The 237359-nt window shown below is 36.8% G+C and overlaps 5 protein-coding genes across 7 annotated transcripts; 2 read left to right on the forward strand and 3 right to left on the reverse strand.

Annotated features, from left to right (window-relative positions):
- Nucleotides 1–8279: 8279 nt before the first annotated feature.
- LOC106138444 (hemicentin-2) lies at nt 8280–133191 on the forward strand. The gene is made up of 19 exons (XM_060949984.1): nt 8280–8446; nt 16069–16244; nt 35808–35837; nt 72142–72289; nt 99246–99454; nt 100420–100530; nt 110259–110465; nt 110910–111055; nt 112486–112633; nt 114509–114639; nt 116465–116624; nt 117381–117542; nt 118592–118726; nt 124642–124815; nt 126011–126157; nt 127388–127493; nt 128223–128365; nt 129917–130032; nt 133066–133191. Exons 2-19 carry the CDS (start codon nt 16142–16144, stop codon nt 133078–133080), a joined length of 2391 nt encoding a protein of 796 aa, XP_060805967.1. The 5' UTR covers nt 8280–8446; nt 16069–16141; the 3' UTR covers nt 133081–133191.
- LOC132902976 (uncharacterized) lies at nt 41408–42625 on the forward strand. Its single transcript, XM_060950089.1, has 2 exons — nt 41408–41540; nt 41742–42625. Exons 1-2 carry the CDS (start codon nt 41408–41410, stop codon nt 42623–42625), a joined length of 1017 nt encoding a protein of 338 aa, XP_060806072.1.
- Nucleotides 133192–150302: 17111 nt separating the features above from the next.
- LOC106138449 (uncharacterized) lies at nt 150303–152103 on the reverse strand. The gene is made up of 2 exons (XM_013339600.2): nt 151945–152103; nt 150303–150517 (listed from the first exon to the last, which is right to left on the reverse strand). The coding sequence occupies exons 1-2, from the start codon at nt 152042–152044 to the stop codon at nt 150318–150320; spliced, it is 300 nt and encodes a 99-aa protein (XP_013195054.2). The 5' UTR covers nt 152045–152103; the 3' UTR covers nt 150303–150317.
- A 9998-nt stretch (nt 152104–162101) lies between these two features.
- LOC132902951 (chitinase A-like) lies at nt 162102–174884 on the reverse strand. 3 transcript variants are annotated; one of them, XM_060950019.1, is made up of 3 exons: nt 174863–174884; nt 166225–166298; nt 162102–163906 (listed from the first exon to the last, which is right to left on the reverse strand). In XM_060950019.1, the coding sequence occupies exons 2-3, from the start codon at nt 166227–166229 to the stop codon at nt 162229–162231; spliced, it is 1683 nt and encodes a 560-aa protein (XP_060806002.1). In that variant the 5' UTR covers nt 166230–166298; nt 174863–174884; the 3' UTR covers nt 162102–162228. The 3 variants fall into 3 exon arrangements, with proteins under 3 accessions (XP_060806002.1, XP_060806003.1, XP_060806001.1); XM_060950020.1 differs by lacking the exon at nt 174863–174884 and adding an exon at nt 168155–168285 and having other exon boundaries at nt 166235–166298; XM_060950018.1 differs by lacking the exon at nt 174863–174884 and adding an exon at nt 168155–168285.
- A 49294-nt stretch (nt 174885–224178) lies between these two features.
- On the reverse strand, nt 224179–225917 carry LOC132902984 (uncharacterized). Its single transcript, XM_060950111.1, has 3 exons — nt 225738–225917; nt 224834–225641; nt 224179–224582 (listed from the first exon to the last, which is right to left on the reverse strand). The coding sequence occupies exons 1-3, from the start codon at nt 225915–225917 to the stop codon at nt 224191–224193; spliced, it is 1380 nt and encodes a 459-aa protein (XP_060806094.1). The 3' UTR covers nt 224179–224190.
- Between the last annotated feature and the right edge of the window lie 11442 nt (nt 225918–237359).

Genomic DNA, 237359 nt, shown 5'->3' on the forward strand with positions numbered 1-237359 from the left:
TTTCATTGACTCGAATTGCTGGGTATGAGATGCAAAATATTCTGTAACTTTGGTGAAACTTTATCGATATATCACTCGAACGATCAATGAAAGAATTTATTTGAAGTCGAAGTAACTTTTATGGATAACTAGATTTTATCTGGAGCATGTCGTGTGGTTCCCGGCACCGATTGAACAAAAGAATAGGACCACTCCATCTCTTTCCCATGGATGTCGTAAAAGGTGATTAAAGGCCTTTAAACGAGGGAATCTTCTTTTAGGCGATGGGCTAGCAATCTGTCACTATTTGAATCTCAATTCTATCATTAAGCCAAACAGGTGAACGTGGCATATCAGTCTTTCAAGACGTTTGGCTCTGTCTACTCTGAAAGGGATATAGACGTGATTATATGAATGTATGTATGTACCCGGGGCGTCGTTCACGTGTATTCAGCGCCGAAGCAAGTTTTTGTGTTACGAGATACTAACTCAATGATACTATATTTTATATTATATACTTATCTAGATATTCTAGTACATTTATCATCAAGCCTTGGCCGGGATTCGAACCCGGGACTTCCGGTATCACAGACAAGCGCACCACCGCTGCGCCACAGAGGCCGTCGAAATAAAACAAGAATTTTGTTCAAACTAATGAAACTTATCTCATGCCGACCCGAATACAAATAAAATTTATACCTCGTTCAGTGAAAGAAGAATTCTTAAAGTATATTTTTAGTTTACGTGATGATATCGTGAAAATGTCTGATCCAAAGCTATAAAATGTGAAACAAATATAGAGCAAACTTAAAATAACTAAGTTGTATATACGTACATACATACATATAATCACGTCTATATCCCTTGCGGGGTAGACAGAGCCAACAGTCTTGAAAAGACTGATAGGCCACGTTCAGTTATTTGGCTTTAAGATAGAATTGAAACTCAAATAGTGATAGGTTGCTAGCCTATCGCCTAAAAGAAGAATTCCAAGTTTTTAAGCCTCCATAATTCCCATGGATGTCGTAAAAGGTGACCAAATCCCTTAGTTATCCCTTAGAGATTGAGTGGTCCTATTCTTTTTTCTATAAGTGCCGGGAACCACACAGCTTTATAAGCTCGTTGGGAGGAAAAGCAGTTGTATTGCAATATACATATATTTTTTTCGCCATCATAACAACGTGAAAGAACATACATACATACATATATAACATATATCTTTGGGTATACAGAGCCAAAAGTTCGTTTGTTTGTAAACTCTTTATTGCACATAAAAAGAAAAGTATAATAACATAAGAAAAAAGTATTTATAACACTGAAGGACACGTTCAGCTGCATGGTTAAATGATGGAATTGAGATTCAAATAGTGACAGATCGCTGGCCAATTGCCTACAAGGAGTATCCCAAGTTTATTAATGTATTCCTTAGTCGCCTCTTACGACACCCATGGGAAAGAGATGGAGTGGTCCTTTTTTAAAGTGCCGGGAACCAAACAGCATAGCTTTGAACAAAGACACGAAATAATGCTTTCAAATATGGACGTTTGGACATGTTAATTCAAACATGCCATAAATAACTACCCGTCCACGTGTAGAAGCTTAAATATCTCATAACAAACGGTTTGCCCGTTCGTCTGTTTATCCTTATGACCGAAACAAGCTTATTGACATAAGAGACGTTTATTTTTGAAGTATTGTTCTGTTTTGGAGCGGGATACATTTGGAATTGGTCGGATTTATCCAGTTAAGACATTGAGTTTTTTTCATGGAATAGGCAATGTGAATTAATTTTTACAGATATATTTGTGTGATATTATTTTGTTTTAAGCCATAATTTTAATATAATTAAATCAATACAAAGAAAGAAGAAGAAGAAGAAAGAATAGGACCACTCCATCTCGTTTCCATGAATGTCGTAAAAGGCTTATAAACATGGGATTTCTCATGAAGCTGGCTGGCTAGCAACATGTCACTATTATATATCTGTCTCAATTCTATCATTAAGCCAAACAGCTAAACGTGGCCAAACAGCTGAACGTGGTCTTTTCAAGGCTGTTGGCTCTGTCTACCCCTTAATAGCTAAAGACGTGATTATATGTTTCTATGTATGTATAATTAAATAAAATATAAAAAGCTGAACCCCCCTCAGGGGCGATCAAATAGATACGACGTCTATCAATATCTTATTTATTTTATTTATTTTATTTATCTTTATTTAGGCAACAAACAGTCGTTTACAAATAGAAATTTACATAAACTATGAGTACAATTTAAAGACCTATAGTGCCCTAAATTGATGTACTTATATAATAAAAAGGGTTAATTACATGGCAGGAATTTGTAAACAAAATCAACTAAGAATAGCTTACAGTGTTAGGTTAATTAAGTTTGTTATATAAGTGTTTTATAAAATTATATTACTATCAGTTGAACTAGATTGAAAACTGAGTTTTAATCGTTTTAGAGTAGTGTTTAGTAGATCTATATTTCCAAATCTTAGAACCGTCAGCGAGCCTATTTGCTGCTAAACAGTCCCACGGTCAACATTTCCTCTGCTAGTATGGTGATAACATTTTTTTTCATCATTTTTCAGGCCAGTAATTATGTATCGTAATTTCGTTGAAGTTTCATCATTTCAACCTTTTCACTCAAAATACTTGTAGTGTTGATTCCCAACAAATTTAAAGTAGGAATGAATTTTTTATTTTGTAAGAAATTAAGGTTATCTAAGAAATTAAAAAATCTGTATCAAATTAAATCATGAACACATTTAATAAAATTATTATTCTTTTGAAAGTTTGTTCTTGTAGTATTTACCATCAATGTTCAACGTTTCTATCCAAAGAAAGAATGTTGCTGTTGTATTTAGGAACTAACACAACAAAACGCGTGAAAAATATTTAATCGAATTCTTGTAGGTCTTGCGCTATATTTAGTTTTCTGTTTATTGACGGCCTCTGTGGCGCAGCGGTAGTACGCTTGGTTGTGACATCAGAGGTCCCGGGTTCGAATCCCGGCCAGGGCATGATGAGAAAAGAACTATTTCTGACTGACCTGGGCCTTGGATGTTTATCTATATAAGTATTTATTATAAAATATAGTATCGTTGAGTTAGTATCTCGTTACACAAGTCTCGAACTCACTTCGTGGCTAACTCAATCAGTGTAATTTGTATATATATATATATTTACTTCAATCTATTTACGTTTCCGTGCCGTATGCCGTGTGGTTTCCGGCACCTATAAAAGAAAAGAATAGGCCCACTCCGTCTTATTCCCATGGATGTCGTAAAAGGCGAAAAGGATAGGCTTATAAACTTCAGATTCTTCTTTTAAGGCGATGGGCTAGCAACCTGTCACTATTTGTATCTCAATTCTATCATTAAGGCGAACAGCTGAGCGTGGCCTATCAAGTCTTTGCAAGATTGCTGGCTCTGTCTGCCCCACGAGGGGTGTAGACGTGATTATATGTATGTATGTAATATTTATGTTTCTTATTCTTACTCCTGGCTTTAGTCCCGATGTGGAATGGGGAGATGTTACGAGTACCCGTAATCGTCGAATATGCATGAAAAGAGTAATGAGTGTGGAGGAAGCGGGATAGGTCTGTAAGGATCGCTACAATTGGCAATCTATAGTCTCTGCCTACCCCAATGGGAGACAGGCGTAATGGTATGCATATATATTTGTTAATTTACTTTATGAAACTCCATACCTACCTGTTAATTTAACAAAGTTAATCTCTTATTTCATTTAAGTAGAATTATTCACAGCAGCTTATATGAAAGTTTGCCCGCCTAGTCACAGACATGCAAATCAGTGCAGCCAAAAAGTTACGTTAATTCTGTATGTAAATTATTTCTGCTTAAAATGCACTTCGTTAGTACCTAAGTCTCGGGGGTAGTGTGAGTGGCAGAAAATGGAGTAAAAAAAAAAAGAAAAGCCGTTTTTAATAACTGACTTATAGACGGATATGTTTTTCGCGCTCATTTTGTATCAGAGTCATTAGTACGGTTGTAAAATTGATTCTCAATATAAGCGCCCTCTAGCGGATTAGAGCGTGACAGTGGCGCCCTCGGGCATGTCTATGTTATCTCTTGTCGCGTAGTTCCTTATGTACCGTATCTTTCTCATGGATGTCGAAAAAGGCGACTAAGGTATAGACTTAACAACATGGGATACTTGTAGTCGGCGATGGGCTAGCAACCTGTCACTATTTGAATCTTAATTCCATCATAAAGCCATACAGTTGAACGTTGCCTTTTAGTCTTTTCAAAACTATTGGCTCTGTTTACCCCGCTAGTAATATAGATGTGACAATATGTATGTATATTTCCTCTGCAATTTTCTTCATATCATATTTGACATAACATTATACTTAGCCCTTTTCCAAGGTAAGTACTATTGCGCTGATTTCAAAGAAACCTCTAATGTTCAGTTTAATTAAGTGAACAAGTTACTACAACGGTTTCTTGTGCAATTTCTATTCGGAAATGGAGAATACTTGGTAAAAAGTATTTTTGTTCACAGTTTATAAAGCAACATTTTATGTGACTATATTTTTTTTTTGCTAAGATGATTTTGTCATGTCGAGAGGATGAATGAAATCAATTTGACTTAGCAAATATAAAAGGGATTGTTGGAGTGGGAAGGTCTAGACGAACGTACCTCGATCAAATCGGAAACATTCTGGCAAAAGGTCAGCTCAAGAGTACCCGAAACCGACGAGCTTGCATGAAGAGAATTATGAATGTGGATGAAGCGAAAGAAGTATGCAGATGTCGTGGCATGTGGAAAGTTTTGCGAGATTTTCGTAATTCTTTTCTTCCCTCACTGCAGTGGTAGTGGGCGTGTTTGTGACAAAGTAGGTCCCAGGTTCGAATCCCGAAGAAAAATTTACTTTTTCTAAACGGCCTGGGTCTTGGACGTTCATCTATTTACATACATACCGCATACCGCAGGGAATATAGACGTGATTATGTGTATGTACATATGTAAGTATGTATGTATCCCTTGCGGGGTAGACAGAGCCAACAGTCTTGAAAATCTGATAACCCATTTTCAGCTGTTTGGCTTGATAATAGAATTGAGATTCAAATAGTGACAGGTTACTAGCCCATCGCCTAAAAAAATAATCCTAACGCCTAAAGAAAGAGATTGAGTGGCCTCATCATCTTTTTCTATTAGTGCCACACGGCCCTAACTGAGTATCACTACTAAAACAAAGTCGCTATTTTAGTCTGTTTGTCTGTATGCTTAAATCTTTAAAATTACGCAACGGATTTTGATGCGGTTTTTTGTTACAGGTAGAGTGATTCAAGAGGAAGGTTTTTATGTATAATAACATTTATAATTTTGCACCCGTGCGAAGCCGGGGCGGGTCGCTAGTTAATTATAAAATATAGTTAGTATCTCGTAACACAAGTTTAGAACTAACTTCAAAGCTAACTCAATCTGTGTTATTTCTCTTGTATATATTTATTTATATATCCTCACCAACAATAAAACAGAACAAACATTTATCCATTAACAGTTCACACAAAAACTATCGTGAACCTATTATAATTTTATTAAACGAAAATATTTTTGGGTTAAAATAAAAATAAGTTTTGTTTTCGCGAATGGAGGCTCGGATTGGTTTGAAAATAAAATTTTATGAAGGTAACTAACCCTATAGCGGAGATGACGCAGTCGCTTTACGACGCCGGTCGCAGAACAAAATAAATCTGAAATTAGTTTGTTTGTTTGTTTGTAATATCTTTGTTGCATAGAAATTTACACAGTAACAAAAAAATAGTACGTAGTTATAAAAGAAATAAATCACATGCAATGGCGGACTTATCCCACGAAGGGATCTCTTCCAGTCAACCGGCAAACAATAAAGGAACTAAATGGCAGAGGCTGACTATGTATTTGTGCTTAACCAGCAAGCCTTTTGGAAAACTGTCTGAGTAATTAGCGGTCGCGAAAATTGTTATCCGAAATTAATTTGCCATTTTTTCCGATTATTTTCCTATTCGGTCGCCGTGTGGTTCCCGGCAGCAATACAAAAAAGAATAGGACCACTCCATCTCTTTCCCATGGATGTCGTAAAAGGCGACTAAGGGATAGGCTTACAAACTTGGGATTCTCCTTTTAGGCGACAGGCTAGCAACCTGTCACTATTTGAATCTCAATTCTATGATTAAGCCAAACAGTTGAACGTGGCATATCAGTCTTCTCAAGACTGTTGGCTCTGTCTACCCCGCAAGGGATATGGACGTGATGTGATAATATGTATAAAAACGAGGCTCCGTTTGAAGGCTGGTTTATTTGTACAACCATTACACCATTAGTCACAACTTGTGACGTCACAAGAAAGTTACCAGAAGTTAGTCGTGTAGTGAGGCACTTAGCCTAATGCTACACCAAATTCCTAAAAGCTTCAACTATTATGCTTATTACTCCATTTTTAAAATTTTTGTAAGTGAAGCACATTTGAAATATATTTTTTTCAATTAACTAAAAAACAACGTGCCTTGTGGTTCCCGTCACTATAGAATAGGACGTCTCCTTCTCTTTTCCGCGGATATCGTAAAAACCGACTAAGGGGAAGGCTAATAAACTTGGGTTACTTCTTGTAGGCGATGGGTAAGCAAACTGTCACTACTTAAATCTTAATTCTATTAAGCCATACAGCTAAACGTGGCCTTTTAGTCTTTTTGAGACTGTTGGCTCTATCGACCCCGTAAGGAATACAGACGTGATTATATGTATGCATTTTGATACCGTCACTCACTGAATATAATCAACTAGCTGCGCCCGCGACTTCGTCCGTGAAGAATATTTATTTTGGGCATCATTAAAGCCCTCAAGGATGAATAATGTTCCCCGTGTTTTCACATTTTTCATTATTTCTTTGCTTCTTATGGTTGCAGCGTGATATTATATAGTCTAAAGCCTTCCTCGATAGGTAAATGGTCTTTTTAGCGCAAAAAGAATTTTTCATTTCGAACCAGTGGTTCCTGAGATTAGCGCGTTCAAACAAACAAACAAACTCTTCAGCTTTATAATATTAGTATAGATATAACTGTGATTTGTTCTCATTTCTTTTTAAATATATTTATATATTTTGAAAGATATGTATACCTACATGTTATGAAGTCACTGAAAAGGTGTGAAAAGATCTTGTGGAATCCCAATTTTAACGAGCGTGCCTCTTGAAGTATCTTCGTTTGCGAAACTGTATTCTGATTTATTTTGTGCGAATACTTTCTTGCGCAAAATAAATGTAAGAAATATTCTTCAAGGTGTAATAAAGTCGCGGAGGTCGGAGTGGTAAATACAATCTTCTTCCTCCTGGCTTTAGTCCCGGTTGCATCCTCATTACTCTGGAGAGCAGTCCGGGGTATGCCTTTGATTATGGATCCTGGATTGGGTGAGTCAGTCTTTTACACGAAGCGACTCCCATCTGACCTCCGCAATCTTTGTAGGTGTACCTAACCCGTGTTGAATCGATCATGGTTACACATCCAGTTGTCTGAAAGTGCAGGTTTCCTCACGATGTTTTCCCTCACGGTAAGAGCATCGGTTAGTATTGAAACGAATGTACCTACATAACTTCGAAAATAGTCACTTGTACATGGCTGATTCGAACCTGTGCCTTTATGCGCATTAAGCATAGCCCATGGCCTACAGGAAGAATCCCAAATAAGCTGTTAGTCGCCTTTTACGACATCCATGGGAAAGATATGGAGTGGTCCTATTCTAAAGCGTAAGCGAACCACACGGCAAAAAAAAATAAAGAAGTGTCTTCTAGCAGATCCGGTACATTCTCTTCATAAGTCCGAAACTTGTGTAACGAGATACTAACTCAACGATACTATATTTTTTAATAAATACTTATATAAATATACATCCAAGACCCAGGCCAATCAGAAAAAGTTCTTTACTCATCATGCCCTGGCCGGGATTCGAACCCGGGACCTCCGGTGTCACAGACAAGCGTATTACCGCTGCGCCACAGAGGCCGTCAAAACGCCTAAGGCAATAGGTAAGTAGGCTCTTTTATTGTCCTACCACAACTGACATCACAGCAGTCTCATAATTAGTACTGAAAAAGCTTGTATGAACCTCGCGCTAACGAGCTCCCGTGCAAAAGTTTCATTGGCATTATATATCACGGCTTAACAACCAACTAACTTGCATAGTCCCCGTGTTATAGTCACTTGTTTTGAATAAGGGGTAACATAAAATGGCCGGGTAATACTACGGTAGCGGAGGTGTTTCAGGATTTCGTTTCAGTCAGTGCGCGCTCGCCTGTCCTCTAGGGCGGTCGTTTCGCTCTCCCGCGCTCGAGACACATCCCGATTGTAAAATAACTTTTCGAAAAGTGATTTATGTAACTTGTAAGCCGTTTTGTGTGAGTTTGCTTGTGAAATTGCTATGTGAGATGGATTTTATGATGTGATCTGACGTTTCGGTTCTATGTAAGTTGTCTATTATCAAGATTTTAGTAATGTGCGTTGGTCATGTTATTTTCGAGCACATTAAAATTGATTTTGGTCACAATCTGGGCTTGTGTTCACTATGAATCAGCAGTTCTTGCTATTGTAATGAGAAACTTCAAGAATATAATGGACTGTGTGCTATTAGCAAAATCATTGTGGTTTTTTTTTGACTATTTATTTCAACATCTACGTTCCTGTGGTGAAATATTAACTATAAAAAGAGATGTGATAATAGTTGATTTGTCTATTTATTCGCGTGACCGATTCTGATGTGCATTTCTTGATTGAAAGTAAAAAAAAAAACGCCAAGAAGTAGAATTTTATTTAAAAACTTACTCGTTATCTAGGTTTTGATGCCTTGCTAAAAAAGCACTACTCATTAACATACACCACGTCTTTATACCTTACAAGGTAGACAGAGTCAACAGTCTCGATAAGATAGTCAACGTTCAGCTGTATGGCTTAATAGATACATACATACATATAATCACGTCTATATCCCTTGCGGGGTAGACAGAGCCAACAGCCTTGAATAGACCACGTTCAGCTGTTTGGCTTAATGATAGAATTGAGATTCAAATAGTGACAGGTTGTTTTCCATTGGGGTAGGCAGAGACTGTGGAATTCCACTTGCATATAAATATGATGCAATTATATTATCGGAAATACATTATGTTTAGAATGAAGGAACTAGTGTTGCCAAAACGATCGTTAGGCGATCGTTAATCACTACACTAAAAAGACAATCGATAGTATCGATACTTTTGCTTTTACGCAACTATCGATAGCCTATCGATAGAATATCGTTAGTGGCCTACAGTTCTGCAACACTAGAAAGGACTAATACAAAATTTTCTGAATTTCTGTCTACAAAAGCGAATTGAGGAAACGATTCATCTATTGATGATAATAACACGACAGAGGGTTGATTGGAAGAAATTTTAGTAATACTTAAATATATCTTATCCCAAAATGGATGAATCTATACTAATATTATAAAGCTGAAGAGTCTGTTTGTTTGTTTGTTTGAACGCGCTAATCTCAGGAACTACTGGTTCGAATTGAAAAATTCTTTTTGTTTTGAATAGGCCATTTATCGCTTTAGGCTATAAATTATCACACTGCAACTACGAGAGCGAAGAAATAATGGAAAATGTAAAAACAAACGGAGGAAAATTATTCATTTTTGATAGCTTAAATGATGCCCGAAATAACTATTCCACGCGGAGGAAGTCGCGGGCACAGCTAGTTAAAAATAAACTTGAAATTTTTCCCACACTGTCAAAGCATCGGTTAGTATTCAAACTAATGTACGTTCTGGGATTCAAACATTTTAACTTTATCGATTGGACCATCGGCGCATCATTCTTGTTCATTATACCATTAAAAGTGTGTGGTCGGGAATCGAAGACGAAATAGGACCAGCTTTAAATCGAGCCTTATGACCTTATTTCCGAATCAGTAATGCAATGATTGATGACCCCCGGCTCGACTTAATGAGACGATGCTTAATCGATTTTATGATCGATTCTCTTGTACATGGAAAAGAGCGTCGATGGTTGTGTTATTAACGAATCCGAATAAAATAGCGTCATGCACTGGGAGGCACAGGTTCAAATCCTAGTACGAGCGTGTACCAATGACTGAGTTGTACATTAGTTTGAGTGCTAACCAATGCTTTTATGGCGGGAAAATCTGCACATTCAGGCCACTGGATATGTAACCCTGACCTTTATAAGCCTATCCTTTAGTCGCCTTTAACGACATCCAGGGGAACGAGGCGAAGTGTTCCTATTCTTCTTTTTCTTTCTATTGGTGCCGGGAACCACACGGCACTCACTCTTTTTCCCTTACAGTAAGAGCTTTTGTCAAATTCGGACATTCTATTGACAGTGGTCATACATAGATGTCCCCTGGAAAATATTTCCCAAGGAGTTAAAAATGCCGTGTGGTTCCTGGCTCCTATAGAAAAATATAAGGACCACCCCATGGATGTCGTAAAGGACTAAGGGATAGACTTAAAATCTTGGAATTCTTCTTTTAGGCGACGGGTTTGCAACCTATCACTCATATGAATCTCAATTCTATCGAAATATTTTCAAGACTGTTGGCTCTGTCTACCCCGCAAGGGATATAGACGTGATTATATGTATGTATATGTATGTATGAGTTAAAAATCAGGAGAGAAATAACACCGGCTCGATGACAGTAGCTTTGTAGGAATATTTTACGTCGTACAAAACAAAACACGCCACATTTTCGTTCACAAAAGAAAAGTCCTTGGGACTCGTAACGGAATAAGTCAGTTTATTACCTTTTTTTATCTGTAACTACTTTATTTCGGTCGACAAAATGAGTTTTTTCTATTAATGTACTAATATAATTCGGAATTAATTCATTATAACTAGGAATGAAATGAGTATTTTTACACCGGCCGTAAATTTAGCTATAAATAAGAAACTAATTATGGGATGACAATTATATTGCCGTGTGGTTCCCCGGACTTTACAATGGGACCACTCCATCTCTTTCCTGGGGATGTCGTATAAGGTGACTAAGGGTTATTCCCTTTATAAGTTTTATAAGCTTATGCTTATAAACTTGGGATTCTTCTTGTAGGCGATGAGCTAGTAACCTGTCACTAATTGAATCACAATTCTATCATAAAGCCATACAGCTGAATCTGGCCTTTCAGTCTTTTCAAGACTGTTGGCTCTGTTTGCCCGCAAGAGATATAGACGTGACTGTATGTGTAAGTATGTAATTAAATTTCAAAATATCACGTCCATATCCTATACATATAGGGGTAGACAGAGTCAAAAGCCTTGAAAAAAATAAGCTCAATAGTATGATGGAATAGGGAGTCAAATTCAAGAAGAATTTCAAGTTAATAAGAATTTCCTTTGACTAACGTTTACAATCTAAACATGAATAGAATCTGGCCCCCACTACAATTTTTCATCGCTACCAAGCCACCATTAAAGATACATACATATAGTCACATCTTTATCCCCCGCGGGGTAGACAGAGCTAACAATCTTAAAAAGTCTTATAGGCCACGTTCAAGTGCTTTGCTTAATGATAGAATTGAGATTTAAATTGTGACAGGATGCTAGCCCATAGTCTAAAAGAAGAGTACTTAGTTTAAAAGCCTTAGTCGCCTTTTACAACATCCATGGGAAAGAGATGGAGTAGTCCTATTCTCTTTCTTTTTGTGCCGGGAACCATATTGTATTTTATGAAATTGAAAACTAAAGCAATTACTAACTTGAATGATTAAAATTATTTCGTATATATGCAAAAATTAAACATCCCCTCAAAAGTTCATTCATTAACAAGTTGTTACGAATTTAATATCTGCATAAAAGATGAAACGGAACTATTCCAAACGACTAAAACGAAACAACTTTTCGTATACGTCTGAAATGTACGATTTCCAACTTTCATCTGTTTGAGAATTGGATACTGTGAGTTACAGCCGTGTCGGAAGCAGGTTTAGATAGAAAACATACATACATAAAATCACGCCTCGTTCCCGGAGGGGTAGGCAGAGACTACCTCTTTCCACTTGCCACGATCTCTGCATACGTTCGCTTCATCCACATTCATAACTCTCTTCATGCAAGTTGGGCGGTTTCGGGCACTTTTGACCTGACCCTTTACCAGGACGTCCTTGATTTGATCAAGATACGTTCGTCTTCCCATTCCGACCTTTCCCTCCACACTCTCCTTGTATATCTGCTTAGTCAACCTGCTTTCATTCATCCTCTCCACATAACCAAACCATACATCTTCTTTCACATTACAACATTCCCTTATCACGCTGATAGAAAATCTTATAAAATAAGGTTCTCTCTCTGTGAATACTTACTGCATATCATGGTGTGTATATTATGTTTTTTTTCATTAATTTTTTTTTTCAATGTTTGTTCGAAAAACATGTTTGTACAAAAATTTCGAAAAATAATTAACGCATTTTTAAATACATCTTAAATTCTTAAATACAAATATATACGGGGCAAATCATACATACTGAAATAGCTTCGAAGTAAGTTGTAAACTTGTGCTACGAGATACTAATTCAACGATACTATGTATATTTTGTAATAAATACTTATATAGATAATCCAAGACCCAGACCAATCAGAGAAAGTTCTTTTCTCATTATGCCCTGGCCGGGATTCGAACTCGAAACCTCCGGGGTCACAGACAAGCGTACTATCGCTGCGCCACAAAGGTCGTATATGTATTAAGTATTAAATGAAGTCACCAACTTTTATTTAAGTATCTTTCTACAAAGCGTTAGAAACTTTTATTTCCGAGAAATATGAGGAACGTCCAAGTTTATTGGATTCAATTTAACGCCATTTTGGGATAGAAAGGCCTTGGTTAAATTAAAACTAATACCTACTAACGAAAATATACTACGTAGGGCCCGATTTATTGACGTGTGGTTCCCGGCACTAATACATGGATATCGTAAAAGGCGACTAAGGGATAGGCTTATAAACTTGGGATTCTTCTTTTAGGCGATGGGCTTGCAACCTGTCACTATTTGAATGTCAATTCTATCATTATGCTAAATGGCTAAACGTGGCCTATCAGTCTTTTCAAGACAGTTGACTCTGTTTATGTAACAAGGGATATAGACGTAATTATATGTATGTATACCGAAAAAAAAGCGCATCCGAAAACCATTTCAGGCATGCGTTGCCCACACTGTTGAATATATGTATATGCATTCAATGTAGGTACTACAAACATAAGTATATCTAGGTTTTTATTAGATCTATAAAATGTCCCCGTTACAATGTACCTATCTGACTTATAAAATTAGGTAACTATGAGGAATTTTAAACATAAGATTGTAGATTATTAGGATTTTCAAATACGAATGAAATAACAATAAATAGTAATATTAAGATATTGTAAAAATTTAAACTACATGTTTATATTTAATTAATTTTAATTTTAACTCGTCGAAAATACAATAGTCGTTTATAGTAATAAAGACAATGTTGCCATTAATAAATTAATATAGCATTCTACTGTAGTGTTGCAATCTTATTTAACAAAACGAACATACATTCAAACAATATGAGTCCATTACTCCTGTTATTAAAACCACAGACATTTTAAAATATGAAAATAATTACTCTTATACTCCCATTGTTTCAATATAAATATTATGTAAATCTTGAAAAGAATGGTAGGTAACTGTTTTTCTCTTATTATGTCATTGTTAATGAAGCTAATATTTGATGAATGAATGATATGACATGGATGAATTAAAAGTTTTCGTTCAAGTTGAAAATCCTTTGTTTTTCTCTTTTGCAAACTCAACTCTTTCCCATAGTCGTTGAAGGCGACTTAAGGAATAGGCTCATTCACTTAGTGCCGCTTTTATGATCCGTGTCTTTTGATGACTGTTGGCTCTGTCTACCCCGCAAGAGTAGGTATAGTTAGTATATAATCATGTCTATACGGGTGTATAGACATGATTATATGTTTTGTTATATGATACCTAGCAGTTATGTTCGTCTTAGTGGCTTTTCATAGATATTAGTATAATAGATTTCTTGCACAAGCTGAATTAGAATTGTCTATAGATTTATTTATTTCTTTTTTTCAGAGTTTAAATGAAATAAAATACTTATAAATTTATACGGAACAAATTACACTGATTGAGTTAGCCTCGAAGTTCGAAATTTGTGTTACGAGATACTAACATAACGACACTATATTTTATAATAAATACTTATATGGATAATTATCTGAGACCCAGGCCAATCAGAGAAAGTTCGTTTCTCATACCCTGGCCGGTATTAAATTCGATAACTTAAATTATAAACTCACATATATTTTTCACTTTCGCAAAATCAGTCAGATGTCAGCTAAATGATATTGTAAATCAACATTTTACCTTAGATACCTACATTTATACAATCCGATAGGTTGTATAGAAGGAAAAAAAAAAGTCTATTTCGCGAAGTTATAAGGTATTCATGTTCCGTTTTCCTCAAATTAAGATTGAACATCAAAGTGATACTGCTTACATTTACGAGTATTTTGTACTGGCTTTTGCTCTTGACTTTAGTCGTCTTTTATGGGGTCGTAATTAATGAAATAGTTTGTTGTAATTTCATAGATTATACAGTAGGGAAATATACATACATATAGTCACATCTTTATCCCTCGCGGGGAAGACAGAGCCAACAATCTTGAAAATACTGATAGGCCGCGTTCAGCTGTTTGGCTTAATGATAGAATTGAGATGTATATAGCCTAAAAGAATCCCAACTTTATAAGCTTAACCCTTAGTCGCCTTTCACGACATCCATCAGAATGAGACGGAGTGGTCCTTATTATTCTTTTTTTATTAGTGCCAGTAACCACACGAGTAGGGAAAATTCATTTATGTATACACACATATTTACATACACAAAGCCCTTCTTCTTTCTGACTTTAATTACTCTGGAGAGGAGCTAGTGATACCAGTATTAACATACATTTGTGGTGATAACTGGATAAAAGATGTGATTACATGTTTGTATGTATAAAGCCAATTTTATAGTGGAGCAAGTCTCGGGTAATAGCTAATCTTCTTCAACATCGCATTCGTCGCAACGTGCATTCGTTCATGATTTAGATGTAAGAGATCTATATTTGTATATTGACGTCCGATGAAAATGCCGCAGTGTAGTTTGTTCCGCCGCTCCTTCAACACATGCGCTTTAGAAGCGGTAGTAGTTATAATAAGATTTAAATGATGTGACGTCAATAAGTGATACCTTGTATCCAATTTTGAAAATAAATCTAATCTATTTTATTCTATTCTAACTCTGACTCCACTAAACATTCAATACAATGCAAATGTCGCCTGTTGGACAATGATACCAGTATTAACATACATTTGTGGTGTTTGTTAGCTGTTAATCTGCCCGATGGTTGGGTAAAAATTGACGAGGTTATGTTCTTTTAGTTGGGAATATTGTTATTGCAGGTTTAAATTTTATGGCGATTGGATTTTGTGAAAAAAAAAACAGGTTGTTTAAATAATCTTACGTACATACTTACTTACATATAGTCATGTCGATATCCCTTGCGGGGAATAGAGAGCCAACAGCATTGAAAAGACTGAAAGGCCACGTTCAGCAATATGGCGGTATGATGGAATTAAGATTACACACATCACACATAAAATCACGTCTATATCCCTTGCGGGGTAGACAGAGCTAAGTCTTGAAAAGACTGATATATTAAGATTACTTTATCTTATTTTTATTATTAAGGTATCTTTTATTTTAACTTCCATCTCTAAGCGATATTACTAAAATTGGCTTTGACTATTAGTTTTCTCTTCAAAGAAATGCAATAAATATTTTAAATCAAGGAAGTATTCGCCAAGACACGTTTTAAAAAAATTTTCACAAGGAATCGAAAGCTGCAGCAATTGTATTAAACTTATTTTGAATTTTGATTTTTAATTTTGATTTAATGAGTTTTCGTACAAAGATATTTTCTACTTTATTTAGAAACTCCTTTCAACCAAATCACATATAAAAATAAGCTAACTAACAACAATTTTTCATTGATTTCAGGTAAGAATGACTTAGTGTGACGGTAACCACAAAAGAAATGATTCACAAGATGGAGGCGCGCTAACTGCACAAAATGGCGGACGGTATTGGCGGGATAATCATCAGTGTCCTAATTCTAAGTGTTTTTGTGTACAACGTTATCTGTCAAGCATGGACGGAACAAAATGAGGATTTCGGTAGGTATATTTTTTGTTGTAAACGTTAATAACTATTGTCTTTCTTGTTTTGTGCCGTAAAGAGTTAACTTGGGGAAATGGCTTTTCTGCATTATGAAATAATGATGTTCATAAGATGAAATATGTACAGATAACTGGATGTAAGTACCTACTCAATAGGTAACTTAGCGTATAAACACTTAAAACTATGGGTAAAGTCGGAGTCTGTCTTCTACTTAAAAGGGTAACAGAAGTCAGAAGAGAGTCATGTTTAGTTAGTTTATCCCTTAGTCGCCTTTTACGACATCCATGGGAACGAGATGGAGCGGTCCTATTCTTTTTTTATTCGTGCCGGGAACCACACGGCACAACACAATACGATTTTATTGGTGCCGGGAACATAATCACGAGAATAAAAAACCTTTTACGCCATTTACAAAGGCTATTTAACCTAAAACCACAGAGGCCTGTGACAAATAAATCCTCTCTTAAATAATAATCAACAAATAGCTGAAACGCAATGAGCCACTGTCATGTCATACTGATCTGCGCAATCCTGAGATTGGTTCCTCAGGGTGGAAGTATAAATAATGGAGTTGGCACTGTTCACTATTTTCATAACTATCTAAATATCAAAATTAACAAAAATATTTTAACTTAGACACACAATTCTATCATTAAGCCTAACAGAACGTTCAGATGTTAGGCTTAATGATAGAATTGAGATTCAAATAGTGATAGGTAAATCTATCTAATGATAGCCATACTATATGGTATTTTTTTTATCTAGCCTTCACGTGCTCATGGAACAATGGATTAAAGCCTTATTCGTGAAGGTAGTTGAGGGACATCAAAGTAAGGCTGCATTTAACATAGAGGATAATTTTCCATCTCTTTGCCATGGATGGATTCTTTTCATAGGCGATGGGCTAGCAACTTGCACTTTTTGAATCTCAATTCCATCAAATTCAAAACAAAATCTTTTATTCTATATTATGGAACTCTTCATATGACTTAATAATTGTCATATCTTTTGGTTCACGACATAAAGTCATACAGCTGAACGTATCCTTTCAATCATCTCAAGTTGGCTCTGCGGGGTACCGCAAGGGATTTTATACGTGACTATATATATGTATGTATATAAATTATAAGAAGGTATATATATTTATACAAAAATTGTACGTATATACCTATATACATACATAAATACATAAAAAACATGCCTCTTTCCCGGAGGGGTAGGCAGAGACTACCTCTTTCCACTTGCCACGATCTCTGCATACTACCTTCCCATCATCCACATTCATAACTCTCTTCATGCAAGCTCGGCGGTTTCGGTTTCAATATATCTACATATATAAAAAACAGAAATGGTGTGTGCAACTTGGTGCAATATTAAAATACAGAAATCTACTTTCAAACATTTATTAAGGATCCTTTTTTATGAAATACAATGAAGATATAAAAACGTCAACTCCATTTTTTTCATACTCTATGAAACCCTGTCTGATTAGAGGGCTGACAGGCAGAACAAGGTCCGTTTGCTATCATTAATATAGTCGTTTTACATACTATGATGGATATAATTCTGTATATATATTTATGCAACTATGTATGCATGTAAAATAGCCCTGTTATTTTTATGTAAAAGCTGTATGATTGGAAAATTTCATCCAAATTCGTTTAGTAATTTTTGCGTAAAGAGTACATATAAACTTGGAGTTACATACATACATATGGTCACGTCTATATCCCTTGCGGGGTAGACAGAGCCAACAGTCGTGAAAAGACTGAATGGCCACGTTCAGCTATTTGGATTAATGATAGAATTGATATTCAAATAGTGACAGGTTGGCAACCCATCGCCCAAAAATAATCCCAAGTTTGTAAGCCTGTCCCTTAGTCGCCTTTTACGACATCCATGGGAAAGAGATGGAGTGGTCCTATTCTTTTTGTATTGGTGCCGGGAACCACACGGCACTTGAAGTTATCATTTACAATTATTATACAAGTATGTTGATTTAAATTGTTTTTAAGGGAAAGTAGAAATATCTAAAACACGAATGGTACAGAAAGTCTATTTGAACCTGGGACTTCAAGCATATCACAGAGGAAAGTATTTTTTTTGTATATATTATGTAACAAATAAACTCAAAAACATCTGAACAGATTTTCACGAAATTTGACACAGATATAAAATAGACCCTCAGACATTGGCTATCTTTTCTTCTGGAATTTCCCACAGGTTAGAAACTACGTGTAAAGGCTAGTGGTAAATAATGACAAAAGAGAGAGTTTTTAATTAGTTATTTTAACAAGTTAAATTGACTTTAAACTTTGTTGAAAGCTAAGCAAAGCACATACTACAAATGAGGTTTAAATTAAACAGAATAATTGACTTACATGGATGTAATCATATAAGTGAATTAGTTAAGCTACATTATTAAAAATAATTATATACGGGACAAATTGCACAGATTGAGTTAGCCTCGAAGTAAGTTCGAAAGTTGTGTTACGAGATACAGATACTAACTTAACGGTACTATATCTATATTAATATTATAAAGTTGAAGAGTTTGTTTGTTTGAACGCGCTAATCTCAGGAACTAATGGTTCGAATTGAAAAAATATTTTTGTATTGAATAGACCATTTATCGAGGAAGACTTTAGGCTATATAACATCACGGTTTAACTATTAGGAGCAAAGAAATAATGGAATATGTGAAAAAAACGGGGAAAATTATTCACCCTTGAGGGCTTCGGTGATGCCATGATGAAGAAACTATTCCACGCGGACGGACTCGCGGGCACAGCTAGTAATGAATAAAAGTTTTAAATTTTGAGTCAAGTTTACTACCGCTAGCAGAGACCAATGCTGTAGTTAAGACGCACGCGCAGACACGTGCAAATTTATTTATCACACTTTAAACACAATTAATTTATCACACTCCTTTTTTCAATTGGGGGTTAAAAATGACTCAAACCACGGCCGTAAGAACTCGGTTATTTCATATTCTTTTACTTTTAACTTCCTTTTATCCTCTTCCAATTAACCTTTTGATATTAAAAGAAAAAAAAATGGCAATATCCAGACGGGTCCATTTTTAACAAATTGAAATTGAACGCTTCATCCCTTCGGGGGTGGAATTTTGAAAAGCAATTGGATGTTTACTTAATTATTTGGTATTTTTGTCATTTCATTTTTTTTTATTTAATTGGTATCCAATTGGTAAAATGGTTCTGCTGGAGAGCCCACGCTGTTTTGTACTTTTCATGTTGATTTGTTATTAAAATTGTAGGGAAATAATTTAAAAATATAAAGCGAGTTATCAATTTTAATGTATGAAAATAACGATAATCTCGTTTGTACAACTTTGTCACATAGACTCCAAAAATATCTTAAAAATTATTATAATACAAGATTAATAATACTATTTATAAATAAAACAGATATTAAACGCGCACGTACATACATACATACATATGATCACGTCTATATCCCTAGCGGGGTAGACAGAGCCAGGCCACGCTCAGCTGTTCGGCTTAGAGTTGAGATTCAAATAGTGACAGGTTGCCAGCCCATCGCCTAAAAGACGAATCTCAATTTTTAAGCCCACCCCTTAGTCGCCGTTCACGACATCCATGGGAATGAAACAGAGTGGTCCTATTCTTTTTTTTTATTTTAAATGCCGGGTACCACACGGCAAACTAACACCTTTCTACCTTAACTTAACTTACAAAACGAACTTAATTCCCCGCTCCTAATCATAAAACGTATGTCGTAAAAGCGTATAGCACATAATCCGGTCACATTGCACATTAGCCGAGCAATTCGGACACCGCTCATCTAGATGACGTCCCCGGGGAATCGAAGAGGTGTACTTCAGGGAGTTAATGTAGTGATTACTTTATTTGATTGCGGTGACGTGTCACGATTGGCCTTTTTTTATATAAACGGGACAAATTACACTGATTGAGTTAGCCTCGAAGTAAGTTCGAGACTTGTGTTACGAGATACTAACTCAACGATACTATATTTTATAATAAATACTTATATAGATAAATATCTAAGACTCAGACCAATCAGAAAAAGTTCTTTTCTCATCATGCCCTGGCCGGGATTCGAACACGGGACCTCCGGTGTCACAGACAAGCGTACTACCACTGCCTTTAGGAAGATTTGATGGCGTTCAGTTGGCTTTAAATGTATATTAAGTGTCATGTGGTTCTCAATTTTTTATTCTATCATTAAGCCAAGCAGCTGAACGTGGCCTATCAGTCTTTTCAAGACTGTTGGCTCTGTCTACCCCGCAAGGGATACAGACGTGATTATATGTATATAGGTATGTGGTATTCGGTACTTTATAATACGACTTTCTTATGAACGTAAAAAGCGACTAAGGAATAGCTAGTAAACTTGGGATTCTTCTTGTAGGCGATGGAGTACCAACCTGTCACTTTTTGAATATCAATCAGCTAAACGTGGCAGAGTCTTTTCTAAGTCAACGGGTTGGCAACCTATCACTATCTGAATCTCAATTCCACCAATACTTAAAGTCACTGAACTGAACGTGGCCCTTCAGCAATTCTTACTCGAATCATGGACAACCTTCAACGAATCGGTTAAAATCCCTTTCGCACGAGACTTCAATTTGAGAGAGCCAAAAAAAGCACCGACCACAATAAGAATATTCGGTATCCGGCCAATCCCGAGGGTGTTCACAAATTCACGGAGCCGGGAGGAGCGCGCAACGAATACCAAACACCCTGTATAACCAATTATGTGTTTGATGTTTTACAAGCATTGTCTGACAAAATATTGTCAGTATGTGTATTTTATTGAAGTCAGATTATGTCCTCGTGTTTGCTTGTGTAAAATGTAACGTTAGATATTACGACTAAGGGATAGGGTTATAAACTTGGGATTCTTCTATTAGGCGATGGGGATGCAACCTGTCACTATTTGAATCTCAATTCTATCATTAAGCCAAACAGCTGAACGTGGCCTATCAGTATTTTCAAGACTGTTGGCTCTGTCTACCCTGCAAAGGATATTCGTGATTATATGTGTGTATGTAAGGGATAATGACGTAATATATAATATACATATATATTACGTTATTATCACTTACGAGGTAGGAAGAGCTAACAGTATCGAAAAGACTGAAAGCTAAGTATCTGAGCTAAAATATGTTGAAATATTCTGAGGCGCTTGAACTAAATATTCTTTGTCTCGAGGCAATAATAATTCATATCTTTGTTAGAAAGATCATGCTCCTATACATATATAAGGTGGTATTTATGTTTTACGGGGTATATAGTGCCAATTCGTCTCACAAAACACAATGACCATTTGCTAGTCCATCGTCTAAATACACCTCACAAATTTTCGCTCAAGATTGACTGACTTTAAAATGCAATTTAATATTTTTTCTTTCTTATAAACTAGACCGGCATAGAACCCAGATAATTCCACTCAATTATTCCCTTAGTCGCCCTTTACGACGTCCTGTTCTAACGAATACAAAACTTCAAGTTTTTGCAAAAAAAAATCTTTATATAAATGACATCAATGTCCGTTCTGTATGTAAATTTGTGTGTGTCTATACGTACACACCCCCTAATCTCACCTCAATCGCCGTGGAGGTCGCCGTGGAATTACCATACAAATAGTCCATACGCCGCTTTGATGCCGCTAACCTTATGGACAATCTGGGTAAATGCTGTTATGAGTTTTAATATCAGGTTTAAGTGTCGGATAAGCTAGTAGGGGTAAGGATGTTTAATGAAAACTTTTAGACATTACCCGCTTGATTATTCGGTAGAACTACGTTATTGCGGTAAAAATGCTGCAGTGTAGTTTGTTCCGCCGCTTCATCTATAATTGCGCTCTCGAAGCGATAGTAGATATAATATGATTTAAGTGATGTGACGTCAATAAGTAATATCTTGTATCCAATCTTGAAAATAAATCTATTCTATTCTATAAAATTTTTAAATATTTTTTTTTCTACTAAAGATAAAGAAATTCACGGAGAAGATAGGCTGTGAGTACATCTTTACATTTATTACGATGACTTCATCATTAAATATTATATACATTTAACAATATTTTAATGAAAGCTCGTCGACTTGGGATGCACTTGACGTTCCTTTAAAAATATTTTTCTAATTGGTATTGGAATATCCTCAATTATGTACCTACTTAAGTAACAGGTTATATAAAAAAAACACAAGTAGGTATGTAAAAACAGTACTATAAAATAATGTTCAAATTAGTTTAGGATGAAAGATTTCGTTTATATTTATTCTGTAATTGAAAAAAATAAAATACAAATTTGTTTTTGCAAAAACGTTTCAACATTTGGCATGAAATTTAATTTTAGAACAGAAATCAAATAGAGAATTATCCAAATATATTCAAATTTATAAGAATTGGAGCTATACGGCTTTCTATTCCAATTTTCCATTCGATTTAATAATAAATCCCCTTTTTCTTTTCGTGTCGCACCAAAAGAGATAGAAATGTCAATTACTTAATTTGATTTTTTTTGCGTATTGATCTCTATGATCGCTTTAGAAGAATTTAGAAGTTCCATAAGTCTTTTAGCGAAGGAAAGACGATATTTATTTTTATTCATTTTTCATACTATTTTTAACTATACGTCGCGAACACTCTTTGAATTTTTAAAGAAAATCGTGAATATATCATAAACTTACAAATACTATTTACAGATCTTACATACTTATCTTTTAAATTGTATCAAAATCAGACCAACAAATTCAAAAGTTTTCGCGTTACGAATATAAATACTTACAGAAAATTATATTTGCTCCAAGTTTATTTTTATTTTTACACATATATACGTACATATCCTGTCTATATCCCTTGTGGGCTAGACAGAGCCAATAGTCTTGAAAAGACTGATGGGCCACGTTCAGCTATTTGGCTTAATGATAGAATTGAGATTCAAATAGTGACAGGTTGCTAGCCCATCGCCTAAAAAGGAATCCCAAGTTTGTAAGCCTATCCCTTAGTCGCCTTTTACGATATCCATGGGAAAGAGATGGAGTGGTTCTATTCTTTTTTGTATTGGTGCCAGGAACCACACGGCATGTATGTATGTATATGTATTTATAATGTATTTAATGTATGTTGTATGTATTTATGCATTTTTTTTGTACTGTATGTATATTTCAGTATGCATGTGCACTTTATCGCACCACCAACTTAAAGTTTTTCTGTTTGGTCAGCTGGTTGACTGGTATAGAATGCCATACGGCATTAAGTCCGCATTTTGTACATTTCTCTTTGTGCAATAAAGTTTTAAAAAAATAAAAAAAATATAGCATCAGTGTGCCCAGAATGCTGGCAGCATCAAATAATAAAGAAAATCTGTTCTAAAAACCGAAAATCACAGAAAATTAATTCGAATTTCACAGCGGCATGTTCAACAATAATTACATTTATTAATGTGATAATTGGTAGGCCTCATGTTGTTCGTTATTCGGGAATACGCTTGTAATTTAATTAAAATTTGGATAAATATTTGTAATTGTATCGTAGCCTGATTTTATTTATACAAATTTTATGTGCTTTTAAATGCAAAATGCTTAATTTTGCATATGCAATTAAAGAATTATCAAGAAAATATTACGGAGCACTAGGTAAAAAAAAAAAAACAAATAATCAGAAATTTATCAAAGCGAATATTAACTGACTAACTAACTAATAAATATTTTTGAGTTTGATTTTATAAAAAGTTGTTAGCCCATCGCCTAAAAGAGGAATCCCGAGTACAAAAGCCTATCCCTTAGTCGCCTTTTACGACATCCAAGGGAAATAGATGGAGCCGTCCTATTTTTTTTATTGGTGCTGGGAACTACACGGCATGAAACAATATATATAATTATAAATAGTTAACAAATAAATGTCGAATTATCATATATCCATTCTCAAACCTACATTATAAATTTGTAACATTACTTTGACAGGTATATAAATGTACTAAGATTATCTAACCCTAATCAAAATGTAAGGTAAGATTCTCACATCTTGATTTCTCAATATTGTTTGCATAATTAATTGCTATCTTCATTAAACATGGTTAGTAGTGAGAAATAAGATTATTGAGATCTACTCGTAACAACATACAAACATATGTACATGATGTGGCCTCTTTGGCGAAGCGTCAGTCACGCTTGTCTGTGACACCAGAGGTCCCCGGGTTCGAATCCCGGCCAGGGCGTGATGAGAAATGAACTTTCTTTGATTGGCCCGATAACCATAGGTATATATATATATATATATATAGATAAACATCCAAGTCCCAGGCCAATCAGAGAAATTTCATTTCTAGTCTAGTCATTTCTATTTTGCGCGAAAGACAAGTACCCCTTAGTGATAAGGGTTGTCCACCCTTAAATTATTTTTTTAACTAGAAATAACTTAAACAATATTTATATGTCTAAACAACGTTTGCCGGGACAGCTAGTTACATCCTACTAATATTATAAATGCGAAAGTTTGTGAGTATGTCAGGAAGTCAGTATGGATGTTTTTTTCTCTTTCACGCAAAAACTGCTGAACCGATTACGATGAAATTTGGTATGTAGCTCAAGACCAAGAATAACATATAGGCTTCACCTTTTATCCCGGAGTTCTCGCGTGATTGATTTCACGCGGACGATGTCGCGGGCGGCCTCTAGTATATAATAATTATAACTATGTTGTAATATGGTTATTAAAATACCTAGTTTCCCTGCAAATTTTAATAACCATTTTAATTTTATCTTAATTACGGGAACCGCCATTGTCGGTAATTTTGATATGGGGAAGCCGTAAAATTATGAATCCTATTAATTTGGTATCGATAATGACATTATTATATTAGTTTTGCTAATAATTAATTATAATAGTAATAATTCATTAGAAAATTTTGAACATTGCAATTTTTATATCAGGAGTTTTGTTTTGGAATACCAGATGTTACAAAATTGAACCTTAATGTAGGACGTCGTCATCTCTTTGCCTCGTCAACGCTTTGGGGTATCGTTAGAGGGGACTAAGGGTAAAACTAAATTTCGCCTAAATACGGTCATAATCACTCACAAATGTTTTATTAGTATGCAGTATATGGTCTAAGCTGGCGCTTTTAAGCCCATTATAACACCAATTTTTATACATACATATTATCACGTCTATGTCCCTTGCAGGGTAGACAGAGCCATCAGTCTTGAAAAGACTGATATGTCACGCTCAGCTGATAGAATTGAGATTCAATTAGTGACAGGTTACTAGCCCATCGCCTAAAAGAAGAATCCCTTTATAAGCCTATCTCTTAGTCGCGTTTTACGACATCCATGGGAAAGTGATGAAGTGGAACTATACTATTTTCTTATTGGTGCCGGGAACCACACGGCATACATACATACATATAGATCTATATCCCTTGCAGGGTAGACAGAGCCAACAGTCTTGAAAAGACTGATAGGCCACGTTCACCTGTTTGGCTTTATGATAGAATGAGATTACTCCACACCTATTGATGATATTAAATCATAAAATAACTGCATTTATATATGGTATAAGTATACTAGCTGTTGCCCGCAGCTCCGCCCGCGTGTACGTCGATGTTCGCGTGACCTGCGAAAACTACAATTATCCAGACCATTTTGTTTGGTCAAAATCGGTACCTAAAGAAAAAAAGTTATGATCAATTGAAAATTAACTTACTTTGAAGCAGGTCTGGATAATTGTAATTTAGACGCGAAAGGAGCCGCGGACAGCAGCAAGCTTCTTAAAATAACTCTGGCCGGTTAATATAAAAAAAAAAGTTATAAGCGTTCATAAGTCAAGCGTGGCATTAGAATTTCAGATTCGGCGAAAAATAAGCTGAAAGGAAAGGAAACGTTTCGTTTCACGCAAAAAGTTTAGTATTTATTGCAAATAATATTGCACGTAAAGCCTTATGGGTTTAGGCGATACGGGGTTTTTACTCGACTGCCCACAGAAAAGTAGTTATGTTTTATGTTAAAAAAGAACATAAACACATCTCTATTTCTTCTTAATGGCGTTAGTCCGGGTTACATTTTCAACTCTCTGGTGCCGTGCGGTTTTAAGCACTTTAGAATAGGATGAATGTCGTAAGAGGCGACTAAGAGAAAGGCTAATAAGCTTAGGATTCTTCTTATAGGCGATGGGCTATCAATCTGTCAGTATTTGAATCTCAATTCCATCATGAAGCCATACAGCTGAACGTGGCCTTTCAGTCTACCTCTTAGTCGCCTTTTACGACATCCATGGCAAAGAAGTGCATGTGCCTGAAACCACACAGACACTCTTTCTCATGATAAACAAGTATTTATGTACAAAACCAAACCCTTACGAAGCGAAAACATTGAAAGAAAACCATTAACACTACACTCGGCAATAAATCACTTTATACGGTGCACTGTTACCATATCCGAGCAGGTGGGGAACCCTAATTAATAAACGTAGTACTACTTTTATGACTGCAAAATAAATATTGAACAGAAGATACCCGTCGTCGCGGTATTCGCTATTTTATTTTATTTCTTTAACTGCAAAATAAATATTGCACAGAAGTTACTCGTCGCGGTATTCGCTATTTTATTTTATTTCTTTAGACCTATGAATTTAGAATTGTCTTTAAATTTTGCCATATCTAGTCCGTGCCGTGTGGTTCCCGGCATTTTAGAATAGGACCACTAAATAACTTCCCATGGCTGTTAAAGGCGACTAAGAGAAAGGCTGATAAACTAAAGATTCTTCATGTAGGCAGTATCTATTTTTGTTATATATAAGAATAAATGTTTGCCTGGATCGTTTTAAAAATATTTTTATTTTTACACTCACTCAATTTTAGACTTGAACGTTAACGTTTCTGCTGCATCTGACTTTTCATCACATACATTAGTGTTGGTACTAACACGAGACTTGTGTTATATGAGCTCTTCTGTCACCTCGATATTTTATTCACAATGGTAGCGAGAACATAAACAAATCCGCTCCTTGCATACTTAATTTACGGTTTCAAATCTTGCGTTCGGTTTAATTTTATTGTTTTTTTCCCTTTGAACTTAACTATTTTCCGCCAACCGTTTTATCTTGCAACGTTTTCATTTCCATAAAATTATAACGAGTATCACACCAGCTTACTCAAATTTCAATCAGTTAATTATCTCAAAACAAACTAGGGTAATTTTAGTTTTCTTGGGGTTCATGTAACATACATAAAATCACGCTATTTGCCCGGAGGGGTAGGCAGAGACTACATCTTTCTTGAGGGTACTCTTGACCTGACCCTTTGCCAGGACGTCCTTAATTTGATCAAGATACGTTCGTCTAGGCCTTCCCACTCCGACCTTTCCCTCCATACTCTACTTGTATATCTGCTTAGTCAACCTGCTTTCATTCATCCTCTCCACATGTCCACATGACCAAACCATCTTAACATAACCTTTTCTATTCCTTTAACTACATCTTCTTTCACATCACAACATTCTCTTATCATTTAATTTTATTCATATTTTATTATTGTCTGCTTCTTTTTCTTCCTCCTGGCTTTTAGTCCCGGTTGCATCCTCATCTCTCCGGAGAGGAGCTGGGGGTATGCCTTTGACCATGGATCCTGGATTGGGTGAGTCAGGTTCACCTGACCTCCGCAACCTTAGCGGGTAAACTTAACCCATATTGAATCCATGGTTACACATCCAGTTGCCTGAATGTGCAGAGTTGCCTGAATGTGCAGGTTTCCTCACGATGTTTTCTCACCGTCCATTGTCTGCTTCTCTTCCCTTGCAAATCGTAAAAGGCAATCAAGGACAAGTATGATAAACATGGGATTCTCCTGTTTGGTGATGGGTTAGCAGTCTGTCAATATTTTAATGTCAGTTCCATAATCCCAACTTAATGCGAAAGTAAGTTGGTTTGTTTGTTACTTTGTTACCTCTTAACGCCTTGTCTTCTGCATCAATCACCAAATTCATCCCGGTAAAATCTGTAGTTCCGGTGGGATTTGCGAAAAACTTTTGTAGGTGGCGTTAAATTCGTCGCTTTTCGTAGGTGGCGCTTTATTCACGCGGCTGGTTAGTTAGCTAGTTAAACCATAAAGCTGAACGCGGCCTCACATACTGTTGGCTCTGTCTGCTCCGTAAGGGATAAAAACGTGATTGTATGTATGTCTCTCTAATAATGGTGGTTTACCATTGATTAGTTTCATAAATATGAGTATCATATCAATGCACTGGATAATTAGTATGATTACCAATTGTTAAGCACAATTATTACGCCCCAGGGGTTGACATTAATAAGCACGGCTAGTAATTAGTTAGTAATTTACTAAGATAACTACATTATTATTTTTTGTGTGTGTACCGTGTGGTTCCTGGCAAAAATATAACAAAGAATAGGATCACTCCACCTCTTTCTCGTGGACGTCGTAAAAGGCGACTAAGGGATAGGCTTATAAACTTGGGATTTTTTTATTTAGGCGATGGGCAAGCAACCTTTCACTATTTGAATCTCAATTCTATCATTAAGCCAAACATCTGAACGTGGCCTATCAGTCTTTTCAAGACTGTTTGCTCAGCCTTCCTCGTAAGGAATAAAGACGTGATTATATGTATGTTTTTATGTATCTTTCGAGAACAGCTATTGTTCAGTAAAACAGTTTTTTATAACTATGTTTAGATATGGATTTTATAAATCTGTACTAATATAATAAAGCTGAAGAGTTTGTTTGTTTATTTGAACGCGCTAATCTCAGGAACTACTGGTTCAAATTGAAAAATTATTGTTTGAATAGACCATTTATCGAGGAAGGTTTGAGGCTATATAACATCACGCTTCAACTATAAGGAACAAAGAAATAATAGACTATGTGAAAAAACGGGGAAAATTATTCATCCTTTTGGGTTTCAATGATGCCCAAAATAAGTATTCCATGCGGATGAAGTCGCGGGCACAGCAAGTTACTTTATACAATCACACAAAAAACAAATCGCTTACAAAACTCAACAAATCGAGAACAAATTTTCTTATTATGTAAGTAGATATTAATAGCCTTTCCACCATTAATTAAGCGTATCCCGTGAAAGTGCTAATATCATCTCTTATCCGGGGTTGAGGGGGATGAAAGGGGATGAAGTGGGATGAAGGCAGTGTTATGCTAATCCTCCTTTTGTCTGTTCGTCCGTCCGAAGTTGCATATGTGTTTTATCAACGTTGTAGCCAGTTTCACGCGCGTTTGCATAAATTTCAATCTTTCCTGTCTCTGAATATTATCGTTTCGGGGGATTGGATTGTTAGCCGACTTTCAAAAAGGAGGTTCTCGATTTGACGCGATGTTTTTAGCTTATAAGTTTACATATAGCTGAACGTGACTAATCAGCCTTTTCGGGACTGTTGCCTCTGCCAACCCCTTCGGGAAAGAGACTTAATTTTATGTATGTACCTTTTTTACCTAACTATGAAATTAATTTCCATTTCTTTTATAAAACCTCTTTTTATTTATGATGGCTTTTACAACATAGAAGAGTGGGCGTCCTCAATATTTATTAGAACTACCAGTAAGCTTATAAAACATTCTTTGATGTATTGAAATCGGTAATGAAGAGACGAGAAATTTTTACACGAATAGTTTTCTTGAATACCGCAATATTATTCTGTGCAATGCGTTAGTGATGGGTTGTAATTTATCTATATCGATGTTTTTTTATGTCGTGGCTAGATGACAGGTCAGAAATCTTGACGCTTTTTTTTTGCAGTTGTCGGATTTTCTGTTTTGAATCAAAAAGTCCTGGGTTCGATTCCCGGTCAGGTTGTGATGGAAAAAGAACATTTTCCTATTGGCCTAGATCATAGAAAATTATAGTATCATTGAGTTGATATCTCATAACAGAAGTCTTGACTTGAGATTACTTATTTTGATTGGCCTTGGATGTTTATCTATATAAGTATTTATTATAAAATAAATTAATCTAACGATACCAAGGTTAGTATCTCGTACCACAAGTTGTAAACATACTTCGATATTAACTGAATTAGTGTCATATGTCTCGTATATATTTATTAATTTATTTAATTTAAACATAAATACATTCATTTAATTACGTCTACATCCCTTGCGGGGCAGACTGAGCCAACAGTCTTAAAAATACTGATAAGCCATGTTCAGCTGTTTGTTCCCTTAGTAGACAATTTTTGTGACATCAACGAGAAAAAGATGGACCGGGAACCACAAGGCACTTAAATTAAAAAAAATTGTTTAATTTTTAATCGATCAATTCCCATCACTACGGTCGCTATCGAGTCCTCTTATCTACCGGACATTTGATGTTATCTGCGTATTAAAAGAGCAGGGCCCTTTGACAAAAAGGTCGGGTCGTAGGTATGTAAATACGCCTGTTTCTAACGGCCATCAAAAAAAAAGCCCGACGAAAAAATTACTTATTTAGGTAGATACATCAATTTTTCAACGCTTTGAACAGAATGAGGAAATAAATTGCGGAATAATATATCGACACGGTAACTTTATGCTTTAAAGTCACTATTATTATTTCACTTATTTTCCATAAAAGATTTCAATGTCATTAACAAAATCAAAATCAATAGATATTATATTAAAAAAATATGCCTTCGTAGGCAATTTTTACTTCATTTTACATTTCAATAAATTTAAGTTCCATCTTTTTCTATTCCGTGTGGTTCCGGTTCAGATCCAATTTTTTTTTATATTTGTGCCGAGAACCACACATGCATATTCATACATATATATACATCAGAACATTACAAGAACCCCAAGTTTATAAAAGCCCATTTTGTTGTTTGATCTCATTAATTTTTAAACAGCATCTACTTATTCCAGTTACAAATGATAAGAAGATGAAGTATTAACTAAAACAAATTACAAACAATTTTTTTTGGTTTCCTAAAACAACCTGTACCTATATTTATCAGTGTACAAAGCTCTCGTGAACTGGAACAACATAATAAACTACTAAAACTCACGGCAACTTTCAGTAACGCAATTAAAACTGGACAATGGATGTATTTTGACCCTTACACCTTTGGAATAGGGGTAGTGGAATTGCTTAACATTGAAATAAACGACTAGAAGTTACGTTGATAACAGATTTTGGATAGGTAATATTTGTCGCGTTACATCTACTTATAAACTTGGGATTCTTATTTTAGGCGATGGGCTGACAACCTGTCACTATTTGAATCTCAATTCTATAATAAAGCCAAACAGCTGAACGTGGCCTTTTTAGTCTTTTGATGTATGTATGTTGGCTCTGTCTACGCCGCTCTCAATATTAGCCTATCACTAAGTCCCCTTTTACTACATCCATGGTAAAGAGATGGAGTGGTCCTTTTCTTTTTTTTATTGGTGCCAGGAACCACAAGGTATGTTTAATGAATGAATGAATGAAATAGTATTTATTTAAGTAACCAGGACTCATAATACCTGTTAGTAAACTTAAAGCTATGTTAGTACTAATAGTAATTAAGGCAATTTTATTAATACGTGTGTTATTTATAAAATTGCCTTCTCTTTACAATTTACCTCAATGTCAACATCCGGACATTATCACATGAGGAATGGCTGCTCTGCTTATTGCAGTTTTTCTGAGTAAAATGAACTATATGTACTTTTATTGCTGATAGTAGAAATTTATGTGGGAAACGAGTGCCTATCTAGAATTGTATGAATACGGTCATTGACTTCTTTTTATTGCATTTTGTGGGCTAGATAGAGCCTACATTCTGAGAGAAAATAGAAAAGTTAATTTTTTACTCCTGTATAATTTGTGCCGTGTGGATCACGCCTCTTAATATTTTGTGGTAAAGGCGACCGAGGGATAGGCTAATACATTTGACATTGTTATTTTAGGCAATGTGTTAGCAACAAGCATCTATTTGATTCTCAATTTCATCTAATTTAAGCTACATAGCTGAACATGGCTTTTTGGTCTTTGTGAGACTGTTGGCTCTGTCTACCCCGTAAGGGATATAGATAATATGTACCTATATGTATGTATAATTATGCTTATTGACTTTACTTTTAGTGTATTTTGTACGAGGGATATAGCCGTGATTATATGTATGTATGTATGTTTGTATTATTCAAAACTGCAAACTGAAAATAGTTTTTTCGATAGAAAAATTGGAAACAATCCCGCAAGTTTATTCAGTTGGGGTTAATTTGAATAATGGATAACGAATTTCGGATAACTGACCAAAAAAAAAGGCTTATGACGAAAAATATGTAGATTTTAACGGCCTCTGTGGCGCAACGGTAGTACGCTTGTCTGTGACACCGGAGGTCCCGGGTTCGAATCCCGGCCAGGGCATGATAAGAAAAGAACTTTTTCTGAGTGGCCTGGGTCTTGGATGTTTATCTATATAAGTATTTATTACAAAATATAGTATCGTTGAGTTAGTATCTCGTTATACAAGTCTTGAATTTACTTCGAGGCTAACTCTATCTGTGTAATTTGTCCCGTATATATTTATTTATTTTCAAAACAGTATTCAAAGTCTTCTTCCTATTGGCTTAAGTCCCGGTTGCATCCTCACTCCTCTCCAACCTATGCAGAGGAACTCTTTTCCACTTTTCGGATGTCGTAAAAGACGATGCTACAAACTTGGGATTCTTTTTTTTGGCGATGGGCTAGCAACCTGTCCCTATTGTAATCTCAATTCTATCATTAAGTCAAACAGCTGAACGTGGCCTATCACTCTTTACGGTACTGTTGGCTCTGTCTACCCCGCAAGGGATATAGACATGATTATATGTATGTATGTATGTTTCTTTTCTTTCTGAGTTCTGGAATAGTGTAAGAGAAGTATTGAAAGTTACCAAGCCAAATGAGAAGATTATTATGTTAGGTGATTTTAATGGATGGGTGGGTGTAAAGCGTGATGGATATGAAAAGGTGCTTGGTGCGTTTGGTGACGAAAAGGTGAATGATAATGGAAGAAGTGTATTAGAAATTTGTCTAGAGTGGGATCTTTTTGTGTCGAACTCAATGTTTCAACATAAAGAGATCCACACCTACACAAGAGTGGAAGGTATTTTAAAAAGTATGATAGACTTTGTGATTGTAGATGAAAGATTGAAGAACAAAGTGCTGGATACCCGTGCATATCGCGGTGCTGGCATTGACTCGGACCATTTACTGGTGATATCCCGGATAAGGGGTATCTTCAATCGCTGGCGGCACAGGGTAAGGGAGCAAACCAGCGCTTTGGAAAGAGTAAAAGTAGAAAATTTGCAAGATATGGATGTAGGTAAGAAGTATATTAATAGACTGAAGGATGAATTTGAAGATTTAGAGGAAATGAGCGATATTGAAGATGGATGGAAGGAATTTAAAGAAAGAATTGTGAAAGTAGCTGTTGAAGTGTGTGGTGTAAGTAGAAGAAGGAAAGGAAAAAATCACAAAAATGCGTGGATGAGTAAAGATGTGCAAGAACTTGTGCGATTAAAGAAGAAAGCATGGCTGGATTTGTTAGCAGCAAAAGCTAACTTAAGAATGCAAGAGGTTATAGATGAAGATGTGAATGAAGCACGTAAGGAATATAAGAAAATGAAAGATTTGGTTAAGAAAGCTGTGATTAGAAAGAAAGAAGAGTATAAAGAGGATTTTGATAAAAGGCTATCAGAAGACTTTCAGTCAAATCTGAAAGTATTCTGGAAATCCGTAAGGTCAGCCCGAGGAAATACTATAACCAGAGAGCTGACTAGGATCAGATGCCAGGATGGTAGCGTTGTGAAAGGAGAAGAATGTGTACTAAAGATATGGAAGGACTATTTTGAAAGTTTATTTGAAAAAAAGGAAGGAAATAAGAAAGATTTCTGCTATAGCGAAGAAAAAGAGAATGAGATGGAAGGCGAAATTGAAATGTTCGAAATTGTGGAAGCACTTAAGAGTATGAAAGCGGGAAAGGCTGCTGGGTGTGATAGAGTGTCGGTCGAGATGCTTAAAGCAGGAAAAGGCGTAGTAGCTAGTCAGTTGTAGTGCCTTTTCAATTTGTGTTGGAGAAGCGGCCGAGTACCAAAAGATTGGTGTAAGGCTGTTATCGTGCCACTTTACAAAGGAAAAGGGTCACAGCTGGACTGCAAAAATTATCGTGGTATAAGCCTGCTGAGCGTCGTCGGCAAATTGTATGCTAAGGTATTGATTAACAGAGTCAGGAATGAAACTGATGACAAAATATGGGATGCTCAAGCGGGATTTCGAAAGGGAATGGGATGTACTGATCAGGTCTTTTCCTTGCGGTGCATAGCCGAAAAGTTTTTGGCCAAGAGTCAAAAAGTCTATTGCACATTCGTAGATCTGGAAAAGGCCTATGACAGAGTTGAGAGGAATGAATTGTGGTCAGCACTTTCTATGCATGGGGTGAGCAGTCTCTTAATACGAGCACTGAAATCCTTATATGAGGATTCGAGTGCTTGTGTCAGGATAAACGGAGCGCACACTGAGTGGTTTAAGATTGAGAAAGGCGTTAGGCAAGGATGTGTTGCGTCACCGTGGCTGTTCAACCTATTTATGGATAGCTGTTTGACAGATTTGAAAGAGTCTAAAAGTGGATTAAGGATGAATGAGTTACTCGTCAAATGTCTGCTCTATGCCGACGATCAGGTTATACTGGCGTCATCAGCGGAGGAGTTACAGGAGATGGTAAACTGTATGCATGAAGCTTTAAAAGAGAAAGGAATGAAAGTGAACGTAAGTAAAACTAAAACACTGGTTTTTGAAATGGAGAAAGAAATGACAGCATGTAATATTTTGATTGGAGGAGAAAAAGTGGAGCAAGTGAAAGAGTTTGTATATCTAGGATCAAAGTTTACATCAGATGGCAAGTATGATAGTGATATTGAAAGGAGAGTGAACGCGGGGAACATGGTGAATGGAGCTTTGCATGCCTTTATGAGCAGTCAGAAACTATCCAAAAAGGCTCGACTGGCTGTGCACAGGGGCGTGTTGGTCCCGACATTAATGTATGGGAGTGAAAGTTGGGTATGGCAAAAGAAGCATGAAAGCAGAATAAATGCAGTGGAAATGAGAGCGTTAAGGAGTATGATGGGTGTGAAATTGAGTGACAGGATAAGGAACAGCGTGATAAGGGAATGTTGTGATGTGAAAGAAGATGTAGTTACAGGAATAGAAAAGGGTATGTTAAGATGGTTCGGTCATGTGGAGAGAATGAATGAAAGCAGGTTGACTAAGCAGATATACAAGGAGAGTGTGGAGGGAAAGGTCGGAGTGGGAAGACCTAGACGAACGTATCTTGATCAAATTAAGGACGTCCTGGTAAAGGGTCAGGTCAAAAGTACCCGAAACCGCCGAGCTTGTATGAAGAGAGTTATGAATGTGGACGAAGCGAAAGAAGTATGCAGAGATCGTGGCAAGTGGAAAGAGGTAGTCTCTGCCTACCCCTCCGGGAAAGAGGCGTGATTTTATGTATGTATGTATGTATGTTTCTTTTCGCTACCAGACCAGCATGAAAGCTTATACAAATGTTAATCACATTAATTTTTGTTTCAGTTCCCAAAAGATTGGAGAGCGTGCCGGATGGTAAGATTTGTTTAGTTTTTCTTCAATTACGAGTAAGTTTAGTCTTAATTCAATTGCGAGTAAACTTATATTTTTAATAGGATTGAAAGGGGAATATACATGTATCAAGATAACGGAATATGTCAAAAAATTCTATCTTAATGATAGAAAATAGTGTAACGTGGCATATCAGTATTTTTTCAATACTGTGGGCTCTGTCTACCCCGCAAGGGATATGGTCCTGTATTATATGTTTGTATGTATGTATTGCTTAACAACGTTTGCTTAACAAAATTTGAACAATTGACCTCAGCCCAATGGAAATCAGGAACGTTGGAACTCTTACCCAAATCATACGAAAACTGTAACAAATGTTTTTATCAGCTCACCTGCGGAATAACAGATTTCATGCTACGGCGTTATCGTGCCGTACGGTTGGCTCATTTGAATACACAAGCACTAGTGATGTGTCTCTTCTTTGTATCGATAGTTGTGAAACTGAAATATCGATAGCGGTTAACATTGTTCTTAAAAATAAATGATTATTGAAACTTGCACATATATATCACGTCTAAATTACAGGACAATTACAAGCTTATAATAGTGATAATAAAATATATTGTTAGTCGTTGGCATCTATCGTTACTAATACTAAGTATATCCTTCATGTTTGTAAAATGTAAAATGAAGTAAAAAAGTGCCTAGGAAGGCCTATTTTCTGAATAAAATATTGATTTTGGTTGTGATTTTATTTTATTGTTTTACTTACTTTCTCCCACTTGCTTATTGTGAATATGAAGTCTTTAGATACACATATTCATATGTAAATTCATAACTTCTTTCCTCCTGGCGTTCCTCCTGGTAACATGCTTTATAAAAAGGATGTCAGGGTGCGTACAAAAATCACATTTCTTTCTCATCAGTTTAAGGTACACTTCTCAACCTTACGCCAGAATTTCACATATTTAAATTTTCATAAATATCGATATATATACCATGTCACATCACTAACAAACACCAAAGGGATTTTATGTTACGGGTGTGGAGATTGCGAAATGTATGAGACATTATGATAATGATACTTGATACTGGTAAATTAGTGGTAAGGAAAAGGTAAAATAGAACCACTCAGTCTTAGAGACTAGGATCTGCAAAAGGTTACGGAGGTCAGACGAGAGTCACTATCTGTAAAAATCTGTCTTAGGCTGTATCATCACCTCGAGCTCCTCCCTAGAGAGGTGAGGACGTACTCACATACATATAATCACGTCTTAATCCCTTACGGGGTAGACAGAGCCACAGCATCTCATACTATGCCACCACAGACCATGTTCAGCTGTATGGCTTAATGATAGATTTAAAATTAAAATGGTGTTTGAGATTGAAATAGTGACAGGTTGCTAGCTCATTTACTAGAAAATATATCTAAATTTATGAGCTTTATAACTATGCCGCGTGGTTCCCGGCACCGATAAAAAAAGGAATAGGACCACTCCATCTCATTGCCCATGGATGTCGTAAGAAGCGACTAAGCCTATTCCGGTTTATAAACTTGGAATTATTATTTTGGGCTATGGGCTAGCAACCTATGACAGGTTGTAAGCGAAGGAAGTATGCAGAGATCGTGGCAAGCGGATAGATGTAGTCTCTGCCTACCCCTTCGGGAAAAAGGCGTAATTTTATTTATATATGTATGAATAAGATATGACAGATATGTGAATAATTTTAAAATCCGTATAAATTAGGTTGCGGTGCCGTTGTGTACGGAACCATAAAATGAACAAAATCGTACTGAATAAATAATGACTTTAGGGCTGCCCCGGCGTGATACTAGCTCGAATGCGCGACCCTCATTTGCATATTCAACATGTCATTTTTAATCTGACGTTTAATTTTTATCCGACTGCCCCGGAAAAAGTGTGATCGATGCCCCTCACTCAATGCATAGAAACTTTGCTTGCGCGATTCAGAATCTTCGATGCTGGCTGATGGCGTACGTAATATGGGAAGCATTAGGAACACCTATGAGGTCTATCCACGATTATATCATCATCCTATTTTTGTTATTCAGTATTGGATTAAGTATTAATTAAGCATTTGTCTTCCAATACACCTAAATTTGTTCTACATTCATTCATGTTTTTTTAATGTAGACAATGTGCATTCGTCTACGATTTAGATTTTAGAGATCTATATTTGTAAATTGATGTCCGATGAAAATGCTGCAGTGTAGTTTGTTCCGCCGCTTCTACTACACATGCGCTTTGGAAGCGATAGTAGTTATAATTAAATTAAAATGATGTGACGTCAAATAGTGACATGTTGCTTGCCCATCGCCCTAAAAAAGAATCCCAAGTTTATAAGCCTATCCCTAAGTCGCCTTTTACAACATCCATGGGAAAGATATGGAGTGGTCCTATTCTTTTTTGTATTGGTGCCGGGAACCACACGGCACATTTTACCATTATCATTCGGATTAATGTAAAAATCTCAGAAAAGAACCACAGTCATAGTTGGTATTAGAACTTATTCATTACGATTTTTTATTCGGGTAACCACCATTACAGTTTGTCCACAGAAACTCCTTTTATTTTTTTTTTAATTGAAGTATAACAAACAGTTACATATTTGAGGTAAATATTTGACAGTTAAAAAAGCAAGTTTAAATAACAATGCAACCAACTACATTGTTCACGGCATAAATTTATGTGTATCTATAAAATAAAAATATTGCCACAAGTGTAAGTATTTTCAAATAATTACACAAAATAAAAAAAAGTTAACACAGTATTAATTAATTGGTATAAAAGTATAGGTTTTTAAACATGGGACTCTTTTTTAGGCGATGGGCTAGCGACCTGTCACTATTTGGATCACAATTAGAATAGAATAGAATAGATTTATTTTCAAAATTGATAATTAATTCTATCATTAAGCCAAATAGCTGAACGTGGCCGATCAGTCTTTTCAAGACTGTTGGCTCTGTCTACTCCACAAGGGATATAGACGAGATTATAAGTATGTTTGTATAAAAGTACCGAACAAAAAACATGCTTGGATTTTAGTGTGTAAGTGATTCATTTCAGTCTTATCCAGTTCAGATCATAGTAATATTGGTTCTGTCATAAATCCTACTAATACTATAAATGCGAAAGTTTGTGAGTATCTCAGGATGTTAGTATGGATGTTTGTTACTCTTTCACGCAAAAACTACTGAACCGATTACGATGAAACTTGGTATGTAGGTAGCTGAAGACCCAGAATAACATATAGGATTTTATTTCTTTATTTATTTATTCTTTATTGTAACAATTACAATTTGTAAAGTACAAGAGTCGGACTTAATGCTAATAGCATTATCTAACAGTCTACCATTGGGTTAAGCAAAGAACCTTTGTGTGGGTGATAATAATAATGTATAATAAACATACTTACGAGTACTATACAATTTATACTATAAACCTAATGATAAATAGTATACTATAAATATAATGATTTCACGCGGACGAAGTCGCGGGCGGCCTCTAGTCAATAATAATTATGACAATACATACTTCATGAAAATTATCTCATAATTATACAATCCACTGGTTGTGTTGAAATTCATTTCAGTTCATTAATATATGTACGTCCAGTTTGTAGTTCAAAAACTCATTATTCCGTATTATAGCGTTAATTACTTATAAATTTGATCATGTTAAACTTTTTGTGCCGTGTGGTTCCCGGCACCAATACAAAAAAGAATGGGACCACTCCATCTCTTTCCCATGGATGTCGTAAAAGGCGACTAAGGGATAGGCTTACAAACTTGGGATTCTTTTTTTAGGCGATGAGCTAGCAACCTGTCACTATTTGGATCTCAATTCTATCATTAAGCCAAATAACTGAACGTGGCCGATCAGTCTTTTCAAGAATGTTGGCTCTGTCTACCCCACAAGGGATATAGACGTGACCATATGTATGCATGTATGTAAACTTTAATATGGTTTGTTGTTTAATCTCTTTTTTTTCATTAATGACTAGCTTTTGCGTGGGGCTTCGCTGCCGTGGGAAATTACAGAAAAAAGTTCATTCTAAATCTGTGGCAATTTTTGTGAAATACACGCCAACAGTATTTGAGTTTGTTCATTACAAACATACAAATCTTCATTTCTCTTTATGCCCTGGCCGGGATTCGAACCCGGGACCTGCTACCACAGATAAGCGCACTACCGCTCCCCCACAGAGGCCGTAATACGTCAAAGAACCAGCAAGTTCTCTGGTTGCAAATGCTGGCTTTAAGCAAAACAGAAGAATTTTTGAGACCAATAACCTATCATCAATACAAAAAAGAATAGGACAATACAAAAAATATCCCGGCACCAATACAAAAAAGAATTCAACTCCATCTCGTTCCCATGGATGTCGTAAAAGGCGACTAAGGGATAGGCTTATAAACTTGGGATTCTTCTTTTAGGCGATGGGCTAGCAACCCGTCACTATTTGAATCTCAATTCTATCATTAAGCCAAACAGCTGAACGTGGCCCATCAGTCTTTTCAAGACTGTTGGCTCTGTCTACCCCGTAAGGGATAAAGACGTGATCATATGTATGTATAACCTATCATTCATTTCCCACCATATTTGACAGGACGCTATCAAAAAATTCCTACCTGAACAGCAAGCAAGTGAAATTTGAAAAATATTTATTTGAAATTGTTTAGTGTGAAACGGCACGGACGCGCCGTCCGGTCCGGTCCTTACGCCTGACCGGTTTTATTGAAGCCGGTCCGGTGGAAGAACGGTTGCTCTGTCATGTTCCGTTGTAAGTTAAGAAATAATCATCGTCCCGTGATATTTGTTCAAACCCTTTTTACACCTTTGATGCTCTGAAGAATTGGTATAATTCATTCATCATACATATATGTATATAATAATTGCAGCTGTTTGGCTTAATGATGGAATTGAGATTTAATAAGTGACAGGTTGCAAGCGTATAGCTTAAAAAGAATCAATCCCAAGATTATTGTAGTAAAGAAAAACGTAAAAGTAAATATTATAGTCTATCACTATAGGTACTTTGTAAATAAATAAATAAATTTGAACATCATAACATCAAATAGTGACAGATTCGCCTAAAAGAAGGATCCCAAGTTTAAGCTGCTTAAGTTATTAAGCGATATGAAGTACTAAGTAAGTTGAGTCCTATAATAATGAATAAGAATTTTGAATTTGAATGAAAAAAATGAAAAATGAAAATATCTTTATTTGCAAATAAATGTTATACAATATTGTGCGCTGGCACCCACGATAGGTTTCCCTGTGTTGTGGGTGACAGGCTCTTCAGTAGACATTATTATTTCGTCACTTTGTTCGAAGATATAGATAAGGGAATATATGTGTTTTAATACATATATTAGTTTAATTGGTAGTCCTTTTATTGTTCGAGCAAATCGCGCACTATTAAGATTTTTTTTTTTTTTTTTTTTTTTTTGTGTTGGTCACCCCATCTCGTTGTGCCCCACTCCGTGCCGCTGCGCCATATTTAGCTCATTCTTTTATTGTGCGCGCAACGGAACGCACACGTCGTACTACTATTATTTTACGTCGAAAATGCCGAAGCGTAGTGCAGAGGATAGAATTGCACGTTATTCACGAAAAATTAAGAAGCTTCAAAATGAAGAAATTAAGCGCCGCAAACGTGTTATTATTTATTCTGATTCATCAGATGATGACAATATGTCGGGTAAGCAAATATTCATTCTTACATATTACCTTGAAACTTCAGAGTTAACCGTGAGTTAACCAAGAAGTTTATAAGAGCCCTAGAGTTAACCGTGAGTTAACCAAAGGGTATTTTTATCAATCGAGTTAACCGTGAGTTAACCTTATGTAAAAGTTCAGCGGATTTTATTCCTACCCTCATATTTTGTCTTGTTATTTTTAGATATCGAATATATTAAAAACGCTGACAATAACACGGCCAATATCGAACCAGAGGTTCCTGATCAGGCCGTGCCCTTGCCAGATGACCCTCAAACCGATGATCAGCCTTTGTCTTCATTAGATCCTGACATACTAATGGCATTAGGGGAACCCGCTCAAGAGGAAGTTGCGTATGGAGAGGACATTCACCCAGACTTAGCCCAAAGATGGGCTCCTCTTCTCCGTAAAGGCCTGGTTGAAAAGGAACAAAAAGATAAATTGTTAAAAGAATACGCAATTCCTAAAAATTGTAAACTATTTAGAGCCCCCCTTTTAAACCCAGAAATCAATGCTGCAGTCTCCGAATTTGCCCGCGCGCGGGATAAAAAGATTGAAAATGGTCAACAGCAACTAGGCATAGGTCTAACAGCCATAAATAGGGCAATGACGGTTTTGCTTACTTCCGATAACAAAATACAGGCTATAAAATATTTATCTGATGCCTGCAGAATCTTATCAGACCTTCACGCAGCTGAGTCCCAGACCCGTAAAAAGTCTCTAACCCAAGGTTTAGAAAAATCTTTCCTTAACCTCATCCAAGACACTGATCGCGACGAAACGTTATTCGGCGCTGATTTACCAGATAAGATTAAGGCGTCAAAAGCTATTGAGAAACAGGGTTCTCAAATAAAAAAACCGGATAATAAACTTGCACCAGGATCGTCTACCTCTCGTCCCACTAGATCTCAGGGAAACTCGAAAGGCCCCTCTCGCTCGGTGGCAAGCAGGGGGGGGCGCGGTACTTCCAGGAGGAATCCTTATACGACGAGATCCACGTCTGCACAGAGCAACTTCAACCCATCCAGGATTTGGAACAAGCCTCCTCGTGCAAGCCCTCGGACATAGAGGTACATTCAGGTCGATTACAATTTTTTTACAATTGTTGGTGTAATATTACCCAAAACAAACACGTCTTAAATTGGATTCGTTATGGTTTCAAAATTCCCTTTTGTAAAAAAGTAAAGATGATGACAGGTAGGCAGCCAAAGTGGCTACCACAAGAAAGGATAGAAATGTCTAAATCTATTAAAAAATTACTAGATCTTGGAGCCATATCCGTTTGTGAACCCTCTCAAAACCAATTTATTTCTAACATATTTTTGGTACCAAAACCCAATGGTTCTAGTAGATTTATTTTGAACCTAAAACCGTTCAATAAATTTGTAGAAAAATTGCATTTTAAAATGGAAGACTACAGAACTGCAGCCCTTTTGATTTCTCAAAACTGCTTCATGGCTACCATTGATTTGAAGGAATCATACTTATTAGTGCCAATTCATCATAGTCATAAAAAATATTTGCGATTCCAATTTGAAGAAAATTCTCAGCTAATTACGTATGAATTTAATGCCATGCCATATGGTCTTTCTGTGGCACCAAGAACCTTCACAAAGATTATGAAGGTAGTTGTAGGTTATCTAAGATACCGCGGTTTTAAATCAGTGGCATATCTTGATGATATTTTTTGCTTGGGAGTTAGTCGGGAGGAATGTCAACAAAACGTGCTTGAAACATGTAGACTTTTAGAATGCCTCGGTTTTGTTATTAATTATGAAAAGAGTAACCTTCAACCCGTTACAAAATGCAAATATTTGGGTTTCGTTTTCGATTCTGTAGAAATGTCTATTAGTTTACCATTAGAAAAACAAAATTATATTTTTACCCTCCTTCAAAAATATTTATTGCTACCTAGATCTACTATACAAGAATTTGCACACTTAATTGGTGTACTGACAGCAGCTTGCCCAGCTATTTGTTATAGCTGGATGTATACAAAATCTCTAGAAAGAGAAAAGCATATAGCTTTACACAAACACAATAATAACTATAAGGCAAAATTTACTCCTTCGGAGAAAATCTTACCTGACCTACTCTGGTGGTCTCATAATATTTTTACCTCTAAAAATCAGTTGGAAAAACCCACTTTTCTTTTAGAGATCTTCTCCGATGCATCTAGACAAGGTTGGGGAGCATTTTGTAATAATACACGAACAGGGGGTAAATGGAAATCTGATGAAATACTTTTCCACATAAATTATTTAGAACTAAAAGCAGCTTTCCTTGCATTAAAAACCTTTGCCCGAGATTTGTATAATTGTGCCTTTTTGCTACGATGTGACAATGTCACCGCTATAAGTTACATTAATCGTATGGGTGGAGTTCAGTTTCCACACTTAAATGAAATTTCCAAAGAAATTTGGCAGTGGTGCGAGAACCGAAAGATATGGCTTTATGCTTCCTATATCAACACTAAAGATAACATCGAGGCTGACCAAGAGTCCCGTAATAAAAATGTAGATACGGAATTAGAAATATCTAATACAACGTTTCGTAATATTTCTGATATTTTTGGTACACCTGACATAGACCTTTTCGCTTCTCGTGCCAATGCTAAATGTCAAATGTATGCGTCTTGGAAACAAGACCCAGATTCCCTCGCAGTCGATGCTTTTACTTTTACCTGGCAACCATATTATTTTTACGCATTTCCTCCATTTAGTCTCATACCGAAATGCCTAAATAAAATTAAAGCAGACAAAGCAGAAGGCATATTAGTTTTCCCCTACTGGCCTTCACAGCCATGGTTCCCATTTCTAAAAGACATGTGCATCTCCAGTATTTTGTATTTCAAAGCCGATGATCATCTCGTAAATTTCATTTACAGGAAACGACAACAATTCAAACTTACCCTGGGTGTAGCGAAGCTCTCCGGGAAGCTTTGTTAAGGAAAGGTACCCCGGACGAAGCTCTAGATATAATGTTGTCTTCATTAGCTCAAAATACTTTACAACAATATGGCTGCACATTTAAATTATGGTGGTCATATTGCAATGATTTAAATTTAAATCCTTATGACACTCCTTCAGAGTCTGTCATTTTGTCATTCCTTACAAAGGTTTATAATCAAGGTGCAGCTTACGGTTCACTCAATAGCCATAGATCTGCATTGAGTTTATTGTTAAATTGTGATTTAGGTAATTATAATCTTATTTCTAGGTTTTTTAAAGGAGTTTATAAACTGAGACCCACTGTCCCAAAATACATAGGAACGTGGGATCCCCAGTCAGTTTTAAATCATATAGCTCTGTGGAAACCACATAACGAAATTTCATTGGAAAAATTATCAAAGAAATTGGCAATTCTATTAGCAATTTGTACAGCTCACCGAATACAAACGCTGTCATTAATCAAAATCCATAATATAAAAATTTGTTCTGACAATATTACAATAATCATTTCTGATATTATAAAAACTTCAGGCCCTGGTCGGTCTCAACCTTTGTTGATTCTCCCTTTTTTCCATGACAATAAGGACATATGTCCAGCTACCGCTATTAAAGATTACATTTCTAGAACTGAACAGTTAAGAAACGACAGTGTAAAAAACTTGTTATTGACGTTCAAGCCACCACACAAGCCAGCAACAAGCCAGACGATCGCGCGCTGGATCAAGCAGGTCCTAGCCGAGAGCGGGGTGGACGTGTCGATGTTCAGTGCGCACAGCACTCGGCACGCTTCCACCTCCGCGGCCAAGCGCGCGGGCGTCTCTCTTGATGTGATACGCAGGACGGCGGGTTGGACGTCAGCATCTAGTACATTTGCTAAGTTCTATGATCGACCACTAATCGATTCGAATAACTTTGCTCAATCAGTTTGTTTTCCTGGTCCACTTTCTTAACTGTTCGGTCTCTTATTAATTTTCTTGCATTTATATTAAATAATAAAAATGTATTAGTATTGTTATGAATATAACAGCACATTTTGATCTAAAAATAAGTTGATTATTTTAATTTGTGTTTACTTTCGGCAAAATATCTATCTCTAAACATCTACCAATTAAACTAATATATGTATTAAAACACATATATTCCCTTATCTATATCTTCGAACAAAGTGACGAAATAATAATACATGATCAAACGAACTTACAAGTGAAGTTCGATCAGTATTATATGAGTCACTTTTTCGAAGATATAGAAGCTCCCACCCAACCGCGCCCCATGTATAATTTTGCCAAAGATTGAGAAACTCTAAAGAATGAGCTAAATATGGCGCAGCGGCACGGAGTGGGGCACAACGAGATGGGGTGACCAACACAAAAAAAAAAAAAAAAAAAAAAAATCTTAATAGTGCGCGATTTGCTCGAACAATAAAAGGACTACCAATTAAACTAATATATGTATTAAAACACATATATTCCCTTATCTATATCTTCGAAAAAGTGACTCATATAATACTGATCGAACTTCACTTGTAAGTTCGTTTGATCATGTATTATAGGATATTGTTTATTTCATTATAGATAAATTATTTTCTAGAATATTATTTCTACTTAACTTTGATTAAGTGGAAAAGAAATCTTAATTGAATTAACAATTTCTAACAATAATGATAATCAAGTATAGCAAATTAACAGTGGAAAAGAAATTTAACTTAAGTTAACAATTTCTAGCAACAAAGATAGTATAATTAAGTACTTATAGCAAACTCACAATTTTAACCAATTAAGTATGGTAATCAAGTATGTAATATGTAGTTTGTAGTTAGTAAAATTCTTGAAGTATGTAAATATTAGTAGATGGTATTTTTGAATTGAATTCGTGTACATAATCAAGTGAATGAATCTCATCATATAATATAAAACCAATTTATTAAATTCATGCATTATAAAAATCTATCTCAAATAATCACCTTGCATAATGGTGTCAATACTAAATAATTATGTTTCGTTCAAATAACGATGTGTTCGCAATAACCAGTTTTTATGTAATGACATAGAATAGATTTTCAGTCTCACTGTAGGTCATGTTGCTGAGCCAAGCTAGAATAAACTTTCCAAAGGAACGGTTACTGCTGTTTTTAATGTTTCGGTCTATCAACAGTAGTTTGTTATAGAGTTTTGGACCAAGATAGTTGAAGAATCTCCTAGCAAATACTGTTTTTATTTGGGGAACAGGACAACGCTGTATACGTCTTGACGCTCTGGGTGGTGGCGTAGGGATAGTCTGTCTGTGGAACCTAGTTAACGTAGCATATATAAACAATTTGCGTACCGATAACACATTTGCCTCTTCGTACACCTTTGTAGTCGGATAGCGGAACGAGACACCGAGGATAACCTTCAAGATTGCTCGTTGGGCCCGTTCGACTATCAAAGCGTGGGTATTGGTTGCACCACCCCAGGAGGTGATGCAATATGTAATAATGCATTGGCAAAGAGCTTTGTATGTACTGATAAGGAGTTTTGTATCCGCAGCTAGTCTTAATTGTTTAAAAATATATATAAGCTTTCTAACTCTGCCAGAGAGAGTAGATATGTGCTGTTTCCAGCTTAGGTGTTGGTCAACTGTTACTCCTAAGTATTTTATTGAGGTTACCCTTGCAAGATGAGTGCAGTTACAGGTTGTCCTTGCATTGTAAGAAATTGTACGGTTACATGGAAATCCGTGCAGTGTGATATTAAAGTTCGGCTGAGCACTTGTGATTGCCGTCTTAGAAAAACAGACGTAATTGGATTTAGTGGTGTTAAGTGTCAGGAGACGATCCTCCAACCACGTAGTTATTTTGGCAAGGCCGTCTTCCGCTAATGCCTTAACTCCATCCCACGTCTTGTCGTGAAAAATTACCGCAGTGTCGTCGGCAAACATCAGTAGCTCGGCTCCTGAGATTTTAAGACTACAAAGGTCATTAATATAAACTAGAAAGAGCGAGGGACCGAGCGCACTGCCCTGTGGAACTCCGAACGAACACTTAGCTTCACGACTCTCGTAGTTTTTAACTTTAACATGCTGCCGTCTTTCCGTGAGGTAATCCTTGAACCAGGAAAGTACTAATCAGTCGGTGAGACGCGCTACGACACGGTTCGTAGCAGGGTGATGCAAGTACCTGATTCCTCGTCGTAGTATAGCGGTCGTAGACGGTACCTGCGTGCTGCGTCACAGCTTCGTAGCATTAACGGTGGGGGATCGTAGCGCGCTCGTAGCTTGTAGAATATTCGCACTCAACGCGCACTTCGTCGTCACTCGCCTATCCTCGGCGCTTCCTCGTAGGTTGAAGAGAGACAAAAATATCAACTGTTTGTTTTCGCGGGTTTGGGTGGAGGTGAGGAGACGGGCGCGTCTCGCTGTTTCTTGTCGTAGCGCACCAGAATGCGTTGGAATTTTATATTTTTTAAAACTTTGTGAGTATTCGAAAACTGATCTTGTATTGTTGCAAATAAATTCCTTTATTGCTTGCACTTTTTTAGAAATTTTGCTGGATATTTTGCAACACGTCTGTTCTCAGTTAAGTCTACGGGCGAAGAGGCCTTAAAAACAGTGAACAAGAATGCCTTAAAAACAGAGAAACATATCTCACTAAAAACTCAAAGCGTTATAATGTACAGTTCCATTACTAAATTTCGAACAATGCTGTTGTCTTCCCGATACGAACGGTGCTCGCACGGTCGCAACGGAAGTCGGACCTTAACGCTCCGCTGGCGTTATTGAAGGGGAAACTTGGAACAAACCGCCTCGCTTGATGTGGTGATATGTAGCTATGACTAACTTTAGCCCGCGGATTGCGTAAGTTGACACCAAGTTTTCAATTACCAAATTCAAATACATATAATGACGTGTATACTCCTTAATGCCGTGTGGTTTCCGGTAGATACAATATAGAATAAAGAATAGGACCACTCCATATCTTGTCCATGGATGGCGTAAAAGGCGACTAAGTGATAGGCTTATATACTTAGGATTCTTCTCTTAGGCGATGGGCTAGCAACCTATCACTATTTGAATCTCAATTCTATCATTAAACCTAACAATTGAACGTGGCATCTCAGTTTATTGTAGACTGTAGGCTCTGTCTACCCCGCAAGGGATATAGACGTGATAATACATATGTATGTATGTATGTATGTATGCATCCTTTACGTGATAAACCGTTTCGAAAAGACTGAAAGCCAACATTCAGCTGTTTTTGCCTAATGCTGGAATTGAGATATAAATTGTGACAGTTTGCGAGCCAATCACCTAAAGTGGAATCTCAATTTTTTAGCCTTTCCCTTGGTAGCCTTTCACCACATCCATGGGAAAGTAAACGTGCCGGGAAACACGCGGCAATAAAGAGATAACAGATATTCAATCTTCCTGAATAATAATAATAGAAAATCACGAATTTTCCTGTTTATGTAAAAAGTCACTACCATCAATGTTCTAATTTCGTCAATCTTCCAAGTTCCCGCTGAGATCCAACTCGTCGCAAACAAAATTGTAAAGTCCCGGATAATTTTGATAACGATCCCTCGAGACTCGTAACAGTAAATAAAGTAATTAGACAGCAAATTAGTAGCCCCCAGGGTACCGGAGTAATTAAGAATTGTGGTGGTCACTTAGAACGAAATGACTTTCTTTTATTATGAGTACTTCCAAATTGAAATGGAGGTGAAGTTTTGGGAAAGTGGGTGGCAGAAAGTGGAAAGGTCAAACATGGACTTAAAATAATAAAAATATGTACGTACATACATACATATCTATATATATAAAACTCTTCCGTTACTGAGTGACTGACTGACAGACAACGCACAGTCGAAACTACTGGTCGTAGACAGCTGAAATTTGGAATGTAGGTTCCTTGGGATATGTAGGGGAGCACTAAGAAAGGATTTTTGGAAATTCAACCCCCAAGGGGGGGAAAAGGGGTAAAAACGTTTCTATGAAAAATCTTATTCCTTGGGTTTATAAACTTGAAACTTGGCATGAACACGTACATAGGCAAGTAAATATGTTTGACATTATAAGTTTTTTCAAACTACCCTCCAATCGTGATTTAGGGGGTGCGATTGGGTGACTGATTTATTAACGCACAGCCGAAACCGCTCGGTATAGGAGTCTGAGATTTTGAACAGAGGTTCCTTTAGTAACATAAGTGAGCACTAGGAAGGGATTTTTGAAATGTCAACCCCCAAGGGGGGGAAACGGGATAAACTGAGCCGGGGCTGCGGGAAAGTTCTAACGAGATACCGTGGCCCCGGAACGCAAAGGGCAACTGAAGGAACGAGATGTTTTAGTCAGTAAAAGTCTGACACTCCCTTCCGTTCCACCCAGAGCGGGAGAGGTCATTTGATGATTTCCCATCCTTAAAAAAAAAGACTTTGTATGACAACTTTCAGTCGTCTCTTTAACATACATAATAACATACATAATTATGTACATACATGCATAACATTAATAACATCACGCCTTTAAATCCCTATTTTGTGTTAACACTACCCATACAAACAGCTACGAAATTTGTCCGCATCCATTTTCACCTAAATTCTTAACGTTAATGAGATTTACTTTTTATTATCAGGTCAACCTAATAGCCTCACATGTACGTATAACTTCGTAAGAATTTTCTTTCAACTCCTAACCGTTGAGGAGTTGTACCTTCCATCATCAGCTCATTCACATGGGATGATGACTATCAGACGCAAATACTTAAACAGATCTATGAAATTGTCAAAAACGTAATTGCCTGTAAATTTGAGGTTTGCCCTTGATTTCCCTGGAATACCATCATCAGATCCTGACTAGGTAACAACGGGACCAACTTGAAAGTATACTCTACCGAACAAAAAAGAATCACGTAAATCGGTCCATAAATCTCGGCGTAATCGGTATGCATAAATAAAACACCCGAATTTTATTTTCTATTAACTATCACGAGTTGTCTCGATGCTCGATAGATGGCGTTGGCATCGAGATAGATCGCGCTATGGTTTCGTTACCGTCATTTAGCTAGGTAGCGTAAAATATTTTAATTTATCGTGTAACTTTAGCAGCGCCCCTAGCGGACATACGCGAAACTACATATTACACACTACAAATATTTTGATTTGAAATTATTATTCGTTTGATTCATTAATTTTTAACTTGACTTATTTAACTTATTTTACTCTCTATTTCAGTTAATTTTTGATTTGTTGATTAGATTTGATATTTTTGATAGTGATAGGTGTCGAAGTGCGAGAAGTCTTAAATATTGGTTAGTAAAAAATACGTATCAGTTGCGGAAAGCAGGATGGCACTAAATAGGATGGGATGGGACAGGATAGGACTGGACGGGACAGGACGGGACACAACAGGTTGGGACGGGACGGAACAGAACGAGAAGAGACGGGACAAGATGGGAGAAGCCATATGAATTTAAACCAAATATAAACATAAAACAGCCCCGCACGATACGGGATAAAAAAATGGGTGAAATTTTATGGCGTATCCTTATAATATAAATACATTTGCGCGGGCGAAGCCGCGGGCAAAAGCTAGTATACATATAGTCACGTCTATATCCCATGCGGGGTAGACAGAGCCAAAACAGTCTTGAAGACTAAATGGCCACGTTTAGCTATTTGGCTTAATGATAGAATTGAGATTCAAATAGTGACAGGTTGCTAGCTAGCCTAAAAATATGTAATCCTATGTATATATTATAAATGCATTTATGTACATACATATCATCACGTCTATATCCCTTACGCGATAGACAGAGCCGCCAGTCTTGAAAAGATTGAGAGGCCACGTTCAGCTGTTTGGCTTTTTGATAGAATTGAGATCCAAATAGTGACAGGTTGCTAGCCCATCGACAAAAGAAGAATCCCAAGTTTATAAACCAATCCCTTAGTCGCCTTTTACGACATCCGTGGGGAAGAGATGGAGTAGTCCTATGTTTTTTTTTCTATTGGTGCCGGGAACCACACGGCATGTATGTATTTTTCAGTATGCATGTGCACTTTATCGCACCACCAACTTAAAGTTTTTCTGTTAGGTCAGCTGGTAGACTGACGGAAAACGCCAAACGGCATTAAGTCCGCTAATAAAGTTTTTAAGTGCCGTGTGGTTCCCGGCACTAATACAAAAAAGAATGGGGCAACTCCATCTCTTTCCCATGGATATCGTAAAAGGCGACTAAGGGATAGGCTTACATACATACTTGGGATTCTTTTTTAGGCGAGATGGGCTAGCAACCTGTCACTATTTGAATCTCAATTCTATCTTAAAGCCAAATAGCTGAACGTTGCCTATCAGTCTTTACAACACTGTTGGCTCTGTCTACCCCGCAAGGGATATAGACATGACTATATGTATGTATGTATGTTGTTTGTAACGTCTTCATAGGTTATCTACTGAATTAATCTTCTCGAACTATCACGTATTTATGGATAAGAGTCTTGAGAAGGTCGTAGGTAGGTGATCTTAACGGTAACATTACAACAAAAAATATTAAAAGAAAGCTTAAAGAGTATTTTGTAGAAAATATGGATAAATATTTTTTGTGAAAATGTTTTAAATGCCTAACTACCTTAGTAACGTTGTTTATTATTATTTTATTTTATTTTTTCTTACGTATGTAACTGTCAATAAAACTTTGAAATGTATTTAACTGCATTAGTACACAACAAACCTTTGTGGTTATAACCTAATGCATTATGTGTACCATTGTAATTGATGTTTTTTTTTTTGGAATGACAATAAATAAAAAAAAAGGTGGGTTATTTGGAATATTTTCACGTTTCTCTCAACTGTTAGGTGAAGCTTGGTTCAACCAAAACCCAACAAGTTTGGACACTGATCGTCTCAGCTCAGAGCTTCTAGAATTTTGTAACAAGATTACAGTTCAAACTTTAACTATTCCGGCAAAAGCTCGCGGTTAAGCTAGGTCGAGTGTCAGCTTTTCTGGGCAAAATAAAAGAAGCTACCTTAAAATTTTGCCGTGTGATTCCCGGCACCAATAAAAAAAAGCCACGCATCTCTTTCTTAGAATAAATTAAGTCAGTATTTGGTTATTAATTTTAAGATTCTTAAAAATTAGCCGTATGGTTCCCGGTACCAATAGAAAAAATAATAGGACCACCCCATCTCTCTTCCATGTGTGTCGTAAAAGGCGACTAAGGGGTAGGCTTATAAACTTGGGATTCTTCTTTTAGGCGATGTGCTAGCAACCTGTCACTATTTGAATCTCAATTCTATCTTAATGCCAAATAGCTGAACGTGGCCTATCAGTCTTATCAAGACTGTTGGCTGTCTACCCCGTAAGGGATATAGACGTGATATAATCATGTATGTATGTGAAAATTTCGTCATTCTTTCTTTTCTGAGCTTTTCTTAGTCCAGGGCTCCGTTGTTGTGGGTGATTTCAGAAAAAATGTGGCATGTATTTGAACTCGAGTGAGATTAACCACTTATTTATCTTATACTATATCTTAACTATTCTCTTATTAAACTCAGCAAACTCTCTCTCACGAAATGTTTTTGAGGTTGCCTAGAAGAGATTGCATAATGCGATAAGGCCGCCTTTTGTACATTACCTTAACATTATAAGCCTAAGATAAATTTATAGTTATGAGAAATTAAGGTTATTCTATCTATCTCTCAATCTAACCACGCCCAAACACTAGGAAGAAGCATATAGATATGGAAATTTAAACAAAATAAACACTATTCTAGTCTTGATTCTATCATAAAGCTGTGAGACTTTTTCTATAAAATTATTTGAGTGCGTTTGACCCAATCTGTCAGGTAGTAAGCAAGATAGGCGCACGGAGGGGTTTTAGTGGGTTGGCTGGTTTCCAGGAGTCCCACACTCTCCCGGGTGAAGACCCGGGGGGGATTTCCCCTTCGATAATAAACAAAAGGTGGTAAAGCCCAAATAGTGCCTATTTACATACATACATACATATAGTCACGTCTATATCCCTTACGGGGTAGACAGAGCCAACAGTCCCGAAAAGACTGAATGGCCACGTTCAGCTGCTCGGCTTGATGATGGAATTGAGATCCAAATAGTAACAGGTTGCTAGCCCATCGCCTAAAAAATCGCAATTTTATGAGCCTATCCCTTAGTCGCCTTTTACGACATCCATGGGAAAGAGATGGAGTGGTCCTATTCTTTTTTGTTTTGGTGCCGGGAACCTTCTGAGGCTTCTCGAGATTTTTGGGCTCTGACCGTAAATATATGTCTTCTTACTCCTGGCGGTAATTCTTGTACAAATTTACGTTTCTGGAGAGGAGCCCGGGGTGTGCCTTTTCAGTGTGCATTGGGTGAGTGAGGTTCTTAGATGAAGCGACTCCCGTCTCTGAAAACCGCAACCTCACCCATGTTGGATATTTATAAAACGAATAATGTGCCTAGTCGTCTTTCACGTCATCACGACGGAAGATAGATGGAGTCTCTTCAAAATTGCCGGTAACCACACGGAAAAGACGTAATAAGTTTATTGTATGTTTACTTAAACATATCTGGCGAACTAAACTAGAAAAATAAATCCGAGAAATAAATATTAACCCTTACTACTCCTAATACATACCAATTTCGTATAACCCTATTCTATTGGGTTAGCCAAAAATTACTCATATTTATTCTTTCCTTATAACAAGTTCACTCAAAGGTTTTGTACAAAGGAAATTGTGTTTTATTGCATGGAAATAAAGTTATCTCTTCTAGAAGCTTTTTCGGTAATCATTACTGTGTTTGGTTTTTCTTACACGCTAAAATTAGTTGCAGACATTTTTCTCCAAATTCCAACTATATGATACTAGCTTGAATCCGGAGTTTGACCCGCGTGAATTTAGCGCCATTTACAAAAAAGCGACGAATTTAAATTTGCAGATTAAAATTCTTTCTCCTCTTGGCTATAAAATAATAAATAAATAAATATATACGGGACAAATTACACAGATTAAGTTAGCTTCGAAGTAAGTTCGAGACTTGTGTTGCGAGATAGTAACTCAACGATACTATATTTTATAATAAATACTTATATAGATAAACATCCAAGACCCAGACCAATCAGAGAAAGTTCGTTCCTCATCATGCCCTGAGCGAGATTCGGTCCCGGGATATAATATGTTAGTTGGAGCTATCAGTTCATAATGTATCTTTGCAATGAAAAACAGATATCGTAACATCAGCAACTAAGTACCTTGTACCAAACCAAATAGTAGAAATTGCAATAAATCTGTTGCACGCTACTATAATTCTCATTTGCGATCGAATACATTTCCGATTTCCTTATAAATAAGGCTAAATGCACACTTCGCTTCCCGCTGTAGAACGTCGGCGCTCCCGCGGGAATTTTCCCGTAATGTTTCAGCGTTTCGGAACTGTTCAACTGTGAAGTCTGGTTTGTATAAGCTGCAATTTCAAGAAAATTGGGTTGTAAATGCATTGAAACTAATATAATTGGATGTTATTTACACCGGTCTTTGTAATAACTTCTGACCATTATGACTATCTATATAGATACAACAGACATACATATAATGACGTCTATATCCCTTGCGGGGTATACAAAGCCAATAGTCTCGAAAATACCAATTGGCCAATGATAGAATTGAATATCAAATATTGACAGGTTGCTAGCCCATGACCTACCAGAAGAATCCCAAGTTTATTAGCCATACCTTTAGTCGCCTTTCACGACATAGGGCTCTTCCCTAGTCCTGTGGAGTGGTCCTATTCTATTGAAATGACGGGTACCACACGGCACTAAATTGTTTAAAAACACCACATTCTACCAATGCAGTGAAAAAAAATACAATTAAAAAATTACCGCTACATTACTAATATTCCAACTGCATACATTGGAATCATCATTTTTTTATTTAAATAAAGGTAACTGCACACTTCCGCATTGCGATTCCCGCCCGTCGCTACTCAGCGCAGAGCCGGGAATTCATTTTGAAACGTTACGTTCGGGCTTTCGGAACTAGTCACCTGGGAATTTGGTTTTAGATTAAGTGTATCGGCCATTTCATGTTTATCGATGAATTGTATGCATTGCTAACTAAGCAGGTATACGAGGGTGCTATAGTATAGTGAGGTTAGGAGTGTGATTGAGAGCCGAGTGGTTCCCGGCACCAATAAAAAAAGGAATATATAAATTTATACTAATATTATAAAGCTGAAGAGTTTGTTTGTTTGTTGGAACGCGATAATCTCAGGAACGACTGGTTCAAATAAAAAAAAAATTATGTTGAATAGACAATTTATCGAGGAAGGCTTTAGGCTATAAAATATCACGTTGCAACTATAAGGAGCTAAGAAATATTGGAAAATGTGAAAAAAAAACGAGGAAAATTATTCATCCTTGAGGGCTTCCGTTGCGTGCGCTGCGAAAACGGTTCAAGATACCAAAATAATATGTATGAAAGAATTATTCCTCTTAAAATAATCTAAAAAAAATGTCATTTCGTTGACATCAAAAAGAAAAGACCATTGAACTTGTGGCGACATCTATACGCCAGCGAAAAATATAAATCGCGCAAACAAAGATTTCACGAATTGGAGCATATATACAACCTCCGACACAACATCGTCTGTCGCGCGGTTCCCCAGGCATAACACCTAGCCTGGCGGAAGATCTTCCCTTTGGTGGCGGTCGAGCCGAATCATCACTTCCGCTGCAATTTTTTGCTGGAAAAACCAAGACTCTTGATAGCATTATTTAACTTAAAGAGGTCTCACATCAGTTCTGATAGCATTAAGAATGTTATATAATGTAGAGGTCTTTGATAAATTGGCCGCAGTCTAAACTTGTAATTATGTTAGCAACTCGCGGAAGTTATAAAGTCTGTTATCCTGTGCTACGTACGGATAGGCTTTACACGCTATAATATACTTTGTATTTCATAGCGAAATCACTGTGCTTTATTTATTAGTGTAATCAAAAATACCTATGTATATATACATATATATATTTAATAAAAATACCTATATACATACAAACATACACATACTTAGGCCGCAGTCTGAACTTGTCATTATATAAGTAACCATAACACATATCCCCTGCGGGGCAGACACAGTCAATAATTCTATAAAGGCCTGATAAGTCACGTTCAGCTTTTTGTCAAGAAGAATCTAAAGTTTATAAGCTTGTCCCTGAGTCACCTTTTACGACATCCATGGGTAAGAAATGGAGTGATCCTATTCTTTTACATTTGGTGCCGGGAACCACACGAAATTGTGTGCAAATCGTACAAAAAGACTAGAATAAATAATCTTTTGCAAAATTATAAGTGAAAATGTGAACAAATGCAGAAATATTCTAGGCTTTCACGACCATAGGGTAAACATTACTAACTGATAATTTTTCTACGGCCAGCCTTTGTTTTTTGTGATAAACAAAATGGCGTTATGCTATAGAGTCCACTCTTAAAAAACTAAACGTACAAACAATTGCTAACTATTGAAATATTTCAGTCAGTCAGCCGCATTCAAACTTCAGTCAATTTTGTCATTGTAATTCTAAGATCTCGTTGTAGCCAAAAATAATACAAAAATGGATTTGATTACATATTTTCGCGGCATGTCAAATATTCCTTTTGCGTGATGCTTCAAACAGAGACCAAGTTTTGAAGCAGCTAAGAATTCAATTCGGAATGCGCTTTGTCAAATGGTTGAAGTATATACAGCGTTGAATAATAAATGTGGCGTTTCACGATTAGCCTGTTATCACCTCTACCCTGTTCTGCTTTTCCTCCCATCCATTCTTCTCTGATATTATAGAACTATCACTAAGACAAATAGCTGAACGTGGCCTATCAGTCTTTACAAGACTGTTGGCTCTGTCTACCCCGCAAGAGATATAGACGTGATTAAAATGTATGTATGTATTATAGAACTCTGTGGTTACTACTGTCCAGCTATCCTTATAAAGATGTCCATGTATATGTATTATTATGTATTAAGCCGTGTGGTTCCCGGCACCATTGAAAAAAAGAATAAGACCACTCCATCTCTTTCCCACGGATGTCGTAAAAGGCGACTAAGGGATAGGCTAGAAACCTGTCACTATTTGAATTCTATCATTAAGCCAAATAGCTGAACGTGGCCATTCAGTCTTTTCAAGACTGTTGGCTTTGTCTACCCCGCAAGGGATATAGACGTGACCATATGTATGTATATATGTCCAAGAATATCCAAAAATTGTTTATCGTGTTGAACTTCTTGAAAAGACATCTTAGAACACTTCTAATCAGTCAACGTAACCACTGTACCACTGGTCTCAAAGGAAATCTAAGTTCGCGGAATTTAATCTTGGCGAAGCGTGATCCGTCATAGCAAATCGGCTTGGAAATTATGTTTCTTGCGATTTCTTCGTATTTCACGTTCACATTGTGCCGTGTGGTGTCCGGCACTTGAGAATTGAATCACCCAACCACTGACGATATATTCGTACCTACTGACATAATTTGTTCTACATTCATTCCTGCTTATTAATGTAGACAATATGCATTCGTCCCCGATTTCGATTTAAGAGATCTATATTTGTAAATTGACGCCCAGTGAAAATGCTGCAGTGTAGTTGGTTCCGCCGCTTCTTCTACACATGCGCTTTGGAAGCGGCAGTAGTTATAATTAGATTTAAGTGATGTGACGTCAATAAGTGATACGTTAATCGTATCCAATTTTCAAAATAAATCTATTCTATTCCCATGGATGATTCCCATATATTTCCCATGGATGTCGTAAAGGACGACTAAGGGATAGGCTGATAAACTTGGTATACCTCTTGATGGCTAGCAACCGAATAGAAGCGAAGGAAGTATGCAGAGATCATGGCAAGTGGAAAGAGGTTGTCACTGCCTACCCCTCCGGGAAAGAGGCGTGATTTTATGTATGTATGTATGAATGGAGTTTTATTCCCTACCTTACTAACTCTTGCTACCCCTTTTTACCGTACAGGTATTGCCTCCAATTCTTTCGCAGTTAAGGTACTGGAATTCACTTCCCGAGTCCATCAGGACATCCCCAAGTCGTACATACATACATATGGTCACGCCTATATCCCTTGCGGGGTAGACAAAGCCAACAGTCTTGAAAAGACTGAATGGCCACGTTCAGCTTTTTGGCTGAATTATAGAATTGAGATTCAAATAGTGAAAGGATGCTAGCCTTTCGCCTAAAAAAGAATCCCAAGTTGGTAAGCCTATTCCTTAGTAGCATTTTACGACATCCATGGGAAAGAGACATCCCCAAGTCGTACATACATACATATGGTCACGCCTATATCCCTTGCGGGGTAGACAAAGCCAACAGTCTTGAAAAGACTGAATGGCCACGTTCAGCTTTTTGGCTGAATTATAGAATTGAGATTCAAATAGTGAAAGGATGCTAGCCCTTCGCCTAAAAAAGAATCCCAAGTTGGTAAGCCTATCCCTTAGTAGCATTTTACGACATCCATGGGAAAGAGATGGGAGTGGTCCTATTATTTTATGTATTGGTGCCGGGAACCACACGGCACTGCCGGGAACCCCACGGCAGGAACCCCAAGTCGTTCTAGTTTCAAATCACGGCTATACGGGTTTCTCTTGAGTCGCGAGGGTATTTAGTACCTATAAGTCTTTTCACTCATTTCGGTAATCGCTGCACCTATTTATTTATGTGTGTGTATACTGTTTATCTATTGTAGTTTTTTATGTACATGTATGTTATAATTATTTTATTTTATATTCTGTGTAGGTATAAATATATTTATTTATTTAGCACCCCACATAAAGTTCTCTATCAAACCCAACGGTTGACTGGTAGATTATGCTTCCAGCATTAAGTCCGCCAATGTGCTATACATTTGTATTTTGTGCAATGAAGTTTTAATAAATAAATAAAATAAACCTGGTACGTGCCGTGTGGTCCCCGGCACCAATAAAAAAAGAATAGAACCACTCCATCTCGTTCCCATGGATGTCGTTAAAGGCGACTAAGGGATAGGCTAATAAACTTGGGATTCTTCTTTTAGGCGATGGGCTAGCAACCTGTCACTATTTGAATCTTAATTCCATCATAAAGCCAAACAGCTGAACGTGACCTATCAGTCTTTTCAAGACTGTTGGCTCTGTCTACCCCGCAAGGGATATAGACGTGATTATGTGTGTGTGTGTGTAAACCTGGTACGTTTGGTAATAATAATAACTCATCTCTCGGCGAAGGGAAGTGTCCTATACGTTAGCGCAAAGAATAAAAGGAGCACTTTTCCTCCATGGCCCAGTTCATTTCTATTAATAACAGATGATTCGGCACATTCTATGGAGTGAAAGATTGCAATAATGGACTAAGTGGTACATACATACATACAATATAATAAAGTTTATATCTATTGCGGGGTAGTCAGCTGTCTAGAAAATACTGAAAGGCCACGTTCAGCTGTTTAGGATCAATAATAGAATTAGTTTGGATATAGTGGAAGATTAATTAGTAGTGCCGTGTGGTATCCAGCACTTGAGAATTGAATCACTTTCCCATGGATTTTGTAAAAGGCGACTAAGGGATAGATAAACTTGGGATGCTTCCTATAGGCGATGAGCTAGCAACTTGTCACTATTTGAATCTCAATGCTCAATGCTTTTCAGTCATTGCAAAATTGTTGGCTCTGTCTAACCCGCAAGGAATTTAGACGTGACTATATGTATATTTAAATATGAATAACCCTTTTGCACACATAAACAATAAATCATCATCAGAAAACCAGAAAATTACAAAGTAAGTATTTAAAATAACAACAGGTAAAAAAAAATACACAAAACATTAACAAATTCAAACCAACACGAGCTACTATTCCACCATCAAACGGAATGTAATTTACATATAAAAATAGAGGTTATTTCACATTCAGACGGCGAAACGGAACGCGGTAGAACTTGTCGATAGCTGAGACATAAGGCATGCTAACAACGAATGTGTTGAATAGTTCTTTTTACATTTGTACGTACGGGTACCTACTTACTAATATTTTCAACTGTAAAAAAGAGGTTCTCATTCCTTGATCTTATCTACATATATACATACTAGCTGTGCCCGCGACTTTGTCCGCGTGGAATAGTTATTTTGAGCATTATTGAAGCCCTCAAGTATGTTCCCCGTTTTTTCTCGTCTTCCATTATTTCTTTGCTTAAGTTGCAGCGTGATGTTATACAGCCTAAAGCCTTCCTCGATAAGTGGTCTATTCAACGCTAAAAGAATTTTTCAATTCGAACCAGTAGTTCCTGAGATTAGCGCGTTCAAACAAACAAACTCTTCAGCTTTATAATATAAGTATAGATAGTCACATCTATATCCCTTGCGAGGCAGACAGAGCTAATACCTAGTTTGTTTGTAAACTCTTTACTGCACTTAAAAAAATGTAACAAAAAAATAGAAAACAGTCATTGGTTTAAGAAGAATATGCACAATGGCGGACTTATCCCAATCGGGATAGGTCTTTAAAAGACTGATATGCCACGTTCAAATATTTGGCAAAATGATAGAATTATGATTCAAATAGTGACAGGTTGTCAGTCCATTGCCTGCAATAAGAAATTCAAGTTTATAAGCCTCTTTAGTTGCCTTTTACTGGGAATAGATGGAATGGTCCTATTCTACTTATTGGTGCCGGGAACCACACGGCACAAATTCCAACGTTATACTTAAATGCCTTAAAAAACCATACCATTGTTTACCATTTTAATTCTGGAATTAATTTCAATGTGAAGGTGTGGATTATCTGCATTCTTGTGCATATCTATGTTTGACGGCCTCTGTGGCGCAGCGGTAGTGCGCTTGTCTGAGACACCGGAGGTCCCGGGTTCGAATCCCGGTCAGGGCATCATGAGAAACGAACTTTCTGTGATTGGCCTGGGTCTTCGAAGTTTATCTATATAAGTATTTATTATAAAATATAGTATCATTGAGTTAGTATCTCGTAACACAAGTCTCGAACTAACTTCGAGACTAACTCAATCTGTGTAATATGTCTCGTATATATTTATTTATTTATGTGTCAAATTACGAAGATAAAGCAACGAACAAACACACTTTCCCATTCATAATAATGATAACAAAGTCGATTAACTGTTGAGATTAACCCCCGTCTCAACATTAGCCAATCTTCAGGAAATATGGGAATGTTCCCACGCGTTTCAGACCGATAACATGCTATCTTTACCTTCTACAAACACATATATCACGTCTTTATTTCTTACGGGGTAGCTAGAGCCAATTACAAGACTTAAATGCAACTTTTAATACAGATAGTTACAGGTTGCTATCCCATCAATGTTTGAATTGTGGCGAACATTATAAACGTCACATGACATCAGCCAATCACAGCAAAGAATGCGACGCAATCAGCCAATAGGCGGTCTGTGGCGACATCGCAAACTTCACACGCCACCAGCGATTCACAGCGCGTATGCTAAATCGCGATATTAAAGATTTCACGTATTGGATTGCATAAAATACAGCTGTCACTCGCGCGGTTCCCCAGGTATAAAGAACGTCTTGACTGCCTGGCGGAAGATCTTCCGTTTTCTTGTCTTGTTTTTGTTTTCTTTTGTGGCGGTCTAAATTATCACTTTTATATCCCTTAAGGGATAGACAGAGCCAACAGTCTTGAAAATACTGAAAGGCTACATTCAGCTGTATGCCTTAATGATGAATGAGATTCAAATAGTGACAGGTTGCAAGCCTATCGCCCACAAGAATCCCAAGTTTATAAGCCTTCCCCTTAGTTGCCTTCTACGACATCCATGAGATAGATATGGATTGGTCCTATTCTACAGTGCCGGAAACCACGCGGCACAATAACAAAACAAAAATACACTCTCCCACTCCTACAATGACTCTAAGGTTACGTTCACCATGGTTAAGTGATAGAATTGAAATCAGTTTGTTTCACATCGATTTTTTTATCCGACTCGCGACACTCAACTCAAATTCGAAGTCAGAATCGTAATGCCTTTTCTTTTACTTGTCCTTTTATTGCCCACTTTTATTTAATTCCATCTTGTCTGTCCTCAGTAATCGAGTTTACCCGCGAGTTGAGGAACTCACTAACTTTGTCTTTCAGACCAGCCTTGTGGAATTTCTAAATTATTGTATTGTTACACCTTTTTTGTTATTGTCTACTTTAAGGTCCAAGTAATTTGGAGAATAGAAAAGTTTTTGTGTTATCACGATTTTCGAAGAGTTCATGAAAAGTGCATGTTTTTTTTTATTAAAATAGGAAGTTTGATCCGGGAATATATGTTTTATTACGTGTCTGAACATTTTATAAGTGATTTTGCTTTCTATGAAAAAAAAACTAATATTTGTTTGTAATATCTTTATTGCATAAAAATTTACACAGTAACAAGAACATAGAAAGTACATAGTTATAAAAGAAACAAATCACTTGCAATGGCGGACTTATCCCATGAAGGGATCTCTTCCAGTCAACCTTAATATTCCTTCTATGTCTGGTCTAGATTATTTATATGCTCAATTTATCGAAATCAGTGGAGCAGTTTTTAATTAATTAATTATTACAAATCCTAAAATAATAAGTAACTACCAGACTTTTTCGATTGGGTTTAGATCCCTTAAAATAAAAGAAGCCTTCATAATTTTTAATGACAACCAAAAAACACACCAACCAACAAAAAAAGTGAAACGTCTGCTTAAATACACGATCATTTCATGCAAACCTTATCGAGAATGTACCAGTCATAACATTTTATAGCAGCTGAAATGACCTGTTACAGAGAGGCGCAGTACTCAAAAACGTATTTTTGTTAAGTTATGAGTTAGGTCGATGTTGTTTTGGTGAAATTTTGCAATACCACAGAATTATTAATAGTAGGCTATAATTACATATACAGCGTCGGTGGTCGAAATGGTAAGGTGCCCGGTTAAAATGCGTGTGACACAAAAAGGCACACAGGTTCGTATCCCAAATCGGCCATAAGTGTTTTCGAAGCTATGTACATCAGTATGAATCTTACGGTGAGAGAAAACATCGTGAGGAAACCTGCACATTCAGGCAACTGGATGTGTAACCATGATCGATCCAATGCGGGCTAGGTTCCCCTGCAAAGGTTGCGGAGGTCAGATGGGAGTCGCTTCGTGTAAAAACCTGACTCATCCAATCCAGGATCCATGGTCAAGGGCATAGCCCGGGCTTCTCTCCAGAGTGATGAGGATGCAACCAGGACTAAAGCCAGGATGATGAAGAATTATTAGTAGTACGAAATAATACTAAACATTTTCTTCTTCCCAAAATTATTTATTGCAGATAATACAATCAGTGCTTAGTTATGTGACTCTTACGGGGAAGACCGTAGAGGTATAAAGCCTATCCCTTAGTTGCCTATTACGACATTCATGGGAACGAGATCGAGTGGGCATATTATTTTTTTTGGTGATGCCACACGGTATATATTGCACGGGACGGAACACACACTATGTATTTTGATTTCTATATCCTACATGATAGTTTTGTTGAAAATTTTATGTTTCACATTTCAGTTGTAAATTGTTTAGTCTTTGGACTATCAATAGTTAAAAGGGGCCATTGTGTTAAAGGGCCATTAATTGTCTCTTTGAAGTGGAAGGTTAGAAGGATAACCGGTAGTTTGTGCTATTTTTAGATTATAAGCTAGTTTTGAATCTTGTGAATAGTTTACTTTCTTGTCATGTCAATAATAATTTATTTAATAAACGCCGTGTGGTTCCAGGCACAAATAGAAAAAGAATAGGACCGCTGCGTCTGTTTTCCGTGGATGTCATAAAACGCTAATTAAGGATAGGCTTATAAACTTGGGATTCTTCTTTTTAGGCGATGGGCTAGCAACCTGTCACTATTTGATTCTCAATTCTATCACTTAGCCAAACGGCTGGCGAAATGGAGTGGTCCTATTCTTAATAATTACAAAAGTAAGTATGTTTGTTTGTTACCACTTCACGCGTTATCTACTGAAACATCTTGAAATTTCGTGTTAATATATAAAAAGTTAGAAGGAACTTCCATCCCGCTAAAAACTAGAGCTCCCGTGGGATTTGCGAAAAAGCCTGTATTGTTTTTATAAATGTGGTGCTAAACTCGCGCGCGGTTAAAAACAAGTTATACTGTATGTTTAAGAATCAATTATTTTGTAATGGAAGCAAATAATGTTATACAATTATTGGCTATGTAATGACTACGTTAGTGTCAGAGAAACACTTAAAATTTTCCCTTTAAACGTGATACAGATCGGAACATTACGAGTTGGTTCTACGAAAGGGCGCGACTTCGATAGGGTTGGCACGTTTAAGTAACTTTATTACCTTACATACATATATATTATCAAGTCTATCTTTATAATTAGCGTTCATATTATTTATCGTTCATAGACGGCCTCTGTGGCGCAGCGGTAGTACGCTTGTCTATGACACCGGAGGTCCCGGGTTCGAATTCGGAATTTGCTTGAAATTTCATCAAATCAGACCAACGGTTCTAAAGTTATTACACTACAAACATACATACAAAAATAAAATGTAGACCTCACTTACTTCGCTTACTCCGTCAATAAATAAATAAGTTATTATTTTGTGTAAAAATTGTTATGTTGTCCATATTTTCCCCTACGCCCTTAGTTTAAAGTTTCAAATTAAATATATACATATGTATATATAGTCACGTCTATATCCCTTGCGGGGAAGATAGAATCAACAGTCTTAAAGATTGGCCACTTTCAGCTGTTTGGCTAAATGATAGAATTGAGATTGAAATAGTGACAGGTTGCTAGCTCATCGCCTAAAAGAAGAATCCCAAGTTTATAAGCCTATCCCTTAATTGTTCAAATTATGTTTATTCTTCTTTTATTAATATTTAGTAGAATGTGACAACCCTGCAACTAGCTTGCCCGCGACAAGTTGTTGACTCACGACAAGCAAAGTAGGGTTGGCACCTTAATTGCGTGGGCGTGTCGCGGTGATGTTTGATACACGCCACAAACAGACAAACATACGTACGTATGTTGGCCAGTTCATATATGCAATTATAGCGATAAGACGTCTCTATGTATGTTCGGACTAATAGTTTGTTTATTTCGTTTGTAATATCTTTGGCGTTGGTATTTTTTTTGCCTTATGATTCCCGGCCCCAATAAAAAAAAAAGAATAGGACCATTCCATCTCGTTCCCGTGGATGTTGTAAAAGGCGACTAAGGGAAAAGCTTAAAAATGTGGGATTCTTCTTATAGGCGATGGGCTCGCAACCTGTCACTATTTGAATCTCAATTCTATCATTAAGCCAAACAGCTGAACGTGGCCTATCAGTCTTTTGAAGACTGTTGGCTCTGTCTACCCCACAAGGTATATAGATGCGACCATATGTATGTATATATAAATAATAAAAAGCTTACTAATTTATTATATGTTTTAACGATTATTGGCTCTCACTATATAGCTCTTGTAACATTTATGTTTACTATATACTATATTTACTACACACGAATAGGCAACAAATATACATAACCCGAAACCGCCGAGCTTGCATGAAGAAAGTTAAGAATGTGGATGAAGCGAAGGAAGTATGCAGAGATCGTGGCAAGTGGAAAGAGGTAGTCTCTGCCAACCCTTTCGGGAAAGAGGCGAGATTTTATGTATGTATGTATGTATACATAACCTCTTGTACGCTTACAATGTTAGTTGCGTTGGGATATTTCTACCTCACATTTGGACAAAAAGTAACTCTTAGTAACATCAGTCGTGAACAAAAGGTAAAGGCACGCTCTTATCACACGGTTGTGACATATTTCTTAGAAAGAAAGAAAAAATGTTTACTTCGTACATAATAATAAATCAAGAACAGAAACCTTAATCTATAACAACTTTTTTACCAAAATAGTCTCTCCCCCTCTCCCCTCAGCATTTGTCGTGGTATATACCACAATTTCTTATCTTATTGAACGCCATTTCACCTGTTATTGCAATTTATTTTTTGATTATAGCTCAACTTTTATTGTTTTCAGTTTCATGTTACAAACATAATCACATACATACATAAAATCACGCCTTTTTGCCAGAGAGACTACATCTTTCCACTTGCCACGATCACTGCATACTTCCTTCGCTTCATCCACATTCGGGTAGGTACTCTTGACCTGCCACTATGCCAGAACGTCCTTAATTTGATCAAGATACGAGTACGTTTGACTGGGCCTTCCCACTCCGACCTTTCCCTCCACACTCTCCTTGTATATCTGCTTAGTCAACCTGCTTTCATTCATCCTCTCCACATGACCGAACCATCTTAACATACCATATAACCACCCTTTATAAATAGATAAATATATACGGAACAAATAACACAAATCGAGTTAGCCTTGAAGTTATTTCGAAACTTGTGTTACAAGATGCTTACTCAACGATACTATAATTTATAATTTAAAAGTAAATAAACTTTCAAGGCCAATTAGAAAAAAATCGTTACACATGAACTGACCGGGATTCGAACCCGGTGTCTCAGACAAGCGCACTACCTCTACGCCATAGAGGCCGCCAAGAAGAACAAGGAAGACATAAAAATCAAAGACTCTTCCCAACCCAACAAACATTTAGGCGACGATTAGAGCTTATTTTGTTACTTAGTGGGGTACAAAGGCATTACAGTAGCAACACTTATGACTATTGGCGATAAAGTGGCGTACCAAGTAACGTATATCACTTCTACTTATAATACAGAGTTACAAGCGCGACAATTAGGCGAGCTTAAAGGTTATGGATGTATTATGGCAAATCTTAACACTGTTGTACATGCACAGCATTTTGTGTTATAGCTTTAAGTGAATCTTAGAACTCTAAGATCTAAATAAGAATAAGAATTAGCTACTACCTCCAAAAGTGCTATGCAGGTGATAATAAACTCTTTACAAGAACCTAAAGTTGCACAATAGCGTTAATAAGCGCTACCAGCCTTACAATAGTGTTTATTTAATCTTATATAGAACCAAATGCTTGAAGTTATACAAAACTCTCTTGCATTACCTTAAGTCAAATAGGAGTATAATTTTTCGCTATAACAGATCCTATAGCGTCTATTGTTACTTTTTTGTGACTAAAGGTAAAGTAATAGCGCTTAAGGTCACTACTGTATTTCTTATATTGACTACTTGTTTTTGACAATGGCGTCGCAACCAAAATAAACAAAAATTGTTGTAAATACGTGGAAAAGTTTTCAGTAAATAGACAACATACATCGGGCGCTCGAATTATTTGCCAATAAATATGTAACATATTCACAGTGTACTTCCCTTCGCAGCAAAAATATGCTTCCTTTCTCACCATACAATATCACTTTTTTTTGTTTAATATAAAAATCATTAGTCGTAAACTTATAGCCATTGAAAATAAAATTATTGTATTAGATCACAAAATTAGTTTAATTATCTTGAATAGCGTTCAGACCGTTACAAAACACCTATTTACCTCCCTTTTAGCGCTTGAAAATATAATTAACGCCTTTGTATCTCTACTGTACCGCTTAAGGAGTCAGTTGACGCTTATTTACCCCTCTTGTATCGCTAAGAGATCCTGTTACCGCTATAATAACTTTCTTATAGCACTAATTGTACCTCTTAGCCAATTACCATAACTCTTGTATACCGTCATTATACAACCTTAAGTAATATAATAATTGTGCCCAATTCGGGGGTAAAGTAGGGTTAGAGCGCGCTCTAACACTAATTTGTTACACCCATAAACCACTTTAGAATCTAGTTAGCGCTTTTATAGACTTATTATAAATCTTACTTTAGCGCCTAATTGTTACTTGGGAAGTAACAATTAGGCGCTAGATACAAGAGGGGTAAATAAGCGTCAACTGACTCCTTAAGCGGTACAGTAGAGATACAAAGGCGTTAATTATATTTTCAAGCGCTAAAAGGGAGGTAAATAGGTGTTTTGTAACGGTCTGAACGCTATTCAAGATAATTAAACTAATTTTGTGATCTAATACAATAATTTTATTTTCAATGGCTATAAGTTTACGACTAATGATTTTTATATTAAACAAAAAAAAGTGATATTGTATGGTGAGAAAGGAAGCATATTTTTGCTGCGAAGGGAAGTACACTGTGAATATGTTACATATTTATTGGCAAATAATTCGAGCGCCCGATGTATGTTGTCTATTTACTGAAAACTTTTCCACGTATTTACAACAATTTTTGTTTATTTTGGTTGCGACGCCATTGTCAAAAACAAGTAGTCAATATAAGAAATACAGTAGTGACCTTAAGCGCTATTACTTTACCTTTAGTCACAAAAAAGTAACAATAGACGCTATAGGATCTGTTATAGCGAAAAATTATACTCCTATTTGACTTAAGGTAATGCAAGAGAGTTTTGTATAACTTCAAGCATTTGGTTCTATATAAGATTAAATAAACACTATTGTAAGGCTGGTAGCGCTTATTAACGCTATTGTGCAACTTTAGGTTCTTGTAAAGAGTTTATTATCACCTGCATAGCACTTTTGGAGGTAGTAGCTAATTCTTATTCTTATTTAGATCTTAGAGTTCTAAGATTCACTTAAAGCTATAACACAAAATGCTGTGCATGTACAACAGTGTTAAGATTTGCCATAATACATCCATAACCTTTAAGCTCGCCTAATTGTCGCGCTTGTAACTCTGTATTATAAGTAGAAGTGATATACGTTACTTGGTACGCCACTTTATCGCCAATAGTCATAAGTGTTGCTACTGTAATGCCTTTGTACCCCACTAAGTAACAAAATAAGCTCTAATCGTCGCCTAAATGTTTGTTGGGTTGTTTGCAAAAATTTATCAAAATCGGTTCAAACTTGTTTTTGTTACTTTCTGCTTAAAGTTAGACTGTTCTAAATTCAATTAAGGTGTCACCGTGAATAAGGCTTTTAGGCATTAGAAATAAAAATAGGTCTATTCCGAAGTGAGAATACAAAAGTGGAATGCTTCTAGTTTTTCTCACTACAAAGTACAGGTGAGTGTGGCGATGGCTGCCGATTGAGATAGCTCTGAAGTTCCGTGACATACCGACAACAACGCCTTCTTACTAGGCTCGATGACCTATAGAAATGTTAATTTTAGTGCCGTGTGGTTTCCAGCACTTTATGATAGAACCACTTCATATCTTTCCAATGGATGTCGTATAGTCTGGCATTCATCTTGTACTCGTAGGCTGGGCTAGTAATATGTCTTTATTTGAATCTCAATTTATTCGTACGGCTGAACGAGACCTTTCAGTCTTTTCAAGAAATTTGGCTCTATCTACCAAAAAGAGAATTAAGAATTTGGACTATATGAACGTATGTATGTGTATTTTTATTAAATTACTAGCAATGTGTCTCTATTTGAATGTCATTTCTATGACTAGGTACTCTGTAAACCTTCCTTATAAGATTAATTAAGTTTAATATTAATGTGTGTTAAGTATGATATTTATTTGTTTTAATACAAACGTGGAAAGAAAAAGAAAAAACTATAGAACAAAACCAAGAATAAAATATTTTTTATCAAATAACATAAAAAGTAAACGTACGAACATACCGCTTCTTCTGCACTGACGCATTGGAAGCGGCAGTAAACTTAGTTTTAAGTAATTCATTTGACGTCAACCAATGTTGTGAAACCAAAAGATATGACAATTATTAAGTGATATGAAGTATCCTATAATAATTAATAAAAAAAAAAATTTTGAATATTGAATGCTACCGGATATATAACCGGTACATATATACTACCAGCAAAAAAAAGATAGAAAATAAATCCACTTATCTCTAACGGTAAGAGTTAGCTCTTATTTATCCTCCGGTAGGTATATCAGAATTTATTTATTTAATTTATAATAAAGTTTTCTTATTCCATTTTTTTAAAAGATTCGTCATTCTTATCACCCGTGTGTCACGTTGGTTACAAATTCCTCTAACCTCGATTTATTGGCAGGAGTATCTCTTGGAATCCATCCACTTATTTTAATCTGTACTGTCTCTATTTTAAGGTTTATATTCTTTTGTATTGGACAATGTATTCACGTTCGATGTCGACCATTTGTAGTTCTTTCTATTTCATGCAATTGTTGTGGATTTCAAACCCGTATTGTCTTGGAATTGAATTTCAGTGTTAGTGTTTTATTTTCTACCGGTGAACGGTATTTTGTTTGTTTGTTACGCCGTGTGTGCAAAGAAATCGGGAAGGTTTCAGCCATCGTAGCATGACATGCGCGATGCCGTTTTTATCGCGCGAAAATCTATCGCTGTTTCGCTTTTCATTGTGCCGTGAAACGGGACAGCGATAGTTTTTCGCGTGATAAAAAACAGGGGCGAGTGGGTTACTTGTTAATCTTAAGAACTATACCGAATCTTAAACTTTCGCATTGTGATAGATAGAATAGAATAGAATATAAAAAAGTACAATTTAAAAAATTATTAAGGAACAGATTTCACGTCGCCTTAAACTCTCTTCATCCTTTTGTGAGTTATGATGCCACAGACAGATAGACATGTCATATAACACCCCTCCTTTTCCGGCGGGAGGTAAAAAAGTATAACGTGAAAGTAGAAAATTAAATATAAAAATTTAAATACTTATCACTATCTCGCTATAAGGTTTATACTACAAAAAATAATAAATTTTATTTGACTTGTAAATAAAGCTTTCAAATAATTAATAAATCAATTCATTCCATAAATATCGATACCCCAGACACAAACACAAACAGACAGACAGGCGCGTCCAACTTATAACACCCCGTCGTTTTTGCTACGCAAGTCAATAAATATTACCTTCTGTCGCGCGTGAGTACCCAGGGAGCGACTACGGTACGTGACGCGGTAGATTGAAATGATATTGAGGTCTCACATTTCACTCGGAGGACATTTTCGTACCGGGGTGATAGTGAGATTGTTGACGCCTCTGACCCAGGAATCGTTGCCATATTTGAAAAAAAGAGAAAGAAAAATATGTAAATTTGGTACATTGGAATATAACAAGAACAAAAACATTAACCTATAACAACTTTTGTACCAAAATTGAGTATTTGTCGTGGTATAGACCACAACGTTGGTCATCCGTGGGTACCAACGGGATATATAAAGTAATAAAATAAAAACAGTACAGCACTCTCAGTACAATCTAATGCTAGTTTGTTTGACAATAAAAAATACCTATCACATTAAAAACTAAAATTATTAATATTGATTTATTAATTCATCCAAATAATCACGTAAGTATCTCTTGCGGGGTAGACAGAGCCAGCAATCATGGAAGACTGACAGGCCACGTTCAGCTGTTTGGCTTAATGATAGAATTGAGATTCAAATAGTGACAGTTTGCTAGCCCATCGCGTAGACAGGTGTCATAATTTTCCCGTTTATTTATTCTTCTTTTAGGCGACGGGCTTTCAACCTGTCACTTTATATGACTCTCAATTCTATCGGTAAGCCAAACAGCTGAACGTGTCCTATCAGTATTTTCAAGACTGTTGGCTCTGCCTACCCCGCAAGGGATATAGACGCGATTATATACATATGTACGTATGTATGTTACCCATGAACTGCCATATTAATTGAAGTGCAGTCGATTTTGTTCCAGTCTCCACCGTGGATGTGGAGGCGGTGGTGGGCAGGACCGCTTCGCTGCCGTGCGACATCGAACCTGACACCAATGAAGACAGGGTCTACATGGTGCTGTGGTTCAGACATTCGGGAGGAAAACCGCTGTACAGGTCAGTGCAATTCTCAGATCAGTCTCTTCTCAATTCTCAAAAACCCTCTTCTCAATTCTTAAAAACCCACTTCTCAATTCTTAAAAACCCTCTTCTCAATCCTTAAAAACCCTCTTCTCAATTCTTAATAACCCTCTTCTCAATTCCTAAAACCCCTCTTCTCAATTCTTAAAAACCCTCTTCTCAATTCTTAAAAACCCTCTTCTCAATCCTTAAAAACCCTCTTTTCAATCCTTAAAACCCCTATTCTCAATTCTTAAAAACCCTGTTCTCAATCCTTTAAAACCCTATTCTCAATCCTTAAAAACTCAGATGAGATTTTTGTCTATCGAAGCGCCATCTACAAAAAGCGACGAAATTAGAATTAAGCGCTCTCCTTAAAATGATACAGATCTTTCGCATATCCCACGGGAACGATAGTTTTTACCGAGATGAAAGGTACCCTACGTTCTTCTCCAGACTCTTAATTGTATATACAGTGATATATCGTATATATAATTATGAGTCTGGAGATCATCATCATGGAATCATTATATTACGTTACTGAGCAGACGTGGAGGCGGTGATGAGCTGGACCGCCTCGCTAACATATGACATCGAACCCGACACCAATGATAGAATTCAGATTCAGATAGTGACAGGTTGCTTGCCCATCGCCTAAAAGAACAATCACAAGTTTACAAACCTATCCCTTAGTCGCCTTTTACGATATACATGGGAAAGAGATAGAGTGGTCATTTTTTTTTCTATTGGTGTCGGTAACCACACGGCACATCATTTATGTATATTTTTATGTATTTCGACAAAAAGCATGACGAGAAAACTGGATTTTACCATGCAAAAGTTCCATATAACATATAAATAGTCCCACTATGGTCCTTTCTCAGAAATTATTAGGGTATTAAACATTTATCCATTGTTCGGTTACGATACAAAATTGTGATAGTATTTTCCGGAATAGATGTTCCGTGTGCCATATTACATTTTAATGTTATTGGAAAATATGTGCTGGTTAGATTTGTAGAAACTTTTATGGTAATCTATCTATACATATAATAAAACAGTAAAACTATTTTGTCTGTACATTTAGTATTTTTAGACTGAAATGGATAGAGGGACACTTAGAATGAATAATAGAGAATACTTTTTTGTCTGTCTGTCTGTCTGTATGTATGATCACGCTTATCTCCAAAACTACTGAACCGATTTAATTACAACATTCACAAATTGATTTGCTTCAGCCCAGGAAAATATTTACATTTTGTTTTATCAAAATCGGTTTATTTAAAAAGTTATAGTCATTTGAATGAACTCAAGGCATGAGTTTACACGTATGTAGGAATCGTAAATAATTAAAATCCAATTGCAGATTCAACTCGAAATTTACGCGGACGAAGTCGCGGGCAACAGCTAGTAACAAAATATAACACTTTCCTGTCGTGAGCGTGCTGGAAGAAATTTCTCTAGAAATAAGTAGGTACCTATAAGTCCTTGTACTGAATTTCTCTATATTTTACGTTTTATTACTATTTTCTTTGATACATATAGACATACATATGGTCACGTCTATATCCCTTGCGGGGTAGACAGAGCCAACAATCTTGAAAAGACTGAATGGCCACGTTCAGCTATTTGGCCTAATGATAGAATTGAGATTCAAATAGTGACAGGTTGCTAGCCCATCGCCTAAAAAAGAATCCCAAGTTGGTAAAGCTATCCCTTAGTCGCCTTTTACGACATCCATGGGAAAGAGATGGAGTGGTCCTATTCTTTTTTGTATTGGTGCCGAGAACCACACGGCACTTTTTTGTAGGTACATAAATATATAAATGATAATAAATGAGAGAGATGTTTGGAGAGGAAGCCCTAGACCAACGTCTTCTTCCACCTGGCTTAAGTCCCGGTTGCATCCTCATCATTCTGGGGAGGAGTCCGGGGTACGCCTTTGACCATGGATCCTTACATACATACATAAAATCACGCCTCTTTCCCGGAGGGGTACGCAGAGACTACCTCTTTCCACTTGCCACGATCTCTGCATACTTCCTTCGCTTCGTCCACATTCATAACTCTCTTCTTTTAACCATGGATCCTTGATTGGATGAATCAGGTTTTTACACGGAGCGACTCCCATCTGACCTCCGCAACCTTCGCAGGTAAACTCGTAGTCTCTGCCTAACCCTCCGGGGAAAAGGCATGATTTTAAGTAGGTATGCATGTAAAAATGATATGCTTCTCCGAAAACGAATAAAAAATGAAAAATGAAAAATGTTTTATTCAGTACAAAAAATACAGAGTTTTCTACAACAGTTGCACTGACCGTCACACTAGGATTCCCTGTGTCGTGGCGACCAGTGTCTTCCCCTTAAATTTATTAAACAATTTTAATTTGTGTTTTTTGTGGATGAGAGCGTACGTTAAATAGTAATTGTAAAGTATTCTTACATATAATTGTAATAAATAAATAAATAAACACAATAAATATAAATATATACATTAGAAATACATGTAATACATATATACATAACAACATGCAAATATTTAAAATATATATTATATATATTAAACATATGTTTTATACATTATATATATTATACATAAAATATATATATATATTTTTTTTTTTTTTTTTTTTTTTTTTTTTTTTTTTTTTTTTTTTTAATGCATAATTTCATATGACATTAAGTAACAAGTTCTCCGTCTCATTGTAGTTTTTAGTCATTAACCACTTGCATACAGTACGTCTACATCTTAATTTAGTCATTTTGACAATGGTCTTATCCACCCTGTAAATTTTCTTATATAGGTATGGACCCATAAATTTGAATGACCTACGCGCGAAGACTGTTTTGATTTTTGGATAGTCCCATCTGTAACCTCTATAGAATTTTCTTGCTAATTTCATGGCATTTTTGTGAAAACGTAGAATAGTTGCTGATATATACAATTGACGCACGCTAAGGAGCTGACGCTCTGAATAAAGTTTTTTAGTTGGGTATCTTCTGGGACGACTATATGCTATTTTTAGAATGGCTCGTTGAGCTCTTTCTAGTTTTAATATAAAAGTTTTTGGAGCTCCACCCCATACCACTATACAGTAGCAGATTACTGATTGACATAAACTCAAATATATTAGTTTAATAATATCATGGTCAGCAACAGATCTTAACCTTTTAAATATATGCATGAGTTTTTTTAGACGTTTAGAAACTGCTTCAACCTGTGCAGACCAATTAAATTTATCATCAATGATAACTCCTAAGTATCTGATCGTTTTAACCTCCTCAAGATTCTCACATTGACATTCTTGTTGGCAACTATGAAGACGAAGTTTTAGAGATTTATTTGGACCTGTTCTGTTACTAATTTTGAATGAGACAACTTTAGTTTTACCAACATTTGCACTCAAAAGGTTACTTTGCAGCCATACATGTACATCCTGAAGCCCTCTCTGAGCTACAGTATGGACCCGGTCCCATGATTCGTCATGATAGACGATTGCGGTGTCATCAGCATATGTAAAAATTTTTGCATTTGTCATTTTCATGGAACACAGGTCGTTTATGTAAACGAGAAAGAGTGTAGGACCCAAAACGCTGCCCTGCGGCACTCCGAACCTAATGTCAGCATAGTTACTACAGCAGCCCTCTAAGGAGATTCTCTGTTTACGTTCAGAAAGGTATGAGCGGAACCACTCTAGAGCAATCCCTCTTATGCCAAGTTTTTCTAGCTTGCAGAGGAGTATTGGCCGAGAAACAGTATCAAAAGCTTTAGCAAAATCCAGAAAGACACCGACGCATTTTTGTCCCTCACCGATTTTTTCAATGGTATGTGTAACCAAATCAGTTACTGCATCCTCCGTGGATTTGCCTGAACGAAAGCCGTACTGGTTCTCGGCCAACAGTCCCCCTGCCTCCAAGTAGCTTAAGAGTCTCGAATTAACCACTTTCTCAATAATTTTCGACAGTGCGCTTAGCAGAGATATGGGTCTATAGTTCTCCGGTAGTAGAAGATCTCCAGACTTAAATATAGGAACAACATTTGCAACCTTTAATTCAGAGGGAACAGTACCCGACAACAAGCTTAAGTTACAGATATGCGCAATTGGATTTGCTACGAATTTCTTGGCTTTTTTTAATATATTGTTGCTAAGATTGTCATGTCCGGTTGCTGAACTAGATTTAAGCGATGTGATCAATTTAGTTACCTCTATTTCATTTGTAGGTGTCATAAATAATGAATGGGGGGTTGTTGAATCGGTTTTAGATTTAAATTTTTTAGCTAGGTCTATTTCAGTTTGTCCGCTTTTATCTAGAATATTATTTGCAAGTTTTTCCCCTATAGAACTAAAATAATCATTAACTACATTCAAGGATTCAAAGGAGTCACGTTTAATTTGAAGTAGTTTTTCACTTTTATTTTTTGTAGTTTTAATATGACATATAGATTTAACTGAGTCCCATAATTTTTTAATATCTGTTTTATTTTCTAAAATTTTTGCTTTGTCATGTTCGGTTTTTAAATTTTGAAGTATATTGTTGCAATAATTCCTATAGGATTTATAATGGTTTAGTAGATCAGAGTCATCAGGAAATTTTTTTGTTTTCATATGAAGTTCATCTCGACGTCTAATACATTTTAATAAACCCGGAGTAATCCATTTTTTACGTATAACATTACGACTAGTAATTTTTCGTGTTGTTTTATGTTTTTCAAGAGCACTGTTCATGACATTCAAAAAGTAATTTATAGCCTCTTTAGGGTCATTAATCTGGTAAAAATCAGTCCAATCAACGTCTTTGATGGTATTTAGAAGAGCATCGAAATCTATTTTAGTGCTTTTGTAGCTGTGATCTTCGTGTTCTAAAGATGTGTTAAGACTACATAATACAGTGCTATGATCAGTAATATCGGCGTGGCAAACCACAGTAGTAGAGGAAAACGTTGATTTAATCATGCAGTGATCTAGATTTCTGTGTTCTCTTGTTCGGTAATTATGTCCAGGAGTATAACCGTAATGTGCTAATATATTTAGATATTCATCCGTCGCGTCATTATATTTGTCTTTAAGTAAATTAATATTGATATCGCCTAATAGAATAGAATGAGGTTTAGTATAAGATTTTAGAATTTTCTCTAGAGACCTATAAAAGTTTTTAGTACTTCGAAAAGACGGTGACCGATAGATGGCTATCACCGAGTAAATTTGTTCAATTTGCAGTACTAAACAGTTGGCATCCTGAAACGGTGGTTCTGTTATAGTTATATCAAGACCTGTTCTAGAATAAATAACTATACCGTCGTTTTGATTTATAAAACACTTTGAATGATTGCAGTCATATCCCTCTAAAGATATTTTGTTAGAAAAATCATTAATCCTGCATTCTGTTAGCACTATCAGATCCGGTTTAAATTTCAAACGATGTAAAAGTAGTGTTAATTTATCATAATTTTTATTAATACTCCGTATGTTTTGAGATAATATGGTAAATTTCCGTGCGCTGGTGCCTAATAAATGTTGTCTACATAAGTCGGGATCATATAATTCGACGCTAGTGACCAGATTTGTATTATCTATATCATTTAAAATATTTATTCTGCTATCCATAATAAAGATGCATAAAAATATAATGTGTTCCGAGGCAATGTTCCATAAGATGAAAAGGTAAAGGAATTTTTATAGCCATTAAAATACCATTGATTCTTATGTGATTTGTGAAAAACACCAATTTTAAGTACAAGTCATATACTATAGAACAAAAATTACATAACTGACGAAGTTTTGGCACTGCTTTACATTGAAGTTCAGCGTCAATAACGGAGGTAATTATAACGAAATATCGATTATAGGTCTTAAAAACATGCAAGAAAATCATAAGTATATAATATGTAATAGTAGATATTATTAATATATCAATAAATTTATATAAGTAATTTATATTTATGAATAAAAAGATAAATATAGAATAATAGTTGATATAAGATATAAAGTGTTTGTAGCTTACACAATTTGTAAATATTTGTGTTTTAATTAGAAATACTCGAGGGGCACAGTAGTGCCCGCCCCATGTTAAGAGTTCATTTATTTGGTAACAAGTCACTGAGCTGATTTTCACTTTTAACCAGAATGTATGGTGATCCTTCTTGTTTTCTAAGATAGATGTTTCCATTGGAGGTCCAGCAGAACTGAAAGTTTTCTTGTCTGGCATATTCTCTGGCAAGAAAGTAAAGTCTTCTGCTTTTTGCTGTAAGAGTCTCCGATATAAATATCGGGGAGGTATTTTTTTCGATACCAAGATGGCTAACATTAAGTTTTCTAGTTTTATTAAATCTTCTAGCCGAGTCCATGAACTTGGACTTAATCAGTGTATTTGACAGCTCGGCAATGATAGTAGATCTTGAGGGGTCCTTCTTATTAGGTACACGATATACATCCCGTAATTCGGAAGCGTGCAATGAAATATCCAAATTCTTACCAAGATTCTGTATGTATTTGAATAGGTTATCTTTATTTTCATTTTCAATTCGGGGTATAAACTTAATTTCTATACAGGTCTTCTTGAGGGATTTTTCCAAAAACTCGCATTTTTCTTCGACTTTGTTTATTTGGGATAATATCTCAATTCTTTGTCCTTCCAATCCATCAATTGTAGATTGCAAATTCTGCAGTTGACTACCCATAAACTCAAGCGACTTTTCAATATCCTGGCTACTGCTATTTATATTTGAAGTTTGGACTTTGACCTCCTGTATGTTTTGACTCAATAAATCAAACTTTTTATTTTGCGATTCTTGGAACATTTCGAACATACAGCGAATTTCCATTTTAAACGCCGTTAATTCATAATATTATGAAGAAACTGGACCTACAAAAGTGAGTGTAATTTTTTTCATATACTGAATGAAAAAATCGTTCATTTAAAGTCTCTCATGTTCTCTCGATCTTTCATGTCACGCTAGTGACTTATTTTCCAAATTACGTTTTTCTTTACAAAGCTAAAGAGATAAAAAAATAAGGTGAACATACATACATACATATGATCACGTCTTTATCCCTTACGGGGTAGACAGATCCACCATCCAGACCAACAATCTTGAAAAGACTGATAGGCCACGTTCAGCTGTTTAGCTTAATGATAGAGTTGAGATTCAAATAGTGACGGGTCGCTAGCCTATCGCCTAAAAGAAGAATCCCAAGTTTATAAGCCTATCCCTTAGTCGCCTTTTAAGACATCCATGGGAACGAGATGGAGTGGTCCTAATATTTTTTTATTGGTGCCGGGAACCACACGGTGTTTTCTAACTAATTCACATCACATTATTGGAGTCGTCGGTACGACTACGGCGGATATTATTATAAACATTTTGAGAAAACGTTCGCTTTTTTCTATTTTCTTTTGGGATTTGTAGATATTTGTAAAGGAGGATTTTAGAATCAGTAAGTCGCTATCGCTCTCATGACAAACATCAAATGTTTTGATAGGCTCCGAATTTTATCGAATATTCATTTGCTTCTGTGCCGTGTGGTTTTTGACACTTTAGAATAACTCTATATCTTTCGCATGGAGCTCGTGAAAGGCGACTTAGGGATATGCTTATGAACTTAGGATTCCTCTTTTAGGCGACGGGCTAGGAACCCGTCACTATTTGAATCTCGATTCTATCATTAAGCCAAACATCTGAACGTGACCTTTCAGTCTTTTTTAGACTGGTGGCTCTGTCTACCCCGCAAGAGATATAGACGTGATTATATGTGTGTGCGTTCATTTGCTTTTGGTGCCTAAACACGAATCTCTAAAAACTTCAAAACGAAACAGAAAAAAAGCGAACATTTTCATTTCTCAAAATGTTTATATGCACTCAATGCTGCACTGGTATTAGCAGTTTATTCGGATTTCATCTAAGCGAATAGCAGAAAAAAAAACGAGTAACAGAGAACGAGCTACGTGACTTAATCTGTTCTCCGTCCTTGTCTAATAGACCGGGAGCCCGCTGCAAGGTATTACGTATGAAAAATATAGCTATGTAGCTAAAGTCTTGAAAATGTATTATTTGCAAATAATCATTTGACACCAAAAATAATGTAGGTACAATAGTTGGATTTTATGCCATGAGGCAATCTCTAGAACTTATCGAATAGTTTACACATCTGCCTTACATTTATAAGTTACATACATACATACATATGGTCACGGCTATATCCCTTGCCAGAGCCAACAGTCTTGAAAAGACTGAATGGCCACGTTCAGCTATTTGGCTTAATAAAAGAATTGAGATTCAAATAGTGACAGGTTGCTAGCCCATCGCCTAAAGAAGAATCCCAAGTTTGTAAGCCTACCCCTTAGTCGCCTTTTACGACATCCATGAGAAAGAGATGGAGTGGTCCTAATTTTTTTTTTCGATGGTGCCAGGAACTACACGGCTTATAAGTTACACGCTTTAGGAATTTTTTCTACGCTTGATCATTTTATTTTCAATTTTTATTTTACCATTCGGCTGTTTGGCTTAACGATAGAATTGAGATTCAAATAGTGACAGGTTGCTAGCCCGTCGCCTAAAAGAGAAGTCACAAGTATATAAGCCTATCCCTTGGTCGCCTTTTACGACATGCATGGGAAAGAGATGGAGTGGTCCTATTCTTTTTTCAAACCACACTGCACTAACGCAAATAAGATCATCAAAATCGGTTAACCGAGGAAAAAAAAAACATGCAGTCGATTGAGAAAAATATAAACATTTTTCATCACGTTTAGAATTTTAAAGTATAAAAAAAAATTTTTTCTTTCAATCTTTTGAACACTGTCGGCTCTGTCTACCCCACAAGGGATATAGACGTGATTATATGTTATATTATGTTATGAAATTGTATATTATCTCCACTAAGCTTTGCAGTTTATTCGACTAAGGTTATTTCGGTGAAAATGTGACATTGTCAACAGCAATATATGCGATATGGAGTTTATGCTGGAAAGTAAATTAAAAATTTTAAATTGGAAAGTCCTAACATATTTTGAGTTGGTCAGGTCAAGAGTATCTCTACCTTAAGGCCAATTAACTTGCACTAGTAGAGTTGGTAAACAAATAAAGAAAAAAGTCTCTGTCTATCGCTAAGGAAAAAGTATATGTTATATCTCTTACTAATATTACAAACGCGCAAGTCCGTCTGTTCCGCTTTCACAGCTAAATCGCTAGACCGATTTTATATGAAAGCTATGCATATAGTTAACCCGCGTATAGCTTACTTTATTTTTAATCCTACTAATATTATAAATGCGGAAGTTTGTGAGTATGTCAGGATGTCAGTATGGATGTTTGTTAATCTGAACCGATTACGATGAAATGTTGTATGTATGTAGCTGAAGACCCAAAATATCATATAGGCTACTTTATCCGCATACTATTCCGCAGGATTGAATTCCAGGCGTACGAAGTCGCGGGCAGCCTCTAGTTCTTCATAAATGCTGCCCGTGCGAAGTATGTAAATAAATTAGTTTTTTAAAATGTATCAAGCCATCTGGCTAAGCAAATATATCACGAGAAACGTTATAGCCGCTAAATAGCCTATTTTTAAGGATTCTTTTTAATTGCTTCCGCAAAAGGGTCGAATGTAAGTGTGTTTTATACACAGAGCAAGAACGACCGGGCTGTCTTCAGTGTTCTGTGGCGGTGTTTTTTAAAATCGTATTCGCATCATTTAAGAGTATCGTGAATTCGAATTCGGATATCGCTGTTAAAGATTTTCGATTTAATTTTGGATTATTTGGAGTTTTCCGATGACCGGATTAAATGCTTTTTGCTTGAGCGTAAAATGTGGTTAAACAGGCGATAAAGGGACGCATCCCTTCTGTATCACTTCTCTACATACAATTGTAGATTTATTACAATCGAATTTTGCCATCTAAAATTCTAATTCTGGCCGTGTGGTTCCTAACACATTCGAATAGGACCACTCCATATCTTCCCCGTGGATGTCGTTAGAGACGACTAAGCGAAAGGGTGATAAACTTGGGATTCTTCTTGTAGGCTGTCAATTCTATCTCAAATCTGCACGTGGCCTGTCAGTCTTTTTGAGACTGTTTTAGGCTTGTCAGTATAAAAATATTATATGTATTTATACACAAAACAAGCTGTTCACATTTATACCTGTACCTACATACATACATACATATGGTCACGTCTATATCCATTGCGGGATAGACAGAGCCAACAGTCTTGAAAAGACTGAATGGCCACATTCAGCTATTTGGCTTAATGATAGAATTGAGATTCCAATAGTGACAGGTTGCTAGCCCATCGCCTAAAATAGAATCCCAAGTTTGATAACCTGTACCTTAATATTTCTATTGAATAAAATAGCCCAGTTCAGGCTATATTTGGATGACATTTTGGCTGCTCGTTTCAGCTCATTATTAAAACACGTGGCGTACACAATGCATTCCTTGGAGCAGGCCTCAAGACATCAACTTAGTTATGCCAGGCAATATATCAAGTGATCCATAGAGATGTGCAAGGAATGAGAAGTAGCGGGCTGAAAAGATATATATATATATACATACATATAATCATGTTTATATCCCTTGCGGGGTAGATAGAGCCAACAGTCTTGAAAATTATATTATATTTATTTAATAATTCTTATTATTACATCCTTCGTCTCCCAGATCTCCGCAGTGTAACCCGTATTGGATCTTCGTAAATAATACACGTCTCTTCTTCTATCGGGGTAGACAGAGCCAACTGTCTCAAAAAGACTGATATTCCACGTTCACTTGGGTGTCTTAATGATTGAATTGAGATTAAGATAGACATAGTTTCCGTCTACCCCTCCAGAGATGGTCGTAATATTAAGTATGTGTTACACCAGTTATAAGACAAAAAACAATCATTCATGTCGTGACTCCCATGACTTAATAAAATTACATACATACATAAAATCCCGCCTCTTTCCCGGAGGGGTAGGCAGAGACTACCTCTTTCCACTTGCCACGATCTCTGCATACTTCCTTCGCTTCATCCACATGCATAACTCTCCTCATACAAACCAGGACGACCTTATTTGATCAGATTTGATCATTTGATTTAATAAAATTATTCTTCCTTATCCTTAGTCGCTCCCTCCTATCCTTTAGTCAATACCAAGAAGGGTCGCACACGGTCACCTTCTCAATAATACTTCGCTCATAACGGATTCTACCGATACAGCAAATTCAATTTGCAATAGTCCGCTGATATTTACGGCTGACTGTACTACTTATCCTGATCAAGGTTATTCAGACATATGGACATATTATGGAGACCTATCTCAGTATACTTATTAAAGGCTAAAGTGAATGACTGACTGACATTATCAAAGCATAGCCCATAACGTGTGGTTCCCGGCACCAACACAAAAATGAAAAGGACCACTCCATCTCTTTACCACGGATGTCGTAAAAGGCGACTAAGGGATAGGCTTACAAACTTGGGATTCATTTTTAGACGATGGGCTAGCAATCTGTCACTGCGCGTCGCCGTTTTTATCTCGTGAAAAACTATCGCTGTTTCGCTTTTTATTATGACGTGAAACGGGACAGTGATAGTTTCCGCGCGATAAAATCGGTGTCGCGCGTGCCAAGCTACCGGCAGGATTTCCTAAAACTCCCGCGGGAACGGAAATAAAGGGAATTTTTGTTTGCATGCTGGCAGGCGTATATACTCTATTACATACAAGGATATATATAAACGTCAATGGTATTAAAGTAGTTTGAAATATGTACTTCTTAAACTTATGTACATAACTCGGTTGTTGTGTGGATTTAGAAAGAGATATATCTAGTATCAATATCTCTTGGCTACCTCGGATACGCTTGTTAGCAAGAAACTAACGAACCAGATATCACATGACTAAAAATGTACCTGTGACAGGCTACAGCGATCAAAAATCACTCATAGTCGGAACATCGTATATTTCGATACCACAGACCTTAATTGAAATAGACGAAATACCAATAAAAATTTTCAATTCCGTGTGTATTTGAAATCCACTTTTAGTTACTTTGGTTTTACCATATATCCACATAAACTACTATATTTATATACAACGTAGGTACAACGCATGTTACGTACCTTTATTTCATCTCTTTAGCATGATTTGGTTCTTTGTATTATTTGTAGTTTTTATGTAAGTATGTATATTATAATTATATATTTTGTGTAGGTATAAATATATTTATTTAGTTTGACCCCACATAAAGTTCTCTGTCAGACCCAATGGTTGACTGGTAGATAATGCTCCCAGCATTAAGTCCGCCAATTGTGCTATACATTTGTATTTTGTGCAATGAAGTTTAAATAAATAAATATTTATAAAGGGGACTATATTGTTTCTGTTATCCATTATGAAATAAGTCAATGTAAAAAAAAGTTCGTCACAGAATTTAGTTTCCTGAAAGCCACGGGCTTTCTGCTCGTATGTTGAAAAATTGTTTGAATTTTTGACGAAATTTTAAAACATTGTTTGATATGATTAATCTATCAATTTTTACAGTAGAGTACATTTTGTATGAGAAAACCTGCACATTCAGAAAACTGAATGTGTAACCATGATCGATCCATTACGGATTGGGGTTACCTGCAAAGGTAGCGGAGGTCTGATGGGAGTCGCTTCGTGTAAAAACCTGATTCACCCAATTCAGGGTCCATAGTCGATAACTTACCCCTCTCCAGAGAGGTGAGGATACAACCAGGACTAAAATCCAAGAGGAAGAAGTACATTTTGTAGGTGTTTTTAAATGGCAAATACCATTGTTTCCTGTTCTTCATCACCATAGTGGGTGTAATTATAAATTATAGCACACAAACTCAATAATAATTAATCAAGTTCGAAATTTAAGTGTGCTATTTTTGTAACGAGTGGCTTGAAACTGACGAAATGAGTTTAATCTATAAATGGATATTATTCGAATTGTTATCGAAGGAATTAAATCTTCTTTTCTTTTCATTCACGATGTATGTGACTAAATTTCTAATATGTCGTGTGGTTCCCAGTACTTTAGAATAGAAACACTCCATCTGGTTCCCGTGGACATCGTAAAAGGCGATGAGGCATATTCACCTAATGCAGCTTTTAGCATGATCCAACATGGGTTAAGCTCCACTGCAAATATTGGGGAGATCAGGCGGGAGCCAGTTCGTGTAAAACCCAAGACAGGGTTAAGAAATAGCGAAACATTGCCTCCTTCACAAGAAGGTGGGACTCCTGGAAGCCTTCGATTTATACTCGTATTGCTGTTAATTAAAAAAGGCCTTATTAGTGTTGACCCTAGTCATATGACACTAGTTAACACGACGTTCAATTATAAAAAAATACAATAGAGAAGAAGAGCGTCAAAAATATCTAATTTGGATTGGCAACAGCGAAAATGCAGATCATAAAAACGTTTTTACGTTATTCAATAACAGTCTAGGTCAAAACCACTCGTATGTAATTCGCATGATTATCAATCTATACGAGACTCTTGATTTGATGATAGCGCACCGCACCGTCACAGTCAACCTGATAAGCTAACTGGTCATTGCAATTAATCGTGTTTAGACACTAATTTGAATAACGCATCACGACGATTTTCATTTTGTAATCTAAATGTTTAGCTTATGAACTTGGGATTCTTCTTTCAGGCGGTGGGCTAGCAACCTGTCACTATTAGAATCTCAATTCTACCATGAACAGCTGAACGTGGCCTTTCAGTTTTTATGACTGTTGGCTCTGTATAGCCCGCAAGGGATAAAGAAGTTTATAAGTATGTAGCTTTCCTAACTAGAATACAAAAAAGTGCTATTATCTCTCATACTACTAACTTAAGATTCAAATTATAGATACACGAGGAAACCACTAATGTCTCAATCCACGGCAGACAATTTTAGACAATGAATTTCATTTGCTTATTGTCGAGAATTCCATTGAAAGCTATTATTCGGTCTCACGACCACATTGAAAACTTAAGCATATTATTGCATTGCATAGGTACAACAAATTTCTACGCTTACTCGTAGTTGGTTAATGAGTTTTGTATTTTCATTATGATAATGCAATATGTATTACTAACTTTTAACTGAAACTCGCTCGTGTTCATTTAGCGCTACCCACAAAAATACGACAAACTTTGCACAAGCTAGAAAAAGATACTGATTAAACGACACCTACAAAAAGAAACGAATTTAACGCCACTTACAAAAATGGCGAATTTAACGCCACCTACAAAAATGGCGAATTTAACGGCACCTACAAAAATGACTAATTTAACGCCACCTACAAAAATGACTAATTTAACGCCACCTACAAAAATGGCGAATTTAACGCTACCTACAAAAAAAAACTGACAAATTTAACGCCACCTACAAAAAAATAACGAATTTAACGCCACCTACAAAAATGGCGAATTTAACACCACCTACAAAAATGGCGAATTTAACGCCACCTACTAAAATGACGAATTTAACGCCACCTACAAAAATGGCGAATTTGACGCCACCTACAAAAAAAAATACGAATTTAACGACACCTAAAAAGAATACAAGTTTTTCGCAAATCCCACGGGAACTGTAGTTTTTACCGGGATAAAAAGTGCCCAAGACCTTCTCCATCCGCAAAATTACAAGAAGATTTTTTCCAGTAGATAAAGCGTGACCAATAAACAAAAACATTAATTGGGATACTTTTTATAGGAATTTGGAACAGAAAAGCCTTTTTGTTAAGTATGAGCCAAGGCAACCGCCTAAGCAGATGTACAAGGAGAGTGTGTAGGGAAAGGTCGGAGTGGGAAGACCTAGATGAACGTATCTTGATCAAATTAAGGACGTCCTGGTAAAGGGTCAGGTCAAAAGTACCCGAAACCGCCGAGCTTGCATGAAGAGAGTTATGAATGTGGATGAAGCGAAGGAAATATGCAGAGATCATGGCAAGTGGAAAGAGGTAGTCTCTGCCTACCCCTCCGGGAAAGAGGCGTGATGTTATGTATGTATGTATGAATGAGCCAACGGATCATTGTAACGTCTGAGATAAAATAATGGGTACGTTTCGTGCGTTTTTATTGTCTTCTTCCTCCTGGTTTTTTAGTCCCGGCTGCATCCTCATCCGTGTGCCGTGTGGTTCCCGGTACTAATGAAAAAAAAGAATAGGACCACTCCATCTCTATTCCACGGATGTCGTAAAAGGCAACTGAGGGATAGGCTTATAAACTTGGGATTCTTCTTTTAGGCGACGGGCTAGAAACCTGTCACTATTTGAATCTCAATTCTATCATCAAGCCAAACAGCTAAGCGTGGCAATCAGTCTTTTCCAGACTGTTGGCTCTGTCTACCCCGCAAGGGAACCCCACAAGAGACGCGATTATATGTACATATGTATCCTCATCCCTCTGGAGAGGAGCCCGGGGTATGCCTTTGACCATGGATCCTAGATTAGGTGAGTCAGGTTTTAACACGAAGCGACTCCCGTGTGACCTCCGCAACCTTTGCAGGTAAACTTAGCCCGCATTGGATCTATAGTTACACATACAGTTGCCTGAATGTGCAGGTTTCCTCACGATGTTTTCCCTCACCGTAATATCACTTGTATTATTTATATACAATCATACAAGACAAGCCAATCAGAAAACGTTTAGTAAGACTTATGTAAGTATATATACATATATACTGAGTGTTTAGTATGTTTTGCGATTGAGAAAATTTCAGGTATGCCTCGTTTAACGCGCGTGGAATGTATGGGAATGTACGCCGTGATTTAAAAGCGATAGCGTGTAATATTAAAATTTTGAAATTGAAGATGTACATACATACATATGGTCACGTCTATATCCCTTGCGGGGTAGACAGAGCCAACAGTCTTGAAAAGACTGAATGGCCACGTTCAGCAATTTGACTTAATGATAGAATTGAGACTCAAATAGTGACAGGTTGCTAGTCCATCGCCTAAAAAAGAATCCCAAGTTTGTAAGTCTATTAAAGTAAATAAGTTTGAAAGAGATGGAGTAGTCCTATTCTTTTTTCTTTTGGTGCCGGGAATCACACGGTATCGAACCTAGGACTCAAAGACACATTAAACTACTGCTCTACAAAGGCAGTTGTTATTAGATGCGCCATCGATATTGCAAAGTAACGAGGTGTGAAAGCCGATCTGATGAAGAATAATATGCTATTGAAGGCGGGTCTCATAACTTTACGCTTTCAAGTTTTAATAAGTTTACGTTAAATTTATAGTTAACTTTAGTGTTCCGAAGTTAATGTATTGAGTAATTTTGAGAAGATTTTAACCTTTTGTTGTTGGTACAGACAGACAGGGAAGTCATGAAGTACCTACTCCAGTCTAATCTCCGCAACATTACCGATTTAATTAAGGTAGGCTTATAAACTTGGGATTCTTCTTTTAGGCGATGGGCCAGCAACCTGTCACTATTTGAATCTCAATTCTATCTTAAAGCCCAAAAGCTGAACGTGGCCTATCAGTCTTGGCAAGACTGTTGCTGTCCCTTTGTAGATATCACCAACAGTCTTGAAAGGCCACGTTCAGTTGTATGACTTTATATGACGGAAATGAGATTCAAATAGTGACAAGTTGCTAGCCCGTCGTCTACAAGAGGAAGCAACTTGTTTTTAGAAGAATCGTTCAAAATTATGTCGTCAAAACGTTTGTAGGCAAAATTTTATGTCATGCCTTGATAATCATAGCTCAGAATAAATTAAGTCGAATGTAGTTTTCTACGGAATAGTAAACGTAACTTCGTTATGGCGATTAAGTTATTTAGATTTAGGATATTACTGAGAAACATATACACATACACACACACAGCTGTCAAGCTACATTACTTGTATTACATGACAAATGCAACGACAGGATACTGGTTGAAATCCAACCAAACTAATCGAGCTGTCTCAAGCCTATAGCAATTCAACAGTTTCCGAGATCAGACCCAATACAACAGATATTCATAGAGCTGAAAACTGGATTCGTAATCTGTATTCCTATACAGAATGGACCGTTTCATACTCACACAAGATAACGGTGTTCGGGTAGGGTCCAAGTTACGAGATTAAGCGGTTTTCTATTTTTTTTTTGTAATGTTTTTTGTTCCTATAAGTTTTAAGATTAAAAAAATGTTTAATTGCTCATTGTCTGCATATAACACGTATTTAATTATTGTTGAGCGGGTCTTTCTAATACAGGTTTATATCTAGGAATTTTAAAGGAAATAAAGAACTACTATTTTTATGAAAAGATTTATTATGTTTTAACTAGTTACCCCGCTTGGCTTTGCACAGGTAGAAATAATTCATATTAATCTTTCTCTTAATTCACGCTATCTGTGAAAAAACTGCATCAAAATCCGATTTGTAGTTTTAAAGATCTAATCACACAAACATACATATGTACATCATATATACAGACACTTTTAGCTTCTTTATCTTGGCATTCACAGTGGAGAGGAGTACGGGGTTAGCCTTTGACCATGGATCCTAGATTGGGTGAGCCAGGTTTTATCACGAGACTCTCATCACTCCGCAACCTTTGCAGATAAACCTTTCATCTGATCATGGTTACACATCCAGTTGTCTGAATGTGCAGGTTTCCTCACGATGTTTCCCCTCACCGTAAGAGCATCGGTTGAAAATTGCTAGAAATATGCGGTGATTTGTAATGTTAACCCGAAGCCGAAAAGCCGCTCGTTTTTCATAGTTTTTTTGTTTTAAATATAATATTATGATTCCCGATATCAGATTATGAGTGCCGTGTGGTACCAAAACAAAAATAATAGGACCACTCCATCTGCTTCCCATGGATAACGTAAAAAGTGACTAAGGGATAGGCTTACAAACTTGTGATTCTTTTTTAGGCGATGGCTCAGCAACCTGTCACTTTTTGAATCTCAATTCTATCATTAAGCTAAATAGTTGAACGTGACCACTCAGTCTTTTCAAGACTGTTGGCTCTGACTACCCCGCAAGGGATATAGACGTGACGATATGTATCATTCTATGACTTATACCACACACCCGTTTTCTAGATACGCATGCAAAGAGCTACGTTACGTTCCGCGTTTAATTTAATTTGGTGATCACTCTACGCTGTGACGTCACTTTTCAGTATCCCACAATGCAATTCCTGGATGCGGCATTTCGTCCCCACATTCGCAACGAATACGAAACGCATCCAGGTTATGTACATACATAGAGTCACGTCTATATCCCTCGCGGGGCAGACAGATCCAACAATCTTAAAAAGACTGACAGGCCACGCTAGGCCGCTTGGATTAATGGTAGAATTAGGATTCAAATAGTGACAGGTTGCTAGCCCATCGCCTAACAGAGGAATCCCAAATTTACAAGGATTTGAATACTTGATTTTAAAACAACTAAGCTAAACAGAGTTTTTTGAGTGTTTTCGTTACAAACATAAAAAAAATAATTATCTTTTCTTTTTATTTTTAGTGTAAATGTAGATAATACTAAGAAAAGAATATACTAGAAATTTTAACCCCACACATTTACTTCGGTTCATTAGACCGCTACGCTGCTACGGAGCTACGAGGCTACGCCGTAGACGTCTACGAGATTATCTTGTACGTAGCGTAATTGCTATAGAAGTATTGCAGGCGTATTATAGTACAATTTTAAGATGGTGCTTGAATTACCTTAGTTATAAAGCATACATATATATCCCTTGCGGGGTAGACAGAGCCAACAGTCTTAAAAAGACTGATAGGCCACGTTCAGCTGTTTGGCCTAATGATTGAATTGAGATTCAAATAGTGACAGGTTAGCCTGTAGCCTAAAAGAAGAATCTCAAGTTTACAAGCCTATCCCTTAGTCGCCTATTCGACATCCATGGGAAGAAAACCCTCTTTCCAACATTTCAAACAGGAACAAAATCTTTCTTAACTTTCCGAGGTTAGCGCATACACACTTACAGATAAAATATATGGCATTTATAACACTAATATAATAGTGATAAATATCGCTAATCCCATGTAGTGAAGTAAAATAAAATTGAAATAACAATTTAACAGTTATGAAACATGGCCGTTTCGTAATTCACTTCGCGTTATATTTCATGCCGGGCCGACATGCTGCAGTTAATTATATTTAACTGCCTGCATGCGTTTAGCCTGTGATAACATGCCTATTGTCTGATAAAGGCATCAATGTATAGCTGTGAGTGCGATACAAGCGATGCGAGATAATCGATCGAGCGAGCGAAGCGAGTGAAGTTTATCAATCAACTTGGGATGAGAATACATTTTTCGTATGTATTATGTTTGTAACGAGATAACCTTAGTCTGTCATTATTCGAATCTCAATTCCATCATAATGCCATTTGGTCTCAAGTTATGATGGATGGGATGGGATGAGAATACATTTTTCGTATGTATGTATGTTTGTAACGAGATAACTTTAGTCTGTCATTATTCGAATCTCAATTCCATCATAAAGCCATTTTGTCAATGGCCTTTCAGTATTTTGAAGACTGTTGGCCCCGTCTACCACACAAGGGATTTAGTCGTGACTTAATTTATGTATGTAAGAGGAAAACTAATAAGGTAATGTTCTTTTAGGCTTACGAAACCAATCTATAATCTCAAATCTATCATGAAATCAACCAGCTTTAAGTGATTAGAGATTTGTATGTTCGGACTCAGTCAACTCCATATGGGATAGTGATATGTATGGGTGTGTACATCACCTATCGAAGCTAAGCTATACATACAAATTATAGCATGCAATGGATTCTTGTCATATTGTTTTACATTGTCGAGCTCATGGAAAGATTATAACTTGACAGTTACCAAGTTGTTAGATAGGCCGGCTTATTATTAAAGTACTAACTAGAGGCCGCCCGCGACTTCGTCCGCATGGAAACCCTATCAATCCCGCGGGAACTCCGGGATAAAAAGCCCACAATAGCCTAAATGTTATTCTGGGTCTTCAGCAATAAACATACCAAATTTCATCGTAATCAGTTCAGTGGTTTTTGCGTGAAAGAGTAACAAACATCCATACTGGCATACTCACAAACTTTAGCATTTATAATATTAGTAGGATAAGACATTACTTCCGCCCAATAAAATTAAATAGAGGATTTACAAAGCGAGTATGGACCGTTGCCAAAAACTACTGTAATGCTATGCTGCCTGTATTATGCATAAAATTTATTACAACGTAGGTAATTAGGTATACCTGTTTTAAAAGTAATCTTCAGATACAATTTTTTTCTTTAGAAACTAAAATGTGCAGTGCTATGTTTTCCCTCACCGTAAGAGCATCAGTTAGTATTCAAACTAATGTGCATAACTTCCAAAATAGTCATTGGTGGGGTTTATATAATCGTCAATATACATACATACATAAAATCACGCCTCTTTCCCGGAGGGGTAGGCAGAGACTACCTCTTTCCACTTGCCACGATCTCTGCATACTTCCTTCGCTTCATCCACATTCATAACTGTCTTCATGCAAGCTCGGCGGTTTCGGGTACTTTTGACCTGACCCTTTACCAGGACGTCCTTAATTTGATCAAGATACGTTCGTCTAGGTCTTCCAACTCCGACCTTTCTCTCCACACTCTCCTTGTATATCTGCTTAGTCAACCTGTTTTCATTCATCCTCTCCACATGACCGAACCATCTCAACATACCCTTTTCTATTCCTGTAACTACATCTTCTTTCACATCACAACATTCCCTTATCACGCTGTTCCTTATCCGGTCACTCAATTTCATACCATTTCATCGTCAATATTTAAAATATTAATCTAAGTTAACGTTGTCCGTCCGTCAGTAATTACTGAGTGACTAACGGCCAGCGTTCATTTGAAACTGTTGCGCGTGGGGAATAATATATAAGGGGGAAGGCATATGAAATTTTCATAGTTTTTCTTTGACAAACGCTGAAAGTTAAACTACCTGGATATAATAGCGTAAAATATCGTGAGAAAACCTGAATATTCAGGCCGTACTGAATGTGACCTTGAATGTCTATCTATATAAGTATTTATTATAAAACATAGTATCGTTGAGTTAGTATCTCGTAACACAAGTAAATAATAATAAATATATAAGGGACAAATAACACTGATTGAGTTAGCCTCGGAGTAAGTTCGCGACTTGTGTTACGAGATACTAACTCAACTATACTATATTTTATAATAAATACTTATATAGATGAACATCCAAGATCCAGGCCAATCAGAAAAAGTTCTTTTCTCATCATGCCCTGGCCAAGATTCGAACCCGGGACCTCCGGTGTCACAGACAAGCGTACTACCGCTGCGCCACAGACTCGAGTTGACTTCGAGACTAATTCAATCTGTGTAATTTGTCCCGTAAAAAGGAAACCTTAGTTGTGTGTAATTTGTCCCGTAAAAAATAAAACCTTAGTTTATATAGGTAGATACATGTGATATTTATAGAGCCCATCAAAACCGGCTTACTAAAAAATCTAAATTTCCTACCTCTAAAACGATATCGTTCCGGCTAATCACTTCTAACTGAACACAAATTAAAGAATTTACAGACAAACGTTTGCGTCACCATCATAACATAACATATAATATAATAATCTCATCCCGGTATCTGTCCTACATACATACATATAGTCACGTCTATATCCCTTGCGGGGTGAACAGAGCCAACAGTCTGAATAACAAAATAATTATGAAAAAATAGAGTGCTATCGAAAATTTATTAATTATTATGTAAAAAAATTAATTTACTGTTTAAATCTCAATTCTATCATTAAGCCAAACATCTGAACTTGGCCTATCAGTATTTTTGCTACTGTACTGACAAACCTGTCAACTGTCAAGAGTATTGGCTCTGTCTACCCCGCAAAGGATCTAGACGTGATTATACATATGTATGTGTGTCTAAAATTTAGAAATTCATGGACTTGCATATATATGTGTACATATGCTTATTTTATCGCTTCGGGACGTGTATCGACGAATCAGCTTCGCTTCGTCGACCACGGCTTTAACGAACCGACGATACTTAAGCTATTTAGTCACAGCTTAGCTACGGCTATGTAACGTTACATGAAAGGATTTTCCATAGTGTGCAGTGAAAATGAGAAATCTTGGGATTAATAAGTATATTTAATAAGTATCTTTTCTTGAGGGAATAAGACGTCGATAGTTCTTAGTTACTGAGTAAACAAATAATTTATAAATAAATTTTAATAAATTATATTCTTTTTTTTATATTGGTTCCTTGTGGTTCCTGGCACCTATATAAAAACTAATAGAATAGAATAGATTTATTTTCAAAATTACATGACAATGCTACAACACAAACAAATATAACAATAACAAAGCCTTAAAACAAACACCGGTGTGCTGCAGCAAGTCGAAATGGTCATAACTACATACATACATACATACATATGGTCACGTCTATATCCCTTGCGGGGTAGACAGAGCCAACAGTCTTGAAAAGACTGAATGGCCACGTTCAGCTATTTGGCTTAATGATAGAATTGAGATTCAAATAGTGACAGGTCGCTCGCTCATCGCCTAAATAAGAATCCCAAGTTTTTAAGCCTATCCCTTAGTCGCCTTTTACGACATCCATGGGAAAGAGATTGGAGTGGTCCTATTCTTTTTTAAATTGGTGCCGGGAACCACACGGCACATCGTATGGCACGGCATGGTCACAACTCAGCGATCTTTTTGCACTGAAAGAATACAAAAAACCGCTGATTTTCACATCTCTTTAAATGTAAGAATTCCCCTGCCTTACGAGTATACTCGCAAATCTAAAAACACGTATGCAAACATAACTACGTAAATAACATACTCGTATCATAAACTGCCTGAACATTGGATTCAGACTCACCCAATAAGCCTCGCCGATTTATTGAAACAGTTTAACGAACCGTATCCTTAATGGTACACTCACATGATCCGTATTTCAGCTTATCTATTTATATACATACATACATATAATCACATCTATATCCCTTGCGGGGTTGACAGAGCCAACAGTCTTGAAAAGACTGATAGGCCACGTTCAGCTATTTTGCTTTAAGATAGAATTGAGATTCAAATAATGACAGGTTGCTAGCCCATCGCCTTAAAGAAGAATCCCAAGTATATAAGCCTACCCCTTAGTCGCCTTTTACGACATCCATGGGAGAGAGATGGAGTGGTCCTATTCTTTTTCTATTGGTGCCAGGAACCACACTCAACTTTTTATACAGATTTACACACATATGTATAAGTAAGTAAGTGAATGCTTTATTCATCACTAAAGGAGTACATTACAAATATAAAGCAGTACAGTACAAAGGCGAACTTATCCCTACGTAGGATCTCTTCCAGCCAACCTGAATCATGTCTTTGGAGCGTTGGTGGTCGTGGTAAGGTGCCCGGTTAAAATTCGTGATGCGCATAAAAGGAACAACTTCAAATCCTACCTTGGCCATGTACCAATGACTATTTCCGAAGTTATGTACATTAGTTTGTGTACTAACCGATGCCTTATGGTCCGGGAAAACGTGTCAAGCAAACTGAACGTGTTACCATGATCCGATACGGGTTTAGTTACATACATACATATAATCACGTCTATATCCCTTGCGGGGTTGACAGAGCCAACAGTCTTGAAAAGACTGATAGGCCACGTTCAGCTATTTGGCTTTAAGATATAATTGAGATTCAAATAATGACAGGTTGTTAGCCCATCGCCTTAAAGAAGAATCCCAAGTATATAAGCCTACCCCTTAGTCACCTTTTACGACATCCATGGGAGAGAGATGAAGTGGTCCTATTCTTTTTTCTATTAGTGCCGGGAACCAAACGGGTTTAGTTCCCTTCGTGTAAAAACCTGTCTCGCCCAATCCAGGATCTATGGTCAAAGGTATACCCCGGGCTCCTCTCCAGAGTGGTGAGGATGCAACCGGGACTAAAGCCAGGAGGAAGAAATATTGAAATAAATAATATTATACTCATTCCATAATATGTTTTAAAAAATATAATAAAGTGTGTTAACAGCCTAAAATCGTTAACGATACGAAATCGTGTGTACAAGCTTTATGCTTGATAAATACGCAGGGATTTACCTTTGGAGCCTTAAAAATGGATTCCCTGTTGCGTACTTCTTGAGACTAATCTTAATATTTTATTTCCGACAAGATTTCTCCTTTCTCCGAAGGAAGTATGCAGAGATCGTGACAAGAGGAAAGAGGTAGTCTCTGCCTACCCCTCCGGGAAAGAGGCGTGATTTTATGTATGTATGTATTTCTCCTTCTTCGTAAAATTCATTAAGATCGGTTTAGTGGCTTTGACGTGAAAGGCAGACGAACATTTATAAATTTAACATCTATTATAATATACTTAGTGACTTCACATTTTACGGTCTTCTTAGTCCTCAGTTATAATTCCATTAGCCTAGTACGTTAATTATATTGTTACTAGGTACTAGTTGTCCCGGCAAAAGTTTTTTTTTTTTCATATAAATAATTTTTAAATTATATCTAGTTAAAAAAATATTAAGGGTGGATAACCCATATCACTGAGGGGTATGAAAATAGACGTTGGCCGATTCTCAGACCTACTCAATATGCTCACAAAATTTCATGAGAATCGGTCAAGGCGTTTCGGAGGAGTACGGGACGTAATAATGTGACACGAGAACTTTATATATTATAAGATATTGATTTTTCTCTTGAGTCACGAGGGTTTTTAATATCTATAAGCCTTTTCACTCATTTCGGTAATCGCTGCACCTATTTATTTATGTATATTGTTTATCTATTGTAGTTTTTTATGTATGTATATTATAATTATTTTCTTTTATATTTTATGTAGGTATAAATATATTTATTTAGTTTGACCCCAACATAATGTTCTCTGTCACACCCAATGGTTGACTGCTAGATAATGCTTCTAGCATTAAGTCCGCCGATTGTGCTATACATTTGTATTCTGTGCAATGAAGTTTAAATAAATAAATATTGCCTTGAGTTAATACCAATACTAGTTAATTTAGGGACAAATGAAATGGTCACAAAGAGATCGCGCCAATTCATTTACAGTCTTCGCATCGCATAGTACGAAGATAATTTCGTCTTTTTCACGTCGCGACAAGGATTAATACCGGTTAATGTACATTTTTAATCTCACACATTTGTGTTAAGTGTTAAAGGGTTACATTTTCAGGATTTTATGTGCCGTTTTTTATGTTTAAAATGCGGATCTTACCTTCAAGGTATAAAATAAGTATTTAAAAGTATAATATAAGTATAAAAATGTACCTTATGGTTCCCGGCACCAGTACAAAAAAGAATGAGACCACTCCATCTCTTTCCCATGGATGTCGTAAAAGGCGACTAAGGGTGACTATTTGAATCTCAATTCTATCATTAAGCCAAATAGCTGAGCGTGGCCTATCAGTCTTTTCAAGACTGTTGGCTCTGTTTACCCCACAAGGGATATAGACGTGACCATATGTATGTATTTAAAATTTTGTGTGGTAAACCACATAGAATAAGCACACAACCACACAATCACGCCATTACCACACATCCTACGAATATTATAAATGCGAAAGTTTGTTAGTATGTCAGTATGGATGTTTGTTACTCTTTCAAGCAAAAACTACTGAACCGGTTACGATGAAATTTGGTATGTAGGTAGCTGAAGACCAAGAATAACATATAGGTTATTTATCCCGGAGTTCCCGCGGGATTGATAGGGTTTCCATGCGGGCGAAGTCGCGGGCGGCCTCTAGTAAGCACATAAACACACAATCACGCCTGTACCACACATAGCTGAACGTGAGCTTTTAATCTTTTGATAACTGTTGGCTCTGTCTACCCCGCAAGGGTATATACCCGCATAGACGTGATTATACATATGTGTGTCTTACATAGAGCCGTATATCTAGAAATCGATGAAGAGTTTCGAACTTATAAAAATTATTTGAGCGTGCCGTGTGGTCCCTGGCATTTCAGAATGGGTTCACTCCATATCTTTCCTTGTGAGACGGAGTGATCCTATGGAACCACACGGCACAACATAGAGGAAGAATTTAAATAATATAGAATACTAGCTGTCCCGGCAAACGTAGTTTTGCCATAGAAATAACTTTTTAATAATTTCTAGTTAAAAAATAATGTTAATGGTGGACAACCCTTATCGGAAACCCGAATCGGAAAAGGAGTATGAAAAATAGATGTTGGCCGATTCTCAGACATACTCAATATGCTCAAAAAATTTCTTGAGAATCGGTCAAGCCGTTTCGGCGGAGTACGGTAACAAACATTAAACGGTGACACGAGAATTTTATGTATAAAATTTTTCCGAATTCTTGTAACTCTGCCACACATAGGTAATTGTAATTACCCCACCCAAGACATACAATCTATCCACGTGCCTCATATCAAACGTTTGCAATATCCGCATTAATTGCAAGACGTTAATTGCAATGCATTGCAGCGGAAAATCTGCGCTCGCGTGGTTTGCATTTGATTATAAGTTCAAAGTTTATTTACATTCGTTAATAGGTAGGTATGCAAGTTCATAAACAGTGAACGAGTATCAAGGGAATTCAATTTGTAGTAACTGAAATAGGTACCTAAGTTGTTAATTTGGTTGACTGGCAGAAATCCCAATTGGGATAAGTCCGCCTTGTTAATTCCAAGAACTATGTGATTGTCCACCCCGCAAGGGATATAGACGTGACGTATGTATGTATGTTTTTTTTTTGTTCAACAAAGAGTTTACAAACAAAAGTACTCATGTCTATCAACAGCGCCATCTAAATGGTTTCCCGGAACTAATAAGGAGTAGACACGCAGCGGTACGCATTGACTGCGATGTAGTTCCACTGATTTGCACTAGATGGCTTTGAACAGTTTACCGATAAGCACTTTGCTAAGCATGCTCTTTGCATTTCCGATCCAAAAAATATTAATTATTTGTCAACAGTTTTGATGTGCGCGGGCGCAGTTTCAACAAGGCCCTACACTGGTCTGATCCCCTGGCATTTGGAAGGCGAGCATACTTCGTGACGATGTCCAGACCTTCCTCCCTCACCGTGGATGCTGTTCAGCTTGATGATGAGGGCATCTACAGGTGCAGAGTGGATTTCAAGAATTCGCCAACAAGGAATTTCCAGATACGACTAAATGTTGTTGGTATGTAATTTTACAACATCCATTCTTTTAATCCTGAAATAAGCGACCCGCCCCGGCTTTGCACGGGTACCATTTATAGATATAAATCTTCCTCAGAAAACCCTCAGTCCACAACTTTCCGAGATTAATGCATACAAACAAACAGAGAAACTAGGGGTACTTTATAATATCTAATGAAAAGTAATTTACAGAATTCCTTAAGGTTCACCAGCAGAGAATAATTTACGACCGCTAAAAAGGGAGGATCTTCCGCAGGCTAGATGTAATACCTGTGGAACTCCGACGATGAAAACTTTGCTTGCGCGATTTAGCATACACGCCGTGATAGGCTTGGAGGCGTATACCATTTGAGATGTTGCCACTGTCTCTTCGCTACTATTGGTTGAGCGCGTCGTATTGTCACCGTGATTGGTTGTTGTGTTTTGTGGCGTAGCGAGATGTCGCCACATATTGTTATCTCTTCATTACTCAATTCGTTCGGGTTCAAATCCCAGCTGGAGAGTTTGTTTGTTTTTTTGTCTGTTTGAACGCGCTAATCTGTAGTACTACTGGTTCGTAATGAAAAATTCTTTTTGCGTTGAATAGACCATTTATTGAGGAAAGCTTAAGGCTATGTAACATCACGCTGCAATTATTATGAGCGAAGAAATAATGGAAAATGTGAAAAATAAGGGGTAAATTATTCATCCTTGAAGGCAATGATGCCCAAAATAACTATTCAACGCGGACGAAGTGTTAGCACAGCTGGTTACAAAATAAAGTATCATTGAGTTAGTGTCTCGCTTATTAAATTACTAGCCATACCCGCGACTTCGTCCGCGTGGAAAAGTTATTTTTTTAGAATTTTTCAATTCGAACAAGTAGTTCCTGAGATTAGCGCGTACAAACAAACAAACAAACTCTTCAGCTTTATAATATTAGTATAGATGCTTGTCATCAAATTTAATTAGAGTTTTTGTCCTCAGTACCCCCTCACCAGCTTCTGCTGTATGATGAGGCAGGTCGGGACGTGGCCGGGGTGGTGGGACCTTTGGAAGAAGGTAGCAACTTCACTCTGCTCTGCGAACTTAGAGGAGGTATGTGATAGAAAGAGATAACCTAACAATATTTAATCTATGGTTATAGTTATGGTGTAGTGTTATAGTTTAAAAAATAAATATACATACAACATTGACGGCCTCTATGGCGCAGCGGTACTACGCTTGTCTGTGACACCGGAGGTCCCGGGTTCGAATCCCGGCCGGGGCATGATGAGAAAATAACTTTTTCTGATTGGCCTGGGTCTTGGATGTTTATCTATATAAATATTTATTATGAAATATAGTATCGTTGAGTTAGTATCTCGTAACACAAGTCTCGAACTTACTTCGAGGGTAACTCAATCAGTGTAATTTCAATTTAAAAAAAAAATGCCACTTTTATAAGTTATTGCAAGAATTGTTAAGCTGAACGTGGCCTAACAGTCTTTTCGAGACTGTTGGCTCTGTCTACCCCGCAAGGGATAAAGACGTGATAATATGTATGTATGTATGCGAGACGTTAATTGCAATGCATTGCAGCGGAAAATATGCGCTCGCGTGGTTCGTATTTGATTATAAGTTCAAAGTTTATTTACATTCGTTAATAGAAAGTATGCAAGTTCACGAACTGTGAACGAGTATATCGGGAATTCAATTTGTAAAAACTTATATTTAAAGTAACATAGGTTATAATCATGTCTACATCCCCTGCGGGGTAGACATCGCCAACAGTCTTGAAGATACTTACAGGCCTTGTTCAGCTATTTGGCTTCATGATCGAATTGAGATTCAAATAGTGAGTAAATGATGAATCCCAAATATATAAGCCTATCCCTTTGTCACCTTTTACGACATCCATGGGAAAAAGAGGGAATAGTCCTACTCTCTTTTCTATTGATGCCGGGAACCACATGGCCCAATTGTAGTTTCAAATATCTAAGCAAACATACTAACATACATAGGGACAGACGCGGGAAGCGACTTTGCTTCATACTATGTAGTGATATGATATAGCTATCAGATATAAACAGCATACATACATATGGTCACATCTAAATCCCTTGCGGGGTAGACAGAACCAACAGTCTTGAAAAGACTGAATGGCCATGTTCAGCTATTTGGCTTAATGATAGAATTGAGATTATATTATTTATATTATAAAGTAAAATAAAGATTGTTAAAATAATCTTCTTCTTCTTCCTGGCTATAGTCCCGGTTGCATTCTCACCACTGGAGAGGAGCCCGGGGTAAGCTTTTGACCATGGATCTTGGATCGGGCGAGTCAGGTTTTTACACGAAGCAACTCTCATTTGACCTCCGTAACCTTTGCAGAGGAACCTAACCCTTATTGGATCATATCGTTACAACATCCAGTTGTCTGAATGTGCAGGTTTCCTCACGATGTTTTCCCTCAAAACATTGCTAAATTTTATTCATTTTTAAGTCGAAAAAGAAAACAACATTAAAATAAAATCATCGAGTAAAAACTGCCACCGTGTCAGCCACGTATATTTTTATAAAATTCATGTCAAAAGTTTTTTTCCAGAAATTCGTGAATACGGGAAAATACGCCAGAAAGGGATTTCTGTATCGGAATATCAAATTTCGAACAATATTTTAGGGATTCGATAGCTCAGCATTTACAAAACTAAAACTATATAAAATGATTAAATAATTCGTTTCATTTATTGAAACTTACGTAATACAAATGTAAATGACTTAAAGCTGGAAGCATTATCTACCAGTCAACCATTAGGTTCGACAGAGTACTTTAGATGGGGTCGAACTAAATAAACATATTTAAGTATTACACAAAATCCAAATTTTTCTACAGTAATTTATTTCTTTTGCTCTATCATACATTCATTCATTCACATAGTCACGTCTATATCCCTTGCGGGGTAGACAGAGCCAACAGCCTTGAAGAGAATGGAAGACCACGTTCAGCTGTTTGGCTTTATGATAGAATTGAGATTCAAATAGTGACAGGTTGCTAGCCCATCGCCTAAAATAAGAATCCCAAGCTTATAAGCCTATTCCTTAGTCGCCTCTTACGACATCCATAGGAAATGACATGGAGTGGTCCTATTCTTTTTTAATTGGTGCCGGGAACCACACGGCACAACAATAATTAAATGCCTTATATCATAATTTTAACAATAGAATAATTAGCACAAGTGTTTTTATTTGTTTTTTTAAATAATATAATTTATATAAACAAACATAAAAGACTATAAACTATAAAAATAAATAAATAGCTGCAGTGATTACCTAAATTCGTGAGAAGGCTTATAGGTGTTAAAGTCCCTCGCGACTGAAAAGAAATAGTCTATGGTCTTAGAACTGAAGACGCGGTAGACCGGAAGAAGTGGAAGGGGAGAAGCAGGAAAGCGGACTCCAGGCCCTGAGGCTTAATGGCATAGGGTGCAACTGGGAACACGCCATGATGCAGCGATAAAAATATAGAAAGAAATTGTCTATGGAACCACAAAATTGGACAATTCTATCTAATTTCGGTGAATATCGATGTGACTAAGTTACTAAATACTTTCACCTAGAACAATAAGTATGATAGAATAGGTTTGATTCAAGGGTCACGGAGGTCAAACGGAAACATTCCTTCCACACTACTATACTAATAAATACAATTGTATTAAATACACTTTAATTATGATGACGTGATAAAATTTAAAATTAAATAATATAGTATGCTAATGTAAATTGAATTAAATGAACAAATCGAATTGAATAAAATCAAAGCATACTTAATTAAATTGACAAAACCGCTTACCGTTCCAATCATAATTTATACCCTACGGGGTTCGTGTTATAAATACCCATTATTAATACAGTGACTATTTTAGTAGTTAAAACTGAAATTTACAAAATGATATGCAATAATTGAAATTAAATTATAATTCTGGGTCATGTTAACAAGCTGACTTTTATCAAAATCTATCGAAAATAATGCTAACACAATATCAAATCAAATTTAATTTGATTCACAGAATCAAATTATATTAAAACTATCGACCCGCCCCGGCTTCGCACGGGTGCAAAATTCGGAAAAAATTATACATAAAAACCTTCCCCTTGAATCACTCTACCTGTTACAAAAAACCGCATCAAAATCCGTTGCGTAATTTTAAAGATTTAAGCATACAGACAAACAGACTAAAATAGCGACTTTGTTTTATACTATGTAGTGATAGATATATGCCCGCGTGAATTTTGCGACAAAAAGCGATGAATTTAACGCCATCTATACAAGAAAGCGTAGAAATTAGCACCTTCATGAAAAGCAACGAATTTAACGCCATCTACTTATAAGCGACGAATTTAGCGCAACCTACAAAAGCATATAGGTTTTTTTTTCTATATATAAGTTGTGAAAATAGCAATGTTCAAAAGAACTGTTGTCCAAAAAATCTACCGAGTTATGATCTACTCTCGTAAAGGCTGAATGAAACAGTGATATATTTTCTTGTTTTTCATCACTCGGGCACGGTAAAAGCAAAAATAAAGGCGCGTACATAATATAAGTATTTTTAGTTTTCCAAAAATATTAAAAATATTTTATTAAAAAAGCTAACGATTTTCTCAAAAGAATATACTCGTCTGTCGTTGATTATAAATGTTCAGGCATTTATAAACTATATTAAATTTTGGTACACTTCAGCATTAAATTTAAAATATTTTGTAATGAAATGAAACCTGTAATATTAAAAAAAGGGCCACGTTCAGCTGTATGGCTTAATGATGGAATTGAGATTCCAATTGTCACTGACAAATAGTGATTCAAATAGAACAGAACGTGGCCTTGCAGTCTTTTTAAGACTATAAGCTCCGTCTAGCCCGCAAGGGATATCAATTTAACAATATGAACTTGCTTCTTAAGGGTAAAATGATTTAGTTGTATTTCATATCTATACTCTTTTAATATCTATACGCCCTTAGGGATATCACTTAGGTAAAAATTGTATAAGATGTATAAAAATGTACTTAATCAGAACTCTTTCCCGGAAGGGTGGGCAGAGACTACATCATTCCACTATGCCACGACGAGCCTTTAAAAAACTTATTCAGACTTTATTCACTCGGAACATCACTTAGGTCTTATTCGGAGCAAAAATATAATACTAAAAGATGAAGAAACATTAAAAACGCGACGCGTGCACACACCTTTAAACTAAATCTGAAAATACAGCACTATTAAAGTTACAAATGACGTTTCTGTTACAACAACTGAACATTTTTCTCAGTTTTCATGTTACGCTCTTGGACTATGCGATATAAGTTTTCCACTTTATTGATGTTCACTACAGTGCCGTGTGGTTCCCGGAACTTTAGAATAGGACAAATCAGTCTGTTTCCTATGTTTGATGGCTTATGATAGAATGAAAAGGTTGAAGTGTTTGTTTGAAAAAAATTAAATTAAGGTCGTAAAAAAAAGCCGCGGAACAAACTACACTGCAGCATTTTTACCGGACGTCAATTTACAAATATAGGTGGATCTCTTAAAACTAATCTAATCTAGAACATTCACCTTCTTTTCTGAAAGAATTCAAGTTTCTAATTCACTACACTATACAACGCCAAAGATTAATTTCAACTCGTAACTAATTGAATTTCAATTCCCAAATCCAATTTATCAAACTATTCAATTCGCCAAAAAGAATTGAATTTTATTTAGCAATATATTTATCGCCGCCCATTGCCAGCTATAGACGCCAATATTAAACAAACGAAAAACGGCCAAGTGCGAGTCGTACGTACGTATAAAAAAATACCTGAACGTGGCCTATCAGTCTTTTCAAGACTGTTGGCTCTGTCTACCCTGCAAGGGATATAGACGTGATTATGTATGTATCTATAAAAAAATATTTAGTTATCAGAAAAAAGTTCTTTTCTCATCATGCACTGGCCGGGATTCGAACCCGGGACCTCCGGTGTTGATTCTAAATGTAAACCTTAAATGTAAGTGTATATAATTAATTCGCATTCCTTCCTCTACCCAAAATAAAGCAAGGTCGAATATCAATCAATCAATTAGTTAGTTTCACCGCTCGAATATTAATTTGTTTTCAGTATCGATACCTTCCGATGTCGCCCGAATATTTTGCGAAAGTTATAAATTTTAACGACCCACCGTAAATACGACTGGATTCGGCTAATACGCTAGTGTTGGGACATTCTACGCTATCGATAATTCGATTTTCCAATTGGATTCAATTGTATTGGATGCGCGAAATGGTAAAATAACGATATTGAATTTGGATTCGAAATAGCAAAATGCTGAATGCATTTCGTATGTATAAATGTTTTAGTTTAGCGGATATTAGGTGTAAGCGTTATCATATCAATTTGATGATTTGAAGTAGCGTTAGTTGTTAGTGCCGGGTGCTTTCCGGCACCTATATAAAAAAAAATATGACCACTCGTGATGGATGTCGTTAAGGGCGACTACGGAATAGGCTTTTAAACTTGGGATTCTTCTTTTAGTCGATGGGCTAGCAACCTGTCTCTAGTTGAATTTAAATTCTATCATTAAGCTTAACAGTTGGCTTTGTTCTGGTCTACCCCCCAATTATATGTATGTATGTATATGAAAATTAAACTATGATAGGTATGCATAAGTAATATGAGAAAATCTAATCGAATATTTTCGTTACTATAGTGTTGTCCCTAGGCTACTTAAAGAACTTACACGGCAGATTTCACCCACACCCATCGGCTTGGCCTAGGCATTGGTATGTCAGTCAATAAGTCAATCAATGTTCTCTGTTATTTATTAATGATAAGTACATAAGTAATTTTGGTTGTCGTGTTTAATTAAAAAGTGGTCTATAAAACTTTTCGGCTAATATTTTCCCATCCCTTTACGATAAGACGTCGAAATTCACTTAGAGTATTATTTCTTCAAAATTTTTCCAAGCAAACCGTGTTATTACGTTTAGGCAACTAAGATTTTTAAGGGTAATAGCTGATCGGGGTCTCAAAATTTGATTACAAGCACTAGATTTGACTTTAATTACCTACACATACATATGTAGCGGGAGCGATGATTCGGCTCGACCGCCACCAAAGGGAAGATCTTCCGCCAGGCTAGGTGTGATGCCTGGGGAACCGCGCGACAGACGATGTTGTGTCGGAGGTTGTATATGTAGCTCCAATCCGTGAAATCTTTGCTTGCGCGATTTAGGTTTATCGCTGTTTTTGACTGATAGCGTCGCGTGATTTTTTATTTTTTTATTTTTGTGACTTGTGGCGTAGACATGTCGCCACATATAGGTACATTTACATAACTCAAAAAAGAGTCATTCACACATGGCCGAGGTGGGATTTGAACCTGTGACTTTACGCCCATCACGCACTTTAACCGCACATTACCGATTCGACCACTAACGCTAATGAAGAACATCCCCTTATATTTGAATCAAAATATTACGATTTTGAATCGGAAAAATCTTTATTGCGTATTCACCACAGGTATCAAAGCCCAAGGGAAGAGCCCTCCCGCCTACTCTGAAGATGTATTTGATCATAGTATGGCATCTTCATTGACATTAATTTTTTAGACAACGCAAATGATTGAAAATTAAAACTGCGTTAACGAAAAAATATTATGAATAAATAATTAACTTAACTTCTAAAATATTTTTTCTTTTGAATTTTGAAGCTAAGCTGCTATTTTTTTTGCGTTGTATATTCTGTCAAGGAATTTTAATACACTTATCGTTATTGGTGAGAGAACCACAAAATATTTTGATAAAATATAGTAAGTATCGTTGAGTTAGTCTCTCGTGACACAAGTCTCGAACTTACTTCGAGGCTAACTCAAAGTACATTAATTCGTTTATTCATTCATTTATTTACTAATCATGCAACGCGAAAGTTTAAAAGTATTTATATATCTGTTATCTATTCCGATAAACGTCTATGAGATAAGAGTAGATGAACAGTAAACAGTGGCTTAAAAGCGAATGGGTATGCAGAATTCAATCGAGATTCATATCCGAGTTTCGGATAAAATAAAAATTCAAGACGCCATTAACTTTTGTATTTTTCATAATATTTTCAACGTTCAATCATCGAAACGTGTGGTTTTCGACACTTCAAACTATTTAACCACTTCATATCTTTCCCATGGATGTCGTAAAAGGCGACTAAGGGATGGGCTTATAAACTTGGGAGTCGTGTTTTAAGCGAGAATTCATCCAGTGCACGCTTTCATATATATATATCCACGTCTATATCTCATGCGAGCTAGGCAGAGCATTTATTTATTTATTTATCTATACTTATATTATAAAGCTGAAGAGTTTGTTTGTTTGAACGCGCTTATCTCAGGAACTACTGGTTCGAGTTCAAAAAATCTTGCGTTGAATAGACCATTTATCGAGGAAAGCTTTAGGCTATATAACATCACGCTGCAACTACAAGGAGCAAAGAAATAATGGAATATGTGAAAAAACACGGGGAAAATTATTCATCCTTGAGGGTTTCAATGATGCCCAAAATAACTATTCTACGCGGACGAAGTCGCGGTCACAGCTAGTTTGTATGTAAACTTTGTATAAAAACCTGCCCTAAAAACTGTTGAAGGACCAAATCGCCCTAATTGTCACGTGAAGTGCCAGAACCATTCGTTAAGGTTACTATGACAACGCCTTAATGTATCAAATTGATATACACTATATCCGAGACTTTCCTCAGTATATCATCATTTGTTGGCGACGTTGGTACAATTTTTCAAGATGATATTATTACTTACTAGCTTTTGTACCCAGCTCCGTCCGCGTTAAATAAAAAATATTTTTTTCTGTTCTGTTCTTGTGGAAATATGGAATTTCCCGAGGATTTAAGTTACCTGTGATCTTAATTATGACTAGGGGAAAAGCGCGGTTTAATAAGGGCTCCCGAGAGTTTTTAAGCCAGTTGCATAAATATATACATACACGTAGATTTAATTTTTATAGACATAGTTACATATATCAATATTTTAAAAGAGATGAGATAAAAAAAAATATAATCAAAGAAAATTCTTATCTTCATACTAAACAAGTTATTTTAAACATCAAAGCTAATCTATAATAACATAATCCGATTAGTACGATACAAAATTTTGTAAGAATCTTAAAAATAATAACCAAATACTGATTTAATTTATTCTAAGAAAGAGATGGGTTGGGCAGAGATAAACAAAAATATAAGACTTCGTTTTACGCTTCCCTTCCTGCGTAGGCTGTCAAAGACAATCAAGGGAATGACATACATACATATAGTCACGTCAACATCCCTCGCGGGGTAGACAGAGCTATCATTAAGCCAAACAGCTGAACGTGGGCAGACTTTTCTAGACTGTTAGCTCTGTCTACCCCGCAAGTGATTTAGAAGGAATTATTTGGATTGTAATAAGAAAAAAGAAATCAACGTATTTACTTTAATCTTTATCAAAGTTGTTTATTTTTCAAAGAAATTTATACTGCAGATTCTAACGACTAAAAGATGTTGGTACCAATGGGAACCTTCATTTGCGTTTTAAATGAAAAAGCGTATTGACAGACATGCCTTTCTTAGAAAAGTAATAATTCTTCGTAAGTAGTTTCTCATCTCAGTAAATATAAAAATTTCCGAGAAGTGATATACCTAAGTATAACAATTTCTATTGACGAAATAAGGAAAATATTATATTGATGGACTCGTAATATAGTTAATATATTTTGCTATAATGGTCGGATTGATAGGGCGCTCGAATGAAACTTCGTAATGAACAGGCAGGTCAAAACTTACCGCGGTCAGGTTTCATGACTTTTTTCTGAGTTTTACTTTAGTTTATGTAAATACTTACCGATATTCTTACGGAGAGATAAAACATTGTGAGGAATCCTAATTATACTATACTAGCTGTCGCACGGGATTTCGCTCGCGTGAGAATTTTCAAAAGTAGTTTATATTATTCTTAAAGGTCTATTCTATCTGTGTACCAAAGTTAGTTATAATCGGTTCAATAGTTTTTGAGTTTATTCGTTACAAACACACAAAAATACAAATCTTTTACCTATTATTATTAGTGTGGATTATCTAGACGCAAGATATAAAAACTTCATTTCATACATATACTCGTATAACGTTATTACCTCTTACGTTATGTAATTAATTTTAGAATTTTCATCTTAGTTCAATCACAATTTTGTGTTTTGTTAATACGTCTTTATTAAATAAAATTACAACTTTCATTTTTATTTGCTAAAAATTGAATGCTAGTTGGCGATGGATGGCGATTAATATTTCGCTTAAAAAAATTCAATTATTTTTGGCGAATCGTGTAAATTGATAAATTGGATTTGGGAATTGAAATTGTAGATGAATTAGTTACCTGCGAGTTAAAAATCATTTTTGTTGATACACGAGTTATAAAATTGAAATTCCTACGTACTTTCTGTTTTTTGAAAGTCAAAATTTGGCAAATAATTCTTAGGTCATCAAAATCATATCCTAAGATCTTCTCCTTCCTGGCTTCCCTGTTGCATTCTTATCAAACCTAAGAGGCATGCCTTTGACCATGGATCCTGGATTGGCTGTCAGGTTTTTACACAAAGCGACTCCCATCTGACTTTTATTGTAGCAGTTAAACCTAACCCGTATTGGATTAAACATGGTTACACATCCAGTTGCCTGAATATGCATGTTTCCTTACGATGTTTCTCTCACCGTAAGAGCATCGGTTAGTATTCAAACTAATGTACAGTAAGAAGAATATATTTATTTATCTATCTTTGCAGGTCGACCCCAACCAACTCTTACCTGGATGCTGAACAACAAACCTCTCGAAGACCACACGATTCTGAAGAATGACGGAAAAGTCATCATCAGCCGGATCGCTATTGGATCAGTTGATAGGAGCTGGCTGAACACCAGCATAAGATGCCAAGCTACCAACACGCCGCTACTGAGTCCTCACGAGAGAACTGCTAGAATTGAAATGAGATGTAAGTTCATGTATTGAGTTGACGTCAAAGGTGACTAATACATACATACATACATACATATGGTCACGTCTATATCCCTTGCGAGGTAGACAGAGCCAACAGTCTTGTGAAGACTGACAGGCCACGTTCAGCTGTTTGGCTTAATGATAGAATTGGGATTCAAATAGTGACAGGTTGCTAGCCCATCGCCTAAAAGAAGAATCCCAAGTTTGTAAGCCTATTCCTTAGTCGCCTTTTACGACATCCATGGGGGAGAGATGGAGTGGTCCTATTCTTTTTTGTACTGGTGGCTCCTACCAACGCTCTTCTAAGAGAAAGACTTTTCATCAAAGTATAATGATGAAAATTTTGTTTCAGTAATGACAATTACATTCGTCTGGATATTCGTAACAAATGAGATCAACTCTAATGACGTTGGTAATAATAAAAGTAATTTTCCAACAGTGCGCCCAACATCAGTGATGATCACGAACAAACCTGCCAAAATGTCGGCCGATGTGGAGACAGTCCTCATCTGCGTATCCCACGGAAGCAGACCGCCGGCGCAGATCACGTGGTACAGGGAAAACAGGATATATACCAGGGGAAAGGTAAGTTATAAATTATATAAGGTTCTGGTTATAATTAGTAGGATCAGTTTCATTAATATAAGTTTCTGGCCTCAAATATGTTCTGGATAATTTATTTCTTCAATTTTAAAACAAACTTAATAATAATTAGTTGCGTCGAAACGATTCTGATATGAATTTCCGATTGATTGTTAAGTTATGATAGGGTACGCGGACGAAATCGCGGGAGGCCTCTAGTTATTCATATATTTAGCAACACGAGTATTCCAAAGATAATGTGTGTCAGAATGGCGGGTGTACCTCACGGATTTTAATATCTGTTTTGGATTAAAAACGTACCTGATGTGTACTTCAGTGTACCTATCCTAAAAATCTGTGTACCTCCTTCTATGTAAAGATTTTTAATAAAATAGGTACACCCGCGGTCCTGACGTCAGGACCGCGGGTGTACCTATTTTATTATGGTACACTGAGGTACACATCAGGTACGTTTTTAATCCAAAACAGATATTAAAATCCGTGAGGTACACCCGCCATTCTGACACACATCAAAGATAATGTTTGACGTTAGACGTCATAGATGTAACATATATATTTAAATGTCTCTTTTTTTTTAAGCATGAAGTGGAGTTTTCTCTATTCTCCTTTACTTCTTCTCAATGTCTTACTGTTAAAGACCTGATATTGCTCTGATGATTCTTGGCCGTGGGGTTCCCGGCACCAATAAAAAAAATAGGACCACTCCATCTCGTTCCCATGGATGTCGTAAAAGACGACTAAGGGATAGGCTAATAAACTTGGGATTCTTCTTTTAGGCGATGGGCTAGCAACCATTCATAATTATTGAGCAAACAGCTGAACGTGGCGTATCAGTCTTTTCAAGACTGTGGGCTCTGTCTATCCCGCAGTGGATATAGACGTGATTATATGTATGTATGTATAATTCTTTTTCTTTTACTAAAAACCCCACATGTACGAAGAAGAAGAATCCTCTCGGACAAACAATAATTAATAGGTGTCTACTCTAAACAACACAGCGAATTCACGAACGAAACCACAACAATGAGCCGCCTGACGATGCTAATAGGACCACTCCATCTCTCTCCCATGGATGTCGTAAAAGGCGACTAAGGGATAGGCTTACAAACTTGGGATTCTTTTTAGGCGATGGGCTAGCAACCTGTCACTATTTGAATCTCAATTCTATCATTAAGCCAAATAGCTGAACGTGTGTGTTTTCAAGACTATTGGCTCTGTCTACCCCGCAAGGGATATAGACGTGATTATATGTATATATGTATGTATAATATGTATGATTCTTGTCTTTTACTAAAAACCCCACAAGTACGAAGAAATAAAAAACCTCTATAATTAATTGGTGTCTGCTCTAAACAGCACGAAGAAGAATCCTCTCGGACAAACAACGATTAATAGATGTCTACTCTAAACAGCACAGCGAGTTCACGAACGAAACCACGACAATGAGCCGCCTGACCATGCTGCCGCGGCCCGAGGACGACGGTGCCGTGATCCGCTGCAGGGCCGACAACCCCGTGCTCAGCGTGGCCCTGGAAGACTCCTTTAGGATGACTGTAGTCTGTAAGTAGTCCACCACTTCATTGGTATACCTCAAAGCATTAGAAAAGATGGCAATTATGCTGCAAGAAACACTTATTTTTGTATTTCACAAAAAAGGATAGGACCACTCCATCTCTTTCCCATGGATGTCGTAAAAGGCGACTTAGGGATAGGGCTTTCAAACTTGGGATTCTTTTTTAGGCGATGGATTAGCAACCTGTCATTATTTGAATCTCAATTCTATCTTAAAGCATAATAGCTGAACGTGGCCTATCAATCTTTTCAAGACTGTTGGCTCTGTCTACCCCGCAAGGGATAGAGACGTCATTGTATGTATGTATGTATAACTATAATTCAACAGCGGCACTCTACGTCAATAGCCGGATTGACATAACGTAGCGTGCAAATCGCTGAATATCAAATTGTGCTATTAACTGCTAGAATATTACTGATCCAGCACGTGTCTGATTGACGTATCGTAACCAATGTTCGAGCAGTAAATCTATAAAAGCTGTTGGAATTGTGAAATAGCTGTAACAGCTATTTCGAGACTGATTCGTGTTTGGAAATATTAGTTTTAGGATATTAGGTTTGATTACATATCTACATAATATATAAAAACACGCCTCTTTCCCGGAGGGGTACCACGTTCTAGGCTACGTTCTACGCAGCCCATTTCATCCCTTAATCGCCTTTTACGACATCCATGGGAACGAGATGGAGTGGTCCTATTCTTTTTTCTATTGGTGCCGGGAACCACTATAGTATATATGATTATAGTTATAACTGGATTATTAACCTTTGATATGCTGCGTCTTGATATTTTCGCTAGCGTCAGTTAATTCAGGTCAGCTTTTACTAATCAATCAAGGTCTTTTAAACAGACATCGCTTTTTCTCATAGACAGCTGAATGAGAGGCCAAGTTCGGCTGAATAGATTTTTTTGCTGTACGATGAATAAAGTAGGTTGACTAAGCAAATATACAAAGGTAGTGTGAACGGGATTGATGGAGTGGGAAGGACTAGACGAACGTACCTTGATCAAATCGGAGACGTTCTAGCAAAAGGTCTGGTCAAGAGTACCCGAAACTGACCTTAATCAGTCAATGGCTGACAATGTCTACAGCGAGGATCCATCTCCAATGAGGAGCCAGTCGCGTTTTTATGTTAGGGTACCGGAGAGTGGTACAACCCTGGGACCAGGAGTACACCCCCACCACCACACCGTTTACAACCAAAGCGCCGCCAGCCCCACCCTGAAATAAACAAATGTTGGATACAATGGTTGGTCAGGTCAAAAGTACCCGAAACCGCCGAGCTTGCATGAAGAGAGTTACGAATGTGGATGAAGCGATAGAAGTGTGCAGGGATCGTGGCAATTGGAAAGATGTGATCTCTGCCTACCCCTCCGGGATAGAGGCGTGATTTATGTATGTACGTATGTATGTGTGTTTCCCATGGCCGTGCGTGGCGCCGTGTGGTTCCCGGCTCCAATAGAAAAAGAATAGGACCACTCCATCTCTCTCCCATGGATGTCATAATAGGCGACTAAGTGGTATGCTTAAAAACTTGGGATTCTTCTTTTAGGCGATGGTCCAGCAGCGTTTCACTATTTGAATCTCAATTCTATCTTAAAGCCAAATAGCTGAACGTGGTCTGCCAGTCTTTTTAAGACTGTTGGCTCTGTCTACCCCGCAAAGGTGATTATATGACGATATAAGATTATATGGTGATTATATGATGATATAAGACGTGATAATATGTATGTATGTATTTATGTATGTATGTACGCATGTATGTATGTATGAATGTATGTATGTATGTATGTATGTATGTTTGTTACAAAATTAGTTGAGATTCATCTTCAACGCTCTATAACTCTCATTATTCCCACAGATAGGCCAGTCCTGACCATGTCCCTAGGGAGCACACTGAATCCAAACGACATCAAGGAAGGAGACGACGTATACTTCGAGTGCAACATCAGAGCTAACCCCAAGGAACATAGGATCTCTTGGTACCATAACGTGAGTGAGTCGAAATATAAGAATATACATATAGTCACATCTATATTCCTTGCGGGGTAGACAGAGCCAACAGTCTTGAAAGACTAAATGGCCACGTTCAGTTATTTGGCTAAATTATAGAATTGAGATTCAACTAGTGAAAGGTTGCTGGCCCATCGCCTAAAAAAGAATCCCAAGTTTGTAAGCCTATCCCTTAGTCGCCTTTTACGACATCCATGAATGGAATGAGATATATTGGTCCTATTCCTTTTTCAATTGGTGCCGGGAACCACACGTCTAACTATTGTTTAAAACAAACAAATGTGTCCAGTGTCGTGTGGTCTCCACCTTTATATTCACACCTACAGTATTATAATGTGCCATGAACCGCACGGCACCAACCACGAACACAATCTGGAGCCTTGATTAACCTCAACCAATTTTGTTAATCAGAAATCATTAAGAGTAATACGAGTAATCAAACTCGATGCTCAGTCTTTTGATGAATGTTGGCTCTGTCTACCCCGTAAGGAATATAGACATGACTCGTAAAAACTCGATATTTGGTCTCCATCTTTATCATCACACCTACAGTGTTATAATGTGCCGGGAACCGCACGGCACCAACCACGAACACAATCTGGAGCCTTGAATAACCTCAACCAATTTTGTTAATCAGAAATCATTAAGAGTATTAATTAAACTCAATGCTCACTCAGTCTTTTGATGACTGTTGGCTCTGTCTACCCCGCATGGGATATAGACGTGACGTATGTATGTTTAAAAACTCGATCCGATTGTATTTCAAAGTTTAAAAATTATCCTCATGAAGCTAACAACATTCATCTTTTATTTGCATTTGTTTGCTGAAAAAAGTAAATTAAATCAAGTGGGCCTTTTCAATCACTGGTCTAGGGGTGGCTGTGATGCGGTTATTGTTTATTTATATTTATTTAACATACATACGTCTATATCCCTTGCGGGGTAGACAGAGCCAACAGTCTCGTAAAGACTGATAGGCCACGTTCAGCTGTTTGGCTCAATGAAACAACTGAGATTTAAATAGTAACAGTTTGCTAGCCTATCGCCTAAAATAAGGATCCCAAGTTTATATCTTATCCATATCGCTTAGTCGCCTTTTACGACATCCATGGAAAGGAGATGGGGTGGTCCTGCTTTTTTTTCATGGTTGCCGGGAACCACACGGCAAATATGCGTTAAAAATAAATTTATTTTGTTATTTTGCATACATACCTTGGGCATCTTACAGCTGAACGTTTGGCATAATGATAGAAAATTCTATCATTTAGCCAAAAGGCTGCTGAACGTGGCGTATCAGTATTTTCAAGGCTGTTGGCTCTGTCTAACCCGCTAGGGATATATACCTGATTATATGCATGTGTGTATGTATGTCAAACGATTCTGGCAACCCTACGAAAAAAAAAATACAACCAATTTGCAAAGAGCGCTAAGTTGTTTTGAATTCGGCGTATCTATAAATAGGAATGGCAATAAATCCAATTGGATCTCATTTACAAGTCGTTGTAAAATGCCTAAGGTATGCAAAATAACAAAACGAATTTATTTTCAACGCAGATGTGCCGTGCGGTTATCAGAACCAATAGAAAAAAAAATATGACCACTCTTTCGCTTGGATGTCGTAAAAAGCGACTAAGAGACGGACTAGCAACCTGGGGAGGTCTTAGTCCAGCAGTGGACTTTTATGGGCTGTTAAGTTAAGGATGTCAGTCAATCAATGAGTCAGTGTCTTCTTTTACATTCTATCATTTTTGATTAAGGTAATAATAAAAATATCTTCTCCATGAATGATTATTTCTTCCTACAGGACGTCCAAGTTAGCCAGAACATGTCTTCAGGGATCTTCATCAGCACCAAGTCCCTGGTCCTCCAGAGGGTGGCGAGAAGGGATGGGGGATTATACACTTGCAAGGCGGCCAATCAGATGGGAGAGTCCAGCAGTCAATCTGTCTACCTCAGGGTTCAATGTAATTGTAGATTTGTTGGCTTTCCTGTTTTATATTTTGTAATAGCTGTGCCCGCGACTTTGTTCTCATGGAGTAGTTATTTTGGGTATCATTGGAAACCTCAAGGATGAATAATATTACCCGTTTTTTTTTCACATTTTCCATTATTTCTTCGCTCCGAATAGTTGCAGCGTGATGTTATATAGCCTAAAGCCTTCCTCTATAATTGGTCTATTCAACACAATTTTTTTTTTAGAACTTGTAATACCTGAGATTAGCGCGTTCAAACAAACAAACTCTTCGGCTTTATAATATTAGTATAGATCTGCGAAAGAAGTGTGCAAAAATGACGCAGCATAACTTTATGAGCGTATGAATGTGTAGCGAGAGAGATGTTTCAATTTGACCGCCAATAGGGAAAATCTTCCCTTATCTAGGTGTGACATAGAGATGGCCCCAAAAATGATACATACATACACATAGTCACGTCTACATCCCTTGCGGGGTAGACAGAGCCAATAGTCTTGAAAAGACAGATAGGCCACGTTCAGCTTTTTGATTTGATGATAGAATTGAGACCCAAATAGTGACAGGTTGCTAGCCCATCGCCTAAAAGAAGAATCCCAAGTTTAAAAGCCCTTAGTCGCCTTTTACGACATCCATGGGACAGAGGTGGAGTGGTCCTATTCTTTTTTTTTATTGGTGCCGGGAACCACACGGCTATGAAAATAGTAAAAATACACGGCCAAAAATTATATTTAAAAAAAATTCTAATAGATGCTCCAGTATGCGCTCAGCCTACGCCCCTGCTGATTGGCGCGCGCCTCGACGAGCCTCTGCGCGTGCGCTGCACAGTCAGCGCCGACCCCGCTGACGTCACTTTCTATTGGCAATTCAACAATAGTGGGGAGAGCTTCCAAGTCTCTCCGGCTAGATATGGTAAGGATTAAAAAAAAAAATTATAAGGTATAAAGTCAGCTAGCCACATAGTAAGTTTAAACCTTTTGTACTTATTGGAATACTTACTCAACATACATACATATGGTCACGTCTATGTCCCTTGCGGGGTAGACAGAGCTAACAGTCTTGAAAAGACTGAATGACCACGTTCAGCTATTTGGCTTAATGATAGAATTGAGATTCAAATAGTGACAGGTTGCTAGCCCATCGCCTAAAAAAGAATCCCAAGTTTGTAAGCCTATCCCTTAGTCGCCTTTTACGACAACAATTTTGGAAAAACAGGCGGGTTCTGAGATAAATAACTGTAAAAGATGTTTTCATACAGGGTTTTATTATCATCATTTTGAACCCGATGCCTCCCTGTGCATTGCGCTTTTTTATTTGGGCACCTTAACCGTTCGACCCACGGCGCTCAAAGCTTACCGTGTAAATGACTGTTTTCGGAGTTATGTTGAGTTTCTTCATTACTTGATTGCTCAGCGATGCTTTTTTCTTTATGCTTATGATAAATGAAGTTAAGTGCTTCCCCTTTTAGTTTCGAAAACAAGTTGGTTTTTTGCATTCTTATTGTTCTGACTTTGATATTTCATTTATCGTTGAGTTGTAGGTAATCCATAACACACGTCTCGAGCTTACTTTGTGAAAATTTATTCTCCACATACCTATATACTACTTTTTTTATTATTCATTTATCATCTTATGAAACTTGTACCGTGTGGTTCCCGGCACCAATACAAAAAGAATAGGACCACTCCATCTCTTTCCCATGGATGTCGTAAAAGGTGACTAAGGGATAGGCTTAGAAACTTGGGACTCTTTTTTTAGGCGATGGGCTAGCAACCTGTCACTAGTTGAATCTCAATTCTATCGTTAAGCCCAATAGCTGAACATGGCCATTCAGTCTTTTCAAGACTGTTGGCTCTGTCTACCCCGCAAGGGAGATAGACGTGACCATATGTATGTATGTATGTAACTTGTCAATTCCCAGTAAATTAATCATTTAGCTGCACTTAACAATTTTGTTCTAGTATCAACGGGTGGCACGGCGAGCGAACTCCGCTACCGCGCCGCGAGCGAGCGTGACTACGGCGCGCTTCTCTGCCGCGCCACCAACTCCGTGGGCAGGCAGAAGCGACCGTGCGTCTTCCAGATTGTTCCGGCTGGTATGATTTTAGTACATACATACATACATAACATACATAAAACGGTGAAATAATTTTCATGTTCGATTCAATATTTCCAAAGATAAGCTTTTACAAACAAAACAAACAATTATATAATATAAATTCCTACAATTATAGGAAGAACTTTGAACTATTTATTACAATAACAATATGGATGAAACGAAAGAAGTGTGCAAAAGATCTTGGCAAATGGAAATGAGGCGGTATAATTTTATGTTGAGCGAGAGTGATATTTCGAACTTGACCGCCATAAGGGAAAATCTTCCCTTATAGTATAGATACTGCTAAGATTTAAAGCAAGTATACAAAAAGGGGGAGATTACGGCGTGCTACTCTGCCGCGCCAACAACACCTTAGGCAGGCAGAAGCGATTGTGCTTCTTCCAATTTATTTTGGCTGGAGTAATTATGTTCATTTTATAAATTTTTTGGTGTAACGGAAAGACGGTATCAATAAGCACAGGGTCCAAGTTCGACTGTCATTGAAGGAAAAAATATAATGGACTTTAAGTGCCGTGTGGTTCCCGGCACCAATAGAAAAAAGAATAGGACTACTCCATCTCTTTCCCATGGATGTCGTAAAAGGTGACTAAGGGATTGGCTTATAAACTTAGGATTCTTCTTTTAGTCGATGTGCTAGCAACCTGTCACTATTTGAATTTGAATTCTATCAATAAGCCAAATACCTGAACGTAGCTTTTCAGTCTTTTCAGGACTGTTGACTCTGCCTACCCCAAGGAATATAGACGTGACGATACGTATGTACCTATGTAGTATATGTTTATAAAGATTCAGGTACTATTTCGGGTCAGGCAAAACGAAGTAAAATAGGCGGACTTAATGCTATTAGCATTAAGTCCGCCTATTGTACTTTACAAATTGTAATTGTTACAATAAAGAATAAATAAATAAAAAGCGTAGTAAAAAGAGATCAATAATCGATTCAGTCTCGCTATAATCGAAAGTTGCAAGCATCGTCCATCACTACACCACGGTCGTTAATCAATCGCAAATTTGAATCGCAGATACAAAGCAAACAACTTTGTGTAATATTAATGAGTTAACTTTATACGTGGCGTAGTGACGTGATAGCAGGTACGTGAATTCTTATCGATATCGAGTTTTTGAAGAAAAACTTTAATGATTCTTTTAGACAATTGATAAATATTTGCCAAAAGATTCTTACTTAGTTCTTTAAAGCAGTTTATTGTTCAAACCTTTAACAATTAATTATTTAGTTCTACATTTATTTCTATGTGAAATAAATGTAAAATAATTCAACGATTATACCTTGCCTATTCATTATATTTTATTAATGAGAACACTAATGATTTGAAACGTCTTTAAACCTGTACATGAACTTCATCTTATATGCGTAGTTCTTTAAAACTAAACCTCCTTTTTTTCAAATGCATATATGCAAGTTTATTATATATAAATTTTGCTGCACAACTGTCTTAGCAACTGTCATTTAATGAAAATAATCTGAACTAAACTAAAATATACCTTAGATAAGTGTCTTTTAATAAAGTCAGAACAATCTTATTAAAATTTTATCATAAATTTTTCAATTAACATCTCAACAGCAAATTATAGCGCCAAATTAATCGTAAACTTTGGAAAGCAATTACAGGTTATCAAGATCACCAACTTCATGTTATCGATAAAGATTTATCGACAATTTCTCAGCACAACTCATTGTCGTGAATGTAATTTCGCGTAGGCTAGCAAGATATTTAAAATGAAACTTTATTTACGTATTTCCGGTAAAATGGCTTATTTTCAGCTCATATTTTTCATTTTAAATCTATAATTACTGGTATTGAGACTGCACTTTACGATCAATGAGCAATTTAATATGATGCGATAAAATTTATTAACTCCAACGGAATATGCAGTGAATTTTTATACATTTGATAAAAAAATTGTATTTTATTTAGCACGGTCAAAAGGCGAACCCTGGGCTATTCTTTAGAGAAGTTAGGTATACATACATACATATAATCACGTCTATATGTCTTGCGGGGTAGACAAAGCCGACAGTCTTGTAAAGACTGATAGGCCACATTCAGCTCAGCGGCTTCATGATGGAATAGAGATCAAATAGCTAGTATAGTAGTAATAATAGTTGCTAGCCCATCGCTTTAAAAAAACAATCCCATTTATTTTTCTTATTACACGGCTGGAACTAAAAGCAATAAAAATGTTTTTGACTTGTTAAACTTAGAGTTATCAAATTTGGAATGCGTTTTAATAGAAAGAGATTTTATTTTAAAATTTAAACTTTTAGATATACACCTACACGAGATGAATTTTCAGGAAAATTACAACAGGCGCAGACTATAAAATTAGTAATATCACGTTTTACGCTAAAGCATTTTTATATCTCGTTTTATGACGGCGACTGTACGTGCTAAGTGTCACAGATAAGAGTGATTATAGAATTCCTTAACGATTATACAGGTAAATATACTATCTGGAAATTTATAACATTACTTGAGAATACAGGTTTATCGAAAGTCCTAATGTAACTAGAGATATAGTTTTTACCGGAATGAAAAGAATCTTATGACGTTTTCCAAATTGTTTCAGCAGTAGATAGATAAAACTCTTTATGGCACTATAAGAGTAAAACAAAAAAAACAGCACAAAACAGATTTTGAGTACCTACGTACGTGTGGTAATTTAGCATATACGTATGTATATTCCATATGGCACGGGTATTGGACAAATGGGATTTTATGCGTAGGAAGTAGCGTGCAAATGATTAAAATTATACACATGAGACTCAATCTTTTTTAAGTATATAATACTTCACTTACATAAGTTTTTCACGTACATCCCATTGATTTTTATATATAGGAATGAAAGTCAAGAAAAAGTCAATTAATAGTGATACAATATAACCAAATGTACGTAAGTCTTATGTTACCGCTTCTTCTGCACTGACGCCTTGGAAGCGGCAGTAAACTTAGTTTTTAAGTAATTTATTTGACGTCAACCAAGTTGTTAAACCATACGACAATTATTAAGCGATATAATAGTATCCTATAATAATGAATAAAAAATTTTGAATTTTGAATTTTGAATTTCTTATATCTCTAAGAAAATCAAAATCCATGTAAACAAACCGCCTTTACTTGCAAAAATAACTGAAATTCGAATGGATGTCTTTTTCCGCGTATTATATTTTTTTCTGCCAGCCAGTATTCTTTGGTATCATTATCCACACGTATTGAACGAGTATGTATACATACATACTTTCCCCTTTATTTAGTAATTCTTGTAAAATCCCGCTTTAGACAACCCAAAAAAGCGCTTTCTGGGCTCCTCTCTAGAGAAATGAGGATGTTATAAGGACCATCGCCAGAAAGATCCATCCTGATGCCGTGCCTGTAAATGGTTGCTAAATTATAAGCTCAATTCCTCATTTAAAGACCAATGTAATTAAATAATTAGTTTGCTAATAAATGAATATAAATATGTGAACGGGCCGAGGGTCTGGTTAAACCAAATTTACGGATGTTCAAGGCTGCCTTGTTGTCGTCTTAGTCGAAATTTCGATTGTCTTTTTTTATCTTCTTTCATCTAAAATGTCAAGTCAAAGTGTCTGCCTGTCCATGGATGCTGAATCCGCTACGATATGAAAGATGAAGATCTCAAAATCAATGTACTTTTTAATTCAAATGTTTCAATAATCTCTTTCACTTACTAAACACAAGAATAACCAAACACAATCCAACAACCATAAACTAATTCGGTTCTTACATAACGCTTCCAAAACTTAATTAAGTTTAAAACCGCCACTCCGTCCTATTAATCAAACCTCATCTGATATTCGGGAATCAGATAGGCGACACGATCTTCTAAATCAATGTGTAAATTAATAATTTTCTTAATTAAAACATTCCCCGATTTCAGTGCTGTAAGTGACGCGGTGGGAGTAAATATTGATGATATGAGGACGTGCTTATATGCTGCATTTTTAACGTTTTTGTTAAAAAAAAATTGTTAAGTTATAAAATTTTAAGCATTGGAATTTAACAAGAAAAACAAAAACAATTGGAATTTAACAAGAATAACAAAAATGGGTTGTCTAGCATATAGACATCAGGACATCCCCAAGTCCTTCTATTTAAATCGCAGGTATACAGATTTCTCTTGAGTCGCGAGGGTATTTATATACCTATAAACCTTTTCACTCATTTCGGTAACCGTTACACCTATTTATTTATGAATAATGTTTATTTATTGTATATTTTATGTTTGTTTAATATAATTATTTCATATTCTGTGTATGTATTAATATATTTATTTAGTTTGACCCCACATAAAGTTCTCTGTCAGACCCTATGGTTAACTAGTAAATAATGCTTCCAGCATTAAGTCCGCCAATGTGCTATACAATTGTATTTTTATACAATAAATTTGAATGTACCCATGAGTAACTAACGTTAGTATAACAAAAATAATTTGGCGAACCACAATTGACTCTCGCCGTATCTTCACTCACGACAGTATTGGAAAGTTGCTTGTAAAATACTGGTGAAGTTGGTAGCGAAATCGCACCAATATGAAACGGTAACGAGCCAACTTGTACAACTCACCCCCCCATTTGGTTTTTAATGTACGACCCGTTTTTGTAGATTACAGAATTCCGAGTTCCATTTCTTATTATTTTTATTTTGGTCGAAATAGTTGTGCGTTTGGTTCCCGGTACCAATAGAAAAAGGAATATTACATAACTCCATCACTTTTCCGTGGATGTCGTTAAAGGCGATTAAGCGATAGGCTTATAAACTCGGGATGCTCCTTTTAGACGATGGGCTAGCAACCTGTCACTATTTTAATCTCAATTCTATCATTTAGCCAAACACCTGAACGTGGGCCTATCAGTATTTTCAAAACTTTTGGCTCTGTCTACCCCGCAAGGGATAAAGACCTGATAATATGTATGTATGTATAAAAGTACCTTAACGAAACAATAATAAATACTAAGTAAGTACATATTGTATGATTTCCATATAATTGCCTAATTTTATGTGTATTTTGGAAATTAAAGCAACCTTCTTCCCTTACGTATGACTTGAGTCTCTTCTCTATCTTGGATTATCTGCATACATAATCCACAAGTTTCATGATTACCTGTCTGCATTCCAATCACTGCAGAATAGAGATGTGATATACATACATATGGTCACGTTTATATCCCTTGCGGGGTAGACAGAGCCAACAGTCTTGAAAAGACTGAATGGCCACGTTCAGTTGTTTGGCTTAATGACAGAATTGAGATTCAAATAGTGACAGGTTGCTAACCCATCGCCTATAAAAAGAATCCCAAGTTTGTAAGCCTATCCCTTAGTCGCCTTTTACGACATCCATGGGAAAGAGATGGTGGTTCTTTTTTGTATTAGTGCCGGGAACCACACGGCACGGCACGTCGAAACCTGTTACTTATAAACAGCTTCGTAAGAAATCTGATTTATCCAATCCAGAATCATGGTCAAAGGAGTACCCTTGGCTCCTCTCCAAGGAGATCAGTATAATGTACCCACACAAACGTTCTTTGATTAACCCAATGGTCTTAGATAATGCTATGTTAAATAATGCATGAAGTGGGAAGACCTAGACGAACATATCTTGATCAAATTAAGGACGTCCTGGTAAAGGGTCAGGTCAAAAGTGCCCGAAACCGAGCTTGCATGAAGAGAGTTGTGAATGTGGATGAAGGTAAGGAAGTATGCAGAGATCGTGGCAAGTGGAAAGAGGTAGCCTCTGCCTACCCCTCCGGGAAAGAGGCGTGATTTTATGTATGTATGCATGAGTACGAGATGATGAACCATGTATATATTATTGAATACCTATGTATTCTAACAAGAAACTATTCTTCACCAGCGCGACCTTCACCTCCGAGGAACTGCTCATCAGCTCGCGTCATCAGCCACAACGAAGCTTATCTCACCGTCCGCTGCATGGCTGGCTATGACGGTGGACTCAGCCAGCATTTCACCCTGGACGCTGTTGGAGACACAAATAGAGTGCTCGTCAATACTTCCGCTGGGTTTATGGGTAAGTGTACGCTTGAGCAAATTCAACAAGAATTAAATTTTTTTTTGGCATATTTCGCGACTGTGCCGTATGGTTCCCGGCACCAATACAATGAAGTAATAGGATCACTCCATCTATTTCCCATGGACGTCGTAAAAGGCGACTAAGGGATAGGCTTACAAACTTGGGATTCTTTTTCTAGGCGATGGGCTAGCAACCTTTCACTATTTGGATCTCAATTCTATCATTAAGCCAAATAGCTGAACGTGGCCGATCAGTCTTTTCAAGACTGTTGGCTCTGTCTTCCTCGCAAGTATGTAGCGACTAAAGCTTAAAGAATATTGCATTATTTTAAAACTGCACACTAACAATAAGCAGACATTTTCCAATAAGGTTGAGGGGCATTATAACATAATTTTGTTGTCTATGGTCCAAGTTGTATAAGAGTCAGCTTGGTTAAAAGAATCATGGAGGTCTAACAATAGTATCTTAATGTGTTTACCGGATTTACACACTCATAGACACGGGTTCTCACCAGAAAAAACAACCAGGGCAAATACATATAATCTTGCGAGGTAGACAGAATTAATCGCCTAGAAAAGGCTGATAAACCACGTTCAGCTGTTTGGCTTAATGATAGAATTGGGATTCAAATAGTGAAAGGTTGCCAGCCTATCGCCTAAAAGAAGAATCCCAAGTTTATAAGCCTCTACCATAGTCGCCTTTTAAGACTTCCATCGGAAAGAGATCCTATTCTTTTTTTCTTTTGATTCTGGGAACCACACGTGACTACCAGGAAGACGATGAGGACAAAGAATTACCATCTTGCTTACAAACCCAAAAGTTAGAAGCCATAATAATGCCTCCCACCTCTTTTTTTCGGAAAAGTTTCATTTCTTTAAGAAAAATCGGGTACATGCATACATACATAAAATCACTACCTCTTTCCACTTGCCACGATCTCTGCATACTTCCTTCGCTTCATCCACATTCATAACTCTCTTCATGCAAGCTCGGCGGTTTCGGGTACTTTTGACCTGACCCTTTACCAGGACGTCCTTGATTTGATCAAGATACGTTCGTCTAGGTCTTACCACTCCGACCTAACTAATGAATGTAACTCACCATATCCAAAACCAACCCCAATCCTGGTCGTCCTTAATTTGATCAAGATTGGGTACATATTATTTAAACATCACAATTCTTTTCATGACAGATCTGGTCGTCTGGCTCAACGTGAGCTGGTCTGTGCTGGAAACGTTATCTGATGGAGAAGTGTTGGCGGTCACAGCTAGGAACAGCAAGGGCGCCTCGGAGCCTGTGCTGCTGAGGGAGCTGGTCTTCAGAGACGCCGCCAAACATGGTCAGTATTACGTGTATGAACCAGGAGGTCAGACGGGAGTCGCTTCGTGTAAAACCCTGACTTCAACAATCCAGGATCATGGTCAAACAAAACACGCTCTTCGAGCTCTTGTTCTTTTGATTCCTTCAAAAATAAACTTAATAAATTTCTTTTTAGAATATTTATATTTGTATTGTACGCATATAATTGTTAAGTCTTAAACATCATACTCGTAAATGAACTGTTGTTCACCCTTGCCTCAATTTTGTATATGATCCTCTTATTGTCAGGTTGGCTGGAAGAGATCCCACTTAGGAATAAGCCCGCCTTTGTACTGTTTTGTTTTTATTTGTAATGTACTCCTTTTGTGAACAATAAAGCATTTACTTACTTACTCTTCTCCAAGGAGGTGAGGATGTTACCAGGAGTAATGCCACGGCGAAGTAAAAGACTTTGCAAGTCTGTATCGAACCGAAAACATAGTGTACCATTTCATCCATTATCATTATTGGACATTTCAATATCACTTGATAATTGTCATCGTTTAGTATCACAACATTGGTTGACGTCAAATAAATAACTTGAATCTAAGTTAACTGCCGCTTCCAAAGCGTCAGTGCGGAAGAAGCGGTAACAAACTGCACTGTAGCATTTTCTTCAACATCGTCAACTTCACAATTATCCGAACTTAGAATAGAAATGTCGACGAGAGAATACTCGACCCTCAGGTTTGAACGGACCAAGTTATGAGGTCATGTTTTTGTAAAACCTTCATTTCAATATCAATAACGAACACCCTGGCCATTGTATATTGTGTCAAGTAGATTAAAAATAAGAACTACTTCTTATTCTCTTCTTTCATCTGCTGTGTCATGTCTTATGTGTATCTAAGATTTTATCTAAAACAAATAAACTAACGTACTCACTGCTGTGGCGACATCTCTACGCCACTCGCCACAACATCAAATCAAACAACAACTGTCAAACATCGCGAAGAAATTGACGCGCTCAACCAATAGCAACGAATAATCTAAATCGCGATTTCACGGATTGGAGCATAAATACAACCTCCGACACAACATCGTCGGAGCCGCGGTTCCCCAGGCGTCACACCTAGCCTGGCGGAAGATCTTCCCTTTGGTGGCGGTCGAGCCGAATCATCGCTCCCGCTACACTACACTCTCTGTTTTCACTTATTCTAACAGTTCTCACTGTGGGCGAAATTGAAGCAATTTTCGTTTTGTCTCACAGAGAGCACAGAGCAGGAAAGCAGCAGGTTCCCCGCGGCCGCAGCGCTGGCGGGGCTTGCAGCAGTCATCACTGCTACTGGTGCCATCATTGTGCTTGTTTTGAGAAGGTACGTACACACTAACCTCATGTTTTTATTCCTATAGAGGTTGATATGTAAAGATTTGGATGCCCATTGTGCCGCGTGGTTCCCTGCACCGATTAAAAAAAGGATAGGATCCCAAGCTTATAAGCTTATGCCTTAGTCACATTTTACGACATCCATGGGAATTATACGGAGTGGCCGTATCATTCCCATGGATGCCGTAAAAGGTGACTAAGGCATAGGCTTATAAGCTTGGGATTCTTCTTTCAGGCGATGGGCTAGCAAACTGTCACTATTTGAATCCCAATTCTATCATTAAACTAAACAGCTGAACGTGGCCTTTCAGTCTTTGCAAGACTATTGCCTCTGTCTACCCCGCAAGGGATATAGACGTAACCATATGTATGTATGTATGAATTCTTCTTCTTATTGTCATCATGGTAAATTAATCATCAAAAGACTGAAAGGCCACGTTCAGCTGTTTAATCTGAACGTGGCCTTTCAGTCTTTTTAAGACAGTGGCTTCTGTCTACCCCGCAAGGGATATAGACGTGATTATATGTATGTATATTGGATACCCATCGTCCAATTAAGCCTAAATTAAAAGTCGCCTATCAATCTTTTCAAGACTGTTGGCTCTGTCTACCCTGCAAGAGATATAGACGTGATGATATATGTATATGTGTGTATGTTGGATACATACATATATATATATATATTTATGTATGTTTGTTGATCCAATTTATTTCTCAGGCGTAACGAGACATCCACTACCACCAAAAGACCATCGCAGAGCGTGGTCCAAGTGGACGCGCAGGGGCGGAGGTACCTCATAGCATATCCCGCGCCTGCCGACAAGATGGAGACGAAACCTGACATTCTCAATCCTAAGCCTGGTAAGATACCATCAGGATTGCATCAAAATTATTGATTATCTCCACAAAAACTTAATGCCTTCCAGAGAAACTTGCCAATCTCCTGTTTGATTTCCTTCCACCCAAAGGTTGGCTGGAAGAGATTGCTTTAGCGATAAGTCCGCCTTTGTACCATCTATATCTACTTTGTGTTGTTTTGTATGTTTTACTCTTATGGTGCAATAAAGAGTTTTATCTATCTATCTATCTATTATCTCAATAGGTACGTCCTTGTGCCGTGTGGTTTCCGGCACCAATACAAAAAAGAAAAGGAACATTCCATCTCTTTCCCATGGATGCCGTAAAAGGCGAATAAGTGATAGGCTTACAAACTTGAGATACTTTGTTAGGCGATGGGCTAGCAACCTGTCACTATTTGAATCTCAATTCTATCATTAAGCCAAATAGCTGAACGTGGCCATTCAGTCTTTTCAAGCCTGTTAGCTCTGTCTACCCCGCAAGGGATATAGACGTGACCATATGTATGTATGTGTAGGTACGTCCTAACATTCTCTCTCTCATCTTTCCGTTTTACTAATTGCCTGCCACTATGCTTCGGGGCCTGGATTCGCTGTGTCCTGTCCTGGTGATTAATCTTTATTGTGAGGTCTACCTTAGTCTAGCCACTGTGGCGCTGCGATAGTACGCTTGTCTGTGACCGTTGTCACTTGTCTTGTCTTGTTCAAATCCCAGCCAGGGCATGATAAATAAATAAAATAAATATATACGGGACAAATTACACAAATTGAGTTAGCCTCGAAGTAAGTTCGAGACTTGTTTTACGAGATACTAACTCAACGATACTATATTTTATAATAAATACTTATATAGATAAATATCCAAGACCCAGGCCAATCAGAAAAAGTTCTTTTCTCATCATACCCTGGCCGGGATTCGAACCCGGGACCTCCAGTGTTGCAGGGAAGCGTACCTATTACCGCTGCGCCATAGAGGCCGATAAGAAACGGACTTTCTCAAATTGACCTGGGTCTTGGATGTTTATCTATATCAGTATTTACTATAAAATATAGTATCGTTGAGTTATTATCTCGTAACACAATCTCGAACTTACTTCGAGACTAACTCAATCTGTGTAATTTGTCCCGTATATATTTATTTATCAAGATCCAAAGGTCCAGTTGGAACTCTCAGAGCGAATCACTATCGAAAGTAAATCCACAAAAAGGCGATGCTGTAATCTCCTTTATCGTACTAGAGACTACGGAAATGTTCTATCTATAGTGGAAGGAACTTCACAAAGATATGTTTATACACTGTCACCATCCTCAAGGTCTTCAGGTCACTTGGCAAAATCCAAAAACTTGGAACTGTCCATTCTTCCTCCAGGCATTAGTCCCCGTAACATCATCATCTGTCTGGCAAGAAATCTTGACAGCGAACACGACCACAATCTTGAAAGAAAGAAAGAAAGAAAGAAAAATAGTGGACAAATAGTTTGAACTGGGTATTTCGTGTCACTATTCTGTAAGGTCTACTTATTCTAGAAAACTAAATATATTTCTTTTTGTCCAGACAACGAACCCCCCCGAGTGGTGTTGGAGTCCAGCGACAATAAGACCTACACCATCAGGGAGGCTGGTAAAGATGGGAAGTCATCATATAGCGCACCCACTACTGATGAAGAAATGGTAAGTATGGATCCACTATATATGTCTTGTTGGAATTCTTCTTGTGCCGTGTGGTTCCCGGCACCAATACAAAAAAGAATAGGACCACTCCATCTCTTTCCCATGGATGTCGTAAAAGGTGACTAAGGGATAGGCTTACCAACTTGGGATTTTTTTTAGGCGATGGGCTAGCAACCTGTACCATTTGAATCTCAATTCTATCATTTAGCCAAATAGCTGAACGTGGCCATTCAGTCTTTGCAAGACTGTTAGCTCTGTCTACACCGCTAGGAATATAGACGTGACCATATGTAGGTATGTATGTATGAATTCTTCTTCTTATTGTCATCATGGTAAATTAATCATGGTAATTACAATACAATGGATTTGCTAGATTGAAATGTGTAGATCCATTGATCTACGGCCGGCTTTTGTAGCGCAGCGTTAATCCGCTTGTCTGTGACACTGGAACTCCCAGGTTCGAATCCCGGCCAGGGCATGATGAGAAACGAACTTTATCTGATTTGCAGCTGTGTCTTGGATGTTTATCATTAATAAGATATAATAATAATAATAAATACGGAACTAATTACGCAGATCGGGTTAGCCTCGAAGTTAGTTCGAAACTCGTGTTACGAGATACTAACTCAACTACACTATATTTTATAATAAATACTTATATATTATCGTTTAGCCAAATAGCTGAACGTGGCCATTCAGTCTTTTCAAGACTGTTGGCTCTGTCTACCCCGCAAGGGATATAGACGTGACCATATGTAAGTATGTATGTAATACTTATATAGATAAGCGTCGGTGGTCGAATCGGTAAGGCGTCCGGTTTGAATGTGTGCTACGCATAAAGGCACAGGTTCGAATCCCACTTGGGCCATGTACCAATGACTATTTCCGAAGTTATGAACATCAGTTTGAAAAAATACTAAGTACATAGGTACATACATACATAGCATCACGTCTCTAACCCTTGCGGGATAGACAGAGCCAACAGTCTTTTCAAGACTGATAGGCCACGTTCAGCTGTTTGGCTTAATGTTAGAATTGGGATCCAAATAGTGACAGGTTGCTAGCCCATCGCCTAAAAGAAGAATCCCAAGTTGAAAAGCCTATCCCTTAGTCGACATCTATGGGAACGGGATGGAGTGGTCCTAATCTTTTTTTTATTGGTCCCAAGAACCACAAGGCAACCACTTAGTAAATATAAATAAGTATTCCAGTTTGATCTATCAAACTGCATATTTATAATTTACCGATCCAGACCTTTGGGAATACCCAGTGGAGATCTGATATTTATAGATAGAATCAGTAATAGCATGTTAACTGGTTTATCTAACTATCGGAATAGTTCACAAACTGTCTGGTATATTTAGAACTAACAATTACCCGCGTCTATGACCGCGTGGTTTCTTTTTCGTAATACATCGCTTATCTCAGGGTCTACTCTATATCTGTACCGAATTTCATCAAAATCGGTTGAGTGCTTTAGACGTGAAAGCGTAACAGACAGATTGACAGAGTACATATCACACCTCTTTACCGGAGGGGTAGGCAGAGACTACCTCTTTCCACTTGCCACGATCTCTCATGATAGACAGAGTAACTTTCGCATTTATAAATAGTAGGAATAGTAGGAACGGGAGGTCAATACAAAAGAATATTATTAAAATGGTTGTCCCAGATATAAAAAATACCCGTGAATGGTCACTATAGAAATGCACCCAGGAATAGTCACTAAAGAAGATCTTCCGCCAAGCTAGGTTTTGTGCCTGGGGAACCGCGGCTCCGACGATGTTGTGTCGGAGGTTGTATATATGCTCCAATCCGTGAAAACTTTGCTTGCGCGATTCAGACTCTTCACTGTTATTGGCTGATACCGTCGCGTAATTGGTTGTTGTGACTTGTGACGTAGAGATTTCGCCATAACATATTCTCACTATGTTTTATATCAGCGTCTCCTGCTAAGATTATTTTACAATTTGCGATGGTAAGACGGGAGTCGCTTTAGTTAAACCAGCTGTGCCTGCGACTTCGTCCGCCTGGAATAGTTATTTTGGGCATCATTGAAGCCCTCAAGAATTAATAATTTTTCCTTCCATTTCCATTATTTCTTCGCTTATAATAGTTGCAGCGAGCCTTCCTCGATAAATAAGGTCTATTTAACACAAAAAGATTTTTTTAATTTGAACCAGTAGTTCCTGAGGTTAGCGCGTTCAAACTAACAAACAAACTGTTAAGCTTTATAATATTAGTATAGATTAATATGCGCCTTTTCCCACAGTCGCCTTTTACGTTTTCAATGGGAAAGAGATGAAGTGATCCTATTCTAAAGTGTCGAGAACCATACGGTACTAACAATACTTTATTATTATGCACCTCAATAGTACACATACATATAGTCACGTTTATATCCCTTGTGGGGTAGACATAGCCAACAGACTTATAAATACTGATAGGCCACGTTCAGCTGTTTAGCTTGATGATAGAATTGAGATTCAAATAGTGACAGGTCGCTAGCCCATCGCCTAAATAAGAATCACAAGTTTATAACACTATCCGTTAGTCCTTCAATAATATATAAATAAATATACGAGTATACAGGTCAAATTACACAGATTGAGTTAGCCTCGAAGTGAGTTCGAGACTTGTGTTACGAGATAATAACTCAACGATACTATATTTTATAATAAATACTTATATAGATAAACATCCAAGACCCAGGCCAGAAAGAGTTCTTTTCTTATCAGGGCGTGATGAGAAAAGAACTCTTTCTGGCCTGGGCCGGGATTCGAACCCGGGACCTCCGGTGTCACAGACAAGCGTATTACCGCTGCGCCACAGAAGCCTTCCTACGTATACGTTAATATTCAACTTAAAAAACAAAGAAAAACCACGCTTAGACTTTCCAATCATAATTGGCGTAAAATTTTCCTCGCCCCTGATTTATACATTTCAATCTAGCAAACAAACAAATCGGTATTGTAATTACCAAAATGGAAATTTAATCAAATCACTGTTAAATAATTACAATTTCTATTTCAGATGCCGCAAAGATAGCAAAGAGACGACTTGGACGCTGTAAATACAATATTAATGTAAATTCTCAAATGCCAAAGATGTATCTATATTTAAGAATAAAGGTACGCGCACACTACGCACGGGTCGCACCGCGGCGCAAAACTGTAGTATGGACTTTTAAATAAATTAATGTGTAACGATTTCATTTCAAAAAATAATAAAATTTTATTTTGTAAGTAGGGATTTAAATGTGTTAAATACGTCGGAGAGATTGGCCTAACAAACTTATTTTATATATTTTCATTCATTCATTTATTCATAAATTCATGTATAAATCTAAACCTTAGTCGCCTTTTACGACATCCATGAGAACGAGATGGAGCGGTCCTATTCTTTTTTGTATTGTTGTCGGGAACCACGCGGCACAAGGGTGACCGCCTTTCACTAGGAAGGGAGTCTAGAGGACTGAGCCATCGAAGATTCTGTTCTTTCTTATATTGATGCCGAGAACTACACGACACATTTTTTTTATTTATTTATCATTTTATACAGGGTGACTTTTAATTCAACTGCATAAATATAACTGTTAAGTGTACTCAACTAAAGGATATTTAAAAACGTTAAAAGAAAAATATCGGTCCATATTTCAGAAAGTACGAAAAAAAAATAAAAGTATCAAAATCCACGATCCTAAATACGTCATATCACCCCGGCCGGCGGAAAAGCGACGCGTAAGACTCAGAAATCATATCATATCATCATCGACACAATTCATTCAGCTGCGCGATCTCGACAACTCAACAAGCGTGTGACGTAGTTTTTGAGGGTTTTTTAAATGTGAAAATGATGACGTTTAATTTAAATAAAAATAGGCTCAAACAGCACAGAAACATGGGTATAGTCTATGTTTAAAAGGATGCAGTTGTTGTAAATGTCATCCTGTATATACATATGTTTCTTACCCAATCCTTTGACTTTAAGCTAGAATTGAGATTCAAAGAATGATAGGTTGCTAGTCCGTCGCCTTAAAGAAGAATCCCAAATTTATAAGCCTATCCCTCAGTCGCCGTTAACGACACCCATGAGAAAGAGATGGAGTGGTCCTATTCATTTTTCTATTGGTACCGGGAAAGGAAAATACACAGATTTGAATTACTTCTTTAAAAACCGCTGTTACGGTCTAGTATATTGTGCGCTTACCTTTAAGATAGATGAAATTCTTCCATATCAAAATTATATTAAGTAGGTATCATAAGATTGACCGTAAATAAACAAATAAATAACTCTTAAGTTTGTTTACTGAAAGTTTTAAATATAGAAATACGAGCTATGCTAAGTAGTATAGCCTTAAGTGAAAAAAAATATATATTATACGTTATTTTTAGTATAAAAATTATTTGCGTCCTATTTGTGTCCAATGTAATATGAAATCTTGTTTCCTGTATGTAGATATAGTATTTTGCAACCAAATATACAGGGTGGTATTTAAACACCAGTAATTTTTTTCAGAATAACTTCAGCAAATAATTTACACAACATCTTCTAATAAAAGTTTATATAAGTGTACCTGCCTGGAAGAGATTGCATAATGCATTAAGGCCGCCTCTTGTGTATTTTATCATAGCTTAAGTCTATATATTTTTTCTTTTTGTAAAATAAAAGGTATTCTATTCTATTACTATACGGGAAAAATAAAGAAATCTTATTAATTGACATATCAACCCACAACTGAAACCATTGGATCTAAACATTTGAAATTTGGCATGTACATTAGTAGATATCTTTGTGGCGGCACAAAGTGATACATAAATACATATAATCATGTATTTTTACCTTACGAGGTTGACAGAGCCAACAATCTCGCAAAGACCAAAAGGCCACGCTCAGCTGTATGGCTTTATAATGGTGGCATTGAGATTTAAATAGTGACAGGTTGCTATTCCATCGCCTAAAGTAGAATTCCAAGTTTATAAGCCTTTCCCATAGCCGGCTTTATGAAATCCATGGGAAAAAATAAAGTGGTCCTGTTCTTAAAGTGCCTAGAACCACACGGCACGAAGCGATGGTATCATATTACGCGAGCGGAGACATGGGCGCAGTCTAGTTCGTTTTATAATTTTCGCGTTAAATTTCTTTCAAAATATGAAATTTTAAATTAAATCTTGTTCCGAAAATTTTGCTGATGTTTAAAACCTCACCTTGTATAACATGATGAATAAATCTATACTAATATTATAAAGCAGAAGAGTTTGTTTGTTTGTTTGAACGCGTTAATCTCAAGAACTACTGGTTCGAATTGAAAAATTCTTTTTGCGTTGAATAGACCGTTTATTAAGGAAGGCTTAAGGCTATATAACATCACGCTGCAACTTTAAGGAGCAAGGAAATAATGGAATATGTGAAAAAATCGGGGAATATTATTCATTCTTGAAGGCTTCAATGATGCCCAAAGTAACTATTCCACGCGGACGAAGTCGCGGGCACAGCTAGTATAAAAATAATAATAAAACAATGGAAAGTTATTTGCTCAAAAGCTCAATCATGTTCAAGTATAATTTTCGTAAAATATAATATATAATTTTGTATATAAGATTGTATAATTCAACATATCGTCTGTATCAAACCTAAGATTATATCAATAAGGCTATTTATACATCATTTTGCATCTAAATGTTAAATTGTATAATATAATTATATATATAAAAAAAATTTATCGCAAACAATTCGCCTTAATGACATAATCTAACTGTACTGAAATTTGTATATTATAGATAATGAATATTATATATTAATATAAATATTATATGATAAATGAATAAACGTTGATTCTTTATTGTACCTCATTGGTTTCTTATTTTACGCTAACTTGTCCTACAAGTCTTTGACTAGTAACTCTGTCTACCCCATAAGGGATAAAGATGTGTGTGTGGTTTTTATCTAGAAATTTTGTGGGAACTTAACTTTCGTGATACATACATATACATTCATATGATCACATCTATTTCCCTTGCGGGGTAGACAGAGCCAACCGCCTTGATAGACCACGTTCAGCTGTATGGCTTACCTAATGATAGCAATGAGATTCAAATAGTGACAGGTTGCTAGTCCTGATATAAATAGATGTGATACCTACTAATATTATAAATGCGAAAGTATTTAAGTTTATCAGGATGTCAGTATGGATGTTTGTTACTCTTTCACGCAAAAAACTACTGAACCGATTACGATGAAATTTGATATGAGGGTAGCTGAAGACCCAGAATAATATATAGGCTACTTCTTATCCTAGAGTTCCCGCGGAATTGATAGGGTTTTCATGCGAACGAAGTCGCGGGCGGCCTCTAGTTGGTAAATAAATAACAGTAAGTTATAAATCAATTGTTGATTCCTAAGAATAAGCCGTGTGGTTCCCGGCACCAATATAAAAAGAATAAGAGCACTCCATCTCTTTCCCATGGATGTCGTAAAAGGCGACTAAGGCAAAGGCTTATAAACTTGGAATTCTTCTTATAATCGATGGGCTAGCAACATGTGACTATTTGAATATCAATTTCATCATTCCGTCATACATATATATCAGACTTTCAAGACAGCTGGCTCTGTCGACCCCGCAAAGGACGTAGACGTGATCATATGAATAAATGAATAAATTGGGTGCCGCCTGTTTGCCATACCTGTAAAAGGTCGCTCAGTCATAAACTCTGCTACTAATTTTAAGACCAATTGTACCTACACTTAACATATACATCACATATTAGAGCCGTGTGGTTCCCGGCACCAATAGAAAAAAATAACAGGACCACTCCATATCTTTCCCTTGGATGTAAAAAGCGACAAAGGGATAGGCTTATATAGGTACTTGAGATTCCTCCTTTAGGCGATGGGCTAGCAACCTGTCACTATTTGAATCTCAATTCTATCATTAAGCCAAGGGGCTGAGCGTGGCCTTTCAGTATTTAAATGACTGTTGGCTCTGTCTACCCCGCAAGGGCACAAACCTACACTTAGTTAAATATGAATAAATACGTCATCAAAATCTGGAACCTTACGCCAAGGAACCCTAAATACAGTAAGATATTCAAATAAAAATATCTTATAGCTTCCTGCATACAAGAAATTGGATACACATTAGCCTGAGGGGATGCGGCTGGCTTCGATTTAAGATGATATCATAGTAATGGATACATATTCTGTACACGTTTGCATTTATACGGTAAGATACAACATATTTACTTGTATCGAAGTTAACATACATACATATGGTCACGTCTATATCCTTTGCGAGGTAGACAGAGCCAATAGTCTTGAGAAGACTGAATGACCACGTTCAGCTATTTAGGGAATAGGACCTCTCCATCTTTTTCCCATGGATGTCGTAAAAGGCGACTTAGGGACAGGCTTTTAAAGTTGGGATTCTTCTTTTAGGCGATGGGCTAGCAACCTGTCACTATTTGAATCTCAATTCTATCATTAAGCCAAATAGCTGAGCGTGGCCTATCAGTCTTTTCCAGACTGTTGGCTCTGTCTACCCCGCAAGGGATATAGACGTGACCATATGTATGTATGAACTTATATAGATAAACATCCAAGACCCAGGCCAATCAGAGAAAGTTCGTTTCTCATCATGCCCTGGCCGGGATTCGGACCCGGGACCTCCGGTGACACAGACAAGCGCACTACCGCTGCGCCACAGAGGCCGTCTTACTACTCGTACGTCTCACTAGCAACCTGCTATCAATATCTCTAAGCCACCATCATTAAGCGACTGAACAAAATGTTGCCTTCGAATGAAACTATTAGTTCTGTTTACCCCGTAAGGTATTAAAATGTACATATGTATGTATGTAACCGGCAACATAGGCCACTTAATTCTTCACCTGACCGTACAAAAACCTTATAAATACCAGCTTTTTATAACTTAACAATAAAAAACAGAATTTTTTACGACCGACCCCTTATTCGCCACTTCTAACGACAATTTAGCAGTTTCATCCCTCCAAATGATAGCTATTATTAGTGGAACATGAATCGATGGGTTTTCAGATTACAATTTATGGGGTAGATAGAGCCTATTTTCTAGGCGTTTCTCGCCGCCGGCCATTTTTGCGGTGAGAAATTTTGTTATCTTCGGGAATATGGGCTGGGAATTTTTTATTATAGGAAACTGAATGGGGTTTTTGTTCGGCAAATGGCAAGAGGATAGTATCGGCCGTGTGGTTTTTGGTAGTAGAGAGTAGAATTAGTTGTCTAAATGAAGTTGTTATAAGCTTTTTTTTCTAGACAGGAACCCAGATTGCATCCTCGCCTCTTTGGTAAGGAGTCTTAAATCAAACCAGCATGATAGCTATAAATAAAAAGTGAATGAAATAATCAAATCAGTTTTGCAACTGGTAAATCCAAACATCAGGTAATCCGTTTAAAATCAACAAAAACAGACGCAAAGGTCCATACAAAGAGAAAAAAAGGCACGCTATGTCCCCCCAGGGAAGGGAAAAATTAACGACAACTCATTTATTAAAATCCGTGACGCCATTTTTGGCTCCGTGCGGTCCAAAAAAACTCTGAACGAACTCGGCTGTACTACATGAAAATTAATTTCTCGATGTTGCGTGATGTATCTTCATTTCCAGCCATTTATAGAGAGAATGGTGTTTTGTTTTTGAAATTTAATTTTATACACACATTAAATTGCCGTCCGTGCGGGGTAGACGGAGCCGACAGTCTTGAAAAGGCTGAAAAGCCACGTTTAGCTCAGGAATCGAAATTCAAAGAAATAAATAATAAATAAATAAATATTTACGGGACAAATAACACAGACTGAGTTAGCGTCGAAGTAAGTTCGAAACTTGTGTTACGAGATACTAACTCAACGATACTATACTTTATAATAAATATTTATATAGATAAACATCCAAGACCCTGGGCCAATCAGAGAAAGTTCGTTTCTCATCATGCCCTGGCCGGGATTCGAACCCGGGACCTCCGGTGACAAAGACAAGCGCACTACCGCTGCGCCACAGAGGCCGTCAAAATATCTTAGACTGAACCGACGCCAAAGAAAGATCTTGCAATGCACCAACGCCAATCTCCTGTTTGGTTTCCTTCCACCCAAAGGTTGGCTGGAAGAGATTGCATTAGTGATAAGTCCGTCTTTGTACCATCTCTATCTGTTTCGTGCAGTTTTGTATGTTTTACTCTTATGGTGCAATAAAGAGTTTTATCTTTTAACTAGCTGTGCACTTTGTCCGCGTTATAATATATTGAATATTTATATTCGGCATCATTGAAGCCTTCAAGGATGAATAATTTTCTTCGTTTTATTCACATTTTCCATTATTTATTTTGTCCTTATAGTTTCAGCGTGATGTTATACCTATAGCCTAAAGCCTTCCTCGATGAATGGACTATACGACGCAAAAATAATTTTTCAATTCGAACCAGTAGTTGCTAAGATTAGCGCGTTTAAACAAAACCTTCAGCTTTATAATATTAGTTTAGATACTTCATTAAATAAATGCAACCAAAAAGGTACTTGTAATGCGGTATCAGTGGTTCACCGCAACTTATTTAGCGATGAATTTCAATATTTTCAGATCCCCCAGATTTCAAGTTACCAACGCGAAGAGACGGGATCGTGTAATTTCAGAACTGGCAGTGAATTAATTTCACTTTTGCACGTTCGTGTGTGAGTTGCCACAGTTCATACAAGACAGAAGGTAATGACAGATGGTGTTGTGAACAATTTTTATAACAACCTTTTTTGTATAATGTTTGCTTTTATTTTTTATGTCTGTCACTTATGTCATCAAATAAAAAGTACCAATTCGACTGTTCACAAGTTTTTATAATTTTTGATTATAATATCTAATTTTATTTAATCTAATCATACAGTCCACCTTTTCACAACAAATGTTTAAATTCCAATTCTATGTATTCATGTTTACTATTTGACGCCTAAGTCAACATTCATAGTACTATATCTTTTATCATATCCCAATATCAAGTAATATTGTACATACATATAGTCACATCTAAAGTCGCAAAAGGCGACTAAGGGATAAACTTATAAAGTTGGGATTCTTCTTTAAGGCGATGGGCTGGCAACCTGTTACTACTTGGATCTCAATTCTGTCATCAAGCCAAAAAGCTGAAGATGAAGCTCTGTCTAACGCATGGGATATATATATATGTATGTATGTAAAATAACTGTAATGTCGAACTTATTCCTAATTTACTAGTAAAAATAACTATTTCCATCGGAAACCCACAAGGCTGTATTATTTATAAATAGTACGACCTCTTGGTTTTTTCCATCAACCTTTCCAGTGATCAGGAGCTGCTCAAGGTGATTTACTTCTGTCCTGGCGATGTGATGATGATGATATACTGAAAAAGCAAGCAATTTCTTGGATTTTATAAAGATAGTAAATAAAAAGAGCTCGTGGGTTTGTCGACTTCATGTCTATTTCAGAATCTTTTACATCAGATCGGAATCGGTAATGCATAGGGTACAAAAACATCTTATCGGTAAATTTATAATAATGCCATCTATTGCGAATCCGTGGAACTACAATGCGGTCAATACATACCGTTGCGTGTCCACTCCTAATAGTTCTGAGAGGATAATAAGTTGGCGCTGTCGGTAGTAGTAGTAGGTAATATACTGATGTATATTTACTGTGACATCAAATGAGCACTAAAATCCGTTCCTAGAGGCAGTTGACAATTTTAATCCTCCATTTTATTTCGTTCGTTTGACGAATCGCAAATGAGACACCGATTTGGTCTTAAATTTAGGATTTTCAGTTTTAAAATGTTCGAGTGGATTTCGTAGTCTGTTGGGAAGCAGAGAATATTATTTTTCAATCTGTTCTTGAAAGCCAGAAGGTACCTCCTTTCCATCTTCATAATTTATGAAATAAAACTGCGTTATTGAGTGACACGATGACAACGTATAGCCAAATAACAGGGTACTTCAATTAGAAACTGAAACTTGGCATGTAAGTATATGTTGCTTATAAAGTGTAACAAACATACCTACATAAATCTATCCCCAGAAACTTTCGAATTTATATTATACTAGACTAGGATTAGATGATACGTTTATAAGAGAGGATGGTAATTATTAATCTAGCTTATTCACAACTTTGAAATCCTACATTCACTTCTTTATTTGCTTCGTTCGACCTCTAGCGGGAAATATAATGGGGTTCTATGCTTCAAACAGCACAGATGAGAGATTTCTAATATCAGTGTGAATTCCAATAAACAACTCTCTCTTTTGAATATGAAAGCATTGAGATACGGAATGCATGATATTGCGGAAATATTCTATGGATTTGTATGCAAATAGTGAGGACGTTGAACTGTGATATGCTCATATACATACATACATATGGTCACGTCTATATCCCTTTCGGGGTAGACAGAGCCAACAGTATTGAAAAGACTGAATGGCCACGTTCAGCTATTTGGCTTAATGATAGAATTGAGATTCAAATAATGACAGGTTGCTAGCCCATCGCCTAAAAAGAATCCCAATTTTGTAAGCCTATCACTTAGTCGCCTTTTACGACATCCATGGGAAAGAGATGGAGTGATCCTATTCTTTTTTGTATTGGTGTCGGGAACCACACGGCACTGCCGAGAACCACACGGCACCATTATATATAGATTATATTTAAACTTTAGCTCTTAAATATATATGTGCGCTGCCTTTTTAATTATGGATTTTCCTTTATATTTTGGTTACTAGGTATTATTGTAGAGAAGATTGCGTTGATGGATACGATACCTGCTATTTGATACAGGTACCACATCGTCGCTATATATCCGAAATTTAACTTCGCATTTATACAGCAAGTTGAAATTGTAGGGTTATATACGAATATACATACATACATTCATATGATCACGTCTATATCCCTTGCGGGGTAGACAGAGCCAACAGTCTTGAAAAGACTGAATGGCCACGTTCAGCTATTTGGCTTAATGATAGAACCGAGATTCAAATAGTGACAGGTTGCTAGCCCATCGCCTAAAAGAGGAATCCTAAGTTTATAAGCCTATCCCTTAGTCGCCTTTTACGACATCCATGGGAAAGAGATGGAGTGGTCCTATTCTTTTTTGTAATAGTGCCGGGAACCACACGGCACTATTACGGCATATACGAATATTTCGGTAAAAAATAAATTTTGACAAGAACATTTAATATGACATTATTTTAATTTTCATTTCAATTTAAATTTAAATTTTCTGTATTTTTCCATGCCATGACTGGTTAAATGCGCGAAATGTATATGCTTTTTAACACCTATAATTGTACCGCATTTATAGCAAATAAAGTATTTGTATTTTGTATTTATAGAAAGGCACAGGTTTGAATGCCACCTCGGTCATGTGCCAATGACTATTTTCAAAGTGATGTACATTAGTTTGAATAATAACCGATGCTCTAACGTTGAAACACGTCGCTAAAACATCGCGAGGAAACCTGCACATTCAGGCATCTGACCATGATCGATCCAATACGGGTTAGGTTTATCTGCAGAGGTAGCGGAGGTCAGATGGGAGTCGCCTCGTGTAAAAATCTGACCACCTAATTCAGGATCCATGGTCAAAGGCATACCCCGGGCTCCTCTCCACTAAAACCAGGAGTAAGAAGGCTGCAAGTACAGTCCTTTTTTAGTCTCCCCAAAAAATATTCCCTTTGGAAGGATTAACAAAAAACACGTTTGAAGGTCAAGGAAGGTCAGCATGAAATTAAATCCGTAAGATACAGCCACCTTAAGTTTCCCTTACGATTTACTCAGTTGTTTCGCCCGAGGCGCAGCACAATGTTTTATCTAAAAACATCAAGGGGTCATATTGATTTCAACAACCTTTTTTAGTATTCTGTTCGTGTTTTCTTTTCAATATTTTTTTGAAACGTATTTATATTTTCTTTAATATAATTTTCGTGTATAAGTTTTTACATGCAGCCCAAAGTCTTGTAAAGACTGATAGGCCACGTTCGGCTGTTCGGCTTAACAACACATAGGTACATACATATGGTCACGTCTATATCCCTTGTGGGGTAGAAAGAGCCAACAGTCTTGAAAAGACTCAATGGCCACGTTCAGCTATTTGGCTTAATGATAGAATTGAGATTCAAATAGTGACAGGTCGCTAGCTCATCGCCTAAAAAAAGAGTCCCAAGTTTATAAGCCTATCCCTTAGTCGCCTTTTACGACATCCATGGGAAAGAGATGGAGACGCCCTTTTTTTTTTTTTTTTATTGGTGCCGGAAACCACACGGCACCACTTAATAACACGGGCTACTTTTTCCCGAAAATTCCCACAAGAGCGTAACCACAGACAAACGCTAGTCCCAAACATCATGAATAAGGAAGCCAAGTCCAAGGGCTTCGCCGTCTCCAGGGGAGACTCACGACGAATGAGTTTTTACTCAAAAACTTTAATGATCCCTTTTTGGCAAAATGTCGGTGAGATTGCTATGAATTATTTATTCGAGCCGGAATGAAATTTTCATATATTTTTTGGGCTTATGTATATTGCGAAGTTGTTGGAAAATGAAGATGGATTGCATTCCGTTTTGTTTGTTTGTTTTTTTTTTTTGCGGAGTAAATTTTGCACTATATTTTTATTAAAATTAATAAGCTTTAGACTTATTCTGGCAAAAGGTCAGGTCAAGATAATCATAAACCGACGAACTTGCATGAAAATATTGAGTAATTTAGATTTTATTTATTCCTCTTCACAGCCAGGGAGCCCTATAAAGCGCCCCGGGTCTTCGATTTTGGACTTCTACAGCGCTCACCAAATGAAGTAGCTCACTATCATCTGTCAGCTATTTGCTGGTTCTCATCTCTATAGCTAAAACCCACGCCATTTTATATATTGCTTAACTAGTCCGCTAATATATGCCGTGTGGTTCCCGGCACCAATGAAAAAAAGAATAGGACCACCGGTAATAATTCACCATAATGCCAGGGAGCATCCGCATAGCTCAAAATAAATTATTTTTATTGACCTTACATTCACTTCAACTGTCACTTGGACCACATGTTTTTAAAGGTGGGTGTTATAAGTTGAGTTACATACTTCTTTATGGAACAGCCATATGCTATGAATATCGAAAAGATTGAAAAATTTTACCATTGTGATACCGTGATCTCCCATGCGCGCCTGTTAACCTCTCCGGATGGAGTGGTCCTATTATTTTTTCTATTGGTGCCGGGAACCACACGACATAATAAACTAAACCCACGCCCTTTTAAATCAGTCCTAATAAATGTTGTACTTATTCTATGGATTTTTAAATTATCTCTCTTCACTCTTACCTGCGACGTTTTACCAAAACGTTACAACAATATCATGTTCAATTGATGAGCTAGCAACAATTTCGCGATCTGAATCTCAGGTCCATTTAGGGACATGGCATTTTTTGTAAAATTTAATTTTTTTATGTCAAAAGAAATTTAATGACCGTACTGAGAGGAATACAGACGTGTATGTATGTATCGTTTTTATCTCTTACAGGTTAGACAGAGCCAATAGGGACAAAAACGAAGACCACATTAAGATGAACTGCATTAAGATAGAATTGAGATTCAATAACATAAAACTACAATTAGAAAAAATGTGTATACAAGTAATTCATACCGTATACCATTAATACCAAAAGTTACTTTATTTCTAAGAATTCATTCTTAGATCATATAATGTATCTTGGATTTTTTTTTTTTATTTATTTTATTTGTTTCACTTTGGGTTTGTTTTTGCATTAAGTAAAATGGATTATTTGTTTAGCTTCCTGGTTTGTGTGCTATTTGATGCATCTTCAAGCCTGGTTGCCAATGTTCTTGTGATGTGATGACGCAAATGGTTTATGATATTTATATATGAGTTTGTATATTTATATATATATATATTTATGTAATATATGTGTGTATATATATATCATTATTATTTTATTATTATATTATATTATTGTGGTACGATGTCCCCATTGAGATCTTTTAGATTGGAGTAGATATATTCAACAAATTTTGTTAGTGAGGCCATCGACTGTTCCTTTGTCATAATGTCCGTCAGTCTGAATGGGTCAATTTTTAAATTGTCGCAAATAAAAACATGATTCATGCGATGGTTTGTGAACCTGTGGCAGCGTTTGAGCAGATGATCGATGTCCTGTATCTCACCACTGCCACAGGGACACAAATCGTTTTCTGTTATGTGGAACCTGCGCAGATACGACAGATGAAATCCGTGTCCTGTGAGGTACTGTGTTAGCAAAAATGTTATAGGTGTTTTGGTGAAGAATGTGTGTATTTGTTTGAGTGTGGGGAGAAGAGATCGTGTGTGTGCCCCTTGTGGTTCGCTCGTGTAACGTTTCTGCCATGTGTCGTGTGTTTGAGTGCGAGCAATGTGTTTGATGTGTGATGCGGGAACTGCGTCATAGTCGTTAACTTTGTGGAGTCGTGCTGCGGCTCCAGCTGCGCGGTCCGCCGCCTCGTTGCCAGCGACGCCGGTGTGTCCTCTGACCCAGTCCAAACGGATGCTTCCGAATCCACGGTAGCTCGCCATTACCTGGTGAATATCGCTCACCAGGGGATGGGTGTTGCTACGGTTGCGTATGGCCGCAATCGAAGACATTGAGTCCGTGTAAACGGTCACATCCGTCCGACCTTTGCCGCGGGCCCACCGACACGCCCCAAGGATGGCGAACAGCTCCGCTTGGAAAACCGAACAGCTTTTGTGTAATTTGAGTTTTTTGGTGTGTATCGGGTGTGTTGAGTGAGTGTTGGCGTAGACGACAAAGGCCGCCCCGACGGAGCCATCCTCCTGTTTGCTGCCGTCCGTGTATATGTATGTGTTGGTGTGTGTCGACTGTTGGGAAATCACTGAGGCATTCTGCGCAGGCTCTGGGATAACGCGTTGGGCCGGGTGCAGCAACTGGTGAGTCGGAGTAGGTTTCTCCAACATGACATCGGGAAGGGAGTCAAAGGTGGCGGATAGGCGGGCTCGCTCGATCCGGTTCACCTCGAGCACTTTAAGATCGAGGGGAGTGAGCCTGGAGAGTGCTAGTGCTGCATTAGTAGATACATGTATCTTGGATTGGGTGAGTCATGTTTTAACACGAAGCGACTCCCATCTGAATTATCTCTAAGCATAAATTAGTTCTATATCATAATTGCAAGGTAAACTGTATATATTCGTAAAATATACCTTGCCTTACAAAGGTAGCATAATACAGCGCTGTAATCGAACGCTGTAAAGCGCTAAAGTATATAACATCAGAAAACAATCATACAGTATAGAGCCAAGACGCGCCTTCACGCTTGAAAGCGTTTTCGCTTTTTCAAACACCTACTCGTGGTTCTCGAATGGACGCTATCAAGTTAATTGACGTAATTTTTTTATAAGTAACTAGCGACTCGCCCCGGCTTCGCACGGGTTTATATCTATATATAGATATAAACATTTCACCCCTTTTACCAACATTTAGAAGAAGAACTCGTTGTCGTCGTTTGCATTAATGGCTGACCAGGAGGAAATATGTTTTGTTTTACACCTTTTGTAAACCCTAGTCAAAAGCAAATAAATATTCTATTCTATTCGTTCCTAACTTTTCGAGTTAAGCGTATAATACAGACAGAATACAGACAGAAAGGAAGACTTTACAGTATATAGTTATAAAATGCTTGGATATATATATATAAGTAAGTATATTTTAGATGGATGAATGAAAGCAGTTGACGAAGCCAATATACAAAGGAAGTGTAAAAGGGATTGTTGGGGCCTAGACGAACGTACCTTGATCAAATCGGAGATGTTCTAGCAAAAGGTCTGGTCAAGACTACCCGAAACCGACGACCTTGCATGAAGAGAGTTATGAATGTGTATGAAGCGAAAGAAGTGTTCAGGGATCGTGGCAAGTGGAAACATGTGGTCTCTGCCTACCCCTCCGGGAAGGAGGCGTGATTTAGGTAAAAATGTATGTAAATTTTAGATGCATTTTAGTAGTTCGTCCCGCTATTACTACTAAAACACATCCAAAATATACTAGAGGCGGCAAAGAAATTTATTTTCGAGAATCATTCGAGTTACCTCCATACCAATAGTAGCGTTCGTTTCAACTCACCATTGAACCTCACACGGTCGTGTAATTCTATCTGTCTGAAGTCACTGACGATTAATTCGCACAAACGATACATTTCTGAATGAATGCAATGGTTATTCATAAAGTAAGTACTGTAAAGAGTCATTCATTCATATAATCACGTCTATATCCCTTGCGGGTAGACAGCGCCAGCAGCCTTGAATAAATAAATATATATATATGGATGTCGTAAATGGCGACTAAGGGATAGGCTAATCAACATGGGATTCCTCTTTTAGGTGATGGGCTAGCAACCTCACACTATTTGAATCTCAATTCTATCGTCAAGCCAAAAAGCTGAACGTGGCTTATCAGTATTTTCAAGACTGTTGGTTCTGTCTACCCCCGCAAGGGATATTGACGTGACTATATGTATGTATGTATTACTGAAAATTAGATCCAAATCCATTCAGAACACTGATTGAAAGAGTATTCTATATACATACTCACAAGCTTTCCAAAAATTTAATTATTTATACTACTTACATAGGTACTACAATAATCGTGTGATATGATTTGTAAGCAAATTATTTCGTTAATGTTACAACGACAAAGCGAATTCATATTCAACGTCTAATAACTTAAGTTACAAGTTAAATACGTTCTCGTAATATGCTTAGAGAAGGTCGCGACGCGCCATGACAAACATTTGATGAGACGAACAAACATACATATAGTATGTACATTAATGTATGGCTGTTCTATTTGCTCTCTATTGAGCAAATTTTCCATAGTGTATGTAGGTAGTGTAATCACCAAGTTAGTTATTCCTCAAAAGATAGAAGGAGATAAGAGGAGAGAAATAATCAGTTCAAAATTACTATACGAGTATTATTGAACTAGCGGTGCCCGCGACTTCGTCCCGCGTGGAATAGTTATTTTGGGCATCATTGAAGCCCTCAAAGATGAATAATTTTTACCCGTTTTTTTTTCACATTTTCCATTATTTCTTCGCTCCTAATAGTTGCATCGTGATGTTTTATAGCCTAAAGCCTTCCTCGATAAATGGTCTATTCAACACAAAAAATATTTTTTTAAATTTTATAAATTTAAAATAAAGTTGCCTACATTGTTCGTTCATTGAAAGGAGGGTAATATTGTTTATAACAAGGTGTGAGATTCATCATACTCGTATAATGACAGATCGCTAGCTCATAGCTTAGTTTAATTTACTTTTATAATATGCTTGAAAAGAGAAGGAGCAGGCAAATATATATACACAAATACAGACATAAAATCACGTCTCTCTCCTGGTTGGGTAGTAAGAGACTAGAATTTACACACACATACACACGCTAACACACACAATTACACACACACACACATACTAAAACAAAATACATACTTACATACATACATATGATCACGTCTTTATCTCTTACGGGTAAGACAGAGCCAACAGTCTTGAAAAGACTGATAGGCCACGTTCAGCTGTTTGGCTTAATGATAGAATTGAGATTCAAATAGTGACGGGTTGCTAGCCCATCGCCTAAAAGAAGAATCCCAAGTTTATAAGCCTATCTCTTAGTCGCCTTTTACGACATCCATGGGAACAAGATGGAGTGGTCCTATTCTTTTTTTTTATTGGTGCCGGGAACCACACGGGAAACAAAATAATTATTTTCAATACAAACTTAACTTTATTTTTTTAAATATCACTCAGGGCACTTATCCAAAGGCACGCACACGTTATTCTTCGTGTCCCTGACAGTGGGGGGGTCGCAGTAACATGCAGAGTAGTCACACAGCAAGGCTTTATTATGTATGTAATAGTCACGTCTATATTCGACTGATAGGCCACGTTCAGCTTTTTGGCTTCAGAATTTAGATTTAAATAGTGACAGGTTGCGAGCCCATCGACTAAAAGAATCCCAAGTTTATAAGCCTTATATCTTAGTCGCCTTTTACGACATCCATAATTGCGCAAATGGGCAAAAATAAACATTCTCAAATACAGACATAACATCACGTCTCTCTCCTGGTTGGGTAGTAAGAGACTAGAATTTACACAAACATACACACGCACATACACACACACACACACACACACACACACAAACACACACTCAAAAAACAAAATAACTATTTTCAATATAAACTTAACTTTATTTTTTTTAATATCACTCAGGGCACTTATCCAAAGGCACGCACACGTTATTCTTCGTGTCCCTGACAGTGGGGGGGTCGCAGTAACATGCCGAGTAGTCACACAGCAAGGCTTTATTATGTATGTAATAGTCACGTCTATATTCGACTGATAGGCCACGTTCAGCTTTTTGGCTTGATGATAGATTTTAGACTCAAATAGTGACAGGTTGCGAGCCCATCGACTAAAAGAATCCCAAGTTTATAAGCCTTATATCTTAGTCGCCTTTTACGACATCCATCATTGAGCAAATGGGCAAAAATAAACATTCTCAAATACAGACATTAAATCACGCCTCTCTCCTGGTTGGGTAGTAAGAGACTAGAATTTACACACACATACACACGCACATACACACACGGCCATACACACACACACACACACACACACACATCACACAAACACATACTCAAAAAACAAAATAATTAAACAATACAAACTTAACTTTATTTTTTTTAAATATCACTCAGGGCACTTATCCAAAGGCACGCACACGTTATTCTTCGTGTCCCTGACAGTGGGGGGGTCGCAGTAACATGCCGAGTAGTCACACAGCAAGCCTTTCTCCACCACCGGATTGGGTTCCTCGCAAGTTGGCTCCGTATGTAATAGTCACGTCTATATTCGACTGATAGGCCACGTTCAGCTTTTTGGCTTCAGAATTTAGATTTAAATAGTGACAGGTTGCGAGCCCATCGACTAAAAGAATCCCAAGTTTATAAGCCTTATATCTTAGTCGCCTTTTACGACATCCATAATTGCGCAAATGGGCAAAAATAAACATTCTCAAATACAGACATAACATCACGTCTCTCTCCTGGTTGGGTAGTAAGAGACAAGAATTTACACAGACGCACATACACACACACACACACACACACACACACACGCGCACACACACACACACACAAACGCACACACAAAAACAAAATAACTATTTTCAATACAAACTTTATTTTTTTTATATCACTCAGGGCACTTATCCAAAGGCACGCACACGTTATTCTTCGTGTCCCTGACAGTGGGGGGGTCGCAGTAACATGCCGAGTAGTCACACAGCAAGCCTTTCTCCACCACCGGATTGGGTTCCTCGCAAGTTGGCTCCGGGACTTTATTGCCACATCCTAGTGAATAAGCGTGGGTTCCTTCGTCACACTCTTTTACGCCTGGAACGAGAGACATGCATATATATAATCACATCTATATCCCTTGCGGGCTAGACAGAGCCAGACTGAAGGCCACATGCAGCTGTTCGGCTTTCAGGTTCAAATAGTGAGAGGTTGTTTTCCTATCGCTTACAAGAAGAATACCAAGTTTACGTAAGCCTTTCCCTAAGTCGCCTTTACGATACCCATGGAAAAGATAATGTAGTGGTCTAATTGATGAGTTTGTATAAATGTGTGTATTGTACATGTTTTTATTATTCTTTCACGCAAAAAATAACAATAATAATTAACATATTATGTGCCGTGTGGTTCCCGGCACCATTACAAAAAAGAATAAGACCACTCCATCTTTTTTCTATGGATGTCGTAAAAGGCGACTAAGGGATAGGCTTACAAACTCGGGATTCTTTTTTTAGGCAATGGGCTAGCAACCTGTCACTATTTGAATCTCAATTATATCACAAAGCCAAATAGCTGAACGTGGCCTATCAGTCTTTTCAAGACTGTTGGCTCTGTCTACCCCACAAGGGATACAGACGTGACCGTATGTATGTATGTATTATGAAAGCAACTTTAGACATTCGAATCGCTATTAATATAACTTAAAATTTATAGAAATTTAATTAAGGCGGACGAAATCGGTGGCAAATGCTAGTTGGTTCTGTCTAATCTTTCCGCGAATGTCGGCTCTGTCTACCCCGTATGCGATAAAGACGTAATGTAACGTACATGCAGCTAAATAGGTTAATAAATCGACATTATTACAAAGCCCACTAATTATATGTTGTCATTAAATTATCAGTATGATACCTAACGGTAAATTATGCTATTCTTGTTCATTGTGAACTAACAATAATATAATTGTAACTAACATATGTAATCATGCAGTTACAAGTACAAATTTAATTGGTGCACATACCTACATACATACATACAATCACGTCTTCGTCGTCTTGCGGGGTAGACAGAGTTAGCAGTCTGGTAAGACTGACAGGCTATATTCAACTGTTAGCCTTAATGATAGAATTGATTAAGTGAGACAGTTGAACGCGATTTAGTAATTGCTTTAGTTGCCTTTCAGACTACTTATTTGATATAGTTAGGGATATGGACGTGACCATATGTATGTATGTATGTATACATATAGTCATGTCTATATCCCTTGCGGGGTAGACAGAGCCAACAGTCTTGAAAGGACTGAATGGCCACTGTCACGAATTGAGATTCAAATAGTGACAGGTTGCTAGCCCATCGTCTAAAAAAGAATCCCAAGGTTTTTATCCTATCCCTTAGTCGCCTTTTACGACATCCATGGGAAAGAGATGGAATGGTCCTATTCTTTTTTGTATTGGTGTTGGGAACCACACGGCACATAAGTATATATGTATGTATGTAATAATAGGTAGTTCAAATCAAAAAATACTTACATGTTCCTAGAATATAAATACAACCACGCGGATACGTCTTCGTATCTCCCAATGATAATCCGACCACGCCCAAAAGGCACAAACACAAGAGAATCTTCATTGTTTTTATTAATATTAAATTTGTCTGCGTTATACAACCAGCCACTTAGAGGTTCCTCGAATGAGTGATTTGTAAAGGTAAATAGGTCATCTTATAAATATGCTTGTAAACCAGTTTGATACGATAGTGAATAATTATATTATTATAAATTAACAAAACAAAGACATAAATATGGTGCCGTGTGGTTCCCGGCACTTTTTAATAGGACAACTCCATATCTTTCCCATAGATGTCGTAAAAGGGAATGGCCAGTCAACTTGCGATTTTTCTTATAGGCTATGCAACCTGTCGCTAATTGAATCATTAATCCTTACAGCTGAACGTAGCCATCGTGTCTTTCCGCGACTGACGGCTCTGTCTACCCCGTATGTGGTAAAGACGTAATATAACGTCCGTGTAGCTAAATAGTTCACAAGCACAAAAAACCACACTCATATCACATTCTCTGCGCCATGATTAATTTTTATTGGTATCCATCAGGATTTAAACCTCAATATTATCAAATGAATAAGAATTTGAGGGTGCGACAAACTGAGGTTAATCGCTCCATTAGTCGGCAGGTTAAAGTGGCCATTTCGGGGGTTCCAGATCGATTCCGTGTTGACAAATGTTGGTAAAGGACAGTTTTATTTGTTAGCCGATTGAGAAAAAAGAGGAGGGAATTGCTAGGTTTTTTTTTAGATTTTGCGTAATCTATACTAATGTTATAAAGCTGAAGAGTTTGTTTGTTTGTTTGAACGCGCTAATCTCAGGAACTACTGGTTCGAATTGAAAAATTCTTTTTGCGTTGAATAGATCATTTATCGAGGAAGGCTTAAGGCTATATAATATCACGCCCCTCGGAGGGATAGGTGCAAAATATATCTGTCTTTTCTCATACCGCATTTCCTGCATATGGCGTTTGCTTCATTACTATTCATCAATATTTTCGAGCAAGCACGTAGGTGACGCAAAATGAGTACGCAGGCCTCGCCAAATGGCACGCGAGACGCCGTCTTTATCGCGCGAAAAACTATCGCTGTTTCGCTTTATATTATGACGTGAAACGAGACAGCGATAGTTTTTCGCGGATGATATGATAGTTTTCTTAACTATGCCCTCTGCATATAATATATACTAGAAGCCGCCCGCGACTTCGTCCGCATGGAAACCCTATCAATCCCGCGGGAACTCTGGGATAAAAAGTAGCCTATGTGTTATTCTGGGTCTTCAGCTACCTACATACCAAATTTCATGGTAATCGGTTCAGTAGTTTTTGCGTGAAAGAGTAACAAACATCCATACATCCATACAAACTTTCGCCTTTATAATAGTAGTAGGAAGTAGTAGGATTTATTCATTTATTTCAAACTTTCTTGGATTATAATTTTAAGCGATGGGCTAGCAACTTGTCGCTATTTGAATTTCAATTGTATCAAGCTCTGTCTCCCCCGGAAGGATAGACGTGATTATACGTATGTAAGTATGTACAAACACATCTATCTATCTATCTATTGTTCAAACCCGTTCTACGAATCATTTGGTTTTAAAACATTATTTTTCCTTATTGTCTCTAGATAAATTTATAACGTAGAGTGTTCAGATCAAACAAAACTATACACATACATATGTAGATACATACATACCTAAAGTCACGTCTATATGCCTTGCGGGGAAGACAGAGCCAATAAACAATCCTGAAAGCTAAACGTGGCCTAGCATTTTGGCTTGATGATAAATTTGAGAATCAAATAGTGACAGGTTCCCATCGCCTAAAAGAAGAATCCAAAGTTTATAAGCCTATCCCTTAGTCGGCTTTTTCTCGATGTTTCAAATTCAAAGACCAGTATATACTGCGATGCAAACGATACTGGCAATGGGACATCGATACTTGTTGCTTTAACTATCGGGTGTGGCCACAAAAATAACGGAAATTATACATACATACATTTAATCACGTAGGTAAAGTACTGATTACAAACTAAATTTTCTAAAACTACGCCTAAAAGTTATGTCCTATACAAATAGGATCAACCTGCGTGAGTGTGCCCTGAAGGCTGGCAGCATAGCCATATTAAATTGCAATGCTAATTTTCTGAGCCAGATAATTTTCAGCCCTCCGATTATGAGATATCTCAATCAGCTTGTTTGACAAGTAATGGAAATATGGGGTTCGATATTTGAAATGCCTAAAATCAATACTTGAAAATGATAATTAAGTTTAAAATAATTTATGTAGCTACAACATATATAAATACACAAGGACATATACTGCAGATAGGTTACAAACTAGAAATAGTGACTCCCTCACTAGGCAACCATACATACATACATACAATCACGTCTATACCCCTTGCGGTGTAGACAAAACCAACAGTCTCAAATCGTAAAAGGCGACTAAGGGATAGGCTTATAAACTTGGAATTCTTCTTTTAGGCGATGGGCTAGCAACCTGTCACTATTTGAACCTCAATTCTATCTTAAAGCCAAAAAGCTGAACGTGGCCCATCAGTCTTGTCAAGACTGTTGGCTCTGTCTATCCCCGCAAGGGATATAGACGTGACTGTATATAGACGTGGGGTATAGTATAGACAAAGGATATAGACGTGGCTCTGTCTACCCCGCAAGGGATATAGACGTGTGTATGTATGTTCATTTACCCACATTACCCACTTTTTTAATGTGATTACATTACCATGTACCCACTCATATTACCCACTAATATCAAAGAAAATTATAGGTTCAAAAATTCCAATTAAACTCGCACATTTCATGGCCACAACGCAAGGTTCGTGAACTAGAATCTACTATTGTTTGCAAATAACGATGAGGTTTATCCGGACCAGACCCGTCCAGCATAATATACGGGTATTTTGACAGCTGCTGCATGTTGTGTATGTATGTATGTTTGTTTTTATTTCGCCGATAATTGTTCGGAGATAAGCGAGCGACGAGCGTTTTATGGAATTTGAACTAATTGTTTCATGGCCACAATGAAAATAACAAATATATATCTTTGTTATTTTAAACTTCGTTTGGTTTTCAAACATACATAAAATCTCGCCTTGTCTCGAAGGAGTAGGCAGAGACTACATATTTCTACTTGCAACGATCTCTGCATTCTTCATTCTCTTCATGCAAGCTCGCCAGTTTCGGGTAGGTACTCCTGACCTGACCCTTTGCCAGGACTCCCAGAATTTGATCAAGATACGTTCGTCTAGGCCTTCCCACTCCGACCTTTCCCTCCACACACGTTTTTCAACCCTGACATAAAAAAGGTGATAAAAACTTTCACATTTTGGGTTTGGTAACAGGAATCCCCGTGAAAACACTCCTAACATATAGACGTGACTACATGTACATACATAGATATGGTCACGTCTAAATGCCTTGCGGGGTAGACAGAGCCAACAGTCTTGAAAAGACCGATTGGCCACGTTCAGCTATTTGGCTTAATGATAGAATTGAGATTCAAATAGTGACAGGTTGCTAGCCCATCGCCTAAAAAAGAATCCCATGTTTGTAAGCCTATCCCTTAGTCGCCTTTTACGACATCCATGGGAAAGAGATGGAGTGGTCCTATTCTATTTTGTATTGGTGCCGGGAACCACACGGCACTATATGTACATATGTATTTTTCCTATGACTTCATTCTTCAGTGATTAATTTAAAAAATATAATATCAAAAAGTGTGTGCAAGAGATTTGCCCCGAATTTTAAGACAGGCGATTCCATTATATTTTAAAAAAAAAGCGTCGGTGGTCGAATCGGTAAGATGTCCGGTTAAAATGCATGATGCGCATAAAAGCACAGGTTCGAATCCAACCTCGGTTATGTAGGCAATGACTATTTAAGAAGTTATGTACATTAGTTTGAATACTAACCGATGCTATTACGGTGAGGTAAAACGTTGTGAGGAAACCTGCACATTCCGGCAACTGGATGTGCAAAAACTTTACTCACCCAATCCAGGATCTATGGTCAAAGGCATACCCCGAGCTCCTCTCCAGAACGGTGAGGATGCAACCGGGACTAAATCCAGGAGGTATTATTCTTTCTACTAATATTTCAAATGCGGAAGTTTCTAAATGGATGTAGGTATGTATGCCAATTCCACTACGCAATTCCACAAGACTGGTAATGATAAAATTGGGTAGACACTGGTAGAATATAATCTGGATTACCACGGTACTTTTATCTTACCATGTATTATTTCCTGAAGGGGTAGGTAAGGTCTATCTTCGTATCTCTAGGACACCCTTGACAAACGCCCTAGTTTCAGAGGTATACCATACATACATTTAATCACGTCTATATCCCTTGCGGGGTAGACAGAGTCAACAGTCTTGAAAAGACTGATAGGCTACGTTTAGCTGTTTGGCTTAATGATAGAATTGAGTTCAAATAATGACAGATTGCATCGCCCAAATCCTAAGTTTATAAGCCTATCCCTTAGTTGGCTTGATCGACATCCATAGAAAAGAGATGGAGTGGTCCTATTCTTTTTCCTATTGGTGCCGGGAACCACACGGCACATAGTATACAATACATTGCAAATAAATACTTTTTGCGAGGCCAAAGCACATCCTACTACTATTATAAAGGCGAAAGTTTGTATGGATGTTTGTTACTCTTTCACGCAAAAACTACTAAACCGATAACGATGAAATTTGGTATGTAGGTAGCTGAAGACCTAGAATAACATATAGGCTACTTTTTATCCCGGAGTTACCGCGGGATTGATAGGGTTTCCATGCGGACGAAGTCGCGGGCGGCCTCTAGTATTATATAAAATGCCTTTCCAAATTCTTCGTTATATGAGTTATTCCTCCATCAAATTTCACCGAATTCGATTCAGTGCCATCTATCGGACGTGCGTTGACAAATATGTCAGTCAGTCAACGTTGTCCATTTCTGAATACAATTTTACGAACATCAAAGGTGTATGTCATGTCTGAAAGTCGTCCCACAAAGTGGTCTTACGAAGCTCGGGGCGAAGCTCGTAATGACAAAGCTTTGATCCCATTTCAGACGTGGGATCATGTTTTTACACAAAATACTAGCGTTTTATTATATAAGGCTGTCCGCACAATATGATCGTGCTGTACATACATATATTTTTTATTTATACACTAATTTATTAAGTTGGCAATACATTTTTTAGTATACTGAACATTTGTATGAAAGAGTAGCGTTTATGAGTATTTGCTATTTGATACAGATACCACATCGTCTAGGTATTCCCACTCCGACCTTTCCCTCCACACTCTCCTTGTATATCTGCTTAGTCAACCTGCTTTCATTCATCCTCTCCACATGAGCGAACCATCTTAACATACCCTTTTCTATTCCTGTAACTACATCTTCTTTCACATCACAACATTCCCTTATCACGTATCTTGATCAAATTAAGGACGTCCTGATTAAGGGGTCAGGTCAAATGTACCCGAAACCGCCGAGCTTGCATGAAGAGAGTTATGAATGTGGATGAAGCGAAGGAAGTATGCAGAGATCGTGGCAAGTGGAAAGAGGTAGTCTCTGCTTACCCCTCCGGGAAAGAGGCGTGATTTTACGTATGTATGTATGTACCACATCGTCGCTATATATCCCGAGCTAGTTTGAATGATTAGGTGCCATTGATCTGCTTTAGGTGGATGACGATGTTATTAATGTGTGATATAAGGTGTTCTATTGTGACTTCGCATTTCGACAGGACGTAAAAATTGTATGGTTCTAATTTCTTGTTGAGGCACGCACATCATTATATCAATGTTTTCTCTCGTCCACATTCTATTCTAAATTTAAATAATTGTGAAGTTGACGTTGTTGAAGAAAATGCTGCGGTGCAGTTTGTTACCGCTTCTTCTGCACTGACGCCTTGGAAGCGGCAGTAAACTTAGTTTTAAGTAGTTTATTTGACGTCAACCAATGTTGTGAAACCAAACATTTTGACAATTATTAAGCGATATGAAGTATACTATAATAATGAATAAAAAAAATAATTTGAATATATATTTTTCTTGGCTCTTATGAAAGATTGGGCAGATTTGGAGGAGATGGTAGACGTCCTGAGGAGTCTCGTAGTCACAAGGACAACGAACGTCCTCAGTTATTTTGGATTTGTTCAGATAAGTATGATTTTTCAATTTCAGATTTCAGATTTCTCAATGAATGAATGAATGAATGGATGATTGAATGAATGAATGATTTATTTTGCATTGAATGAGTCATAATACAGTTTTGTGATTACCATCCTGCATATATATACGTAGCGGATTTACCTGCAGGCTGAGTAGGCTGAAGCTTAGGGCGATTTTGAGGGGGCGTCAATATCGAATCCATATTTTTTTGTTTTTTAACATACATACATACATATGGTCACGTCCATATCCCATGCGAGGTAGACAGAGCCAACAGTCTTGAAGACTAAATGGCCACGTTCAGCTATTTGGCTTAATGATAGAATTGAGATTCAAATAGTGACAGGTTGCTAGCCCATCGCCTAAAAGAAGAATCCCAAGTTTATAAGCCTATCCCTTAGTCGCCTTTTACGACATCCATGGGAAAGAGATGGAGTGGTCCTATTCTTTTTGTATTGGTGCCGGGAACCACACGGCACACGGCATTGTTTTTTAATTATAATAAAATTTGACATTTGACCTCCACTTTATTTTCTCCGTGGGAGGTATCGAAATGCAGAGATCACAAGGGGCGGGAAAATTTGAACAGCCTACTGGCGGCAAACGTGTAAAACTGCCACTGTCTATATCACTTGCGAGGTAGACAGAGCCAACAGTCTTGAAAAGACAAAGGCCGCGTTCACCTTTATGGCTTGATGATGGAATTGAGATACAAATAGTGACAGGTTGCTAGCCTGTAAGAGAAATCCAATGTTTATAAGCCTATCCCTCAGTCGCCTTTTACGACATCCATGGAAAAGATATGGAGTTGTTCGTTTCAAAAGTGCCGGTAACCACACGGCACCATGACCATGTCGTGTTAGTTGGTTATTTACCATAACATTCTTATGGTTATTCTCAAACTCAAAAAATTACATTTGGTAATAACATTCTTAAGTTTCTTCCTGATTTATTTAGAATAGATATACCTACTTAGATGATTCCTTTTCAATTCCAATTTCAACGCAGACGAAGTTGCGGGTACTACGTAATGTCTATATTATATCGTATTATATTTTATCGTTCACGACAATCTTAACCATCACTCTTTCCTTTTCTTTGTTTTGAAGTAAACGACTCAAAAATTACTATAATTAAGTAATCCTATGACATTTCCTTGAAATATTATGAGCATACATACATACATACATATGGTCACGTCTATATCCCTTGCTGGGTAGAGAGAGCCAACAGTCTTGAAAAGACTGAATGGCCACGTTCAGCTATTTGGCTTAACGATAGAATTGAAATTCAACTAGTGACCATGGGAAAGAGATGGAGTGGTCCTAGTCTTTTTTTGTATTGGTGCCGGGAGCCACACGGCACCAATACAAAAAAATATATATATTTATATATATGCATATTATGGGCATGCGTAATAAATTTGTTTTCACATGTTTACTTATTCATTGTGGGTAACTAATCTTCTTTATTTATATTTTATTATTTATCTATACAAATATTATAAAGCTGATAGTCCAAGATCCCAGAGCCGTAAGACACAACTTATTTTCTAAAGAATGGATCTTTCGATTCTCAGAAGTCTTTCATGTACTTTTAATACCTGCATGTTTGTGAGACTTGCCCGGTGACACCTGCGCAGGTACCAGGCGAGAAAGGTAACTAAAAATCACAGTTACTTAACTTAAATTTTTATGACTGATTTTTATATATATTTTATAGACTATTACTCTGAAGTCATATCAGAGAAGTCAGACGCTTTCCATGCGCCAAAACTTTTGTCAGACGCTTTAAAGCTCTATCAAAAAAAAATTAACTTAATTTATTTTTAAATGTCTGACTTTTATATATGTTATTCAGATAACTATTACAAAGTTGTATTAAATCAGTCAGACAGTTTGTAATGACCAAACACCCCTTAAACACAAGAATTACTCAGCCTCGAGTATGAGCGCGATAGCACAATGCGCATGCGCGTCAGAGTAAAATATCTAATATTTGAAAAGTACTTACTGTTTTCAATTTCATATTTTTGCATATCTATTCAAATACGATGAAATTTATAATTAAAATAATAATTAATCATTTTTAAAATAATATAATATATTGCATATAAATAGGGGAAAATGATTTTTTTTTTTTTAAATTCTCTATTTGTTTCAGTCAAAATATTAAATGTACAGACAAAATATTTTTACCGTATGATTATATGTAGTATTTTGATTTTCAGTTTTTTTAATAAATACTCAAACAACACAAAAAAAAACATTTTTAATAAAAATTAATAATATCTTGTTATTGTTGGGACTCGAACTCAGACCGCCAACTTCAGTCTCACGCGCTAACCACTGGACCATCGAAGCCGTTGCGGTGGTGTCAAAATTAAAGTAGACTACATACATATGGTCACGTCTATATCCCTTGCGGGGTAGACGGAGCCAACAGTCTTGAAAAGACTAAATGGCCACGTTCAGCTATTTGGCTTAATGATAGAATTGAGATTCAAATAGTGATAGGTTGCTCGCCCATCGCCTAAAAAAGAATCCCAAGTTTGTAAGCCTATCCCTTAGTCGCCTTTCACTTATATTTATAAGTTATAGGTTTACTATAACTATACTATTTTTTAATTGTTTATGATTTTATTTTTACGGAAAATTCTGCCAGCAACGACAATCTAACTGATGATGAGGACGATGACTTGAGTGGACAGTATAGAGATTTAATAAATGATGAAAATTCAAATGATTATTTTGATGATGAAGATGATAAAGAGACAATAAAATAATTATTCAATTGATTAATCATAATTAATTATTTTATTATTGAAATTATTATAATAGATATATTTTTTTAAATAAAATAAAAATCATTCTTTTTGAAAGGCTATTGCTACAAAAAAAATCATTTTCCCCTATTTATATGCAATATATTATATAATTTTAAAAATGATTAATTATTATTTTAATTATAAATTTCATCGTATTTGAATAGATATGCAAAAATATGAAATTGAAAACAGTAAGTACTTTTTAAATATTAGATATTTTACTCTGACGCGCATGCGCATTGTGCTATCGCGCTCATACTCGAGGCCGAGTAATTCTTGTGTTTAAGGGGTGTTTGGTCATTACAAACTGTCTGACTGATTTAATACAACTTCGTAATAGTTATCTGAATAACATATATAAAAGTCAGACATTTAAAAATAAATTAAGTTAATTTTTTTTTGATAGAGCTTTAAAGCGTCTGACAAAAGTTTTGGCGCATGGAAAGCGTCTGACTTCTCTGATATGACTTCAGAGTAATAGTCTATGAAATATATATAAAAATCAGTCATTAAAATTTAAGTTAAGTAACTGTGATTTTTAGTTACCTTTCTCGCCTGGTACCTGCGCAGGTGTCACCGGGCAAGTCTCACAAACATGCAGGTATTAAAAGTACATGAAAGACTACTGAGAATCGAAAGATCCATTCTTTAGAAAATAAGTTGTGTCTTACGGCTCTGGGATCTTGCTCTATGAAGAGTTTGTTTGTTTGAACGCGCTAATCTCAGGAACTACTGGTTTGGATTCAAAAATTCTTTTTGTGTTGAATAGACCATTAATCCAGGAAGGCTTTAGGCTGTATAACATCACACTGCAACTATTAGGAGCGAAGAAATAATGGAAAATGTGAAAAAAAAACGGGGAAAATTATTCATCCTTGATACCCAAAATAACTATTCCACGCGGACGAAGTCGCGGGCACAGATAGTTGTATATAAATATTAACAGGCTAAGTCAGCTGGCATACATAATATGCAAATGTATGCCATAGCAACGGTTGCCATGATTTGTTTGGTAAGGAAAAAATATCAGAATTTTATTGTGTCACTTCTGTTTTTACAACCTAATTGAGCATTAAATTATAAAAAATAAACTAAATAAAACAAAAACTCGTTGAGTATCAATTTTTAATCGTCATCACGACTTACCTTACTTCGATTTACATTAAATTCACTGACACATTCATACAATCATTTGAGACCATTAGACTAACACTTAAAATTACGATCACATTTGCACATCACGAACTATTCCCTAGGCCCATATTCATTGCATTGAGTATATCGCCATTGTCCGCATCTATTTCCCAAGCGAATAGACCACCTAACTTATTACTTCTCACATACTTCCCCTTCTCGATGACTGATCTGGCATCATCGTAAGTTATCAAGTCTCCAGTCGCTGGCCTGAAAACGTAAGGCGCTTGGGCGACGTTGTCGTAATGGTACTCCCATTTGCCTTGAGCTATCTCATTAGCAATGTCTCTATAATCAACGACACCATCTTGCCAAGAACCTTTGCAGGGACCTGTGGCATTACCAGTAAATGGATTGTTGTCTGTGTAGTTCTGAACTCCTGTCCAACCACGGCCGTACATAGCTACGCCAACTATTATCTTCTTCGGGTTGACGCCCTGAGCTAACAGGTATTTAACTCCGAAATCTGTCGTGTAAGTCTCCTTTGGTTTCCACGCAGGCGCGTACAGTGATGTCTGGTGGCCCAAAGTGTCATTAGACCAGGCTCCTTTGAAGTCATAACTCATGAAGAAAATGTGATCCATGTATTTCTGGGCTTCTTTGTAGTTCACCACTTGGATTTTGTCCCAACCGGCGCTGATGGCTGAAGTCAACTCATATTTCTTTCCAGTTTCAGCTGACAGCTCATTCAACATCTCACGAAGTTCTTTCATAAGCGACACGTATACATCACCATCCTTGGGACTGCCAAGGTTAGGGTTGGCACCTTTGCCGCCAGGGAACTCCCAGTCGATGTCAACACCGTCGAAGAACTTCCAGGTCTCAAGGAAGTCCTTCACTGAAGCTACAAATCGGTCTCTCTTAGACTTGTCAGTGAAGAAGAAGAAGGGATCAGCCAAAGTCCACCCACCGATGGAAGGCAAGATTTTCATGTCGGGTTTAGCTTGTTTCAACATCATCAACTGTCCAAAGTTGCCTTTGTAAGGTTCGTTCCATGAAGACAATCCCTTCTGTGGTTTCTGGAGAGCGGCCCACGGGTCGTGAATCGAAACCTTGAAGTCTTCCCGGCCACTGCACGATCGTTGCAAAGCTTGGAAACTGCCTTCGATTTCCTTCAAACTGTCGTTGATTCCATCACCTCCACAAATTGGGATGAATCCGTACAGCAAATGGGTCAAATTCGGGATTGGCACACGGTCAACTGGGAACTTCCTCGGATATACACCCCACTCGACGAAATATGCCCCCACCACTTTACCAGACGTCTGCTTGAATGGTTTATTTCTTTCTCCGATTGAAAAGTCTAGCGGTGGGAGATGGCTGCCGTCAGTATCGGCCACTACAATTTCTGTCGGATCACTGGCGCTGCACCCATCAGCATTGCAGAGTTCCACTGTCATTTGGTAACGTCCCCCCTTCTTAACTTTGAAGGTAGCCGAGCCTGAAGCGCCGCCATTGCCGGACCAGAACTCCTTCCCATTAAGCAGCACCCTCGACTTATCAGCGGGATCCCCAGACCAGACGTTCCACGTTACTGAGACATCAGCGGCATCCTTCTTCTTGACTAATTGGTTGTAAGCTGTTGCTGCTTGGTTCACTTCTATGATGGCGAATGTTCGTTCTCCCCAGCCGAGGTTAGGCTTTCCGGGGGGCGCGGACTGGACCAGAGCAATCAGCAATGCTGCGACGACCACCGCAATCGTTTGGAGCCCCATACCGGTTCTAAAAATAAAAATATCGTTTAACGTACGTCACATGAGAGCTGTGAGACCAAACTGGAGATGCATCCACAGTGTTATCTTTTATATAGCGTGGGTTGTAGGCCAACCGCTAGGGGCCCGTATGGTTCAGATTCCGACGGCTGTATATTCAAGCTTATAAAAATCATTAGCACAGATATTTATCCCGGTTAAAACCGGTCAAGGTGAAAATGTCTAATTGTTTTTTGATTGTTTTGTAAAGTTTTGCCAAGATTAGTGAGTCACTGATACTGATTCGTTAGATAAGAGCAATGTCTTCGAAGAGTAGATGTGGAGTTTTGCTACGGCAATAACAAGATCATATAACTTAGATAATACCTATTTTTTGGTTCTATTGAAAAAGTTCTAGACTTCAGGCCAGCCTCTTTGATATTGTCTCACGATGTTCAATAACGTAAACAAGAACCCTAAACAATAATAATAATTTAAATAATACATGATGAAAGCTTACAAACTTTGAACAAATGGAAAAAATATAACACTATTTACCTAAAACCAGTAATTTAAAGAACTGAAAGTGCTTATAAATATCGAATCTAAATTTGATTATTTTAACGCGACGGGTTATGCTGATTAAGCTAATTTTATTCGTGTTTGAAATTAAATTAATGGTTAAATCAACAGAATGAAAGTGAGAAAGGCTATCTAACGAGTTCATTTGAAACTAGCTCCTGTTTTTTTTTCTTAAAGTTAAGTTAAACAAGCACACACATTAGGTCTTTACCTTAAGCAAATGGTACAAGATTTACATGCCCTAAGGGATAGACAGAGCCATCACTAGGACTTGAAGGCACTTTGAGCTGTATGGCTAAATCATGGTCATCATGAGATTCCAATAATTTCAGAAAATAATCTTAACTTTATTATCCTATCAGTTAATTGTCTTTTACAATATGCGCGGGTAAGGATCATCTAGTTTTTACACACAACGATTTACTTCACTCTTTATAATGTTTTTTCGATTATATGTATAGCGGTGAAAATTATATTTTTTTCGTCAAAATAAACACTTTCTCATTAAATATGGATCTCTTCTTTGTGGTTTCATTTGGGTTAAGGCTCTGATGAATCAGCTGTTAACACCTTTCCTTTCAATTTGTGGTTTTCATTGTATTAATTTGAATAATCATACATAATGTTTGTGTGAAATGGAGAAGTGTCTGACTTTATCAAGTACAGATGGGAACAAACATAAACAAAAGAATTAATATTTTGTTTAGAAAACTCCTCTGTTACTGAGTGTCTGATAGATAACGCCCAGTTGAACTTTTAGCGTTCCAGTAAGAATCCAGGGAGCGAAATATTTCCTGAAATTCACACGGGAACAGGAATAAATGGACGCGTGGCGACATCACTAACGTCACAAACCATCCGTCAATCATAGCGAAGAATATGACGCGCAAAGTCTACATCGCGCAAGTAAAGATTTCACGGATTGGAACATAAATACGCCCTCCGACTAAACATCGTCGGAGCCGCGGCTAGCCTGGCGGCCTATGCATATATCACGTCCTTATTCCTTACGGGGAGACAGAGCTACAATACCAAAAGCACTGAAAGGCCGCATTCAGATGAGAAAGATGAGATTCAAAGAAGAAATAACAGTAACAACATCATATTAACTCAATAAAACCTAATAATATAAACAAAAATTGAGCAAAAAAATATACTCATTTCAATAATTAAGCCGTACAGTTGAAAATGAGACCTAATAATAAAGCCTAAGACCTATTAGATGTCATTAGATGCCTACGCTAATATGGAATATTGGTTAACGGTAAATTTAATTAATTCAGCCAACAATATACAATTAATTTGTGTTGGCTTTGATTAATTTCTAGTTTGGTTCATCCCATTTGATGTACAGATGTGAACAGATACAATAGATTACTTCGGGGAACAAGTTTAAGCAGCACGTAATACCGCAAACACGGGACATTCCATTACCTATAGGTTTTTGGTTAAAAAATTATCTACGTTAAAATTGTGCCGTGTGGTTCCCGGCACCAATACAAAAAAGAATAGGACCACTCCATCTCATTCCCGTGGATGTCGTAAAAGGCGACTAAGGGATAGGCTTACAAACTTGGGATTCTTTATTTAGGCGAATGGCTAGCAACCTGTCACTATTTGAATCTCAATTCTATCATTAAGCCAAACAGCTGAACGTGGCCATTCAGTCTTTTTAAAACTGTTGGCTCTGTCTACCCCGTAATGGATATAGACGTGACCATATGTATGTATGTATGTTGATCAAAAAATGAAATAAATATTTGATACCTCATTGTACCGTCAACTGAAGAAAATCAGACAAAATTTTGTCTTTGTTGGCCAACCTCCAAAAATGGGGCGTTCTGGAAAGTAAAAAGTGTTAATTAATTATAATCATTTAGCGGCACCTACAACAGAATACAGGTTTTTTGCAGATCCCACGAGATAATTTGCAGGAATTAAAAGCACCCTATGTGAGACTCTTAACTAGTAGTTCAGTAGATAACGTACAAGAGAATACTGGTTTCTTGCAAATACCACGAGAACTATAGTTTTTTCAGGAATTAAAAGCAACCTATGTCCTTACTGAGACTCTTAACTAGTAGTTCAGTAGATAACGCGCGAAGAGACAACAAACAAACGAATAAATTTACTTTGGCATTTTTAATAATAGCTGGGATTAATAGAGATAACTATTTATTACTAAACTTGGTAATAAATCCAATCCAAAATTCATTTTAAAACTGAAATTAGATTTATAATCAAGTCTTTATTCCTTGCAGGGTAGACAGAGCCAACAGTCTTCAAAAATAAATAAAATGCTACGTTCAGCTGTTTGGCTAAATGTTAGAATTGAGATTCAAATAGTGACAGGTAGCTAGCTAATCGCCAAAAAGAAGAATCCCAAATATAGATGACATCCCTTAGTCGCCTTTTACGACATCCATGGGAAAGAGATGGAGTGGTCCTATTCTTTTGGTGCTGGGAACGTTGGTACTCATCAAAATCTAAAAATTTAAGTTCCATAAGTCCTGTAAAATTAAAAATTTAAGTTTATATCTAGTGTATAGTGATTGAGGCTAGCACAATCTTCGTATATTTAGCTATATTAATTACGCCACGAGGTGATTAAATATAATTAATTCCAACAACTAATTGACGATATTGCTTCCAAACTATCAGTACGTAGTGGCCCTCGAAATTATTCCGATCATAATGAATGGTAAATTTCAGTCAATTATTTAGTGAATTTCCTGTGTTATTTGGACTTACTACCTGTAAGTCCAAATAACTAAATATGTACATATACAATCACCTCTATATCCCTTGCGGGGTAGACAGAGCCAACAGTCTTGTAAAGACTGATGGGCCACGTTCAGCTATTTGGCTTTAAGATAGAATCGAGATTCAAATAGTGACAGGTTGCTAGCCCATCGCCTAAAAGAGGAATCCCAAGTTTATAAGCCTATCCCTTTGTCGCCTTTTACGACATCCATGGGAAAGAGATAGAGTGGTCCTATTATTTTTTGTAATGGTGCCAGGAACCACACGGCACTATGTAGGTATCGGTAATACCTATATATTTGAACCTTTTGGGGTAGAAACTCTGGGACCGTGGGGCCTATCTGCCCATCAGCTTTTCCGTCAATTGTCGAAAAAGCTGATTGAGGTATCTCGTGACCTGAAGGGCTGGAAATTATCTGGCTCAGAGAATCAATGACAATGCTGCCAGCCTTCTGAGCACATTCCCGCATGTTGATGCTATGTATGGACTGTACAATTTGTTAATTAAATTTTAGTTTGTGATCATCTTTTTTCTTTGTTTTTTTATAAGTAGCTTTAATTTAATTTAATTATAATATTTAATAAGAAAAAAAATTGTATTGATTTAAATAAAAGCACTGATAATAATTAGTTCATATACTCACATTTAATAAAACAACACTTACTACCTGAATAAATATTTCTTACTCCTCCTGGGGTGAATCCCGGTTACATCCTCAACTCTACGGAAAAGAACCCGGGGTGCGCCTTTGACCACGATCCTGTGTTCAGTAACTCAGGTTTCATGACGCTATGACTCCCGTCTGACCTCCGCAACCGTTGCAGGGGAACCCTGCCCGTATTGAATTTAGTAACGATGCCTCGCCGTAACAGCTTCGGTTAGCACTCAAACTAATGTACGTAACACCAAAAGAGCCATTGGTACACGTCTTACCTTAATAATTTTTCTTTTCTTAATATTTTTATCTATTAATGTTTGTTTACATTGAATGCCCGTCTAACCCACTTTTATTTACTAAAACTCAATTACTAGCTAGTGTTTCCTTATTGTTTTAAGTAGGTTTTGGCAAGCGACCGATTTGATAAGATAATTTTTATCAAGATTAAAAATGTTGATTATATTTATGACTGTTTTAAAGGGATTTTCATATACAGATAACGTAAAACTGTGATTTGTTAAAAAAAACTAGAAGTTTCACTCGGCTTTGCTCGCCAAATAGCGAAAAAAGAACTGGGCGGCCTCTGTGGCGCAAGTGTGCTTTGATCTAAAGTCCTGAGTTTGAATTCCACTCAGGTTTTATACATACATAGATACATATGGTCACGTCTATATCCCTTGCGGAGTAGACAGGTTGCAAGCCCTCCTAAAAAAGAATCCCAAGTTTGTAAGCCTATCCCTTACTCGCCTTTTACGACATCCATGGGAAAGAGATGGAGTTGTCCTATTCTTTTTTGTATTAAAGCCGGGAACCACACGGCACTTTTATAGAGCTAGTATCAAGAAAATTACGAGCCTTATGTTCTATACTTATTCAACATTTCATGAACAAACATAGAACAAAAGGGCACTATAAAAATAACTGTACAAATTTTAGGTTTGAATATGTTGAATATAGCAATTAATGTTGTGGAGATCAGATGCCAAAGTTAACTGTCAAAGAATCTATCAGACAGATCACCAATCAATAAATTTTCAACATGACTTCACCGTGGATCGAACCTGGAACATTGTGAGTCAGAGGCGAAGACGTTTTTCAAGCAGTTTTTGCTGATTCACTAGTCAATTTATTTTTTATGTAATTATATATGTAGATCATAGGAAAAATATTTATATTACACATTTATTTTTGGTTTGTATCAATTCAAGGTATCATATATGAGTCACGTATTCACTGAGTTAGTCATTTTTGGCACACCCCGTATACTAACGCATTGCAATCAAATGATTTATTTATTTTTGTTTACAAAACTTTTGATTAAGATCTTTTCCCTGTTCTCTATCCCGTGAAATTTTGTGAGCATATTGGGATCGGGATTGGGATATCTTTTTCTCATACCCCTTAGTGATAAGGGTTGACCACCCTTAATTTTTTTTTTAACTAGAAATTAATAGGAACAAAGTTTGCGTGGACAGCTAGTAGCATATTAATATATATATATGATGATACATACATACATACATGGTCACGTCTATATCCCTTGCGGGGTAGACAGAGCCAACAGTCTTGAAAAGACTGATAGGCCACGTTCAGCTTTTTGGCTTAATGATAGAATTGAGATTCAAATAGTGACAGGTTGCTAGCCCATCGCTTTAAAAAGAATCCCAAATTTGTAAGCCTATCCCTTAGTCGCCTTTTACGACATCCATGGGAAAGAGATGGAGTGGTCCTATTCTTTTTATTATTGCTGCCCGGAACCACACGGCATTATGATGAAACACAAATTGTAAATACCTATGTTCAAACAAGAGATGCAAAAAGTAGGTCTGTGCCAATATTTAACCATATATGTATATACAAATATTATCTTAACTTTCATTTGTAATCCGAGATTTTTGGGGCACGATAGAGACAGATACATCTTCAAAACAATATTAACCCAGTATCAGTAATAGCCTACTTGAAATTCCGACGAATCCAAAGTTCAAATCTATCGGGAACGCGATAAATAAGGCTTGTGGCACGACACAGAATGCATTATTTGCATACAATGAACGAAGGACCTTTTTTCAAGTTCGTGCCAATGACCCGAGCGACGAGGCGATGCAAAATATTAGGGCGGATACATACGGTACAGGATAAAACGATTCCGATCAAAAAAATATTTGAAATAAAATCTTATTTTAATTAATTTTGCCGTGTGGTTCCCGGCAATAATGTAAAAAAGAATGGGACCACTCCATCTCTTTCCTGTGGATATCGTAAAGTACGACCAAGGGATTGGCTTTAATACTTATGATTCTTTTTATAGGCGATGAATGATCATTTTGTTTTCATTTTTATTTTCCTCAGTTCAACAAATAAATTAAATATTTTACCGGGACGAAATTTCCTTATCTAACATGAGACCTAATACTTTTAATCAATAATTTCATTCATTCATTCTTATCATTCTTTTAATAAATATTTCCATGTAAATTAATCTACTTTTGAGGCCTTGACCCGATCTAGTTTACACTAATCGTCGGAGTGTGAAACTATTTATAATCGATTCAAATTAATGTTATATTTTAATGATGATTATTTTAACATTTTAAGAGCGAGAGCGTCCTAATTGTAACAAAAAAAAATACGATAAAAGTGATTTCTTTTTACATTAATATTTTAAGATAAATTATAAAAACATCTGTATTTTCAAGACTGTTGGCTCTGTCTTCCCCGCGAGGGATATAGACGTGACTATATGTATGTATATATGTAGCCTGATTAGGTATGCAAGTTTCTTTAAAATATATTCTCTCACAACACGTATATAACACAAAATGAATCATAGATCGGGATTCGAACCTAGCCTTATCTAGCCCGGGTACCTTAACGAATATGCTATTGAGTCGGGTACTTTAACCACTCGACCACAAACAAAAATAATAGTCTCTAGCATTTTAAACACTTATAAACTTCTACTTTCAGCCTTTGAGATATATGCTGTAATAATATTAAATTTCATCCAAATCTGTTTAGTACTGTTGCGTGAAAGAGAGATCATAAACATGTAAACTTTTCTATTTATAATATCAGTTTAGTATATGATTAGTAATTTAATATAAAAATTATCTATACATATAATAAATCTGTAGAAAGGTCAATTCTGTACATTGAAAACATTGAAAAAATAAATAGCAGGGGGTGTTACTGGATCGATACCAAACACAAAAATGTGATTAAAAAAATTTTTGTCTGTCTGTCTGTATGTTCAGGCATCACGTGAAAACTAACGGTTCGATTTTGATAAAACTTGGTATAATTATACCTTATTATCCTAGGCGTAAAATAGGATACTTTTTATCCCGAAAAAATACGAAGAAAAAAAAATCTTAATTTTTCAGTTTATCCATAGACGTTGTTCTGTAGAACCGCGAACACACGTTGCGTTACCCGCAGTGAATTTAGCGCCGTAACCTGTAGCGCCTAAAGTCGGCTTTGGCTTGAACCGTTTGCTGCACAAGCGGGCCGCTACTAATTACTATGAAAAAAATACTACATAGCTACATTAATTCCCATCAAGCTGAAAATGAGTATAATTATTTAAAACACAATCAAAAGCATTATTTCAAAATTCCCCATGATTCCGGTTTAAGGAAAAAAATTTACTCACGGTCAAAGGTAAAAAATGGGTGTATCGCAATTTTCTATAAACGGTAAGTTTTTCAAATCGGAAAATTACCTCAGACATAAATTGAAGATCATAAAGTTATCTATAAAAAAGGTATCAATAATTTTTTTCAACAAAGCTACCGTTTCTGTGATATAACGATGCAAAAAGTTGCAAGCGTCATAATATGCATCCGTTTCCTTGCCACCTCTGAGGTAGTGTACTATTAGCGCGTTTTTTTTTTACATTTTTATTATTAAACTTGAAAAAGTCTGAAATAGGTTAGAATAAACACGTGTTTTCACTACGCAGTGGCACTCAAGACTAACTTTCGTACTTATTATTTAAAAAAAAAATAGAATAACCCTAAGTGAAGAAAATCATCTTAGGACAATAATAGAGGTTACAATTATCAAATTCAATGCAATAATCAAATTAAAACTAAAACTACTTATAAAAAGAAAGAAAAAAGATGACTACAAACTAAAATTTAATTTATAAATTGTACAGTCCTTGCATAGCATCAACATGCGGGAATGTGCCCAGAAGGCTGGCAGCATTGCCAATTCGAATGGCAATGCTGATTCTCTGAGCCAGATAATTTCCAGCCCTCCGGTCAAGATATACCTCAATTAGCTTTTTCGACAATTGTCGGAAAAGCTGATGGGCTGATAGGCCCCCCGGTCCCAGAGTTTCTACCCCAAAAGGTTCAAAAGTATAGATATTACCGATAACTACATACATACATACATAAAATCACGCCTCTTTCCCGGAGGGGTAGGCAGAGACTACCTCTTTCCACTTGCCACGATCCCTGCATACTTCCTTTGCTTCATCTACATTCATAACTCTCTTCATGCAAGCTCGGCGGTTTCAGGTACTTTTGACCTGACCCTTTACCAGGACGTCCTTAATTTGATCAAGATATGTTCGTCTAGGTCTTCCCACCCCGACCTTTCCCTCCACACTCTCCATGTATATCTGCTTAGTCAACCTGTTTTCATTCATCCTCTCCACATGACCGAACCATCCCAACATACCCTTTTCTATTCCTGTAACTACATCTTCTTTCACATCACAACATTCCCTTATCACACTGTTCCTTATCCGGTCACTCAATTTCACACCCAACATACTCCTTAACGCTCTCATTTCCACTGCATTTATTCTGCTTTCGTGCTTCTTTTGCCATACCCAACTTTCACTCCCATACATTAATGTCGGGACCAACACGCCCCTGTGCACAGCCAGTCGAGCCTTTTTGGATAGTTTCTGACTGCTCATAAAGGCATGCAAAGCTCCATTCACCATGTTCCCCGCGTTCACTCTCCTTTCAATATCACTATCACACTTGCCATCTGATGTAAACTTTGATCCCGATAACTATATATTTGCGCCTTTTGAGGTTTTTTGCCTCATTTGAAGCAAAACGGCCTTAGATTTAGTAACCTGAAGATGAGACGGTGCAAGTGTGTCGACACAAGTAGCATCCCACACCAAAGACCGCCCCAATCTCCAGGGTACCAAAGTCATACCATCCGGTCTCTTGGCATCATCCCGAGCCTGACCGTTTGGTTCTAGGAGGATTATATCATTTAGGGCGGCATGGCGCCCTAAACGGCCGGCACTCCTAGGGCATGAGAGGCCGTGGTGTCCATAGCCGACAACGGTATCCCCGCAAGGACAACTATTATTAAAGACTAACGGTATTTCATGTGTTGAGCATTCTGAGATAAAGCAGCTATACGACCCTAGCCACGTACACAATTACACAGAGAGACAGATGTTGTCTCAAGGTTTCACTACAGTATAAATGAAGGGACTGGGTTTCATTATACTTATGTATATTTTATATTTTGAATTCAAGTTAAAATTACCGACAGAACAATATTTTTACTTATATTACTGCTACATAGAGTATATACGAGACGTGCTTATGCATATTATGACGCTTGCAACTTTTTGCATCGTAATATCTCAGAAACGGTAGCATTATTGAAAAAAAAATATACATACATATGGTCACGTCTATATCCCTTGCGGGGTAGACAGAGCCAACAGTCTTGAAAAGACTGAATGGCCACGTTCAGCTATTTGGCTTAATGATAGAACCGAGATTCAAATAGTGACAGGTTGCTAGCCCATCGCCTAAAAGAGAATTCCTAAGTTTATAAGCCTATCCCTTAGTCGCCTTTTACGACATCCATGGGAAAGAGATGGAGTGGTCCTATTCTTTTTTGTAATAGTGCCGGGAACCACACGGCACTTGCAACGGCAAAAAAAAATATTGATTCCTTTTTATAGATATCTTTATGATCTACAATCTATGTCTGAGGTAATTTTCCTATAAAACTTACCGTTTTTTTGACCTTGGGTAATTTTTTTCCTTAAACCGGAATCATGGGGAATTTTGAAATAATGCTTTTGATTGTGTTTTAAACAATTATACTCATTTTCAGCTTGCTGGGAATTAATGTAGCTTCATTCCTATTTTTTGGTCTAAATTGACCGGACTGAAAATAAAATGGAGAAATAAACCATCTACGCGAAGACCGACATCCGCGCGGACGGAGTCGCGGGGGAAAGCTAGTAACATTAAATATAACTTATATTTTTTGTTATAATTTTTATTATCGTTTGTAACTGGCCTATATAAAAATCGCACTGCATAATTTGCCGTCGACAAATGTATACCAACACAACAATAACACCGTTATCAACATAATGTCACCATCGATCACACATAACGGTTATCATTAAAATAGCTGTTAATACTGCTCTAAATAACGAGTCACATCACTATTGTGCCAATAACAGGGCCGGAACAAAAATTAATACAATTTTTCAGTTATTGTTTTTAATAAATTATTTCTTTTTTTTTTTGGTTGATGGAATCATGGTACTTTACTTATATTATCTAGAACATATTTTTTTAGGCTAATATTTTTTGAAATTTGTTTAGTAAAATAAGTTAGTTAATGAGAATGATAAAGTAGCAACAAAATATCAATAAACTGCCTACTTAATATTTTGAGGTCAACGTACTCACTTATCAGCGATCGTTTACCATTTTATGCATCTCGACATTAATTGGGATATCGTTATATTTAACTCTGTAACTTTTCAACATGCATATAGAGTATAAATTCGAAAAACGTAAAAAAAATCCTCCGATTTCAACTTTTAAAGGGACGCGTAACGGTATATTACTGTAATACGATGTTCCATTTTCGAATCTCGTTCGAAAACCGATTGTATCCGAAACACTTCGGAGAAATTACACAGTTCGTAATTCAAAATTGGAGTAGTGTTGTGTACACAAATAACGCACCCTGTTATTTCGCGTACCGGCGCGCACATGCGTCGGCGCTGGCTCTCCCGATACTAATGTTAGTATACAATAGTTCAATCCAGGAAAACCTCAGTCGTTTCGCTCAAGGGCCCACATTCGTATGGAAGGCGCGTCGCAAACGCATTTCGGCACGTCCCTACATGAATAGTGGATTTGTACGTGACCGAAGAGTTACATCTGCGGTTCATCGCTCGCCATTTTGTTTATTAAGTTTGTCAGGGCAAATTGATGATCGCCAAGTAAATCAGTTTTTCATATTTACAACTTTAACTACTTATTAATTAGTTCTTTTATTGTTTGACTGGAAGAGATCTCTTCGTGAGATAAGTCCGCCAATTAATTTAATGAATATATCTGAACAGTAAAATTATAACAAAATTATTTCGAGAAGTGTGAAGAGTAACAAAAATAAAGTTACTTACTTTCGCATTTATAAATTTAAGTAAGGATTATTGGCTACGTCTGTTAAATAACTTGACCTACTGGATTTAACATCCATTGCGTGTCGATCACTCGACCAAGACAATGACTAGTTTGCAACAACGCGATGCATAAAAAAAAACGTGCAGTATATATCATACATTATGTGCCCAGAACTTAAATTCACCTATCCGTTTATACACAGACTTGCTTTTGCACGGAGCTCTAGTAAAAAATACAGTCTTTTTAAAGATTCCGTCTCGAAGTTCTGTTCCATACATATGGTCACATCTATATCCCTTGCGGAGTAGACAGAGCCAACAGTCTTGAAAAGACTGAATCACATCGTTCTGCTTGCCAAAATCCCTGACGCCGTAGCATGACACGCGCGACGCCGTTTTTATCGCGCGAAAAACTCTCGCTGTCCCTTTCACATCATAATGAAAAGCGAAGCGATAGTTTTCCGCGCGACAAACTATGACTATCGTTGAATAACGATTAAAAAATTCTTGGAATTCCTACCTCACAGGTGTTGCGGAAATGTCTGTCCATTTGTGCATTTATAAAAGAAGTCTGACTTTTTGTTTCTTTATTATGTAACTATTATATATATATATATATATATAATATATTAAATATATATTTGCCTCACTATGTAGTGATGACATACAAAAAATAACATATCATCGTATTCATACGTATTCATACAGTTATATTCTTCAAAGTTACGAATCACATCGATTCACAGAATAGCTTTGTATCGATTGTTATTGTAATGTGGTCACAATGTGTGTCAAACCACGCGTTCGCTGTCAACCGGCCATTGTTCTTGTCGATAATTACGATAACAATCGAGGTAATTGCTAACGACATATGGTTTTCGATGTTTTTTATTCGATTAGAATTTCAAGTATAGAACTTGTCAATTAAGGGCTTTATGGGCTATAAATATATGTAATTATATGAAAATTACTTTTATTTTTGGAATTTTCTATCATAAAGCCAAAGATTTGCCGTGTGGTTTCCGCCACCGATAAAAAAAGGATAGGACTACTCCATTTCTTTCATATGGGTGTTGTAAAATACGACTAAGGAATAGGGTTATAAACTTGGATTTCTTCTTTTAGACGATGGATTAGCAACAAAGTTAATCAAAATTCATCTAATATGAAGCCAGCTAAACGTGGCCGTTCGGTCTTTTTGACAATATCGGCTCTGTCTACCTTGTAAGGAACAAATACGTGACATATGTATAAACTTATTTATCGTCTTTTAGTTCAATGTTGATTTTTATGGAAAAAAATCTAAAAGTACCTCCACATACGTAGAATTTTTAAAACGGTTTCATTTTAAATCGAACTTCGTCACAACAAGATTCGCATGGATGACGCAATAAAAAGATATTTGCCGATATCCTGATAGAATTTTTACAAAGTGGAAAATTTGCTGTAAAAGAGTTTTATATTTCCTCGATGCCAATAGTCGAGTCTTCCGGCGGTGAGACCTCGCTTCGTGTGCGGAATGCCTAATGTCCGGACAAAGACAACCTTCTAAGAAAACTTAGGGCAGCTATGCACTTGTAAGTGTATATTTTCTTTAATTAATTTATTAATTTAAGAACAGCGTGATAATGGAATGTTGTGATGTGAAAGAAGATGTAGTTACAGGAATAGAAAAGGGTATGTCGAGATGGTTTGGTCATGTGGAGAGGATGAATGAAAACAGGTTGACTAAGCAGATATACAAGGAGAGTGTGGAGGGAAAGGTCGGAGTGGGAAGACCTAGACGAACGTATCTTGATCAAATTAAGGACGTCCTGGTCAAGGGTCAGGTCAAAAGTACCCGAAACCGCCGAGCTTGCATGAAGAGAGTTATGAATGTGGATGAAGCGAAGGAAGTATGCAGAGATCGTGGCAAGTGGAAAGAGGTAGTCTCTGCCTACCCCTCCGGGAAAGAGGCGTGATTTTATGTATGTATTAATTTATTCATTACTAGAGGCCGCCGCGACTTCGTCCGCGTGGAATCAATTCCGCGGGGACTCCAGGATAAAAAGTAGCCTATATGTTATTCTGGGACTTCAGCTACCTACATACTAAGTTTCACCGTAATCGGTTCAGTAGTTTTTGCGTGAAGGAGTAACAAACATCCATACTGACATCCTGACATACTCACAAACTTTCGCATTTATAATATTAGTAAAATTTAATTTAACGCCCGCGCGATTTTAGCGCCACCAACTACGTAACTACGTAGGAATCTAGCGTTACCTTTAAATACAATATAATCACATCTTCGTCCCTTGCGGGGTAGTCAGAGCCAACAATTTTTCAGCCACGTTCAGCTGTATGGCTTTAATATTGATTTATATTATTTGCATCCAATCTATCTTTACAGATTAGAATAAGATGGAGTGGTCCTATTATAAATGATGATTTTACTTTTAATATGAAATTTGTATAAAATGTGGATGAAGCGAAGGAAGTATGCAGAGATCGTTGCAAGTGGAAAGAGGTAGTCTCTGCCTACCCCTCCGGGAAAGAGGCGTCATTTTATGTAGTTATGTAATTTGTTAATACAACCTCAGCCAGTTCTAGCTGCAGTGCAAATGCAGTCTGCAGTCATTACAGTATGACAAGGGATGCAGTTTCACATGTGTTTGTTTGTTCACGGCGCGTGTCCATTGCACCAATGCTTACGACTAACTTTACCGGTTTTCGTCGAAACTTCAGAAACAATAATAATTTTTATTTGATTTGGGATAAATACCTTATTATTTAAATGTTTTATAGAATACTAGAGGCCGCCCGCGACTTCGTCCGCATGGAAACCCTATCAATCCCGCGGGAACTCTGGGATAAAAAGTAGCCTATGTGTTATTCTGGGTCTTCAGCTACCTACATACCAAATTTCATGGTAATCGGTTCAGTAGTTTTTGCGTGAAAGAGTAACAAACATCCATACATCCATACAAACTTTCGCCTTTATAATAGTAGTAGGATTATATTTTTATATTGTATTTAAAATTTATATTATGCTCGTATCGTTAGTATCGTTATAATTATTTCTATTCTAAGTTGACGTTGTTGAAGGAAATGCTGCAGTGCATTTTGTTACTGCTTCTTTTGCACTGACGCTTTGGGAGCGGTAGTAAACTTAGTTTCAAGTAATTTATTTGACGTCAACCAATGTTGTGAAACCAAAAGATATGACAATAGTTAAGTGATATGATGTGACACATACGGTCACGTCTATATCCCTTGTGGGGTAGACAGAGCCAACAGTCTTGAAAAGACTGAAAGGCTATGCTCAGCTATTCGGCTTAATGATAGAATTGAGATTCAAATAGCGACAGGTTGCTAGCCCATCGACTAAAAAAAGAAACCCAAGTTTGTAAGCCTATCCCTTAGTCGCCTTTCACGACATCCATGGGAAAGAGATGGAGTGGTCCTATTATTTTTTGTACTGGTGCCGGAAATCACACGGCGTCCTGTAATAATTAATACAAATTTTTGAATTCGTGCCGTACGACAATGAAAACGTGCCTCAAATGGCAAGACGTAAACACAAACGACGCCGCGGCAAACGTTCCGTTTAGCGCAATTTGATATTTGATAGCTCTCTAATATTGTAAGACGGAAATGAGTTTGTACAGACAGATGCACAGAACTAGATGTTTGTAGAGACTGCAATGAATGCCGCGGGAATTTCGGGAATTCCGTTCTTACCGCATGTCTCCTATTTGCAATGTGTTTACAAGTCTTGAGTTTCTGGGAAGGTGGGTTTCTGATTACGTTCATACATACATGCGTACATATAGTCACGTCTTGATCCCTTGGGGTAGACAGAGCCAACGGTCTTGAGAAGACTGAAAGGCCATCTCCAAAAATTAAACGAAATTAGCACCAGATACAAATGCAACGAATTAAACGCTACCTAATAGCATAATAAAAAATAAACATAATAAATATACCCAACGCCTAAAAAGAAAATCTCAAGTTTGTAAGCCTATCCCTTAGTCGCCTTTTACGACATCCATGAGAAAGAGACATGGAGTGGTCTTATTCTTTTTTGTATTGGTGCCGGGAACCACACGGCACCTCTCACTATTTGAATCTCAATTCTATAATCAAGCCAAAAAGCTGAGCGTGGTCAATCAGTCTTTTTAAGGCAGTTGGCTCTGTCTAGCTTGTAAGGGATATGGGCGTGACTATATGTATGCATGTATGGACTTCAGATATTTTAAAGCGCCGTTAACCATCTTGCTATCGCTTTTTTTTTGTATTTTACACAGACCTTAGTAGCTACTACCCTTAGTAGGTATAAGGCTTACAAACTAGGTATTCTTTTTTAGGCGATGGGCTAGCAACCTGTCACTATTTGAATCTCAATTCTATCATTAAGCCAAATAGCTGAATGTGGCCATTCAGTCTTTACAAGACTGTTGGCTCTGCCTACCCCGAAAGGGATATAGACATGACCATATGTATGTACATATTTTACACAGATTGAGTTAGCCTCGAAGTAAGTATCATCAACCCATTTCACTATAGACGCTGAGAATTCTCTCAGCCAACTTACCGTCTCATTCATCTGTCTGTCGGGCTAATACCCAGCATTACCGGGTCTCGTATCAAAGGCTCTGACTTGTCAAATGAGCAACGGGACAGTAACGAGAAAAGTTTTTTGATAAGCCTCCATCCAAACCGCGGCGTAATCATAAGTTAGATCGACCGAGAATTGAGTTATATGCGAATGGTAAATAGAAATGTTAATATACTCGTATATATAAATAAATACACGTGCCGTGTGGTTCCCGGCACTAGTACAAAAAAGAAGAGGACCACTCCATCTCTTTCCTTTGGATATCGTAAAAGGCGACTGAGGGATAGGCTTACAAACTTGGGATTCTTTTTTTAGGCGATGGGCTTGCAACCTGTCACTATTTGAATCTCAATTCTATCCTTAAATCAAATAAATAGCTGAGCGTGGCCTATCAGTCTTTTAACGACTGTTGGCTCTGTCTATCCCACAAGGGATGTAGACGTGATTATATGTATGTGTGTGTGTGTGTGTGTGTGACGATATTGTGTGATCTATAATTTTCCACTGAACAGATCTTGATGAAATTTAATACACGGGTAGAATATGAGCTTGCATAACATAAAAAGTACTTTTTATCCCGATATTCTCACGGAAGCGAAGCCCCGGGGCGCATCTAGTCTCAATATAATACTTTGTGGTCCAAAAATATCGGCTTGTTGATTGTATAGCCTATCTGGCCCAATAAAACAATAATTCAGTAACAAATCCTACTAAAATTATAAATGCGAAAGTTTGTATGTCAGGATGTCAGTATGGATGTTTGTTACACTTTCACGCAAAAACGACTGAACCGATTACGATGAAATTTGGTATGTAGGTAGCTGAAGACCCAGAATAACATATAGGCTACGCGTGAAATCAATGCCGGAGTTCCCTCGGGATTGATTTCACGCGGACGAAGACGCCGATAGCCTCTGGTAACAAACAAAATTCCTATTCAGCTCAATCATCACCAGGAAAAGGAAGCCGCGCATTTAAACGTGACTAGAAATGTAATAACATCATCAGTAGGTTCTACATCATGTTGGTCTTGGTATCAAAGACAAACATAGTGTGTGCCAATCCGTTCACTTCTCGTACAGATTGTACAAGTCGATCAAGGGACAAACTAAAAAAAATTGGGATTTTTTTTGCCGTGCGGTTCCCGGCACCAATGAGAAAAAGAATAGGACCACTCCATCTCGTTCCCATGGATGTCGTAAAAGGCGACTAAGGGATAGGCTTATAAACATGGGATTCTTCTTTTAGGCGATGGGCTAGCAACCCGTCACTATTTGAATCTGAATTCCATCACCGTACAGCTGAACGTGGCCTTTCAGGTATTTCAAGACTGTCGGCTCTGTCTACCCCGTAAGGGAAAAAAGACGTGACTGTATGTGATTGCCAATGTTTCAGACGACGCACTAAACAACGCGTAAATGTCTTGTGGTGACCTGTACTTTACAGTAAGACCACTCTCAAGTTCATAGGTACATATACATATCATCACGTCTCTATCTTGATATCTAATGAAATAAATCTTGTTACATAAATCTGAGCAATAAAGTTATTATTATATGTATATTATTACAAACAAAATTAACAGAAAAAAAAGATGTATTTTTATTTGTAACTTATAAATATTGAACCAATTTTGATGAAATCTCGGTCAAACAACAAACAGACAAAACCTTCAGTCGTAACGTAAGCCTTTTTCTGAAAAAGTGCGCTCGCGCCCCGCGCTGATGCTAGTGCCAAATAAGGGCCTACAATGCGTGTGAGTCAGTAATAACAAAAGAAATTGCATATTGTTTTGTCATAAACTTTATCATTGTTATTGAAGTGTCAACGAACTTATGTATACCGTCCACAATACTCTTTGTAATTGAATACATTATTCATTAAAAATTCTATAATGACTTTTATAAAATGAAAAGGGAATTCTTTGCAAACATTCTTTACATACATACATATAATGACGTCTAAATCCCTTGCGGGATAGACAGAGCCAACAATCTTGAAAAGACTGATACGGCTACGTTTTGTTTACGGCTAGGTACTGTTTGGCGTAATGATAGAATTGATAGAGACAGGTTGCTAGCCCATAAAATAACAAATTGTTTTGTTTATAAATTTAATTTTGTTATAATTTTATTCGGAGGTAATTGACTATAACTGATTGTTATATAGCCTAAAGCCTTCCTCGATAAATGGTCTATTCAACGCAAAAAGAATTTTTCAATTCGGACCAGTAGTTCTTGAGATTAGCGCGTTCAAACAAACAAACTCTTCAGCTTTATAATATTAGTATAGATAGAGTATATGTATTTGACGGCCTCTGTGGCGCAGCGGTAGTACGCTTGTCTGTGACACCGGAGGTCCCGGGTTCGAATCCTGACCAGGGCATGATGAGAAAAGAACTTTTTCTGATTGGCCATGGTCTTGGATGTTTATCTATATAATTATTTATTATAAGATATAGTATCGTTGAGTTAGTATCTCGTAACACAAGTCTCGAACTTACTTCGAGGCTAACTCAATCAGTGTAATTTGTCCCGTATATATTTATTTATTATTTATATATAGACATATGTCAATAATTAGATATTTATTACAAAACCATAAGATCTTTAGGACTCACACTTACAATGTTCCCCTCTTAATTTATAGCTTTCGTTGTAATTCTTTCTCATGCTTGCATATAACGCGACTCCTTCAACTCTACTCTCCCTCATTTACCGAATAGTATTTAAAATGCCGTGCGGTTCCCGGTATCAATATAAAAAAGAACAGGACCACTGTATCTCTTTTTCATGGATGTCGTAAACGGCGACTAAGGGATACGCTTATTACTCGTAACTTCTTTTAGGCGACGGGCTAGTAACCTCAGTATGAATCTCAATTCTATCAGTAAGCCAAACAGCTGAACGTGGCGTATTGGTATTTGCAAGACTGTTGGCTCTGTCTAGACGTGATTATACTTATTATATATATGTATATATAATAAGTAAATGTCCTGTGGTTCCCGGCACCAATACTAAAAAGAAAAGGAGCACTCAATCTCTTTCCCATGGATAATAGATCCCACGTAAACGGCGACTAAGGTATCCCTTAGTCGCCGTTTACGACATCCATGGGAAGGCTTAAGGCTTATTATTTGAGGCTCAATTCTATCACTTAGCCAAATAGCTGAACGTGGCCATTCAGTCTTTTCAAGACTGTTGGCTCTGTCTACCCCGCAAGGCATATAGATGTGACCATATGTATGTATGTTCCTAAGTAAAATGTCGGTTTTACCATACTAAATTTACCCGAAAAACCACTTGCTGGTTTCAGATAAAAATAACTTAAAGCACTCAAATAAAAGTAGTCTACCTACAGCACACATTGAACATATCGTAATAGAATCAGCGGAGCGCGGGGATTACCTATCTGTTTATTTATTACCTCATACCGATTCAACCCAGACCTGATACAATGTTATATGGGCGTTTGTTAAGGTAAAATAAGGAGTACGTTAAATGTAACCAAGTTATTTGCGATCGTAAACACATATAACGTGCCGTGTGGTTCCCGGCACTGATTGAGAAAAGAGAAAATTGTATTGCGACGCAATAGTTCACGAGCATGTTTTTATATATTTAATAATAAATAAGTAGATACAAATATTGTTAAATGCAGTGCAATAATACAGATTTCTCGATTTCAATTATCACAAGATTTTTTATCCCGACTTATTTCCCTTTTTTTTCAAGTGACTTGACGTTCAAACTTATTCATTAGTTCATCATTAAACACGGAGTCTTAGGTAAAATACTTGTTACACGTCACGGCCAGACGCTATCAAAAGCTAGTCTTAACTAATTCCCACTTTATCCTATGTTTAAAAGCTGTTTAGACAGATAGGTGCCGTGTGGTTCCCGGCACCAATACAAGAAAGAATAGGACCACTCCATCTCTTTCCAATGGATGTCGTAAAAAGCGACTAAGGGATAGGCTTATAAACTTGGAATTTTTTTTTAGGCGATGGGCTAGCAACCTGTCACTATTTGAATCTCAATTCTATCATTAAGCCAAATAGCTGAACGTGGCCATTCAGTCTATTCGAGACTGTTGGCTCTGTCTGCCCCTCAAGGGATATAGACGTGACCACATGTATGTTTGTATGTTAGACAGATAATGAGCAACACTTTATAACAACCGACCGCCGTTATCACCTTAATTTATGCGCTTTGATGTCCGTGGCTTTGCATAATAGTGGTATTGTATTTTGTGTGAAGTGCCGTGTGGTTCCCGGCACCGATAGGAAAAAAGACTAGCGACACTCCATCCCTTTCTCGTGGATGTCGTTAAACACAAGTTTATAAGCCTATCCCTCAGTCGACTTGTACGAATTAGATGAAAGGAAAGAGACGGAGTGGTCCTATTCTTTTTTCTATTGGTGCCGGGAACCACACGGCAAAGTTACATATACATATATTTTTTTTTTCCTAATAAAATCAGTCAAAAATTCCACCCCCAATCGTGCCCGTCTCAAAGTTATATCACATAGCTGCGTTTCTTCTTTGGATAGTGGTCACAGATATCCTTTGAACCAGGTACCAGCCGGAGCAGTGGTCATACTCTCTGTCATATATCATGTCAGGCTGAATAAAGAACGATCTTAAACTAGTTCATTCGAAGCTACAACAAAGTGTTGAAAAAATTGTAAATTATTTTTTTTAATAAAATTAGTGCTTATTTTTCGTTACGAGTAACATGACAATGTAGCAAAAGGAGAAACATAGTTATCCGACAATGCAAGTGTCCGTAAACACAGTAATACGCCGGCAATCTTCTAACTGGAGGCGTGTAGAACATACGGGCGTTCATTGCGACCGCGCCTGCCGCGTTATTTCAATTATTATTTTTTTAATTGCCGTGAGGTTCCCGGCACCATTAGAAACAAATAATAGGACCACTCCATCTCTTTCCCATGGATGGCGTAAAAGGCGACTAAGGGATAATCTTATAAACTTGGGATTCTTCTTTAAGGCGACAGACTAGCAACCTGTCACTATTTGAATCTCAATTCTATCATTAAGCCAAACAGCTCTGAACATGGCCTATCAGTCTTTTTAAGACTGTTGGCTATGTCTACTCCGCAAGGAATATGGACGTGATTATATGTATGTATGTTTTTTTAATTATACGCCATGTCGCGAGGGACAGAATAGGATAGATTTATTTTCAAAATTGGATACAAGGTATCAATTATTGACGTCACATACTGCGGCCGGGTTTTTTTCTGGTTTAAATTCATTTGTTTGATTTCTAAACGATACTTAGGTATATGGTGAGATAAAATTCCTCCTAACTCCTCTTCAAAAATTAAGCATCTGGGACTTTAAGATTAAACTCCTGAAGATTTTTTAGATATTTTCTGTACAAACAAAAACGAAACATTTTCTCTTCTTACTTTTAATACAGGTATTGGGACCATGTGTTTTCAAAACTCCAGAAATCGTCGACAAGCTGTTAACGCCTACACAGTTCTGTAATGGCACATTAGGGCTATTCCACGTTAACTACCGTGCATTGTTACGCGGCCGTTTTCTGTATCGTCAAATTTATACGGTCTCCCGCTACACGGCATGTAGTTAGTTGAATCTGTAGCAATTTTGTACCGTATGTTTAGTTTCTTTTTATTTTCGAGTCATTTCAAATACAAAATTAATCGATAAATTCAAATTCAATTTTTTTATTAATTATTATGGGTCATTTCAACATCACTTATTTATTGTAATATCTTTTGGTTTCACAACATTGATCGACGTAAAATAAATTACTTAAAACCAAGTTTATTGCCGCTTCTAAAGCGTCAGAGCAGAAGAAGCGGTAAAAAACAGTTGATAGAATTGAGATTTAAATATATCTGTTCCTATATAGGTATGAGTACATATCTTTGCTAGCCCATTACCTAAAAGAAGAATCCTAAGTTTATTAGCCTATCCATTAATTTTTACGACATCCATAGGAATGAGATGGGGCATTCCTGTTATTTTTTCTATTAGTTCCACAACACACGGCGCGTATTACCTTAAGATATTATAAGAGGATTTTCAAAGATTTTCCTGTAATATGGACAAAATGCGCCACGATAGGAAAAACCGGGAGCACGGCTAGTCAAAAACAAACAAACAAAATGGCATTAACTCCGGGGCCTGGCCCTATCAGCGATCGGCCAAATTATTATTGTTTTATCAACAACTAAGCAGAACGTGAGCAGCATTTTTCCGCCAAAACCACTGACATAGATATAGCTAGACCGCGCGCGCGCGTGCAAGACTAAATAAATAAACAGTATTTAGAGGACATATCACACAGATTTTCTTTCATTTCTTTATAAGTGTCGTTTGTGTGAAAAATATGTTCATTGAAATATATGCATGCCGTTAATGAATGGCATCGTTCGTTTGACTCGTTTAATGTGTATACTATTTAAGACCATTATACATACATACATATGTATATCCCTTGCGGGGTAAACATAGCAAAGACTGAAAGGTTTCGGTCAGCTATATGGCGTTCTGATGGAATTGAGATTCAGACCATTAACTGTACCGATTTTAGATGAATAAAAATATTTATTAATTTTTCTACAGAGATGTGTTCGCAACCGGGAGAATAATTAAGTCACGCAGATTGAGCCAAAGTTAGTTTAAGTTTAACCAAAATCCATTAACATCATCCATGTCCTTACACTTAGCAGATAAAACTTGATATAGGTACTTTGATTTTAAACAGACAGAAGAACTGGCGGTATCTAACTCGATCTATGTCTGTGTCTCAAACAATATTTTACAATGTTTTCGTTTGGTAAGGAAACATCAGGCTCATTTGGCCCAAATTTTTGTAGGAACTTTGTTTGCCTTTAATATCTTTATGCTTATCTGAAAGAAAAACATTGTGTATGCCCTTTGCTTCTGTTTCTGTGTTGTAAAAGTCGCCATCTGCTTCTGTTCCTCTACACATTGTAAAAGTCAATCAAGGGAAAAGGTTAATAATTTTGGGATAGTCACGAGACTAAAAACTCGTTTAGCATAGCGATGGAATTGTTAATCTAAGTCATTGTAAAAGTCAATCAAGGGAAAAGGTTAATAATTTTGGGATAGTCACGAGACTAAAAACTCGTTTAGCATAGCGATGGAATTGTTAATCTAAGTAAGTGAATGAAAAAAATCATAAAAAAATAATTAAAGAATGTCATTGGAAAAGCCATAGAAAAAGGTAAATGATGTGAGATTAACCAACATTGGTTTTCAAGGATCATATAAACAAAATAGTCCTTTTATTGAGCAGTATCCTTTGTCCTAAAACAAGGTCCATTTAGATAAGTTTAGTGCCCATTTAGAAGAATGTAGATATCATATACAACAACATATGAACCTTTACATGGGTTGCCAGTCAGATTACATACATATTTATTATATATCAGTATTACATACATGTAGTCAGGTCTATATACCTTGGGAAGAAGACAGAGCCAACAGTCTTATTAAGATTTAAAGGCCACGTTTAGCGGTACGGCTTTATGATTGAATTGAGATTCAAATAGTGACAGGTCGCTAGCCCATCGATTACAAGAGGAATCTCAAGTTTATAAGCCTATCCCGCCCCCTATTATTAGTCGCCTTTTACGACATCCATAGGAAAGATATGGAGGAGTGGTTCTATTCTATTGTGCCGAAGACCACACGGCACTTTACTATAAAGTGGAAAATTGTCAGAAGATGATGCTTGTATGGTTGTATCTTAGAAATCCAATAAGAAACCAAAGGGCTTATAAGTTGAAATAGGCACTTGTTATAACATCTCTCTACGCTAAAAGTCAAAACAGCTAATCACGCGACGCTATCAGACAATAACAACGAGTATGCTAAATCGGGATATCTTAGTTTCAACGAATTATAGCATATTTGCAACCTCCGACTCAACCGACCATTTTCTTGACAACGAAGCCTTTCTGGATCGCCTACAAAAATTCAAAAATGTAATTTAGTTCTGAATATGCAGAGGGATCGTGGAAAATGGTAACATGTAGATCTGAGTTCTTCCTAGTACATACATACATACATATGGTCACGTCTATATCCCTTGCGGGGTAGACAGAGCTAACAGTCTCGAATAGACTGAATGGCCACGTTCAGGTATTTGGCTTAATGATAGAATTGAGATTCAAATAGTGACAGGTTGCTAGCCCATCGCCTAAAAAAGAATCCCAAGTTTATAAGCCTATCCTTTAGTCGCTTTTTACGACATCCATGGGAAAGAGATGGAGTGGTCCTATTCTTTTTTGTATTGGTGCCAGGAACCACACGTCACTCCTCCTAGTCTTACAAGATATGCAGCATATGCTGGAAAATCTACGCTTCAAATCTTAAGATAATTCTATTGAACAAATTAATTTTAAATTCTCTTAACGAGCATCAAATTATCGTCGGCGGCCATTCAAACCAAACCTGAGGACAAAGAGCATTGTGCTAATAGAATAAGATCTCATTATAGATGGGACATCTGTGGAATCGAAGTGTTCTTCATCAGATAAGGTGCACTGGTTGACAGTCCTCTTTGTGATGGCCTTTTAAAGTTTCCCACAAAGGTGCCGCAGATCAGAGAAAGAAGGAAACGTGGCGAGTACAGACGTGGCTATCTTGTATGTATATTCTATTTTTATGTTGATCGAAGCAGATGTTCAAAAGTTAAGACATTTTGCTTTTGAACATCGGCCATCGGCAATCCAGGATTATCATCAAACGCTTACTCCGGACTCCTCTCCGAAGAGATAGAGAGAGAGAGAGAGAGGAAGGCAGAATGCAGGGGCACAATATCTGACAAAACAAGTTGGGCGTCTAATCATAACTATTAATAAATAAGATAAGATAAATGTATTTGCCGAAACATGTGTTCATAACATATAAATGAATTTAAGATGTCAAAATTAGTACTTAATACAGGTATTAAATTGCTCGATGACCGCGGATCATTGTAACATGATCCGAAACGTCCGAGACAAAATAAAGGTACGTTACGTGCGCGTTTAATGTCGGTTAAAATTGGTTAAGCACAACAGGAGATATCGCAAACAAACATACATACAGATAAAACTAAGGACCACCTTTTTTGAAGGCGATTTAAAAAGGCGTTTTCATCTTTTCATTTCTTTAATCTAGACATGGAAGTTTGAGATTACAACTTTGTTGGTTTGTTTTTTAAAAGTATAATTATGTTTACACAGACTGGAACTGCATTTTTCATATAGCCAACGTTTTTATAACTAAAGTTAAAATTGCATACGACTTAACCAAAGACTATGGTACAATTCACACTTAGACATTCTTAATGTACAATTTTTAAACGATATTTCCTCACTGTAAAAAACCTACAAATCTTATACACGAGTACTTCACGCCTATTCTCATAGGGATAGGCAGTCACAACATCTTTTCAAACTTTCGCGTTGCGCAATACTATTTATAAATAATTTTTAACAGCTGCTTTTTATAACTTTGCTTTTTTAGGAAAAATAAACTATGTTCTATTTCAGGCATTATTTAGGCATTAAACGAACTTACCTAGTAAATAATACAGGTATTAAACGCGCACGTAACGAACGTACGTAAAATAAAGGTACGTTATAATACCTGTATTATTTATAAATAGTACATTATGTATTGAATTGTCGTGTGGTTGCCCGCACTTTAGAATAGAACCACTCCATTTCCAGGGATGTCGTTAAAGGCGACTAAGGAATAGGCTTATAAACTTGAGATTCCTCTTGTAGGCGATGGGCTAGCAACCTGTCACTATTTGAATCTCAATTCCATCATAAAGCCGAATGTGGCCTTTCAGTCGTTTTAAGACTGTTGGCTCTATCTACCTAACAAGGGATATAGACGTGACGATATGTATGTACCTACAGTAAATTATTCCACTTATAAATGTTGCAGATTCACGAAGAAAATGCTGCAGTGCAGTTTGTTACCTCTTCTTTTGCACTGACGCTTCTGAAGCGGCAGCAAACTTAATTATAAGCAATTTATTTGACGTCAACCAATGTTGTGAAACCAAAAGATTTGACAATTATTAAGTGATATTGAAATGTCCCATAATAATGAATATAAAAGTTTTTAATTTGAAATAAGGACAAAAAATTCTAGTGCCCGAATTTTTCGCCAACACAAAATTCAATGGCTCCACCAAGTGCTCGCTATAAGTAAAAAACTTTATAACGACGTCTGTTTACACATCCTTTCTTAATACCCGAAACCTCTTAGTTTAAAAGCCCAAAAGTCTTTCGTCTTGAAAACTTTTGCAATTTCATAAAAATGCAAACATACATACATACATACATACATACATGAACGAGTTTGTATGGGAACCACTGTCCCCTACACCGCATTATTTATTTAGGTCCCAGTTTTACGCTAGGGTTGCCTAATTTAATGCCGTGTAGTTTCACACACTTTAACCACCTTAACTTATCAATGGATTTCGTAAAAGACGACTAAGGGAGAGGCTTGTTAACTTGGGATAATGCTTGTAGGCGATGAGCAAGCGCTGTCACTATTTGAATCTCAATTCCATCATAAAGCCATAGATCTGAATGTGGCCTTTCACTCTTTTGAAGCCTGTTTGTTCTGTCTACCCCGCAAGGGATACAGACGTGATTATATGTATTTATGTATGTAAACAAAATTATATGTATTTATGTATAATTTTGTCTACATACATAAATACATATATGTAGTTTAGACAAAATTATACTTATATGTAGTTAAAATAGAATGGTAGTATTTATTAAAATGTGGCAACCCTATCAAGAATTGTCCAGAGCAGAGTCTTGGAAATGGATTTCTGCTGAGCGCTCAATTATTCACATTGATATGGGCCCATTTAGGTCTATTTATTATTATTTATGACCACGCCTGACTTGGTCATTACTTGTTCTATATAGACGTATATTTACACGTATCAATTAATTAATATATGTACTTACATCAAATACCTATAGAATTATTTATTTATTTTTTAAAATATATATAGTGCCGTGTGGTTCCCGGCACCAATACAAAAAATAATAGGACCACTTCATCTCTTTCCCATGGATGTCGTAAAAGGCGACTAAGGGATAGGCTTACAAACTTGGGATTCTTTACTAGGCGATGGGCTGCAACCTGTCACTATTTGAATCTCAATTCTATTATTAAGCTAAATAGCTGAACGTGGCCATTCAGTCTTTTTAAGACTGTTGGCACTGTCTACCCCGCAAGGGATATACACGTGACCATATATGTATGTATGTATCTATTTTTCATATCTATAAAATGCAAAACAACGTTTGCCGGGACAGCTAGTTAATTTTTTTAAATATACATATATAACAATATGATTTAAACTTAGGATTCCTCTTGTAGGCGATGGGCTAGCAACCTGTCATATCTGAATCTAAATTTCAGACTTTGTCCTTTCAGACTTTTCAGGAATGTAGGCTCTGTCTACCCTACAAGAGATATAGACGTAATTATATGTATGTATGATGCTTCTTCATGCTTTCAGTTTTAGAACCATCTACATAAGGTAAGTTATGTCATACACATCATTATAATGTCTCTAAAGGGCGGCGTATTCAGACTTCTGAATGGTATCAGCTGAATTGCCTGAATACAGACTAATTAGAGTGACTGCCTAGATATCATTGAATAAGAAACCAAGATTTATTCTTTATACGTTTTATTGAAACGTGTCAAAGAATTATGTTTCGATTTTGTCCAGTATTTTAAGACATACTTATCACTCCTTATTAAATAGAAACTACTCCGTATTTTCTGTGTCTGTATGTATGCGCTAATCTCGAAAAAATAAGGACGGATTTTTTTCCTGTTTGAAATAATGAAAAGTGGGTTTTCTGAGGAAAGTTTGTATCTTAAAATGCTATTCGTGCAAAGCCGGGGCGGGTCGCTAGTGGGTATATTATTATCACGACTCTTTCCCGTAAACATACAAGTATGGCCTAATGATGGAATTGAGATTCAGCAAGGTTGCTAGGTCATCGTCTACTAAAAGAATCTCTAGTTTAAAAGCTTTTCTCTTGATTGACTTGTAGCTGGAACGATGACTCGACCGCAACCAAAGGGAAGATCTTCCGCCAGGCTAGGTGTGATGCCTGGGGAACCGCGCGACAGACGATGTCGAGTCGGAGGTTGTATTCATGCTCCAATCCGTGAAATCCTTGTTTGCGCGATTTAGCTTCTTCGCTGCGATTGGTTGAGCGCGTCAATTTCTTCGCGATGATTTAGTTTCAATTAGTGATGTCGTCACAGATTTTACAATTTAGAAAGGAAAGAATAGCAGCGAAGGTTAGGCTGACAAAGATGTTTTAAAAAAATCAGAGTATATAAGCCACTAGCTGTGCCCGCGACTTCGTCCGCGTGGAATAGTTACTTTGAGCATCATTGAAGCCCTCAAGGATGAATAATTGACCCCGTTTTTTTTTCACATTATCCATTATTTCTACGCTCCTTATAGTTGCAGCGTGATATTAAATAGCCTAAAGCCTCCCTCGATGAATGGTCTATTCAACGCAAAAAGAATTTTTCGATTCGAACCATTACTTCTTGAGATTAGCGCGTTCAAACAAACAAACTCTTCAGCTTTATAATATTAGTATAGATAGTATTTTGTAATTGACATTGACATTTCGCGCACGAAGAGAAGCATGTGACACACACTTTTTTTTTTTTTTTTTGCTACCAGTACATCTGTACATCATCTTCTGGTGTAAAACACGCGGGACGCGCAAAAATCTTCGCTGTTTCGCTTTTAATTATGACGTGAAACGAGACAGCGATAGTTTTTTGGGCGATAAAAATGGCGTCGCGCGTGTCATGCCACGGAAGCGGTATAAAAGCTGAATCTAGTTAATATTTTAAAGATACAGATAAAATTAGAAAAAAAAATTGAGGATGGCTTTATACTTCGGAGAACCAGTGTTCCAGGATTCTGTGGGACCCGACATCATAACCTACGATAAAAATAAAATCGTGATCGGCATTTTCCCTTTTTACACTGAAAAACGAGGGATTATAGAATATCGGCTTGAGTTCCTTCTTGAAATTGTTGGAATTACGAGAAAAATATAATTGGCTTGGATCGAACCAGCTTTATGTAATCCTTTACGGTTCCTCACTAGCTTTTTCCCGGGAATTTTGTCTACATACATATAAATAATCACGTCTGTATCCCTTGCGGGGTAGACAGAGCCAACAATCCTGAAATGACAGATAGGCCACGTGTAGCTGTTTGACTTTATTACAGAATTGAGATTCAAATAGTGATAGGTTGCTAGCCCATCGCCTAAAAGAAGAATCCCAAGATTATAAGCCTATCCCTCAGCCACCTTTTACGAGATCCTTGGGAAACAGATGGAGTAGTCCTATTCTTTTTTTCTTTTGGTACCTACCTGGAACCACACGGCACGAATTTTGTCTGATGGAGAGAAAACCGGGTAACATTATGTTCACGTTAGTAATATATATATATATATATATCCTATCTAAAAAACAGAATAGATCGAGTTTTACGATCTCAAAGGCACTTTATTGCAAAAAGCGATATATCCCTATGTTTTATGACAAACCTTTGATTTTCCATTTTCAACAAAATAATGAAATCAAGTGCCGTGTGGTTTCCGGCACCAGTACAAAAAGCCTATCAGGCTTTTCAAGAATTGTTGGCTCTGTCTACCCCACAAGGGATATAGACGTGACCATATGTATGTATGTAAAGAAATCAATTGTACGAGTAGGCTTTTGCTCCATCGGAAAATTTAACCGAAAGAGAAGTAAAACTAAAGATCCTTTTTTAGGCGATGGGCTAGCAACCTGTCACTATTTGAATCTCAATTCCATCATCAAGCCGAGCAGCTGAACGTGGCCATTCAGTCTTTTCGGGACTATTGGCTCTGTCTTCCCCGTAAGGTATAGACGTGACTATATGTATGTATGTATGAGAAGTAAAAATATTTGTCGTCGTGTCAATTTTCATGAATCAATCAATGAGATTCTGACAGTGAAAGTTTGACGGCCTCTGTGGCGCAACGGCAGTGCGCTTGGCTGTGACACCGAAGGTCCCGGCTTCGAATCACGGCCAGTGCATGATGAGAAACGAACATTCTCCGATTGGTGTGGGTCTTGAATGTTTATCTATATAAATAAGTATTTATTATAAAATATAGTATCGTTGAGTTAGTACCTCGTAACACAAGCCTCGAACTTACTTCGAGGATAACTCATTGTTTGAAATCTGTCCCGTATACATTTATTTATTCTAGGAATGTGAAAAAAAAATCGATTATGGAAAAAATCGATTAAAAATCGATTTTTTTAAAGTAAAAATCGATTTTTTTACGCGATTTTTTTAAAATTAATAATCGATTAAAAATCGATTTTTATAATCATATAATAAATGCACTCCGACATTACGTTTTTGTCTTCTGGCTTGGAGCCCGGAACGCGAACTGCCAAAGAATACTATCATAGCTTCATAATATTACATTAACGCCATCTGTGAATTCTTTCTGTGCTCTTAAAACAGTTTAGATGATTAATTTACTTTATAGACGGCCTCTGTGGCGCAGCGGTAGTACGCTTGTCTGTAACACCTGAGGTCCCGGGTACGAATCCCGGTCAGGGCATGATGAGAAAAGAACTTTTTCTGATTGGCTTGGGTCTTGGATGTTTATCTGTATAAGTATTTATTAAAAAATTATAGTATCGTTGAGTTAGCATCTCGTAACACAAGTCTCGAACTTACTTCGAGGCAAACTCAATCTGTGTAATTTGTCTCGGATACATTTATATTTATTTATTTATTTAATCAAATATTCTCTAGATGGAATTAGTCGATGAACAGTATTTTACCGACATTCGGTTGATATTTTATTCATTATTCGTTGTCAGCAACTTCATTTTTCAAGCTTGATTGTTAAAAACTTTAATTTGTGTTGATTATATAAGAACTTACTGTTTCTATTGTTTATTTTTAATTACTAAATCTATTGATATTGATATAATTTATATGGCGTTTATTTTGACATAAATTGAAAAATTAGGAAAAATCTATCAATATAATAAAATCGATTATTTTCTTAAGAAAAATCGATTATTTGTTAATCGATTTTTCATACTTAAAAAATAAATCGATTATATAAAAATCGATTTTTTATCAGCAATGTCACATCCCTAATTTATTCATTTTATTAAAAAAGAAGGTTACTAGACCATAGGCAAAAAAAGGATTTCAAATGTTTAATTACTCTGTGACACTTTGGAAATGAAAAAAAAAATTATTAAAAAAATCTAATAAATTTACAAAATAAAGTATATGCGGTCGAGTCTTAATTATAATAAAGATAATTAATATAATAATTCAACTATTGAATACCTAACTCAAAGACCCTTTGCCTAATTAAAACTTGACAGTCATCAAAAAGGTCTTGCCTTTGCAAAATGAGTTTCTGACATAGGTTTGCTAATTATGCAGATCACATAGAACGTGAACTGGCAACATTGCCTACATTCACAACTTGTCCCGAAAATGCATGTTTCTATTTTGGCTTTCAATCAACTAAGTTGAAGATGAAAACACAGGTGAATTTGCTCATTAGTTGGTAATTGTCTCTAAAAATAAGCAATTAATAAAAATGTATATTATATAAGCAAAGCTTTTTTGTGCCTGCACCACCACCTTAGGCCTCATCTCGCTTACCACCAGGCAGATTGAGGGAGAATGCACTCAAAAAAATTATCAAAAAAAATATGTTGTACTTATATTTAGTTTGGCGTTAACCACTTGATAATTTCAGGAAATGTTTATTATGAAACCATCATAGTGAAATTTAATAATTTAATAAATATATGAGTAAAAGTAAATTGCTTATTTGTGATTTATTTTTTATTCAGCAAGTAATTATTAGGTAAGGCCTAAAGGTCAAACTGGTTTGCCCATTGTAAACGTCAATTTGCCATACAATAAAAGTAAATAGTTGTAAGAAACTATTAAGCAGATTGAGAAAAGAAGTGGGAATCGTAGCCTATGAAAGCTATCAGTGAAATCCCATCCCTAAAAAAATAATTCTCACAAAAAAATATATTTATAAGTATTTGGAATTATATTGACAACATGAGACTATTATATTTCTAAACTTAACTAATATAAAATCTATCAAATGAAAATAAAGTACAATTCCTAAACTACATTACATTAAAAACAAAAAAATATTTAAGTTTGGACCCCTTGGTAAAAAAGAATCGTCTATTTTTCTTTTCCTTTCTATGTTGTCCTGCAATTGAATTCGGGCCACGTTATAAACAATCCCAAAATTCGATACCGAATCCATTAAGAGAGTAACAAAAGTGGAAAATGAAAATTGCGGACATAATTGGGCGCAGGCATTAGGATATATGCTTTTGTTAACCGGATTAGGAGGAAACAGTTAGCATTTGGAATTCCTGTTAGCTGCACGCTAGCCGAAGCGAGGAAATTTCGAATTACGATGTTAAATATCGTTTTAATCACGACGTGAACTGTACAAATTTTAATAAAATAAAATTAAATAATAGATTAAATGTAAGTACGTAATGTAAGTACTTTTCTTTCAAGGCGGACGCTTTAAATCAAATGACCCGTGGTGCCGCGCGGTGATTGGTTGGTTAAAAATAGCTTTTTTTTTCGTAATACTTCTGTACAACCAACCAGGTATAAATGTTTAACAAAAAAATGTTACTCCTGGCTCCACTTTTCTACTATGCGCCTGAAGTGCCTTCGTGTCACCCAGCAATAAACAGACATACAAAGGAAAGTCTGTTTGTAGACGTTTTGCACGAAACGGGAGGAAATAGAATAGTTACAACTTTCATACTTACTTCGAAATTGAATTGTTTATAAATTTTCCCCAGTCAGGTCAGACTGGAGTCACCACGTGTACGCAGACCGATCTTTATCTCTTCTAGATAAGTAGTAGGAAAGCCGCCGCCAGCCAGCGGTTTCATTATTAAAGTATCAAGAATTGCTATTAAAATAAGAATATTGTTCCAAATTAATGTATACGAAAGAAAACAATACTTTCGTGTTACATGATATAAATGCATATATGCCGTGTGGTTCCCGGCACCAATTCAAAAAATGAATAGGACCACTCCATTTCTTTCCCAAGGATGTCGTAAAAGGCGACTAAGGGATAGGCTTACAAACTTGGGATTCTTGTTTTAGGCGATGGACTAGCAACCTGTCACTATTTGAATCTCAATTCTATCTTAAAGCCAAATAGCTGAACGTGGCCTATCAGTCTTTACAAGATTGTTGGCTCTGTCTACCCCGTAAGGGATATAGACGTGATTATATGTATATATGTACCTACCGCATGTGTAGAAGAAGCGGCAGAACAAACTACACTGCAGCACTAAGCACGTGAGTATTACATTTTTTTAAATGATTTCGCTAATATGTAAATACATACCATAATTAACATACTAAATTCAGTGGCCCCAAGCATTGAAGTCAACAGCTGATAGTATAACTTTTACCTTCAATTTTCATTTCAGATCATCAAAATAGGTAACTACCTTTTTCGTAAATCAAAAATCTTACAAATTGGTAGCTTTTTCACTTGGGAAAATTACACAATCACAAAATTTCTTCAATAATACTTTCATAACTTAATAGCGTCTGAAGAAGCTTTCAGTTATAATGATTTCGTGATTTCAAATTTATCATAATAAACACATCTGTTTTGGAGAAATTGTTCAAAAGAAACATCTTGTTGTTTCTAACTTTTAAGTGTTGTTTAACGACTGAGAGGTCTTCTTAAAAATTTAGCTAAATTAAGTAGTTTAATTACCAAGTACAAAATTCAATAAGGACAAGATAAAAAAGATGTCTAGACTTTTTTATATTTATTCGCTTGTTCTTAAGTATAATTGTTGAAAAATAAGTTCATTTTAATTTCTTGTCTTACTTTTTTTATTCCTCACCTGAATAGGTAAAGTATTTACATACATAAAATCACGCCTCTTTCCCGGAGGGATAGGCAGAGGCTACATCTTTCCGCTTGCCACGATCTCTGCATACTTCCTTCGCTTCATATACGAGTATTGTTTTCTATATTTACGAGTATTTAATTTCATTTTTTTGCGTTAGTCTCAAATGCATTCTTGCCTCTCTCGAGCAGAGCCCGGGGCGCATCTTCAAACATGATCCAGTTCCCTACGCGCTATGCAATTTTTATCGCGCGCAAAGCGGAACAGCGATAGTTTAACGCGCGATAAAAACAGCTTCGCGCCTTGCTACGGCACTGAATTGGATAAATAAGGTTTTTACACAAAGCGACTCCCATCTGACCTCTGCAATACAGGGGAATCAGAAATCCAGTTGTCTGAATGTGCAGGTTTCCTAAGGTTTTCCCTCACCATACGATCATCAATTAACATACATATACATACATATAATCACGTCTATATCCCTTGCGGGGTAGACAGAGCCAACAGTCTTGAAAAGACTAAACGGCCACGTTTAGCTATTTGGCTTAATGATAGAATTGAGATTCAAATAGTGACAGGCTGCTAGCTCATCGCCTAAAAATGAATCCCAAGTTTGTAAGCCTATCCCTTAGTCGCCTTTTACGACATCCATGGGAAAGAGACGGAGTGGTCCTATTCTTTTTTGTATTTGTGCCGGGAACCACACGGCACTCAATTCGCAATGAAACGAATTGTATTCTAAGTACTTTACTATGTAAAAGAACATTTGCATCGTATAGTGCCTAAATCGTGATGGCCTTTTATTTGTAATCTCCTTAAATTTATAACAGTCTGCATCGCCTAGGTTACCTAAATGACATAGATAAATACAACCTATCACGAAATACTTTAGCAAAAGGTCACGCTCATCCTTTAATTATTTCTGTGAGGGAACAAGGTCGTGCCGTGTGGTTCCCGGCACCAATACAAAAAAGAATAGGACCACTCCATCACTTTCCCTTGGATGTCGTAAAAGGCGACTAGGGGATACGCTTACAAACTTGGGAGTCTTCTAGGCGACTATACTAATATATAATACTGGACATATTGTGATGAAATTTATTTTATGCTAACAAATACTTGGACAAAATCTTCTGCCTTCCGACGTAAAATTCTGGTTACATCCTCACCTCCCCGAAAAACTATCGCTGTTTCGCTTCTTAATACAACGTGAAAAAGGACAGCGATAGTTTTCAAGCGATGAAAACGGCATCGCGCGTCTTGCTGCGGCGGCTGAGTGGCAAGAGGCTGATTTTGCGTAAGTACATATCTAAAAGTAGTAGTAATTACGTAAGTAAAAGAATAAGACCACTTCATCTCTTTCCCATGGATGTCGTAAAAGGCGACTTAGGGATAGGCTTATAAACTTGGGATTCTTCCTTTAGGCGACAGGCTAGCAACTTATCACTATTTGAATCTCAATTCTATCATAAGAGAAAGCAGCTGAACGTGGCTTATTAGTCTTTTTAAGACTGTCGGCTCTGTCTTCCCCGAAAGGGATATAGACGTGATTATGTATGTATGTATGTACATAATCTCAAACAAGGCGTATAAATCAAAGATATAAGCCATAACTCGCAAACAAGCTAACTTTACGAGATAAAGCCCGCATGGGCTCAATAATCTAGGTCAGAGTTAGACAAAAGCATGAGATCTTACTAGACAAGTGTGTGTGTGTTTACATTGTATTAAGATACTACGGATTTTTTTCATATCACAAACATACCTACAAATAAAAATTTTAAAAATAACCGACCCAAATTTAAGTTACCTTAAAAAGTAAGAAAAAAAAAAACTTAAGTTACCTTAATAGATATATAAGTGATAATTAAAAAAATACGTCGCGTTGGGGGACCGCTCCAAACCAAAAAATTACAAAAACTTAGTATAATCTGGCTAAGCGATGTGCTTTAACCTAAACTAAACTTATATTGTAATCGCTTCATCCGTTTGTGAGTTATGACGCCACAGACTGACAGACACGTCAAACTTGTAACACCCCTCATTTTCCGTCGGGGGTTAAAAACACGCCTTTAACCCTTACGGAGTTGACAGAACCAGCAGTCTCTACGAGACTAGGAGAAAAATCCGAAATCCCAAGTTTATTAGCCTATTCCTTTAGTCGCCTACGACATTTATAGAAAAGAGATAAAGTAGTTATATTCTAAAGTGCAGCAAATCGGAAGTTTAAAGTAACAAAAATATGTTAAAATATGTCATACCGTCTCCGCCGGGCGCTGGCAGCCAACGAAAATCTGGCTTGAGGGCTTCAAAGATGATTTGCGAATGAAACATCTGACAAACGAAGAACCTAACAAGGTGAAGATTTAAAAAAAAACATCTTATCTTTAAGCTTTCATTAGGATAACAAGTATAAACGAATGATAAGGTATTCGATCCCTATGAATGTTTTGAGAGTTTTACAAAACCTGCCTTCCTAACTCAAACTCGGACAAAAAGTTGATGACTTCGTATTTAATACTGCCCTTTAGTCGCCTTTTACGACCTTATTGACTCTGCCTGTAACGCGCCGCTTTAAATTAAACCCTTCGAAATCTTCAAGGATATACGGAGACGGTATGAATATTTTAGAAAGAGCTGTAACCGCGCGTACTAAAGGTCATGTGACCTCATTTTATCGTTCCGATAAAAATCTCGTATGCGAACGGAAACGGACCCTTCCGCCCGTAATCGGTAAATAGGGGCTTAAGAAGTTACGAGCAAAGAAATCCGTGTGGCACAACGTGATTTTACTTTTAACCCTCACAAAAGTGAGGTGTCCAATATTAAAAAAACAATTTATCTCTTAGACTTGTGTTACGAGATACTAACTTAACGATACTATATTTTTATAATAAATACTTATATAGATAAACATCCAAGACCCATGCCAATCGCTGGCCGGGATTCGAACCCCGGACCTCCGGTGTCGCAGACAAGCGTACTACCGCTGCGCCACAGAGGCCGTCAATAATGCACTAGCATTATTTATTAGCAGTTAATTATCTGCAACATGCTTCGTCAATGGTTACAGTAATATAATCTGCAACATGCTTCGTCACCAGTTTACAGTGTATTCTGCAACATACTTAGTAAATGTTTTACAGTATAATATCCGCAAACATGCTTTATCAAACAAATACACTAAAAAGCCGCCCCGGACCGCACCCGACGTAAAAGTTCAAAAAAACATCAAAAGAAAAAAATAAGTTCTTGATTTTTCCCATTTCCACGCTGTACTGTACGATCCGGAACGACCCTCAAGTGTTTTTATTTTTCTTTAAAAAATACGATTGCCCAACTCTTTAAAAAAGAAATCTTTACTCCCCAGACTCCCTTGGTTTCACTGGATCATGTGTATGCTATGCATGCATATTTATGTAATATTCATATTTTGTAAGGCGTACATACTTACATACATAAAGTCACGTCTTTATTCCTTGCGGGGAAGACAGCGCCAACAGTCTTGGAAAGACTGAAAGTACGAAAGTATGGTTGTATGTATGTTTTGATCTATAAAACTATACAAAAGATTTTTATACAGTTTTTTAAGAGTAATTCAAGAGGAAGGTTTATATGTATAATTCCAAAAGCTCAAAGCTTCCATTTCGCTTTGAAATCGACATTTAGATGAACTAAAAGTTCCGCTGATAATATTAAAACGGTTCAAAGGTTAACTTTTCTGATAAAAGTTCAACTTCATATCGCCATAGGGGCTTTATTACGCGGTAACTAACTATTTTGAAGCTGTAGTCGAGTGGTTAAATAGTCAGACTCATGACGTACACATTCTGAAGTATGTGGGTTCAATTCCCAATACAGCTTATGTCATGAATCTCTCATAAGTTACGTTTAGTACAGCCAACCGCAAATCATGTAAGACGCAAAACCGTGCGAGGAATTCTATGACGCAGTAAATTTGCAGAAAGAAAATGGGCAGGGAATTTGGGTATGTTGATGTGCTGTTGACTGTATACGCCAGAGAAACATAACTGTTTCATACAAACCAGTAACGTTTTGTCAAAATGAATAAAAGGAAAGGCTTATGATCTCATTTTTATTGGTTGTTCAGAATTTTAGTTATCAAAGAGGCCTTAGTCTTTGTGATACTATTGATTCTATCTACCCCTAAAGAGATAAAGACGTATGTTAAAAATTTATAAATGTTTGTTACTCTTCTCGACAAACTTACTGAACGAATTGTGAAAAATTTTTACATCAAAATGACACATACATATTGCCAGATCTCTACTTCCCTACTTATATTATAAATGCGAAAACCACCACAAACCACTAAACCGATTTTGATAAAATTTGGTACATAGATAGAGTTGACCCTAGGGAAAATCATAGGATAAGAGGAAAATAAGATACCACGCGGCCGAAGTCACGGCCAAAAGCTAGTCCTACTTATATTATAAATGCGAAAGTTTATGAGTATGTCAGTATGGAGGTTTGTTACTCTTTCAAGCGAAAACTACTGAACCGATTACGATGAAATTTAGTTTGTAGATAGCTGAAGACTCAGAATAACATTTAGGCTACTTTTTATCCCAGAGTACCCGCGGGATTGATAGAGTTTCCATGCGGACGAAGTCGCGGGCGGCCTCTAGTAAGCTATAAATAAAAATGCGAGCGAAGCCGCGATCGTTACTAGTCCACAATAAAACGTAATTCGTCAAGATCGATGGTATCATGTTAATATTTTTGTGCAGGCCTATATTTCTGGGTTCGGGGTCCCCAGGGCATAGCGCTATTTCGTATCACATCCCTTCTTGAGATTGCCCATGCTACGTGACACACTGTTTACGAATTGATCTAACTTTTATTTCTTATATTTATTATTTTATCAGTGGTATTTTATTGGTACATATAGTGACGTCTTGTTCCCGTCACTTTAGAAATCCCATGGATGTTGTTAAAGGCGACTATGGGATAGACTTATAAACTTGGAATTCTTCTTTTAAGCGATGGGCTAGCAATCGGCACTATTTGAATCTCAATTTTATCATTAAACCAAATAGCTGAACGTGGCCTTTTAGTTTTTTCAACCTGTCTCCCTAACAAGGGATATAGACGGATATCCCTTAATCATCTTTTACGACATCCATGGGAAAGAGATGGAGTGGTCCTATTCTTTTTCTATTGCCGTATGGTTGTCGGCACCGATAGAAAAATATATTTGGATGTTTATCTATATAAGTAGGTATATATTATAAACTACAGTTTCATTCAGTTTTCAGTATTAATATATACAATTGTACGATCGCGTTCATATCTGCAGTCATAGTTTTAAAATTCTTACGGGTTAAAATAGCGTGCACTGTGGTTCCACTAGATACACACACACATGCATATTTAAAAAGTATAAATATTTCATCAAATGAATACGGTCTTTAATATCAATGATTACTTAGTAAAACAGTTTATTATTCTATGACATATAACATAACAAAACAGAAAGAGACGGTAATCAACGATGGCCGAACTGGGCCCGATTATTGTCGATCGAGATATCGTCGTCTCTCATTATTTGCATAAGATTTGCCTATAGAGGGAAGCCTGCGACTGCCAGTCTTATGTCATTTCAATAAAGTTGAAAGTTTGTCTGCACACGACCCTAACGTAGATAGTGGTTCCTTTGAAAGTTATTGGGTAACAATTTTATAACTTCGTGTGTGCAAGTGAGATCTAAGATATATTAGATAATCTCGCTTGCTCACACTCGCTTGTTCTAGTTACTAGCGTTATTCCGAAGTTATTCAAGGAATTTTTGTCTATTTAAAAAAAAAAATATTGTTACTGACAATTTTTAATGTTTCAAGGTGCCATATGAACTAAGTAACTGACTGACTAACTAACTAACTGATATCTAAGAATTACAATACCCGTGTCTTCAAACACGGAAATCAGCAAGACATATTAAACAAGAGGGAGCAAAATAAAACATTCAATAATTAAAATTAGTAAATTTTATTGAAACAGTTTACCTATAGTTTTGTTTACATATTGATGATTATATAAAGAATATTACACTAATTTACTTCTCATTTACTTATCTCCTGTTATTAAGGTTACAGCTTAATTATTCGTTTTCATAAAGAAAAGATATTGAAGCTGTCCTTAAAATACTATCTAAGTAGTAGTTTTAATATAAACTGGCAGAACCTTTCACGCACTATATGGACTCGATGCACAGGGTAGTTGTCTTGCACAAATGATATTGTTGGCATACCATCAATCGGATAAATATACCGCACAGTTGGTAACATGGTTTCTTCCAGCACTTGCACATAATGAGCAGCTGTAGCGCGTCCTGCTATCCACATCTGTTCTCCAGATCCAGCAGCACTCATCCAGCCCCACATATTTACAGATATGCGTCCAGACTCCATATTTGGCACAATATTTTTTTCTTCATACCGAGTTGCATTTCTTCGCCATAAATGAAGCCTACCGTGTTGCTATGACGTAAACGAACTTTTCGTCCGTAAATATCGCTTTGTTCCAGTAAAAATCCAAATACTGCCGAGCAAATTCTAAATGTTTTTGCTTATTTATTTCGGATAAATACGGCTTTCTTGCTGGCTGTCTGTGGAATAGGTCCTCACGGTGCAAACTCGACGAACAGTAACCACTGATGTGTCGAATTGTTCCACAAATATTCTGGTCGGTATGAAGCCATTATTTTCGTACTGTTCCACCATGGATCTCCGATGTGTGGCGTGTCGCTGTGTTGATTAGCGGACGACGGCCGCTGCGCGGTCGACTTTTTACACTACCCTCTTCTTGATGGCGCGTTACCCAACCCATCACCGCTTGTTGTTTATTGTGTTATTTGTGTGAATGTGTGAGTGACAGCGGTGACTGCAAGCTATAAAGTTTTGCGAACTATGACTGCAATTATGAACGCGACCGTACATATATTATTTTTATTTATTTATTGTTTGCAACAAAAGTTCGCTATCCTATCCGTCCGTGTGTTCACTATTGCGGGCAGATAAGCCGGAATAGAAGTAATATTGCCAGTTGCTACTTGTTCGCGGCAAACACTGATGATCTAGATGACTGGCCGCCATATTGTAATCATGTAAACTGCCGCTGATGTACTACCAACATTCAGGAAATAAACATTCTTATATGCCTTGTTCTTTTGTTGATTTCTTTTTGTACTTTTAAGATAGCGTGGAGAACTTTTTTGTTGTTAGTATAGCTTACTTTTTTGTTATTTTTTTGGATGTTGGGAAAGGCAAATTATGCATTAACATTTTAATGCATTATTTTTGATGTGAAGAATCACAATTTAATCATACCATACCAACCTTCGGGAAAATTAAAACCTTGCAACCCTACTTTTCGTATTGTTTATTTTACAAAGATTTCTTTATCAACAACATCGCTTAAAAAATTCGTCAGATGAACATAGATTACATGATATAATATCAACGCAGACAAAGCAACGGGCGTCAGCGACTGTAATAAGTAAATATCATTTAATAACATCCTAATTCCTAACCCGAAATTAATTACTCAAAATCCTGTTCGCAACTTTATCAAAATTAGTTACCCAAAACAAACCTAGAATAATAAATTAAAATTTTCCAAATTACGAATTTAACGGTCGCTATTTGTTTAAATTACCTGCTTAACTTTTAATTAGTTGGGATTGAGACCATGGCCGCATATAATATAAAATATTTTTAATTATATTTTCCGTATAGTTCCTGGCAGTTTAAACTTGGACCACTCCATATTTTTCCCATAGATGTCGTAAGAGGCGACTAAGGAAATGGGTAATAAACTTGGTATTCTTTCTTGTATATGCTGGACTACTCGTAGCAACCTGTCATTATTTGAATCTCAATTCCATCAACAAGGCATATAGCTGAACGCGGCCTTTCAGTATTTTAAGCCTGTTGGCTCTATCTACCCCGCGAGGGATATAGCCGTGTTTATATGTATGTGTATACCTCATTCGCACTTATTTAACATCATTGTTAACTTCTCTTAATTTATTATTATCTTTTGCTTCAGTGAACCATGTCCATAAATAATTTTCTTTTAAAGGGTTTCCACGTTTTAAATTTATTAGCTTTCGATCGGTGAATTATTTCAGATATTATAATGTCTTATACATTAGACATTTTTCCAAGAACTTTGCTCTAATGGGAAATTCTTTAGAAAACAGTTTAAATGTAATCCTTCTCCGCGCCAATCTTCATTAGATTAGTTTTAATTTCTATGTAAGCTTCCATGCTGGTCTGGTAGCAGATTGTAAAAGTCAATCAAGGGAAACGCTACTTCACTTTGGATTTTTCTATTATTGTATATATAATCTTTACGAGTATTTATTTCTTTTATTGCATAATTAAGCCATACAGCTGAACGTGACCTTTCAGTCTCTCTATCTGTTGGCTTTCCCTACCCCGTAAGAGATAAAAACATGATTAATGTATATTATGTTGTTTAAAAATGTTACAAACTACATACATACATACATACATATGATCACGTCTTTATCCCTAGTGGGGTAGACAGAGCCATCAGTCTTGAAAAGACTGATAGGCCACGCTCAGCTGTTTGGCTTTGTGATAGAATTGAGATTCAAATAGTGACAGGTTGCTAGCCCACCGCCTAAAAGAGGAATCACAAGTTTATAAGCCTGTCCCTTAGTCGCCTTTTACGACATCCGTGGGAAAGAGATGGAGTGGTCCTATTTTTTTTTGTAATGGTGCCGGGAACCACACGGCACTACAAACAAAATAAATAGTTTATTATCATTCCAAATTCTATACTACAAGTTTCTAAGTTAAGAATTGTAATAGAAGTTACACTTATTCTCCGCGGGTCTGGAATTAAACATATTTCTTTCTGTCCAATGGCTCGGCGACATAGTAACTGTGATATAGAGTCGGTAACTTTAAAACTTACAAGAATTATTCCACAAGGGAGGCAACGCCGCAATATGGATCTAAAAATTTTGGTTCTTGATGATATTTTACAGGACTGCTAAAATGAATGCCTCAATGTATGTCTCAACATATTAGTATGTATAAAATATATAAATTCTTACTTAATTTAACGCTCGCGAAATACCCTCTGCTCTAGTCAAAGTAACCTGTGTCTACAGAAATCAAAATTATTCATTTATACAATGACGTCCTCATCCCTTGCGAGGTAGACAGACCCAGCAGGCTTGAAAGACTGACAGGCCACGTTCAGCTGTCAGGCTTAATGTTTAAGTAGAGATTCAAATAGTTAAAGGTTACTGGCCCATTGCCTATGAGCAGAATCCCCAGTTTATTAACCTATCCCTTAGTCGCCTTTTACGAAATCCATGGGAAAGATATAGAGTATTCCTTATATGAAAATCGGTTGAGTTTTTTTTTTTGTATAAGGGGCAATAAACAAACAAACCAACTTTTATAAAATAACGTCATTTTCCTGGATTGGTTGGCAGAGACTACATTTTCTCTATTGCCACGATCCCTGCATAGATATTTATTTCGCTTCATCCACATTCATTACACATACCTCAGCTTTCACAACGACATCCGGACGGAATTGGGGTTAATTTATAATTTTTTAAATCAATAAATATCTAATCTTTTACGTTATCCAGTCACAACTCAATACGAAGATGAAGAAAAATGAATTTTATTCCGATTAATTAATAATTCCGAACTCGATCCAGCTTGGAACGGGTGCAAATGAAAATTTAATGAGAAACAGTCACGTTCGAATCCTTCTGAATTCCAAGTTGTATTTCCCGTAGTTTTTAGCTTTTCATTGAGTATTATATGATGACAGTGTGATGACATCTCTAACCATTACGTCAACCAATTTTTGAAGCATGTTGCTGATTATATCTATAATCTGCTTTTTAACGAAGCGTGTTGCTAATGAGTTTCTATTGGCATTTTGATATGATTTTTTATTTTTGATAATTGTCGAAACATGTTGCTGATAATACCTACTACCTTCTTTTAAACGAAGCGTGTAGCTGATGAGTTTCTGTTAGCATTCGACGAAGCATGTTACTGATAAGATACCTATTGTCTATTTAATTTATTCAATTACTTAATATATACCAATTACAGTTCAGAATTCAACACCATCAGCCAGTCAATATTTACTTAATCATTAATTGCTTTTCATATATATCACCAAAAGTATGCTAAATCGCGCAAGCGAAGTTTTCACGGATTGGAGCATAATTACAACCTCCGACTCAACATCGTCTGTTCCGCGGTTTCCTAGGCAAAACACATAGCCTGAGATCTTCTCATTAGTTGTGGTCTAATCACAATACAACAGTTTCTAGTAGTAAATTTATGGTTTAACGCAATCAGCGTATAAAATTAATCAAATCTGAGACTTCCAGGCAAAACGCAGGACATGTGTGTACTCTAAATCGGTGAGCTTTAAATGAGGACGAAAAGAAAGAAATATACAAAGTTCGTGGCCAATGAATTTCTGTATATGTGGAAACATGTAGTCTCTGCCTACTCCTCCAGAAAAAGACGTGATTTTGTGTATATATTTTATAATGATCGTGCTATTATAAAATATATACCAAACAAACACGGGAGCGAAGTCGCGGTTCACCATTGCATCGCAGGTTAGATGAATTTATGGCTGGGCCCATTCCGGTCCTCAGATTTTTAAATTGCCCTTTTGGGGCCAATATGTTGAGTTTAATCAAGTTTTATAGCATGTTTGTTTTGATGTCGTAAGTACTAATATTATATTAATATGTAGGTAAATATTAGCTGACAAATAACATTAATTGTAACAGTAACAGAACATAGAATCACGTCTTTATCCCTTGCGGGGCAGACAGGGCGGGTCATCAATAGACTGTAAGGCTACGTTCAGCCGTTTGGTAACTAAAAAAAAATTAATATTATAAAAATAGTAACAGGTTGCAAACACATCGCTTTAAAAAAGTTATCACAAGTTTTTCTCATAATTAAATTTTATAATCGGGAACCGAAGCACACTATGTGTTTATATGTTTTTTTTATTCTAATCCTAACTAAGTAATATTATCAATGAGAAAGTAAGTTTATTTGTTTGTTGGTTTTTTCTATATACTAACGTGCCTAAAACCAGGTTTATTCCATTTTGGTCACTTGGGTGATCAAGTTCTACATTCTTGTATCCTGAAATCACCTAATAAATCACCTGGGTGATCAAAATCAACAAGATATGATTCCACATTTTTCGGCACTACATCAATCATGAACAACACATATGTAGGTACTATAAAAACTCGATTACTCGAGTTGAAAGGAATTGTTATCGGTTTCGAGTTATCGGCGCCGACGCCTCTAAATGATTATTGTGGACTGTGAGAGCTGTGTATCTGTGCAATAAACAAACAGATTTACACTAGACGACTGTTACAATTTTTTTTTAATAATCTGTCTCATGTGTATTGTTTTAATACCCAATAATTTATTGTGTAATGCTCATAATAAGTATATGCCGTGTGGTTCCCGGCACCATTAGAAAAAAGAATAGGACCACTCCATCTCTTTCCCATGGATGTCGTAAAAGGCGACTAAGGGATAGGCTAATAAACTTGGGATTCTTCTTTTAGGCGACAGGCTAGCAACCTATCACTATTCGAATCTCAATTCCATCATTAAGCCAAACAGCTGAACGTGGCCTATCAGTCTTTTTAAGACTGTTGACTCTGTCTACCCCGCAAGGGATATAGACGTGATTATATGTATGTATGTAAAAAAGTATATATACATAGTATAGGTACGTACATATACATTTGTTGAAACGTACAAATGTGTATTCGTAGTATATTCTACCTCTTGAGACGGTGGATTTCTTTTTATGAATTCTTATGTGTAATCTGTCCATCTTTTCTATAATCTGCCTTATATATTTATTCACTTATATATTGGCTCATGTATAATCTGCTTTACGTATTGTCTTGTTTGTTTGTAATATATTTATCGCACATACGAAAGAACACAAAAAAAAAGTAAATTCGTAAGTCAAAATATAAATGTCTTATGCATAATCTGCCTGACGTTTTATACTTTAAAAACAAAGACGACGTTATGAAAACCTTTTCTCTTTTGAAGTCAATTAAAATGTCACATCACAATTAAGTACATAGCTTTTAAAATAAATAAATAATAATAAATAAATAAATATATATCTGACAAATTACACAAGTCTCGAACTTACGTTGGAAGCTGAGTTAGCTTCGAACGTAAGTTCGAGACTTATGTTACGAGATACTAACTCAACGATACTATATTTTATAATCAATACTTACATAGATAAACATCCAAGACCCAGGCCAATCAGAAAAAGTTGATGAAAGAAAATTATGATTCAATCGAAGCCTACTGGCAAGGGAACACAAATCGTACCCAAATCGTGTCGTACACACTAAACAAGTTCAATCTCTTATGAGATTTCCTCTAATGTGTTTTCTGAAGACTGTATGAGCATGTACCTATGAGGGGTTAGTACGCTGATGGATGCAATTCAGATATTCTTCCAATCGGCTGATTGAATGTACACAATGTATAATATGTAGGTATGTTGTGTTTCTTACAAGGCTGCAATTCGGTGAAAGGGTATTACATTGGTGCTCATTTCTTCGCGGATTTTATAAACGATCAATTTCTTTTGTTTGCAAATGGTGTTCGCGGGTTTGGCGAAAGCAAGGAGCCGGTGGTTGAGGGGTTAAATACATTTTTTGTTTGTATGTTTGTAACGCGATAACTTTCAAACCGTCGTCGAACTGATTTTAATGAAATTTAAAATATATGTTGGATCTATCAATAGAAATTTTAAGTTCCTGTGGCATAACAATTGGTTATGTATTTATTTGAGATACATACATACATATAGTCACGTCTATATCCCTTGCGGGGTAGACAGAGCTACGCTCAGCTGTTTGGCTAAATGATAGAATTGAAATTCAAATAGAGACAGGTTGCTAGCCCATCGCCTATTAGTTGCCTTTTACGACATCCATGGAAAAGAGAAGCAGTAGTCTATTCTTTTTTTCATTAGTGCCAGGCCAATACACGGCAGTTTTGATATTAAACAACATACATACAAACATAATTTCCAGAGAGGTATGGAGAGACTACACCTTATAATTTTTAAACAACTGTTTAAAATTTAAAATACTATTTAATTATATACTGTAACGAACAAATACGTGTGTGTATGTGTGTGTTTACTAACTAGAGACTCGTTTCCTCAAAAACTTACACCTAAGCCGAAGAAGCCAGTACAAAATCCACTCCACATTTTCAGTACCCTTCAATTTTAGTAGGCAATAACATAGAGTGGGTTCCGTACACTGCTGTTGTAAAGAGCATTGCAATCCTCAGAGAAAACTCACGGAGTTTTGCTAATCGGACGCGGTTCAATAGCGGTTTTGCGGCCTGATTATGGAAGCGTACGAAACAATTGCGTATACGAAATCTTTACTTGTTATCTATTGTTTAACGTACTACATAATATTAAGTGCCGTGTGGTATCCGGCACCAATAAATTAAAAAAAGAATAGGACCACTCCATCTCGTTCCCATGGATGTCGTAAAAGGCGACTAAGGGATAGGCTTATAAACATGGGATTCTTCTTTTAGGCGATGGGCTAGCAACCTGTCACTATTTTAATCTCAATTCCATCATAAAGCCAAACAGCTGAACGTGGCCTATCAGTCTTTTCAAGACTGTTGGCTCTGTCTACCCCGCAAGGGATATAGACGTGATTATATGTATGTATGTATGTACTACATAATATTAAACCAAACCTGCTACACGATGAGGTAAATAAATCCTACTTATATTATAAATGCGAAAGATTGTAATGTCAGGATGTCAGTATGGATGTTTGGTACTCTTTCACGCAAAAACTACTGAACCGATTACGATGGAACTTGGTATGTAGGTAGCTGAAGACCCAGAATAAAATATAAGCTACTTTTTATTCCGGAGTTCCCGCGGGATTGATTCCACGCGGACGAAGTCGCGGGCGGCCTCTAGTAAATAATAAAAAAAATCTTTATTTAGGTAGGATGTAAATCTTTATTAGGGGTAAGCATTTATCACTATACGAATGCAAACTCGTCGGTTAAAGGTATGAGGTATAGCTATAAGGCTTGTTACCTGACCTTTATTATTAGGTACTATCTCATGACGGGCACCTGAATGTGGTCGGTCTTTTTAAGACTGTTAGCTCTGCCTACCCCGCAAGGGATATAGACGTACTATATGTATGTACTATCCCATAATAATATCAATGTGCTCAAAAAAAGTCGCTCAATTTGCATGCTTTTCTATTTTCAAATGATGTAAATGCATTTGTGACAACAGTTTGTAAACGATTTAAAAAAATGAAATTTAAAAAAAAATGCTCTCACCCTCACCTCTCTGAAGCTGTAAAATACAGTTGCGAAAGATATTTAACAAGATATGAACTGAACTGAGCTATATTCCGCTGAAAGCGAACCGTCCGAAGTAACGGAAAACTTTAAAACTAACTAGGTAATTGAGCGAGTTGGGAGTTTGAAACAAATCGAAGGTAAAGAACCACTTAATCAGACTATTTCGAGTTGGCGAAGTCCGCCTTGCAGTTTGTCGGTGGCAAATATTTTTTTTTTTCTGTTCCTAGCCAGTGTGTAATTTTTTGTCAACATTCGTATTAATAAGTATTTCATTTTTTTTTTTTTTTTTGCAAACTAAAGTAAGTACGTTGGTCTTGAAATTAGAAATCGAGCTTGTAGCGAAATCACCAAATGTCAATCGTAGCGAAGAAATTGACGCGCTCAGCCAATAGCAGCGAAGATTTTAAATCGCGATTACAAAGATTTTACGGATTGTAGCATAAATACAACTCCGACTCAACATCGTATGATCCGCTTTGCATTGCTCGCATTGCTCAAAGGCAAAGTCCAAGGCCGAGGTTCGTCCCAACTGGGAGCCCCTTGCGCGCTTTTGCCGAAAAGGCTGTTGGAGGAGCGTCAAGCCCTCGCCTAAACTGTCCCGCTGTAATAGTTAATGCCTTTCAGGCAAACTATGTTCACATAGTCAAAAAAAAAACAACATCGTATGTCGCGCGGTTCCCCAGGCATTACAACTCGACTAGCGGAAGGTCTTCCCTTTGGTGGCGGTCGAGCCGAATCATCGCTCCCGCTACAAGCTTATAACTTAGCGACCTTTTAAAGGCTTGGCAAAGAGGCCAGGCGCCCAACGTACAATCAGTAATTAACGTACACTATAGAAATAATATAATATTATTAAACGTAATCATTCAACAGAACAGAGTAAGAAATAGTAAGTAAGTCATATTTATATATTTTTTTAAATCTAAATATTCTTGTTCGGAGTAGAATGACATCGTAACCAATAATTCTTTTAGTTTTTATTAAAAAGAATGATTATTATTATTTTTTGGAAAGAGGTAGTCTCTGCCTATCTATTATTTTTTTGTTTTTTTTTTTTATAATTTGGTACCTAAGTTTTAATCGTATGAATACTGCTTGTCGTTTAGAGATGCGCGAAATAAATCTTTGAAGTGAACATTAATCCATATATCACCCAGAGTAAGAAATTTATAAATCTATAAAGATATATAGTTGTATATTTAAATCTATGTTGCCTATCCGGAAATGTAAGTACCTAACGCAATTAGCATAAAAAGCTCATCTGTTCTTTGTGATCGCTCACGAATTACACATCTCTATTCAGTCAGTCAGTTCTTGGTCATTTTTAATTGTATCCAAGAATTTGGATTAAAGCTGCCGTGTGTGAAACTCTTGTCCTAGTGTGTCACCGGAAATCTGTTTAATACATGCATTCAATACAATTCCTCAGAAATCTATACATATATATAGAATGCCTAATTTCCTAGGCATTGTACACAAGTTCTCAGTATTGTGTACAATGCCTGCTACAGTCCACTGGCAATGTGTGAAATTTGATATTAAATGATACTGGTATATAATATCTATTAAGATTATTACGAGGGTATAAAAGTAGGGTTGCAACAGGGCGCAGCCCACCAGGTAGTGGGGCGGAAGTCCCCTGACACACTTTTAGAAATAAAAACAGAACAAATTTAAATTCATAAATTTTATTCATTATTATGGGAAAAGAATAGAATAGATTTATTTTCAAAATTGGATACAAGACTGTTTTGCTTAATGATAGGATTAAGGTTCAAATAGTGACAGTTTGCTAGCCCACCGCCTAAGAAGAATCCCAAGTAACTATTCTTTAAATTTCCTAGGAATTGTATAAAATGACGGACTACATAACATTTTCTTCTTCTTCTTAGTCGTGTCACTCTTGACAGAGTGGTCGTGGTCATCATGTAGTGTTGGAGGCGGGCGCCAATGTGCGCCTTACGATGTCCCGCCATTTCTCCCTGCTGGAAGTCATCCTGCTGCACTCGTTAAGTGAACCGCCAATCACAGACTTTATTTGGTCGGTCCATCGCATGGGTGACCTTCCGCGCGGTCGAGAGCCTTCCACTTTACCCTGGACAACAAGCCGTTCTATGGATCCGTTGCCTCTCCTTGTAACGTGTCCAAAGAATGACAAAATGCGAGATTGTACTAAGGGAAATAGTCGCTGCTTAATACCGAGCTCTTGGAGTATCGAGACGTTAGTGCGGAACTCTGTCCAAGACACACCAAGCATTCTCCTCCAGCACCACATCTCTAGGGCGTCTATCTTTTTTCTTTCCACTTCTCGCAATGTCCACGTTTCAGCAGCGTACAAAAATATGGGGAAAATAAGCGTGCGCGCCAGTCTGGTCTTTGTGGTCTTAGTGATGCTACGATTCCTCCATACTTTTCTCATTCTGTCCATTGCCGATCTTGTGATTGCCATTCGTCGCCTTATCTCGTCGATACATCCACCGTTATTCGAAATCAGAGCGCCAAGGTAAGTGTACGATTGGACCACGTCACAGTTCGCGATTCTAGTTACTTCTGGCGAATTACTGTTAGCGCGATCCACAACCATCATCTTCGTCTTGCTGCGATTTATTTTCAGACCGAACTCGAGGCCAACACGTTCCATTTTCTGAAGTAGATCTTCCATGTGTTGGGTACTAGTTGCAAAGAGAGTGGTGTCATCAGCATAACGTAGATTGGCAATTTTGTATCCACCAATTTTCACACCGTCTGTCCAATCCTCTAGAGTGATGCGCATTATTAACTCAGTGTATACATTGAACAAGAGCGGTGATATTATGCATCCCTGGCGTACTCCGGCACTAGGGCGAAAGTTTCCTGACAAGACGTCTTCTGTGCGCACAGAGGCTGTTCCATCCTCGTATAGCCGTCTTAAAAGGTGGACTAGATGTAAAGGCGTGCCCATTTGCAATAGTGTGTCCCATAACACAGGCCATTTCACCGAGTCAAATGCTTTTGAGAAGTCCACAAAGCAAATATACACCGATTTGTTGAATTCTCGCGCTTTTTCGATGATCTGGCGAACAATCAAAATCTGTTCCCGAGTGCCCTTCCCTTTCACAAAGCCGGCTTGTTCTGGAGCTATCTCCTTAGATAGGTATGTTTTCAGACGCTCGTTAAGGATATGTAACAAAATTTTGCTGGCGTGTGGTATCAAAGCAATAAGGCGGTAGTTGTTACATTTCTTTGTGGAACCTTTCTTGTGTAAGGGGGTAAATATGGTGTGAGTCCATTCATCGGGCCAATTTCCCGTCCGAAATACTTCATTACAGATGGCGTGAAAAATTTCATCACCATACTCTCCTAGAGCTTTTATGGTTTCTATGGGAATGGCATCTCTTCCAGTGGCTTTCCCGTTTTTGAGATGTTTTATTGCAGCTCTAACCTCAGACAGGAGAATGACCGGTTCCAGATCCTCAGTATTAGGGACAGTACTCGGGAAATCGCGGCAGTGCGGGTCCTGGAATAACGACTGACAGTAGCCTTTCCATGTTTCGGAGATTTCAACCAGTTCTGTTACCACACGATTATCGCTGTTTTCTATAGCCCAGGTTTTAGATGGTAAGGTTTTAGTGATAACCCGAATTTTGTGGTACATGTCTTTCGATTCGTGTCTTCCAGCATGAGACTCGATTTCGTGACAGATGGCATGAAGGTAGTTGTTGTGGTCTCGTCTACATGCTGCTTGGACTTCAGCAGACAGTTTGTTAATAGTCCTCATGTCTGCTCCCTGAGCTTTCCTCCGACGTCTCTCTTCAACAAGAGCAAGAGTACCTTCGGTCATCCAGTGTTGCCGCTTGTGCGCCTTTGATTGCGTTTTAGACTCTGTTGCTGCCTGCTGGATAAGCTGTTTGGCCTTTTCCCACATGACGTTTGGGTTTGGCGTACTGCGTTTTGTTTCTAGCCATTCCGTCCACTTATTCTCGATGGTGAAAGTGAATTTCTCTATATCTGTGACTTCAATCCTTTTTTGTTTACAAGGAGTTCTGGCAGATTTGAGTTTTAATCGCATTTTCATCATCAAAAGTTCATGATCCGAGCCGCAGCAGGCACCGGGCATTGTGTGCGCATTGAGGACGGATGTGCGCCAACGCGATTGGATAAGGATGTAGTCTATCTGATTGCGATGTCCAGTAGGCGATGTCCAAGTATACAATCTACGAGGATGGTGCTGGAATAGACTGTTGGCCACTACCAGGTTGTTTTCATCTGCGAACTGCATAAATCTCTCACCTCTCTCATTTCTCATACCAAGTCCAAAATTCCCTACTGAGTCACTGTGTTGTCGGGCGTTAGTACCAATTTTTGCATTAAAATCACCCAAAATAATAAGTAGCTCTCTGTTGGGTATTTTTTCAATGGTAATCTGCAACTGAGTATAGAACCTCTCAATATCTTGCTCTGTAGATCGGCTAGTAGGGGCATATATTTGCACGATGTTCAAGTTGACAGGAAGAGCTTTGAGTTTCATAGAGACTATGCGATCGCTTACCGGTTCGTAACCAAGTACGCAATTATTTAAATGTTTTGGAATAAGCAAAGCAACTCCATTTTGGCTCTCACTTTCATTTCCAGAGCAGTAGACGGTGTGGGTACCAGTAACGAAGTGACCGTTGTTCTTCCAGTGAGTTTCGCTCAATCCGCAAATGCTCAAGCCACACCGGGTCACCTCTCGTCTCACAATGTCCAATTTTCCTGGTTGTAGCAAGCCTCAAACGTTCCAGGTTCCTATCTTTTGGATTTTACGAAGCTTAACTGATGTTCCAGTAACAGATTTTCCATGAGAAGCCTGGTTTCCTACTTCTGCAAGGCCGGTAGTCCATTTCTCACCGCGCGCCCCGGACGCAGCACGGCGCCGGTTGCTAAGCGGGTTGCATGGCAAAAGCACCTCTTGTGTATTGACTTCCATGACAATTTTCTCGGGAAAATAGTTGCAGTGGTTTCCCCTTACCTTCTGCACCAGTCTTTTGGGGTTATTTAATCCCGCAGGCTCCTACAGCCTCTTCCAACCATTGGTTGGGTGTGTGGTTATACCGCCACTGCTCGGTCGCCATTGCCTCGTCCGTTGTCTAGCAGGGAGCACCGCGGTATTCCGAGAAAAACCGCCGCGGATGAAAAGTATTTTGTCCGCGCGAGCAGGTGAGGTTGACTGTTGGGGCCGGAAAGATGTTAATTCCGTTCTCCCCCTTACTCCCCTACTTACATAACATTTCCTGTCACATATATATATTATTCTGATAACTGTGAATTTAAAAGTCTAAGAGTCGAGATAACGCTACAAAAATGGCGAAGGACGATTATCTGATCGGTGTGTTCAACAAAAATCAATGACAATCCTATTCCCGCCAAAAATTCTATACTTAAAATCCGTCCGCAAACGTGTTTATGCCTCCAACTCGATATTAAAAAAAATATATTTTCTACGAGTGTAACTGGTACTTAACACTTATTTTTTTTTTCGTTTCTAATAAATTTCTCTCTGACGCCAGCGTTGTCTTCCTTTTTGGAAAATCTCAGGAGCTAAAGCAAACGAAGTCTGGCTAAAACATGTGGATGGCGCCAAGCATAACATTTGTAGGAACTTTGCTGTCGAACGTTCTAGATTCAGTGATTAAATCGTGTTTCGTAAGGCGGTACACTCAGTATTCTACTCTCAGCGTTTTTCCGAGCGTTTTCCCGACTAATTAGAGATTTGAAAGGCATGTAGGTTTTAGTAGGTTTCTTAAAGTCTAAGGGTGCACTTAGAGTGGATTTCTTATGTAATGGTACCCTCAGAAGACCAACGTCCTGGTCTCCATCGCAACAGAATGCTGTTACTAAATCGATAGCTGGAAGGAAAAAACCTTTTTGGTATATAGACAAATACTTATGAGGATTGCAACGGGTCGTATTTTTATTATCATTACATACATACATATGATCACGTCTATATACCTTGCGGGGTAGATAAAGCTAGTAGTCTTGAAAATACTGACAGGCCACGATCAGCTGGCTTACTGGTAGAATTGAGGTTCATATAAAGTGACAGGTTGCAAGCCCGTCGCCTATAAGAAGAATCCCAAGTTTATAAGCCTATCCCTTAGTCGCCTTTTATGACATCCATTGGAAAAAGATGGAGTGGTCCTATTCTTTTTTCTATCAGTGCCGGGAACCACACGTCACATTTTTATTATCGTTCAATGTATTTGTCTTTTAAATCAATTAAACAATTTGTCTTTCTCTCATTCACCGATATTCCCGTGGGAAAGATATTTAAGGGATTTTTTCAGCCGCACGTTTACTAGTATAGCATGTAAATTACACTTAATAAGCTTTTAGAATATTTACCAAAGATTTTTAGAAGGCCTCCGCTTGCCTAACACCATCTTTGACTAATTATTTTTGTTTACTTGTTGTTGGCGCCTTTAGTCGCCTCCTACGATTATAAAAAATGACTCAGTTAAGTATATATTAACTGTTATTTGCTATGTTTAATTTTTAATATTTGTTAGTTTTTAAATGTTTCTCCTGCTATTTATGTGAGACGAAACTAAATGAAAAAAAAAATAAATGGTCAATGAATGTCCAGCTTTATTTCATGTCTTAATTAAAGAAAGATTTGTTTAGGCAGTGGCGCGCATTTGGCTAATTACTAGGAGGCTTGGGCTACTTTACAACTACTTCGAGCAACTCCTAAACTACTCCAATGCCTTCTAAGTAAAAAAAAAATTGGTATATGTCTTCGTGGTACGCAGCAATGTAAAAGCAAAGAACGAAGTTATAATATTTTTTTTTTAAGCGGGACGAAGTAAATATATTGTTTGGGACGCACGGAGAAATATAATTGTGGGACAAAACTTATTGGGACGAATGAAGAATGAGTCATTTCGAAGTGACTCTTGGGAAGGACCTCGGGTTTCTCACCAGAGATAACTTTACTACAACTAACTCCAGGTGGGAGATGATAGACAGACTAGTTGCAGTCTTACTACACACATATGACCACTTCTCCTTCCTGATGGGATAGGCAGAGACATTTTTCAAAAGAGACAAACTGCGCAAGAGCCGTTTTACGACCAGAGCACATTTTGCGCAAGAGACAATAAACGACCAGAGCACATTTTGAGAAAAGAGCCATTTAACGACCAACTGACATTTTGCGAAAGAGACATTTTACAACCAGCGGACATTTTGCAAAAGAGACATTTTACAACCAGCGGACATTTTGCAAAAGAGACATTTTACAACCAGCGGATATTTTGCGAAAGAGACATTTTACAACCAGCGGACATTTTGCGAAAGAGACATTTTACAACCAGAGGACATTTTGCGAAAGTGAAATTTTACAACCACAGGACATTTTGCGAAAGAGCCATTTTCCGACCATAGGACATTTTGCGAAAGTGAAATTTTACAACCAGCGGACATTTTGCGAAAGAGCCATTTTCCGACCAGAGGACATTATGAGAAAAGAGCCATTTTACAACCAGAGGACATTTTGTGAAAGGGACATTTTACGACCAGAGGACATTTTGCGACCATTTTGAGAGAGCCCTTCTGCGCATGAGCCCTAGGTGGCTAATTCATGCAAATCCGGGGTAAGTTACTAGTGCAGAATATAACGTTTTAAAACATTCAGATGCTGAGAACTGAATCCCCGAGTCGGAAATGCGAACAGAAGTGCAATAAAGTGCATGAAACTTATAATATAAGACAGACGCTACTGTTCTTACTAGGATGCATATGATTTTGTACAAACAAAAAGAGTTTTTTTATAAAAATAAATATGTACGGGATAAATTATTTTTAAATGGAACCTTAAATGCGTTCTTTGCAAAATAACGCAATAGAACTAATTATTATAAATAAATATATATATACGGGACAGATTACATAGATAGAGTTAGCTTCGAAGTAAGTTCTTATTTAGATAAACATCCAAGACCCCGGCCAATTAAAGAAAGTTCCGTTTCTCATTGTCCTTTCATCTCGGGATTCAAACCCGGTACATATTGCGCCACAGACAAGCCCACAGAATAATATCTATGTAAATTGTAATAATTTAAACGGATCGAAAATCTGAAAAACAAAAAAAAATAATATAAAAAATAAAGTATGAACGTCTGTGGTTGAGTAGTAAAAATATACACACGAAACTTTAAAAGAGCACTCGTGAGCTAGATACGTCATTCGAACGACCTAATCTACCTTCTTATGATCTCTCTAAAGCACAAAAGTAAAACCTTTAAAGATTCAGTCACATTCTTTGATCGCTTTATTTCTTCCGAACACACGTCAAACAAGTGAATCCCTTATTTGCATACACTGAAAGTTCCCGACGTTAATAGCGCTAAGGTTTCTTTGTTCAACACAAATGCTTGTACCACACCAAGCTGAATCGTGGGCACACTAGCGTCGGCGAAACTCTGCAGGAGCGTGTGATTGGCCGGAATTTTCCGGAACGCGGCGTCTGGATGCGAACCTAGTCGCAACGCTGACTCGGCTGGATTTTGTGTGGTGTAAGTCACAAGTAGGGTTGAAAAAAGCGGGAAATTTTCCGGTTTTTTTCAAATTCCCTCGTATTTATACAAGTTTTTTACGAAACTTTCAAGAAAGATAAGAATCAAATATTTTTATGTTTTTTATTAAAAAAACGGAAAAATACGATAGGAAAAGTATTGATTACCTTACAATATGCATGGTTGCTTTAAAAATTGGTAATTATACATAGAATATATATATAGTTTTCCAATCGTTTTTTTATTTTTCGAAACAAACGACGAAAATCTCAATAAAACCGTTTTTCCCCAAGGTTTTATTCTGATATATTTCAATGTAACAAACCAATAAAACGGTAAAAAACGAAAAAACGTTTCTTTCACCGAAAAAAACAATTTGTTTCTTTCAGAATTTTCAACGCTAGTCACAAGCGATTCCTGGAGGATTCTACATATTACATGGCGAGGATAGGCTTATAAACTTGGGATTCTTCTTTTAGACAATGGGCTTGCAACCTGTAACTTTTTGATTCTTACATACATAGATACATATAGTCACTTCTATATCACTTGCGGGGTAGACAGAGCCAACATGTCTTGAAAAGACTGATAGGCCACGTTCAGCTTTTTAGCTTGATGATAGAATTGAGATTCAAATAGTGACAGGTTGCTAGCCCATCGCCTAAAAGAAGAATTCCAAGCCTATCCCTTAGTCGCCTTTTACGACATCCACGGGAAAGAGATGGAGTGGTCCTATTCTTATTTGTATTGATGCCGGAAACCACACGGCTTCAGGCGTAATCTATATAATTCTATAATAAATAATTATAAAAACCTGTACCGTATTTCAAATAATCCGAAGCGCGTGACTCGGACCACGGACAAACAAATTAGCGAACAATAGAGCGACTGTTTACTTCAAAGACCTCGTTATAATGGGAACTTGTAGGACGCAATGAAAAGCGCGACCTACCGAACTCCCGCCAACTCGATATTGTGATGTGGAAACTGGGATAAACGGTCTATGGACCAGTTTTTTTTTTTTTTTGAATAGAATAGAATAAATTTATTTTCAAAATTTGGATACAAGGTATCACTTATTGACTTCACATCTCTTAAATCTAATTTTAACTACTACCGCTTCCAAAGCGCATGAGTAGAAGAAGCCGCGGAACAAACTACACTGCAGCATTTTCATCGGACGTCACTTTACAAATATAGATCTCTTAAATCTAAATCATGGACGAATGCACATTGTCTACATTAAAAAAGCATGAATGAATGTAGAACTAGTAATAGTCTATGGACCAGTGTCATTTGGATTTTGACTCGTAAGCAAAGGTACAACAATTCAAATTACTTGAAATCGCTGGCTGCTCTTGCATTTGCATACACGCGTACATATATAATCACGTCTTTATCCATTACGTTGTTAACAGAGCCAACAGACTCGACTGAAAGGAGTCGTGCAGTAATTTGACTCAATGATGGATGAGGGACAAATCGCTAGCCTTAAAAAATAATTCAATGTTTATTAGCCTTTCCCTCGATTTTTACAATCTGTACAGGAAGTGCCGTGTGGTTCCCGGTACTTTCCACCAGTAGAACCACTCTATCTCTTTCCCATAGATGTCGTAAAAGGCGACTAATAGATAGGCTTTACACTTTGGCTTCTACTTTTAAGCGATGGGCTAGCAACCTGTCACTTTTTGAATCTCAATTCTATCATTAATCCAAATAGCCGAACGTAAGCGTATCAGTCTTTCCAAGACTGTTGGCTCTGTCTACCCCGCAAGGGATATAGACGTGACTATATGTATCTCTGTATGTAAGAATCAAAAAGTGACAGGTTGCAAGTCCATCGCCTAATATTTTATTTACTTTTCTATACAAAAGATTTCAGACGATATTATTATCGTCTGAAACTGGCTCAAAGTGCTTCGGGATTTGAACCAGACAAAGCGCATAAAACGGCGAACTGATTTTCAGTGACTTGAACATTTTAATAATGCCTTATCTATTATTGTCGAAATTATTTGTTTCCTTCGCACAAACGTTGGAATTGGAATTGCGTAACGTCCAATATTGTAACCGTAGAATTTGTGATAATATAATACCATACATATAGTCACTTCTATATCCCTTGCGGGATAGACAGAGGCTTGAAAACAGACAGACTTGAAAAAACTGAAAGGCCATGTTCAGCTGTATGGTTTAGTGATGGAATTGATATTCAAATAGTGACAAGTTGCCAGCCCATCGCCTACAAAACCTATCCTTTAGTCATCTTACATCCATGGGAAAGATATTGAGTGGTTCTATTCTAAGGATCCGGAAGTCACACTAATATACTCACCCTTTATTTTTAAATTAAAACTTAAATGCGTTATTTGCAAACTAACGCAATAAAACCAGAAAATATATATATAAAAAAGTGTTGACAGACGAATTGCGCTTGCTACAAAAAACCTCTTGATGCAGATTATATCTCCACTACCCATTCATCACTTGGTCGCCGAGATCGCGTGACACATACAGATAAACACATAAATAATTCCACGCCGAGTCTCGCGATTTTTGTTTCAATTTTAGATTTTCGAATTAAATGTTTTTGGACTTGCTAACTGTATTGTCACGTTTATATCCCTTGCGGGGTAGGCAGAGCCAACAGTCTTGAAAAGACTGAAACGCCACGAACATGTATGTCGTAAAAGGCGACTAAGGGATAGGCTTATAAACTTGGGATTCTTCTTTTAGCCGACAGGCTAGCAACCTGTCACTATTTGATTGAATCTAAATTCGATCATTAAGCCGCAAAGCTGAACGTAGCCTATATAGCTTGGTTTTTAAATTTCTTTTTCCACAGTGTCATGGCGACGGGATCCTCTTCATTCGCCTATTTTTTTTTAGACTATTATGGATTCGCATAATTGTTTTCGCATAATATGTTTTGGCATAGTACTTCTATCGCATAGTAATATTTTCGCCTACTACTTTTTAGGCACAATACTCTATTGGAATATTCTGTGTTGGAATAATTTGTTTTAGACTAATGCACATTATTCATATTATTCTTAGGACTATTCATTATTTGTCATAATTTAATTGTCATAATTGTCATTTGAATAAAACACAGTTTCAAAGTTATCATGATATATTATTATTTCAATCATTTAATATTTTACATATTATTAAATTTAAATATATATCATGCAATATATATTTATTAATATATCCATTCATTTGAGGTTTAGATTACTGGCTATGGCTTTTAGGAAATCAATTTTACTTGTATAATCATTTTTCTGACTAATAATTATGTCAATACGCTTCAGTTTATCGCTGTATTTCTTCTTTTTTTTAGGTGGTGCTATTCCGAGTTGCCTCTTTTCAATTTCTGTGATTTGGTGTGTTATCTCTTGGGTAATCTTTCTTGCTAAATAATAAAACTGGGGATGGTGTTTCCCCACGAAATGTGCGAATCGGTTATGCCATGCTTCGGCGTGATTTTGTGTCCTGGGTATATCTTCTTGGGTTAGTTGGTGTGTACTCCATATTGCCGGTGGAAATTGTGGCGGAGAAGTTGAAGTACCCCACACATAATATTGTTCAAACCACGTCGCTATTGGTTCTGGAAGAAAAAATACGTATCAAATTACACCATATACGTACGTCAAATACCTACCTACAGCACAACTTTTTAACGTTTAGGTTAGCGAGGAGCGAAGCGACGAGCGTGGCTAGGTGGACATGAACCCCCCGCACGAGCCGAGCGAGCGAAGCGAGCGTGCCGCGGTAGCGGGCGGCGAGTGCCAGAACCGACTTTAATAAGGCGTTCCCAACTCGGACAAAACTAAACTATGTAGGCATACAATCATTTACCTGTTGGTGATGTTTTTGTTATTTTCCATTCGTCAAAGTATATTGGTATATCTGACTCTTCCAAAAATGCCAAAGCATACAAACATTTAATTTCCAATGCAAATGATTCATTGTTTCCATATAGTTTTTGAAGACCATTCTTTTGTATTTTGCGATAAATTATTTGACCAAGATGAAAGTTACATCCTTTTATCGTAGTATTTTCGAAAACTTGTCTGGCACACGTATGTGCAGTTTTTTCGAAGTCCATCATAATGTATTTTGGTGATAGTAGTAAATTGTTTTTCTCGCAGTATTCTACAAGTAATGTAAATAATATGCTATATGTATTTTTGTCCTTGTTGGTACATAATGCGAATACACAAGGAAATGTTTCTGAAAATATACACCCGTGTATGGTATATAGTTGTTGGAATATCTTCGGTACTACCTTAAATGTTCCATCCATAATTATGTACTTAGACTTGCATAACAACGTAATTAGTTTCTTTGATGTGAATATTATTATTCTTCTATCATTATCATACTTTTTATCTATTATTATTATATTGTTAGGGATATTATGATCTTCTGCGGTTTCTGGAATACAGTATTCTTTATTTAATTCAAAGTGTATATCTGTTGGTTCGGTTATCGAAACTGTTCGTTTTCTCTGTCTGTATATTGTTTGTTTTAAATTAACTTTATTTGGTAGATTAGCCAACACTAATGGAGTGGTCATAGATTCGCATTCGGATATAATATGTATTGGCTTCTTATCAGGATTTAATAATGCGTTTTCTTTAATTTTGTTACGGGCGCATTGAACCTACAACATGAACAATAACATTACTTAATTAGGTACATAGGATTAGGGTTAGTACGAGTATATACCGTAATAGATCGTAATTAATAGACCACTAACCTTTTCTCTTAGTGCATCAGGCTCGTGATTGTGGGTTTTTATCTGTTTGGATATGATTTCATGATTTTGTGCATCATTTAATTTGGTTAGGAGTCGAACGTTGCACTTGTAATTATCGTTGCGGCGTAGTTCAGTAGAATTTATTGTTTTCCTCCCGGTTTTTTTCGTATATGAAACCATTGTGGTTTAATTTGAAACCTCCTTTGTTTGTCCTCAATATACGCACTTGATTTTCCATTTTTAAACAATTTTTTTAGTCATACACAACAATTAATAACACTTGTCTATACTACAATTGACAACACTGTTTCATTCATTATTAATAAAAAATAATTGCATTTTACCCACATATAATAACGCCTAGCACCTGTTTAATAGCAACTTTTCAATGTGTCATTTTATGCATTGCGCATTATTTATAACAAGGATAATACTTTTATGGATTTTGGAATGATGCTTATTTATTATTATGCTTTTAACTATTTATGTTACTTGATATTAGAAGTTTCAATGGATATGGTTTTTGTATTTGTGCTTTTTGTATTTATGCTTTAAAAATTATGCCTAATGATTACAATGCGTATTGATGTTTCTGCGTAAAACTACGATGCGTAACTATATTAGGACAAATATTTATATGCAATCCAATAGAGAACCCATGGCGACTGCACTGAAGTCCACACCATCAGCCAATCACAGAGACAATACGACGCGCTCAACCAATGGCAGCGAAGAGTCTATGACGTCATCTTAAACGTCACACGCCTATCGCAGCGCGTTCGCTAAATCGCGCAAGCAATTTTTTAATGCACAATACGCAGACGCAAACTTCGGTATCAAGAAGAAAATACTATGAGAATCTAAAATGCTAAACTTTTTACATATACATTAAGCCAATGCCACGCTTGACTGATTTATTACCAGGTATAGAGTAAGAATAACTTTATTTTTCTGCCAAGAGCGTGCGCAGTTTAAAAAATAGTCAATTGAGGAACAAAGAGAAATCTTCAATTTTCTAATAGTTTAGCTTTGATTTTATGTTAAAAATTAATAAGTCAGTCTTATTAACTGACGTATATGAATGATTGATACACTTTTGTCCCTTTGTCATCTTCTACAATATCCAACCACATGATATGATGGAGTTGACCTATTATAGATATTTTGTCGGAAGGAAATCAATCGGATAAAGCAAGAAGTTAATCTTTTTATCATAGTCAATAATGAACATTTGACAATGTAATAATTTGGTCAATAATAGATTTTAGACTAAGTTGCCCGACACTCAAATTTAATCTAATACTAACTTATAAAATAGTCTTATTTATGTCAATTTAACTAAAACGCGCTCTACTATAAATACATACTCTAAGTTATGTAAGAAACCGCTGAAACTAGTATCGTGAAATTTTAATAGGTATCTTTTTTATTTATATATTTGGCGACGAGGTAAGTATTTCCCTTTAGGATTTGGAAGCTTTAAATGCGTACGCGCACTTTATTGTTACGCACAATTTTCAAAATATGGGCGGTATTTTATTTAACATTTTTTCGTAAGTTATGCGAGCGTTTATAATCAAGCCGGATGCAGAATAACTGTTTCTGAATTATGTAGATACATCAGTTGAGTATTAACCTGGACATTCATACAACTGGAGTACTAGAGAATAAATAAATATAAATATATACAGGACGAATTACACTGATTGAGTTAGCCTCGAAGTAAGTTCGAGACTTGTGTTACGAGATACTAACTCAACTATACTATATTTTATAATAAATACTTATATAGATGAAAAAGTTCTTTTCTCATCATGCCCTGGCCGGGATTCGAACCCGGGACCTCCGGTGACACAGACAAGCGTACTACCGCTGCGCCACAGAGGCCGTCAAGAAGAAGAAAGATTTTCGAATAGAGAAAAAGAAAGATTTTCGAATAGAGAAGAAGAGAGATTTTCGAATAGATATATGCGCGCTCTCGTACAACTACTCGTACTCTACTCGTACGGTGCCAAAAGCGAAGTTTTCACACGCGTCCCTTATTAACTACGCCTAATCCGCACTACTGAATAATTACCGAATCTTAGAGTTCAGTTAAAATGTGATTTGGCTGGCGGTTGCCATCGATTTCGTTGCCGTATGTAGATGTCAGATTAACGACGACCTCTGAACTTAATTTAAGTTGTACCGGGATGTACTGACGGATACAAAAGTGATTCGCAATTATATAATTACCTAACCATAAAGATTTAATTTAAAAAAAATAATGAATGTGTATGAAGCAAAAGAAATAAGCAGGGATTGTAGTAAGTGAAAAGATTTAGTATTCACCTTTTCCGTCCAGGAAAGAGGATCGATGTATGTATAATATATAAAATGTATAAAATTTGAGAAAAATATATAAGCATTTTTTTAGATTATTATTATTATTCTACACTTATATTTATTAAAAAGGCTCATTAACTAGGGATTCTTCCTTGAGACGACGGGCAAACAACCTGTCACTATCAGAATCTTGATTTCATCACTAAACCATCCAGGCAAACGTGGCCTTTCAGTCTTTTGAAACGGCAACTCCCAAGTTCGTGATAATATGTATCATTTTTAGTATTTCGTTTTTATTCTTCACTTTACTTCGTGCCTGTACTGAACTCTAAACCACTCGAATCCCGAGGGTGTTATGATTCACCCTGCTAACACTGCGCCAGCTCACGTGTATGCTAACGCTACATTATGCTTTTATTTAAAAACTAGCCTCTTTTCTACCTATAGTCAGGGATCGTATCGTTCAAAAGATACTTCTCAAAGAATATATGTATATTATATAATTTATAACTTTAATATTATATTATAATTTCATACTTTACTTAATAGGTAATAATACGCATGTTGATGTTATGCAGGGACTGTACAATTTGTAAATTAAGTTTGTAATCATATTTTTTCTTTCTTTTTCGTCATATATCCAATACATATTATTTAATTTATTTTTTATTTCACAATGAACAACAGAAAAAGTATAATATTTTAAACGTAACTAGTGAAAATCAGTGTTGGAGAACACAGAATTTTATCTAATAGTGCTATTTTTATAACTGCCAGCAGGTATTCAGAATATCCAGGAGAAATGTTTTACTCAAGATTTCACTCCCTGAATCATGTACTAAACAACAACAAAATAATGTCCACTACTTTCTGAACTACTTAGTTGTTTGTCACAAACCCAAAAAAAAAGAACGAATCATTATAAAATTAGAATGGTTAAAATATATTTAATAAAAAATGCGTTTAAATTTTAAATTTCCTATCACTTATCGTGACGACAGTACAGGAACGGCGTCCCAAAGGGGTCGTGAGTAAACTCGGGCTAACTTAAACCGCTTACGTGTGCGTTTGCGTTGAATTTATTATAATTGCAACGTTCACCTGCAGTTCTCTTTGTCTAACGCAGTGCTCGGCTCTTCATGATTGTAACACTAGGTTAAAATATAAAAAAAAAGAAAAAGTATCGATCTGTAGGCAACCTTCTTGGTATACGCCATAGCAACGGTTGCCATGATGTTGTTTGTTAGAGATATGTCGAAAAATTATTGTTTTTTATTGTCAAACATTCTTAATTTTTTACGTTGAATAATATAGGTAGACATTTTAAACTGATTATTTTATAACTATACTTCCTACAGATCTAATTCCAATTTCAAGTATTTAACAAACTTTTTTATGCGATAATCCGTCATATTCTGCGAAAAGTTAACCTAGAAATTACTTAGGTTCGTTCACATCTCAATATAAGTTTATAAAACACACTCACAGACTTCACATTTTTATCCCTTACGAAGAAAACAGAGCCAATAGACTCCACGAAGGCCAACTTAAATTGTTGAAAAGCTTATTCTTATTATATATCTTTTTAATTTAACCGACTTCAAATCTAAACTGGTTTACTTGTTATATGTTATTTTAATTTCTATGAATTTTACTCTAATTCCCTTAGGACTCATCAGGTGTTACAGCGAAGCGGAGAGGAAAATAACAAATTACTTAATGTGCTACATACAAAGAACGTGTAGTATAATTATGCGTAGTACCTACTCGCTACTTACTAGTAAAAATCTCAAGTTTATTTACAACGTGTTTAATATGTCGCACAGCTATGCCATTTCACAAGGAAATCAAAACAGTATTTACTTCCGTTCAGAATTCAGCAAAAAAGGAAAGTCACAAAGAATTTCAATAAATAAAATAAAATACTCGCCTGAAATCTGAATGAATTGTTTTATACTGGAGCCAACTCGCACTTGACCAGATTTTTTTCCTGTGTAATAAAGTTCGAGTAACACCGTGTTTAACCTCAAACATCTCGGGTCCAGTCTTCATTCACTTAAATCCCGTGCAAACATTTGTAAATTCAGCCGGTTTTATTACCTCCTTTTTATATTTATTTCTTTGTTCTTTTATCCGATTGTGCAGATGAACGTCGGATCCATTCGGATCCGTGTTTACGACCTATTTTCGCGTTTTATTCTTTTTTACACGATCTGCCGAAAAGGACGGTTATGTGTCAGTATTTATGTTTGTCTATGGTATCGTACTTAATTAAATTAAAAAAAAACCGCTAATTTTCTCGCGACAGACTTTTACAAAAGGACTCCTTGCTTGATTTTTTGGGCGTGCCAATGGTCTTAAACTGAAGAAGCTGAAAACCGGACAATGTGGAAAGATATATAATATAAGAAAGTGGACCCCAAGCATCAAAGCAAAATGGCGTGGCCACGATCTCTGCATACTTCCTTCGCTTCATCCACATTCATAACTCTCTTCATGCACGCTCGGCGGTTTCAGGTACTTTTTGAATGTGTGATCAGAAACTTTGGACTATATTACGCTAAATTTTAACAGACAACATCAATTTTATTTACATAATAAACGCGATTATTTATCACTACATAAATACATTTATCAAACTAACAACATGCCACCCTTAATCAAAGTCAAAGCCAAAGTATATTTGACACCAAACCGCCTTGACTCCAACAAAAATTAATTAATAGTTAAACTTGTTGACTACTCCGAGTGACTGCCGTAAACGATTCATATAATCTGTGACCGTAAACATGCCATGAAGTTTTGCCATTAACACTGACATAATATAACAAGAGTCGACAAGATAACATAAACCTTAGATCATGGAATAGATACTGCAGTGATTCGCTTACCCTCGGGCTTATCGGCTCTCAGACACAGACGCTCACTGTACCTCCATCATGAATTGCTGTCTAAATAAATACTTAAAATAATACTTACTTCTCTTTTACTCTTATACAAATGCACATACATTACAGATACAATATAATAACTCATCTTTCCTGGAGGTCTATGTAGTGATTTCGGCTCCATCTTAGAATAATAGAATAAATTAAGCGTAAATTGGATATTCGTGAAACCCTCTCCTAGTTCACCGCAATACTTCAAAAATGCATTCACTTCAACAAGCATTATTTCAAATCAATAATCGGTTAATCTAAGATAATAAGTTAATTCGTTTTATCTTTTATAAAGACTTATGTTATTCTTTTTTTTTCGCACCTTAAAGCCTCGCACCTTATTGTCTCGATTATTGTTTAATCCAATTTTGAAATCATCAACTAAATAAAAAAATCTCAAAAATTCCATCACATCCTACTTTTTCTCTGATCTGTGACTCAAACAGTATCGAAATCGTGACTTATCTGCCGGTCGACCCCCGTCACGCTAAATACCGGATTATACCGGATTGTACCGGCGAGATCCGGATGATAGAGTGCATCTCAAGTTGACTGTTTAAAATTAGATTTCTTTTGTTTGTTCGCAAAACGCATACCTACTCAACTTTTTATTAGATATCAAATCAAAGTTAATCTTTATAATGAGTCGAGTTTAGTATGAGTTGACGTCGAATAAATTACTGAAAGCTAAGTTTAGTGCCATTTCCAAAGCGTCAGTGCAGAAGAAGCGGAAACAAACTACACTGCAGTATTTTCTTCGTAGTCGAAAGAATACATTGTTATGATGAATTTATTTATAATTTAAGTTCAATTAAATCAGTTCATTTATTTGCTGTGATTTGTACTTCCCTCCTCGCATCTCTCTTCCTCAATACTTATAACTTAGGGATTTTCAAAGTAAGAGTGAATAGGCATTATTTTAGCTTGCGTGAACCACTTTAGGCCTAATCTCGCTGGTAGTACCAGACAAATTGAGGTCAACCACAGTCATATATTATAAAAAAAGTATTTTTTTTTTTAAATGAAGAGTTTAAATTAATTAATGCTTGCATGAAGAGAGTTATGAATGTGGATGAAGCGAAGGAAGTACCTATGCAGTGATCATGGCAAGTGGAAACATGTAGTCTCTGCCTACCCCTCCGGGAAAGAGGCGTGATTTTATGTATGTATCTATGTATTTTTTTTAGAATTTCCATTCATCCAATCACATTACAACTTTCAATCATCACGAAGAAATTGACGCGCTGAATCAATAACAGCTAAGAATCTAAATTGTGCAAACAAAGTTTTCACTTATTAGAGCATAAAAACAACCTTCAACTCAACATCGTCTGTCGCGCGGTTCCCCAGGCATCACACCTAGCCTGGCGGAAGATCTTCCCTTTGTGGCGGCCGAGCCCGAACTATCGCTCCCACTACAAAATCATTATGAGATTTCACATAAAATAAGACAAACATGAGGTTGTAGTCGACAAATTTGCTCGAAGAGAATTTTGAAAGCGAATGAAGTATGCAAGGATATGGCAAGTGGAGCCCTGGCAGACGGATAGACTTTCGTTACAAATATACATATGGTCACGTCTATATCCCTTGTGGGGTAGACAGAGCCAACAGTCTTGAAAAGACTGATAGGCCACGCTCAGCTATTTGGTTTAATGATAGAATTGAGATTCAAATAGTGACAGGTTGCTAGCCCATCGCCTAAAAAAAGAATCTAAAGTTTGTAAGCCTATCCCTTAGTGGCCTTTAAGACATCCATAGGAAAGAGATAGACTTTCGAATTAACAATAATATAAATTTAAAAACTAGTGACATTATAAACATCCAAAATAAACTGTGAAAACAAACAGTATGTCAATAAATACAACATAAACTAAAACATCAGTGTTCTGGAGTTTATTGTTACAAATCGTTTTACATCACAAATAAGGGACGCGTTTACTGTTCCACAAACATCGGGATTCACTCTTAACTATGCAGGGCTGTCGCTGTGGTACTTTTGTTATCAGAAAAAAAGTAATTTTAATATTTCGAGTTGTATAAAGTATACTTTTTATAAATAATACAGGTATTAAACGCGCAAGTAACGTATCTTTATTTTTGTTATCGCTCGGTTACCACGGATAATTGTAACATGATTCGTAACGTCTAAGATAAAGAAAGGTACTTACGGTTCTTGCGAGTTTAATAAGTCTGTATTATTTATAAATAGCAAAATCTAATTAGTACTATGGCATCTTTAAAATGGAAAAACACTTTTTGCTATACGTAAACGCCCAAAAAAATTTTTTGTTTACCTATATTTAGATATTTTTTAAGACTAACTTGGGATTCTTCTTGTAGGCAATGGGCTAGCAAATTGTCACTATTTAAATTTCATTTCCTTATTTTTTTCCTTGATGTACATAAATAAATAAAATAAATTTTCAATAAATTTATTATTTACCCTTGCAAATATAATTTCATTTTATTTCGAGCTAGAAATATGTATAAAGTGGCAACCCTATTGAATCATATGATTAATTCTACCGTCAGATGTTGTGTTTGAAAGCGTTTGTATGTTGATCTGTCAGTGTTTGCTCGGAAACTGAATGTGGATGTTAGTCATTACGATTACATTAATTATAATGATTTGGAGGTATGTAGAAACAGAAGCACTCCATCTCTTTCCCATGGGTGTTGTAAACGGTGACTAAGGAAACGGTCTCTTAAAAAAAACGTAGTGCGTGCCTACCAGCTTCTTCCTCTTATTGTGCAAATTGTAAAAGTCAATCGAGGGAGATTTCTTTGTAATGTTGGTGGAGATTTAAAAATAAATTTGGTCAAAATTATTAAACTTTTTCCCTAAAATATAATATGTATCTATATATGTATACGGCCATAATTTTTTGACGGTTATCAATGTTTTTACAGTTTTACCAATTAGTTAATTACAATAATCATTTATAAGCTAAATTTAAAATTCAACATACATAGGTATGTATATGTATGTACATATACAGAGCCAACAGTCTTGAAAAGGCTGAAAGGCCACGTTCAGCGGTTAGTCTTAATGTAAGAATTGAGACTCAAATAGTGACAGGTTGCTTGCCCATCTCTCACAAGAAGAATCCCAAGTTTATAAGCCTATCCCTTAGTCGCCTTTTACGACATCCATGGAAAAGATATAGAATGGTTTTATTCTAAAGTCAAGAGGAAGAAGAAGTTACCATGTCCAAGATTTATACATATAGTTAACCACTTAGGGTATCATTCGCCAAATCAGCATTACATATTCCCTCAACATGTCCGGTTTAAAAGTATGCACATACATACATATAATCACGTCTATATCCCTTGCGGGGTAGACAGAGCCAACAGTCTTGAAAAGACTGATTGGCCAAATTCAGCTGTTTGGCTTTATGATGGAATTGAGATTCAAATAGTGACAGGTTGCTAGCCCGTCGCCTAAAAGAAGAATCCCAAGTTTGTAAGCCTGTCCCTTGGTCGCCTTTTACGACATCCATGGGAACGAGATGGAGTGGTCCTATTCTCTTTTTTTATTGGTGCCGGGAACCACACGGCACACACAAGTATGTAGGTACATAGTTAAATTAATTCAATTTGCAATGATTTTAACTATCATACCATCGAAAATGAAACGATGGCCAGCGTGCACTGTGGTCAGGTAATGATGATTCTAGGAATCATACCCACAAATTCATATTTCTGAATCGGCAAATAGTTAGTGAATATCATTTTGAATGATGCGATGAAGCGCTAACGTACATATGTACGTATATAACAGAAGTGAATTAACTGAATCATTAGTAAGTAAACTATTTCTTTTTGACATTTCAAGGCTATATTTACTTTTATCGTGAGTGTATATTAATATATTTATTTATTTACGCCAATAATACAACGGAACGTGTGGAGGGAAAGGTCGGAGTGGGAAGACCTAGACGAACGTATCTTGATCAAATTAAGGACGTCCTGGTAAAGGGTCAGGTCAAAAGTACCCGAAACCGCCGAGCTTGTATGAAGAGAGTTATGAATGTGGATGAAGCGAAGGAAGTATGCAGAGATCGTGGCAAGTGGAAAGAGGTAGTCTCTGCCTACCCCTCCGGGAAAGAGGCGTGATTTTATGTATGTATGTATGTATAATACAACGGTAGTAGTACACCTCTTGAAGTATTTGGCAAGGAATTCTTATAGAACAAAATAAAATCTTGACAGTCTTCATTTCAAATAAATAGGACAAATAACAAGTATTACATAGGTAAGAAACAAATGTATTGTTGGCTTGCTTTATGTGAATCTGGTTACATAGGTACATAATCACGTCTATATCCCATACAGCGTAAACAGAGCCGACAGTCTCGACAATACTGAAAGGCCGAGTTCAGCGTGATTCTACCTTTTTCTGTAGACGGCGCAGGCGACTAAAAGTTACAACAGTAATAATCAGTGCGTCGTTTATTATCAAGATGGTGTGGTCAGGCAATCTATTGTTTATGCATTTAATTGGATAAATTTTTTAAAAACTTAATTGCCCTTATAAATAAAAACACGTGGACTTAACGCCTTATGGCATTCTCTGCCAGTCGAACCTTTGAACAAAAATCTAGAAATATATATAAGGGCGGGCGGCAAACGAGTATTCTTAAATTAAATATTTTATACAAAAATGATTACACCAAAGATCTTCTTTTTAATTCTCACTTGAAAATCTATCTCTCTCTCTCTTTGTCAACTTTTGACATGATAGTCCTTCGTCCGAATTTCACTCTAAACTTTGTACGGTATTCATCATTTTTATTTTTTTAACGGAGAAGTAAACTAAATTACGACGTAGGTATCAGACAAACAATTACACGTCAGAGTAATCTTGATAAATATGAGAATTATACGGCGCGGGTGCATACATAAATAAATTTCAATCCTTCATCTCTACGCCGTGCTAAAGCTGCTTTTCTTGATGTGCCCGAGATACTGAGGTATCCAATTTGTTTGCAAAGAAGAGACGGTAGTGCGAATTAAATAATGCTAGTGATAAATTGAATACATAAAAAAAATCACGTCTCTTTTAGCCGCAATTTTAGCTGAACGTGGCCTAGTAGTCGTAGTAGTCTTTTCAAGACTGTTGGCTCTGTCTACCGCGAAAGATATAGACGTGATTATATGAATGTATGTATGTCTTTTATTATTCTGGCTTTGAACAGGAGCCACACAGACATAAGAATCTACCTGGTGGATGAAAGGTTTTTGTATAGTGGGCCACACAGAAAACTACACCTCCTAAGTATCGTAGACGTATAGTCTTCTAAGATGCCCGCTGTACTTGACAATCGTAAATCCCACCTGAAAACTCAAGTTAAGCAAGGTAATCTCAGTTGTAAAGTTACATGTAACCGGAACGACTTTACTCATTCGCCTAAAAGCATTCCTCATCACCCATAAAAACTTTTCTCATAAAATCAACAAAACTCTATAGAAAACAATGTTCTTTGGGTATTACATTAATTAAACCGAGTATTTTAACCTAACAACTTAACCTTATGCGACCTTTAACCCTATATATATATATAAGGAGATAATGCTCATTATTATATTTAGAAATCTGCTTCGGATAAACAAACAGATGAAAACAGAGTAGGTATAGATAAGTCTGGTTTTTCAAACTTAGTGAATAGGCGTCCCTAGTCTTTTCTTTCTATACATAAAAACATAGAGTCAGGATTATGCCAGGAATATTAATATAGAAATTCTAGTAATAGTGCCCTGTGGCTCCCGGCACCAATACAACAAAGGATAGGATCACTCCATCTCTTTCCCATGGATGTCGTAAAAGGCGACTATAAGGGATAGGCTTACAAACTTGGGATTCTTTTTCAGGCGATGGGCTAGCAATCTGTCACTAGTTGAATCCCGATTCTGTCGTTAAGCCAAATAGCTGAACGTGGCCATTCAGTCTTTTCAAGGCTGTTGGCTCTGTCTAACCCGCAAGGGATATAGACGTGACCATATGTATATGTATGTATAAATTCTAGTACAAAGGTACTTCAGGGTTTGTAAACAAAATAAATCTAGAAACACATATTTTGTAATTTCTACCCCTACTCTCACGCCGGCGGTGTAGACATGGCCAGACTCAGGTTAAATTTAGTTGTATAAATTCACAGATGTGGACATGGTATTCTCATCGTATAAAATAACTCCAAGTTGATAAAGCCTTCCCTTGATTGACTTGTACAAAACGCGTGGAAAGGTAAATAAATATTTTTTCTTCGCTTACCAACCAGCGTGGAAGCATTTATAAAAATTAATTTTCTAAGAAACAGATAAAGAATCCTAAAGGTTGTTTACACCAGACTAC

This window comes from Amyelois transitella, chromosome 20 (genome assembly GCF_032362555.1).
Source record: "Amyelois transitella isolate CPQ chromosome 20, ilAmyTran1.1, whole genome shotgun sequence".
NCBI lineage: Eukaryota > Metazoa > Arthropoda > Insecta > Lepidoptera > Pyralidae > Amyelois > Amyelois transitella.

Coding starts and splice junctions, on each gene's coding strand:
- LOC132902984 (XM_060950111.1), bottom strand. CDS start 225,917: ATGGTTTCATATACGAAAAAAACCGGGAGGAAAACAATAAATTCTACT. Junction 225,642..225,737: donor CTGATGCACTAAGAGAAAAG/GTTAGTGGTCTA, acceptor TTCATGTTGTAG/GTTCAATGCGCCCGTAACAA. Junction 224,583..224,833: donor AACAAAAACATCACCAACAG/GTAAATGATTGT, acceptor TTTTTCTTCCAG/AACCAATAGCGACGTGGTTT.
- LOC132902976 (XM_060950089.1), top strand. CDS start 41,408: ATGCCGAAGCGTAGTGCAGAGGATAGAATTGCACGTTATTCACGAAAA. Junction 41,541..41,741: donor AGATGATGACAATATGTCGG/GTAAGCAAATAT, acceptor TGTTATTTTTAG/ATATCGAATATATTAAAAAC.
- LOC106138444 (XM_060949984.1), top strand. CDS start 16,142: ATGGCGGACGGTATTGGCGGGATAATCATCAGTGTCCTAATTCTAAGT. Junction 111,056..112,485: donor GGATATATACCAGGGGAAAG/GTAAGTTATAAA, acceptor TACTCTAAACAG/CACAGCGAGTTCACGAACGA. Junction 128,366..129,916: donor CATTCTCAATCCTAAGCCTG/GTAAGATACCAT, acceptor CTTTTTGTCCAG/ACAACGAACCCCCCCGAGTG.
- LOC106138449 (XM_013339600.2), bottom strand. CDS start 152,044: ATGAAGATTCTCTTGTGTTTGTGCCTTTTGGGCGTGGTCGGATTATCA. Junction 150,518..151,944: donor TATTTATATTCTAGGAACAT/GTAAGTATTTTT, acceptor CTCTCGTTCCAG/GCGTAAAAGAGTGTGACGAA.